The sequence below is a fragment of the Chroicocephalus ridibundus genome, chromosome 9 (assembly GCF_963924245.1).
Source record: "Chroicocephalus ridibundus chromosome 9, bChrRid1.1, whole genome shotgun sequence".
Taxonomy (NCBI): Eukaryota; Metazoa; Chordata; class Aves; order Charadriiformes; family Laridae; genus Chroicocephalus; species Chroicocephalus ridibundus.
In genome coordinates, this window is record NC_086292.1 from 2,437,721 (window position 1) to 2,678,227 (window position 240,507).

Here is a 240,507-nt window from a genome sequence, read left to right on the forward strand (position 1 = left end):
AAACGGGGGCACAGTGCCCTTCCAGTACCGAGTTAAAAAGCTCACAGTATAGGATTCCAGCCTTGTGCTATGGGTTGATTTAACCCTAACACCTCCGTGATCGATGTGGCTAGTGTCTTCATTACCGTGAGTGCTCTGGAATCTCTAGTAGTTTTTCTGCCTTGCCATTGCCAAGGCCTAACTGTGCTTTTCCTTCCTCTGAGGCTTCTCTCCCTCCACTCCAGTTATTTGAATCAGACAGTTCTAATTGGTGATGGTGCTTTGGAGACGTGAGCAGAAACCTTCAGCGTAAAGGGAACGTCTGCAGAGTACCACAGACATGAACCGTGTTTCTCATTCTCAGTCTTAGTGGTAAAAAAATCCTGCTTTATCCCCAAAGAGAGAGAAAGAGTAAGAGGGAATTAGAATCCAAAGAAAAATAAATAAAACGAGCATTCTTGGTCGCTCACTCTGAGACCTACAGCTGGATGAAATCCATTTTTGTCACACTTTGAAGTTCACATTCTGGTGAAGGAAAACCTTTCACATGAAATCTGGCCTCTGACTGAGGAAGGTCACTGCAGGGAGAAGATCTGGATGAAGGTACCTCAACAGGATGGAATATTTTTCTTACCTCAAGCACTATGTATGGATGCAACCTGGCTCGTGCATTTCTTCCTCATTAGATGGGTATCTTTGTCTTTCTGCCACAGACTCTAGCAGAACGAAACAGTGATCAAACCCCGTGCCTGTGTCCTTTTGTTGATGGCTATTTATTTTCCTTAACATTTCTCTTGTTTTGTACTCTTGGCTCTTGGCTCTTGGCTCTACTTCTACAGCAGTAGAAGTCTGTCTACTGCTCCAAACCAGTTAATGCTTCCTAAAAGCCGCACGGGCCCAAGGCCTAGATTATATTTATAAACTGTAAGGATCTCCCCAGGCAGCCTCAGTTATAAAGGATTCGAGTCAAACAGCTACAAGGAGGTGCTCAAAAACAACCTCAGAGAGGAAACACAAAGAGATGGAACATCACACATTTCCCCCATGTTGAAGTTTAAAAAAACAGACTACAGTTCAAAGCGCCGGGTAATGGGAGGTAAGTAATCTTTATCCTTTAATCTCCCACGTTTCCAGAAAAAGGATGAAACGTTCTGTGTTCCTCTGCTGCCTGCACACATGTGGTTAAGAAGTTTTTCAGGCAGGTCCCCACGTTTTTGCAGCAGTGCAAGGGCAAGAAAGATTGTGTGAGGGAAGATGCGGAGGGACAGCTGGGGCTGGGGCTGGGGCTGGGACGGTCGCGGACCCGAGCAGTGACAAGCCTCGACTGGACAGCCAGTCTGCCAGGCAGGGACGGATAAAAGGTCACACCAGAGGAAAAGTCCTCATTCTTGATAGTTTCTAAACAAAAAAAAAATTGCTTGCAGTATAGTACTTATACTTTTGCTTTGTTGTTGTCGCTAAAAGTGACTGGCAGGCCTCTTCCAGCTTTGCTTTGTGGCTTCGGATGATTCATTAAACCCTTCTTTGGCTTGTTTTCCCTTCTTGTATAAAGCAGAAAGTTGCATGGAGTCTGTTAATGACCATGTCATTACTGTCATGCTTCCTGTCCTTCCCTCTGAAGCTCCATCCCACTGAGGAGTCATCAGAAACATGCCCATGGCTCTGCTGGCCCCACATCTCTTGCTCTTGGGCTTCGCATTGCCTGGGCATTACTGTCTATTTCGACAAAGCTGTGCAGGCAATGTTTTTCCCAGCTAGAGAAACATTTTGTTCCCATTCTGTGTTTGAGCCAAATGGGGTTTTCTTGAGGCCTTTTTTTCTGTTTTTTTCAAAACAAAGGAGTAAAGCAAGAAGCTGTATGAAACAGCCGAAGGATGGCCAATGGACTTGTTGAAGAGAGGACTCCTGCAAGACATGAGAGTACGGTTTTCTGACCTAATTCAGGCTCATGTCTTGAAACCAGGCCTTGCCCACCCAGGAGATCACCAAGTTGCAGGCAAGGCTGGGATGGTGCTTCCTTTCCCTGGAAACTGCATCCCTAACAGTAGTTATTCCAAACGGAGACTTCCCACAGAAGGTTTCTGTTTTGATAACATGCCATTTTCCAATGAAAAATATTTTCATCAAAAAGCTCCCCACCCTGTTTGCTCACAGACTGCCAATGTTAACTTGTCTTCCGATCCCCGAGGGACTAGAGGATGTGAGTACATAAAAGACAGCCTGACCAGATTGTGGAGAGAGGCACACCCAGCGCTGGCTTTGCAGCAATCCTCAGGATTAAGGCAGCTACCGTTGGCAACGCTACCGTCCGCGCGAGGGACGTGGGACTGGGGACGGACTATCAACCCTGGGAAGGGATGGCTTCACTTCTGTTTACTGCCTTAGGCATATGTAGCCAGCACCTTGGAGGTTGGCATATGCCTCCAAGACACCCTATACATCAAATAAATAGTAGCTGAATTCATGGGACACACATTTGCACATTTGCAATGTCCTGCCTCTTTCCACCACCTCTTCTCATTCTATGATTCGGATTCTATGATTCCATGATTCTGGGGGCTTGAATTTACAGGACATGGAAAGCAGTCCATCCAAAAAGCGCTCTAGGTCCCGTCAGGAAAATGATAAAGAACTTGATACAGCACATTGCAATGAAAATCTATGGGCCTGCCAACTCACTGTCCTTAAAGGTAGTCACTACCCTTCTCTCCTACCAAAGATCACCAATATGGAAAAATGTCTTTCAATCCATTATCACATTCTGCATGCTTCTCTTTCTGCAGGCACAGCTCAGCTCTGAGCTCCAGCCAGCGCCCACCAGCACAGCCCACAGCCGTGACTATCAGCTCTCTCCAACCGAAAGGGCCAGAGCTGCTTTGGGGAATACCTCCATTTTGCAGAACATGCCTCTAGTCAGGACTGTCTCCCTCAAGCTGATAAGAAAAGCTGACTCTGCGTCAGGGTGCTTCTACCTGAAGACACAGGGCAGAATTACCCATCTAAAATTTAGGTTTATAGGCTAAACTTGTCTCTTCCCTCTATTGTTGAGGGAGGGAAACAGGCACCTGCCAAAGAAGGTTTGTAAACCAGAGGTTTGCAGAGGTGGGATGAGTCAGAGGAGCAGTCGCTAAGTAGGGCAGCCTAGACAACAAGCCTAGATGTGACACCTAATGTTCAGACAGCTACATTTAGGTTAGATACGTTTTACCTTTGATAAGGCTAAACACGGCACGCCATGGAGGATGCAATCCCAGGCGCTGCTCTGATCAACAGCCATCACCTCTGCTGTGCTTCCTCGATACACAACTACTTATGATGAGCACCAACAGAGGAGCAAAACAAAGCGAAGGACTTCCCAGCTCTGGTAATGTCCTCTACCAAGTTGACAAAAGGGAGTGACGCGTGAAATCCTCGATGTCAGACCCATGCCATAAAGGCTGGAAGATTCTCCAAGGATGGCCAAGCAAGACTCTAGGTCAGTCTCTAGTTCGTGCAGGTCTCACAGACTACATTGCCTTGGTCCTACAAAACACGCAGTGCTTTATGGTGCAGGAGACCATAGCCCTGATATTGTGGCCAAATTCTTACAGGTTATTTCTTTCCATCCCGGTTGTCTTGTATTTCCACCAGACACAGCAATCTTCACTTGTTATTATTTTATTTAGTTACGGTCACACTGATACAACTGCCAGGTGCCTTTGGAAAGCTCAAAGCTTTTCATTAGGAAGTGAAATGGCTTTTCTAGCCCTACTTCAATTCCCACGAGTATTGCGAGGCTAAGATATTTGTTAATATTAGTAAAGAGCTGTGAGTCCCTCAGATGGAATAACTGTCACAGCAAAACGAGTTGTGCTCTTATGAAGAGGTTCTAGTCTGGTTATCAAATCACTCTTCCCATCTGTACAAACAGAACATGCCGCTGTGTTAGGGAAGTCTGCTACGCTTTGGAAAAGCTCTAACAGGTTGCTACAGGCATATGAAGATGCTCAGGAACAAAACATGCCATCTTCACAACTGTATTTTTGATTTTGCATATTTGGAGGGAGAAAATAAAGAACTATTAATAGCTCCCTGGACCATTTGGCCAGGTTCTCACCCCAAACTCCTTGTGAAACTACACACTATAGGCACTTAATTTCAGTTAAAAGATCAATTTAGTTTATCAGTAGATAAAAGATTACCTGGGGCATTACACAAATACACCGTGATTTGCTGGTAGCTGGTCAGTAACCTCCAGTGAATTCTTAAACACCTTCCTGTAAATAAAAAATAAACTATAGTTCTATAATTAAGCTAGAATTTTCACTCTTCAGTTAAGCTTCCTGTAAGATTGGTCTTTAGTATTACATGACTATTTAGAAGTCACTTACTGCAACGCAGGTCTGGAGGAAGTTGTATGTTCTAAAAATTAACTTCAGGCACAGAAGATGCATTTGTCATCTTAAGAAGGATCTGGGCATTGATATGAAAGTTAGCATTAACTGGTAACATCATGCGTTCCCGATTTAACACTGTGCATGAGAAACGATGCTTGTTGTTCGTAACGTTGGAAATATCTGAGGCTGTTCGGTGTTCAATTTATTATTTGAATTTGGGACATTTCTACACCAGGTATCAATTCTGATCTTCTGACGTGCCCACTTTCTTTGCAGGACAACGTATGGATTTGTAACTCTCAGAACTGTACCACTTTGTACCATAATATCTCACTTTGCTCTAGTGCAATTTCATGTAGCACACATACTTGTTCGGTGCATTAAGAATTTAGGAGTATACTAAAAAGAGGCATGAAATACTTCATAATACCCCGATCACAGTTCAGTTGCACTAAAGCCCTTGACCCACACCCCGTATAAGGTCTAACGCCCCTGCTATCCTTCTCCTCTTCTTTCAAAGACGAACGGAGCAAGAGTACCAAAACCGCCAACCAACCCCGTCATTCAGCCATGGGGACTGACAGCGCTTTACTGCGAGGCTGGAATAGGTCATCTAACCCCAGTGCCTCACTTGTGGCGTTATTGGGAACGACAATCTGTGTGGGCAGCTGTAGAGCTTCCCCCACTCCCTTATCATCAGTATAGTGCAGCGGTTTGTGCATGGTAAAAGCCATAAAACTGGGGGGTGCGTTGCAATAGCACAGAGTAGCTCCCTCCCCGTCACAGAAGTGTCCCTTAGGTGCACTGGGACATCTCCTGGGACGCCTGGCACTGTCTAAGCACCATGTCTGACCCTCACAGCTGAGCCTGCGCTGGCCCAGGGCGCACCAGTGGCTGAAGGAGCCACCCAGAGCCAGGAAAAGACTGTGCTTTCCTGGGGCAGGGGGGAACGGGGACACATCTGCGTGTCCCCTGCCAGAACCACGCTGTCCCCCACCAGCGCAGGGGTGCTCGCCCTGCTGAAACGCTGCCTGGCACGGCCAGAGTGAAGGCACGCGGAGAGGCTGGAAGCCTCGATGTGTGGGTGGATCTGTCTACACCCAAATGCCTGGAGATAACGCTCAGGTGACAGAGGCAGCTGCTACGAGAAACCCAGGAGAGCTCAGGGGGCAGCTGTGCCGTAGGAATAACACCATGAGGGTTGTGTGAAATACCCAATTCAAACATGAAACTTTCTCTGTGCCCCAAGAGGATCACAGTGGTGGCTGCTGCAAGGAGGGAGACAACAGGGCAGGGAGGTGGCATTCCAGCGGGATACACTGAGCGGCATCAAGAGAACTCCAAACTGCTAAACACCCAGGGGGAGGGGGGCAAAGAGAGCCCTCCTGCGAGGGAGCCTGCTTCTCAGGTAGCGTCCCTCTGTGCTCCCCTTCCCCGTGCCCTGGAGCCCCGAGAGCCCCGCAGGGGGGATGCTGACACCCTGCCTGCCCTTGGGGGAAGCGGGGCAGGACTGGGGGAGATGTTGCCACCTGATGCCCACGCAGCTCCGGCTTTGCAGGGACAGGCGATGCTGGCAGGCAGCGGGAGACAACTCGCCTCGTTTCTTTGCCCCATCTCAGGCAGCAGCAGCAGCAACAGGAAATCCAGGAGCTCTGTGAAATGACAGGGAGGGAGGGAGAGAGAGTGAAGTCCCCTTGCCTCGGCTGGTGACGTCTCTCCTTCCTCCTTTTTTTTTTTTTTTTTTTTCCTGTCCCTATAAAGAATCTCGAGCTCACATCAAACTTCCCTGCGAAAGGCAACCAAACCCAGAGGGGTGGGGGAAAAGGGAGAGAGAACCCCCAAAGGCAAGCTCCGGCCATGCCCAAGCCCCGCTGCCTGCCTGCTGCCCGTCCCGGCGCGTCCCCCGGCAGGTAGCCAGGCTGGGGGACCTGGAAGCTGCCCCTCGTCCTGCCTCGCAAAACTCCCTGGAGTTGAGAGATTCCTTCTTCCTCCTGATCTCTGCAGCACCTGCACCTCCCTGGATAAATACATCTAAGAGGCTTTTCAGTTCGGCCACCTTATCCCAAACTCCAAGGCAAAAGGACTGCTCGGAGCAGCGACTCACTGACTGGAGGAAACTTTTTGCCAAACTTTTCTGGTGTTTCGCTCTGCTTTTTAACTCCTTGAGTTACTCCGCACCACCCAGCTGGGCTGGGGAGCCCTCTCCTAACCCTCCCTCCCCAGGCACCCTGTGAATCAGAAAAGCAGGGGGAAGCGAGGAATAAAGTTATCGAGAAAAGAGGGGGTGGGGGTGTGAAGAAAAAAAAAAAAGCACCTCGAGAAGAAAAGAAGGAAAACAAAATCTGCAAGCCCAAGGATGAAGCGGTGAACGGAAAGAACAATTTAACTGGAATCAACAAGTGGGAACTTCTGCACGCCTTGTTCTTCCCCTCCCTGCCCGCCCTCCAGCCCGCCGGCTTTCCGAAACTTTCTTACTGGAAAGAAAACTTGTCCCGGTTTGCGGAACTCTCCCCTCTTTGCTCCTTCACAAGGGATATAGCTGTCATCACACACAACATCTCCCCCCCCCCCCCGCAACACACACGTCAAGGCACCGGCGATGCTCCCCAGGGCGAGCGCTGCCCTGGCCGTCTATGCCCTTCAGGGGCTGCTCCTGATGCACGGTAAGACACGGGGCGGGGGGGTGGTTTTCTCCTTCTTCCCCCCTTTCCCCCCCCATTCCCGGTGCTCCCACGGGGATCTGTGGGGTCGCTCGGGTCGGCGGGAGGCGGGGGGGGGGGGGGGGACGCGGAGAGCCGCGGACCCGCGGCTCTCCGCGTCCCCCCCCCCCCCCCCCGCCTCCCGCCGACCCGAGCGGTTCCGGGGATTCCTCCCCGTTTTTCCACCCGCCGTTCTGCTTTTTTCGGGATCTGGTTAAGCGTAAGGATTGTGCTGGATTGTCGCGCCCTTCCCGTCGTGAGACGGGCTGTTATTCGCAGGGGAATTCCTTCTGACAGTAATGATGATTATTTATTCTTTTATTAATTTTTTTTTTTTTTTTTTTTTTTTTGGATAGCGAATGTATTTCACCGTGTTGCTTCTTTAGCATACCATAATCTAGCCGTAGTTTAATAGCAAGAGGATAGCTTCTGGAAACATTGCGGAGCATCGCTGTCCTTGATTTTCTTGCATTCATTCAGGGGTTTAATGTATTCCTGCTGCAGAAAGGAATTGATTGGCAAACACTAGCCCCAGTGCGTTTCCCGTAGCCCCTGCAGTACCTTCCCCACCGTTACCTACAGAACAAATAGAATCATAGAATCACAGAATAGTTTGGGTGGGAAGGGACCTTTAAAGGCCACCTAGTCCAACCCCCCCTGCCATGAGCAGGGACATCTTCAACTAGAGCAGGTTGCTCAGAGCCTCGTCCAACCTGACCTGGAATGTTTCCAGGGATGGGGCATCAACTCTGGGCAACCTGGGCCGGTGTTTAACCACCCTCAGTGTAAAAAACTTCTTCCTTGTATCTAGTCTAAATCTTCCCTCTTTTAGTTTAAAACCATTACCCCTTGTCCTATCGCAACAGGCCCTGCTGAGAAGTTTGTCCCCATCTTTCTTATAAGCCCCCTTTAATTACTGAAAGGCTGCAATAAGGTCTCCCCGGAGCCCTCTCCTCTCCAGGCTGAAATAGCCTGAGATTGTGCTCCAAAGGGCTTGTCCACCTTTTCCCAAAAAACCTGAGGCAGCAAACCTTAGGTAAAAAGGAGCCCCTCCCTCCTCCACAGAAACCCTACTGACCCATGGTAGCAGTGTCCCAGTTAGCCCCGGAGAAGGCAGTCCTGCACCACGCTGGCCACTGGTACCCACACCCTGAGCTGCACCTGGGCCATAGGAAGCTCGCGCAGCCCTCGGAGAATTCCCTCGGAGAATTCCCGCGATGTGCTCCATCTGGCTGACACGTGCGCGAGCAGCCAGCTGCACGCTGCCGTACTTGTAATGGCTGCACAGGCTGGAGAAGTTGCCCGTAGAAGGCACATCACCAGAAAGCCAGCGTGATTTCCCCAAGGGCATAAATCACCACAGACTTTGATGGATCAGAGAGAGGTAATACGGAGTCTTTGGCAGAAGGGAGAAAGTGTGTCTGGCCACAAATGTTCTGGGGCTGCCGGATGAAGCGGAGCACAGTGCGATTGTTACTGAGGAGGGGGGTGAAAAGCCTGGCTGGAGATGTCACCCACATTTCAGGGCTGACTTGGGTCCTTTCTTACTAGTTTACTTGCTTAATAATTTTGGTCCCAATAACTTTGGAATTTGGTCCAGATTCACTTTCCCATCAGTGCCAGGCACAGAGAAGGCAATGTCCACATCCTGTGGCAAAGAAAGGAAGGCAGGCACATCACTAACTGTCCCTGGAGGCACAGGCTGATGATGGATTTGGAAGCAGCATTATGGATGTCAGACCTTTGTCCGTCATTAGGAAAAGATAATATGTTAGCACAGGCTCTGTGTGCCCTAATTAGGCTGGAAGCCAAAGCGAAACAGGGCCAGGAAGTTGGAAGATTCTTGATAGCACTGATGTTATTGAGGTATTAACTCCTCAGTCACCTTTCCCTCAAAGTTCATCTCCAGCAATGAGTTCAATGAAACTCTGTTTGACCTCCCAAGGCACTAGAGGCACAGGTCTATTCTGCAGGCTGTAAGTTAAACCTTCTCTGGGATCTCTGGGGTCAAAAAAATTAACTTTCCTGTGAGGGTGGCAGAGCCCTGGCACAGGCTGCCCAGAGAGGTTGGGGAGTCTCCGTCTCTGGAGACATTCAAACCCGCCTGGAGGCGTTCCTGTGCCACCTGCTCTGGGTGACCCTGCTCTGGCCGGGGGTTGGAGGGGATGATCTCCAGAGGGCCCTTCCCACCCCGGCCAGTCTGTGATTCTGTGAAAATTAGGCAGAGCTGTGCTGAAGAGGCTGACCCTGATTCAAATCCAAACAATTTCATCTGCAATGCAGATAGAAGATCTGTGAAAGACATTCGGTACCTGAGGTGCTGAGTGAGGGCAGTGCAGCCGCCCGGCCGAGGGACACCTTCCCTTGTGCAAGTGAAAGGACAATCTCTGAGCTCGTACCAAGCCCTGGCAAAGCAGCCCGAGCGCCCGCTCCTTCTGTGGCAGCCGATCGCTGCCACTCTCTCGTTCCCTCCTGTGTGCTGCTCAGCAGCTGGCCAGGGCTGCCGGGGTGCCGCGGATGCCAGCGACAGGAGTTAACCACGGCCATTAAATTCATCCAGATCAAGGGATGCTCTCCTTTAGAGAATTCCTAACTTTCCTGGCGCTTTCAGTCCTTGGGGGTGTTTAGCAGGTTGAAGAGACCATGGAAACATCATCCCAATAATTTCCTGTCTTATTAAAGAACACAGCTTCAAAATATTTTAAGCATCTTTCTTTACATTTCCTAAGACAGTTCTACAGGTATCATTAAATTTCCAGCTTCTTTTTGCTTATTACACAGCTTACGTTCAACTCCTTAGAGTACCAGTTAGGGTCTTTCTGCTCAAAACTTTGGATGTAGTAATTATTGTGCAGATGCCAACAGCTGGCACATGTTTTAGGTATGGAGTGGGTTGGTTAAAAACCAGCCCTCTAAAAACAATCTGGGATGAATGTTTGACACTAGCAACACCTAATATGAAAAAATTAGTATCTTTTACCCCCGGACATCATCATCAAGAAGTTTTTAATATATGAGCAAACCAAATTTCAGGTATTGAGTAAACTCAGTAATTTCACTGATTTAATACCAGAAAACAAATGAGGTTTAAGAATAAAAACTAGGTCCTGCCGGGTTGCTTTGAAATTAAAGCAAGTTTGAAATTGAAATATTTTTTTTGTTTCATTTTGCAACCTCTTCTACAAGTAGAATATACTAGGGTGGGCAATTTAGCTTGCTAACATCTATATTTAATTTTTACAATGTATGCATAGCTAAGGCTAAAGCGTCAGGAGCCCGGAGTCCCCCTGCTTTGCCGGCCGGGAGGCTCACTGCGTGTAGCCGGGACGCCTGCGGGCTCAGGGATGCGCCGGTGCAAATCAGAGGGATGAAGGGTACGGTCTTGCCTGTCTCTGAGGCACTCGGTGCTGGAAAGCCGAGCACTGGAGAGCTGACAATCTGGGCTGTCGATCAGTTCTAGTAAACCAAAAACGTCCCTCTTAATTGGTGTTATTCCTAAACGTTTGCTTTACTGTGGGAAAATGTTATAAAAAGCAGAGAAGACTTTTTTTAAGATTGTGATATATGAGCCTCCTGCCTGAAGCTGCCACATTCAAAACCAACTGGAAATCTCTTTACCCTAATTCATCCATTTAAGGCAAGGCAAAAAATTTAAAGTATTTCTGAATACTCCTTGAACTTCTAAAAAACAGCATTGTACCCAAAAGAATACTGGGAATACAAACCAGATTGTTTGTTGGAGGTTTCTGTTGTTAGAACTTACAATCTTTTCTTTAAAAATTAAAAAAAAAATACTTACTGGCGCACATTTGCCCATTGGTCTGCTAATACCTAGCAATAAGAGCAACGAGGTACATTTGAGTTACCTCTGTTCTTTCATACGTTTTCTGAATTGTTCATTTTATGAAGTATTTGGACAAAGCGATAGCTCAATCTACTTCAGTTGGAAGTAATATATCAAGTTGGGCTGACTATATAATATTTATGTTGCCCGTAGGTTTATGCACGAGGGCAAAAGGTTTCCAGCTGCCACAGGAGATTTCCTAGGTACAGTCAGGGGTAGGTGGTCTGTGGTTTTCGCAAGTTTGTCTTCCAAATTGCCAGTGCAGTTTGAAAGAGGGTGAAAATCAGCCCTGCGCCATATACATTCCGAGATGAATCTCGTCTTTTCGCTTCCAAAGACATTTGCAAAGTATATGTATATGCAGCGAGAGTCACTGGCTCATCAGCAAAGGACAGGACGAACAAAGCCGCTGCTTTCAGTTTACATTGCAAAACAGTTTTGGGGGCAGCAACAGCAACCTGCATTTTGTAAAACTACACGGGAAATTTCCAGGAGGCAGCGTTTGACTTTCAGAGCGAGTACGAGAAGGACGCTGAGGCTGAGCCCTACCGAGCTGCACGGCCTTAGTTTGATGGTTCCTCCGATCAGCCTTGCTCCGCCTTTCGTTTTTGCTCTAAACCAGCCTGATGTCATTGGAATGGGAATTACAAGTGGAAGTAATTAAAAGATGTTTGGAATATCTAAACAACAGCTAGGAACAAAATAGATCCGTCCCTAGTGTTTTCCTTCAGAAACCGGCTCAGATGACTGGCAGGACATGAAGGCTTCTCAGTGCCGGCCAACACGTTTCTCTTCCTCCGGTCCTCACCTTCGGACAGAGCATCTCACTGCACTCAGTCACAGTGGCCAAAAATAAAATTAGCTACCTAAATAAGCTGGCATAAAACGTGTGTCATAGAGAACCGATCTCCTCACCCAGTTAGGCACTTCTGTAATTTTTCTTTTTAAGGCCACAGAGAAAATAGTAGGAGCTGCCAAAATCAACCAGCCAAGGTTGTTATCTGGAAATGGCATTTAATATAAGCGCATGCTTGAAGCTCGCCCCAAGGAGCAGAACTTTAGCAGCAGAGAGCTCGCAGTCATCAGAAGCAAGGCGAGATTAGAACAAATCGTATGAAGCAAGGTTTTCGGTACGAGAGGTGTGACCGTAGAGACTTGTCCGTGAGCCGCTTCCTCAGGTGGGGAAGGAGGAAGGTTCAGAGAAGGCAGGGAGCTGAGCTCACGAGGCCGTGGTGAGCAAAACTGACGGCTGCCCGTTTTGTGCAAATTCCTCACTGCCCGAGTGCTGAACACACCTGGGGGGGAACCGCGGCTCACCTCAAACCAGGCTTTAACACCAATTAGGGCCTGAACTAGGCAAATCTTGCGACTGCTTTTACAAGCTGATCACGTCTCCCGCATTCGTCAATAACTAGAATACAAAACGGGAAGGAATCTCTTGGATCAAGTTCAGCCCCCACTTCACAGAGCTGAACCTGGAGCGATGGTGCTTTTCCGTGCCGTAGCTGAGACGGGGCTTGCAGCGCGTGCAGCCGCCGCTGGCGTTGCTCCCCGTATACCCGCGTGCCTGCCTCAGCTCTGTGCTTTCAAAGGCTTTGGAAATATAAGCAGCAAATTCGCGTACCGAGCGCTGCTGAGCCACTGCCCTGTGCCAGCGTTGTTAGCTTTGGTACTAGGCTGTGATACAGCGTAATACAGCGATGCACTCTGAGGGACAGGGAGTCAGTCTGAGGACTGCTTTTGAGGCAGTCCAGCACCCTCATCTCCAAGTCCTTGGATTAGTCTGTCTTTACAGCACACATTTTTTGTCCTCACTACATCCCTCACTACACCCTCTCCTGCTCTCCCCCTCTTTCCTGGATGTCTCTTAAACTCCCCTCAGGGCTCAGGATTCCTTGAATTTTTACATTAGAAAAAGCCAAGAGGAATTTCTCAGCCTTTCCATAACAGGCATCTGCACAGTCTCTCTTCCCTTTACCAAAATGAATTTTGCCTTTAAAATTGTGCCCGGTGCAGAGATTTTGGCAAACCAAAGTGGGATTGCCTGAGACCTGCTGCTGAATCTCTGGTTTTCTGCAAGGAGATGCACTAAGTGCTCCTGCTGTACTGAATCGTACAAGAAGCAAATTTTTCATAAGCTCCCGCCCCAATATCTAGAAATGCAGAAGAAGCCACAGCTAGTGCGTGGGGTGTGTGTAACCAGGGTTCGGGACTTTTGTTGCGGCTCTAAACAGTAAAGATTTTAGCACTGAGGAGTCCTTGAAATTACCGAGCAAGAAGGAAAGAGCCGCGTCTAACCCTTCGCACGACGAAAGGCTGAATGAACCAGTTTTCCTTTGTGCCCTGCAGGGAATGGCAAAAGCATACGGTCCCCAAGATTTCAAAATTCAGCCAAGAACTAAACTCAGGCCCAGAATGTAAAGGAAATATATGGACCAGCCTTCTATTTTCAGATCACTTGCCTTTGTCTTCTGCATTTCCACATAGGTTTCCTTAGATCTTCCTGTGTTTTTCTGAACTGTGGGAACATGATTGCCAAGGAAGTAGAGAGGGGAGTTTTCAGCCCTGCTGGGATTGTTCTTGATTTGAGGGTCAAGGAAGCTTGACCTTGTCATTACCTGTTCCATTTTTTACAAAATCTCCATGATTTCTCTAAAACACCTCAGCCAAAATGTTTGCTTCCTTAGAGCCCGCAGCTCAGAAGTCGCACACCTTAAATTCTTCCTTACAGATACACTAAGGTCACTTTGCAGGAAAAGCACCAACCACCATGGGGCTACTTTGCCTATTCCTCTCTAGCTGGGAGTAAAATGGGATTGCTCACAGGGACACTGCACACAAACACACAGCAGCAGCTATTCTGTAAGGCAGTCATCCTGTTTGCCATTAACTCATATCTCATTAACTGAAATCGGCGCTGAATACAATAATTTAGGAGTTAAAGCAATTTCCTCCCTGCCCCTAGAAGCCTGCAGCAGGGGATGTGAGTGTGGGGCATCACAGAATCCCAGTTCTCATCCTCGATTCCCTCGCAGCTACTTTGGCCCTCTGTAGCCATAGGGATCATCCCTGAAAGCTGATACTGAGCCTGGACTTCCCCAGCTTTTGGGTTGGGTTGCGCAGGGGTCGGTTTCAGACCTTTCATGTGCAGATGCCTACGACTGTGTGTCCTCCAGGAGTTATAAAACGTGTTTTTCCCCTCTGCTTCTCCACTTGCTCTTCCAGCTGCCTGAAGCCGGCTCCCCGAGGGGCCGTCACACATGCCCACACAGTAGCTTTTGGAAGCCCTTCTTGTGGGCAATCCTAATTACAATACGCCTTCATACAGGAAACGGCTGTTGGAAGAGATTGCCCAGAACCATTAACAGGAAGGCGCATGCGACTCTGTTTGAAAGGAGGGAAGTAAAGCGCTGTGGATTATCAGTCGCAAACCTCAAGGTCTCTGTCTACTTGCAGAAAAATAAATCCCCCAGGTGCCGTGTTGTCCGGCACTGGGTCACTAGGTACGTCCCCCGCCTCCGCTTAGGGAAGGGGAGCCCCTCCATTCACTGCCGACTCACTCCTGAATTAATACCACCATTGCTAATTGGCAAAGGGAAGGGAAGGGACTTTGTGAGCATCCACTACTGAAAAGCACAGGTACCACTTTGCTCCTTAACCCATGAGGAATGTCAGAAGAAATGATAACGCGGCGCCCAGGTGTGGGGCGAAGGGCTTTTCCCAGCTCTCCTTCTGGAGGTACCGGAGGCGAGGAAGTTGTATCAGCTCTTGCTGCATGACACAGCAGGACAGAGCTAAACAGCAAATTTGGCTAGTTAAAAGGGCTTTGTGCTGTTACAAGTAAAGGATGATTCAAGCGAATCTAAACAATGATGTCACCCTGAGAACCTTTTAAACACAATTTAAGCTATTACATGGTGTGAACCAGAGGGAATTAGCTAACCTTTTGGCCTGCCACATTTTTTTCTCTTACAAATGGATGATGTCTGGATTATTCTCATTTCATGTTCATACACTTGGGACAAGCTTTGCTCTCAGTTACGTAGGTTTAAAGCTGTAGCTTGGCTGAAGACAATAGCCTGTCTTTGAATTTGCCTTTGTGTGACTGAGAACATTTATTTTATTATGGTTGTTTATACATTTTTTTTGGTAGAATCTGAGTGAGGAAAGAACTGACTGAAAGCCGCTCTCTCGCTGCATGCTTTATAAAGGTAGAGATTTTACCAGTCTCGCTGGAAAATCCCGATTCGGTTTGGATGGGAAAATTCACCGTGAGAAAGCAAAGTAACCTGCTTACTTTGCTACGATGAAGGAAAGCCAGAGTGTGGCCCCCGCACCGAGACTGCAGCAATGTCCAGTTGTGTGAGGCAGCCCCACAACCCCCCCTCTATTCCTCAACGCTCCAGTGTCCGCTCTCACTTCACATTTATTTTGGCTTTGAAGATCCCATTCTGCTAAGCCTCCTGGAGGCTCTCATGCTTAAAACAACTTTCCTTCAGTCCTGGCAAATTTTCTATTGAGTAAGGATGGAGCAACAGCTAAGGGCAGAGAACAGGGTTTGGCCCAATAGGAATTACCACAGAGAGTAATTAATCCTCAGAATCCTATGTCAGCATGAAGCGAGCGGAGCATGCGGTGGGGAGGGATTCCCCGGGGCAGAGCCTCCTCTGGCTGTGATCTCAATGGAGTTGGCCCATCTCACTCCGAAAGAGCCGTGCGTTTCTCACAGCTCATCATCCCACTCAGTGATGACTTTTCCAAATATAATGATTCCGTGGGTCTCTGGGAAAGTAAGGCCCAGTTGTTACTGTGAAGCCGCTAATGATCCCGTTAACAGTTTTATTACTTAATCCACCAATACATCAGGTTCTGACTTCGTCCAGAAAGGAGATAAACAAAGTCTTTGGTGTGATGTATTTATAGGTTTGGAATTGCTGCGCTCCCATTTGGGCTGTTTTCTCATGGCGTTCCCACCAAGTCAAATAAACACGGGTAGCTTCATTCTCTGGGTCAATTTGGGCAATTTCACCTTGCCCTAATGAAAGAGAAGCGCAGGTCAAAACAAAGACCCAGTATGGGACGACTCCTGGGATGAAGGAACTGCCTGGGGAAGGTGAATTCAGGGCGGCAGCAGGCTGCTGAGCAGGGGATGTCAAAGGTCACCCCCACCTGGCTCCAGGCAGAAAATTCTATCGTGACATTTGAAGGAAGATGTACACAAGGCTGATTTCTTCTTCTTGGTATTATGGAGACATGGGAATATCCTGACCTGTAGACTTTTCAAGCAGAAAGGCCAGCAGAGTTGGTTGTTTATACGCTATGGCTTACATCAGAAGAGCACTGTTAGACTAGAAAGAGGAGGTAGAAAGACGCTCTGAAAGAAATTTGGGGGTTCACAATATATTAATTGGACTGTGATCTTTATACCAAGGATAAATATATTTGGTATAAATCAGCCACATACTTTGCCTTTTTTATTGTTGTTTACTTTGCATTTGAAATGTAATGTTCAAACATACACGGAGAAATGCCATTACTAATTTCATTTAATAAATCGTGAAGTAGCGTGCCTTCTTCCGGTTACTGAAGTTGATCTCTGTTGAATTTTGTGCGTAACTATGATTGCTATTAACATTGAGTTACTAACCTTCTTTTCCTAATGTACTATCCAGCACGTCAGAGCTGGTATACAATATCATCTAGGGCAGGCAGCCACGGCAGGCACTACGACGTCCCACAAGTCTACAAGCGCAGACTAATGCTCCCAAGAGAAAGGCTCTCCTTTTCCCATCCCAAGAATACGTGCACAATTGGGTTTAACATTCTTCATGACAGTTATCTTCAGCTTTCTGGAGGGTTTCTGGCAGAAGGACAAAAGAAGAGGAAAGGAGGCAGTTTTGTCTGGATACAAATCTCAGTTCTCATTTGCCAAACCTGGCCTGCACTTTTGAGAAAATCAGGGCAGTAAAGCTGAAAATTCTGTGCTCAAAGTGGGATTAATGGAAAAGCTAAAACTGAGCTAGTTTTGATTTCCATGGAGTAGAGTTTGCATAGCTGCTGTTCAAGGCCATTTGCTCTTCCACTGTACAATACCACAGTCTCACTGTACTTTAAAACACTAATGTAGACTTGTAAATGCTATATGGATTTGGGTCGGGCACTGAGCGATGCAACTTTGAGATTCTGCCTTTCTGTCTATCTGTGCCTGAGACGTCCCTCAGTCTGACCACTTGACCTAAAAATTTTGGACTCAATATCCTCCTGATTTAACTGATCTTGTTTTCAAGATAGCTTACGTTAAAAGAGATAAAGGTGTCTTTCAGGAACAGGCAGCTATTGCTGGGGAAAACAGGAACAATCATTGTAAGATAAACGACTGGGTAGGATCAGTTTGGCCAGAAACAGGAGACACAAAGCTGACAGCGTGAATCAGATTCATTTGGAAACGCAACTACTTGGTCCAGGGTCTGCAAGTGCCTCGTGTGGCTCCCAGCGCCTGTGCAGTACTGCGGAATCTCCTTTAGGGGCTGGTTTGCTGCATAAAAAGAGCCACCGAAGATTTTCTCCTTGTGCAGAGCGGGGTTAGAGGGATGTGCGTTCACACAGACACGGTGCTGTCACTACCCCTTTCCTCAGGTGGCTGCTTCTTTCCCGGGTCACACCTAGTGTGACCTCACTTTGTAATCGAGAAGGTGGAAACCTCCGTATCGCTGAACTAGCCCTTTTCCTGAACTAAAGGGCAAGCGTGATCTTCAATCCAGAGTCCAGTGCTTGTTGATCTGTATGAGGGAAACACCGAAGGCTTTATTCTATGACTCTGGGATTGCTATTACAGGTCCTGGATATTTCTGATAGAGTGGTTAAAGTCTTTCTATGCGTTTCTTTTGCATCCTTGGAGCAGCAATGATAGTTAAGATTGACATCATTAAAGCCATCACCATTATGGTTCAGGATAAAGACTTCACCTTGATGAATCGGGTAGCTAATGCTTGGCAGAGCCATTGCTTCAGGCTGCTGATTCTTTAATTCCCAGACTGACCAATATATCTGGCCTTGTCTGGTGTCACCATACGCAGCCTCCTTAAATTTAGATCTAAGCTAACCAGACTTAAAAAGAGACAGTAAAAGGGGTTAAAGAGCATCATTAGGAGAGCCCAGAACAGCCTAATTCCTCAGTCATCTTTCTTGTTTTAAAATACCTTCTACTTATCTCGGTTCTGCTCTCGACATCTGCCAGTAGTGAAAGCAAAGCAGTGGCACTTGGGCGTGGTGGGATGTAAGGCGGGTACCTCAGACGCTGGGCTCCTTGCAGTGTATTCGATAAAGGGATCGAGAGGAATTCTCAGCATACGCAGGGCAAAGGTCTCTCTTGAGCTCTTTCATTTAATGGTCGAAGTGATGTCCTTTCGTGTGTATTGTACTGCTAGCCTTTGAAAGGCTGCCTTTTTGTTTTGATTCTATATTGTTCCAAGTTAAATAGTAGGAAAAGAGAAATCTCTGCCACCATAACATTCTCTTATAGATCTATTCATTATAGAGCCCGAGAGGAAACTGAGAGTCCCCTGGACAATGGTCTGGTATACAAACGAGCATACATTAACTTTCTGTGGCTGTATAGTTCATTTTGGCTGCATTTCCTTTACATTCTAAGGAACACGAATTCAGGCATAATTTGGTTTGATGTCTTCCTCCGCCTTGAACTGTTGTCTTGTTAGACATACTGCACGTCAAGCAGCTTCTCTGCAGCCCAGGCCTGAGGTGGAAGTGCTGCAGCAGAGGTGGGGTGCCTTGGGGGATGCTTTTGGAGTGAGTGGGAGGACCAGGAGCGGAGGAGAGCAGGCCAGGTCTGTGAGTTTTGGCTGAACTGGGGGATGGATGCTGGGGCAATGCTGGCCAGATGCCGTGCTCCGACCAACAAGGATGTCAGTTGGGTTGGACACAAGCCGTGGTGTTGAAGTAACTCAGCTTCGGTCCCCTGTCCTTTGACAGACACCTTGGGGGAGCTCACTTGGGGCGCATCAGCAATGGCTTTGGCAGCACCACCTCCAGAAGAGGGGCTGCAGCAGGGTATGACACAGGAACTCCCAGAATATCTATATGGGAAATGGCTGATGCAATTACAGCTGTGTTCACTGCGCTAATTACTGCGGACGCTTTGCTCAGCACCACAGCTCAGTTGCTGCATGAACTGCTTGTAGCTACCACCCAAACCTCTAGGCTTTGGGCGCTTCAGCATTGCATTCCTCTCTGCAGCACAGGTATGTTTTCTGCTTTTGTGCTTCTGCTCTTCTTCTGTGAATGAGGGAGATTAGCACTTCCCTTCCTCCCTGGAGGGATGGGGCGATAAATGTTTTGAAGAGAAAAAGCAGCTCAGGAACTGCAGCAGATTTACTTCACCTTTCACTTCCATCACCAGGGAAAAAGCCACTTGAAGCTACAAAGATACTGAGGCATTTAAGGTTGTTAAGGATTAGGACTGGGATACCGTGAGCTGCCAGAAATGAATCTCTCTCCCGTCCTCCAGACAGACTTCTACAGAACTCGGGTTTGGCTGTTGCTCTTTTGCACTGACATGTCATGCTCGCACTTACTTTGCGTGGAACGGAGCCAAGCAGATGAAAAAGATTAGAGACTAGATCAGTCATTGTTACCCTGCCTTCTGCAGACAGCTTTGCAGGGTCTGAGGAGTGTGACGCCCGCCTCTGCAACGCTGCCCGTCCCATCCAAAAGGAGTGTCCCACACCCCACTCCCAGCTAACGCTGGCTTGCGGGTCCCGCACGGGGCCCGGGCACCCCCCGGTGCGGGGCAGTGATGCACAGGGCTTGCAAGGCTACAGTTTCTCTTGAATTTCTTTTAAAGCGGCACCTTCCTCAGCCTCTTGGCCCACACATGTGCGGTGGGCCACTAGTTTCCTCGGAGGAATAATGAAGCACAAACACACACACATGCACACATACACAGGTGCAAACGAATGCAGTGTCACCCTGATCGCAACTATATTCCAAAAAGCCTCTTAGTTTTCACTCCGACTGTGTCTTCTGGCACAGAGAAATTTGCAAAGCTAATTTTCAGCTCCTGTCTAATGGATTCCCCTGCTGAGTGTCTGTTACAGTTAAAGGATTCCAGATTGAGAGTTTGTTCTCATCTCCCCTGTGCACGTCTATGTTGGAGGTACTTCTTGGAGAGCTGGTTAACGAGCCTGGAGTGCGACCGAGTGTTTGTGCTGACGTTCAGGGGCAGTTCCCCCTCCTCCGTGGAGGAAGGCAGCCCTCACACCCTCACAGCCCATTTGTTTTCGTACTGTTTCACCCCAGTAGAGAGAAGGTGATTATAGGTATCAGACCGTGCAAGGGAATATTGGATTTATCAAAGTCGAGAAGCGAAAGGAGAAATCCCCGTCGGTAGGAGCTCGCTTGTTTTAGAACTTGCACGCTTTTTGGGAGGAGGAAAGAGCTGCGGTTGAGCAGCACAAAGCAAGGGCTCAAAATACCCTGTTGCACTCGTTTTCCTCCCTGTCCCCTGTGCATTTCCCGCTGGCCACCCCCAGAGGAGAGGGCGCTGCCACCCACACCAGACATTGACCAGTGCCAGCTCCTCCCAGCCCCTGCAGGAACGGAAGAGAGCCTTTCCCTGGCTGATCCTGCAGCCCAGCACAGAACAACTTGGAGCCAATTTACTTGAGCTCTAATTCCTGCCGAGCTGCAGGCTTCCTGTATGACCTTAAGTAAGATACTTATCTTATCTGTCTTCAGTTTCCAGCAGTATATAATAGCAATTCCTTACCAACCTCACAAACATATTGCAAGGTTAAATCCCTTTGTAAGCCATCTCGCAACTAATCTTAGAAATGCAGACTATTATGATTATTATTATTATTATTGCCATTTTGGCACTGTCCTTTCTCAGCCATGGTGCTTTTGCTATGACATCTGCACCTACCCAACCCTACAGCTAAGGTTTAAGTATCAGTTCCCACAGAAGATTTTCTCATTTTCGGGCACAGTGTATTGGATCTTCACCCCCAAAGACCCTTAGAGGGTGAGCATAGTCATGCGGAAAACAAAAGATGAACGGCGCACACACACACGCACACACACACAAACAAGACAACCCATTTCATGCATCTTCTTTTCTTGTACCTAGAGACCAAACCTCTAAAGCTTATTGTAATATTGGTTAAGATTTTGTCTTGAGGAAGGGGTGGGAAGAAGGACAAAAAGAGACATTGTTCCTCTTTGGAACGTGTTTTGTTTTTCCCAAGCAGCTGGCCAGGCAGATCTTTAAGTATTTACTTTAAGTACACGTTTCTGTCTCCAGCAGGTACAAAGACATCTCTCCTGGGGCATCTTGGTAGGGCAGAAGCCAACAGGACAAAAGGAGCCCAGGAAGGGTCAGCGCCGGAGCTGGGCACTGTGTAGGGTTAGGGTGAGGGTCAGGGTTGGGGCTGGGGTTCGGATTAGGGTCAGGATTGGGGTTCGGATTAGGATAAGGGTCAGGGTTGGGGCTGGGGTTAGGGTCAGGGATGGGTTTAGGCTTGGGGTTAGCGTTAGGACTGCCTGAGCGTGAGTGGGGTTGCAAAGGGGACGCCAAAGGAAGAAGGGGGCTCCAAGTCTCCGGGAATGAAGTGAGCAGGAGGCAGGGGAGACAGAAGCCTATAGTACAGAAAGATGCCCCAGGAACCAAAATGTCTCACTGCAGATCTGCGTGGTGGTTTCTGGAGGGTGAGGGAGGTCTGAAGGTGCGCTGGCCATGCCTGGCTGCTGAGGGAGAAGTCTGCCTGCCCCACAGAACAACTGTCACAGACACCTCTCAGTGTCAAAAGACCAGGGACTGGATGGGGTTACGGATGGTGGTTGTCACAAATTCCTTACTTACCCTGGAACAAAGTACATACCTGAAGCCATCCCAGAAAGGCTACTAAACACTTAGCACTTCTTCAGCCACTGCTTTCGATAGATGTGACCAATAATCTGGCTCTTTTCACGTGTAGTTAAGCCATCTAAAAAAGATCAAATTGTTGAAGAGGTAGAAAGTTGATCTTCACCTCCAAGGCTAAGCTAGAGTTACAATTGCTTAATCTCTTACCGAGCGGTTTCTCTCACTTAAAAGGGAACAGCAAAAATGAGTTTTCACTGGAATATGCTACCCTTGCATTTCAATTAAGATGAAAAAATATAGGTAAAACAAAATACCTGGGCATTATCAGTTTTCATGGCTATTATTCTATTTGTCAGCTGAGGCAATCCATTTGCTGCGTGAACTGCAGTGCTAAGGGTACGGTATCTTTGTGCTCAAAAGCAACATATTCCCAAGCATGTTGTCTTTGGCATGGCCAATATTTTATCTGCCAGAGCCAACGTTAATGAAAAATTCCTGAAAAATTCCACATTTCAACACAGCAACACTCTGATGGGAATAACAATCTCTTCTGACCTCGTTCAAAAGCAGATATCGGGCTGGATACAAAATAGGGAGGTATTCCTGAACCCCACTGCCCAGGACTTTGGGTACTTTGTGCTAAGTTTGTGATGCTCGCCTGCCTTTATCAGTGATATCAAGGCTGTCAGGTTGCGTAGTCCCCATAGTACCTGCATCCAAAATCAGCATTTCTCGGAACAGATGTGCATGCAGTCAGAAACACTGGGTTGGTGAAACTAAGAACTGCCTTCCAGTTCTGTTGCACAACAGTCTCATCTCTTTGAAATGTTCAGAGCGATGCAGCAACTTTATAATGAGACCGTGTCTGTATAGAAGTGGGTTTTCCCTTCTGGGACAATGCTGGTGAAGACATGACTCTTTTTGATGTGGGCGGTAGGAATATTTGTGATCCATTACAGTCAACGTTAGCCTAGATGATTTGTAATATCTGGGCTCATCTCCCCATTGCATGGGACAGTATGGAAAACTAAGGTCAAGCAAATAAAGCTGTGAAATAGAAGCCCAGTGATAAGTAAGGTGGCCTTAAATCACTGTCACTGGCTGCAAAGTGACAGTGCAGGGAAATGGAAGGGACTAGTTTACTTTGATTTGCATGGCTGGAGTTCACGCAGTCAGTCATTCCCCCCAGGAGTTCAGAGTATCCCGTACTTTTGTTGTAAGCAGGATAGTACTAGATGTTAACTGGCACATGGGCTGTAACACAATGAAATCACTGCCTGGAACACGAGAAGAGCCACCCTGAACTTCTCCTTCAGTCCCTTCACTTGAGCCTTGCACAGCCAGACCGTCCTCCCTGCTCTGAGAAGGCTTCTTGTCGAGGCCATCCCTACGATGTGGGCAGGACAGGCAAGCCAGGGCTGTGGGAATTGTGGAAGATCCCAACATAGGAAGGAGAGGCCGTTCTCAGGAGACCTTGCAACAAAGCTCCGAGGGGCGTGCTGGATTTATTCACGTAGTGTAGGTCCCTCAGTAAGTGGAGAAATAAGTGAGCTTGTCAACAAGCCAGGAAGACCCCATGTATACAGCCTGTCCACGCACTGTCCTCCATCTGAAACCTTTGTGTTATGTGCACATTTTGTGGACCAGAACACAAAGGGCAAAGGAAAATGAAGACTTACAACTACCAAGCATCCAAAGTCCGCTTACTACACACACATGCACACCTGACAAAAGGCAGGGCAAGCAGTGTAATTTATTCCCCCGCTGTTGTCACAGTCTGATAGCCTCTACTGTCAACAACCCTCTGCCATGCCCTAGAGACAGCAGAAAGCCTGACAGCACACAGATAAGAGCAGGTGCTAATTTGATGCTGTGGTCCAGCACATAGACACAATGCTGTGTAAATGCTCAGGTTTCAGCCCCTGGAAGGTCCTCTCTTGCCAAATTCTCCCCTCCTTTGGAAGACTTTTTAAATGGCAGTTGCTCAATCGGCAGCAAGAGCACAGCGCGTTCCCCCTGCGTAGACAAGATCTTTGATGTGCTCGCACTCTGAGCTGCTACCTTTAGTTCAGTTTTAAAGGGGATGCGAAGGGAGGGACAGGTTCTTGCCAATCAGACTTGCCTAAATATTTATCTCTGCTAAAAACAGTTTAGTTTCTGGATTTAGCCCAGGCTTGATTCTGATGAGAGACATCAAACACAATATACATGAATCAGGGACAGCACATCTGGCATTGCCTGTGTGCTGTAGGAACATAAATAAAAGAGCCAGTAAACTCCAGCTGGTGAATTATTTGTACTGCAACAAGGCTGTCAGCTTTCTAATATCACCACCCAGTGAGAAGAGGGTGCCATGAATCACTTGGGGCTGCTCTGTGGTCCCCCTTTGGCATGTGTCTTTCTCTTTGCATGAAAGGACTCAAAAGCGAAGGATCATAAACACTTTTTTGAAAATTATTTGCAAGAGCACCGAAAAGAGTGGTGGGCCAAGCCAGCAGTGCTGCCAATATTTAGAACATTTCTCTGACATGATGATATTTTATTTTTGGAAGTATCTGATACAAATGTTCTTTTCCTGGAAAGATTCCTTCTCCTGCCTGCCTCCCCGCCTCCCTCCGACTGCCGGTGCCAATATTTCTGTTGCAATTTCCTTGCTCCCAGCCGTTTCCTACTATAGATTTCCCTCCCCTCTCTCCTGGAGCTGGTGGTCCAGGTTGCACCCTGCAAGGAGGCAAATGTCAGCACGATTCTGCTGCCTCCGCCGAGGCACCCAGTGCTGCTCGGGGTGTCGGCAGGTAACCCTGTGGGCTTCTAGCTCCTGCTATGGAAGGGCACAAGCATCGCGGAGATGCCCTGTGTCTGCCAGCCCCCGAGGCTGTCTCACATGAGCCCCTGATCTTCTTCTTTATAGTGTGGGCAGAACACATTGCAGCGCAGCAAGGCCTGGCGGGCGCAGGGAATGGCCGCAGCTCTGGACCCACATGCATGGGGGCACTGAAGTACATGCCTCAGTCCTTTCCATCCCCTCATCCAAGGGGAGCGCTGCCCTCCAAATTGATAGTGCCCATTAGTGCCTTTTACTCCATCACTCTGCAAACTAATAAGATAAGCACGACCTTTACTTGGGCGAACTTTGGCATGGAGACACGAACAGAAGCCTAGGAGCTGAGGGTTAAAAAAATTGCAATGCCCAAAGAGTCACTTTGATCACTTTAAACAAAATAATCCTGCAGAGCAGTTGTGGAGAGAGACTTATCACGTTACTTCCCTGATTAGCCCAGGACACCAATTTTAGGTACTGTTAAAACAGTGGAGGTCAAATTTACTATGGAGGGCAAAGATCAGTAATTCATTTTTCCTTATTCTTTATAGTAACTTCTCAGCTTGAAGAACAAAAGGGCCTAAAGTCAGAGAACGTTTGTTCTTGAGCCTTGCCAAAGTTTTGTTGGCTTTTTTTTTAATAAACCATCATTAAAATCTGGGCCCATTGCCTTGACAAAAGAAAAGAATATATTTGTGTATACTTAAGAGACGGGAAAGAGACTGTGCGCCAGGGCTAGTCACAGATAAAGGAATTCCGGACATTATTCCTTGTGCTCCTAGGGGTTGTGACATGGGATTTCCTTTCGAAGTGGTAAATAGCCCTACAGTTGTTGTGCGGCAGGGTGGGGTGGTCACTGGTTTCTTATAAACGGGGCGAGATGAAAGCACATCATGAGAAGAAAGAGAGGCTGGATCCATGTGCGCAATGAACCCCCGTGAGTGGGGCGAGGGCTGCAAATTCACCCCCACCCGAAGCACCAGCTCAAAGCTTTGCCCTCATAAGCTTGCCATGGTTTAACGGTGCTACCAGCTCAGCTCTGCTTTGGGAAGAATAGCTCATGTCACAGCAAAATGGATTTAACTCTTAAGAGGGAACCAAAATCTCAGGGCTTGTCAGCACCTTAGGTGTTCCTCCCAGATCCGTGGGAGGCAGATGGAACTTGTGGGGCAAGAGGTTTATTTCGGGGTGACTCCTGGTGTTTCCTGCCTTCTCTCACAGCCGGACAGCCTCTCACCGTGCACTGTGGGACGCTGACCGCCCGTCCTGGCCCGGTGTGGGAACAGAGAGGGTGGCAAGGGTGGGATACCATAGCTGCGAGCTTCAGGAGGAGCCTCACCATGTTTCAGAACAAGAATTAGACAGTCGAGGTCTTTTGTAACTGAAAGCACCTTTCTCTCTTTTGCTGAGTCCCGCACAGGTTCGGGGTGAGCACTCTTCTCTTTTAAGAAAACAGAAGAGCTAAAGCTGCAGATTTTATCCTGTTTGCATTTTAAATAGAAAAACATTCAACTTTGCATTTGGATTACTTTTTCTGTTGGACTTTGCATTAAGGACTCACCAAAGTGCACTGACTTTGCAGTGTCGGGGGAAATCAGAAGGGAGGAGGAACGTGAATCGCTTGATGAGGGAGAAAAGAACATCAAGCTGATTTTATATTTGGATCTGAATACAAAACGATTTCCTTTCCTCCCTCTTCCTGCGGCTGTCCTGGAGGGTAGCAAAGACTGCAGATCCTAAACCTCACAGTTAAAGCAAGGCTTAATCGGTTAAAGCAAGGCTTAATGAGAAGGGAGAAGATTTGCATGTTACTGTTATCCAAATCCTCAGGATTCAGGTCTTCAATAATAAATGTTCACTTAAGGAACGATCAGTGGAACAGATAAATTAGCATATTGCAGAAGTTTGCAAATGGAAGGTTCCTACATGAGCCTTCTTATTGCTTCTGATTTTATTGCTAGATGTCTGAATTACACCTCTCTAATCCTTCTACTGTGTAACAACACACCTGCAGATTTATTTTCCCTTTAAAGTACAATGAGATCTCGTGTCAGTAGAGGGACGCACATGACAAAATTGTCAAATTCAGCTTGTGAACTTCATGCAAAGTGGGAATGTCTAAGAGGCTGGGCTGCTGCTTCCAATGCGAGTGTCAGTTTGGATCTGCTGCCAGGGGTCTTGCTCCACTAGTGGACGAGATGCCCAGGAAAGGCTGGGGAGACTGAAATCACCGCTCCATTCAGGCCCTGCTGCAAATCGTTGGCTTAAGAGATTGTGTCAAGAGGGTCTAAGTCCATACAGGACACGTGGAAGATTCTAACCAAGTTCAGAACTGGAGACTTCAGAGGAAAAATGACCAGTTTTCCTTCTTTCTCTTTGACCCCTTCCTAACATCCCACATTTTTCTGAAAACTGGGAAAAAGAGAAAGTTCCCTTGTTCATTGCAGCAATAAAATAACACACCTTCTAAAACAACTGTATGGCCGGCTAAGGAACGACAAAGCTAAATGAATCAGAGAGAGAGAATTACTCATACACGCGCATTTTCAACCAGGAACCAGGTCGTGCTTAGCACTGTTAACTCGCGAACACGCCAGGCTGCACGGCCCGCGGTGCGGCTCGTGTGTATTTGAGGAGATCAGGAGGAAATCCGTTGGTGCCCAGCAGTAAAACTGACCTGCGTGAGGCCGTGGGGTTGCACTCAAACTTTAGCACTTCTCCTGCGCGGGTATGGGGCTGTTTGGCACTCACGCACCAGGAGAGCACCATTATACTTGTATGAATTGGATCGTGTTTTCTGAGCTCTGTATCAGACTATTGAATCATGCTTTTTTGATATCCTGGTACAATCACATTTAATCTCTTAAGATGAACTATATTTTCATGGCCAAAAGCCAAACAAACAGAACTCTCTGAAAAATAAACAAGCAGAACCCTTTTAGAAGGATTTTTCAAAAGCTAAACAGATCTAATACTTGGTTTAGGAACTTGTAATTTTAAAATAGCTCAAATAAATTAAGAATACCAAAATGGATCTGCTGTCTTTCTTCCCAGTGGTGGTGTGAGCACATGAGAGTTTCTGTGTCCTCCAGTGGAAACTGTCCCTTAGTTACGGTGCCATTGCCCGGTGCCATTGCCCAGTGCCATGATCTCTGTATCTTGGACTGCAAGGTGGAGTCATCCTGGGCTCAGAGCAGAATTCCCACTGGACAGATGTTCGTATCAACACAACAGCTCTCGTGGATAAGGTTTGCAGGATTGGTGCTTGACATACAGCTCTTTTTACTCTCAAAAATGTTTTGTTTTTTTCTCCCAAAGCTGCTTACATCCCGTGACCTTGCACTAAAGCCCAAATGAAATGCCTCGCAATTTTCCTAAATACTGTCTTTATTCTTATGGCTCCTGTATGAACCACTGCTATGCACTTAATGCTGTGCAGTTGTTTCTACCCTAAGACCTTTTAGCCAAGGGTTTACAATTTGGCATCTGAGGTCTGAGCCTGAAAATTTATCTTTGTTTTTGTACTCTCCCCAAGAGTCTGTTTTAAATTGATATAAACATTTCAATAGCTTAAGAGTGCAACAAAATGGTCAGCCTCCCTTTCCAGCTGGAAAACAAGCGTGTTTCTTTGAGTCAAAGTATTGCATGTTGTTGGCGAGACTAGTGGCTGGTCTCATCTTGGCTTGATCATGCAGATCCAGGCATCTGCGTAACCTTATGGCACTTCCAGAAAAAAACCAAACAAACTAGCATTACTTGACTGTGCAATACTTGCTTTCTTACTGTATGTGTTTCTCTGTAGCGGGCATTGCTTACCCCGCTTCCCCTGATATATGTCACGCACAAACACCAACGTATGCAGCAAGAGACGCTAGGAACCTGTTGATTTTCTTTGGCATGTGGAGAAATCCCTCAGTACCATAGTTCACATCTGCCAGACCAAAATTCATATGCCGTACTAAAAACTTTACTGACTGATTGAGACAAGAGGGAACAGACCTCTGAAAGAAGCAAGGAAGGACCCCAGCAAATGCTTGCTCTACCTCGAGAAGTTGTTTGTGTATTCTGTGGTGTCTCTGATCTGGAGTTCATTTCTGGGGTTAGTTCTCTGAAATCTCAGTGCAGCACATCAAGGCTGTATGTGTGGATTCAGGGTGGGAAGAAACCTTATTAATTGCCTGCGTGCCTTTGCATTATTCTTTCATCTCCCACCTCGGTACTTTTCTCCTCCTGAATCCAAATGGTGACATTTTTCTTTCGTGGTGACATAAAGTTTTCACTTTGCTTTCATTCAGTGCTCACTTAACTTTCATGATTCTCTTTTCTCTCAGTCCTTTTCATAGAGTTCCGTATTTCCTACCAGGACTTCTGATACTCTGCAAGAGGTAGTCAGGAGAGAGCTCCGGAAACAGGAGCTGCTTTCCTCATCTGATTACTTTCAGAGTCACATTTGTTGATTTTGTTAACTATCCAGCACAAGAACTAATTTTATTGTTCAAAGGGCAACTCCACGTTTCGTCTGTCTATAGGAACTGCAATAAACTCCTGGGCTGAAGAGGTGAGATTTTTAGGAAAAGAAAACAGTGGTGTGCTTGTTTCTGCTCTGTTTGAAATCAATAGTAAAAATAGAACCGGTTAGGGGCTTTATAACAAAACAGCTTTTCATTAGAAAATTACACTGTGGCAAAATTCTGTGTAGAAAGTGGCTGGATTAGATGCAATTTTCCAGGAAAGGTTCTTCAGCCAGGGTGGCGTTTCTGGTCACAGCCTAACGGTGCCATGCCCTTGTCACTGAGATGTGTGTGTAGGATGCCGGAGACACCACGTTCCTTGATGGAATCAAGCCTCCAAATCCGTGTCTCCCACTACCGGGGGCTGCCCTAAATATCTGGCTATTTTTAGATGAGGCTTTTTCTGTTGCTGCTTTTCATAATAAGAAAAACCTTTGATGGATTTGTGTTTTATCCCTATGCACAACAGGAATTAAAATAAATAAATAGATCTTAAATATTTAGACATGAAGAGAGGAGAATTTCCTGCCCAGCTTTTGCTACACGGAGTAGGTGGCTTTAACGCAAAGCGGGTCTGCTCCTGGGGACCCGGCAATGTTTTCTTTTTTGGAATTGACTACGGTAAAGCACCTTTAAAAGCAGGAGCCCACAAAGCAAATCTGCTGTTTCCAAGGTCACTGCACAATCATCTCCCCATGCCGTAGTTTTTCCAGACGATGAACTGCTCTGCTGCAACCTGACCAACCCGGCAGAGAAGGGACAGCCCTAGCTAAGGAGCAGCGTGGGGGCTACAGCCAGCACCAGGGCAGCAAGGCGCAGGAGTCCTTTAAGTGTCTGACCCCCCACCAAGCTCCTCAAAGTAAACCCAAAAGTCAGGATTTGGCACTAAAGAAGCAAGTTTGGCTCCGGGCACCACACCTGGTGTATCACCCACCTGCTGCCCCTCCTCTGGGCTTGCGGGAGGCTGCGCCCAGACACCAGCAACTGCTTTTCCTCCGAACCTTCGCAGGTCAAGTGAGCTAATCGGGAAACCTGCGGGGGATAGAAGAAGGGACTGTTGTCAACAGGCAGCCATGCTATGTAGACTTGATAAATATGTGCAGTGCTAATTCGAAGCAGATTCCTGCTTTGCCACAAGCAGAATTCCTCCAACCCCTGCCATCAAAAACATTATGTCACAGCTGCGGAGAAGCCTAACAAACAGGGGAGAAGTTGGGGTCATGTCAGGGTAACGGTGCGGTGGAGGCTGTAAGGAAGTGATTGAAGCCCTGTTCCACGGCCTGATGGAGTTTGTCATTAAGAAGGATTTCACGAATGATTTGCAGCCAATTCCCTGGGTCCGATTGGTACTTTCCAGCTTAATGCAAACCAGTGAGGGAACCAGCTTCCAGACCCAGTTAGGCCAAACTACCCAGGGAGGTTGCAGGCAAGAGAGAACATAACATCGCCCGGGGCTGCGGAAACGTAACTAAAACTAGGATTGGTTTTTAAGGAGATCGTTAGGTTCTCTCTCCCCATCTCAAGCAAACAGCTTTTATCTTGTCTCCCAAAATAGCAACCTCCCATCCTTCAAAACAAACCAAAAAAAAAGGAAAGCCTCTTGAGACAGGCACACAGACAAAGCCGACAGAAGTGGAACACAGAACTGATCGAAAACAGATTCCAGCATCAAGTCCAACGTCGGTTTCAGCCCATTTCTTTTTAATGGGTACAGTTAAGAAACTGAGAAAACAAAGTAATTACCCGCTAAGCAGATTTTACTGACACTAAGCATTTACACATTTCTGACACATACAATCCCTGCGATTTGATCAAATCCATCTCTGTTTCGTGTGGCACATCAATTGAGCTGGTCTCGGGAGGCTCTGGCTCATTTGCTTCTGGATTTATAGCTCAAGGAAAAATGATAAAACAATGCTAACTGGGGTGGCTTTTGTTCTGCTTCACCCTGGCCATCCACCTTCCCTGTTCTGATTTCAATCCCATCCCTCTCGTGGCCTTCCCTTGGCCTGCTCCTTCTGCAGGTCAGTGATTCATCACACAGGAGGACACAGATGTTCTTTACAAAGAAGTGTTTCTGTGCAAGCTGATATTTTTCCTAGAAAAGAGGGCTGGGGATGAGGAATGAGATGAGGAGGAGGAATCCACCACTATGCAAAAGGCCTGAATATACGTATTGCCCAGTTCCCACCAGAGTTTGTGTGATGCTGCCTGTACGACCCACCGGCACCCCGAGGGAGCAGGGCTGACTGCCGGACCCACACCGGCAAGGCTCCAAGGGGAAAACCTTGGGGCATGTGGCCTGAGAAAAGAGGTGGTTTCTCTGAGCACCTAATCCACAAGCATTTGGTGGTCAGTGGGCAGTCACCTTGCTTGATGCCAATACTAGGATTTAGCTAAGGAGCGTGGTCAGAAGTTGTTTTGCAAGCCACCCTCTTATCATTCAGCAGAACCTCATCCAAGATCCTCTGTCAGCTCTTGCATTTCTTAGAAAACAGCCATAGTCCTCTTCTGAGGTCTGGTTTATGGACACTTTTGAGTGCAAAGCTGAGAATGCCCGCTCTGCCTTGAATCTCAGCAGTGCTAAGGTAGCACCAAAGAGGTTTGGAAAGGGAGGAGACCTGTACCCCAGGTCAGGCCCTGGTTGGCCATCTCAGCAGAACATCATGGCCCTAATACTGCCTAAATATGGCAGCTGAAGCTCTTAGAGAATACTTCATGTAGGTCACAAGCAAATGCTTTCTGAAGGACATCTCCTAGCGCTTTATCTCATCTAATTTTAAATATTCCTAAAGATAGGACTGGCATCATTGTTTCCTTTGGGAGATGAATTACACAGGCTGATATAACTCAACCTTGGGAAGATTTTCATTTCTCTCCCTAGACTCATACCAGTTGCAGCAGAAAAAGCAGATAAATAGCTGACCTTGGTATCGGATCTCCCAAGACTCCAACCTCTCCTGTCAAGCACTCTGATATACAAAACTTTTATTATTCTAGCGTCTAAAGGCCCTGTTCCGGGGTGCTGTGCAAGAAAGCAGTATCAGATCTATCAAAAAGGTTCCTGGTCTTCAGATTAAACAATGTGGTGAATAACCAGATTAGCAGCAAAAGGGATGTGAGTTTAAACCATACTGACATCTTGCTTGAGATATGGAAAACTGGCAGAACGCTGGCAAAATTGTCTCCATAAGCATCCTTGAGACCTGAGATGTCAGAGTCAAGCTATAAAACTGAGATCTGGTTGCATGTATTTAGTATCTTAACTGTTCCCTTCCTCAGATCTGGGCTACTGATTGCAGACTGAATATCAGAGAACACAGAGAAAATGATACTCTAAAATAATAACTTGCAACCTGCGAGTAAAGCCATGCTATCTTAGAAACAAACAGCTCTGTGGCACTGAAATGTTTTTGTCTTCAGTGGAGTCGAGACACCAGCTTAGATGTAGGGATAATTTTCCTTATTCTTTGGCTTGTGAGGCAGTGAAGGGGTTTCCTTACTGACCTCTGTATGCATCGAAGGCCCATGCCCGTGTGTTTAGGTCTCATCTAGACAGTTTCCACCAAACAAAAACAAATGAAGGGCTGTCTTAGTCTCCCTCTTAAGCCTCATCCCGCTCTACCACCTCAAATCACTGCAAACAAATCATTTCCACATACAACGCTTTCCAGAAGGAAAGACAGGACCCAGAGTGGATCCACATGGCATATCCTGATAATTCCCATCACTTGGGCTTAAAACACCTTTGTTCAGGTCTTATGAAGGTCATTCTGTACCGTACAGTGCTTAAGGGTACGGTACAGCTAATCTGGGGGGTTTCCCAACAGTCTCACATGCAAGTGGCTAATGAAATGAGAAGAAAGACTTGAGGGTCACCGATCTAGTCTGCAGACGGTAGAGGAGGGGCATGAGTGGGCATCCTCCTCTCGTCTGATACGTACGGGCAGAGGCTGAGTGCTGGCAGAGACCATACAATGCTTTCAAAGAAACATACTTTTTGCAAATTCAGAATTCCAGGGATTTCATAACTTCTCTCTCTTCTTGAGAGAGGGACATTTTAATGTCTCTCCAGGGTATCCATCTTATTCTTGTCCAAAGCCCTAGGACGAATTGTCATCATACTTCATTGTCAAAGGAATAAGGTGACACACAGTGCAATAATTTAGTTGACTGAGTAGTTTGAAATACTGCGTCAATTGTTAATATTGCGTTATGTTACATGCAAAATTTCTCTGTTAATGTTTGTTCTGGATAAGAACTTAAATAGCCAGGCTAGGCGAACTTCAAAGTTATTACCCCTAAGAGCTATGTAAATGTATATGTATAAACGGCAAGTGGGGTTGTATTTCGGGTTAATACTGGCCAGTGCTCTAATTTGTGTGGTACGGCCAAGTGAAACTTAATTCACCAACCTCTTTAACTTAAGGAACTTTTTATTTATGTGAGCGTTATTTTCCGAGCCCCCATGGTACCAAAGCTGTGGTTCAGAAGTAAGTCTGATGGCTCTAAATTATTATTGAAAGTTATTTCATGATTATACTTCAAAGATGATGGGGACTAGGTCAGATCTATGGCTCTAGCAGTATGCTCCGGGTGCCTGTACAACCAGATACTAGAACAGATTTTCAACACGTGTGAAACCAGCACTTATTCTATCAAATTCTGGCAAAAATTTCATTTCACCATTGATGGTCACTCCTGATGGCAACTGTCATGGAAACCTAAGGGAAATCCCTCCTTAATGTTTCAGATTGCTAGCTTAAAGTCTGACCTCTGCTGGCAGTCGGGTTGAATTATAAGGTGATGCATGTACGGGTTATTGCGTTGCCTCCTAAACACTGAACTAAAGGCAATTTCTTGCCTACAGAAAAATAAACCCCAGTGCATTCTCCCTGCCTCCTGCCTTGTGAAGAGCCTGACCTGCGCGCAGCTTTCATGCTGCCTTGGTGCACCACGTTCCCTCTGCAGGAAGTGCCACCATAGGAGTATAGGAATCACTACGTGTATTTCCATTCTGCTAAGAGTGTGCAATAATGTTGTGATTAATAACTAAAAATAAACAAAAAATTACCATATCGTATCCACACAGAAAAGAAAATGATTGGTTTGTTTGTTGGGGTTTTTTTTAATCTGATGGGTATTATCACTTCAAAAGAAAAAGATAGAAACTTTTCTACTACTGCTCTAACTTTAAAAAAGTCCATTCTCTTTAACAAAATATCCAGCCTAAGAGCTTTACTCTTACCCTGAGTATAGGCAGCCCCTTTATTCCCGGTTAAAAGTCCAGTGTAAATGTTAAAACTGGGTAGGCACAAGAGAGAAATCACTGCTTGCATCAATAGAGATTTACGACTTGTTTTTTCATGAGAGGTCCTGGCTCGTATCAAGATAGATTTCAATAGTGACTGATTCTTTCTGTGCACACGAGCAGGTTGGGGAATAGTTCTTGGAATAGAGTCAGCACAACAATTGCTTTCATTATTTGCAGCTGTACAAAACAAATAAGTTTGAAAGAAATATAGAGAGGTGCCAAATTCAATCCCATTGATGTGAGTGAACACAGTGTTTAGTGCTGTGCTGTGACACACATGAGCTCTGTGAATTACTGCTGTTGACTTTTCAGCCTTACATGTCACCTTTGATAAATGAGCTAATCTGCTGATAGCTACTCAAAATAATAAAGTAATTTAGTTAAAAGAGTTTTAAAACATTCCTTCCTTAGCATCCAAAACTTTCTAAGTAACTACTCAGCGCATACAAATTACCCTGCATAGAGCAATTCTGACACGATTACAGGGAACTGAATGGAGGGTTTTGACGAGCTGGAACCATAACTTGATCCATGGTTTACTGTCTGTAGCTATGAGGAACTGTTGGGATGACATGCAATAAGAATATCCAGCTATCTATCCAGCTATCTATCCATCAGTACACAAACGTGCTCCCAGGAGTTCACTGGTGGTGATGATTCTGAGTTGACACAGGGAAGCCTGGAAAGGACCCAGTGGAGACAGACCTAGATGGTCTTCTACCTTCCCATTTTCCTACAGAGCACTCTGGAGACAGGAGAGAGATCTTGGCTAGATTCACTTCCAGATAAATGCTATATAATATCTGAAGGGTGAATAGGAGTAAGTCCTCCTCTGTTGAGCGCTCTGGGAGGAGGTGAAGGGCAGGCAGAACACGTGCTGTGGTGGACTGCAGCGAGAGTGGAGGGTGAACCTTGGGGCCAAAGCCACCAGCAGAGAGGTGTCTCAGGCTCTTGCAGGGGCTGCTCCCCATGGTGGTTCATCCTACAGACCAATGCGCGTCCTTGCTCCTCCTCTCACTCGCAGCCTTGTCTGAAGAACGTGCCCTCTCCCCAGAATGGTCAAGTCAAGGAAGAATGAAAGCTATGTCTGGAGTGCCTATGAAGTAAGCTTGTCTGGGAATCATTGGAAACACTTGCATCTGCAACCCTAACGCTTTTCTCAGGAGACCACATTGGGGGAGAGGCAAAGACAGTTTCATACCTCACATTTTTTGATACTTTTTTTTTCCCTCAAGTCTTTAGCACATCGCGTGGTCTCTTTTTTTGTGTGTCTCGTTCCCACTGGGTCTGCATATTTCCTAATCATGGAGATGTGCCAGGTCATCTTTTCCCAGAGGAATTGCCATAATTTGGATCAACAACATTCCCAGCCTTTTTTCCATCGACATGAGATTACTGCATTTCCTAAATACTTTAAACTGTGCTTGAGTGCATGGCAGATGATTGCAGATGTTGCCACCTCCTTTCCCAGATTTCATGTTTATTTTATGGCTGTAGATCTAAGTTCTGGACTTGTCATCCAGTTACAAAGAAAGGACATGTCCCTCGCTACATAACTCAATATAAGGACAGGGTGGTGATATCTCTTTCATTCTTTAGGACTCCACACTCTACAGTGTCAGAGGGAAAACAATGGCTCTGATTAATGAGCTGCTGCCGCCAAAGACCAAACAATTTTGACCTAGAGTTGCTTTCTGTGACCTCTTTCCATAAATCTGCAACTGATACGGCGATCCGTATCGTGGACAGCCAAGAAAGCACATGGCATTGTATGTCCAGGGAGTTGCCTTTGAGCAGGTGTAGTCAAACTCCGAAGGTTATGTTTTGATTGCAGAAAACCAGAGCAAAGTTCCTGTTAATTGACACAGGGGTTTTTAGGTGTCAGCACACAAAGCAATAAGGTGGCCTTGCTGAAGGGTTTCTGCTGATTAGAGAAGGAAACCAGAGTGACCCTGTGCCACTCCATCAGGAAATGCTGATGCATCTATGGGTGAGGAAAAGCCTTGTAGGGACAAATCCCAAGAGCAGGGCCAATGTCTTATCTTATCTTTAAACACTTGCTCTACTTAGCAGTTGTTTTTACTGTGTTGGGGTTGATATCTCCTCCGCTTGAGACTAATGATTTAATTTTTTGTTGTTGTCACTAGGAACATTTACACCCAAACTACTGTCTCTGGCTGAGCTACACAAAGCTTCTATTTGTGGCAGGCAGAGAAGAAGAATGGGTGTGAACTACTCCCCTCTCTCATGAGTCAGCTAAACAAATACTAGTTCCTCTGGCTTGGAAATAAATGAAAACACGAAGCCTGTTGCTTTGCCAGAAGATACTCTTGGGTTAACACTAGCATGCGAATATCCTGAAAGAATCTTAGCCATCTCTCCTGATGAGTTTGTGATTGCTAATTTAATTTTGGATTAACTTCTACAGCTACCGTAGGAGTGGAAGCTCTGGCTCTGGCCTACAGGACAGCGTCTAAACCCCTACTCATCTTCTCCTCTAGGAAAAGTAGTTCAGCAGGGAATGAACCAGTAGCCTACAGGGGTCTGGCCTGTATTAGCACCTGATGGGAAGTCACAGTCCCCCTACATTAAGCACTGTACAGACACATAGGAAAAGATTAAGGGTTTAAATCTTTACAGACAAGTTAAATTATTAACTTTGAGGAAGAGGAGGCTGAGGGGAGACCTCATCACTCTCTACTTGAAAGGCCATTGTAGAGAGGTTGGTGCTGGTCTCTTCTCACAGGTAATTAGTGATAGAACAAGAGGGAATGGGTTCAAGCTGCAGCAGGGTAGGTTTAGGCTGGACATTAGGAAAAAATTCTTCACAGAAAGAGTGGCCAGACACTGGAATAAGCTGCCCAGGGAGGTGGTGGAGTCACATCCCTGGGTGTGTTTAGGACTTGTTTAGATGTGGTGTTAAGGGATATGGTGTAAGGGAGAACTTTGTAGAGTGGAGATGATGGTTGGACTCGATGATCCCAAGGGTCTTTTCCAACCTAAATGATTCTATGATTCTGTGATTCTATGATAATCCTCGATAAACACATGGAGAATTGAGACTTAGGAGAGCAAATAACCTGATCTAAAGCAACTTGCTGAGAAACAAAATGGGAGAGAGGCAATCAAACCAGATTAGGTCTAGAGGGTAAGTTACCCTCTAACAACCCTTTCTGACCTACACATTCTCCACTGCAGCCCATCACGGGGGCCTCTGGCCTCTGTACTGACTCAGTACCCATCAGGTGGCTTGACACAGAACTCACTAGCTGGCAGAAACGAAGAAAATTAAGAGGTTTGTCCTGACTTACAGCCAAGACCTTCACCCCAAGAGCATCCCTTCTTCTTTGCTGGGAAAGTCAATACTAGCAATAATATTTCATTTAGAAAATTTTGCATTTTGAATAGAGAGCATAAGACACTTTATTAATGTCAGTGCATGAGCCTAGCAGACTCAAAGACTGGATGAACTGAATTCACAACAAAAAAGAGCGGGAGGTGAGTCTTTTCAGTTATTTGCTACTGTCTTTTTAAGCCTTTAAAATAATAGCAAATTACTTGTTTATAACAAGTGAAAGCTGATTCTAGGAGCTGGAGACTTAATAATCACACCAAATATTGCAAGTCTTGTGATACGATAATGCTGGCAGTACTGTTGTGTCTTCTCTTTTCATAGGGGGTAACCTTGAAATAAATCCTAAAATGATTACAGGCCATTGGTTTAAACACACACGGCTTTTCAATGAATCCTTGAGCTTTCTAATTCCAGTGAAAATAGGATTTCCTTGGGGATATAGTCACGAAAATACCCTTTAAAAGGGGTACCTGTTCATTTTTCAGATGTGCTCGCACTGTGTGGTTGTGGTGAGGTACCTGGCATCTCAGGGGAAAGCACCTTCTCTCCTTCATGTCACTTACTGCTGCAGACACAAAGTCGTTTGGAGAGACCGAGCCTCACCACTTTTCCCCTGGCAGGCAGCGTAGGTAACAGCTCTTCATCTGCACGATCCATATTACTGATGATCACCTTATTACCGGGGAGCAGGGCCACACACGCTGTTCGTACAGCCCCCGTTGATTCCAGAGTGCTCTCAGAGCACAGATTATGCTCCCGATTCAGGCTCTGACTCAGAAATGCTTTAAGGTAAGCACAGCTTACGAAACCATCCCCAATCTACTGCCAGCAATGAACAAAACAGTTTTTAAACGTCGTGTATATGCCTCTTTCCTTCCCCCACTAAAATTAGCTCTAAACCTCTGACTTCCAGTTCTATCTAATGGGATCTGATGTGTCCTAGGGCCCAGATCTATGCACAAGAGTGACTTTACACACATGAATAGTCCCTGGAGTTCAATCATGTGCAAAAAGCTATTTGTGTGCCCAAGTCCTTGTGGAATCAGGGCCTTAGTCTAACCGGCTTCATTTAGCTGTCATCACAGTGGGCTCCGCTTTGCTTGGCAATTATTTCTTTGTCATCTGATGCAGAGGTTAGGTGCTCTTTGATACTGTTCTCTCAGCTTTCCCCTCCTCCGTGTGCTGCAGTGCCCAAAAGGGATATGTGGATCTCTTCATCAGATATCCTATTGACGTTAGCTGTCACTGCGTACGATACCTAGATACGTTCAATCGCACAAGCATTTGTGAGTGCTCTTTTGGGGATAGCTACTGGGTTGTTACAGTGCCTAGAGGATGCCTGAAGGAAGACTGTTACAACGAGAAACAGAGATTAAAAATAGTTTTTATCCATGCTCACCGATGGCCCTAGCATGAGCAACCAGGCTGAGCGTGGGAGGGATCTCCCTCAGCCAAGAGAGATAGACTTAGAAACCACCTGACAGAGAGGTGAGGGAGGTCACACGTTACCCTCTGCCTGTGGATCCTCTCGTGTTTAATGTTGGCTGTGCTGCAAAATCAGATTATCCCAGGAAGAACAGTTTTCAATATACTTTTCTTCCCTGGATAATGTATCAACCTTACACATTTCACTCCCAAAGATTTGTGTGGTTGTGCTGTGCTTGGGGTTTGCACCGTCAAGAGCAGAATGTTAAAGCCTAAATTGAAGGTAAGAATAAACTCTCAGAATTACAAATGGTGCAGTGAGGCTCCAGACAGAAGGTCTGATGGAAGGGCTCTTTCTAGGGCCTATCTTTAACCTGGTGATGCCACACTCTCAAGCCTTGCTGTAGGCAATTTGCGTTTGCAACAAGTAATTGAGAGCAGGAAGGTAACATCAGAGGCAACATGTCACTTCCCAGGAGGAGCCTGTCTTTCTCCTGTGGTTTACAGAGGGGATGTTGTGCTGAGACCTATTTGTAGCTCTGCGGGAGGCAAGAGGCTCTCTGCTCCTTCTGCGTTGTTATCACCTAGCATCCTATCCCCAACGTACGAGGATCTAAGGGAGGATGCTGCACCAGGTTCCTCACCCCAACCAGGCAGCAGAGGCAGCTTCACAAAGAAAATGTCAGGGACAGCCGTGGTACCGATGCCGTTTCCTGGGCCTTTATAATCCTTCTGCAGAACAGAGCCTGCCAAGTTGTTTGTTCCTTTGCAGAGCTTTGCTATGGTAATGACGTGGTTGGCGCGAGTACTTGTTTTTAATTTTATGACCCTTGTAGCTCTAGAGGAGGACCAAAATTATTTAGCAGAGAAGAGGAGGATAATGTTCTTTTAGGCCTGGACATTGTCATTGGAGCTGTGCAATCAGAGCAGGTTAGCTTCAGCAGGACTTGGTCCAGCAGCGTGGTCTCCCATCCCACTCTGGGCAGGCTGTAGGCCCTGGTTTTATAGCGTACCACAGAGTACTGCCTCAGAGAGATGTTCTTCAAGTCTGAGAGGTTTTATATAAAGTGCGGAGTAGCTGTGAAAAACGTTATTTGAGAAGTGTGAGACATTTATTGTTTAAAGCCATAAAACCAAAATGAAATACATTAAAATTGAGGAGGAAGAGGAGGCTGCGGGGAGACCTCATCACACTCTACAACTACTTGAAAGGACATTGTAGAGAGGCTGGTGCTGGTCTCTTCTCACAGGTAATTAGTGATAGAACAAGAGGGGATGGGTTCAAGCTGCAGCAGGGTAGGTTTAGGCTGGACATTAGGAAAAAATTCTTCACAGAAAGAGTGGCCAGACACTGGAATAGGCTGCCCAGGGAGGTGGTGGAGTCACCATCCCTGGGTGTGTTTAAGACTCGTTTAGATGTGGTGTTAAGGGATATGGTGTAAGGGAGAACTTTGTAGAGTGGAGATGATGGTTGGACTCGATGATCCCAAGGGTCTTTTCCAACCTAAATGATTCTATGATTCTATGAAAATGGTGAACATTCACATTCATTCTAAGAAGAAGGATAAACACCGCAACTAAGCGACGTGGCTTATTTAAACAACGCTTTTCTATGGGATACCAACATTGGATTAACTTTGCCCTCCCCAGAACTAGATCACATCTGCCTGTGCTTCACAACCCCTGCAATCAAAAGCTTGCCAGCAAGTCAGAGACCTGCACACAATGTCCCAGAAGCCTCAGTCTTTGTACAAGCTGAAAGTATCTACCTCCATCCCAGCTCCCCTGGCAGCACGGACCAGTGTGAATGAGAATCCAAAGCTAAACAAGCGTTAGGATGCAGGACTGAGGAAAGAGAGGGGCTGCGCTGCCCAGCAGGATGCAGCCTCCGAAAGCTGCTTGCAGCATCCTAACGCCTTCTTAAAGCCTCAGAGTCTCCTCAAAAATATAAACCAAATATGAAAGTGGAGTAGATCCCTTTCTTCTCATCCAACACGCCCCCGGGCTGTCTTTGGCTTTGCCTCCAAAAAATGAAGCCCAGCTCTAAAGGGACCACGGGAGGTTTAAAATTTTGCGAGGCATCACCCTGCCAGTTCTGGCATTTAGGCATCCTGATGGAGCACAGCCCAACCTCTGCCCCCACTATTCTCTCAGTTTTGCCCCCAAACTTTTTTTTTCCAGTCCACTCAGCTCTGGTTCTGATGTGCCAGAAATGGCACACACTGTGTTTATATAAACCCCCTGTCACCTGGCAGCGGCGATCAAATGTGCGTGTGGCAGAGGAATTTCTCGTCCTGTCCTCCATGGGGTAGAAAAGCACTGAAATTACACTTTGCTTATACTTTTCTTCAGCTGCCAAAGCCAAAATAAACTTTGGGAAAGAAGTAGTTCAGAAGTATAAACAGAATAATTGAAAAATACTTTTCTTTCTTTTAGCAAAACCAGCCTCAAATAGTATAAAAGCCCAAGGACCGCCTTGCTCTGCGGCCCCGACAGCAGCTCAGGTCTAATGCCAGCCCTGGCACTGCCACAGACCCCGCCAACAGCGTCACACTTGCTCATGAGAGGTAAAATTCAGGCCTCTTTCAAAGGCCGGTCTGAGACATCAGCTAAGCCCCCCTAAGCCCTAAGAACAACCAAAGGCACAAGAGGAAAGAAATAAAGGATTATTTCAAACCCCAGGATTTGCTAAGTCGAAGCAGCACCTGGCTGAAGTCGCAGCATAAATAGCCCAGAGCAGATGACGGTGGGAGCTGTGTCCCGGGAGAGCCCCACAGGACCCACACAACCCTCAGCCAGCAAATCAAATGACACTTGACAAACATATTCAAAGCTGTTGGTCATTTTTTGAATTGTTTTTGCAAAGCTCAGCACATGGTGTTAAGAGACCGAAATACCTCAGCACCATGAAATAACACATGCCGAGGCCCAGCCCATGCTCAGGGTGAACTGGTTGTTTCTAGAAACCGGAGGGGACTCAGGGTCAAGTGCAAGGGCGTACTTGCCTGGTCGTGTCTCCTGCTGCAGAGTTTGGGGCTTTTTCTGTTGAGTCTTCGCTAAATGTGATGCTGCACCCCGCACGTGTCATCCTGAACGTGTGTAGGAGTAATGGTACTTCTTAGAAGAAAGAGGGGAACTGCAGGGCTGGAGCCCACTGGTTATTTTGCTTCCGCAGCATTACGTGGAATAGCAGGTTTTAGGTAGGGAGTTTGTGCTGGCCAGGCTCCAACTTCTTATTCTGCAAAGGACTTTGGTGATAGAGCTACAGTGTCATCAGTTAAGCAAAACTGGGCGGCGGGGGGTGGAGGGGGGAGATATCTTTGATGCTGAAGCCATGGCCAGGACTAGTTTAAAGTCTCAGCTCGAGGTCAATATGCGTTTGAAGGGAGTCCAGCAAGACGCTGTCTGGGCAGGATCCCCTTTGGGAAGGATTCTCTGGTGCTGTGAGATTAACTGGCCTCTGTCGAGTTACTGATGGGAGTTTGAATGGCTCATGGAAGAAGCCGGACTCTCCAAAGTGGGAGCGGTTCACTCTCCACGCTGCCAGAATATGCCAGGCTAAGAGCACTTTACTCAAATCCAGCAAAAAAGAGATGAGAGTTGGGAGGTGGGAGGCAAGAAAATCACTGTTTCATCCAGTTGAAAAGTTAAACCCTAATGTTTCTCTTTTTGCTAGATACGTTATCTTCACTATTCTGCTGAGAATAATGCCTCTGTTTGTTATAAGCCCAGCTAAAGATTTCTGGCTTATCAAGTTCAAGGCAAAGGAGAAGATATAGATTTGAAGAGCAGGAGGGGAAAGAAAACATACGGCTTTAATGTCAGAGCTTTGGAAATTGAGATACTTATCTAAGTCTGTTTTCTCCTTTCCTTGATAATGTTACTTTGAATTTGGACAAGGAAACCAGCCTGGCCAACCTCCCTTCTGTTGCTTCTCAGTTTCACTTTCTGAAAATTATATTGTCATAGACGTACACTCAGATATGCATCTCCCTGAGGACAGTTTCACATTCAGAAGACATTTCCCGAGCCAGGAGATGATGATGGGAGAGACCTTTATCACTACTGTCATTAAAGACGGTTGTCATCAGAGACCTGACAAACCTCCTCACACTAGCACTGGCGATGGCGTCCCAGACACCACCTCAGATGTGCTTCGGAGCGTTACAGCAGTTCACAGCCGCGCTGCCCACAAAGCAAGCAGCTTGCTGCTTAGTTCAAAGGCAGCATTTGTGAATGGTGCTTTGGAAAACAGCAGGCTTTTGATTTGCCTTTAATACAGCAGATGCTTCACAGTTGTGAGTCAAAGAGTTGCTCCCCAGAATTATTGTTCTCTCTTCTCCCCTTGATTAGAATGTAACATACGAGCTCACATATCAAGTTATTTCCCAATGACCTGACTCCTTCCACTTCTATATGTGTGTAAAATCCTTTTGAAACAAATCTGTTCTCCTAAAACTGCAATAATTCAGAAATAAAGCTAGCTCTAAATAAACGGAGAGAAAGACTATTAGCAGAAATGCAGGTGCCAAATGTTAGAAAAGAAAGAGATGAAGGAAACTAAAAACAAACTAAGGGGATCTCACGACTAACTCCACACTCAACTGAATTGCATCGGTATAAATGCAAGCACTGTGTGGGCCCCCAAATTAGGAACTATTTACAAAACAAAAAGCTCGCCTCAACTGTATTGTGCCTGTTCTACCCGTACTGAATAGCCCGTCTAATGATGATTTCTTCTTTATTTGGGTCAGGTCTTGCCGAGGAAGAATTTTTTGAGAAACCAACGCTAAGCATTGCAAAAGACCGCATTGTCATCTTACCAGGAGACACCCTAAAAATAAAATGCAGGTAAGGATTGCTCCAGCAATGCTGGATTTGTTGGTCAGATTCTCTGTGTTGTCAAGGGGCCCAGGCAAAATCCTGCGTCAGCACACGGGAAAGCTCATGGGAGGGGGATGTACCATGCTTAAGGACACGGCTGGAAAATCCTCATCTGAAAATAGGTTCAGATTCAGCTCCTCTGCAGCTAAAATCACTCTTTCACTCCCTGTCCATAAGCAAATGACAAACAAGATCACCAGGGCATGTCATTAGCTCTTTATATATATATATATGAGCTTAAACTTCCTACCCTCAAATACCATCCAGCCTGTAAGATGGCAGTTAAATAAACAGCAGCTAGTATGTGGACATTCAAAGACCTGACCTGTTTACACATACCATATTCTTTAAATCAAAGATAACCAGGACTTGTGAAAAACCAGGCTCCTGATATTGTAAATTACGGCAGCTCTTCAGTTCTTGGCACAATGTGTAAAAACTAGCCATGCAAGAAACCGGCAACATTTTGGCAATGACGTGTGTTTAGAGGGAGATGATCCCCTGGAAACGGCGGCATTTGGTCCCAGCTGAGTGGCACACGACTCTGTATAACACCAAGAGTCAGAGCACTTTCTGCTGTGTCAGACGGCCATGAGCTTGCTCCGTCATACAACAGGCCTCACACCGAGATGTACGTAGGTGCCGCTTGTTCGCAGTGTGATTTATATGCCAAGCTACAGTGAGGGGTTATTTTTTCATTTCTTCCGAGAGCACTGTAGGAGAGAAGGCTTAAGGTAATACAGGCTGTCACAGTCTCTCTCCCTCTCACACACATACATTATTTTTACACCTTCTTGCAAAGTCCGCTTGACTGTAGCCACTACCTGGATGGTTTCTTGCAACAGAAGTTACTGCAAACAGTAAGAAAAAGTAGTAGAAAGGTGAATCTAATCTGCAGTTTATGCTGACACATATGTCCCTTCAGATTTTTGTCCTAGTCTATTTAATTCATTGTTACAGTGAAAGATAAATTGACGCATACTGTGTAAAATTGTGATGTCTTCTGGAGTGTAAGGCAGGTTTTTTCCAAAGACCTCCAGCTAGCCGTGTGGCTCAGGAGGTCAAAACAACCTTACAGTGGTATTTTTAGCTCAGCGAGCAGCAAGTATGATGGCAATAAAGTTTAAACAGTCCTTTAAAATTTAGATGCTGTGCTTCATAAAACAAGTTAGGTGGACATGAGTTGGGAGTAGTGCTCCAGGCCAATGAAATAAATACTTTTCAGCAATTCTCCTTTTTAATCTGTAGGAACATCCTATTTTTCTCATATCACCAGATGAATAAATAGATTAAGAAATTCTTAGCACGTCAGTCCCAAATTGCTTTATGGATGCAAAGCAATAAATCCACACAACAGGTCTGAGGAGCAGAAATGTATGCTAGCATGCTTCCGTGCGAGCATGGGAACAGAGCTCCGGAGCACTGCAGTTCCTTGGCTCAGGTCACGCAAGAGCTGGGAATAGAAGCTGGAAGTGGGACTTCTGCACATGGAGTGTGAGATTCCCTGTATCGGGTCACAGAATCACAGAATCACAGAATCACAGAAACTTCAGAGTTGGAAGGGACCTCTAGAGATCACCTAGTCCAACTCCCCTGCTAGAGCAGGATTGCCCAGAGCACATCCCTCAGGGCTGCATCCAGGCGGGTCTTGAAAATCTCCAGAGAAGGGGACTCCACACCCTCCCTGGGCAGCCTGTTCCAGTGCTCTGTCACCCTCACTGTAAAGAATTTTTTCCGTGTGTTTGATCGGAACTTCCTATGTTCCAACCTGTGCCCGTTGCCCCTCGTCCTGTCACTGGGAACCAATGAAAAGAGTCTGGCACCATCCTCCTTCAACCCACCCTTTAGATATTTGTATGCCAACAGAATCACAGGGTCCTTTGCGGATGTCTGTCATCCCGCCTCCTCTGACACACCAGCATCTGCCCACTCGCAGAAGAGAGCTCCGGAGTCCTTCATACTTCCCGGGGGCATGAGGGCTGTGTGAGCACAGCACAAGACAGCAGACCGAGCAGGGAGCTGCTGAACCGTGGTAACTCTGTGAACATCCCTTCTCCCTTAAACTCCATTCATTTGAGGTTCTTGGCCAGGATTTCCTGATTTTTGGCAGCCTGGCCAAAGCTGCTGCTGTGACTCCCCTCTGCCAGATGTGTGAAAATCCCGAAGCAATAGCCAAAGTCTTCATCTTCCACCAGGATAAAATATGCAGGAGGAAAAAGTGGGCACATGTAAGGAAGCACAGGTGTCTGAAATCCCTGACCTGCTCTGCAGAGCCACGGTTGGAGACATCCTGCCCTGATGGACACCAGACTGGGTGACGGTAGAGGGGTGGGGACATGGTGACATGCTGGGAGTTGAGTGTCTGAATGTGAAGTGTCATTGTTCCACATTGTGGGCCAGGAGTCCCATTTCTTGACAGAGGTGGTCAGTACCTCATTAATGACGTTAGTAATGTAGGGAAGGAGCACGGGGTAGGGACCTCTGCGTCAAAAAATAATCCAGTGCTCTGAAGGACAGGAAACTGGTATGACGGATGAGGTGGGGTTGTCCAAGTCAGCAGTGCATCCAAAACCGAGGGTGAGGCTGCTCACCAGAGAGGATATTCACACATTTCCCAGTGCTCTCCTTCAGCTACGTGCTGGGAATAACCTCAAGAGTTCAGCCCTGTGTCCACATCATCTTCAGGAAGGCGACAAAAGGACGGGCAGAAACGGGGGCCAAGAGGATGTTTGTTTAAGTGTCACTGAATTTGCTGGCAAACGCGTTCCCTTATTGCACCTACTGACCGCTACAAAGCCACTGGCACAGAAAGAGTAGTTAGAGTTATTGGCTAACTGGAGACTTCACACAGCTTGCATGCTAGATATGTTTGGTATTAGATCTCTATACTGAGTCGATGTGTCTAGGCCGGATTTCTCCCTGCCTACACTCAGTTGGGGAAATCCAGAGGTTCTTACTGCTTCCTCAGCTCAGCAAATGCCATTGGGTCAATGGGAATTCACTGAGTGGGAAGGGGTGAGTCAAGCCCCTGGCCTTTGGAAGAGTGGCTTCTCTCCGCAAACACAGACCAGCAGAGCTGTCTCCCTCTGATACTAACTTCTTCCCCAGAAAAGTCCACAGACGATTACCCTCGTACCCCATCAGTTTCCACATTGACCACCAAAACCCGGTCTACTACAAAAAGACCATAATCTTCATCTCATAAGCACGTATAGCACGTACTAATACATCGTGAGAGCCCTCAACGTGCAGCCCAAGCAGAAGAGGGCTCCAAGAGCTCCTGCTCCTATGGCATGGCCTGATGTCTCCAGCAGAACAGGACTAGTGCAACCAGTGCCTGTTACTGAGTTAACTTAGAGCAGTTGAAAGCTCTCTTTGGGTCCTGCAACAGGTTATAAAAAGGCCTTGCTTTTCGTCGGTGAACTACATAGAATTGCATTTGACATTACTGTGATCATAGATAAGACAACGAACGGGTCAGGTGGGTGAAATGGTGCATCATCTGCCCTGCTAGCTTTATGTTCTGACTGCCATGACAGGGTGAATTGAAAAAAAAACGTGTCTTGAGCAGATATTCTAAGATTTGTAATCTGATTAGCTCCAGAGCCTTCACAAAAATCAAGACTGAGTCACTGCTGATTAAGCAAGAAAGGTGATGCAAAGTTACATAAATGTTCTCCTCTTTCCATGCAGCCTTAGTATAAGAAAATATAAGTTAATTTAGCTGTTAAAATATGCAAAGTCCTCAACTTGGAAGAAACATAAAATTTTAACAGGTGCTTTCTAATGTTTGAAGTGGCTAAAATGTAGTGTTATAAAAACAAACTCATGTTCAGGAAGTCTGTTACAATAAAAATTAAACTTTCCTCCAGGAGCTAGCTTGCTACAGTTCCACAGACTATTTCAGGAATCTCCTCTGCTCCAGGGGAGAACGTGGGGTGATCCCCCTTAATTCCTTATGGGTGGAAACGTAAACACCCATCAACCTTTATCCTTCATTTCCAAGCGAGAAGAGTAGGAACACTGGGAACATCGATAACAGCTGGCCAGAAGGAAGCCCAAATTTTGTGTGAAGTCATGACTCTATCTTTAATTTTGGTGGGTTGTCTTGACAGGGGAGCATCTTCTGTGAGCTGGCTTTTGAGGGAGGACCAGAAGGAAGACCCTCGGGTGCACATCAGCAACTGTCGCAATAACACAAGGCAAAGCTGCAGCATGCTTGTCCTCAAGAAAGTCATAGCTAACGACACCGGTTACTTCACCTGCATTCGTGATGACTCCCCACCTAATGAGGATCTCATGGCCAGGATTTATGTGTTTGTCAAAGGTAAGAATTTCAGTTTATTTTGTTGTTACGGCTTTTTGGTAATATAAGTTGTGTTCAACTGTGGGATCTGTGCTAGGTAAAACAAGCAACCCAATTCAGATGCTTTCGCAAATCCCACCTCCCCACCGGCCCAGCGCTGGAGCAAGCACCAGCTTTGACACTTGGAAGAGGCTGGATATATGTGGATTTTGATGCCAGCTGAATTCACAGGGACCCAGATGCAAGAACCAGAAATTATCCATCTCGTTCAATTCCGGGACTTGAAAACTAGATTGTCCCATTTAGTTTTGTATTTCAAATAAGTGATACACTGATTTCTTTAAACCTCTTTTCCTTTTCTTTTCCTTTTAAGACTAAAACCTTTTATCCTAAAGGGTTTTGCTATCACAGTCTTTTTCCTAAGATTCTTCCTGAATTCACAAGTCCTTTCTTTTTCCTTTCCTTCCCAAGCATGAAACTCCCCAACAACATTCTCTTTCTCCTACACATTAGTATACTGCTTTGTCCTTCACATCTGTGAGACATACTTAGCAAAGCGGGATGACTGCATTACATATATTTTATTCTAAAAAATGGCCCATTGCTCATTTTTGTCCTCTTTGAGCTACCTCTCCCCCGTGTGTCAGAATCACTGAGTTCACATCCAATAATAAATACAAGCAGAAAATGCAGAGGAGTGTGGTCCTCTGTGATTAAGTGAATGAAACATACTGAACAACCATTTCAATAATACGAATTTTTGTTAGAAGAATATTCCCCAAAAATGCTGATATTTTTTTCAAATTCTACTTGACAAATGCATTACTAAATCACTGAATCATCTTGTATCTTCCAAGCTGAGGCTGGGAGTAGTCGGATAAAGGAGATGACTTTTAGTGTCTCGAATAGGGGACGACATAGAATCATAGAACTGTTAGGGTTGGAAGGGACCTTAAAGATCATCTACTTCCAACCCCTTTGAACTCCTTTGGTGCTGAACAGGCTTACTATTCAGTTCCCCAGAAACTCATGGAAATGAATGAATTTCATTTTTCTAGTAAATGCTAAAATATGATTCTTTGAATCCTTTTACTAAAACACATGCTAGAGAGGCAACGAGTTTGTCTGATATTATTTGAATAGTTCAGCAAACATATGTACAGAGAACACGTGTTTGCGAGGCAGCGCGGATAGTCTCGTGGTATTGCTAAGGATGGTGAAACCACCACGAGGCGTGCTGTCCATCCCAAGGGGATTGTGATACACCTACGTGGCTAAATTCAACTTCTGCACTACCAGGTGAACACACCTGTTTGATTCACATGCATGACATTTTCCTGGCTCTTCATGTCTGTTGAAAATAGTCCCTTTCTACCCTTATCCTGCTTTCCCAGCAAGTCTTCCTCTTATCGGAAAGTAGCTTTTTGGTGTTACTTGTTAGTTCCTGCAGTCATTTTTTTTCTCCCTTTCCATTTCCTTTTTCTGATTTTTTCTCGTTACTCTAAGCCCTGGTTGCTTTATCCACCCTAGTTCTTGTGCTGAGCTGTTTCCTTTTCTCATTACACACTGCTCAGATGCCCCACATCTCATATTGTTAACCCAGCCCAATGCCTACGCTTCAGGAAATAGTGCATTGAAAACTCCAGTCTCTATCCTGCTTCAGTGCCCTGGCTGGCTACCCAGGCCTTCATTACTCTATGGCGGGAGCACGTGCAGGAAATCTTACGGATCTTTTGGGACCGCCTGAGCGTTTTCCCTAAGAAAATATCTCAAGTTATGAAACGCTTACCGGCGATGCACTTGGAACAGTGCTAATCTAAAAAAAAATCGCAGGATGTCCTCTTGCTTGCCTGAGACTGCTGTGCCAAGGTTCCCCTGAAAAACAGCACTGGATGACTGTTTTCTCTAAATCCCCCTCCGAGATTGTCCTCTCACAGATGCAATTTAATTGTCTCATATGCCCTCCCTGCTCTAAAAGCTCTTACTCAGACTCCTGTGCTTTAAAAGTTGTTGCAGGAAAAGTGGGTAGAAAATGAACTACCTTGTACTACGCACTCCACGGGTGAAGGAGTGAGAAAGGCAAGTCAGCGGGGATCGCTCTGGTCCATGTCCTAGCGGGCCAGCGGCTCATCCACCCCAAAGCCGAGCTCTGCCACAGCAGTTCGGTCTATAAACTTGCAAGTGCTTGCTGGGATCCGGCCAGTCTGAGGAAGCTGCTTTGCCCCAGTGAAATGAAGCTATTTATACTCCGGCATGGATGTCCTCAGGGCACGCTCTTCCTCCCATTCAATTCCTGTGTATATTTGTTGAACGCCAGCAGGCTGGTTTGGGGACAAGGAAGCTGTTCTTCAGTGAGGGCTCTACGAATTGTGGAGTTCAGCGAGGCGTTCAGAACCTACCTACAATTTTCTTCAATATTTAAACATGCCTTTTTAAGGTAATTGGCCCGACAGCGTCTGGGCATCACCGAGAAACCCATCAGTTGTCTCCAAGTGAAGAAACTCACAGTTCCCTTTGAGTGTCAGAGAAGGGTGAGGTCCAAAAGACATCTCTCCGGACGTTTTGTGGAGAGAGCAAGTGCTCAGCAGGGTGTTTATGAGACTGAGCCAGGTGGAGTGAGAAAATGTTGAGCCAGACCCCGAAGGCTGGAGATTCCTCTGAGGTTACAAGCCGTTATTGCCAAAAAAGGAAGGGGAATGGTATTTTTTCCCTTCGTTCCTGGCCTGCTGCTTGACACCGAAATGAGAACATGATTGTATCGGAAGCCCTGCTTATTGGCTATTATTTCCTGTGCTTGCTTCTGTTTTTACAGCCTCCCTGGTGGAGTTTCTAAGCTCTGTCAGAATCTGGCATTCAGCAGCTCTCCCCCCCGGTGCAATTGAGCCGTGACCCCTGCACATCAGGCAGATCATAAGGGACCCGCAGGCGGCAGGGTCAGCCGCCATGCCTCAGCTGCGCACTGACAGTCTGGAGGGAGGGAGAGCTCAGGATCTTAATCCTGAATAATTGTTCCCGAGGCCTTTTCTGCTTCCCGCTGCAGCTGCGAGTCCCAAGGATCGTAATTAAAAAACGAGACAACCCCCTTCTCCTGTTGCCCATCTCCTTGTTGAAAACACACCGTAGCTTAGGGCTGGAATGGAAATAGTCGGGTGTTTTTTAACTGCGTTGTTTAGCTTCATTGCGACTCGAGGGATAACCTCTGCAGTGAAAGGCAGTGTCTGGTGGCACACGGCGCTGCAGCGCTGACCGGGAAGAGCAGCCAAGCAACTCTCTGGTGGCTGCTGGCAGAGAAGAGGGCGAACGGGGGAAACTCACCCTCCGTCCACAGAGTCTGCTGTCTCTGCTGAGCCAGTTCTGGACCAGAGGCAGTAAAGACAAGTCTTCCCTGCAAACTAGCTGCCCACGTAGCAGCCCACGTCAGAAAATCTCATGTGGACGGCATTTCCACCGCAAACGCTGCCAAAGCCAGCTAGCCAATGTCATTTGCTTCTGTCTATCTCCTGCAATTCCCCTTCCCAACCAAATGGATGCTTCCCTGTGAGGAACACACTCATTTATTTCAACCTTTGAGATCCCTGTGCCAAAGGAAAGGGCAGGCTGTCTATTTGGTGTTAAAATACAGCAAGCCCTCTCTACAATGTTTCCTAGGGCACAGATAAAATTTAACACGGCTTAGAGGAGGCGGAAAAAAAGACAAATCAAGTAGAGATTCGCTCCACCTTCCCAAGGGGCTTTCCCAGGCCCCAGCCTAGACAGAAGTCAGGACTTGCAGCTCTCAGCTATTTGAAATACTGTTACTGTCAGCAAAGCAACTGTCTCAAATAAGGTAGTCCTCAGGGCATCAGCTGGAAGAGCTCTCTGTACCAGCTGAAACGCTGCTTCAGCTTTCGCAGTGATTTCCCCTTGCAGCCCTTAGCTCTGTGCAGCAGTCAGGGATTTGCTACACCTTTTTGTACCACTCAAAGCATCATCAGGAAGGAGCGTGAGCTCAATTCTGTTTTGCTTCCCTCCATCAGCATCTCGTCTGACGTTATTACTGTGGGAACTGGAACTGGTCACATCTTGCCAAATAGCGTCTAGAAAAGTTCATGCGAGTTCCCGAGCTGTGCTCTGATTCCTGCCCACGCACCCCAGTAGCGCTGCTCTGCGGGAACTTCAGGGCTGAAGGAGGCCATCTCCTCCTCGCAGGCGTGGGGCGAGCAGGCCAGCAACAGACAGCCTCTATTATTATTTATGCAAAGCAGGACTGTTATTCTGTTTCTTGAAGCAATTATGGCCATGATAGGGCTGGTTCTCAAATAACTACTGCAGAAAAACATGAGTCCCGCCTGCTCTGATACTGTAATTGGCACAAAACGATGTAAGTGAGCCCAATACATCAGTGTTGGCTGCCACAAGGGTCCAAGTCCACGGGGGCAGAATCACCAATTCCTGTTTGTGCCCAGTGTGGTTCACTCTTTGAACTCATAGATTGGTGGACATTTCAACAGTGTCTTCCCACCCAGAGCACTTCAGCTGCTGGTGTTACACCGTCTCAGTGTTACTGTGAGGTAGGAACACGGCAGGACTGAAGGAGTAATTCGTTTCCGTAGATTTGGTTTTCAGCACTGATGTTCACAGGAACACAGTGTAACTAGAAGATACCCCTGCAGGGAATTTGAGTTCTGGCTCCTTCTAAAGTTCATATGGACACCATGAAGCACCAGCACTGCAGGCTTGAGTGATAGCGCAGTCCTGCCAGGAGCCCAGAGCACAAGAACTGGAAATCAAAGTTTTCCGTGAAGCGAGACAGACTTTTAAATGGGAGCGCAAGTCCTGTTAAGGCCGTTCTGAAGGAAAAAAGGGGGATGCATCCAAGCATCTTGTCCTGTCCAAGCGTGCATCTCACTGGTAGTCAGCTCCAGCAGCAAGGCATCCCCAAGGAATGGTGTGAGCTCTCCCTTGCTACTGCAAAGAATGGGGAGGAGAGGTGGTACAAGTACTGCACCAGGACAGAGTCTACCATCAACCACAGCCTCTGATTTATCAAAAGGTGCAGCCCAGAGACATGGAGCCCCATCTTCTTCATCCCTTCCCCACTAAGAGAAATCTAAAGAGGATGGAAGTGCATGAAAGCACCCCTCACGTGAGATCATATTTTGGTTCTGATGTTCTTTGAAGCCGATTTCTGCCTCCTTAATTCTCTTGACAGTTCACAGAGATAATCTGAATGTGAGAAGCAGAAACGCAGGGCCAGGGTGACAGCCCTGACTTGGGCTTTGGCTTGCTTTCCAGAAGATATTACCAGTGAGAACAGAGTTGGAGCTGCATTTCTTCTTTCTTTCACGCTGGAGACACCGAGACAGCTCCACTTGTTGCCAGACGCTCAGCAAGCTGAGATAGGCAAATGCTGTCCTGTCTGCTCAGCGCGGAGCCCAGCAGATAAGCTGGCTGTCTCACACACACACTGGTGGAAGGGTTTGGCACCGTATCCCAGTTAACAGTGTTCAGGGCCACACGACGTGGGAATACAGGCTATGTCACTGGGCAGGACCCTCTCTGTTGTCCCTCAAGTACTAAGGGCTGGATCCAAGGGAAAGTAAGATGCTTTCCATTCTGAATCAAGACATTCAGTACCTTCAAATCATATCCTAAAGGGTCACTTCTAAGTGGAGGAGCCTTGTAAGATGTGATGGTGAGTGAGCAGCTGAAGTTCCTGGCTCTAAGTCAGTGACAGCACTTGACATCCCAGCAGGAACAGGTAACGATCCCCTCCTTCTTATTGATAAAGAATTTATAAATGAAAATTATACACATCATTCCCCCACTTCTTCCTTCCCGTTTCTTATCCACTCAGTAATTGCTAATTGCTGAACCTTACCCAAGCTCTGCAGCTGGCGGCAGCTAATGTAGGAGACCTGCTCTTAAGGATGGGACTCCAGGTAAAGCTGGTCAATATTTTCTACACAGTCTATGCTTGTCTAAAATCTAGTGTTGTGGGGAGTCAGAATTTATTAATTCTTCTGAAGTCTGAAAGATAATTTCAGCCAAAGTATAGAGACTCGTTTTTTTAAAAAAAAGAAATCTTTCCATGTTGTCTTTTATTTGTTTGGCAATGAGAAGCATTTTGCTTCCACAATTTTTGAAGTAACACTTTTTAAAGTAATATTTTTCTCTACAAATATTCCCCTGTTTCTAACAGTAATCTCCAGGGGAAGAATGTATTTCATTTGACCAAAACAGAATGCTTCGTGTTGACTCAGAATGGCTTCTGGGGGTTTTGCAGGCACTTTTGTTTTGCCTAAAGATAAAATATTCTGCTTTCTGTTTAATCTAAACATTCCACCCCTAATTCTTTTCATTGGCCTGCCAAACTGAAAAGTCCTTTATTTTCAAAGATCCAGTTTCAAAACAAGTGACTTTATAGAAGTTCCTCCTGTACCTAGAAAGAGCTTTGATGGGTTACCAGGAGGAACACAGCAGACCTGACAATTTCCTTGTAAAGCTTTCCAAAATACTCTGACCAAAGTGTCACTTAACTGCTAATGATCCTATTAATGTAAAGAACAGATTATAGGCCTCCTCAAAGTGTTTTTGACCTTGAGGAAGACAAACTTCATGGGGATTATGTCAAAACATGCACTTAAAGAACCTGTGAAACTCTGCCCAGGCCTCCCAGCTAAGGTATGACTGAATGAAGAAAATAAATGGTGAGGGTGAGAGAATTATCTTTAGCAGCAAGAAAGTGAGAAGCAAAATGAGAACATTTAGGAATTTCACAGACATGAACAGCCACGGATGACTGTCCTCAAAGGCCATTTAGTGCTTATTATCTCTGTGGGGTGATGGATAGTATCTGAAGGGAGAGGCGATGTTAACTCCACGGCTTTAGATATGATACAAATATCATGAGACAAATTGCCATCACCGTGTATGAAACATGAACAGAAATGAAAAGCACTGAAAATCCTGTACAAAATCCTCTGTGTGCGTCCAAAGAGGATGTTTCGAACATGCCGGCAGGTGACACAGTGCTGAAAAGAGCCGTAGGAGAGAGCCTGACCCTACAAAACGCCAAGTTCCCGGGGTGCAATGCTGAGGGCTTTCAAGTTCCTCGGCTTCATCAGCGGGATGGGGCCGTGAGCCCTCTGGAGAGTGGGATTCACATGCCAAGTGAGCATCACATAATTAGAGAGCTCCTCCACTCTTGGTAGATAGTCACCTATATTACAGATAACACGACACAAAAGAACAGATGTCAGCGCAAGGTGAAGGAGTCCCGTATCTGTGCTCGCATGCTGCCACTGCGGAGCCTTGAAGAGAGAACTGCACGTTCCCCAGGGAATTGCTATTACACCGCGAGTTACAGGGGACCCTCCCTAAGCTCATCTCAAGCAGCAATTAATCTCCACTTAGACAGAATGAGAATTTACACATGAAGGGCTTCGCTGCCTGAAGGTAAACAATGTTCTTGTAGGCACTTGACCTTTGAGTCACTTTGGTGGGCGGCCTGCTGGATTCTTCTGCCTGGCTCTGTCCCGCTGGCCGGACCGCGGGCTGCCTTCCCCTCCGCGGTCCCGCTGCCTCTGTTTCCTTTGCCTTGCTCTTTGTGTTCCCTCTGGAGCCGCACTGGGTCAACAGCAACACCCCGGCCTGGCTGCAGCTTCCTGCAAACTTGCCCTGCCCCGCAGAGCCAGCCGGGCTGAGACCCAGGGGAAGGGGCTCTTCCCTCGCCTTCCAGCCAGCGCTGCAGGCGATAAGTCCCTAATGTGCTCCAGCTCTTGTCTTTCTTCACATATAATGAGCTTTGCAGCCCACAGTAAATTATTCTGTTTAATTATCCAATGGGAATTGATAGGTGTTTCCTTATGGGTGAGATTCACAGGGCGTGTTACCTTCCCAACGCAGGAGGAACCAATGTGCCAAGCTACAGGGAAATTCCCTCTTTTCACAAAGGGTTTCTTTGCTGAGAATTTTTTCCCACCGAGTTCAGTGCTGGTAACTGCCGAGTTTCCAAGTCTTGTACTGCAGGACGGCACCTGCGTTTCCCATGCCACAGCTCTCCAAATTGCAACAGTTGAGTGCAATTGATTTACACCATCTGGAATTAGAGATCGTCCTTGAGGCTGAGGTTATCATTTTTAACGAACAGTGACCCTGTCCCTTTTGTTTCAAGAAGTTCTGTCTCTGAGAGGCTTTTTTACAAGGAGTTAACTGATTGCTGATTAACTTAAGGTGGTGAACATGTTTGTAACGCTGGCAGTGACACTCCCGATGTCCCAGCAGATCATTTTTCCATGCCAGAGTCAGTCAGAACTACTTAGGAGTTTCGTGAAGGATTCAGTTTTTTGTCTGTGCAAACCATAACAAAGGTATCAGCTGGCAGTTGATTAGTTCCCTCGTCAGTATTTATTCTTTGTCATTTTGTTAAGATCCGAAGCTGAGCCACTTTCTATTTGCTTATCTGTTAAGTGAACGGCCCAGCTGCCTGGAAAGCGCTGGTGCTCGGAGCGTCTCCGTCCCAAGGCACGTGGGGTCGGCTCGCTCCTGCTTATGGGGCTGATGATATTATTTTTTCTTTTGCACAGAATTTCACTGTTAGGGAGAAAGAAAAAAGCCTCCCTGGCCTCACTGACATAGCCACGGTTATTTAGTGAGCACTTGACCTTCACCTGCGACCGCCTTTGCCTTTCTTCCAAGGTCATTTTTCCCTGATGGCCGAAGTGCAGCCCGAACCTCAGGTTTAAGCTCCCGTGTCAAAACTGTGGTAGTTTAGCCCTGCAACCAGCTGCCACGTTACCCTTGTCACTTCAGGAGCTGCTCTGCTGACTCACACAGATATCTTGCCCTGTTTCAATATTCCAATTCCAGTATTCCAATTTCGGTATTCCAATATTGCAGACTGAAACAGGGAGGAAAGGAGGCCTGGGGTAGGCAGGGAAGTCCCTTTAAGCTGGGGCTGTAAACCAGATAAAGCACTGAGATCACACAAATGATGGCCATCTGCTCACTGCACAGGGCTCTAGGAAACCTCACTTACTGTAGGAGAGTGATCCGTAAAATATAAACCCTTTTTCTCATTTTTTCAAAGCAGAGTGAGAACAAAGCCCATGAGACCTGCCATCTACCAGAGATCACCAATCAATTGCAGCTCAAGCCTTTCCCAACCCAGTCTGGATAACCCAAAACCTGCCATTTGCTGTTGTTAATTGCACAGTGATTTTAAAACACTCTCTAGATTTCAAATACTGATGGTAGAAGGGTAGATTTATATATTTTGGCTTCCAATTCTGGCTGCAGCTTATGATCTGGTACAGCATAATTCTAGTTACTGGCTAGACACCTGGCAATTCAGGTGCAGGCTGCTATTAAAAAATCAATTAGGAATGAAATATAGCTTCTGTTATATATACTATACATTCATGCTTCCTGTTTAGGTGTTCCTCAGTAGTTTAGTGCCACTGTGATGATTATCTATCCTATTTACAGCTGCAAAAAGTAAATTATTTTTAGGTCTGTTGTGAATCTGTTAATTTGGTAGAGGCCAGTCTTGGGAGTAGGGAGAGATGATGGAGGAGAATGGGGTTAAATAATTTTATTTTTTTTCCCTGAACAGGAAATAGTTTTGAGAAATTGTATTTTGTTTGACTAAGATATTTCCATCATTGCATAATTCAATATTTTCTGACATTTTATGATTATTTAACTTTGCTTAGCTACCTTCTTTTGATTTATGTTACTTTTTAAACAAACAGTGCTATTCTGAAATTCCCTCTAAAAATACTGGCACAGATATTTTTAAATTCAGTGTTCCCATTTTTTCAGTCCAAACAATTAGTCCAAATTTGATCCAGATTTGTGAATAGTTTGCTATCAAGAAGCGCCTGTTTTCAGAGCAAATTTCCTCTTGGCCTATATTCTTGTCTGTCCCCCTGTCAGGTGGCACATCAGTCGTTCTCTCTTTTTCTCCATGGGGCTAGAAATAGATAGGGGGATACTTCCCCTGACCCTTTTTTGCACTCCCAGTGGTTGTTGCAAATACACAAAAATCTACTTTCTCTGCTTTTTCATATAACAAATTATCCAAGGATCTTCTTTTAATAATCCAGGGTCATCTTTTAAGTAGAACGGCCTTTCACCATTTGCACAAGATCTGAAATTGGCTATAAAAATATCACCCCGTTGGATACCTCTAGGACTGGTTTAGCTGGAGAGCAGGACTGCAGAGGCAGTAAGCAGCGCTAATGCTCAGGGACAAACACTGACCACGTTTCCGGAACGGGACTCAATAGAAGAATTTAGCAGAGCTGTTTGGGAAAGTGCATAAAACACAGGATTGAGTATAAATATTTCCTATTAGTTATAGGGATTGGAACACGCTACAAAGTTGTGGTCTGGAGATCAGGTTTCTCAGCTCAAGGCTTGATTAGAACCAGTGCCCACCTAACCAAAAAGTTCAGATGTGTATCAGAAACTTCCTAAATATGAGGGAGATTACAGGTCTCATTTTTTAATTCTAATTAATCTCTCTCAAATAATGTTTCTTGCAATGCCCTTACTCCAAAGCACATGTTTTTTATAAACCAACCCAGTCAGAATAAATCAATGGCATGCAATAAAAGCTGGCAGGAAAAGACATTACTAGAAATGATAGACATCGTCCAGAATCCTGGTCTTTATCTTCTGTTTTACTGCCTTGTGTTCAGTGCTACTGACGAGCTCCTTCTCACAGCTCCCCGCATTCATCCCACACCTCTTGTACTCGCACGGTGACGCAAAAGCCTTTGGCAAAACATCATGGTAACACGGGTGACCTTTCTGATACACCCAAGGAGCTCCAACCAACATTTGCTCTCATCGTGATGAAGCACGCGGTACATTTTGGCTGCTAAGAAACCTATTTCCAGTTCTCAGAGCTAAAATTAAGCCATCAGAAATACAAAAGGCAACAGTCCCACGCTCCTGTCTCAGTCCCCGTCTTTCACCCTTCATATTTTTGTGAGTGAAACTGGTTTGGGTTGTGAAGCAAAGGAACTCCAGCTCAGCACCGAGCTAAGTCTTTGAAGATTAATTCCAAGTGAGAGCACTTATATATTTCCATGACATTCCCTAAGCAAAACTGTTGTCATTAGCCAGGAAATGAACATTGATATCCCCAAATGAATGACCTGTTCCCAGATGGGTTACCAGTCGTGGGGAAATAAAGACAAAGCGACTGAGATAAACCAACTCTGTTGTCCTTTGCCAGTGGAGCTGTGGAAGAGCAAATCCAAATCTCACACTCCATGTTCAGACTGTTCTGCAGGTCACCAATAAGCGGAGTTACATCGCCTACATGTAGAACACTTGTTACCCAGAAAAATTCAACATAAATAAGCACTTCACCTACTGTTTAATTACAGATCCTCCAGCATGGAATACACAGCTCCCTGCTAGGGTCCAAAGGGTGACCATTTGTTTTAAACCCAAAATTGGATCCCCACTGATTTGAAACAAAAGACTGTTTGCCAGGGATGGAGTACTGGGAAAGGAGAAATTCTGGAGGGTTTCACAATTTTAACCTCGTTGTTGAGAGTAGCCAAAATGGCCAACACTAGAAAGGGACACTTGGAATTTTTAAAACTCCATGTGCAGGCTTTTTTCCTCACTATCTCAAAAAGTTAGAGAAATACTTTGCCATCTTTTCATGGAAACGTTAGAACATTCCCAGTTGAGCCAGCAGATGAAGGAGGGAGAGTGGCCTGATACAGTAATGCAAGGATTAATGGAATGAATTGATAGCGTTACTCCAACACACTTCAGCTGGGGCTTTCTGCAACCACAGAACAGCTGCCACAACAGCCTTAGAGGTAACACGAGAGCGTGCATTTAGGTGACAGGATTGGGGCCAGCTGGCCTTACCCATTGGTGCTAAACCAAGACGATCACACCGGTCAGGCTCTTAAGCACAGCCCGTGGCTTTGATTTTTGTGTTTGAGAGGCGTCTGATCCCAGCTGAGGGGATACGCGGCCTTTACCAGAGATACTCTCATGCCGCACTGCAGAGTCAGACCGACGCCTGCTAACCAGAGGGGCCGTGTGACAGGAAAGGTGCTGGCACCGTTGTCACAGGGTTTCACCCTGGCAGCTGTAGGGACACGGGCAAGGGCACGGTGTGGCCCGCGGGGGAATGGTCCGGCACAGCCTGCCTGAAGTGGCTGCTTCTTCACTTTGGCCCCGGAGCGCAGGAGGGCTCCCCAACATCAGGAGGGCTCCCCAACATCTAGAAGTGGCATTCTTGTCTTGATTTCGTGGTGCATGGACTTTTTCATGTATTTGCACCAAGATGGGTCCTTCTGGGTGTTTTCTGGATGAACAGTGGGGCTAGACCCACCAAGCAATAATTAATTTTTTCCCTCTATTAAAAATCCCTTAATTATCAGGAATTAGAGAGGAAACACGACATGAGGATACAAGGGTAGTTCAGGAAGTACATTAATGATTTTCATCAAGAAGGACGCTTTTTCTCATTATACAACATCAGAGAACAGTTCGCCTACGCTATAGGTGTTTCCCAAAGCCATAAAGTGCTTGGCCATTGTTGGAGGCCTCCTGCTGATCCATAGGGATGGACGTGTCAGCCCTGGCTGACTGCAGTCATCACCAATTTAGCCCGTTTGGGAGCAGTTAAGCATTCTTTTGAAAACTGATTTTGATTTCCTCATAGCACATCCTTTTTTAAAGTACTGTCAGAATACTACAGCACATTTTTGCAACCTTGTTCACAAACCTTTCATTTCCCATGCTTTAGGTGAAGCCATTTCCAAAATCTAATTAAGTGTGTGGAGGCAGGTCCCAAGCCAAGGCCAAGCAGGTTGAGGTTATTGTACAGGGAGCACATCCTTTGCTGTCAACAGTATAATCCAAACCAAAAGCGGTCGATTGCCTACACTGTGTGGTGTAGCGGGTATTGCATTAGCTGAATGGGATTTGAGGCTTTATACCATAAGAATATCAAGCTGAAGAACGCTTTTCAGAAAAACCTTGAAGCTTTTAGGATTTCACAAACACTATTTTAATTTTCTGATGATCATCACTGTATTCAGACAATGAAAAATCAGTGAATGAGACTCAGAAGCTTTATTAACTTAAACTACATCAGATATTTATTTATTTCTATTGTATATGTATATTCAGGCTGACTTCTTGTGGCAGATCGGTAGAAAATCCCACAGTTCTCCAAGAGTGTGACCAAGTTACTCCACTGTTAGGTTAAACAGATTATTCGTGCTTTGAATACCATGGGTGTACCTGCCCTTTTTGCATGCTTTCTGCAATATTCTAGAGATACTCATTTACTGAAAGACGCTTTGTTCTATCAGTAGAATAACTGCTGTAAACCTATTGCAACACTTAACTGCTGTGGCATTCAGGAGTGCTGCGCTATAAAATCACCTACGAAAGAAATTCAGAATACTGGGGAAAGAACAAATTTCAGCGCCATGAAGACCTGTGGAGCGGATCTATTAACTTCATTTTTGCAGATGGGGAATGTATAAGAAAAGGAGTTTTTATAAGATTACACTGCAAACTGGTAAAATAGGGTTAGAAATGGGATATTCCCACTCCTGGTCACTGGCAATAATCCCTAGGTGCCACTGGCATTGGCAAACAAGCAAGATGTGACTGGCTGTCTTGTCACACACAGGGAGCCTTCTACGGGCAATTAACCACTCAGATTACGGCGCCTTTCTGGTCATTGACCAGTAAAGGAGCAGTTTTTTAAATCAATGTTCTTTTCCCTGCAGACTACAGAAATCCATTTGTGGAGATTCACCCGGAACATCCTGAAATAATCTACATTTTAAATGCTAAGAAAACGGTTGTTGTCCCTTGCCGAGTTACCTCGCCAGATATCAAACCGAAGCTTACCCAGGTAAGTGCCAGTTTCAGAGAAACTCAATCCATTCAGAGGTCTGGGCTGCCAACACAACAGGTAAAAATACAAAATAAAATGTATAAATAAAATACTAAATAAAAGCCAGGTAAGTTTCAAAAAATAAAAATAGCCGACACTGAAAATCCAGCAGCACAGTCCTGCCCCTGCAGTGTATCACTGGTGAACTGTGTACAAGGGTGTTTTGGGGATTAGGTTGAGTTTATCACATATTTTTCTCATCTTGTGGCTTTTTGTTCCTCCATAAATTGCCCAAGATCGATAACAAGACACTATTTTCTTCAAAAATCTTTGTTTAAGACCTGGCTATTAGCTATTCTCATGAAAGCTTCTCTCTTTTATATCTTGAACCTCCTCAGAACAGTTGCCCATTTTTGCTTGATTTTTCCCAAGTTTCAGCCTTGGGAATAAATGGCTGGAGCAGCCATCCCTTCGGCAGCAGTTACATCTGAATGTCAACGTTACAGAGTGGTCCATGGAGGCCAAGGCCATTTAGTATAATAAAAATGGAAATTTAAGGTCTGGGGCTTCCTCAGTCGATGGAGATCTAGTCGCTCATTTAAAGGGCTTCAGAATTGCTCTGTAGAGAAGCCCATCACAGAGCGAGGAACGGAACATTGGTCTCCTGCCTCAAATCCTGCCTTTTACCTAACAGGTTACGTGTCCTTCCGTTCCCCGGCTGGGCTGACCGCTCGAGCTGTCCTGCAGGGAACAAGAGCTCACCCTCTGCCCCTTTTCCACAGCCTCTTCTGGAGGGGCTGGGAGAGCTGAGGTTGTTCTGCTGGATACGGTGTGACAGCGGAGCACACACAGGGAGGCTGGTGCTCTGCTGGTGGAGGGCTCTGAGGACCTTTGCTCCTCTTAGCAGTTAGATGTCTTAGATGTTTCCTTCTCCTGGGACACAGGACATGAAATCACGGTGGCCCGAGACAGTGCTCGGGCTCCCGCTGAGACCAATGGCAAATTTCCAGCAGACGTGCAGAGGTTCAGCGCTGGCCTTATTGCTTTAGCAGATCTCTATTTTTAAATTTTGTCAGGAGGGATTAAAAGCGGGGGAATAAGGCTCGTCTCCAGTTATAGCTTATCACTTTCGCTTGGATAAGTGTTATCACCTTCTGTTGCTTGGCTATAAAAGTGAAACATCCCCATACTATTTTAGCCTACCCCAAGCAAATTCATTGCTGGAGTACTGCTGCTGACCTCGGCACAGGCACACGAGCCTAAAGGTGGCCTTGGAACCTCGACCAAGGAGACCTCTACAGTTATCCCCCCTTATTTACAGGCAGCCCTGCTCTCCCTGCTTTGCCAGCTAAATTCTCTCCCGGTAATTTCGTCAAACACAAACTGAAGTCCTTTACCTTGCTGCAAGCTGCTGCTGGAATGAAATCTCCCCTGAAATCTCCCTTTTGAATTGCGAAGAAAATTGTCCCCAAAAGAGATTTTTCCCTTTCAAGGGAGAGGGGCCGGACTGCAGGGCAGGGATGTAGATGTTGGGTGCTGCTCCCCAGAGGAACGCTCCTGAGGCTGGGAGCTGGGAGCTGCTCCTGGGGATGTGCTTTGGGAGGCGTGTGGTGGTTTCGGGAGCCGCCAGCCCCGGGCTCCATCTATGGGAAGTCACCGCTTGTTTTGCCTCGTCTGGGAATTTCCTAGCGCCGTGTGGAGCCAAGGTGGCGGCTTCCCGTGCGAAGAGGAAGCGGGCGGGAGAGGGGTGGAGGTAAGGATGGAGGAGGAGAGGTGAATAAGGCGATCAGACAAATTTAGAACATCCTCTTCTTCCAAATTTAATCTCCGATAGACAACGAACTTCAAAGGGAGGGAAGCCACTGTGATTTCCTTCAAGCAGCATTGATGCTTTTTGTTTGATTGTTTAAATATATATTTTTGAATATTTTATGAAGACGTTTAATATCTGTGAGTGTTGAAAAGGGCCTCCTGAGTAGGGTTACTTTTTCTTTCCCCTTCCTGTATCCATCAGGGAGCAGAGCTGCCAAACCATGAAGTTCAGCTTTATCACATTTTATTATTCTTGTAGAAAATGTACTTTTTTCCACCGTAAATTAAGTTCCTTATGTTACCATTATACTTTAAAATCATTGCACTCTCTGGCCTTTAAATATGTATGGGGAAAGGTACCTCTTGCTAATACTAAGTTAACTCTACGTATCATCTGTGTTATTAATGAACCCATGCTAAGACACACAATTCAAACGTCTAATTTTGCTTAACATGATTTTAATTCTGGGCAAAAAAACTATTTTTAGTCTTGTCAGATCTGTTTAGTCCCCAATCTGGTTCAGTGAGCATTTGCCACTTACAGCTTTGACCTTCCTGGGTGTTAAGGCATGATTAAGCCTCAGGTCTCAGATCTCTTTCTGTAATTTTCCTGAATTTTCCTAATGGCTCTGAGCAGAGATACCACAGCTTGACTACTTCGGACATATTTACATGAAATCCACATTTCCTACTACCGTCAGAAGAGAACCGCTGTTCCGAAAGCAAACACCTGTCTCGCTGTGCCTGCTTCCCCACAGCAACATCACCAGCCACTGCCCCGCGGCCATCAGCCCTGTGTCTTTGATCTGTGCTGAATATGCAAAAACAAGCGACCTAAACCAACGCCAGCCTGATCAATTGTATATTCACGAGAGGTATGAGCATCAGCTCTCAGAGCCTGGAGCTGAAATTTCTTCAGAACAGGAGTATTATTTAAACTGAATCCTATTTAAACCACACTGCCATACACGAGTACTGTTTGTTTGGAGACAGAAAAATAAATTGCACGCTGCATAACAACATGAATAAGAGCAAAACCATTACATCATTGAGGAAGTTCCCACTTGTGGTCCCTAGTGCAGCTCTTCCCTTGGTTAGCTTCAAAAGCTAAAACAAGGTAGCTCTGAGATGCCCCATCTTTGAGAAGGCAGTATATGATAAGAAGGAAGAAGCAGCACTGTGCAAATAAAATTAGTTATCATGCGGCAACTGTAGGCACACTGAGGGTTCCCCAAACCCTTCATTTTTCAGCCCAAAGGGATCTCACCACTCCTGCAGTGCACCCTCAGTCCTAAAGAGCCTCCCTGCGTCCTGCTGGAAAAGTCAGACACCCACAGCCTGTGCTTCCATCCGCCTGCCTGCAAACAGGTGGAAACGGGTGAATCTCAGTGATCTGCTCTTTTACAGACTCCTGAATTATTTGTCCGCATTTAATTTCATGTATTTCTTTTCTACATTGCAATCCAGGATTTTCAAAATGATTGGAAAGTAAATTGCATTTTCTCTGGCAAATAGAGGATTTCCCCACGTGTTAATAATAATAATAATAAACAAATCATTCCCAGCAACAAAAGCTAACCTGCCTGACATTGGTGCTGTCCAAGGGCGTACAGAGGTTTTACTCTTATTAAATGAATTTTTGCTCTAGTTTATTTTCCACATTCGCCTTTCGTACCCTCACTTCTTCTTCATAAGCAGAACTTAGGGATACTATTTTTTCAAGACTCTCAGACCATTACAAATATTTATGAATTGAGGACCAAAAATGTCTCAGTTACTAGGTCCCCTTATTTCTGCCATCCTGTGATTTACCATCTTAAGTCGCCCACGCAGCTTCAGTGCCTAGTGGAAATCAATAGGCTGCTTTGAAAGTGCCTCATCCCTTCCTGTGACACAGAGAGAGCGGATGACTAGCCACAGGCCAGCCATCAGGCGAGTTAGTGACATGAACAATTCTGACTTTTGGGGATCTAACTTCACACGTATTTTTAAAGTACTGTGAGATCCCAGAAAAACATGCTGGTTTTTCACCAGCGTGTAGCTTTAGGAGAAGCAGATTTTGTTCTTAAACTCTTCCAAAAAGATTACCCTACCGAATTCCTCTAAGATAGGCATAATTATTTCCAGTAAAGAGACGAGGGAAATGGGACCTACAATGGGTAGCATGGTATCTTGCCTAAGATCTGAGAGGACTGAATCAAAAGCCTCAGTTATGATGTCCAAGTCTTGGATTTCAAAGACAGTCATACCTTAGGGAGGGCTTTCCTATTTGCTTATGTTGATGTTGTTTAAGATATGTGTGGAATGAGACCACCAACCACTCTGAAAGGTCAAATGCCTACCCTGCCTCTAAAGCAGAACAGCCTTGGCTGGTTGCCTCTGTGGTCTGGGGGGAAAGGGAACGTCTCACAAGCCTCCCATCTGTCTGTTCTCTTTCAGTATCCTTATTCTGTAGAGATGAACTTCAAGGGGATGACGTGGGACCCAAAAATAGGATTTGTCATCCCCTCTCACTCTTTCGTTTACTCCGGAGTACTCACGTGCACTGCAAATGTCAACGGAAGCGTGTTCACCTCCTATTACCTGGCGCAGAGACTGGGTGAGTGACTGCTGTGTGCCGAGGAATGACCGCAATGTTTCTATTTCCTAGCTAAGCCCCTGGGTATTATTTCTTGGTTAGCCTCAATTATATTTGATATATCTATTTGGTATGTATCTGTAACAAGTCCAAGCTGGAACACTAAAAGCAAACTCATTCTTCTCCTTTTTTCCTGTTCAATAGAACTTGGATTTGGTCCACTCCTGGTTTTGAAAAATTACCAAGCGTTGAGGTGGTACAAAATAGGAGTATTATTTTATTCAAACCCCACCAAGGTTTTGTTTGCTTGGATTGAGCTATATTTACATTAAAACAACTGCTGGTTTGGGATAAACCAAACAGTAGCTTTCTTTTTGCGTCTGGTCATTAAACACACAAGATCAGGGTATAAAAATCTCATTAAACTGCTAATTCAAATCTTTGCTTTTTAATGTAGTTTCTCCTGGTGATTTACTATACCCTTTCCCTTGTATTTACAGCTGAGCTTCAGCTCAGAATTAAAATCTGAATTTGAAGCAACTAAACATTAAAATTTTGAGTGCTGGGGATTTCTGTGAAGCCAATTAGAGTTTATTTTTCCTTTGTTTTCAGTGAATGTTCTTTCTTTCCTCATACATTATATTTTTGACAGAGGAGAGTTTCTTGTGACTTCATTCCCATTAGATCATGGCATCCTTCTATACAATTAGCACTCCGCTTTAAACAACAGGCTTGTAAATTTGTATGGCAGCCGAGTAACCAAGTAAATCTCTCTCTCTTTTTCTTCATTGTTGGAGTAATTACTTTTTACTAGAATGATGAATGCAAAGCTAAGAAATCCATTAGGTCATCCCTCTCCAGCCCAAAAGGGCACAGGCAATACCTTACTCTAGAACGTGTTACCGTGCAGCGGTCAGGCGTGTGTTTGGCACGGGGCACCATAAACACCGTGCAGGCTTATTTCAGAGTTAACGTATTTAAGGCATCAATAAAGATAAGATATTAAGGTTTACGATATAAGATATAAGATGTAAGATATAAGATAAGGTATAAGGCATAAGACCAAGATTTGGGGATCCCATTCAGAAAGGAAAGGCAGTCGGTCATCAGAGGGCAGGAGAAACATCTCTCGTGTTTTACAGAAATTAATCCTCTCGCAGATACGCAAATGTTGAGCAACTCAAAAGGATAAGTCTCTTTTGAAAACTTTTTCTAAGAATGGCTGTGGAGCTGATGAGTGAGGGTTGGAGCCAAACATGGCAACTGCAAGAAAAGTAATTCATGAATTACTGTGTCCACGTGTGATCTGTTTGATTGGCTGGCGTTCAGCTGATACAGCTGACCTAATGTTTCCATTGTCGGGGCATTTCCAACAGTTTCCATAGAAACGACAGCAGAAGGTGAGGCATTTGGAAACTGTGAAAGGAGTGGGTGTTGGAAAGGCAACTGGAGTGTGGATTCCATCTTGAACGTCATTGATGTAGAGAGCGCTGCGTAGTGATACCTTTGCTTTTTTCATTTCAGAGGGCAGAGTACAGAACCTGGCTCTGAAAGCAACTCCCAAAAAACTGCTGGTTGGAGAAACTCTCTATTTGGAATGCAGAGCAGAAACCTTCATCAACGGGCGCATTGAGCTCATCTGGACGTGTCCTAGTGGGAGAGTGAGTTGAAGAAAATTCTGTACTCTGCTATCACGAGGTCTCCCCCTACCCAAAAGAAAGATCTGTTCCCAGGGCTGAGTTAAACCCTAACTACTACTTATTCTGAAATATAGCCAACCGTTTGTAAGCCTACAATCGATTGTATTTTTAGTTTGGAGGAATCTAAAATGTATCTGACCATCTTGAACCTGCAAATTAAACCGCAAATCTCAGGCTAAATATAAAAAGAAAGAAAAACCAGAAGTGGATGGTTCATGTTGGAAGAATAGCTGTCTCATTTCTTCTGGCCTCTTTGTTGATCCCTGCTCGGAGTGGCGAGTCTCAAAGGCAGCCACGAAGGCTGCAAGTCATCAGTCTGCTCATCCATCTTGGCTTTTATTAAGTAGGAAAAAGTGAAACAAAAGCCAATTGTATCTGCTGAAATCTCAACCAAAGAATGAAATTTAAATTAGGTTCTTGGGCTTTCTGTGGAATGCAATACAAAAATGACAAATTTGACGTAGAAATATGTAAGAGACTGAGCGTTTGCTTTGATGTACTAAAACCTTTCAGTTCTCCTAAGGAAAAACAAAGGGAAGAAGGGGTATTTTCCAAATCAGTTCATTTATCTGAGATACTGCTCATGGTTCTATTTGATGCTCAGAATTAAAATGAGGGCTTTTTTTTCTTTTTAGTTCAGCAAAATATACATTTCAAAGAAGCACCTAAGCCTATTGGGAAAGCGTAAAATGAGATTCCTAAATATTTTTCACTTATTTGTTCACTTAGAGAATGAATGTCTGATTTTGTTTTGGTGAAGAAACTACAGAAAATATAAGAGAATTTAAAGAAGTGCAAGTAATATGGTGTTACTGAATTTTGCTTCTTGAATCCCATATGATGGAAGAGAGTTGTTTTTCTATGAACCCTCCTTAGATTTCTAACATTACAAATGTAAAACTTCTTGGCCAAATCTCTGGGATCAAAAATCCTCTCATAAGCAATAATGCTTTCTAAAATTCTACAGGAATTTGCATTGGCGCTTGGCTGTCATAATATATTCTATTTCTGTCATAATATATTTCTTTTAGAAAGAGGAGGCTTTTTAAGACAGAAAAAATCTGACTGTGACCAAAAAAAACCCCACACAACAAAAACCAAAGCACAACTCTGACCCTACAGATGCCACCAGCAGTTCTGCACTGCGATCCCTGGGATCTGGTCCCGGAGAGGGGCTGATCTGAGCTGCACCCCCTTATTTACCTGCCCGCCCAGGCTGCTGAGAGAAGCGCCACAGTTCCACTCTGTTTCTCTCTCTTATTAGACTTGATAATGAAACCTCACACAAGAGCTTTTCCTGCTGATTTGTCTTTTATATTATTTATTTCAGTGATGCAGAGCTATGATAATTTTGATATGAATCACTGCTTTTCTTTACCGGCAGACTTTGAAAGGATGAACAAAATAATCTGGTTTATGCTGGTTTTTGACCCCCTTTTTCCTGACTTCCAGCACCCTTATCCTAGAAGAACAATAGACCAGAGTGGCATGGTGTATAAAGTTGGCAGTAGCCTGACAATTGCAAATGTCACCATGCAAGACGGAGGCCTGTATGTATGCAAAACATTCAACGTAACACGGCTGGAGGCCAATGTCACAGTTACAGTGTACGGTAAGTTCTGCAGCTAAATCAGAATACCCAGGAACCAAGATTGCTAAGCTTAAAGGGTAATGCCACATTATGAAATCTGTTGATATGCAGATGGCATTAGGAAGAATGCCAGCTAGTTAAAACAACCATTAATCATCTCTAATCTCTAATCAATCTATGAGAGAGTCAGCACCCAGCACTATGTTTTCAAAGAAACTAGCGAGCTCAAGACTGAGACATGGCTGAGGACAGGGATTAACTGGGAACTGAACTGTTCTGAAGAAGCTGGCACCAAGTGTGGTTGCTGATGCCCTGAAAATCTGGCCCGCTGGCATCCGCATGGACAAGAGATACCCCGGGCATTTTTACAGCCTGCTCCAGGGGCAATGCAGATGGATATTTTCCGCTTTAAATATCAAGCCCTTCATTTGGAGACAAACCTTCCTGGCTGGGGCTGAGCTTTGCAGGGGAACTGCGGTAACAGCTCGTCATACCGCTTGGTTGTCTGCAGCTTCTGCAGATCTGTATCGCAAAAAACCTGGGGTAGACACAACCCAATTCAAAGATGTGAGCACTGTACTGTGGCAGATCTGCCATGACTTGTCCTCCTGCTCGTTTCTCTTTCCAGACAAACCTTTCATTACGGTTTCACATAAGAAAGGGCCTTACTACGAGATTACATCAGGACACAAGTCGCTGAAACTCGCTGCAAAGGTGGACGCCTTTCCTCGTCCAAGCGTCACCTGGTGAGTACCATCATCTCTAGCAAAATCAGGAATACACAACCTTCTTTTGGGCTCCTGTCTAGAACAGATTTTCGCTGTTTCTCACCACATAGATAAAAGATGAGCGCTGGGAATGCTCATAGCACAGTTCAGCTAAGGAGATGTGACTCCTTTCTGTGCTGACATAGGCCCTGTGAAGCTGGGCAAGCCATACCTCTTTCCCATGCTATTTTTCTCTCCTAGTCATGAAGAAAAAGCCCCTACAGGAAAAATGGGGGTTTCATTTACCCTGGACACAGAACTGTTTGGAAGATTGAAGTAGAAAGCGATTGGGAAGGGGTTGCCAGTTTACCACCGTTAGCGGTGGTCAGCTGGCAAGGACGCAGCGCGTAACTGAAAGCTGCAGGACACATTCTCAACATGAGAAATTGTTTCTCTTTATAACTTTTAAGTAATTTTCTCCAATCCTGTACCACCAGCAATGGCAGATCCTTCCAGACAATGCAGTGAATCCTCCTGAGCAAACTAAAGGCTCCACCAGGACTATAATGGATCGCTTTAATAGGAGGGGCAGCATGTCAGGAACTCCAGAAGACATTAATTTCTCTCTTTACCCTTTCATCTCTTGTCCTCTCTCTTCCTACTTTTTCGATGCTTCATTCTACAGAGGGTCTTTAACAACCCCATCCAACACCTTATACATCTTTAACTGTATGAAATCCCATGGGACGGCTGGCACGGCTGTGCCTGTCCTGGCAGAGGAGGTGGCATGGGGGAGCCACCACCTGCACGGTGCCCTTTTCCTTGGCCAGTCGAGTGCCACGCCGGGGGGGGACAGCAGTCAGCAAAAGGTATTGGTCAGGGATGGGTTTGCTGCATTTTTTTTTAGCAGTCAAATAACATGAAATTCTCTAATATTCAGTCAAATCAGTGAACTCAGTCCTGCCAGCAGATATCTTTAATTGTTGCTGTTATTTAGGAGATGGGAATGTTTTTGTGAGTTGAAGTGGGGACCGTCCCCCTTTTCTCTGCCAAGGCTTTGTTCTCAGGGCCCAGCGTGGAGCTGCTCGGGAGCTGCTGGGACCACCAGAGCTGCCTTCCCTGCATGTCTGAAGCTACAGCTGTTGATGTTGGAGGTCTCTCAGGACAGTTGTTTAAACGACTGGAAAGGAGGTTTCCAGCATTCTCAGGCAGTAGGACACATGCCCCAGCTTCTCCTTCCACCAAGCCTAAAGCTCTGTGTGCGGCAAAGTCTGGCCGATTTCATATTCATAACCCAAATCTGCATATTGGATTAGCAGTGAAGGGGAGTCTGCTCATGCAGACTCTGCTGTCCTTCTCTTAGCTAGTGAAGATTCAAGATTGTGGATTCCTCACTGACCTTCCTATTGACTGTAAATTCTCCACGTCAGAGACTTACACTTTTAACAGTAAGGGGTCGTATGTACATATTGAAAGACAATTCTGCTTAATTAATATCTTGTTTTAAAATCGATGACACAAATTTTGGCTAATCTGCGTTTAGTATTGCACATCCAGCATAATCTGGGGGCATCTAGATGTACATTTGATCATAGCTGAGCACGCAAGAGGCACTCTTCATGCAGATCAATTGAAATATTTTTTTCCTGCTTGTTGGATGAAGCCACCCCATGGCACTGCAGGTGCTACTCAGTTTTAGTGTGGAAGGATAAAAGGAATAGATGTCCACTTCAAGCAGTGATTATAGATCTGCTTCCGTCGCTGTTTCCGAAGGACGACTCTTTCCCCACCCTAATTTGGGGTAACATGGGATTTCTGAGGGCTAACATAACTGCGTGCACGTGATGAGCTTTGATGGGACTTTCAAAACAGGTACAAAGACGGCAAGCTGATCAAGGATAACCAGACTTGCTATGAGCCGGATCCAATCAAGTACAGACTGGGCATAAGAGATGTGAGACCAAAGCATGCTGGGAACTACACCATCGTCTTGAGCAATGCAAAATATGGCCTGTATAAGAACCTCACCATGCAGCTGGTAGTGACAGGTAAGACTTGATGTTTAGAATTACTTCTACTGGGTTCTTTCTCATTTTTCGTGCAATCCTACTTTACCAGTCATCGGGAATGGTGACATTCCCCATGTTTAGCTGATATGAGCTGATGCAGGACTCTGCATAGATCACCACCTCATTTAGGAACCTCTGAAGATCCACTCATGTCACCACATGTTAAATAGAAGCAACAGAATGGAGAGCAAGCATAAAGAGTTATCGGAAACTAGGTCATCTAAAGCCACTTTCCACCTAGATATTGCACCTCAGCAATAACCTGCAGCATCTTTGTGTCGGGACAGTGTCTCCACAGAGGGAAGCAGAAATGGTCTGAAAGTGAACAAACTTAACAGGACTTAACTTACGTTTTAATAGGAGCTTGGGAGGATATCTAGTAGTGAGGTCTTGGAGCTGATGGCACAGCTTTCCAAGAGAAGTGATGGAAGTTTTATCCCCTGAGACTAAAAACAAGCTTGGGCAACGCACTGGAGAACATCCTGTTGGGACAGGAAAAGTCCCAGTAGGGCTGACGGAAGGAACTACATAAGCTACCCTGTCTTTTATGTCTCTCCATCATCCTGCTACAGAAATACTTTCTAAGTCTGTATTTTATGTATTGTCATTTATCTGCTGGGAGCACTTGAGAGACAGGTTCATTTTCAGGGGAATCCAGAGAAAACTGAAGTAGACTGTGGTGTGCACTGAAGCAGGTTCACTTGACAGAGAGGGAAAATAGATATTGGAATCCCATTTATTAATCTCCCTTGCTGGGACAATGGAAGACAGAGCCCACATTGTCTCTTTGCACACCCACTGCCTCTTTTAATCCATGGAATTTGGCAGGAGAGATTGAATCATGAGGCCAAGTAGGAGTTCAGCAAAAGTTAGCTCTGCTTCCCTTTGGATTTCCCGAGGTTCGCTCAGGCAGGGAGATAGATGAGGTTATTGAGATAGGTTTGCTTTTTTTTCTGTGGCGAATTCTTTTCTCCTTATTCTCTTTACACCTAAAAATATTCTCAATTGTCCTATTTTGCATACCTATGTACTGTTGCACCATGTAACTTCCAGCATTTGTGTTTCTCTCATTTCACCTCTCACCTTGCCGAAAGAAATAATGCCTAACAAAGGGAGAGCTTTCACTTAGGCACATTTGGCCTATTAAAGCTGCTAAATAAGATACGGTGGCTTAAACCACCTTAAACGTACATAAACTAATGTATGATTTAGGAGTGGAGAGAGCTAAGAACCTGCTTATGGTCAGGTGCTGCAGCTCAGCTGATAAGGAGGAACGTGTTAAGCTGCAGTAATTTGTTCATTTGAGATTGTTTGTCCATACAATGGTTCTGCCGTCTTGTTAAGAGAACGGAAACATTCAAAGGAAGAGAAAATTAAGAATGATAATAAACTATCTTGTCAAGGTAAATATTGGTGTTTGCATGCAAAAGAGAATGTTTACTTGAAGAGCAGCCATTCCCCAAATAGGCATATAAAAAACAAACAGACCTTGTTCCTATCAGCAAGATGCTATTTCAGGATTAAACCATCCCATGCTCTTAACTACAGCACAAGCCTTTCATCTTTATTGTATGTACAAGTATTCTGTCTCTCACACAGAGTGCATGCCTCGCATGGTGCTCGTTGTTAGCCTTTCTGAGAGATCAGCCCAACAAAGACTTCAGTCAGGAATCATTATTTAATTGCAAAACCACCATTTCTCCAGAGTCTGCAAAGTCCAGCAGCTGCAGGAATGGTACCGTCTGGAGAAGGTCTTGCGTGGTGAAACACAGGAAAAATGAACAGCAAGTGTTTCTTTTCTGGTCTAAGAATATCATCCCAGAAATGAGAGCAAGCAAAGGAAAATACCTGCCCAAGACTGCCGGTGTTTTTAAGCTGCAGGCTGCAAACAATGAGGATATTTGCCTTCATTGTATACAGGACTGACGCAAAACACCTAGGAAATCTCTCTTGCCTTTGCCAGGCTCTTCTCTGCAGCGCTACCGTGACATGCTGTGCCTGAAGCACTCAGCCCAGGGAGAAGGTCGTTTTGCTGAGATGCATGTGGGTAGAGATCAAAAGAGGCAAAATTTGCTGTTGAAGCTTATCCAACAGCAGCAAACTGCCTTTTTTCTTGTATGTTCAATTAAAGGGACTGCTGTTTTTCAGATCTGGGCACCATTTGCTTTATTTTCCAAAAAAAGCTCCAAACTGAACACTGATTTGTACTTTCCCCTTAACTCCTCAACAAATAACCTGACACTTCAGCTCCAGTCATCATGACTGATATCCTAGCATTGTACCTGACTAGATTAAATTGCTTAGAGTTTCAGCAGACACTTAGACATGGAGAAGGAGACCAAAACATACTTTCCAGTCATTTTATGCCAGGATTACCTTGCCCACCACTGAAACTCAACCACCCCTGAGCTGGGAGGGGTGATGGATGTCTCTGCTGAGAACCACAGGCAGTCTGCAATTCCTGAAGCTGGAATTTGAACACGGGGATTAGCAGAGTTGATGGAGAAATCCTCTTGAACACAGCGGCAGGAACATCAGTTTGGCATCAAGTCTAAAAGGTGGAGCCTGCAGCAATTCTGTACCCAATAAGCCTCGTGCCGAGTACATAACCAGGTACCAGCTCCCTGTTACTGAGGAGTGACGTTTCATTTTGAGTAACAGCATTGCTCCCCAAAAGCCAGGGCCAGGTTTTAAATTTCAGAGCTGCATCTGTGAAAGTGAGTGAGTTCTGATCTATACTATTAAAGAGAAGATGGAAAATCAAGACTTTTGAGTGAGAAGATAAATGAATTTGAGTATGTTTTCTTTTGCTGCAAGGGGAGACCGCATTGAAGGAATTATAAGCAAGCATACAGCCCCCTCTCCTGTGAGTCTTGTCACAGTAATACATGGTTAATGCTCCTGGACATCACGGATAGCATAACTGGCACTCAGTGTGCTCTAACAAACCCATCAACTGCGAATTTGAACTAGGTGTAGAGGTAGTTTGAAGTTAATAGTGTTGTGAATTGTTGCGCATGAACAAAGTATAAGTAGGAGCAGGACTCATTTGTCAAATTGCACTATAATAATTTTTGCAGTGGTGTTCAATAATAATGGCAGCAGACGGGAACCCTTGAAGCAGGATGAGAACAAGATAAGAAGTCATCTGCTTGAGCCCTGCAGGACGGGAGCGTATACGCAGCGTGTCTCCTGACCTGCCCGAAGGCCAGCACTGCTGCAGGCTTTCCTTGCAGTCACCTCCCAGACAGTTCATTGGTAGCAATCACAGCGTTCTGACGCAAAGCGCACCCTGTGTGTGCAAGGTGTTTCACTCCACGGTAAAATATTAGGAGCTATTTCCCCCCAAAGTTTGATATGGCCATAAAACCAATGAGTATCTGCAGAGTGCAGAGGTATCAATCGTCTCAGCTCCACCGAGGCAAGAAGGAGCAAAATGGGCAAATAACCCCCAGAGCTGCAGGGTGGGAACTGACAGCAACGCTGGCCCCAGGCGAGGACCTGGTTGACAATATGCAGGACGGAGCACGCTGCCTGGCCTGGAGGAGAATCGTGCTGCTATTCAAAAAATGTCTCTTTAAGAGTGGCTTAGCTGTGCCTCTGGTCACCCGTGCTCCCACTGCAGCTGGAATTTAATCTTGCAGGAGCACATATCTCCCTTGTGGAGTCACCTTGGCTCATTCTAGGACTCCAGTCCCCAGGAGGTAGCTGATTGCATTTTCAAAACACTCCTTCTTTACATATTTACACATCAAACACTGTCCAACAAGCGGCGGGTTGCTGTGTTTTTGTTTTGTTTGATTAAATTCTTATTGAGAAAAGCTTCAAGAAAATAATGTCCTGAAGAATTTGGAAAGGAGGGAGCAAGGAGAAGGAACAATCCTAGCAAACAGCTGGTGGCTGCACATCTGAGCCAGCCAAGAAGGAGAAACGTGGGAGAAAAGAGTTATTCCGGGCTGGAGTACAAAGCTCTTTCAGAACAAAACATAAACAAAAAACCTCAAATCTATTTATGGGCAAGCAGGCTGCATTTCATTCTCACCCTCGCACAAGTCATCTGCATGTATCAGGGTTCTCGCTGAGCCCTTTACGGAGCAGTCAGCATGCTCTGACCACCACGTGGGGAGTGAAGATTGTATTGAAGCAGAAGTTAATTCAAAAAATGGGATGAATAATCTCCTTCACCACTTTGCCTTTCTTCTTTGTCCCAAAGTTTCTCTCCTGTGCTCCCTCAAGGCTCTTCCAGCAAATATTGCTTTGGGTTCCAGCTGCTCTAGTCAATTGAAATTACAGTCCCTTGTAGAGTCCTTGATCCCCCAAGCTCTCGTTGTATCTATAAGAAATGCAGGATTAAGCGCTAGAAATAGCCTCTACCATAACTAGTGGTAATTCACAAGCTTCTTATGAATTCCTCTCTCCTGGGCAAGGACTGGAATAAAAGGGGTGCATGGAGAATTCACGTGTGCGTTGCCATGTGCTCCTCGTTATGGCAGCGAGGTGACTGGCTATACCTCGATTTGTTACTGGGGGGAATTAGCTCCAGAGCACTTAACGATGCATATGTTGCCCTACTCTGTAGTTAGGCCAGCTCTTCATATTTGGTTTAAAATCAAAGGCAAAGGGAGTTCTGTGCCTGACCTACTTTGGCTTGCAAGGGATGAGTTGACATCAAAGGAGTCCCCAGTGATCTCCATAAAAGTTAATAAATATGCGGTGATCCATGTGAACAATACCCCGTCACCTCAACCAGCCCCAGAAACAGTCTGAAGAGAGAAATGAGCCTTCAGGATGAGGTTAATACATTTGGGTTATGCCAGTTCAGAGAAAAAGAGCTCTCAGAGTGACGGATCTCAGTTAAAGCCAGTTGAAGACAGAGGGAGGACTCCCACAGACTCTTGTCCATGGAAGGGCCACTGAAATCTCTAAATTAATTGCTAAATTGGACACTGTTGCACTGTGAGAAACATAAATTTCTTTGGATTATTAGTGCAACCCAACTAATGTTTACTCTAAAGGACTGAGCCAGATACGAGAAGCAGGGCTACATAAAATGATCTACCTTCCCCTTGCCTGCATGCTTCAGTATCCTGCCAGGACTGCTTTTCCTTTGTGTATCATATCCATCTCCTGCATAGCTCCTTGGAGGATGACCCATTCAGGAACAGTCAAAATAGAAAACCTAATTTTCCACCTGCTGGGCCAGCCGAGCAAACTAGAAACCCCACAATAAACCGCAGCCTGTCTCCATCCAACCGCTGTTCCAATGTGTTCCTCCCCACGCCCACTGCTTTGCCTTCCTCCTGGGTCCTGGCAGCAATGGCTGTGGCCAAAGCTTTGGGTGGGCAGGACGCTCAGCCGCGAAGAGCAAAGGCGAAGAGATACAATGCTCCAGTCTATCCTTCAGGTCTCGTTTATCAGACATAGGCAGGAGAGAAACAACTGACTTCTTCTGGGAGATATAGGAAAGAAAAGAAAAAAATGTAGGAGCACAAAAATACTGCAGTGAGCCTTTCCGGCATGCTAATTATTATTACCAAATTATGAAGAATTTTCTCACTGACATCATGCAAACCCTGCACACTTGCAGCTCCACAGCCCAGCCTCCCCTCAGCCTCTCTGCGCTCCCAGGAGAGCCCCTAATGAAAAACTCAGATGAGCTGTGTTCATTTTGTTAGAAGTAGCCAAAGCAATTTTAGGGAGAGGAAGGTGGGGGCCTGCTGGAGTTTGCCAGAAGAATCTGAAGCATTCAACTCACGTCTTTGCAGCAGCAATCTCTCTCTGACAGCCCTTAAAAACCAGAGTGGTGGGGGGAAGTTGGAAAGTGGCAGCCTGTGGTTTCCACGCTGTCTCTCCGCCAAGCCTGCAGGTATATTAACTCTTGTTTTTCTATTTTGAAAAGCAGCAGAAGGGGCAGAGACAAAAATCCTAGAAAACTGCCTGCTCTGCTAAGAATTAAGCAGTTCATCATTACATATTTGCTTTTGAACTGTTTGGCCATGAAAAATAAGATGGGGAGAGACAGACAAAAGAAAACCCTTTTTTTTCCCCAAAGCTTGGCTGCATCGGGCTTGAATGACAGATCTGGGAAAGGTGGGACAGGACTGGAAGAGACAGCTTTCTTCCTACAAGGTGAAGATAGATACATGCAAAAGTGACAGTACAAGGTCAGAAAAAACCAAAACCAAGCTGCGCTGCCATTTTAACAACAAAATTCCCTGTAGGGTAGGTCAAGTGCCCTGTGATTTTTCCTAATATCTGTTCATACAGTATCCCACTGCACGGTTTCTCTTCCGTTTGCTTCCACCCCGCTGGCATCCCCAGCCCAGAACAGCGGGTTACAGTGGAGCAGCAGGGGGTGTGCGCTAGAGATTAGGCAGGGGACCGATAATCGGTGACCCTAATTCTATTCCTGGCAGCGGTACTGACTCATGGAGAGATTTTGGCCACTCACTTCATCTTGGCATCTGCTTCCTCAGAGGTACCACGGGGACAATGCCGTGCACCCACCTCACAGCAGCCTTGTATGTAGTGCTGGGCAAAATAAAACCAAAAAGCAAACAGAACGAAACAAAGAAAACCACCCAGAGAAAATCAGCTGGGGTCTGACACAATGTTCCGTTCAGCCTGAAACAAAAGTCTTGTTTTCAGGTCATTTAACTAATTTTTTCTTTCTTTCCACTTAACAAAAAAGAGAAGGGGGAAAAAAAGAAAAGAAAAAAAAGCAAAGCAGAGAGATTGTAAGCCAAACACAGACAAAGTGCTTTTACTTTGGGGGAAATTTCATGCTCGTTTTCCCATACTGTTTGACCAGTCCAAACTTGTATTAACGAGTTCCCTATCTACCATACAGAATACTCACCTAGCTCAACTTGCAGAGCTTACAGTTCCATTAAGTACCCCACAAACATCAGATGAAAGATAATAAAGTGCAAATTATTTTTGCTTTTGGGAAGCAGAAAGGATAAATAGAAAACAAATTGCCTCTCTCTCAATTGTTTTAATGAAGCCCCATATCCAGCAAAGTACGTAAGGTTGAGACTAAATGCTTCACTGGACCACTCTATGTTATTTTAATGATGTGCTTAACGTGAAAAGATTTTTTGAAACCCAGTTTAGATGGTAGTGGGGAAGGTAAGTAAACAGCAGTTCAGTCAGAGGTCACTGAAAGTAAAGCAAAGTTTCTCTAGAAGAGGCAGGGAAACTTGCTATGTGCTGTCCTCTATATTTGGATGCTCCTTTGGGTGACAAGTCTGCAACCCCGTACTAACATCTGCAACGAATTTAGAGACAGAGCAGCCTCTTGCAAAGGGGGTAGTGCCAGAGGGTTAGTGTCCTCATCCTTGTACATATTATTTGCGCCTAATGCCACAAACTAAAGATAACAGTAGGAAGTAAGATGAGATTTACATAACGCTGATCAATTTGAAATTTACAGTAAGCAGAACTGCCTTTTGATTGCATTTCACAGTGCAGCAGCAGCAGCAAAGTCTTTAGTTATTCAGGTCAGCTCTCACACCAGCAATTGCACCTCTGCAAAGCGAGTTGGGGATACAATCACACTTTAAGCCAGAGAGGACGAAAACCCATTTATTTCGACACATTTAAAGCCATCTGAACATTGCGCGTTCCAAAAGCAGCCAGAGATGAGAAAGCTTTTAAGTTTTGTTTGGCTTCTGCTTGAGGAAACTCAGCCTGGGGAGGGCAATGGCCCAGGGGCGGGAGGAGGAGGCTGAAAGTCAGTGGGCAGATCTCGGCGTGGGGGGAGTGGGAGGCAAGAAGTGGGATAGGGAAGGATGCTTCAGGTCAGGAATGAAGTGTATTTACAGACCTCCTGCAGTGCAGCACCGTGGCAGCAGGCAGGACTGCTGCTGGGGCAAGGCGCTACAGGGAGGTGTTCAGTGAGCCAAGGGCAGGATGGCGGCGGGTGCTGTAGGTCAGGCTCTCGGCACGGTGGCAGAGCTTCAAGGAGAAAGGAGGACTCTGCTCTGCTCTTGCTGGAGGAGGCGAGGAGCACTGCAGGGTCTGCGCAGAGGCAGCTTGCCTCTTTACTCAACCTCTGGACTGCCATTAGTCCAAGCCCTGCTAAAGCTCTCCACTCCCAACAGCCTTTTTTTTTGGCATGCTTAAAAATCAGCAGTACACATGCACATGTATTTGCCTTGATGAAAACCACACTTTAGATGCTAATTTAAGGTGCAAGCAGAAATGTACTTGGATTTTGGCAGTGCTTACAAATGGATTCGTACCCCAAGCCTTACCCCACACCCAGACATGAGTGAAGATAAACAAGAGTTTGTGCATAATCCATCATGCTGCTTAGTAAGCAAACAAGAAAGAGAAAGCAAAGCACTGTTTGCAGGAGGGAGAGAGTTATCTGAGAAATACACTGCTAGGTGTACCTTAGGTAATCACTGGCTTTGGGCTAAAAACTCCTCATCACGCTAACGTGGAGAGCCTTTTCACAGGTGGGAGTGCTGCAGGTGCCAGCCCACTGAGCCAACTCTCCGTAGCCTGAGCAAATCCAAAAGGCCAGTTCCCACCACCGAAGCCAGTTAACTTGTTCCCATCACCGATGGAGGCAACTTCTGTAAATAGGATTTGGCCCAGCAGCGAGCAAAGCAAATGGAAAAGCTTCGGTTGCCTTCAGGGGGCGTGGGAAGAGGTAAAAAGGCCATGACACCGTGCAGAGGTTTGGAAAGTTTTCAGCCCCCAAAATACACCGCATACGAGTACCCCACATTCCCCATCCCAAACCTGCAGCGCACTGGGGCCAGCGCCAGCACCCTACCGGGCACAAAGGCGGCACACTCAAAATTGTGGAAGGGCCTCGTCCCCTCCGCGGTAGCACCGCAGTAAGAGTCATTCGCAGAATGACACCTACCGCCATTACAACCTTTGCAGGGAAAAGAGAGAGGCGCTCGTTAAAATTGCTTCAATTTCTGTGTCATGCCCATAATTAGCTACGATCCCACACTAACAGTGTTATAAGGCGCTGAGAAAGAAATGATGGGGAGGCATTTTTAGCCAGCCCCTCAAGTTTTAAGAAAATAATTGCTTAAGCCTCATAAATAGTAGTTATTTCAATTGATGAATCATTTTGACTCATTTTAGGTTTCAAGTAATATTTAATAGTGCCACACAGTAAAGTAATTGCGGAATTAAGAATTCGTTCGTCACTCATGTATGTTCTCATTTGAATTAGATCAAGCTAAAATTATTATTTCTATTTAGAAGAATAATTTAAATGACAGTCAACGTGCTCATCATTTCACCAAGAGTACAGAAAAATCTTCTAATATTAAAAGATTGTAACCAAACCTTTTCCCCCCCGTACTTTTTCACACATGCAAAACCATACAAACACACTGTCTCCCTCCCCAAGTGTGTAAACCTTTTTCTTACAGCCAAGAAAACACAGCACTCGAATAACCTTTCACATAACACTTGAGTAACCTTTCACACTGAACTTAAAGTCTCTTTCTCCAAGTGAAAATCACACTTTTGAGGTCGGTCCAGACACGCCGAACACAGGATTTGAGACTGAAAAGAAAAATGTCCGAGATAATGAAAAATGTTCTTCTCTCTCCAGGGAGTTTTACAAAATTATTTTTATGATCAGAAATAATTTACTGATGGGAAATGAGATGCCAGTTACATGGAAATTCAACATTCGTCCCAATAATTTGTCCAGTGAATTGCTCACAAATCCCAAAGCACTTGATCAGCCAAAACCCAGAGCGATGTGGTGCGGGAAACCCTGTGTCCGTGTTAGAGATGAGGATGTGAGTTCCAGAGACCCTAACCACAGTCTGAAATACTCTCCCGTCTGCTCCCTTCTTCACCTTCTCCTTCACGAAGAGACAATCCCTCTCCCTGCCCGATGGGACAAAGGAGTGAGGGGTGGATTTTTGGAGCCTGGGAGAACATCATCCGCAGCCAGACAGGGTGACAAGACTCAACCAAAGGGAATCAAAAAAGCGAAAGGGAGCACAAGAGCAAAACCAAACGAGGCCTGACATTTGGGTTTTTCACGTGAGATGTTCATCAGGACCTAATGAAGGTTCTTAAAAGCAGCTGATGTTTTACGGTCGCATGGGAGTTAGGATATGGCTGAACCAACGACAGTCAATGCTCCTTTCACGTGGTGGAGAAGGAAATGCTGATGTATTTTCAGGCAATGATGAGGTTAGAAGATCTTTCAGAGTCTGACCTGGCAGCCATGAGAAATGAAAAGTGAGGATCCCACCAAGACATGGGATCAGCCTGGTCCATCCACTCATAAGAGTAGAAGGCTGGAAGGGAAAAAAAGCTATTAAAAAAACGAGGGAAAGGGCTCAAGATTGATGAGGTGGGCAGTAGCTCATATTTACATATCTGGGGCCTCCTTGACAGCAGAAAAAATAAGTTAACCCAAAAAATAGAAATCTAATCTACATTCACTTCCCAACTTGTCAAAAGCCCTCCGTGTAAAGCAGCCGCACTTGGCTGCACAGAGGTGTTCCACGGAGGGACCCCGACCAATAAATCTGGTTGATTTCCTGTTATGAGAAGCAGACAGAGATATGGCCAGGGATGGGCAGAGCTGTCTGCACAAGGGAAGAGCCTGTGCTTTCACCCCAAACTCAAACCCACCCTCTCCGAGGTTAGGAAAAGTTCAGTTCACTTTGGGGATTTTTTAGCATTATTTCTCATTTTTGCGTGTTCCCGTGGGAGCTGGAAGTAGATGGGACAAAGCATTTCTTTCCTGCTGGCAACAAGCAGCCCTGAAAGTGTCACACGAAAGTTTGTTCTTGAGAGATTTCCAGTCCAAGGGTGTGATCTTGCAACCCCTCCAGATGTGAATAATGCAGTGACATTTTTAATGGTTTTGCTGTTGGTGAGAATTTCTTGGCATTACTCTGCAAGTGTTTTCTCCCCACCACTTCTTCCTTGCTTTCTTCACCCCTTCATCCAGTGCATGTTACACGTAAACAGAAAAGGAAAGCGAAGTTTTGAGATCAAAAAGACTTTTTTTTTTCCAAAACCCTGAGGAGAACCTGCGCAATGGTAACAATATTGCAGAGCAGCAGCTGTTTGATAAGGTTCCTCTCAGGAGATGACATCAGAAGTCAAACGCGATATTGCCCACAGCACGCAGACTAACAGCCTGATCCTGCAGTCCCTGACCAATAGGTGCTTCATGGCACAAATTTTCCAGAAGTATAGCAGGTCCACAACAACATTTGAAAGCAATTAGGATGGATGTGAGCACTTCGATGTATTTTCTGAAACACCACAACTAATACCCATCTTTCTACAGATCTGTACTTTCAGCGCTGCTGCTCATTTCCCTACAACTGCCGCAGCCTCACTACATCATCCCTTACGGATCACAGCAAAAAGGTTCAAAACCTTTGACGGAAACAGGACCAAGACTGTGGATATAAATTTGCTCATTTGTTGTTTGTTGGCTTTTTTTCTTTTTCCCTTTAGAGAGACCCAAAATCTATGAAAAGGAAACTGATTTTGATAAGATTGAGCGGGTGGAGTTAAGAAGCAAACACAAAATCCAGTGCACCGTAAGCGGGAATCCTGACCCGAAGATCGAGTGGAAGTGGCAGCCCTGCAGCCTCACAGACGCAGTGTAAGTGCACGTGCCTACGCAGGAACATGTTGCAAAATGGTCGGATAGTTTAAATTTAGTTTTTCTTTCCAATACGTCTTATTCATCTGAGTTAAAAATCACAAGCAGTGATTCCCCACCTAAAGGTCTCAAGGGTTATGAACCCAGCAGAAATCTAGTTGTGTTTGATCTTTTTGGAGTTACAAGCACCTTCTGTATTATCAGAATTGTGTCAAATAAGTTTAAAGTGACTAAAGATCAGGCTTGAATTTTCATTAACTTGACCAGCAATGCCCCCCTGACTTACCAAGATCTTTTCTTACACCTCTTGGATGCAGCCTACGTGGCTGACAAAGGGAAAACGGATAGGTGTAGAGGTAACACGCTTTCTGCCCCTGTATGAGCTACTGTCAGACAAACCTGCTAAAGGCTTGGCTTCGTTTAGTTGCCATATGGAATTTGTGCCACTTCCGAAGGGCTGTCTTCACTAGTGCACGCTGAGCATGAGCTCCTGTGGCAGCATCTGCGTTGCAGAAGCTGGAAAAGGTAGCCCAGCCTTCACGCCTTACTGAGGGCCTTTCTTAGCTGAAGTCTGGAGGCAGCCTGGGGTGTGAAGACACAGAAGTCACTGGGTCAAAACTGTCAGAGAGGAATGAGGCAAGTTAAAACACAAGATGCCTTTTGAGATTTGCCTTATACAAGTGGACGTTTTCTTTGCTCCTGCTGTTATATGAGCAGGGTGATCTATAGAGGTCTTGGCTGAGGTCTGAATGCTCCCCCTGGTTGCCCCAGGGGACATACAGGAGCCACATATAACATTTTCTGACTGCACTTCAACTCTTCCTTCAATGAGTGGGTTGAAGTCAGGTTTTCCATCCCTAAAAAAATGAATGCAGGTCTAGGAAGCAAGAGGGAAAATTGCTGGGTGGTTCCTTATTTTCTCACCATCTCAATGCTTTTCCAAATGCTGTGAATGACCAGCCATGAGACGGGGCAAATCACTAAGAGAAGCTCCTTTCCCAGGTTCTCTGCTGCAGCACTTACAGTGATGTTGGGCGTCTAGTCATAGGTTGGGTCTAAAAAGTGACCTTGTGACTCTCCACAAGGGCAGTAGCTCATTACCTCATTTAGGCAGTTACACTGCTCCTGCAGGAATAAAACGGCAGAGATTTCTAGGCTTAGGTAGGGCTGTTGGCATCGCAGGTCAGCAGAAGGCACACAAGCTGCGGCTTTGGAGGTGTTCAACAAGAGCAGAATGGAAACACCATATGGAAACAGGTTATGCATTCCGTAGGAAAGCCACACAGATGACCTGAAATCTTTTCCAGACCTTTCTGTCTAGGGAGAGAGAATCGGTCATGAATGCCACATTAAGCCAGATTCAAACCAGTGACCTGGTAGCAAAAGACCTGATGTAACCCTTGTTCCAGCTCTCTGACTCTCTGATCTTATCAATTTAAATACAATTGCAGCGTGGTGTCTACCTCTTCTGGCCTCCGGGGCAGCCTTATCTTTTTCCAGCAGAAGCTGTAGGAGGATTCCTGTGGGAAATGACACAGACCCCATTTCCGTCTGTTGTCTCACTTCCTCTCTCTCTCTTTCTCTCCCCACTCCTCACTAATGCACTTTGAATCCCAAAACACTATCATTGTTCCTTATAGCTGTGATGTGATTTGCTTCCTTTGAGTTTTTTCCCTTCATCCTCAAGACAGAATTGTGCCCTGCAGGAAGTCACTCAAGACATCTTCTAATTAGGCTCTTTTGAGAGCCATAAACCCTCCCTTGACCCAGGGTGTTACCCATGCGTCTTGTGTGGATTTGGCAAAGGCACAGCTGATTTATGGATTCGTTTTCTGCAGCATCAGCCCTTGGTCATCACCTATAGAAGTCCATATTCATTTTAACTCCTATGATCCTAATGTGCTATGGTGGGCTGAGAATTGCGGTGCCTCTGCTGAGGCAGAGGAGACAATAAGGACAAGTTCCTGTCACGCTTTGTGACGACTTGTGCAAGGTGCGATTGCAGCTAGTTGTGGAACTGAACTGACTTCACTAACCTGCCGTCACAGAGTCAGTTTGTCACACCCAGCCGTGCTAGACTGGAACTGAACCGGCAACTTTAAAATGAAAGGCTTCCTCAAGTCGCACAGCGGGCAGCCCCCTCCGCCAGGACGCCTGGAGCTCCAGCCTTGCTGAAGCCTTTGCGCTCCTAAGCACGAGAAGGCCTGTGTCTCTGCTCATTTATTCCAAGGGTTGTAGTTAAAGAAGACAGAAAAGCCTTTTGCCGTGGACGGTGCAGATATACCTTTCCGCATGACGTGCGACATACACTGCTCTTTGCCCATAATTCAAAAATGAGGATTGCTAACTGACTGAGATATGGCTATCTTCTGAGGAACATGCAATATTAAAGGAGCCTTCTGCTATAGTTAGCCCAGTATTCATCCATTCTGCTCCCTCAGCCTGCACTTCATGCTGGAAAGCTGAGCAGATGGACATGCTCAGCAACATTCACCTCCCCATGGTTTTGAATGACTGGCATTTTGAAACGCACCATAAGTGCTAAAAGAGCACTTGTAAAAGCCACAACTCAGTATAACTCATATTAGCCAGACTAAACTCACATGATTTAATTAGTTGTCCAGTATTTTCTATTTTCAATCTTCAGAAAGTTTGGGGAGTTTCCTTGCTGGTCATATACTGATCTTTGCCTACCTCTGTCAAGGTGCTTCATAAATAATTTTGCAATGTTGTGATGAAGGAATACAGTAGTTCCACGAAGAGGTAACAATCTCCAGCAGCAATAGCTTTTAGGAGTTGTTGAGACCTGAGACTATTGTGTAAGAATGCCATTCTCTCTCTGTAATAATGCCTCCCTGGGTTATCTGCAGTGAGTTGGGTTCTTGAACACCACCTTTGCTTTTCTACCTCCAGATGCAACCCCCATGGGCAAAAAATTGTGGTTCGGGAGAATATGTTCATAGGCAACAAGATCAGGAGCATTGAAACCACGAAGCACGAGGATAAAAGAAAGGTATGTGTCTGATGAAACTCTGAGCAATGATGTCATGGAAGAGCAGTGGGCTCTATGGAGGGGACGCTGTGCTCACACGGAGATCTCTCCTTGCAGTTCCCAAGCTGCCGCGGGTTGTTAGCATGCTTTAAATTCCACAGCCCTGGGATCATTTTCTGATCTCTGCTGTTTATAAATACCGGGATTCTGGCAATGATGTCACATACCCTGTTTAAAATTCTCCAAAGACTTTTGGGTCAAAAACCTCTCTGTCTCCCTCAGTCTTGAGAAAGTGTAAGACTGGTTCGGTGCAAGAGGGGTCCTGTGAAGCGCCTACAACTGATAAGAACTCTAAGTTCATTAAAATGCTTAGCACTTAGAGACCACTCTTCCTGCCCAACCTTGCCTACTCTCCCAGCAGGAGGAGTTAAACAGCTGTGTAATTTAAGAGGCCCATGGTGGCCAGAGAGCGCTGTCCTGATTTTCAGTGTACAAGTGCCTGCAGTACCTGCATGTTTCAGCTGGAGTTCTCAATATTTCTTTACCCATCTGGGTTGCCAACCATGTTACCGAGCCATTGAAGGTGGGAAGACCTCCTTCCTTCCACAATTCCCTGCCTGTTTCCCCTCCAAACAGCACCAGGAGCACACTTCCTGCGTGACCTGCAAACATCCCAGCTCTGTTAAATGCCTCCCAGGTACCTGTGGTGATGCTGAGTGATGCTCTTTACACACATCCGCGCTAATCCTTGAGGAACTGCTGCAGCTGTTCTGCTGTAGACTCACAGCCTTCTGGCCATGCCTTGGAGAAGATGCTGTGGTCTGGCTCAGACAGTTGTTTTATCCCTGTTGGACTTACAGAGGTTTGTGGCTTTAGGAGTGGGTTTGCAGCTACAGGTTTCCAGGTGGATGTTCCAGATAGTTTAGTGCCTAATCCTACAAGGTACTGAATGCTGCAGTTTGTATCCTGGTATACCTTTAAGCATATGATAATTCTTGGGCTACTCCCATGCTTAAAGTTAAGCACAAAGCTAAAGTGCTCTTCTGGATGGGGTCCAGACTAAATCAGCATCTGGCAGGATCAGTGCCTTAGCCATCTGCTCTTTCTCATGGAGACTTTCCAGCCCTAAACGTAATCTAAACCAGAGCTCTGAAAACATGGCGGTTGGGCTGGGAAGGAGAAAATCAGTGTTCGCATTCCATTCCTGAGCTTCCCCTTGCCAGAGGATATTTATAAATCAGATTTATTTAGGTGGCATAGTGCCCTTGTTTTTAATATATTCTCTATGAATTTTAGATCTTAGGTAAAAGCAGCTACCTACAAAGTGCTAATTACTTGTAAAAGATGGAGGTCGGTGACATGCACCTACAAAGTTTTTTCCTTTTCTAAGAGCTTCTGGTTGCTGCGTGGACTGACAAGAGTTTTGCAGCTCTCACGGCTACTGTTTCTCTCCATATACACAGTCTACCTAAATATATGATCTGGTGTCCAAGAGCACAGATTGTCTGATGATCAGTCTTAAAGTTATGTTAGTCCCCATCTAAAAGTGAAGAGTTTCACAACTGCTGTGACTCGAAAAGTATCTGTTGGTTGCTGAAGTGTCCCGCATGCTGAGATAGTGAGACACCTCAACAACACAAAATCAGAAACGTTTTTCTTTGGCTTATGCATATGTAAACCACTCTCATTACTTCTTTTACCAACTTTGCTGTGGCAAATATGCAACTGGGTGAAACTTTAGTCTGCGAGTGGACTTAAGATGGGATTTAGCTGCAGTCTCTGAATGAGGTGTTTCAGCTCCTGGATCCAGTGGGGCACTCCAAACATATCCTCAGTCTACGCTGGTGCGTGATTAGGGACTTCCTACTTTTCCCCTGTCACCTAATTTCCCTAGAAAGAAAAGGTGCAGCAATCTCCAGGTACAGCAGAGGAGAAACAGCGCTCCACTCCCACAGAGGACACCGTAGCACCCACCCGCAGCTCAGTCCGGACATCACCATGTGCCTGAGTCTCCTGCCTGTAAAACATGATGGAAACTAGAATGCTAGGAGAAGGGAGGTGCAGCTGCTTAGTGGAAATGAGGACCATGAGGGAACGTCAGCAGAAGGACCCCACACAGTCCTCCAAAGGACTCCTCTTGTTCCCCAAGAGCTCTGCTGCTGCTCTCACCCTGAGTACCACAAAGAGCCCCGAGGCTGCTCTCGCTCTGCCCCCACAGCCATCTCTGCTCTTGCTGTAGACTCCAGGCATCCTGAAGCGTTCATTTTTTAGACATGTTCAGATGCTCAGCCTACAACACTTTAACTTAAGCTTTTACATATTTCATTATTAGTTTCACAGAAATACTTCTTTACAAGTTACATAATTTTACAATTTATAATATATTCATTATTTTCATCTCCTGCCGATCCACTGGTTGAGAACACATTCGGAGGTGTTTCCTAATGATTTTTATGTCCTGATCAAGATTTACTCAAATTAATAAAACTAGATTTTATGAATCTCAGGTTTCAGCACTTTGTCTCCCTGCTTACATTAGCAGACAATTCCTCTCCTTCCCCCTTTCTGAAGTCCAAGGCTATCTGTGTTAAGTGGAGTCTTTAGATAATAGACTATAATTCAAAAAAAGACACTGATGAAAACTCAGAGCCTTCAGACTTTTCCTTGTGTTTTATCAGTCGTTATTCCCACCAGAAATGGAATAGACAGGAAACAGCCCCATCCATTCCCACCATGGCCTAGCAAGTCATTCATCTGCATTGACTAGCCAGATGAAATAATAAAGATGTTGGAGTCTGAGCATGGCTTTTATTGCCTGTGTTATGAAGCTGGGATTAGCTGAGATTGGTTATTTTTCCTGTGTGATTTGAGCCTGTCCAATGATCGCTCAGAGCAGAAGGTGGAATTTACCCAGTCTCTAAGATTTCTCAGCATCCCTGGAGTTCGCCCTCAAAGAACTGTAGCAATACATGCTGGTTCAGCGATATATGAAAAAACGCGTTAACTGCTAAGAATATGGGAACAAACCCCCAGAAATTACCAGATCCAGAATGCTGCCCAAAAGCTAGCTCGAACGACAGCAAGCAAGGATTTTGCCAGCAGACCACTGACACTTGACATGATCTTTGATCACCTCAAGATTGTTAGACATCTATTTGACAAAAGTGGCATGTAAAATTCAGGTCTCGTGTCCTCCTGGTCATAATGATTATTCCATTATTATTCCACAGAGAGAGAAGTTAATTTCAGCCCTTCCCGTCTTCTAAAGGCTGAGTCTCATTCCTAAAGAAAAGCATGTGGTTTTTGTTACGATGTACTTCACTGAAGTTTTGGTCAAATAGCGGCTGTGGCAACCGCATTGTGCTAGTTTAATTTTCCTGGTGGTTTGGGGTCAATATTGAATATTTGACTTTGTGATTTAATCTGAAGAATGCTTTTTCGCACCAGGTGAAACACCCATGATTGCATGAATTGCCTGAATTTCCTCTTCAAGTTGCAAGGAGCTAGGTTGCTATTTTATTTTCTTTCCTGTTAGCAAACGGAACATACTGCTCTGAGCTTGGGAGAACAGGACAGAGCAGGAAAGAATAGCAAGATCCATGATTCATTTCTCATTGGGGGGTTCTTTTCATCTTTTTTCTCCCTTTCATGTATATCTGAGAGAGTGGCCTGGCCACGTGGGTGTTTCTGCAATGAAACTCGTACAACCCTTTTGCTGGTGAAATTCACAACCACTCAAGAAAATTGACCCCCAAATGCCAGGTTTAAGCATCCTGAAGGGACAAAAAGACTACGTTAGCGTAGGGTGATGCGTTTGGTGAAAAGCATGTGAGCAACTCGATAGAGCCGTTTAAATCTGTCACCCTGTGTGGGTGCCCGTTTCAGTGAGCTCCCAGAAGCCTTGTCACGTTAGTCTCTGGCAGGGGAAGGGGAACAGTCACACGGCGGGGTTTTTGAGCAAAACATCCACTCTCTGGGAGACCAGCCCGGATGTTTCAGGCACTAGTCAGGCAGAGGAGCACATGGACTACTACACCGTCCTTGGCAGGTCTTCTGAGAGAGCCTGGCTAGCAGCAGGGAGATAAGAAATGGCCCTCTGTCTTCCCTGCCCTCTTAAATTCATTAGCTGCAATCACTGGGTGCGAGGAAGAAGTGTAGCGGTGGTAACTGCTCGTGACTAGCCGGCACCTACCCACCCACCCTAGGGCCAGAGAGTGATCAGTCCACCCGTACTAGAAATGTGTACCAGTTCCTCCAGAGGCACCTCCAACCTCCAGTTACCCCCGGTTTCCTGCCCTGCCTACTGTCGGTACCACCAGCAGCTCTGCCACACTCCGGGCGGACGGCAATGATTGTTCTCATTTCACAGGGAGAGAAAGGGCCACTGCCAGAGATGAGAGCAAACCCTAGAAGTTCTCAGTCAACTCACAGACTTCTCTTAGCACTTGTCCTCAGTCCATCCTTTAGCATGTTTTGAATGAATGAACTAAGATTACGGATCACAATTGTCAGGCAATAAAAATAAGTGTTATTCTGTGCCATTCAAGTAGATGGATTGGGAGCTAGCTGAATATTTTCTTTGCGGGGTCTCTGGTGAAGTTCCTATAATTTCATCTCTCTCTAACCACCTCCCCCCCAGCTCTGCCAGAGTTAGACAGCTGAGAAGTTTTCCACCCACTTTTTCTACTCCTCATCCTCGCCCACATACAGCTAACGAAGTGAAAGAGAGAAGAACTGTTAACTAAAGCCGTTCGAGGGAGGGATTAGACAAAGGAAAGAGAAAGCAAAAAATAACAAGATATATTAATTCATGCTGGCTCCAGCTTAAAAAAAAAGGTCTTGTTGCTCTGTCCTTACTACAAGATGTCTTAAAACACTCATGGTATATGGCTGTGGAATGTTATTTGGCTGCTTGTAAAATAGCTTGTTTTTATCAGTTCGGGAACATGACAGTGCAAGACATATGGACTTTATTGAACTATTCCATTACGGGTTTTCCCAGCACCAATGTCTATTGACTTGTCATAGTTGTTCTTCAGAGATCAGTCATTTTATTTCTTTTCTTACTGAGTTTTAAACTTAGCTTATTCTTTTATAGTAATTATTTATTAGCTAATAATCCCTTCTTTGGGCTCGCAGTATTGGGTGGCCTTTAGGTTAAGTAATAGGAAATGGAGCTCTTTACTTCCAAATTTAACACAGGCAATGAAAAGCGGTCTGAAGGATGTTTGGTGTTTGGTATGCAGGGAACTCACAGGATCTCAGGCCAGCTCCCACTAGGAAGATGTCTAGACGTTACATGCCAATAATTTGTTATTAATTACCATTGGTTCCAGCGCAGTCTGCACAGAAGCTAAGGACTGAACAGCCACACGGTTTGTGCTACCGCGTGTGGCTGGAGGACATTGGGCAAGGGTTAACGTGTCACTTAGTCTGAACTGCTCTTAACTAGGACATCCAGTGGAAGGGAAATTATCGTTATTTAGGCTTAGCAGAAAGTAGGGTGCTCTGTCTGGCAGCAGAGTTTTCTGAGTAGAAGGCATGAGAAACAGCTTTGATGTGAGCCCTGCTTTGAGTCAGAGCTCAGCCAGGAGACCACCAGCGGTCCCATCCTGCTAAGGTCTTTCTGTGATTTCATGACTCTAGATGTGGCAAATGCCAACATGCCTCAAACTTTTCTATCCTGGCTCTGATTCCAGGAATGGAAAACACTTTGCCAGGTGCATGGGCTAAGCACACAAAGTAGATTATCCCCTTGGAATTTTTTCCACTCTATACTAAAGGTCCCCAAATGCTGGGACTGTGCCACTCCACTGAGAGAGAAGTCTGCTAACAGTTTTCACTGTTAATAATGGGAAAAGGGTCCTGTGTTTGGTTGCTCGAGTTCGAGCCATTTTCTCATTCAACTTCTTTTTGCAGACTTTCCTTGAAATGGCATTGAAAGTATAGGGATGGCATTCGGAAGAACAAAATCCTTACCCCTACCTGCCACTGTGACCAAGTACAGACAAATTTCAAATTTTCAAGTTTGTTCAACTTGGGTCGCCTACGGTAATAGATGATGAACAACTGCCAAAACATCAGCTTTGTGGGTTTAACATCTGGGTTAATGGGGGTTACTTTTCAATGAGCTCTCCTTGATTGGTTTCTATGGGATACCCTTGATCTACAGATACTTCAAAAAGCAGATACCACTGCTGGCTTCCTAAATGTTTCTTTCAGGCTCCTTTTGGTAAAAGACAAAACTATGTGGTCTTATAGAGGGAAAGAGGATTTGGATGCCCTTTGGTATAGCACGTTAGTGTTCCAAAGCGTCACTATGTTGAGGACTGGAACAGGATTAGGTTAGTTTGGCAACTGCGAACTTTATTTAAGATGCTGGAAAGATAATTGGACTCCCAATCTCAGGGATTTACCCAGGAGCACACAGCTAGAGTGAAAAGCTGATGCGCAATGATTTCAAGGGATTCATCTTATTGCAAGAAAATCACTCAAAATCCTTCATTTCCAGCTCTGAAATCACATATATTTCCCTGCTGACTGCTGGTGGTTTAAAAGTCACATTTTGGAGGACTCTGGGAGGTGGTAGTTCTAAGACAAGACAGTATAGTGCATTCTCTCTTGTGCTCAGGTGTGTAGCAAACTGGTATCCAAGTGCATAACAGTGATTTTGAGCATACAAACAAGAAAATGACTTTCTTTCTTTTCCTCAGTAAATTTTTCCCAAGAATTTGTCCCCAGATTGTTTCCCACCATCACTTTAACATCTTTTTCACCTTCACATCTAGACACATTTGAGATTAGCTAAGATGAGGTCTCGGTATAGCTATTTGCTCTTTTTTTTTTCACCCCACCTCCACATCGGACTTTTCTCGAGTTACGCAGTTAGAGTTAGCATCTGTGTGTGTTCATGGGAGTACGTGTGCGTTTATCTCCGGCCCACCAAATGCAGCTTGAGGCATTGCATCAGTTTTTAGAAGAGTCACAGTGTCACCCCTAACACTTTGGACATATTCCAAAATGGATTTACAATTTTAACTGGCTCTACAGTATTATCCTCGACTTCCCATCTAGAGCTGTCACTTAGCAAGACTAATGGCTGGTAAATAGATGTCCAAATTTATCCCCTTCTGTCCTCAGCACGTACATTTATATTGGCTTTTTCTATTCCCAAATATAAAATTCTAAGATCCAGTAATCATGAGAAGAAAGATCTTGGTCCTGATTCAGCAGTAAATCAAAAGGCGGTGTCTACTGCTTAAAGTCAGGGGTACTGCTCTGAACATGTGCCTGTTAATAACCCGTGGCATTAGGCCCACTGCTACAGGAACAGCAAAGGGAGGAGGAGCAGGCTGCTTCTCTGGGGGATTTTATATCCAAGTTAGAGCTATTTTCACATCATAACTAGATCAGAACTGCACAGCTCTCTCTTTGGTGGACACCAGAGGGAGCTGGGATTGCTGGTCTCCTGTTTTCACCCCTAAATTTGGGTTGTTCCTATTCTTGGCTAATTTCTGTGTTTGGTGCCCATGTGAAGTAGACACTTTTCCACTTACCCGTTATTCTGCTGAAAATGTTCCCCATTAGAATGTAAAATGTGCACGAGATCAAAACCTTTGAAACTCATTTCCCTACAGGATTTAAAGTGGCAAAGCTCAGAAAATCTGAAATAACTCTCTGAAAATACATCCCGCACAGCTATAGACACATTCATGGTGCAGCTTTATGAGGAGTAAAGGAATGTCTTGTGTGAGTTTAGTTTAGGATATTAAAAAGAAAGTCCAGAGATGCTTTTGTGCACTTCAAAGCGCTCTCTGGAGATAAGGACAAAAGGCCAGAGGGTGTTATAAGTTTTGATTCTCAAAGTCCGTAGAGAGGATGGCAAAGAAAGTGATATTTGTTCCAAATGTGAGGGCTCAGAGTTCCTCAGGTGAATGGCTGCAGGGGAAGCAAAGTAATCTTGCAAGAACATCTCTGTCTTGGTGGGTTAGACCCTGCTTTCTTGCTAGCAGCCCAAAGAAATAATTAAAGCCATGACCTGTGGATAGTTCTCCATGAGCTTGTGATGCTGCACCATGACAGGGACAGGGGAGTGCCATATGGCTGGCTCTTCATTAAGAAGGCCCTATCCAGAAGCAGGGGCTCAGGATGTTTAAGGAACACAAGTTTTTAAGGATGTGTTTGAGTTCAGCCCCATGAGTAACTGAACCACTTCCTTTTTCTACGTGGGGAATCTCAGGACAAAGTGTTTCTTCCTTCTCCTTCGTGATCCTCCCTTTCTTTCTGCGTTTGCCAACTGTCTTAGCACAGGCAGCTTCTCCAGAGCTTCCTTACTTACCGTGCAAGTCCTGGGAAGGCTCTGAGGAAGGGTTATGGAATCGAGGGGCTTCCAAGCACAATTGAGAAGAGTGAGCTGGGGCCCAAAGGGGCCACATCCCTCCCTCCCTTCTCTGGGGTTATAGCAAAGCAAAGCAAAATCCTGCAATATTCTTTATACCACATCCATAGGACCGACCTGCTTCCCATGCACTTATGGGTGTCCTTTTACCCACAGAAACCATAACTGAAAAGCAGGAAAGAAAATAGGTGGATGTGGGGCTTCAGTTCCAGCGGCTTAGATGAAACTTCCAGGTCCTTCACTTCAGCTTTTTGCTGATGTTGTCACACAAAGACCCTGGCAGCGTGTCAAAGGGGAACCCTGCTTTTCACGGGGGAGACAGGAAGAAAAGAAGGGGAAGGTTTAGGAATGAACCTTCAGTTCTTTGCTAACCTACAGTTAGCAAAGTATCCACAAGCGTATGGATAACGTATACTTATCCACTACTCTCAGGCCTCTTTGCTAAGCCTACATTACACTCAAAGCCGTTACTTTTTCTCTCTTTTCCTGGCAGATTGTGAGCACACTGACTATGGAAAACAGCAGTGCATCAGGAATCTATTACTGTGTGGCTTCAAACAAGATCGGCGAAGAAGAGAGGAGCATTGAGTTCTACGTCTCAGGTAAAACAACACAAGAGACACTATGCAAAAGCTAGATGCCAATGATCTGTTTTACCTTAAAGTTTTATATGGCTGGTGAGGGCTCGTTAAAACTTTTGGGGATCCCTGCATGTCGTGTTTTCAGAGCACTCCCAATCACAGTCCCAGGCTACTCACCGCATACGTGCAAGGTTGGGTCCTGTGTCAGGGCACAGCTGAGTTTGACACATCCAGCATCAGACCCGATGCCCCTTTTGCCCTTTTCAAGCTGCAGATTCAGGCCCTCAGTCGAGCTGCCTGTGACTTAAAGCAACACTCATGACATTTGAGCTCTGTCCTCATGAAGCCTCCCGCAGAAGCTAAGTTCTCTGTAGCCTTCCAAAGGCCTGAAGCCTCTCCCTGACTCAGGAGAAGGGCTGGTCTCCAATTAAGCCAGCAGACATGGCAAAGGTGAGCAAGGCCAATATGCAGACCTAATCCAGGGCTGATATCACTGGGAGCTGTTGTGACACTGGATCCCTGCCTGAGCAATTAGCCTTTCCAGTGCCCTTTAAGGAGGGAGGAGGTGGACATGCTATTTCTCCAAAGAACACAAATCCAAACAAATATCTGCTTAACCTTTCAACACAGAAATTCTTTAGTAGTGAGATCAAGACCTACATAATGCTTTTAGGCGAGATGCGAGTTTGAAAAAAGAGAAGAGTCCAGGGACAGCCTTGTTCAAGTGCTTAACCAGAACAAACTGAATCATTTCTGTGCTTACTTTCTGGATGAGTGGATGTTGGCTGGTAGAATTTGCATCAAAATAACAATTTTTAGAACAAAGAGTGCAGAAGGGTCCTGGAAGGTAAACGTCTGATTCTCACTACTTGGCTTCTTCCCCATGAAGCAAGTTCTGAGGGCGAAGCTTGCTCGTGGCAGTGCTCTGCACTCTGCTGCCGCTCTTTCATCCTGTGTTGTTTCACTCCATTGCTCTAAGGTAATTCAGGACATTTCAAATGGGGCTAACCAAAAAAATGCTCACTAAACATTGTTACCGTTCTTATTACACAGAAGTGCTAATACAACAACTGTTATCCAACAATAATGAAGCTGGTGCCATATGGGGGAAAGATTTCACCTCCATTTACAGCTTCCTTGTACTACCCCAATGCCTTATGTAGGCAGAAGAGGGCTTAAGCCTCCAAAAGATATTTTCCAAAGCCCTAACTCTTACTTAATTAGGAAAAAGCCCTTCAAGGTGCAATTTTGTGAGATAGAGCTCAGACATAAGAAGTTCTCAAGATGTTTGTGCAACCTGGTTTAGTGGGAGGCGTCCCTACCTATGGTAGTAGGGGTGGAACTAGATGATGTTTAAGGTCCCTTCCAACCCAAACCATTCTACGATTCTATGTCCAAGGCAGGCTGAAGACCAGCTATTCATTTTAGACTTCACCACTTCCAAGTGTTGAGTCTTCACATGGGTTTGTTTCTGCTCTGAATCCTGCCAGCTATTATGTTTGGATGGGTTACTCAAAGCCGTGTGTTCCCAAGCTATTCGCGGTACTCTGTAATACTTGGTGACTAAAACCAATGCTGCAGCAACTAAATGGCAACAAGCATAAGGTCGGATTCAAAGGGTTACATCAATCCATGCACCTTTCACAACTATTTATTTTAATAATAAAGTTATGTAGCAGTTCCCCCCCCCGCCCCCAGTGAGCTAATATTTCAGATTTTTTCTTTTAAGATCAATCTAGCAATGTTTTGAGACACAAATGTTTTAATCATGCAATTTTAATTATGAAGGAAATGAATCACTGGACGAAATTACTGACAGCAGTTATGGTGGAAACATTTCCACCAAAACAGACCAGGAGGTGACGAGGGCTTGGCAAGACACATATATTCTTGCCTGCAAAAAAAAGACTGTGAGTCTGTGCCATTCTGGGGAAGAGGCAGATGCTGAACAACTGACTTTTTTAAGTGCTGTGTTTAAAAATAGTGGCGTTTATGGATTAGAAAGAAATGAAATCTTTCTAAATGTGGCCATCCTGAACCTAAAGTACGTCATGTTGTAGTGGTAAAATAGCAGCAGGATGACCTGCTGCTGGGTTTCTTCACATGATGGTCCTCTGCTGAGTAATATGTATTACTCCAACAAGTGGCCAGGGTGCGTAAGAGCTGCTACTGAAAAAACCCACCGTCTTCTACTGGGTGCACTTGGAGGAGGCTTTGCAACGGCCAGGTTACTCTCACCAGGACTTGCCTCTAGTCTTGGCGTTGGAGGGACATTCGGGGACAGTTTGTGCGGGACCAGACGGGGCAAGTCCAAAGGCATGAGGGTCTAAGCAGGCCACTTTACAATTGCTAGGCTGATTAATTTTATGCAGATGGAACCTAAAAGCTGAGATAAAGGCTGAGTTAGAGTCTGAGAGCACACAAGCGATGTGTGGGCCTTTAGGCACATCCAGCAAATGCGTTCTGTTCTCTGCAAAGCAGCTGCTAGTTGTGGGACTCCACAATTAATTCAGCAATTTGTTGATTTTAAAGACTTGATCTCCCATTATCTCCTAGCGACAAACAAGCTGGTGGATGCTGAGCTGCTTTCAAACATTTTGGCTGAATTGAGCTTAATTTCTGCTAAGAAATCTGATGATGCTACAGAGGCTAAACTCTCTTCTTCCCTCAAAAACCTGTTTTGCTAGGTCAGGGTTGAAATGTTTTGTCAGGACATGGCAGAGCGTTACATGGAAACTTCATCAGATGTTGTCCAGGCTGCATCTCCTTTCTGGGGACATGCCTTACTGCAGTCTGGTGCTTTCACCAGCACCACATTCATTTCAGAAAAATGTATTTATCCCAATGGAATAATGTCAACAGCCATTTTGTTCTTCCACTGCAGAGCCCCCACAAAAACTCCCACGAACACTAGAAATAGCACTGGTATCTATTTTTAAATCATTTCTTTGCCAGCAGAATTAATTTCAGTGGAAGGTCAACAGGGTTTGGAGATCGTGCTGGAACCAAACCATATAAGGGGCCCAATGAGATGAGAAATCTTATCATTCACTGACAGCCCTGAAGCCTGAGCTCTCTCTGCAGATGTCCTGACTGTCGGCGTCCCACTGAAGCTCTCCTAAAGCTGTTCATGGCAGCAGAAACTCTCGTAGCAATATGGTACCAGTGTTATCCATCATGCCCTAGCATAACTCTTACTGCAGTTATTTCTGTTTTGTGTAAATCCTTTTTACCCTTTCTCGCTGAAACAAAATCTGTCTCCTGCCTATCTTGCCTACCACAGCTTAGACCCCAGTGTTCCCATTTAAGTCAGATGAGTATTTTGTCACGGGCAGAGGCAATGTGGGCGAGCCATCAGATGCTCCAAACTGCCTCGTGTCATTGCCCACCCCTGGTTTTGCCCCAAGGGACACTCGAGGCAGACTGCAACCTTCCTAGTGCAGTGAAAAGCTGACCTGAGGTCTCCTGGCGGTGTTCTCTGCCACGAATAAGTATTATTTACCTTCTAGTCTCTGGTCTGCACCTTGGAAAGGGCAACTATATATTACTGTAAGTCCACAGTAAATCAAATTCTAGCCTTTGTATGATTGTACTACATACAACAAAATGGGATCCCACCCATATGAAACCTCTGAATGTTTTTGGACTATAAATGAATTACGATAAGAATAATAAATAATAACAAAAGCTCTTTTTCAAGGGCTTATCTCATTGCAAAAACAAGTCAGAAAAATGGAGTTAAAGATTTCTACCAGAAAGAAAATATTGTATTTCAAACATGAGATAAAAATCAGCTATCAGATACTGGAACAATGTATGAACCGGGCCGTTCTACAACTGCTTGCCACTCTCAATTTGCTTATTCCTGACATGTTTACAGGATTTATTAAAAGCCCTGCACTGTTTCAGATGGCAGGGCTCACCCTTTCTTTTTCTCACCCTCCCTACATGCATATGCCTGATGGCAACCCCCTCACCCTGACAGGCACAGAGATGGAATTTGGGAAAGAGCAGAAGTTTTGAATTACACAGATTATTGTGCAAAGCACAGGAAATTAAAACCAATTAATTCCTTGTAAATACAAATGGAGCCAGACTTTCTTTTGATTTATGCTGACTTTTTACCTTCCCCCAATGGCTCACTTCCCTATTTTGCCATGGAATCCCGCACAGTCCAGAGTGAAATTCGCGGCTACTACACTGTAATACAATACAAAAGACAAATGTTTGGGGACTGCTGATAAAAGAGAAAAGGCCCCATGGTGCATTCTTTTAGCCAACTTATTAGGAGTCTTATAAAACACTGTATCTGTTCAGAGAGAGGAAGTTAATCACTGCTCAGGTTCAAGATTGTGTAAGCAAAGTAGTCTAAGAGATGAACTGACTTATAATGTGCTCTCAAGGCTGCAGTTATTCCCCAGATAATCCAGGTAGGAGGAGAAAAGAGAGAGGAGAGCAAGAGAGACTTTTCTCTCTCTCTCTTTTTCCTTCCACTGTAATGAAAATCAATGAATATTCTATCAGAGCTGAAAGAGCTTCTTGAAGGGCTAACAAGATGGAAGAGAATAGCACAGGTTCCAGCTAAAAATATTCAAAATGCTAAATAAAAAATGTCAGTAGAAGAAATGATAAGAAAAACAAGCCAGGCCTCTGCTCCCAGAATGTTAAGTTGGTAGAAAAAACCCTGCACTGGTGAAGTCCAGCAGCAAGGTGAAACTATCGAGCATCCTTCACAATTTAGGGTTTGGAAATCAACACATCAAATTAACCGGGAATTTGCACCAAAACATCAGAGATCTCTGGGCACTCCAGCCCATGCTGTCCCTGCCATACACAAGCCATTCCCTTCTCCCAGGAGACGCGGTATTTCTTTCCCCTGGGGTGGGCTTTCTCCCACAGCCTTCAGGGAAACTCACCTGCAAAACAAACGGGGCTGCAGGTTGTAAAGAAGAAATTCTCCCAAAGGAAAGGCTTCCCGAGAGGCAGAGGCAAGGGCAAACGGGGCTGCCAGCCCAACCACTTCAGGCCAAGGCTTAGCTTGCCCAGCAGATTTACAGGGGTTCACTGTGTTTCACCCCGGGTAACGTGATCAAATCCCTACCTTATCACTTTACCCGGAATCCCTTTTTACTTTCACTGAGAGCCAGCACTTAAGATCACAGGACGAGTCAGGGTGGAGGGGATCTCAAGAGAACTCCCAGACCATTGAGCTTACTGCGTCTAACCAAAGATCCATCTAGCTTAGTGCTATCACTCTTGTCGGAACAAATAGCAAATGCTTAGAAGAGAAACTCAGAAAAAGGCAAATAAAAGGGTGCTTTTTCCTTTTTCCCTATGTTGGTTGGTCAGATTCAGGAGAGGTGCTGCTCACGCCACATCCCAGTGTTTTCACTGGACCTTAATTCTTCCTGTTTGGAGAAGTTCTTCTGGCCTCAGACTTTCCCCCCTTTTTGATAAGCATCATCTTGACATGTTGGAACCACAGGACATCAGATGTGAAGAACAGATACATTACACAAGCCAGTCTGAGCATACAGCTCGCGCTAAGCAAGAAAGAGAGCAACCGAGCCTAACAAAACACTGCATAAAGTAAACCGAAATTTCATGAAAAGGAAAGAAAAGAAAAATAACAATTTCCACAGCTGTGGCCTGAGGGGTCTCTTCTCTTTTTGGGTCTTTTGTAAAACATTTCTGGTGCCAGTCTTTAAAAACCATGAAGCAAAGTTTATTGGTTCTATTCCAGATGACTTGTGAAGAAGAGAGACTTTTAATCATATCTGAAAGTTCCTTCAGGGCTCTGTATTTTATATAATATATGGTTTATTATAAGTCAGATTGGTTATTTCAACAGCCTTGCTATTTATGCTCAACTACTGCTTCAGCAGAACTTTTTGCAAGAGTTTGCAGTGTGAGCCCCTGGTCAAATTCCAGCTCCCATGTGGAATTTGTCAGATTGCAAGTGCAATGAGTACTTGCTCCCCTTTAACTTCCGTCCTTCTCAAAGTACCATCCATTTCATCCTACCTTGAGAAGGCATCTTACTAGCAGCTTGGTACTGAAGCAATAATCTATCAGATCTACTGCAAGCAGCATTCATGCTCAGAAGGTAATCCAGAGCAACTCCTCCCAAAGTGTCCCATCCCCTGGTAAAATTTATAAGGGTTCCTCATAACTCTCAGCTGCTTGAAGATCCTGACCTAGCAGACAGAAGAATAACTCCAGGTCACTGTGGTCATCAGTGTGCTTTTATTCAAGTCTGTTGGGTGGATAGATCACTGAAACTAACAGAACAAAAAAGGGAAAGAATATCTTTCAGACACAATTTAATCGTAGGTCTCTGGCGGCTAATGCAGTAATAGGAATGTGTCTGTAGGCCAGGCTCTGGCATCCTACTCAGAAACATTTTTTCTTGTCTTCAAATGGGTTCAGTTCGCCACTTCGGGAAAATTGACTTTTTTTCTGGAGTGAAAAGTTACTAAAAATATAGCAAGAAACAGCCTACTCTTTTGTGGATAGATTGGACTCATGCCTTAAAGTATTTCTCTGCTAAATAGAAAGGCCTCAAGGACTCATACATCATTAGATCAGTTAATCCATTCAGTGATCAAGTAAATATCCACCAAGGCACATGTGATGAAAATAAATATTGGCATAGTTGAAATAGGGGAGAATCGGGAAGATTGTGTTACTTCTGAGAAATGGGAATAGGTCTCTCTATTCTTATGCAATTATACTTTCAAGCACTGATTGCAGATAGAAAGAGAAGAGCTCATGAACACATTTGTCTACCTGGATAGAAATCTCTCTTGATTAAACTCTGTTAGTCCATTAACTGCTTCTATTTATAAACTTGCAATTCATTACTTGAAAATGGAATGCTTAGAATACTGAGGGCCAGACTACCACAGGTCAGCACTGCGTCATGAGAGGTACTTTCTACTTACTTAATTCACAAGTGTGAGTGCCTGTTTGCACATGCAGATGCGGGTATCATTAAAATTGGCTCATTCCATTATGGCTGTCCTTTGAAATTTGACCATCAAGTTGCCACCAGGCAGCCAACGATCTTCTCAGTCGGGATTCCATTGTAAACATGTTTTCTTTTCCTCCTAGATGTGCCATTTGGGTTGCAAACAGACCCACAAGTCACAACCATTGTGGGGAACGATGCCCGGCTGACCTGCCGGGCCTCCAAGTACATCTACAGCCACCTGGCCTGGTACTACCCCTCCTCAGAGGCGGCTCTCGGTAACTCGCTGATCAAGAAAACTGACAACTATTCCATTTCTTTGACACTGGTCATTACTAATGTCACAAAGGAACAGAGTGGGCTCTACAAGTGCAGAGCCCAGAACCAGCACAACAGCACCGACACGCTGGAACAGCACACTCGGCTCCTCGTCAGAGGTAGGTCCCGAAACAGCAGCGGGACGTGCTATCGCCCTGCTGCAGGAGCAGGAATGCTGGGCATCTGCTGCTCCATTGGAAGCCTTTCAAAGCAGAAGGTGCCCAGCATTTCTTAGGGATTCTCCTAATATATAGACTTTGTGCTCTGGTTTGGGGTTTTTTCGCATTACTGTATGTGGATTGACACCTGTTACTCATCCGGGCCCTGCTGGGTTTGTATAAAATATTTGCCTTACGCATAAAGGTGATTTCAGTTGTGTTTCACCTTCCTAACTTCATGCTGGGTGCAGATATAGCATTGACTGAGGAGAAAAGGCATCGCCCACCATGTTACTAACAGCACAACTCTATCACTTGGGACCGTCACCCCAGATCTCTATGACTTTGGTAGAAGACTTGGCCCACTTACAGCTGCCAGGATGATATCGATGCCTAAACAGACTTAGACCCAGCAGATGTAGTCACAAATGTCACTGGTCAAGTGTGTAATCGAGTGACGTGTACCATTTATTCTGCGTAACTGGGAAGTACTTCGTTGTAATAACAGTATTTTCTTACTTATATCCAACCCCCCAACTCTTTTATTTTCATAAAAATACTAACACTACAGATCCTGAAGCCTGGTTTCTTTGGCTATGTGAATATAAAGGGCAGGACACTTCTGGTAGAAACTCGCTAAAACTTAGTGAAGTTTCTTCTGCTTCACAGTGAAGAAAGTGAGTGATCGGGTCTAAGCCTTTTGAGAAGAAAAAGTGCTGCTGGAACAGATGAATCCATTAGCTACCTTCCACTGGTGAAGAAACACCCAAAGCACAGAAATGGAGTAGAATGAAATAAACAGCAGCAAACCAGGGTGCAGAAGACAGAGTCTTTCAGAAGCTGAATTAGACAGTGATTTTCAAATTGGCTTCTCCACTTAGATTAATGGCTAATGAGACACTGAAGGCTGCCATAAGCACTTGTCACTTAGGTGAAAACCAGGCCATGCAGTGCTGGCTTCATCCCTGGTTAAATGAAGGAGCACGTTTCCCATACGATCTCCTACCCCATAGTCAAGACCCCTCTGGGACCCCCATCCGCCTCCAGGCAGGCACTCACACAGGGAGAACGTCCTCCCCCCGGCCCCAGCTGTGGCTGGCACAGCTCTGCTACCTGAGTGGGAGGTGATTTATTTTAAGGAATGGCATGAGCACCTGCCTCTTCCTCAAGTGCGGAGGAAGGGAAGGAATCTCACCCCGGTATTACAGAGTGCTGGTGGTTTGGCTTGTCCCCACAGCCGGCACCGGAGCCACCTGTCAGCACCATCTGACACAGAGACACTGGGCTTTCTCTGCACTCTGCATTCAGGCAATTCACTTTTCTCTCCCCTGGCAGATATTTTTATTCGTTTAGTCAAATTTCCACCTACACAGACGCCTACACAAGATGGCTATGGGAAAAACACAGCTAAACTGGGAATACATCCATGGAGAACTGGAACCTTAATCACATTCTTCTGAGAATTACTGGGGTCTGGTTTTTGTCTGGCACACGTCAGAGAGGCAATTCTGGAGAACACGCGTGGAAATGCCCCTCCAAAGCAGCCCTCCTTCCCCTGTACAAACCAGGTCTTTTAAATGTACCAACACCCATCAGCTACTGCCCTTATTGCAGGTTTTATGTATTCTTTATGCTGTGCTTGTGATTTTATTCATTGATTTCCTGTACCTTTTAGAAATGAACATAAAGTGGAGTTTAACATGCTTTGTAGTAAGTAGATAACTGCACTCATGACGGAGAACATAAAATCCTTAGAACTGTTTCCTCTTTGCCCCCCTCCTTTCTTTTTTTTGTATTCACTCTCCATGTGCTCTACCCACTCACTGTCCTGTTTTCTTCAGAGGATGAGAAGCTCAGGGAGGTTCAAGCTGAAGCCGAATCTAAGCTTAGACAGTTTGAAAACAAGCCAAAAAAACTCACCCTCTCCTCCCATAATCTTTTGGGGGATTATTTTTGCTGCCACTCATCAACCCAATCTTTGCCACTTCCAGCCCAGAGAGGCCACACAGGTGGCAAAGGAGAGATGATGGCAGAGCTGAGGCAGGGACCTTCCGAAATCTTACTGTGTACTGTGTTCTTTGTGACTGTAGCAAAGGCAGCGCCGTATGTGATACAAAACCTCACGGATCTGGAGGTTAACATCAGCGGCAAGATCATTCTGGAGTGCAAAGTCAGTGGAACGCCAGAACCTCAGATTACATGGAGGAAGAACGGCTACCCCATTTCAGCAGCATCAGGTGAGTGCATTTGCTCCTCGAGGGTAGTGGTATGCTGTGGTATCGTACGTAACACAGGATAACAGACTTGCAGGTTCCCCACAAACACAGGACCTACAACTCCACAGCTACTGCAAGCATGGCTGAGTCAGGACGGTACACACGGCCTCAGAAAACACCCACAAAACCCAAATATATCAGACCACTGCAGCAGGCTCCAACTTGGACTTGGAGGTCAAAGCTACCAACCGGTTGCCGCCCAGTGCCTGCTTATGCAGCTCGCCTTCCGCGCGTGGCAGCGTTCGCGCCTGCAGAGTCAGCCAGATAGTCTGCATACATTAGCGCAGCATTAGTACATCCAGGAGTACAGCGTGCGGCTGTTCACTCTGCTTGGGCGAGACAACGGCTTGTGTACAAAACAGAGACAGACTGTACCTGCTTGTCAGGTGGGTCTGAAAACACAAGCCTGAACCGTTAGATATCCTTGGGGCCTGATCAGAATATACTGCAGCAAACGGGGGGAAGCCACCTCCCAGCCAGGTCCAGGGCATGCCACGGCGCATTGCACATCCTTTCTTTGTCTCCCACCAGACAGTAACGAGAATGTGCTCTCGCTCCACTGGTACAGAGCAGTAGAGGAATGGTGCTACCATGGGCAGGGAGCACGGGCTCCCTTACCTCAGCCTGAAATTCCTTCTCAGCTCTCTGTCCTGAGATCTCCAATAAATCCTGGAGAATCTCATGTCAGTAGCTGGTCCTGTGACTTTAATTTTGCATCTTGGACTAGGTAGGAAATCTAGGATCATCCATAATTCAGATCAGACTGTTCTGAAACTCTTTTATAGCTACTGAAATTTTATAAATAATTCTAGAGGGACAAGCATGTAACTCATCCAACCAATGGAAACATAAATAAAATATTTGGAAAAAAACACCTCAGGGTAAATATTTCAGCACAGCGCATGGCAAGTTACATGCAGTACTCTTGTTAACAACAACAGGATTCATAGGCAGAACACCCAAAAACTCAAAATGTCCTTCCCCTTCGGATTCAAAGCCTGACCTGTCTCCCTATTTCTGCCCCAAAGATATCCTTAACGAAATGGATGAGCTCTCAGTTTTGTGCCACATATCAGGAAAAATTAAATGTGGAAAATTAATCAGGAAAATTAAACGCAGAAGAGCCTCATGCAGGTCATATTTAGGCAACCTCTCTCTTCCCATTCTACCTCCAGCCCCTGGCTGCCTGTGAATCCAGGACTGCTCCATGCAGTGATTTTTCCAGGCATGTGCATAGCCTGATTTCCATGTTCTACGCGTTACAACTCCCACCACTTCCTCCCATCACTCACATCAACTTTCTCCAATAATTTCATTGAGCTACCTTTTTTCGGTGTATCTTATTGTCATTGGAAAACCTCTCTTCCCATCACTTCACTTACTTCCATAGAAGTTTTCTCAGGCTCTGTCTGCTCATAATAAATTAACGTTTGCTGTTGGTTAAATGATCCCCAAGCAATTTACACAGGTATCGAGGAGAAAGAAAAATATCAGGAAAGGTTGTTGCCAGACCACAATGAGGAGTATGTTATTAAAATGCCTCCTAACAACAGTGTGTACCAGGCCTGCACGGAGGGGAGCTGCCTCTCAGTTCTCTGACTCCTAAAAGCATTTGTAGGCACGTAGGTTATCTTGATAATACTAACCAATATCTCTTACAACAGGAATTTCCATGGAAAATAATACCTTGGTTATTGAGCGAGTGAAAAAAGACGATGAAGGGCTCTATGAGTGCAAGGCATCCAACGACATGGGCCAAGACAGCACATCAGCCTTCATCAAAATACAAGGTGAGTTCCAAGTAAGGGGAAACATATATTGTGTTGGACTGATGAGAACTATTGTTCAGTCATGGACTTTAGCTGCATTTCAAAGTTGGTTGTACATTTAACCTACAGGTTCAGAGGAGAAATCCAACATCGAAGTTATCATTTTGGTCTGCACTGGTCTAGCTGCTACCCTCTTCTGGCTTCTTCTGACCCTATTCATTCGGAAACTGAGAAAGGTAAGAGAGCTTCCATATTGCACAAAGGCTCTGGGACTGGGCCCAGTTTATGCGTAGCATCGGAGTTTAGAGCCAAATGTTCAGGACAGATGGTAGAAAAACTGTGCAAAATGTTCCTATAAAATTTCAGTCCAAGATTTCTGCTGATAGTCTTGTGACTTCTCAAGGGATCACTTGCACTTGTGAGATTTCTACCCACTTCCATGGTACCATCAAATCAGGGTCCTCCCTCTTCATGAGTCAAACGGGCTTGCAAGCTTAGGAAACTGGAAAAAATCCTAAATCTCCTAGAACAAGGGCTTGATTTCAGCACTTATCCAAAGAGATTTCTCTGAAACATAGATATTAAAGGGGGCCCTGTTTTAAGAAAGATCCTAGGATGTTTGCTCTAGAAATGAGCTCAAACCATACAGCTTATCTTGTCTCCAAGTCTTGCTATTCTTCCACCTCCCTTTTGTGACTCAAAAAGTTAAAGTTTCAGTAAAGTTACAGGGAATTTAGGTCTGTTTTTCCTAAAACAGACAGCAAACAGAAAGGCAACTGCAGCTCTCTGCTCTGAAGCGCCACAAACTACAGCCCCGGGGCCGATCCTCAATAGTTGAGAAAAACTTCCCCTCCTGTTGCGAGTGATTAAATTCATGTTTTCCTCCTTGGCTTCAGTTTAACAGAGTTGTGGACAACGCTGAATTTCCTATTAGATTTTATACCTGTGCAAGTCTGCTCACAGGACCCACCAAATCACAATTTCTCACTTAGGAGCATTAGAAGTAGCAGCTTTCAAGCAATTTTAAATTGTAATAAGCAATAGCCATCAAGTGGATAACTGGAGAATCAAGACTGCAAAACAAAACACGATGAAAATGCCCAAACACTCCATAGTGCACCGGGCAATGCACCTCATGGAGTTCCCATAGAAAAGCACAGATTTCCTTTAATAGATACAGGTAGATGACAGCAATAGATTTTACGTCCTCAGAGTGTTTACCAACATTAATCAGTGACTCTTCCCAACACCCATGAGTGGCAGGCATACCTAAACATTTATTTCTCAGATACATAAAAAAAAGAGAGGCAGGAAGCTGAAGGGATGCATTCATGGTTGAGAATAAATTTCAGAGCTAAGTCTGGAACTCAGGGAACTCCCCAGCCAGCACTCAGTCCTGTAGACGACAGCTCTCTCCCATTAGAATCGCAGGGTAAATACTGTGAATAATTTCTCCACACCCTGTTTTTAGCCTGATGCAACAGATATTAAAACAGGATACCTGTCAATTATAATGGATCCAGAGGAAATGCCTCTTGACGAGCAGTGTGACCGTCTTCCCTATGACAGCAGTAAATGGGAGTTCCCAAGAGACAGACTGCGGCTGGGTGAGTCGTTTAGGTATTATTACTGTAACGAATGATCATTTCTAATGCTCCTCAGTTTCAGTGGATCTGTTGTATAACCCAAGAAGCAGCCTATCATTCAGTGCCAGAACTGGCAGTGAGTCACGGAATTCAGGATCATCCTTAATGGGGGGTGAAACAAGGGGTTTGGTAAGAAAAGCAAAGGTGGTGTCTCTCTCAAAGTAGCTACCACCTCTTTTTCTTTCCTGCAGAAGTGAAGCCAAACTCTTGACAGGGAAGAAAGGTACCTCCAGGTACAGTCCCTGCCAAAAGGGTGGTTTCACACCCACAGAGGAACAGGGAAAGAGAAGTCAATCTGAAAGGTGACAGTCTCTCAGTGAATTTCATTTTGAAGAAATCTGTCAATTCATCAAATAATCAATTCCTTATCAGTCATTTGAACTTGGCTTTGAACTGTAAAGAGCTACTATGAAAAAATGAAGAGCACGCTGGGTAATACAGGCAGAAAAATTCAAATGAAAGGGAAAATAAAGAAATATTATAACCTTAAATTCCATTTAGTATAGCTTTTATGTCAAATAAACGTCAATAACTGAAGGGTTAAAGGGTTCTGACTGCCTGAGTGCCATAGCTGGCTATCTCCATGACTGCGATTCATAGAGATCAGGCTTCCACAATTCTACGTTTAACCCAAAATTTCCTGGGCTTCAGGACAACTGTGTGTAATGTTTTTACCCTTAAGCTGAATCCAGAGTTATTTATTCCACTCTGTCCTATCACATACTGTATTGCATTAAAGTCATATGGATATAAATCATACCCCTTATATCCATATACTGCAAATATGCGATACAGGCTTCTGTTGACTGTCGGTCTACGTCTACGTTGTGCCTGGGCACTGGAGCCTTGTATTTCTTGCACAGCTGAGAATGCACGTTTCCCTCTTATCTGATGCAGACTGTCGTAAGTCCCTTTGGCTCATTCTTGACTCTTGCTTCTCTAGGTAAAACACTGGGTCATGGTGCTTTTGGGAAGGTGGTGGAGGCGTCTGCTTTTGGCATTGATAAATCTTCAACCTGCAAAACAGTTGCCGTAAAAATGCTTAAAGGTACATATCCCTCTGAGATTCTCACAAGACTCCTCAGGGAACCTGTGGGCAATGAGGTTTCCAGTTCTCAGCTCCAAACCAGTCCCACGTTCATTGTGTTCAGAAGGGAGTGGGTTTGTCATATGGGACCAATTAGTCGTTATACTGTAGAAGTTAACGTGTAGGAAATGACAAGCGGGCTCTGTGCTGTGCTGCTGATTAAGTCTTGTATTCCTAGAGGAGGAAAACAGCAGCTTCCAGGTCTGTGGGGTTAGGAGGGAAACAGATTACAGAATGTAATTACATTAGATAGTCTGAAATTGGATCTCAGCCTTCGATCACAGCCCTTCCAGATGTAGAACAGTTCAAGGGGTTGAAAAAAAAGCCATGCCAAGGGAGCGAATTAGAGACAACTTGCTTGCAATTATTGAAATTAAGGAAAGCTTTTACCATTCAGTGGTGGGTAAGGGGGGAACTTGGAGACTATTCTTTCATATTGTATTTACTTACAAAGCCTCTGCAGACAGCTTATGAATAAATGCATCAGCCAGTACATTCACTACTTGAGATGGAGGTTTTTAACCGCTCACTTAGGATTTTTTGAAAGGTAAATCGATGCTCACTGGATGGCTTTTCATATCCCATATTGCTCTGCATTGCTGCTGCATGACACTATTAACCCCTGCGATGCCATGATTCAGGAAGTTCTCTTCTATCATGGTATTTGGCTTCTGTTGCTAGTTGCCTCTCCTGATGCTCTGCTACTTCCCATCTCTCTGAAATTTCAAAAACATCAGTTTGTCATCTGTCTGGACCTCCTCCAAATCTGGTCTCCCTGCTCTGCATTAGTCAGTAGATCTTCAGATCATCTTCTCTCCTGCTGCTGTTTCTTCTGTTCCATGCCCATCTTCAGATCTCAGAAATATCCTAGAAGCCCCTGATCCAGACATATTCCATTCTCCATCCAAAACTCACTGCCCTGGATAGCTCTGGGTTTTCAACCACCTCCACACTGTGCTTCCCAGCTGATCCTCATGTCAACTCTACCCTGCCTGCACATATTCAACAAACTATTTGACAGTTCCTCCACCATTTTACCCCTTCCTCCCCCAGTGGAGGCAGCAGCCTCTGGGTCTAACCTGTCCCTCCCCAACTAACGTGTCCATAATTCATCACTTTCCTGAATAAAGCAGATTCTCCAGTGTGAGGCAATCCATTCAGAAAAAAAAAAAAAAAAAAAAAGGCTCTAGAAATGTCTGAAATACTGTCATTCTAGCATTATCTGCTGTTTTCATGAAGTAGGCTGGTATCAGTTCTAGGTTGAACGTAATGTGCAAGATTATCTGCAACACTTGGGAACCTGTTCTGTTTAGATTTTGCCAGGCGTATGTCCCAGCTCATGCCAGGGTAAATCAGGAGTAATACCACCCATGTACACACCCACCTACAAACACTGTTGACTGAAGAGATCTTGGGCTTGGAATAGTTCCTTCTTTGTGACACAATTTGGTGAAAGATTTGTTTCTGGAGAATTCTACAAACAGATAAAGAGGTTACATTTGTCACAAATGATCTATTATGGAACTGTTTCTTCATATTTAAATCTTACATGATGCAAAGGCAAAAACAGAGGAAGCAGGATGCAGCCCCTTTTGTTAAAACACATCATGGAAGTTTTGGAAAGAAGGCAGAGGAAACAAGCCAGGATCTGAACAATGTTCTGGTCTGAAAGTGCCTTCCTTAGCTTTGGCAGCAAAAGAGAAGGAAAGTACAGTAGAACTGGCTAGCCAACGTCTCATCAAGTGTCGAGTTCATGGTTCACACACAAATATGGCCCCCTCTGCTTTGCTGGAAAACATATTTCTTGGGTCCCTGAGATCTCACAGGGCTGAGATTTAGTTATGCTGTACATCCTCCAGTACATTCTGGGACCCAACTCACAGACGTGTTGGATTCCTCCATCACCTGCAGTGGAGAGTTGCTCAGTACTGTGGGAAAATATGTTCTGAGGTATTGTAAAGAATTACTACTGAACTGCACGTCACCATTAGAGATGGAGGAGCACGTTCTTCTGCGTGCCATTGTTGCTTGTAGTTGTTTGCTCTTCCTTTGCTAAGCTTGCAAAATCCAGTCCTTGCGAAGGCTCTCTGGTATGTGCTCTGGGGGGAGGGTTCTCCTGCAGGACAGTAACCCTCCGTAACCCATGCTAGAGAAAGGAAGAGTCACCCAAAAGATAAAGTGTTATTCCACTTCATAAAGGTCAATAGACAATGAAACGGATGAATTATTATCTGTTTAAGAGTCTGAAAAGCAAAGATACTGCAAGTAACCTGGGTGGGCTTTGTTTCCAAGTATAAACAGGATCTTGCTGTGTCCTGTTAAAAATATCCTGTTGTGTAAAGATGATTTTTTCCTGTTTATCTTAAGCAGAATGTGCAACTACTAACGAATGCAAGGCTTTAATGTCTGAACTGAAGATCCTCATCCATATAGGACATCATCTGAATGTAGTCAACCTGCTGGGAGCCTGCACTAAAGCTGGAGGTGAGAAGTCCTTGGTATATAAGGATCAAAGAAGAAACTCTTTTCAAACACAATGGTGTCTGGGTGTATCTGTGGTGGATCCCAAGTCTCACGCCCACGCAGTTAATGAAGGCACAAACATTTCTACCTCTCTGCTCATAGGAGCTTCTGCTACTGCAGAATACAGCCACATCTCATCAATGGTTTCTGAACATCTTCTCCCAGACAGTGGTGTCACTTCTCTATTTTATTTTTCTCTGTCCTCTGTGAGCTTGTTTCCAAAAGGGATTATGGACTGAAGGGAGGCAGGATCCTTAATTGCAAAAAGGTGCCCAATTCCTCCACATAGGCACTACTGATCACTTCAAAGGTTCTTCTCCCTCTTCTTCCCTGCCTTATCAGGAGGATGCACCAGGCTGAGCACTCCTTGGGGCCTCCTCCTTTCCCAAGCACTTCACTCTTGCCAGGCAAATGCCGGCATTTCTTGCCTAGTATTCAGGAAGCCCGAGGCAGTCCAAAGCTGAATGGAGCAGCAGCATGGACTTCCAGGGGGCTGAGCTGACATAACTGACTGTACGTCACACAAAGAATCTGTTACAAAGTGCAGATTTAAACAAAGGACTCCGTAAATCTTAGGCCTTTGTCACTAAAACATCCCTTCCCATACTGTCATACAAAGCATCCTTGTCTGTTACTATACAGTGCTTTAACTTCAGGGTAACAACTCTCAGAGATGCCTCTTTACTGCTTACAATGAACCTTCAAAACAATACCCAAAGGACAGATTTAGGAGAGCTGAGGACAAAGAAACCAGAGTAAAATAAATGAAGGGGAAAGTGTGAGAGAGATGGTGTACGCATCTGTTGTCATCTGAGACTCTGAAGCTATCATCTTCCTAAAGAACATGTAGTTGTCCAGTCACGGGGGAAAAAAAGAAAACTTCAGTGAGGTAGATTTGGTAGGATGCCAGGAAAGAAATCTTCCCTCCAGCAAGATACTCCCAGTTCCTCAAGGAGCAGTCAGCAGCCAGCAACCCCAGATACCGCTGTAATCTGGGAGCCATGGACAAGGAACTTGCAGGAATTGTTGCAGGACTGCAGACCCCAAAAGCTTGGATGGGAGGATGGCCAGCTTTAGCTGGAGGCTTTTAAGATTCAGATGTAAGCAAGTAGTCTTTGCTTGGGACTGTGAGTAGAGGGGAAGTAACGGTATGAATGCTGGTGACTCTCCTGTCAAGTCAATGAGGTGGATTAACACAAACAGGTGCCTAAAACATGGCACCATTACTAAGAGGTCAGCAGTTTTTAACCAAAGCCCTAATTCAGCCACAGAGTTCTAGTTGCATAGTAAGACACATCACAGTAACTGATGAAATCTTGTGATTGTCCAATTTCTGAGGAACTTTTTCTCCTAGGAGTCCCGCAGTTTCCCATTCTCCAGCCTGCTCCATCCCGACTGCCCTCCTGAGTGAAGAGGTAACCCTCGCTCTTCCCTGCTGGCTGCCTAGGAAGCCACCGATTCCTCCGGGGAGCAGGGGACGGAGCAGGGCAGTGCAGCACGGCCTTGCAGGGCACCAAGAGCCTCCCGGCAGGCGCTGGTTCGTTTACCTTTGAGCAATGCAACGGCAGGCTAAAGAAAAAAAAGCCTTGAGCTCTCAAGACAGACACTGGGATAAGAGTTACTATTAAATTGCCACTGTAGAATACGGGACTTTCTCTTTCCTTGTTAGGTTTTATGCGACCATATAAGAGTATTCCTGATGAAGACTGATATTAAGTATGCACATATATTATTTTAACAATATAAAAAATAACAAACTTTAACACCTTGTCTAAGTGTCTGATGTTAAGTAGTTAGAACTAACGCATAGTATATGCTTTACCATGAGGAAATAAAATATGGAGAGGCCTTGCCTAGGAAGCATTTCAAAAACATGAATAAATCACTAACCGGAGCTTTAAAGCTGTACTGGAATCTGCATTTCCTCAGGGCATCCATGAGGGACATTTGATTTTAGATTCTTCGGAACCATGTACCCCAGAGATCTCTGTGCGCTGCGGGATCCCAGCACTGCTGCCTTTAAGCCCAAGCGAGCAGGGTGTGTGGTCAGCAGTGGAACCCCTGACTGGTTTTGGGCCAGTTGTGTTTTTGCAATTACTGGTGCAGGGGACTCAGGTGCTGAACGTGTCACAGCTGTAGTCACTAGGAACTGAAGTCCTGAAGAGCCCAAAGGTGTGTATTCAGTCTAGAAGTGCTATAGGACTGGTACAAATAAAGAGCCTGGCAGAAATATGCATTGTTGTTATCGTCAAGCTATTGGTTATTATTGCTGGAATTCACCATCTCCTTTTTAACGGGATGACCTGCTTCCAAACGGTACTTGTCACCCAGTCTCAGACAGGATGCAGCAACCAGAATCTCTAAGGTTCGCTCTTCCCTCCTCAGCCCCTCTGCTCTCCCTTACAGCCCTGCTCTCGGTCAATACTCGACGCCGCAGACCGGACCAAGGCGCAGACTGCAGTACAAGCCGTGTACGCGTTTCAGATACAGGCAGAGAGAAGTGCTGCGTAGAGCTGCCTCCTTCCCCATGGCCAAGTGCAGCTCTCGGCGCTTTTCCTTTGAAGTTCAAACTCCTAAGTCTGAGCCATGGACCTTCTAGACAGAAAAAGTTTTCTGGCCATGAAATACGGTTGCTTAGGATTCATAATAATAGATGCTTATATGCATTCTAGTCCCACAATTTCACCTTGCCTTACATTTGATGATTACAAAAAACAGTGATTATGCTAAAGGCAAAGAATGTAGCTTTTCCCTTTCCTAATAGCTCACACTGAAACATAAAAGCATTTTCAAGCAGATCTTAAAAATATGCATAATTGTATAAAAGCAGCAATTGCACTGAACTCTACAGCAGTTTGCACAGAAATAAGAAAGGAAGAAACTGATAGGACTTTCCAGGCTTTCCAAAACTTCAGACTAAATATTTTTGTAACTTTTGGGTTAGTTCTGTCTATGATCCCTCATACTTTTATTGCCTCCAGTGGCACCGGCTCCACCCAAAACAAACAATTGTGAAGGCAGCAGAGAAAAATGAAGACTGCTCCATGCTATGGATGTATCTATAGAGTAAACCAACTCTAATAGCATATGAGATTGTGTATTCTTATTTATCATTCTGGATTTTCCTTGGTTTATAAATAAGGAATAAATACCACTGTTACCATCTACTGGGGAAAACTAGGAATCAGTGCAGCATTCCCTTCTCTCCGTATCCACTACCGATTGTGTGCTTCTGGAGTGCCACTTCTCTGTTTCCTAATTTCCTTATCTGTGTAATAGGAATGACAGTATTTACTTCTTTTGAAGAGGATTTGTGAGGATAAGTTAGCATTAAGTGCTTTGCAGTGCTTCAAAACTCATTTGACTTTCACTGTCTTTTTAGGTCCTTTAATGGTCATAGTAGAATATTGCAAATACGGAAATCTGTCCAACTATCTAAGAGGAAAACGAGGAGATTTCATTGCGTACAAGGTAAAAAAAATGACGGGCTTCTCATAGTCACAAGGCAGAGAATTAACAACCCCTGACCACAAGATCGATGTTTTTTCTGCATTGGCACTGAGACAGTTTGGTATTTGTAGAGGCACGTTATTTTCTCACCACATTTCAATTTGTATGAACAAGAAAAGGAATCTTTTTTCCCTGTAGGATCTCACTCCCATCCTCTTCTTTTCTAGCACCTACAAAAGAATTAGTTGCAAATACCCAAGTCCCCCAGTTTCCTGTTCTCCGGCCTGCACCATCCCGACTGCCCAGTGCATTTGAGAGAGAGAGGGGATTACTTGCGAGATCCTACCCAGCACAAGGGGGGCGACAAAGTAGTAGTGAAAAACTGGTATTAACTGAACTAGGAGAAGGTGAACCCTCCCAAAATACAAGCCCAGTTCGGGGATTTTTGTTTCTAGACCCACCCTCCCAGCTACCAAAAGCAGCTCACTCCTCCATCATCTGCTCATTCCCATCTTCTGTGCCCTCCCTTCCCCTGTGCCAACCTAAAAGTCTGTGCTAGATGCAGCGAACTGGATCACCAACACGGTCTGCATTACAATTAACCAAATGCTTTTGGTTTCCAAATGGTTATCTGCATCCACACAAACATTTGTGCTAGCACAAATGGGGGCAGGATATGGGGGAAGACACAGGAGGCCAGAAATCAGCGCTGGGGAGAGGACGGGGCTCCCTCCTCACTGTGAAAATACAGCATCGAAAGGGCTCTCTGATCTAAGCCCTGCCAGAAACTGGAGCCTCCCCAAGATTATTTTCCTGGATGATTCCATTATTATTATTATTATTATAGCTATTGTGTACAGGCACAAAAGTACATAAGGTACTTTGTGTACGAGAAGGAGATTTTCCTGGTACAGTCACTCAAAATTTCTTTTCTCACCATTGTTTTCATGAATTGCAGGGACTGGTTATGTCTCGCTCCCCAGGACAGGGTGAGACAGATGCATTTCACTGCACCTCATGCACATACCTTGAACTGTGATTTTTAACACGGTTACCTAAGACAGCAAGAGGTACAGAATTAAAATATATCTTTGCTCATCTATCAGTCTCACCCAGCAAGCTCCCAGCTAACCCTTACGGTGGAATCCTGCTATCAGTAAATGGGAGGTTCTGTATTAATAGATAGGAAACCAGGCTTCATTAGTTCTGCAATTCACGGAACATCATGTTCAAACATGTTTTGAGCTCGTCTTCAGAGGACACTTTCTCCGTATGCCATTCTGTTACATATTTTGAATCCCCAGGCATTGCATCATCCAAAGCTAAAAATCAGTTTTATACCATTTCTAGTCCCAGGAAAACTCTGACCAAGCAGAGAAAAGTCTGGATGAGTCCAACAGTGATTTGACCGAACTGATCAAGAGGCGCCTTGAGAGTGTAGCCAGCACAGGAAGCTCTGCCAGCTCAGGATTTATTGAAGATAAGAGTTACAGCGATTCAGAAGATGATGAAGAAGGTAAAAGAAACCTACCTAATCCCAGATTTTTTATTGTAAAGATTTCTGTTACTTGGCTAGTGCCACACACAGTCACACACTTTACTAGCCCTTATACAGCTTGACTTGTTCCGGAAATCACAAATTCTTTCTCTTGCCTGTGCCTCATTCCAACTTGCTCACAAAAAGAGATGTGCAATACCATATGCGTATAAAGCTGCTCCTGTTGTGTAAGAGGGGTAATAGCAATATTTTAGCAGAAGATTTGTGGGGCCAGTCTGTCCCCAGTCTTGTCACTCGCTCACTATAAAACACTTCCCTCACTTTTATCCCCAGATGTTGGTTTTTTCCCAATAGCTAAATATCATGATTAATGTTGGATGGAACCTTTTTAATCATCTGATCTTCTGCCTCTAGGTCAGTGGTTCCTAAACCAGAGTTGTAATCCTAGTAGAGAGCTCATGTAACAATACTCAGATGTAGGGCTGGGACCATCCGCATGCAAGTGGCACCAGTCCCAAAAAGGTTTGGAGCAGTTGCTCTAGTGTTTCACTGTGTCTGTGATCTCTCCTAGACGCTGAGGATCTGTACAAGCGGCCCCTGACTTTGGAGGACCTGATTTGCTACAGCTTCCAAGTGGCAAAAGGCATGGAGTTTCTCGCCTCCCGAAAAGTGAGCTCATTAAAATGTCAGGGCTGAACTTCTTTCACAGAATCATGAGTATCTGATACGAAGAAATCCAAATATACTTTTGAGCCTGAGTAATCTGCTTTTTGCTCTTATATTAAAGTGTGGGAGATCACATTAGCTCTGGTGGTTAAGCAATAAGTAGCACTGAAGGAGCTGTGCAGGAATATCCATCGTGTTCTTGGCGACAAGGACTGGCACCTGTAACGTGAGAGTTTAGATAGAAGGAGTGAATGCAGACCGTAAGACAATTCACGGAACTGTCTCATAAGTAAATGCAGAAAAGTCTTCTTATAGAGAGGGGTCCGTCTAGTACGGTCAACAAAAGTACTATTGAAAAATGAAGAGGGAGTATCCAGCTATTTATTTAGCTTGTCGGCAATGTTGGAGACTATCAGCAAAGATAGCGCCTCTTTTGGATACAAAAAAAAAGTATGTAGCCTGTGGCATGCTTGCTTTTCAAGTAAATTGAATGTAATACGCATAGAAAAGCATGCGCAAAGCGGAGAGCTTGCACTTTCCACCCAGTAGCAGGGTAGCACACACAGAAATCGCAACCGCAGTTACCCCCGTCTCACACACGCTCATGGAACTGCATTTGCAAATGTAGCTGCAGCTCTTTGAACTCTCCCAAATTTCTCGCAGAACAATCAACTGGAAAATGGCATTCCCTCCGCCTCATCATAACTGTGAAAGTTATTTCGCATGGAAAAATTAGAAAACTAATTGTAATACTCAGCTTGCTCCCTGAGTTATTTTCTCTTTTGCGTATGACACTATATTTGCAGCAGGTTCCCACACATATTTTCCTTCTCTAACCTGCTTGCAGCAAGAGTTCATTTATCTTTCCATTTCCAAAGGAGGTCTCATGCTTTCAACTCTGGCAGTGGCTCCTTGTCCAGACAGGAGCCACTCTCTGATCTTCCTTGTCCTCATTCCTTCACAGTGCATTCATCGGGACTTGGCAGCAAGGAACATCCTTCTTTCAGAGAACAACGTGGTGAAGATCTGTGACTTTGGACTAGCCAGGGATATTTACAAAGACCCTGACTACGTACGGAAAGGAGACGTAAGTGGAAGAAACTTGAAATGCTAATGTCAAGTTTTTATTCCCTTCGGGCTCGAGCAGATTAGTAACAACAGTTCTGGCAACATGTTGTATCTTTTGCATTCTTAGGCAAGACTTCCACTCAAATGGATGGCTCCAGAAGCTATTTTCGACAAAATTTACACGACGCAGAGTGATGTATGGTCTTTTGGAGTACTGCTATGGGAAATATTTTCTCTAGGTAAGAATGGTTTAAAACCCTTTTTTCCCCTAATTTAAGGCTCTATTGCTAAGAACAGCTTTTAACAAAAGGTGATAACGTGGTGCTGTGTTTCTGTTTGAGTTAGTACAAGTGCACAGTGCAGATCAGGTGCAAAATAAAGTCACTGGACTGAAGTCAAGGAGAACTCCACCTGGCAAAGTACATGAAAACAGTGAATATTGGGCAGGGCGGGACAAAACAAAATCCAAAACCCTGGACCTAACATTTGTAATAACTGAAACCAAGAGAGCACAGAGATAACGCAAGCTTCTGCTGCTCAGGAGTGAAATATTTCTTTGAGAGCAATGAAGAAGTTTCCCTGTCAAACCATATTTTCCCCTAAGCAGTCTGCTCCAGGAAACCACACAGCTCAAAGGTTGCAGAGGATTACGCTGCTGTTGACATAGTGGTCGGATGCTGCTAGTGGCAGCCCGTGGAACACAAGGGAGTTTGCCCACATGACATTTTATCCCAGCTTGCTTCTCTTACCCACAAAATCTAAGTAAGATTTTTCTAAGTCAGAAAAATGTATTGGCAGCAGCTGCCATCACGTTGATAGGAGAAGCAGCGCTAGACTCTGTGTAAGTCGTTCTGGCAGCGAGCAGGTCGAGTGCATAACTCTTCTGGTCATATCATTTGCAAGCCACAACATTTTTGAAAGCATAGTAATGGCATTCTTTATGTACTATAGATTTCATCTTACGCTGCTGCTGGAAATCTCAGCCTCACTGAGATCTGGTTCCTGCCCAGCAGATAAAACCTTGAAATTTAGACAAGCAGTTCTTACAGACAGTTGGACTTTGCCGCTCTCAAATTCTCCTTGCCGAGTGGCAAGTTTTGTTTTCCTGAGGGAATTTAGGAATGTCAGCTCTGGCTTTTTAATCAGCATTCGCAGACAAAAGAAAACAAGAAGCATTGTCAACTTAAGCTGCTGAATTTTAAAGCAAACGCTGTAATCTCCTACTATCTTTGGTTCATGGATCAGTTGAAATTAATGATTGGGCTCAAGATGCCAAGTCCCGATCTGGATGCAAAGTCTGGAGCTGTTTCTATCCTAATCTTTATTTAGGGCTGGCTGCAAAGATCACAACCTGGTTTCAGTCCAAGTCTTTGATTGGGATTTTTCTCTAGTTTGTATCAGCATGCCAAACAGAAAGTTCATACTCAAATGGTTAAAACAAGTGGCAGTTATTGCTTTCTCCGAAGTTCAGTCCTATTTATTTAGAATTTTTTTACCTTGGTGTAACAGCATCGCCAGCTGCATGTGTTTCGAAATCCCACAGAAAGACAAAGCTCCAGAAGCACGGGCAATGCCCCAGTTCTAACAGAGTATTCGAGAAGATGCATTAGCATCAGCATGCAGAGACACGCTCAGAGGGGACAGTCTCTCCACTGGGCATCTCCAAGGAACCAAATGAACTGAATACTGATGAATGGCGAGGACCACTGCAGAAGGCAAAGTGTTGATCCCATTCCCAGAGGTTCTGACAGAGTTTAACAGATGTGAACTTCAGGTCATTTGGCCTTTAATGATGGTGACTAATAAAAATTAAAACATAGTCACTGAAATTCATCCGTATTTTAGCTATTTTTAAAAATAATTTATCTGGTTGCTTTTAATTTTAGATAGCCTCTTTTCTTAATGAAGGTGCTTACTTGGAACAATAGACTGTCCTCTTCTGAATTCAGAGGAATCTACTAAATCACTCCAAGGGCTGCCATCCGTAGAGCAGCCTCTGCCCTCCTTATGACGTAGATCACAAACTACTTTCTTCAATCCGTGGCACAGATTCAAAAGCAGTCATTTTCTCTAAGAGGGTTTTTCATACAGATCATCCAGGCATGGCTGTGGTTTGGCACTACTCACATCTGCAGCTCACACGATAAATATTTAATTAAGGATTTGTGTCACTGATTGAACTCTGTTATATAAAAGTTTTACAGATCATTGAGAGCCAGGGGATGGAAGTTATTTGTCGTTGCTACAGGGTATGTTTTGCCTCCCGTTTACAACTGCTGCTTTTTACTGGGTCCCACAGATTTAGCACCCTCTAAAAAAAGGAAAAAATACTGATTAGTAAAACGCACAATTTAGTTTGGACATGGGTCTTTCCAGGGTCAGAAGTTGAATGAAGCACGACAGGCTTCCTCCAGAAAGGCTGGCAGGCTGGATCCATTTTGGTGATACACAGGGAAATCAAGACTTGAGAGACTGTTAATTTTCATTTGGGGCTGAGATTGCATGGAGCTTTGCATTATTTAAATGGGGTCAGCTCACCTCATGTCAGGTAATGCCAGCAATGTTTAATACATCTTGAAATCACTTCCATGGCGCATTACAGAATGTCGGTGTCTCCTGGAATTTAAATGTGCGCTGTTCAAAAAGCAATCAAAGATAATTATGTAAACAAGCAGTGCCTAGTAGTATAACATCAGCATCTTATTATCCTACTAAAATAACACCAAGATCAAAAGAGGGCTTCTATATCCAGTACATGCCACATCTTTGAGCATTTTGGAAGAGATTTCCCCTAAGGAAAACGTCCTGTGTAGACCTTACACCATATGTTTCAGGCTACATTTCTCCCAAGCTGTCTCAGCTTCCCAAATCCAAGTGATTAGGCTTATCACATAGTCCAGATGAAGTACAATGGTGAGTGGAGGTGGAAAAGGGAGAGTTCCTTGCTTTTATGATCTGAGCTGCCTCCAGCTGGTAGGAGGCCAGCACCAGTCAAAATATAAGCTACCAAAAGATCTTGCAATCAAAAATTATTCTTCTTTGCCTTCCCTGTACTTGCTTCACCAACATATTGAATTTGATATGATCAATGATGTAATCAAAGAAAGATAACTCGGATCGTGAGACCAAGTGGAATTTTCCATCCCTCCTCACCCAATTCTTCCGTGTTGCCCTCAAGGTCTCAGTTCCAATCAATGTATTTGCAAGAGTAATTCTTATCTGCTGTGCTCATGAGCCAGATCCCACCAGTGATACTCAGCAAACTGAGGGGTTTCTTTTGCACATCAGCATGGTCATGGTCAGCGTAAAACAGCCATTCATCAATGGCACGACTCCATTCAGCTCCTCCTAATGGAAATTGGTTGGCCATGGTGGCACAACAATTGCATAATGCTGTCAGAAGTGAATGAAAATGGCCGTGCAGCCCATCTCTTCTCTAATGAGGGGTATTGTTTTCAGTGTTGCACCACAGTATATTGACAATCTAGGGCCAAGTAGGTCAGGTGAGGCTTATTCTCACTTCTCTTGAGAGGCTGCGTTGTTAAACAGATACGGGATCAACTAGGCAGATGGCTTCGTGAAGCCTCAGTACTTTGTAAAGGTTTGTAAAGATAAACCTGCAGTGAGAGTTCAGGAGCTTGGACAACAGTCAGTGCCCCCAGAGCCTGTTCCTATCCTTAGCCTTTTGGCACAGTGTAACCGGGAAAGTGACACTATAGTTTCTATCCATCTCTTTATTCAGAGGGACCTTGAGAGTTGATAGAAGCCCGGTTTGAGATCTTTGACGAATGAGTGATGCCATGGGAACTGAACATTACATTAGCAGGTTATTACAATCATAACGACAGGCCAAGACAAAACTTGGAAGGAAAATATAAAGCAGAAATAAAGCTCCTGACTACTTCCAACCTTCCTAACTCCAGGAAACACTCTTAATTCTGTGATCTGATACTGGCACGTCAAGGCAATTCAGATCTGCTGTGGCTAAGTGCCCCTCAGCTTTGAATGTCATTGAAGCCCGTTTGCTGTGTTGAGATACACTCTTAGGAAGTTGCCAGGATCTTTGCTCCCCAGTGCATAGTTTTGCAGATTGAGCAGTCAGATTCAGGGAGTAGAATAATTCTGGGAACAGCCACATTTTGGCACCATCTTCACTGCTTTTATCCAAAAGACTTCTGCTGCGCTTGTTGTGCCCCCAAGTGCACAGCACATGATGGTGTTCCCAAATGGGGAAAAAAATAGGCAGGAATGTTTTAGACGGTAAATCATATAGAGATTCCTCAAGGGCTGGATACAGATCCAGATTCCATTCAATCCCATATATTAAGACTTGATTAAGTTTTCTTCCAAATTCACCATCCAGCCTCTAGGATGCCAAAAAGTGGAAGACAAGGGTTGCACTGCATGCGAAGCCTTTGCTGAGAAGGAAAGGAGGAAAGCTTACCCATCTTTTAGGTCTGTCTGTCTACAGAAAGTTCAGTAACCTTTCAGACTTCATTGTGGACATCTCTTGAATTTTACCTATGAGGTCTGGATTACTCAGCTGCCAGAGCACTTTCTCAAATCATGTATTTGTTCCCATTATTTATGGTGCATCATAAAGTGCAGGTGGCATACAACAGAGATCACAACCTCTGAAAAGCCCCCACTCACTCATTAGTTCAGGAGAAGAGCACAGTCAAGGCATACATAGATTTATACTAGTCATTCCTCTAAAGATAACCATTTATACAGGAAAGCGAAATAAGTCTCACTCCTTCAATTTGATGACTAGGCCAACTTTTGTATAAGTTAATAGAATACTACCAGCCCCTTTACAGAAGTTCACCTCTCAAAAGCAATCACATTTGCCACGTACTGACCTCCCCGGTTTCACACTAACAATTGAGTAGCCCTCAACGTAAGCTGCACTGAACACACACTCAGAAAAGAAAACAAGGCAAAAAATTTGGGAAGCCATTTTTGAAAGATTTTTTTACCTGTGGGAGTGCATAATACCTATACAAAAGTACACTGGTGAACCAGGAGAGGAGGACTACAGTGCCACACCTGGGGCTGAACTGCAAGGTTCTCACAGCCTTCTGCAGGAGCCAGACGCCTACAGCTTTCTCTGCACTCACTCACAGAGGCCAGCGAGGCCACAGGCTCTAAGGCAATGAACGATGAGCAGCACTGACTGACTTCATGTGTATTTAACTTAGGGCAGGATACTAGCAGACTAACAGTTTGGGAAACAGTATGTAACCAACTGAATAAGCTGGAACTTTTCTACTACTGACCAAGAGGTCATTTAAAGTCTCGAACTAATAAAATTTATTTCTCTTCTGCCATATTTTACCTTGGAGTGGTCCTGGCTATATTACGAATGCAGAGGAGACAGCATGATTGAAATCTCTAAAGAGGCAGAGTGAGTCTATAACAGGTTTCCAAACAAAACACGTAGACAGCAAGTGATTGCAACCCCTTCTTTGCTCTAGCTTCTTTTGCTGTCAGACTCTAGGTAATCTCGAATGCTCAGCAGAAATCATCGATATGTGTTTCATTCACTGGACTGGGAAATAGGGATTGTGCCATTCTGCAGCCTCCTCTTTATTTCTCCCATCAGGTGCCTCACCGTACCCTGGAGTGCAGATAGATGAGGACTTTTGCCGACGGCTCAAAGAAGGAACCCGGATGAGATCTCCAGAGTACTCTACTCCAGAAGTGTAAGAGCACCAGGTTTTGTATTGCGGGCTGATACATGCCATTTAAGTATTACAAAAGAGATTGTATTTAAGTGCGGAGAGAGAAGGAGACCTCATCAGATGACAGCTATGTATTTTGTTTCCAGCTAACGTAGTTAGCTGTGCATATCTTGCGTGTCCTGATACCACAGAAAACGCTAAAGACAGACCAAGTCATCCTGACCTTTGCCAACAACAAGTTTCATGTCAGTCGTAGTTCAGCATCCTACATGGAAACTAGGACAGCATTCCAGCACATGGAGATCTGACCTTGTCTAAATCCAAAACTATCCAAACCATGACCAAAACAAGCAGCAGCAGAAAGAAACAATTTGGAAGCAAAGCTCCTATCTTTTTCCTTTCTTAATACCTGTGTTTTTCTCTAGCTACCAGACAATGCTGGACTGTTGGCACGGAGTACCCACAGAGAGACCCACTTTCACTGAGCTTGTGGAGCGCTTAGGAGACCTTCTTCAAGCCAATGTACAGCAGGTACAGCACTGCAAATGTTTCTTCAACAAACGTGGGCATACAGATGTATACGTATGTGGATATGTGTAGACACGCACACAGGTAATGACGATGTCGAGCAGTAATATTAGATTTGACTTCATAACAGAGGTGACAAGGAAAATGGCTACTGGGATGAGCAAAGAAAACATTAACTATTCAAAGGGGATTATATTTCAAAACTAGATGTTTGTCCATCCATAATAAGCAGAAACTTACATTAATTAAAAAAAGGCTCAGTTGCCCCTTAGAGAAACAATAGTGCTTTATCTCACAAACAATTTTAATTAGATTCCAACATAGTAAACTGCCAGTAGTTGGTCTGAACTTTCTCTCTCATTTTCTAAGCTTACGTTCATCAGTGCTCTTAGGTGCAGTTTAAAGCTCAGAAAGTCAATTACAAAATTATTAATTTCATAATAGTTAAATCAGTTGTTTTCTTCTTCAGTAGAAACAACCAGACTAGTTATGTAACTGTTAATTTAATTTAAGAAGATATCAAACCCTCTCCTCCAGCTCCTTCCTGCTTGTAAACAAATTTAGTGAAGCTAAGTTGAAGAGGGCCCAGTTTGCAACAAGAAGAGCTTGTGAGTTTTATCCTATAACCGAAGTAAATTAAGGAGACATAAAAATCATGATAAGGGAATAGGGCACTTAACTGCTTCTCAAAATTAAAAAAAAAAAAAAAAAAATCAAGCAAAGGGAAATTTGGACAAATAGTTTTAGGACTTAAAGGAAGAGTCATTTCAGAAGATTACTGCAGGGGTGTAATGACAATGCAGAGGTTATTAAGATGTGTACTGAATTCCATTAAACTTGCAGCATCAATTTCTTGTGAGGACAAGACATTAAATCCTTTAAGGCTACCATTGGAAGGACCAGCTCTTCCTAAGCTGCAACTCCTTAAGTCTCAAAAAGTCGATACACAGGCAATATTCTTCTACCTCTTCCAAAATCTGTTAAAGTCCTATTGGCCAAAGGGGTTTTGTGGCTTCATGCCGCTCCCTCCCTTCTACCACACACATGGCTTAAACTTGGATTGAGGTGTCCCCGAGACCGGTCCCTTGGCATTCCCAAAGAGGCCAACGCAACGACAATATAGGGGACTGCTTTCCTGACGTGCAGATCGGTGAAATTCCGTTCACCTTCACTGAGGCAGAACAGCCACACATCTGGAATGTAGTAATCATCACAAAGAAATTGCTGCAAACTCATCGAAGACAATGCTGCTGTGAAAGTCACCGAAGCCCGCTACTTTTAAACTGGGTGCACATGTACTGACACCCTCAATACAACCATCGCGTTGCTGTGCCATATGGGAGAGACACTGAGAAGTCTTGTAATCGTATAAAGACCAGTGAAGCAATAGCTGGGGCTGAGATGCCTGGAAGAGAAAACGCACCAACCGCAGATGAGTCCTGGAACATCGCATGCTCTGGTGGCAGAGACTGTAGGTTGTTTGGTTGGACTCGATGATCTCAAAGGTCCTTTCCAACCATGAAGATTCTATGATTAGAGACCATTTCCAGCCATTCTGCATTGTAGGTTTTCCAAAGTGTACCATCTTCTTCATACAAAGCCTTGTGCACAGTAAATGTTGGATAAACCTAAATATTCTAACTTGCACATGTAAAGAATATGATAATCACTTTGAAGAAGCACTATAAAGTAAATTAAAATAAAATCCAGTCCTTTCTCAGTGTAAAGTTCTCTAAAAAACAATATCCTTTTACATCTGAGATGCAGCACAAAATGAACTTTACTAGCTTTGTGTTCTTTTATGTTATTAATTATATAGGATGGGAAAGACTATATTCCACTGAACATCACCTTGCGTCCTGATGGAGAATCTAACACCAAAACTTGCCCTGTGGAAGAAAACTTGAACAACTGTGTTAATCGCTGGAGCGCAGTGGAAACTGGGTAAGAAAAATATATACGGGGGTGGAAGGGAAAGAAAGATTTGGTATAGCTGGGCGCTGTTTGTTGTCCTCTCTCAACATGGAGCTGGACAGACAAATTTCTCAGGGTATTGTTTATTAGCTACAAGAGATGAAAAAAGAAAACTGGTCCAGGAAACTGAGCTGTGTCAGGGATGTTAATTGAGTTACCAACTGGTGCAGCATCTGCTTGGGTTTTACGCTGACCCCTCAACTTTCTGGGTTTCAGTAACAACAGCAAGAAGCGGCCACTGAGTGTGAAGACATTTGATGAGGTGCCAGTGGAAAAGGAGAAAGTGATGCATGAGGTAAGTGGGGTGATTGCATCCTTCTCCTCCGGGTTCACAGATCACTTGTCACCAGCACCAGAAACAGTTATTAGAGCTTTTGAAATCTGTTTGGTAAGAAAAAGCTTTAAATCAAGCAGAAGATTTGGCCCTAGCATCTCACACATAGGACTGTGTGACAACAAAGAGGGACCCACATTTATCTTAACAAATAATTTAAAGAGAAGCTCATGCATAATTATCCTGGCTTTGATCAGGCTAAGGAGATTTATATTACATATTTCAATATGTTTTTTCCACCATAAGAGAATGGCAGCTCACTGAAATGGAGCCTTTTGAAGGAAATATGTCCAGAACACATTCTGGCTGGCTGAGACAGCCAATAACTTGGTGGTGGTGAGGCCGTTCAGTTCTGGATAGACAAGACCAAGATTCAAGTTCCTGCTCTACTTGATTCACACAAAGGGCTCAAACCCTGGATTTTCTCACCATAAATAAACATATTTATTGTGAGTTTAATGGCACTGCAGGGTGGAAGAGTGTTGAAATGTTTCATTTTCACTCCCATGGAAAACAAAAACTTGTTTTGTTACAGAATGATGGTTCTGCTTGTTGGCGTCCCCTGAAATTACAGGTTCCAACAGTGGAGGGGTTTGGGTTTTTTTCTATTTTTTCTTCTTTACTAAAAAAAAAAAAAAAAATCCATCCAACTGATGAATTTCCTCTATGGTTCCGGTACTGACCGGCTGCAGTGCCATATGCAGTCCACACCACCTGCCTCAGCGACAGATTCTGTGCCACTAAGGAGGGAGCTTCGTAACACATCCATGTTTGGAGCAGATCGAAGTTTAAGGAGGAAGCATGAAGCCCTCAGGAAACCTTCTAGCAGAGGAAGAGGGCAAGGGCCACACAGCTAGGGGCAGTAAAAGAAAAGAAAGATGTGTACAGTTTTATAGAAAGAAGCCGGTCTGTCTCCTCTGCGAAGCCGGGAACCGTCCCTGTGCTCCAGCCGAGACTCCCTCTGGCACAGCCAGCCATTCCTCACAGGAGCTCTCTTGGGAAGGGCCAGCTCTCTGGCTACAACTTGTCCTGGACACATTTCACGTCCTTGACAAATATAGAGTATTTCTCATCTGTTTTCTTGTTAGCACAAGCTAAGGCCCATTATTCCCTAGTATTTTGCCAGATGTAATTTCTGTGCCTTTATCAGTGCATTTTAGGGATTAGAAGGCTCAGAATTTTCTCTGCCTCCTGCATCTTTCCTCTTGCAGGATAAAAATCTCTCCCTCTGAATCACACAAAGGCATTTACTAGATAGATCTGGTATCAGTAAGAGATTACTGCTGCCAGCAGGAGCATTACTTTCCTAAATGCTCCCTGTTCGTGGCATTTTAAAGTAAGTCCTTACATGAAGGGGGGAAAGTTTCAAAAAAAGGCTAATGATACATTAACAGACCAGAAAAAAATGTGACATTTCAATGAGGATCCTTTAAAGCAAAATTATGGTGTGATCTACTTTTGGACAAAGTAAGTGCACTTGGGTTACTAAAATTATCTTACCTCTCAAGACATTAATACTGATTAGGTCATTATTTCAAATAGCTGCCCAGGATCTCTGAAAGTGCTCTACCACACCTTCCTGCAATTGTGCTGCTTATCTCTAGTCTCTGGTGATACTCTTTTAACAATTCTCTAAGCAAAATGCAAAGCAGCACTCAGATAAATTGTTTCTAGACCACCTATTTTAAGGGGAAATACTCAAGATAAAAACCAGAAAGAAAAGCTCGTTTCTACTGAGGTTCTGACAGACCTAATTAATTTAGGATTTTACTTTATACTTTGAAAATCAGCTTCTAGACTGATCTTACTAACAACTGATATATTACCAAAGCATTTATAAAAAGGCTTTTGCTTTTCATTTGTTGTTTGCTGGGATTATTTTTTTTTTGTTTCCATCAGTTCCACTGGTAAAATAAGATTAACTAGCGTTTCACTTCCCATGTTGAAGTCTTTTTCTTTCTTGGTTTTGACAGACAGACAGATGTGCAACTCTCCAGCATCGCAAAATAGTTCAAATGCAACGGAACCCCCCAGAACATTTAATATTTTTAAAATTACTTAAAACAAGGACTGTGCATGTCTGTGAACTTACGTAGCACTTAGCACAACAGCAGCTGGATCTTAATTGCAATCTTGAACTCAACTTCAAGTGCAGCGAAATCACAACCTCAACTTTGAAACTAATCAATCCCGTTTTGTTGGACAGCTCATAAGAAAGTCCATAACCAAAGTACAACGAGCCTTTTAGGCTATAGATCTTTGCAAAGCACCTGGATTTGCCAAAACAATACTGAATTTCCACTTCCTTAGCATTTCAATGTTTCTAATAGCGTATTTCTAGTAGGTATTTAGGGTACTTTTTCTCTGAGGAGCCTAGCCAGTATTATTGGATATATTCTTTATGAATTTCTGTCTTTTCATATTCCAGCTATGCTACCTAGATGGTATCCATATGTCATGCTTAATATCAGTTTCAAGTTTGAAAATGTCAAATTATTTTTTGATATGTTCGTTTTAAGGGTGCTCTTTCAAAATACAGCTCAAAAACTTTATCATCACAAAACCAAGGCAAATGTTCTCAGGCTAAGTAGCAGCATTGTCAGGAACAGCTGGATAAAAACTGATAACATAGGCCCTGATAAGAGAATATTCTGAAGAACGGGCTTAATTTCATACACCAGCTGGACGTATCTGTGTGTTAAGCACTTTACTAATTAGCATACAATTGAGAGTTTTAATGCATTTGCCCCCCCCCAGGTTGTTGGTTGGAATGTTGTGATTACACAGAATAGCTGGGAGCTCCTGTATTAGTCCCAGTACACAAGTCTCAGTATGTGACACTACAATACAAGACCTACAGGTAGTCAGTCACCTTGTCGTCGGTCTCTCCCTGATAACTGCGCAGACAGGGGTCCCCAACCTCTACAGGCCACAGTGAAGGAGAAGTTGCATTCTCCTGCCCTGGCTTTGTCTGCTCTGTAGCTGGAGACAGTTTTATAAGCTGAAATTCTATCAACTTGCCTAAAAGCAGTATCATCACAAAGTAAGATAGTTGGAATTTGGGATTCTAACTCCTTGGCTTTCCTTCTCTACTGACTTTAATAGTGGTTTAGTCTGACTCCACGCTCTCCCCATGGAGGCTGTTTCTAATTTAAAAGTGCTGTCATGATCATTTAGCACTCTGCTGACGTTCTCTTCTTTTGCTGCTCAGGAGTCGGACAGTGGGATGGTGTTGACGTCAGATGAGATAAAAAGCCCAAAGAGGCTGGAAATCCGTTCTTGGCCTTACGGGATCATGGCTCTGGCGTAAGTACTTTTTGATATTTCATTTTCAGACAGTTTCCCATTCAGAAAAAATGCCTGTGAAATTTGCAATTTTGTTTCTGATTCCAAAAGGAAAACTGCTAGACTGTCTAAAGAAGCTAGAAGGAGAAGCAACTCTGGCTTTCATTCCTACAACTGAAAGACCGTGGTTAATGTATTTTAAGATCAAGAAAGTTATAATGTAAACTTTGCTTCCAGAAAGAAGTTGAACATAAAACAGAGTTGCCAGTCTCTGAAAGGAACACCGCGCTGTTGCATTTAAGTTACAGGAAGGATAATTAACATGAAAAATGTTGATTCACGTGATAAAAATGAAAAATCATGTCATCAGCTTTAAGCACATAATGTCTCGTCAATCAATTCAACTCTTCTTCCAAAACGCCAAGTTGCCTTGTGATTCTGAATCACATTCAAAAAACCAAGCGAGTGCTGTCTAGTGAAGCTGGTGTCTCCTGTTCATGATCTGATCCCCTGGGGCAGAATATGCTGCGCACGGCAAGCGACAGGAGTAAAAGAGCTGAGAATATACATATCTACTTCAGCTGATTCTTGACTGCCTCTCTAGTGTTCTCTTTTACTTGTGGAACAAACTTTGAAGAACTTGATTTATTAATCCAGAAGATAACATTTATATTTATACCAGTGTCTAACAAAGCTATGTTCAACTTTAGACACAGAGAAGGACTGGCACCTTTAAGGCAGCATGTATAGTAAAGAACAGCATAAGCACTGCAAAGCATTTACCAGAACCAGGATTTCCACATTTGCTTTGTCATAGCTATGAAGACAGTCCTACAGAGAAATCCCTTACTCCTACCTATGAATTATATTGCCCATTACCCTATGAATTATATTGTTCATATTTGGTTTACAAATAGAGGCTGTGCCAGTGTTTGCTATATGTTTATCCATTCATAATACAGACGATCACAGAAGAATAAAAACAGGTATTTTGCTTTTAGCTATCAGTTAGCGCACAGTTCTTTATATTTCTGTCACAATCAAGCACAGGCAGAGAGTTAACCTGGTAGTGAAATTGCTCTTCTCCACTTTCCTAGAAAAGTATAGTAACAATAGTAATCCATTTTACTGATTCAAATGTCAACTTGGAGAATTTCAAAGAATAACTACCCAAAATATTAAGAAAGAAGCAATTCTGTAGCAAGGAATTCCGTGTCTTTTCAGTTAATTAAGCTAATTAGACTTCTACTGAATTGCCTAGAGTTTCCTCTGTATTAAACTCAATGATCTTTCCCACCAGAGCAATTGCTTGTTCTACATCAAGTCACTTTTTTTTTTTTTACATTAAAGAGAAATGATAGATGCGAAAAAACTCGTGCAACTTCTGCATAGTGCGGGAGAGTTCACGTGAGAGCGCACAGTCAGAACGCAACAGTATTTCAGAGGGGCTAACTCCCTCACTCGGAGGGAAAAGCAAGACAGAAGGAGCTTTACTTGTCTTTTCAGGCCTTAAAATCATAAATTCCTAGATGCTTGAAGGCAGGAAAGAAGAAAGAGGAAAGGGAAAAGGTTACGCAAGGAAGGCTGGAGAGCCTTGAGCACTAACTAGAAGCACTCAAATGTTACAGATTCTCCTGGATATGAGTGTGACTTCAGGAATAATGTTGTTCAGCAGTATTTCCTCTGTAGTACTGTCCCAGCATCGTCCCTGTCGGGGGATTAGCAGATATCTAGATACGGTTCCATGTTCTTATCCTATGCACACGCTGAGAGGATTTCTGCACAGCACAGTGCATTGCTATGGAGACCAAATGGCATCAGCTCTAAAAAAAAACGGAGCTCAAATGTCAGGAACTGCATTACTCTGGTGCTTTACCTGGGCTGATTTACCTCTCTTTTCTGCATGATGTCATGTTGACACAAATCCAACACATACACACACACAAACAGCCTCCCTGATAGGATTTATCCTTCTAAAGATTTCTGTCAGTCACCTCTGACTGCTGTTTCCCCTACTGCATTTGCCGCATTTAGACAAATAGTTGGCAGAGGAAGGTTCTCTCTCTCCCCCTTCCAGGCTTTCCACTGAAAATCAGAAAAATCAACATCCAGCCAGATGTAGAAACACAAAAATTCCATAACAGCCTGTTCTTTCGAGATTTCCAGGAAAACCTTCTGAACTGCTATCAGGCCCACCGGGAGTGAAGGTGAAGTGAGGCGGCTCTGCTGGGTTCAGTGCATCTCTGCCTGACCCACCCCAGCTGGGGCTCGCCCCCATTACAGTCAACGCTTCCACAGGGATTCCATTCTTCGTGAGATACCCGATACTTTCTGTGCCAGCCAAACCGCGAAAGACCATCTTACCAGAGGTCTGCTATAAAAGCAAACCCTGCAGCAAGCTGTTTGTTGTCTCCTTATTCCCAGGACCAGGGCTACCATTGAATGGACAGAGATGTGTTTTTTCTCGGCCACATCCTTCATTGAGTGTTTGAGGTCCAGCTGAGAAAGCTATTTTGTCAGCTTCTTTTTTTGTTGGTCTTGCAGACTATCATTGGCACAAATAACATTTTTTACATAGTCACAGAGCATCCTGACGCCCTCTCATTTGAGGACATGAAACCCCTTGGTGCTCCTGCACCGCTAACTTGGAAAACAAGCCTCAAAAGCATATAGAATAGTCTAGGAGAGGTCAGAAGAGAGTGTTGGTTTAACAGGGGAGATAAAGTCACCCTTGTTAATTGTGTATCTCTATCAAAAACATTTACCCTGGATCCTTTTCAAACAGTCTTTCTTTTCTAAAACAAAACCGTTCAAAGGCTTAGTGTGTTTTCTAAACCAGGGTGGCTGCATTTACTTTCTTGCCAAAATCTTGCTGCTTATTTATCTTGCATTTATTTCTCTGTCAAGTTTAAAATTTGGCAACACTACACACCATGGAGTGTCAGTGTCAAGAGTTTACTGGAGATGAATCTGATACTCTGGGCCTGGGACGGCTGTTAAGACTGGACTAACCATTTCTGAGCTCTAAACGTTTCATACTGCTAAAGCATAAAGTCACAACAGAAGCTGCAGTGAGAGATGGGAAGATTGACCGGGATAATGACACCGGAGTTAGCATTCAAGGAAGCGCATTCAACATAGAGGGGATTTAATGATGGGATGACTCTGGTGTCAAGTTTCATCTCGTAATATTAACAGGCCACTGCCAAGCACTGCTTTAAAATTCTCCCAGAGACTCTATAATCAGGTTATTGTTTAAAATTACAATAAGTCTGCTATCTGCTCAGTTGTCCTCCCTCCATTCCTCTCCCTTCTCTCCCCTACCCCAGCCGCTCTGAAATTACTTATCTGGTTCTGGCCAAGTCCCATGACACCAGCTGATCCGCTCTGGGCTCTGGATGCTGCATCCAGATCCCATCACTGAGGGCTCTGCCTTTGCCAAAGCCAAACTGGGCCTAAGGCAAGTCAGTAACGCTGAAACTAACTGATTTTGCTCAGGAACATTAGGCATTCATGTCCAAATGCAAGACACCCAACAAAAATACAACCCGGCTGACTGGGCTCAAATCCTTTTGCATCATCTTAGAAAGACGAGGTGTGGAAATGTTTGCTCCATAGCAGAACTTAGAAGATTTTTCTTCCATGACGAGCGTGCTGAGATAGCAAATGTACTTACTGTTGTGTCCGGCAGCTCCTTGCACTATGACCTGACTTGAGCTCTCCAAAATATAGGTAACTTTGAAGGAGTAGCTACTCGGGAGTTACGTATGCCACTTTTTCCTAGGATTATGCTATATGCTTACAGTGGCAAGGACTAAAAGGAGAACTGTGAAAGGCTGCACTCCCCAGCGTGGTTCGGACTGCGGCGCTTTTCACCTCGCTGCAGTTCAAGGGCTGGAGTCAGTCTCAGGGCCAGCTGTTCGACTCTGCCACGCATGCAAGCGGACACATGCTCGATGAGTGGGTGACTTTGGCCTGTTAAAACTTTATTCTAGCTGTACTTTGTGTTCAGAAGTATTTCAAAACAATGTATTCTTGATCCCCTTGAGTTCTCTGTGCCAGCAGACTACTGATGCACTGATATTGCCAGAGGGGAACCCAGGATTAAATTCTTACTGCACAGCACCCCCTCTAAATTGTATTAAAGCAAACCATGAACAGTCATAACTATCAGATGAAAAAATAACCCTTTTCTTCTTTCTTTGCAGAAAAATTAAAAAAAAAATTAATCACTCTGTGCCTCATTAAACACCTATGAAAGCTGTTATAAAGCCCTGAAGCCCCTACATTTTATTACGAGATGCAGTCATGAGACAAACAGCTCTACTTGTCAACGCTCAGCCCAATTTCTCATCTTTCCCTAAACACAGCTTCTGAACAAGGCCAGGGTTTCTACATGGACGCAACAGTCTATTAGTTTTTCCTATTGAGGGCAAGATACTCAGGCATCTTATCGCAAAGCAGTAAGTGCTGCTCCACAGCACTGGGAATAAGTGCTACTCTTGGTACTGGGGTCCATCACTGGACAGGGTGATTTTCTTACAGTCATCCCTTTCTCCATGCTCCTCCTCAAGTCGTTGACCCTGAGATTTAGGCTAATAGAAACTGGCTGCCTCTCACTTAAATAAACAGCTCCAGTAGTGATTTCCCAGCTCTTTGATGATTTCAGTATTTTTCTACCTCTAATCAAAATCTCTGGTTCATATGGCAGGATGAAAAAGTCTCATTAGGTCATTTAGGCTTTCTAGCTATTACAAGATTATCCTCCGTGGTATCTTCTGAACAACTTTGACACCTCTCCAGAAAACTGAAAAGATTGTGAAAGATTGCTTAATATTCAGGCTAACTTTTCCTTCATCTAGTTTAATTCCTAGACTTTTCAGCTTCATCTATACCAGGAAATCTGACAAAGCACAGTAAAATCGTGAACTGCTAACAGCTCTCACCACCCCCGGTACTACACCAAAATTCACTTGTCCAAGCTTGTGTCTGGGGCATGAGATCTACTAACTATATTGTGGCCCCGCACAGACACACTACATGTGCCTGCCATAGCATAGAGCCCAAGCTCTGCGGTAATCAGGCTGCCTGATACAGTCCTACTTACAGAGCTGGCAGGCTCCCAGTTATCGACACTGGGTCCACACCAGTAGGTTCCTCCACCTCATTTGGTCTTACATCTAACAGGCTCGACACTGGCACCAGGCTCAGAGACACTACAGAAATACAGCCTGAAGTGTAGCAGGATTTGCTGGTAATTATGAATGTCACTCTTAGTTGATTTGCTGTTACTGATTTCCATTCTTTTAATCTTCTAGTATGGGTTCCTCCAGTGTTTTCATCAATATTGTACTTGCCCCAAAAACGTGCCCAGCTTGTAGGTATTTTTCTGAGAGAGAGGAGTCCAGTGCTGGCTGACTTTACTCTCAGCCCATGAAACAAGGCTGAAGCCAGCTCATCCCCTTCTGTGAAACACATTTTCCCAGCCAGCTCTCCACAGAAACGTGCACATTATGAAAAAGGGTCCTTTAGGTTAAAAACTCTGTTTGAGGACAGGAAATGGCAGTGTTCGGATTCTCATCTTTCCCCTTATCCTGCCCCAAACGGTACACATTCTTGCAAGGACAAACAAGTTTTCAGGTTGGTCATTGTGTAAAACGTGACCAGCTTGGGTCTGTGAGCAAATGTGTTTCAGCTGAATGTCACAGTATTCACACGTCAAATGATCAGTATTGTGCTGTGGTGAGAATCCTAACAGTCAAGTGAGACTGGGCTGAGACATTCACAGTTATGAACAGATTTATCAAAACTGAACATCTCTTTTATCGCCTCCTGCAGCTGCAGCATTCAGAAGTCAGGCAGAGGCAAAATCAGCAAGGAGATACCTTTTGGGGCAGTCTAATGCCCCGAAGCATTGAAGCACTGAACCAAGTAATGGGTAGCTTTTAATTAAATTATTTAATTACATAACCATTATTAACTTCTGTAGCTGCATAATTGTGTGATTAATCAAATCTAATGCCTTCAGTCAGAAAATGTTTATCGGTGGGGCTCAGGGAGAATTTGTCTGTCTTATCCAGGGTAGTACAATTGGCTCCGAGCATAAAGGGGCTTTTGCTTTCCTCTGAAGCATCAAGTACTGACCACCGCCAGAGGCAAGACTGACGTCTGATTCAGGGTGGCAGTTTCTGTGTAGCAAATGAGATTTCAAGGACAGACAGAAGAGGGATGCTGCAGTCTCGCTTCCCAATATACAGTCCAAGCATATGTACTTTTCTCTGTCTCGTGAACAGAGTAGACTGAAGTGTCGGTAATATAGAGCATAAAGGGAAAAACGCAGAGACCCTCGGATAGCTTTAATTTAGGAAATGCCTTTAGATGAAAGGAATAGTTTTGAAAGTTAATTGCATTTTGGTCTGCCATAAGACAGCCAATGACAAAACTTGCTTCTAACTAAACTCATCAGCTTTCTGTCTTTGGAGCAAATATGAGAAGTCAGCATTTAAGAGGCTTTCTTCAAACACCAGCCTGATTTCAGCGATAGGCAGAGTTATTCCCAGATATCCAGTCTCCTGACCTACAGGGGTAGAAGCCTAACAAGAACGCTTGCTGGTAGTCTACATGGGTCTGAAAATTTCCCATTGTGTGGACAAACTAAACCCTAATAACATTTCTTTTTCGCCAGCACTCTGAGATATGTAGGCTGAGGGCCAAGTTAAACAGATACTTTCAAGCTTCTCTCTGTCTCCACTGACAACTTTAATACCTGGCAAATTAGAAGCCAGAGCATCTGTGGAATTGTGTGACAGGAGTCAATAGAACTGAGCAACAAAAAGAAAAATACATAAATGAAGAGTGAAGCAAAGTTGTGGTTCCATTCCTCATACCAGGGCAGAATTTATCTACAGAGAAAGCGTGTGTGTGTGTGGACAGAAAGGCACAGTTGCCAAAGGTATAGTATACAGAAGTTGTTTCCACTCACATTTTTCTCTGGTCAAAGAGGAAAAACTTAGATTATGACAGCAGAGTGTGCTATATTTTTGTTGAAATTCTCAGGGTTACTATTTATTTTAGAATTTCTGCTTTGCCACTCAACAGGTTTGGTTTCAATGCCCTGTGCGGGTCTAAAAGCACAGTAACATCAGCTTTAATCTATAACCTCAGCCTTTGCATTTTAGAAGTCACAAAACACAAGTTTATTCTAGACACACAAAACATGGTGGGCTGGTTCTTACAACTCAGGGGTCCTGGGTTCGCCTCCTAGAGATGAAGCTGGAGATGTAAACACGCTACGGAAAGCCACCACAGCATGCTAAAGTCAAGCCAACTACAAAGCAGCCAGTCTCCCCTTGCAGCTGATTAGAGTTGTAGCTGTTTGTCATGTCTGAATGTAGCCAAATATCTCAGCTCCTGGCTTAGAATGGCTGGCTTCATGGGTACACAGGGTATCACCTACTCCACACGCTCCCCCAAGAAGAGAACTACAGGGATAGATAATCTTCCCCTGGACCCTACAGGCTGTTCAATGTGGCTGTGGACACATCATAACCCGGTGCTCTGCTCTAGCCAATGCACTGCACACTCGTGACCTTTCCATAATTAGCAAAAATTTTAAGAGATGAGACTGACGCTAGTTCTGTCAGCCAGACTGAGAATATCTGCAGCTTGTGGGAAAACTGAAGCTTTTGACAGGTTCCAGATTCAGAGGCAAGATAACACAACTTCTGAAGTCACAGTAGCGTAATCTAGCAAGACATATTTACCCTTTCATAGTTGAAAGGAGCTGGGCCTACTGTATATTACAATTCTGTCACGCCAAGCATCAACCTGCTCTTAGGCCTGCAGCGGTTCTCTCTGCTGTACCATCACAAAAACATGACAGCACACACAGCTGGTGTCTTGGATCTGCTACTTTTCCTATTCATTATTTTTGTCCCCCTTCCTCCAGTTACTGTATCTGTCTCTTAGCTCTTGCTTTGTTTCCTGGGGCAGCAACTGGCTTTGCTCTCTTTCTAAAGCACTACACTCTGAATCCATGATCAACTGTTGGGGGCTGCAAGCACTCCAGCAGTACAAATAAAATTGTAAAATTCATTATGCTTATTATTTGATGAACTGTTGATTTTTCAGATTTTTTTTAGGATTATTAGAAGGTAGCTTGATGTTCCTTGAAACACACATGAAACACACACACAAAGTGCTTGAGCGCTGCCTGCATTTAAATTCTCCCAGGCACATTCATAAGTCATTCTAAACTGAGACATGAGCAATGCCATAATTAGTCTGTGAGCGAGACTTATCCCAAAGAGACGCACGTTAAAGGGTCCCTAAACAAAGCAGAGAAGTTCAAAAGCCATTCTCACCTTGGGATCCTTTTGAGAACCAACCCTAAATTATCCAGACCTCTTCCAACGAATTCCTCAGATGGAAGAAACCAGGCTTAACAAAACATTATTTTTAAGGCAGCCTATGACAGAAAGTACCTTTTTTTTTTTCTCCACAACACATGCTGCTCCTCAAGGTCACCTTGTGATACAAATCCTCTCCGGGGTTCTCCTACTTTTAACATTGAGGTTACTCCGTGTGATCTAAGTTGCTTCTCTCCCACCGCCTTCATCACCTATAATAGGAGAAGACAGCAGAAAATGAAAGCTGGCTCTCTCTAATAGCATCAGTTACAGGCCAGCAGTTGTAACGTTGAAAAGCGCTGCCCTTCACTAGCTACTGCTCAGTAATTTTAAAGGGCTAGAGAATAGAAGAGAGATTTTGCCCTACACTGCAAGTCTGTGTTCAACACACTCTCTTGCTTTCAGTATCATTTTAAATTAGAGTCTGTCACAGATTATCCATTATTTCATCCTTTATTATACTTAAAGAAAAGTCATAGCCTTCAGTTCTGCTTTCAGAAAAGTCAAATTTTTACTGACCTGTGTCAGAACAATGAGAGAGAATATTATTGTATGTATAGGACAGGTGCATTTATAACCAAGATATATATAGTGCAGTGAAATGCAGTAAGCTGAAAAGACAGGGCAACCGGACTCCTGGATTTACTCCTAAATCTACCCTTAAAACACCAAGTTATTTGAAATACCTAATTCACTTCCCTTATCCAATCTGTAAAATGTCACTGCCTTAGAGGATGCTGCAAAGGTAAATTGGAATGTTTTACATATTTACTATTTTAAAACTAATTTTGACCATTAATTACACATAGAGACAAAACCTGACAGCGACAGAGTCAATATATTACACTGTTTGTTCTCAACAGGCGGAGAGCTGTTAGCAAGAGCAAAGAATCCATATTATCTGATCACGAGCGTGAGGCTGTCAAATACCAGCCAGCAGTACAGGTAGAAGAGGACACCATGGACTTCACACTGGAAGACTCTGTTCTCCTTCCTATGGATCCCAACCTGGAATGCCACAGCCCACCTCCAGATTACAACTCCGTCATTCACTACTCGGCCCCTCCGGTGTAATCGGCCCAGCCTGACACAGGGCACCCTGCACCCCTCAGCCCTGCTAGATTCTGACATGCCTCCACGCCTGGAGAAAGAGGCTGGGTAACAAGAGAAGGGAAATCTGACAGGACAATGGTTCATATGTTTCTTCTGGCACATCTCTGATGTGAATAGAAACATTTTAAGAGCATCTTCTTTGCTATCTTTAAAGGCCTATTGCAACACACGCAGTAAACTAAAAATCTGCCTATCAGAATCGTAAGTAGGAGCTGTAACCCAGAACCACGTCCACTCCTTCCTCCCCTGGCTGGGAATGGTCATTGGCATTTGCAGATTTACAAGTTCCTTCATTCATATTTTACTCCATAAGAGTCCTGTCAAACCAGTCGTGAAAACAAGACTCATTCTACTGGTCCTGCACACATCCTGCAGGGATTCTTTAGTACGATGCTGTAAGGGATCAGTTGAAAACAGCAGCCATACACACTAACGTTTCGGTTTTGGAGAAAATCCAAAACTGAAACACCATTCTTGGGATCTCACCTTCCGTAAATATTTCTGAAATATTTTGAAATCCAAAATATTTTGGTTACAATTTGTGATTTACGAATTTCCACTGCCTATAGAATACACTCCTAGGAAGGATACGGCACAGGGAAAGCAGACGTTACTCGTGTATCAAGAGGCAGGCCGCTCTTTTGGGCCACCAGGGCATACAATGTGGTTACATCTGTTTCCCTATGTTTTCTCCTTGTTCAAACAGCAATTTATTTAACTTACATGCAATAGGGAGCCCTGGTAGAGATGCATCTGTAATGACTGCAAAGCAAAATCACTGCCTTAAATGAGAACCTTCTTAAGCTTAAATAGACAGAATTTCCCAGCGCACGTGCACGCGTGAATGTGCATAAATTACTCATTAACAACATGAGAGTTACACATAAATGCACATACACCCTTGAGGCACCAGAAGGGTACCAGCATTTTTATGCTTCCTTTATGCGCACAGGCTATTTACTAAAAAGAAACAAGAAAAAAAAAGCATTTCCTTTGGATTCTGTGGCAGATGCCCAACAGTTTGATCCTGGGAATACCAGCCCATGCTAAACTATAAGCATATGTGACACATATTCGTTTGTGACTGTCCTGCCAAGGTAAATATTGGTGTGATATGCAACGCCCCCTGCATCTAAGCCCTTCATAGTAATTCAAAGCTTTTTTTTTTTTTTTTTTGCAGCCTAATCATGCAGGGCTGAACGGATCACAAATTTGAGAAATTTAAAGTGTGTTGCCCCCAGCCCAAAAGCTGTGCGTGGCAGGGACTGTTGCCCTGCAAATATGTATACCCAGGTCCCATGCGTACCCCGTGCATACTCACAACTTCAAAAATAAGCAAATAACGATTGTCATTTAATGTGCTTTGTAACAATCAATCAGAGTTGACTTCAGAAATCTAGGAAGAAAGACAGAATCTAGGTTGCAAGTACAAAAAGCAAGGATGAGAAAGATGTTCATTGACACTCAAGGCTATAACCGCCTAAGTTATAAGCCTGGATCTGTCAAGGACTCACTCTCTGTGCAGTTTCTTCCAAGGTCTGCACAACCCTTTCCTTCTCTTCTTAGACTTGACGCTGATTTGACTTCTTCAGAGAAAAAGAATTTTTCTTCACAATTACAAACTAAAGGAAGAAAAAAAAAAATCCAACACCTGCAAAACAATGACGTTACCTTGGCAAAGAGCCTGGACACCCTCGCAGCAGTGAAGAAAATGTTTCTGGATGATGGGTTACAGTTGGTCACATTGAAGTAAACACAAACAAGCCTCAGGTATTACAAAGGGGGAAACAAATCTCCAAACCCCGCACCACGTTAACTGTGAACGCTAAAGCATCTGAAGTATGGGCTCCTGGGAACTGCACTTCTCCTTGACTTCAGATTCGATGTATTAAGGAAATCACCTGCAGTAATTCACGAGCCCCTTGCTCATAGTGCACCTGGTAGAAAGCTGTGGTCTGTAGTTGCTTTATGGCCATTTTTGCACTTCTTTGTATTTTAGTACCTATGTATTAAGTAGAGCTGGTCATATAACAGAAGAAACTACTGGGAAAAAAATTCATCTGATGAGCCCCAAAAAGCTCATTGGATCAGTTTTTCATCAAACGGTAAATTAACTATGTATGGCCCTGATCAAATAACCAGTCACTTCTTTTTGGAAATAATTTATTCAGGTGGCAAAAAGAAAAAAAGGTGTGGGCAGTTTGTCTGGCTCTACTGTTAATGGCATCAGTGGGAGATGGTTTGTTATTGTGCCTTGCTCTGTAGGGTAAGAAAATGACAGTGTTTAAAAACCCTTCCCTTATAAACTTAAAAATAAGTACATAGAGGAAAAAAAACCTGCAAGCATGCTCTCTATTTTGAAAAAGAACGGGAAACTTGCTGTGTGACTGTGTGCTTCTAAGAGACCTGAGTATCTCATCTTTCCACTTGATCGAGGCTGAACTGTAGAGGTTTCTCCGAGAGCAGAGGAACACGAAGCGGGTTTCCTGAGCGGGACCCAAGCGGACACCGATGGACGCTGGTAGCCAGGTCCCCTTCTGGCTCTCAGGAACGTCTGTCAGCCCTTCTGCATTCCAAGAGATGATATGGAAACAGAGCGCAGGCTCAAGTGCTCAAGACATTTTAAAACCCTGGTGGCACTGACAGTGCCCTGAACACTGGGGCCTCCTCTGCAGTGGCAAGATCAACAGCCATCTTGCGCCGTATCCATGGCCATTTCTTCAGAGAGCACAGACACCCTCCGAACCCGCGATAACGGCCTTCACGTGTTCTGGAGATGGCAAGTGACTGATGTTTGGGCACCTGTGTTTCCAATGTTTATTTTGAGTGGAAGATTTTTTTCCTCCTTATAGTAAATGTAACAAGCAAAAGTATTGCCTGAAAAGTATTATTGAACATATGTCTTCTATTTTATTTACTAATATTTTGTTTGTCCTTTTCTCTCCTCCCTTAATTTAATTATTGTTCTTTTCTTACAGTGTTGTATATAGTTTACCCAGTAGAAACAAATATAGTGATTCATTTATATGGTAAAATTTGTAACATTTTAGTCAAAAGAGAAAGAGATACCCAGACATAACAGAGTTAAGTATTGTTACTAAACATTTCACTAATGCTTGCAGGCCAGGCTCCAGTTTACAGTACCCTACTAGTGCCATTTCATAGCAGTTCTCCTCTTGGCTGCGAGTATCTCTGGCTCTCACTTACTCTCCACGTTATTTAGTTTCAGTTGGGAAACAGGGATCTGGAGGAATCTGGCAGGTTTATCTCATTCCTGGAAGCAGCTCATGGTAAAGGGGAGGAATTTCCACTGCCTCCTTTTTAATTGAAGGCTGGTGTATTGGCCAGAGGATCAGAAGGGGCCAAAGTGTTTAACTGATGCGATGTTTATTATTGTTTCAGACTTCTCAGGGATTCTTACTCAACTCCTGTCAGCCACCTGCTTTATCTAACCTGGCTGAGCTCAATAGTATCTGGCATTAACACATACCTTTGTTTGCTTTGGTGGTGCTTACTCCTACTGGTTTTGTCCTCTTGTAACCCCAGAGAATTGGAGCTAAGGGAACTCAGAGCCAGCCACAGAAACGTGTTGGCTTCTCTCCAACAATCACCTGCCACACGGGTGTCCCAGGATAAGTGCCTTCACCTGCATGTTAGCATTCAGGCTAGTGTTTTTAAACAGTCTGGTTTCCTATCTCCCCTTTTTTCTACTTTTCATCTGTTTCTTGATATTTGTTCTTCAGATAGCTGATGTTATTCAAAAGATAGAGAAAAGCTATAGGACTCATTTCGCCCTGCTATTTCCTATATTTTCTGTGCTTGCAGAGGCTGAACTAGGTAATCTAAAGCAAGCTTTTGTCACATTACAATTTTTTCCAATATAGGCGACGAAAACTAGTTTCTATTGGTTTGTCTGGAAGCCTCTCTGTATCCCCTCCGTGAATGAGAGAATCTTCGTAATCTATTGATTTTTCAATATTGGTATCTGAAGCAAAACAAAGGTTGGTGACTATCTATGTGAATCCCATCTTTCTCCTAGTCCTTTCTCAAACAATGAGGTCTTCGCTTAGGTTCTTCCAAGTTATGCTCAGAAGGGGGGGTCCCAACCAGGATGTTGGGCCCACATCTTCTACTCAGGATATCAAGGAAGGTCGGATAAAAACCTAAAGTCTGAGTAACAGTCTCAAACAAAACCACTGAACGCTGAAGATGTATACATTTAGGGCTCCCTGCGGGCGTAAACTGCTCTGCTTAAGGCATCCCACTAATACAAACCCTCCTCTTCAGTTACCCTGCTTGGCAAGAGTGGCCGGGCACTTCTCTCTTTGGATTTACACTCTTGTATTCTGTAGGAATGTTAGTCGGCATGTAAGCCTGTAACCGGCCAGTCAACAGTTTATGACTTATCTTCTCAATGATCCTTCCCGTTGAGCTTTGGCACTGCCTTGTCATGTCTGATCTTACTTTACAAATTTGATCTGGCCCTGCTCCACCTGTAAGGGTATGGTTCTGGGTCAATGGTCTCTAGCTCCCATCACCACCAACCGGACAACAGGAAATGTTAGCAGGGAAACACCACTAGCAAATAGCTACATCACAAGATAAAACCCAGTATTGGGTTTTCCTGAACACAGGAGTTAGCCAGGATCAGTATCATACTCCAATGATAATAATTTTTTTTTCTTATCATAAAGTGAATAGAAAATACAGAAGGTAGCAATAATTCCGTTGCCCCTCCCTGCAAATAGTAGTGGCCAAACCCTGGGATCCATTTCCTGGTTTTATAGTATGTCACAAAAAAACCCAGAAAGAATTTTGTCAGAAGTAATGACACCAGCACCATCTTATGCAAGTAAAATTCAGAGAGGACTCTGGATTTGACCCTCTCAAGAGTCAGTCATTGTACAGGATGTAAGTGTTGAGCCCAAGCACTGGCTTATTTGTTTGACGTATTGGGGTTTTTTTCATACGGTGTTAACATAGAAAAGCAAATTTGCTGGACTGGGTCATTTGGGACCCCACGCAAACACGATGCCATAAGGGCCGTGGTTATGGGAAGACCGGTGTGGCTTGCACTGAGCAACGTCCCATTGTCCTGCCTAAGGATCCCGTGCCACGAGAGCCAGCACATCCTTATTACTCCATTCATTTTTCCTTAGACCTTGAGTTGTCAAAGCAGCTAATGAAAACTGGGGAAAGCCAGTAACTAGGGACTTAAAGAAAATAAACTAAGTGCCATGTAATACTCAAAACACTAAGGAATGTTTGTCTGCCCTGTTCCTGTCTGTCTGAAGAATGTATGCACTGAAAACAACGCTTTCTTATGTAGTCAAAAATTGTACTGTATCTATTAACCAAAAAAATAAAAAGATTCTATATTTATACAGCCCAGGGCTCCTTTGTGTCATCTCTTGGCTTGAAAAGTGGTGTCCTTGAAGCAGAATATAAATAAATAATGCAACAGTTTTGAAAGATTTTTTACAAGGCATAGATCTCATTAATTTCTACAGGGGGCTCAAAGCTTAGGACAGAAGCCTGCCACGCTGTCATTGCTCAGAGGGGTCTCACCACCACATTTGCTTAAAAGATTCACAGATCTCAGAAAATGCTGGCCCAATTTGCTGGAGAAACACACAAATCAAGCTGCCACCAAGAACAGCCCATGAAACACAGAGACCGCTGTCTTGTTAAATTTAAAATAAAATTAAAAAAAAAAATAAATGGGGCTGAGACAGAAGATAGAATTGGAATTCTGCATTCTTAAATAAGACCTATGTTCACCAGAGCATATAAGTACATAAGTTTTTGAAGATAATTTGCAGAACAGGGTAGCATTTGGGTGTTGTTCAGATTCAAAATTCCAGAAATTATGTTTCATTTAGCTTACCATAATGTTCTGATGAGAACACAATTAAATAAGTATTTCCCAATACACAGCCACGATGATGTTATTGAATTCTCACTTGAGCAAACTGCGTTGCTGAAATACAGGATATTCCCTGCCCTTATTTTGCAGTTAAAGTCTAACATTTAGAAGGCTGAGGAAAAAAAAGCTCCCAAAAAGAGTGAGGTGCAGCAGGCTCCCCATTTTCCTTACCAGCTGGCTCATCTTTCTGAAATACTATTTCCTATCCCTCTTTCCATTTTGGTGGCACAGCAGGTAACTACTGGCAAAAAAAAATAGGAAACCTTTGCAGATTTTTTGCAGACCAACAAATACGAGTTTCTACTTATGTCTTAAAATAAATACTGTTATTGAGGAGAAAAAAAAAAGTGTTTTAGAGTTTCAGAGCCATTCTTCCATTAGCACAGTCTTAAAGTTATTGGTCTGTGTATTTTGCTAGTCAGATTAAGAACTATGAAGCACTCAAGTCACTTCAAACATTTTACTTTCTCTTCATTCCCTGTTCCAAACAGTCCTAGAAATAAGTGTCTAAATTATACATGTCATTTGAAATGCAGCAATCTCCTTTCATCCACATAATGAGCAAGAACGTTCTTCTCTGTAAACTATAAAATGTTTTAGTTACTTATATAAGGCATGAGTCATCGCGTGTCAGGCAATACAGAGCCTCCTTCATGGGGAAACTAATGTATTAAATGGGGGAAGGCAAATATACAAAATTAACTCTGATTTGTTTTTAGCACAAAATGCAAATTATTAATCACATACAGCTTGAGTTACACTCGGGAAGGTACTCTGTTATGGCATGCCTTGGAAAAGAAGTACAACACCAGGAATGAAGAAATGTAAGCTTTTCTCTTATGTCTTGACCAGGATACATAACTTCTCTGTCCCTTACTTTTGGCATGTATGATGTAAAAGATCTTTGTTTTTACAGCAATAGCATGTAGAGATGCAAGACCAAAAAATCTCAGTCTAAAGTATTGAAACTTGGTGGTTTGCGATGATAAAAATCCAAGAAGAAAATAGGGACTAGCAAGAGAAAGATTTAGGGGTAAGATAAACGGTTTTGTGGTGGTCACATTAGAAAGCTGAGAAGAGAATCCAGCTGATTTCCAGGCAGGTTCTTTCTCCTTGTTCCCATAACGAGACTTAATTTATGAGGGTTTGTAAAGTGTAAAGGCTTTCAAAGAGTGGAAAATACTGTTAATTTTATATGCTTTGTACACAGTGAGGCCCAGAAGCAGCAGATAATAATTTTGTCTCAAAACCTCTGAGGTAGCCCACGACTTTCAGAGGCTCTCGGTACACATTTTATGTCTGGCTGTTGCCTGGTTGTGGTGGCACATTGACTGCCCTCTTCTGACTGTACTGTAATGAACTTGCTCTGCATAAAGAGTAGATGAAGCCCTACAAGGGCCATAGATATAACCATTATTTTTAACAGTACTGAAGTCAGTTATGATGAGTTGCGACTGTTGTAACACCCTGATGAGTTCGTATTCATTAAAACTTAGAGAGGAGAAAATACTCTGTTTAAAACTACTTCCTTCTACAGGGACTTAGGAAACAGAATGCAGGAAATTAGTTCTGGTGCTTCACTTCATCTTTCCTCACCTGCACGGACGCACAAAGCGAGACCTGTCTGTTCCTTGCCTCACTGCAGTCTGTGAGTACTTACTCCATATCTGCACAAACCTCGAGGGCAGACTAACGTGGCTTCTAAATATTCCTATTCCATATTTTTTTAAGTGGCCTTTAAAATAGGGCTGTTGTTCCCATGAAGTAATAGGACTGAAGGGTATTTCAAAATATAAGCTGTCAGAATATCAAATGCCAAATGTCAAGGTAATGAAATTAATGAGAAGAGCCTCCCATATTCTTCCCATGCATTTGTCACTGATGATACTTAGTCTGAATATGTGACCTACACAGAATCCCTTGGGTCTGGACCTAGCCTATTCTTCACTGAGAAGAAATAATACTCAGTAAAGAAGAAATCTTTCCTCTGTGGTTTAAGTCGCGCGCCTTCTACGTCCAGAGATTTTTCTTCAGATTGTGGGTTGACTGCAGAGGAGATAAAGAAGTCGGGTCAGTCTGTCAGCCCTTCACTGGCCAGTGAGCATACAGAAGTAGCTTTAGTTGAAATGAGAACTTACAACCTCTGTGAAAAATAAGTTATGCATGTAACCCAACGTAGGCAAACGTTTGTCTTCCCTTAATGGCAGATGACTAAAGTGTGATTCTACCTGCCCTAGAAAAGGTAGGAATATATGCCTACTGGGTGCTCTTGTCTGAATCCGTGGTAATGATACTAAAGGATTAAATCTCACTTGCACACTTTCTAGGGCAAACTGTAGCTGCACAGGTGGTTTACTCAGTTCAGTGATTTCGCTCAGAATAGGATTTGACACTTCCAAATGAAGAAAAAAACCAAAACAAACCTATTTCAAATATTAAGAGTGACATTAGGAACTTCATGAAATTCAACAAGGACAAAACCTGCACTCGGGAAGGACTAAACCCCCGAAATAATACATGCTGGGGCCTGACTGGCTGGAGAGCAGCTCTGCTGGAAGGGCCCTGTGGGTCTTGGTAGACATAAGCTGAAGAGGAGCCAGCCGCGTGCCCTGGCAGCGAGGAAGGGCAGCAGCACCCTGGGCTGCATTAATGGGAGCACGGCCAGGCGAAGTGATTGTCCCTCTCTACTTAGTCCTCATTAGACCTCATCTAGAATACTGCGTCCCCCACCCACACAAGCAAGATGCTGATAACTGGACTGAGTTCAGCAGAAGGCCACCAAGATGGTCAGGACTCACTTGCTCTGTGAGCCTGAGGGAGCTCGGCTTGTCCAACCTGGGGAAAGGACAGCTTCAGGGGGACCCAAAAGCAGTCCCCACGTGCCTATGATGAGGCTGTCAAGAAGGAGGCGCCAGACTCTTCAGTGGTACACAGCAGAAGGAAGAGGAATGAGAGACAACTGAAACAAGAGAGGTGCAGATATGGACATATAGAGGAACTTTATTCTCCACAACAACAGTCCAGAAGCGGAGCAGGTTGTCCGGAGAGGCCCAGACCCTGCTCTGTGCAGGAGCGTTGACTGCAGACCTCTTGAGGTCCTTTCCAATCTGCATTACCCTACAATCAAGTCTGACTCATTGTTTCATTTTCTGCACGTAAATTATATTTGTCTACGCAGTCAAGTTAGTAGCATAGAACCTCCACGCCACACAGGTCTAGCCTTTCAAAAAAATTCGTGATTAGTTAGCGATGAGGTTAGTGATTCTCCTTGAGCCTCAACAGACCTCTGGGAGTCATACGTAAAGTGGCATCTGCTAATAGTTTATGACTTTTTTGTGTGCATCGAAACAAAAGATGTGGCAACACTGATCTCACATACAGAAGTGAAACAAATGGCATTCTTCTTGTGTGAAATAAGCCTAAATTGGCTACTCTAATAAAACTTAAGGTAATTTTACCTTATGGCTTCATATATACACATCTGCCTTTTGGTTTTTGTTAATGCTGCTCCACTTGTCAGATAACAAATAGTACAAAGTGTTCTCTCATACCATAATTTATTCATTTAACACACCTAAATAGTGATACTAGTTATTAGCTAATCATGTCCATTATATTAATTGTGAATTGTCCATTTCCCTGAACTTCTTTCAGGGTGACATTCTTATTATAATCCTCTGGAAGGGCAAGTCTCAAAAATCAAATCAAATTTCTAAAATCATTATAGAAAGTTTTTAAAAACCTAAGACAACAGCCTTCTCCTTTGCAAATGAAGCAGGAATTTTATTTCCTGCAGGCATGTGGAGGAAAGAGCCGCATGCATCTGTCAATAACACACTGTTCCCTGACTGACTCAGATAAGAGCATTTCTCCTTTTTCCACAGAATTTTCTTTTCACAGTTGTTACTGTGAAAACTTTGTAATTCGTGGTTCTTCTCTTTTGTCTTTCTTTCTTTCACTGTAACATTGCTAAAGAAAAATTCAAATCTGACAGCAGGTAAGATCAGAGAGACCAAGAGTATAATGAAGTCCTTGTTCTCCCACTGAACTAAAAAGAATTAGTCCTGCAACTCCCATGTGTGGGCCTGTGCCTTCTGCCCTTCCAGGCTGCTGAGGATGAGCAATATTAGCATGACTTTTTAAAGCTAGGACTACACACTTGGTGATCCTCAGGGCCAACCTGCGCATCTTCGGACACTCTACTTGGACTAGCAGTTGTTTATTTTTAAGCTGGACCATTGTCACAGTGAATTCTTCAAAAACCCAAAGGTTAATTTGCTTTTCATAACTATGCATTTAAAAAAATAATATTAAAAAAAGAACTTTATTCTTTCCTGGGAGAGTTTTGACCTTTTATTCATGTATATTTTTCAAATCCTGTCTTCCACTGTTTACGCCTCAAGCTAGAATGTCACAAGCCATCTTAGCATGGAGCAGAACTACAAAGACAAGCAGGGGTAAGGCAAGGAGAGCAGGTGGAAAGGGTGAGAATCATGAATGTGGTGGATCAAGGTAATGGGCTTCCTTAATCATCTCTACTAAAACATCTGGGATGTGCAGAATTACTTTCCTGTTTTTCCCCAAAGCTTCTGAAACAAGCCACAAACCACCCTCATGATACGACGTTGAGAGAGGTGTAACATGATTTTAGAACCCCATGAAAGGAGGACAAGATGGCAGACTGAAGCCAAAACATTATCTCCCCAAGCACTAAAATAGCTAGATCAAAATCTGGACATCACAAATGACTTCTTGTCTATGTGATAGTTTCTTTCTGAACTCCAAGCTGCACTGGAGGTTACATCAATAATTCCTCCTATTGTCATGATGACTCATAAATAGATCAGACCATTGCACTGACACCTATTGACTCAGCATCTCGCCACTGCTGAATGGTATTTTTGTCTGTGCTGATGCATCACTGCTTTCCCTTGACGTTAATCTTTTTGTGAGATCCCAGATGCCTTCAGGATTTTGTAATAAACGGGACACGTCAACAGACTGCAAAGAAAAACTGAAGTCATCTTCATTCCTACCCTTTGTACCATTGTTTCCTTCCAGAAAGGAAAAGCTAGGAAATGAGAAGAAAATATGTGCTCTTCTTTATATGATGCTAAGGACCGTTTTGGAACTGGCCATGATGCATTGCTTCTCTCTGTTTTGTGACTAAAGTACCAGCTTCTTACTGGTGCCAGATCCTGCATGGCTGCACCAAATTTCCTTAAGGGAATTTCCACTAAAACACCGAGACGCACTGATTTTGCGGTTCTCTACTCTGCATCTCTGATAGCCTACAAACATTTTGGTCAAGGCAAGAAAGAATATCTTCAGTTGATAAAGATAGAAACCTAGATTCCAGATGTACCCAAGAACAAGTTTTACTTATTCGAAGTACAGACAGAAATTTTCTCCCGACTTGAGAAAAGCACAGCTCTTTAAGCAAAAATGTGATGTGATACTGCCCTAAATCATGCTAAGTAGTTCCCTCCTCCTAACATTATCCCAGCAGTGGTACAATTAACAATAATCTTTTCCTAAGACTTCAGTTACTATTTAGGTGTCAGGGAGTTTTTTATTTAAGCAAGACTAATGCCTATCCTTTTTTCTGTTTTAACCCCATTCAGTAAAAAGTGATATTATTAATAGGCTTAAATACTAACTACTAACTGAGTATTCATAAGTAAAAAGGGAAACGGAACACAGCATGCAAACTTTGTTCATACTGCCCTATTCCAATCTGATATAATGGGAACAGGGAAAGTAAGTACTTCTGGTAGCTTGAAAATCTACGCAAAGGCAGAAGAACATTGGTACTGTGACACTCATAAATTTTGCTCGTATCAAGGATTTCATTAATTCCCCCTGACACCTAACAGACTGAGCTGCACTGATACCTGGATTAGTACGTAGTCAGACCACTTGATTCTCTCAGATATAGTCCACAATTTGCCCTTCAGAAAATTCATTCTGTTTCTATTTCCATGCAAAGTGCTCAGCAACAGTGCCACAGAGGAAGGGATGTCATCTAAAGTGAAAAAAACCACCATCTCACAACTATTTCCTCAGCTGAGTATTCCCTTCCATTTTGGTTGTCCTTTTGCAATAGCAGAGCCTTCAAATTAAACTGATAGCAGAAGTTCCTCAGCGCTTGCCAAGGATAGCGAAAAGGAGTTTATTGAGTGGTTGAGAAGAGCGTACGCATAAACAGCACCAGAGCAATGTTCCTGTTGGGCTGTGGGAAAACAAGAGCCCAGAACTAAACTACGGAAACAAATAAACAAAACAAAACAACCCCCCACATTCATGTGAACATATTTACAAGCAAGTGGTGACTAAACCTCTTCAGCTTGTGGGGATCTCTGTGGAAAATTCGGTAGTAGCCTTGTGCACGTATGTGAGTGTACAGCACAATGGATGTTTAGGGGACATTTACAAAACCAGAACACTACAGGGTATTCGACATCAAGGCAACATTAACAAGATGCGAATGTTCAGTCTGTCATACATCAGGAAATAAGAAAAGTGGCCCATCATCAAGGGCCTTGAAATTTTCTCTAGAGACCCTGTTCCATTTTCAGTCCAAGTGCTCCCATGCCCATCTCCGCAAGCCTGGGGATGGTCAGTGAAATCCCCACCAAGGGGTACTTGCTGGTGCATCATTATATATTGTGGTTTGTCACAGACCATATCACGTTTCTGTAGCATTTTGTGGTTCTTTTTTTTTTTTTTTTAAACAACATTTAAACACTTGACAGCGTTCTCAGGCATGTGCCAATTCAGACAGCGCAAGAAGACGCATCAGGGAACATTAAGAGTCCTTCACAAGGTAATGACTATTTTCTCTGTTTTCCAATGTATATCATAAATATTCGTGTCCCGATAACAATTGTTATGTAGAATATTGTTCTCCTAAGAAGTGAAATATACCACCACAGCATGTCACTACCAAGACAAAACAACAAAGAAAGGTTTAAGTGAGATTTATAAAGCTCTGATAGGGATGGACCCTGTTATCCCCCAAAGCAAACAGCATCCCTGTTATGTAGCATAACACCTAATAACAAAGAAGCAGTTAAACTCCGTCTCTGTCCATCTGTATTTTGTAAATTCAAATAATGGAAGATCAAGTACCTGATGGCAAGTATCTGATCAGCACCCATTGAGTAGATACCCACCTCCAAAAAGTGAATACAAAACTAACTCTGCAGGAATTTTTGTCTTTGAAACTGTCAGCGTAAACATGGAAATTGCGAGCTGAGGCCAGCGTGTAAATCAGCTCCTAGATCTTCTTGCAAGTGTTGTTACTGGTTCTGTGGATGTTACCACTTTCTCTAAAGTGTATGGCAAAGATCACAACTGGAGGAAGACTAAAGACATCAAAACGAAGATGACCATTAGACCATTTCATTACTTTAGTTCCCTGCCACATATTTGGGGGTTTAGGAAATTCAAACCAAATGACTATGTAGTGAGCACACTTGATTTGCTTTAAAGGCAGACAAAAGCTGCAAATCATTTTGTAAGCACAGTACAAATTATGTCAAAATATGTGAAAAATGTCCAGCAAAGGACAGCATAAATCCCAAGACAGATTCAAGACCCTCTCTTTGTTTTTTGAAGGCTCTTCAATGGGAGTCTGAAATCTGGGAAGAAATACTGCATAGGCTGCATTCCATGAGAGTGTATTTGCTGGTGTTTATATTCCCACACTTCAGATATCATCTCACCATCCCCAGTTACTCCATTTGGGCTGGGTTAGGTCTTAGTTGTTGCTCTGGAGCGATCAGGCATATTTTTGGTTATTACTTATAGCTAAAAGATTCTCTCCTGAACTGTGCTGATATTTCAAGAAAGTAAACTATGTTTAGTACATAAGCTGTATTCACGACATCAACAAAACCCAAACAAACACCAACCAACCGAACAAAAAACAAAAACAAAAAAAAACAAAAAACAAAAAAACAAAAAACAAAACACAAAAACCACCCAGGCACAGAAAAGTTGAGGAGTTCAGGGAAGTCCTGGACCAAGGACAGTCCACCCATGGCACAGGCAGCCTTTGGAACAGGTACAAACCAAACTTTCAAAAAACTGCCACTTCGGATGTGCAAGGAAGTTCAAATGCCTGAGGGCTATCATGAAAGCAATGAACCACCAAAAAACCTTTTAGTATAAAAGAGCTCCAAGTTGAAGAGACAGAAGGTGAAATCCCACTTGAGCAGCGCTACTGTTCCAAAGCAAGGCGAGCAGGACAGAGAGCCCTAGCAGAGCCCGGTCAGGTCCTCATCTGCCTCCACTGTTTTTCTGAGGCCATAATGGGCCATTAACAGGCTTCTAGCAAAGCCTCAGGCATTTTTGCAGCTGGTTAATTCTTTTAACCATCATCAAGATGTCATTATGAAGCCATACCAGAATGAAATTATGAAAATGATATCGCAAGAAGGCAACTGGAATCAGGTTGGCAAACTCAATTCTTATACCTAGAAAGTAAAAGCTCCAAAGCAGAATTTTTGGCATGGGGTGACAGAGCCATGAAGGAAAGTGTTATTTTTGCAGCACGGTTATATACTTATGAGCTTAATATGTATTCCAGATAAAGAAAAACTCCCATAAAAGAAAGAATTCCTCAGTATTATACTTTTATCTTAAAAATCTAAGTCTCCAAAAGTGACATGAAGCATCATATGAAATATTTCTAGTACGAAATTGAAAGAAAAACATTTTCCAGACAACTAAAAGAAGTTTGTCACATGTGCCTGCAAAGAACGCTTGTTAGGACTCTATTTTAATGAGGGATGAAAGGGATTGCAAAGATAGTCAATGAAATTTTAACACAGCTTCAATATTTACATTTACTGGTGAACATAATTTGCTCACAGGAAGATTGAAACTGTAATAATGACACTTCATATTTCAATATTTTTGTTTGCCACACAGATAAAAATGTGTATACATTTGCAAAATCATTTCAATCCATCATCACTGCTTCATGTGTCTTACAGAGCTGAGAAAATGCATGGAAACTATGAAAATTAGTAAAACATCAAGTTTGATCAATTCAGAGAAGACACTGCTTGTAAAGATGAGGCACTCATCTTCCCTGGACAGAAAAGTGACCATAGCTCTTTACTGGAATAGCTTTCTGATATGGATTTATTAAATAGCTAAGACTTCTGTAGTTTTTTAGATGAAAGAGTTCGCGGATGGGATAGTTTGTTTTTAGTTGTGTTACTTGATGTCTGTAAGAGAAAAAGTTCTTTAAAAAACTCTTGTGGAAGGCAAATGAATATATGCTGATCTTTTTGAGAAAAGGCTGTTAAAATCTTGAAGTGTTTAGGACTGAAAATCCATAAAAAGAACTGAATAACTGACTTGTCTTTAAAAAAAAAAGTGTAAGGTTTCATCTCAACCACTTCAATGCACATCTAAAGGGAAAGATAGTCCCTTTATATACACTGCAGTTGAACTATCTGCTTTCTGACAAGACAGACTCAAAAAACTGCCACACAATAGCTTGGACCACTTCATTTAAAACAGCTGAGAAATTATACCAACAGAGATGTAAACTATGAGAAATGCTGAAATACAATTCCCTTTCTGTTAGACTCATTTGAGTGTTGATGTAAAGAATTTAAGGCATTAAAGAAGCCTGTGATCTTGTGTTACTTTTCTTCCCCACAGCTTCTGCCACAGATGTTGACAATTACTCCCCAGATTTACAGTTGGAACTAAAGACGTTAATTCAGGCCGAGGTAAATTCACTCTACTCTGTATATAACGTTATTGATCCAGGACATGCCACCATTCTGGAAGTTCCTCCCTTAAAACAGATTTTCCTCAGATCTATTACCTTGCTTTTTAGTATTTGAACAGATTTTGGTCATTTATAAACATTTATCGCTGACTGATCTCTGCAACAAGGCCATGGCAAAGATGAATCCAAGAGCCAACTACGGTGTAAAAGAATATTTCAAAACTCCACTAAACCTGATTAAATATCCTGATTAGAATTATTTGTAATAATTATATATAATTAATTATAATTACATATTATATAATTAATTATATAGATAATTAATTATATTGAAGAACTATGTGTCACTGTAGTTTTAGACATTTTCCTAGTAATACTTGTTCCGGTAATGAAGTAGCACGGGACATTCATCCCATTTCACTTTTACTTCTTTTAAGCAAAGACTGTTGAATATTTCTATAACTAGGAAACAGAATAAAACTGACCACCTCTGCAAAACATTACAAATTTATTCTCAAGTGAATACCTCTTTCTAGTTCCTACGCAGAGAGCTACAGATTTTGCACTGGATTTCATTCACCTCCCTGCCTGTGACTTCCCGACAGTGTGACCAGGGTGTGCTCCACAGGGATTTGGAGAAATAGCTGTGATTTCAACAGCTGGTTTGATTGAACCAGGCCTAAACACCTTTTATGGCCTGAATCTATTGCTGCTATGTCACTAGTCAAATGGAAAATCAAACAGAAATGAGACACTCCCGTCAAGAGGCAGAATGCTTACTGGTACAGCACTGTCACTCCCAGCTGACCCTACAACAAGCGGTTTTATTCACATTTCCTATATCACCTTGTTTTATTTTGGTGCACATATAGGGATATTTGCCCCGGCTGATTCTCAATGTATTATTCAAAAACAAATAAACAAAAATCCCACACACTTTGAGGAATAAAAGGAAACTCAATATCATTGTTCTCATTGTCACTGCCTTAAGAAAGAGGAGAGATGGAATATCATAAATATCAATAAGCAGATATGCCAAAATTCATCCCCTATCTACAACATGGAAAAGCCAAAGAAGAAATTTACCCTGCAACAAATAATTATTCCTAGTTTTTACACTACTAAAACAAGATGCTGGAAGTTTGACCAGTGTTGCACCATATCCCTGTTGCCCAAACACAGGTAATATGGCTCAGAAATATGTACCGCACTGTAAAAGTTTAGGGCTTAAATTTAAGGAGCTTTCAGTAATCTGTGACATATCAAGAGTAAGAACCTACTTTCAGATCTTGCACCGTGAGTGACACAGACCACAAAGAAGGAGCTGATCCAAAGCTTTCAGGGAGATTTATTTAAAGGGTGATAAATACCGTTTAAGATTGCAAGACAGCGCAGTTGACGCTGCAGCCTGGAAAGCGCAATCTCAAACTGTGGGACTGCACACAACAAGGATCTTGGCAGGTGCCACAGGATCCGTGGTTCACTGACAACTGTCAGTTCCCTGATCCCAGATGTGAAAGTATCGGCAGAAACAGCCGAGAAGCAGCATGTATCATTGATTCCGCATTAAGATGCTGCAACATCCTCCAGGATACAACCCAGTCAATGCTACGGTTGATTTCGGTCTCCCTCCAAGCAGCCCCACAAATTGATGTTTGTGCATCCAGCACAACCGCCAAGGAAACCAGAAAGTGATACAGCCAACCATGGGAACACACTGACATTGTGCCAAAAGTCAATACAGAAGTGACTGTTGAAAGTTTCAGTGATTTATGAGGTGGAAAAGGATGATCAGGATGCAAGAAGAGAAACAAGAACTTTTAATTTCCTACTTCATGTGCACGGGGCGCCGTACAAAACAAGGCATGCACCAGGTTAGTCCGTAGGCCTGAAGTGTGATGCCCCTGAAAGGAACAACGCCAGTGACACCAGACAGATAAACAGTGACTGCCCACACAACCAACAGTCGCTGCCAACTCAGCCACGGCTTACGTGCAAGAGCGAACGCAAGAACCAGAGAGGATTCTGGGGGAGAGACTGTAGGGCTTGGGGGTTTCTGAGTTTATTGAGGGTGGGAGGTACAAAGGACTCTTTTTTTTCACCCAACTCTAAAGAAAGTACCATTTGACTGTGCTTTGTTCCCAAGACGCTAGTGAATCCAAAAAGATTAACCTTTTCCATATCCTTTCCATAAAAGGACTGGCACATCTCAACTCCCCAGTGCCTGAACTCCTCACACTGATGCTGTAGAAATGACTGGTGACATAAGCACATGGTATATGTTCATTTTTCCATCAAGCACTGGACAAGGCAAATTCTGTTACCAATCAACTATAACAACAAAAAGTTTTATGCAAAATGCAAACTTTGCTATCAAAACATTAAGCAAGCAGCTTGGGAGTCTGACTACTCTGGAAAGGCTCTCTGGAAAGAGAGATGTGTGGAAGAAATTGGAGGTAAGACTGTACTAGGGTAAAAGAGTGAACAAAACCCTAATTAGCCTATAGATGGGACAATATATATTCTAAAAGTGGCAATGTATCTTAAAACTATTTACTTCTTTGAAGCATTTGGAAATAGGAGGAACTTGAGTGAAAATTTGCAGTATTTTCTTAAGTTAATTATGTCATCATTTCTGATCTTCTGTTGAAATGCCAGGTACCTTAGAATACCACCCACAGCACATAAATATCAAACCAAAAATATTTTTATAAAATGTTCAGCTGAGTTCTCTGAAAAACTTTGACAAAAAAGCACTCATCAGTTCAAGATCACAGCTAGAATGGGGAAAGGGATGGCAAAACCAGCTGTAATCCACCTTTGCATTGCCCGTCAATTCAGACAAAACTATGACTTCTGATTTCCTTGCGAGCCAGAAGCCTCAGGGCTGCTGCAACTTCACTCTGAACACAGAGGCCAGCAGCAGACAACCCCCAAGAAGAGCTAGCACGAGCAAGCAATGCATCCTGGCCTTTCTCCATACACCTAAAACAACAGTAGGTGTTGAGATGAGTCAGTGCCGTGGGATTCCTGGTTATTATAAGGGTCTTTGAGCAATGGAAAAATACCTTTTATTCATAAACTTGGAAGGCTGGTGGACACTGAGCAAAAATGTGTGTGAGGGAACGCCGTTCTTCTTCACTTCCACAGTTTAGAGACTCAAAAGCACACTGTCCTTGCTTGCAAACTTATTGCTGGCAATGCTTTTGTTAGGGCGCCTAGAGGCTTTTGTGCAGGCAACAGCAGTATGTCATTTTAGTATCAACTCCTGCCCTTGGAAATTATTAAAATCCTGCACATCTTTTGAATGATAAATGAAATGCGTTCTCCAGCAAACGCTAAAACTGCTTATGTTGCTGGCAGCTATGTTAAAACAAGGGTGTTCAAATAAAATTCCCATTAAAAAAAATTGAATTGAACTTTTCAATAGAATTAGATTTTGCTGAAATTTTATTAGCTGGCAGGTTCATAAACTACAACAGAAACAAAGGAGGAAAACCAAATCATCCTTTTTGAGCTATAAACAGGTAGCAAAGGGGACCAAAAAAAAGCACTTTTTTGAAATATTAAGTCTACGAATGATAATTTTATCTCTTTCTGACCATAAATGGCTCCTACAGATTTGTTAAGGTTATAAACTCATAAAACGCAGCATGAAATGAGCTCTCCGCTAAATTTCAAACAGCACTCCCAGCCACATTCCCATAGCGATAGGGGAGGGGATTAAAAAGCCCCCCCAAACCATCAATACCCAGGTGGCATTTGCTTTTACCAAGATTCACAGCGATACACAGCAGCATGTTCTCTGCAAACTTCATTGTCACTAACCGGGACTAAGAAGGAAAGACGGGTATTCAGCTTCTGCTGAGGAACCACAGCGGGCCATTGCCTTGTACGCTCCTTACCTAAACATCGTAACTCATCTCAGGTCCTGGCCCAGCTCCTCCAATTAACTCCACATGGCCAATCGCTGCACCTGCATCTTCTAGGGTCCGTAACACACCAAGTCTGTCTAGATGATCTAATGGTCCCTCCTGGCCTTGTAGATCTACAAATGAGCAAGTAGGCCTCGAGTGACTTCAAAGAACTTCCTTTTGGCCCTTGCAGGATTAAATCATAAGGGATTATTTTCCCCTCCCTCCTCCTGCATTTCTAGCTAAAACCATTTTCTTCACCTACTCTCCTCAAACAACTGCCATGCAGTAATTCAAGCCACATTGCACTCTAGAAGAGGCTGCATTCCACAGCAGGGCAAACTACCCTTTTTTCTATAAGGAATTTTGTAGAGAAGAGTGCTTCAGCCTGAAAAGCACTGGAAAAATACATTGTTTTGAAAGACTTAACTGAACCTACTCTTGAAGGGCAGTACCTGATTCACTGTCACCTTCATCCCACATACTTCTAATACCTACAAGATCACAGGTTAGAAACACTTTGAATTGCTGCTTAGCAAATGAATCCATTTGACTGAAACCTTATAACAATATACTAAAAATACACAGCTACTTCTGGTACATCAGCTTAGTTATGTGTCTCCTAGCAGACGCTCATATAAATGCAGAGACTCAGCAAAATAATACAAACAATGGCTTTGCCTTTGGGAATTGGTTGTCATAAACAAAGAGAAATTAAACAGTCTGAGGTCAGACAGTCCTTTCATCAGGGCATGGGATCCAAACCTGTCCAAAAAAGCTCTCCGTCCCTAAATAACCAAGAGCATCTCCTAATCAGTGCTTTAAACATTTTGAAACTAAATAAGAAGCTAGAAATTATGAAAGCTAGAAATTATGAAAGAGTATAACTGGCCATTCAGCAAACTTTACATCCTCTTATCTATAGCCCTGTATGATACAGATAACATTATAAGCTTCTTACTGTCCCATCACTAATAATATCATTAATGCCAATAGAGATTAATACTTTTACTACGCACCTGAGCAGAACAGCCTTCCAGAAGAGTCTGACCATGTTTGAAGAGTAATTCCAAGCCAACCCCTCCTTTTCACAGCTGCTGTGAAAGGTAATTACTCTGCATTAGCTACACCTGCAGCTGTAAAGGAGCTCGGCTGGGGATAAGAAAGGGGCAATAAAGAGAGACAGACCCATTGCTTGTTGCTGCTTATACTGAGCAAGGCTGTTCAGGGGATTGCATTTCTATTGCTTCCAGAGTAAACCCCCTGCCTCACCACACCATTTTTGAAAGGCAAATACATTTATAATTTCAAATAATGACAAAACTACATGGGATCTCCAAGAGAAAGGGTTTCTTTGAAGTAATCTCTTAAAAGAGGGAATGGAGCGTTGTTGTGCTGGAAGCTAAGGGTCAGACTGTCCTAACTACCAACATTTGTGCATATTCAGCAGTGACTCATGAAATTATGAGCCAGAGCTGGTGACCTGCAGGAATTTAGAGAGAACCGGACATTTGTGTGGATAATTAGAAGATCCACATTTAGAAGGGGTCAAAGAAATACAATATTAAAAGAGAAACAGATCGTCCTTGGGATTCAAAGTCAGAATACATGAAAGAAACTTTCCCAAAAGTTGCTTATTACATTTTCATCCTCTCTGCAACTTTTTGCACCTTTCTCTGAAACCTTTGGTACACCAAAATGCTGGATACTAAAGGTAGCAGCAACTGGGCATGAGATGGCACCCTGTGTTCTCAGGTAACAAGTGATTTCAAAAATGTTCATTGTGAAATGAGAACTAATAGTTCCTTGTCTGTATGTACAGATTGGGAAGAAATAACTTTCTCAGAAACAACTGTGAGGGCTCCACTCTGTAGAGTATCTGTAAAGCATGTAATAATCCAATGCATTCCTGGTCCCACTGATCTGTAACACTGAAAGTGTATTTTTAGAAGTCCAGCACTATGCACTCCATCTTCCCTCTTACTGCACAGAGATATACACAATTCCCTAAGCGTGTTGCCTCGAAGGTACTCCACTAACAGTTCTTAAAACTGGATGCCACCTTTTTGATCACAGAAGTAGAGCACAGGGTATGATGATATGCATCCCTGATGATATGTAGCCCACCTTCTGTGATTCACTTCTTTCTTCCCTCCGTTGAAATCAAGCATACAAATGGAAGAGCTACGCTGCAATGAGAAAATCTCATCTACATAGTAAAAGACTCAGCTTCACAAAGCCATTTTAATACCATCTACTCTGTGGCTTGGTTCCAAATCAGGAATATTTCTCTAGAATCTAGGAATATTTGCTCTCAGAATACAGGTGGCCAATCCAGACCAGCAGTCCTGCTCTTCCAATACTTGCGTGCCCCTCCTAGAAGCTGGGGCTTCCTTGTGAGGGATTTGGCTAGGAAAAGTTGTTTTCTGCATCCAAAGGCCAGCAAAGAAGGCAGTATCGTGAGACATTTGACTATAGTAGCCATTTTGTTAGCTTTTCCAAGAAGCTGAGGATTAATTTTGGCAGCTTTCCAGGAACACTTGATGCAGTAACTACCACAATTGGGCGTGATATAACTGCAATGTACTGGTGCTCGGGAACTGCACTACAAATCATCTTCTTGATGGGTTTCAAGTTTTAATTTTTTTTCCAGGGGACAAGAAGCCGTAAAGGAAACTGCCGTATCTACAGTGTCTTGTACACGATATTTTAAGAAGGGGTCAATAAACATCATTCAGCAAATCTCTATACCACAAATGGGAATGTGGGGGCTTTTCAGATAGTGGTCTGTTAACGCAGCACACCCAGTATGGTAATTCAGTCTCCGAAAATTCTCATACTGCCTTCATTAAAGAGTGATTCCCTGGGTTTTTTTCTGTTTCTGAAACTGACTTAAAATACCATTAAACAGAACAAATTTACTGAGCTAAAATAGAGTAAATGGACTGTCTTAAGTTTGCAAAAAGCGTAGACTTGATTTCCTCTTACATCACTGTAAATCACAGCGTAACTCAACCTCATCATATGCTCACACAAGCAAAAAGGAATCAGACCTTCATTTCAGGTTCTCCTGACCATTTGTCCAATGTGAACACTTTTTGCAAGACCAACAATATATTACCTGGTTTCAGGCATTCTAATTGACCTTGGTTGGGTTTTTTTCTGCTAATTTATTCACCAGCCATATAGTCTTCCTGTGGTTAATTAGAGAACTCACTCAAGCATGTCTAAAGATTTTACAAATATGAACACGTTATGTCTTATTGTATCTCCTCTTCCTGCCGATTAATCTCACAATAACTAAACTGTTTCTTTTTTTAAAAAAGAAAAAAAAAAGCTACTAGGAAACTCCATGCTAAAAGGCAATAATTATTCCCAAATTCATTCTTAAAGGAAAAAATAAGACCAAATGATAAAAAAACCCAATCAACAAGTAATAGAAAGAACATGCCTTTGAAAACAAGGTGCTCATTTTATGCCAATATAAACCTCACTGGAGGATGTGGTGTTACACCAGTACGAACATTAACCCATATCTGGAAAGACACGTAATCCCATCTTGAATAAATTAATTGACAATCACGCTATACTGAGGACTTCCTTTAACTTTGCTCTTTGTATACCCAAGGCCTGGGCAAGCGGAACAGATCCTGGAAAAATGAACAGAAGTCATCTGTGGCTTTTTGTTGATGTGAATTTGATTCTACAATCCTCAGCTCTGCTGATGAAAAAGTTCAAGTTCAAAGAGCTTTCACACCTCAAAACAGAATAAAATAATCAAGGGAATTTTTCGTTAGGCAAAAATCTCTCCTTATCCTGCTTTGTCAGTCAGACCTCCTTCAAAGACATCTAAGGAAATGCTCTGCAAAGCAAATTAATACCTGATGGACCAAATCAATGCTGGTTAAAGCTCAACCCGGGTGCAGGGGTGATGCCGTACATCTGCTATGACACAGCACGTAACCGTGCTGACAGAAACTGAAATACTTCTGAAACAGCATGCTCCAAAAATTAGCACAGGAAATTCTAAGGACGGCTCTTTACCAGCACATTTTATTGAAGTACACTGCATGGTTTAAGGAGGTGTATGAGATGCGAAGAGGCTACTAGCTCTATTAGTAAGGATAAAGATAACTAAATATTCGATCTCTACAACACAATCACAGACAATTGGTGGCTGATTTGATAAAACAAACTCTCTGGTCAATTAGGATTTTGTGGTTCAAAGGATTTCTTGGATGGTTTTCTGAGGTGTCTAGTTCTGATCTGGCAGAGACACTTTAGTGGAAGTGAGACCCAGAGGTCTCATACGGCGTGGCAATTCTCCTGTTCCACGCAGCCTGTAATGTCCCCGTGTCATCTAATGCAGTGCTGAGTGTATACAATCTCTCAGATTAGGCCTAAATAACGTTCTGATCAACCGCATTTAAAAAAATTCCATAGATAAATCAAATGTATTATAGAAAATGGCACTGAAAATCGCTACTTGCATAATTATACATTGCTTTTGCAAAATTTCCCTTGGGATTTTACATGGAGACAGAATCTTTCATCACTTCCTCATCTAAACTGCTGAATAGTGTCATTGTGAGATTTTTCCAAACCCTACCGTGCTCCAGTTTATCATCACCACCATCATGCACAATTCTTGCGCAACCCTGTGCATCCATAGAAGACTTCACCTCACTGATGAAGGAAGCTATTCTAGGTAAAATCAGCTCACTTAGAACAAGACTCTATGAAAATGCATCAAAAAAGAGAAAACCCACTTCTCTTCTTGATTTTTGTGTTGTATTTCGTTTGTCTGATCACTATAAAGCATGCAGTTGGCTGGCAACAGGGTCAGGATTATTTTTTCCCCAGTGCATAATGAAGATTTCTACAACACAAATAGTCCTGTTACTTTCTGGGAGCTTTCCTATATTAAATTTAAAGCCTTGGAAAAGAAAATGAGCTTCAGACACAATCTTGACAGCAAAATAACAATGTCTAAGTTTATGTCCGCTCTTCAGAGCCCACAAAATAAACACAGGCTTAATAATCTCATTAGGAACTAATTCCATGAGGTGGCCATTGTGGTGATGACTTCACTGATAAATAATTCCAAGTATTTATAGCCTCCTTGGACTGTAAATTAGAAATATTAGATGAAAAAGGAAAAGGATAGTTTCGAATTACAGTGGCATAAGTTTAAGTTCTACCACAGTAATCCTACTTCTCTGCTATTTTTATAATCACAAGAGCTTCTATTTCATTTTCCCCAAGGTGAATGGCGCGAAGGCATATGGAATAAAATGAATTTGCCTTCTTTAGGACTATTTTATCATCTTATTTTAACAGATGAATAATAGCAAATCTCTTACCTTCTGCACAGCATATCTTTCTATCCTTTATTCTACATTACTATGTATGTAGCCATATGCATGGTCTCATACATACAAATTTAAACAGTGAGAACAATATTTGAAAACCAAAAAAATGCAGTGAGTTATATAAAAATAGTCCTGATTACAAAGGCAAACAGCAACATTACCATAAGGGCAACATTCACTCAGAATGTGCATTTATGTTAACTCTTTTTAATAGATATTTCCTCCTTTTTTCTTTCATTTAAAAAATTGAATTTAAATTCGTTCTCTGTGTTTGCTCATAGAATAAAAAATTGTCAAAATTGTCACTCATTCTGTTAGCCCTCCAGAAAATAACTGACGTCATTATTGAAATGAATGCTGACCTGTGACCAAAGGCTTGTTATTAACATGCATACCAGCACACAGCTAACAGATCATACTGAAACAAATGCAGACAGATTCACAACATACATATAAACAGTTAAACCAGATTCGTTTCAGTGAGAAGACAGTGAATGCAATTCAGGGATGTGAGGCTGTATTCCACAATCTGCCACTGGAGTAACAGTATTTACCTGAAAGGACTCTGTTAGGGCTTAAGTAATTTTGACAAGCCCCAGCCTCAGCAGTGAGAGGTAAATGTTTGTGTGATCACATGTTTAAAGTGAACGCCTCATTTTCTCAAAAGTCCTTTGCACGTACAGTCACCCAGAACCGCATCCAGCAGCCTTCAACTAGCAAACAGCAAGAATAACCAGAGGCCTCGTCCCCCAACATCACAGCAATGTCCCACCCTAAGGCACGAGCCATGGAAGAAGCAGCCCTGCGTTAGCTCCCATCTCTAGATAACAAAGCAAAATGTAATCTGTAATCCTGCCCAGAACCCTTGTTATTTTCTCCCTGATAAGCAAGTTCTGCTTCTTCCTGTACTCAGGGCAATCTCTATATGCCATAAACTTAATCCAGACATACTCAAACTCGTACTCAAAAGGTGGTTGAGTGCTATTTTAAAAATAATCACGGCACTTCTTGTGTTCAGGGCATTAAGTAGCCATATTAGCATTAAGCAAAGAAGCATTTATTAAACAGACAACCAAATGCTATACAGCTAGGATAAGATTTTGGGACTGGCAAACAAGGTTGCTTCTTTCCTGAACGCCCCCTTTGCTTCCCACCTGCACAGCACGGAAAGAAATCAGGAATCCTTTCTGTCTTGGTCACCTCTCCAAAGCCCCACAAGTTCTCCAGAGCTGCCCCCGAGCCCCGGAGTGCAGGTGTGACACAGCGCTGCCCAGGCAGGACTGGCTGGAGTAACGGTGATCAGTCAGAGACATCTAATGGTGAAATTAGTGAAGTGAAAGTATTTCTGCATCCCTGGCAGAGCTCTCACTTCAGGACAAACAGAGCAGAGCTTCAGAGCAGGGATCTTTAGATACAGGACTCGCTCTGCTGTTCGGAGCCGGCAGAGAGTGCTGCGCGCTGGTACAGCCGGTTTATGGGAGCATCCCACAGGCCACAAAATAGCAAAATAAAACGCACAGAAGCATTTTTGATAATAAGCTGCAAAACCTTGATAAAGGTGCTGCAAAACCACATAGGAATGTCCTGTACCCACCAGAATGAATAGTGTCCAAATGTTGGGGCTAGATTTGCATATTTAATTAAACTTACACTGTTTGCATCACCCCATGTAGTCTCCTTAGCACCTGGTACTTCAGCACCCTTTTAAAGCCGTATTCCTATCCCACTAGGTCACTGCTCAGTCAAGTGACACCAAGGTGATAATTTTATCTCTCTCCATGAGTCAGTGTGATCCAGACTTGAGATTAGTGTCTGGCAGTTCAAAAGAAAGAGCTGACAGATGATAGCCCTTCTTGATAGACAGCAATGTTTTAAATAAGCAAAGAAAAAAAAGTTGAGAAATCAGAGAAAGACAAGAAGCCTAACAGGTTATCCATTCTGCTCCCCTTATGGGTACTGATCTAGTCAAGATACCTATTTCTACATGGAAAAAGTACAAATAAAATTTTAAAAAAAGAAAGAAAGGTAGAATTACGAATTTTAGCCTGATACGAAGCAGCCCAAGCTTGAGCACTGTGCTTTCGGTTTCTTAGCCCTCATTCAAACAAATTCCCCCCCCCCCCCACTGCTACAGCAGCTCCGCAGCCCACTCCTCCCACAGCTCTGCACAGTGCAGGCAAACCGACGCTGAAGGAGCTTTGTGTCTTTCAGAAGTTCTCTACTTTAACTGTTTCTTTTAAAACTTCTGTAAAAACAAGTAGGAATGAAAAATGAAATTATAGGTTTAGAAATACCTGCTTTGCTTTTTTTTTGATGGATCAGTTAGAAAGTCCATCTCTCTTCCTTCATGAGCATACTCCAGAATGATGGCTTTAAGAGGAGGAAAAGCAATAACCCAATTTCCCCAGGGTCAGGGGCCTTGCTTTGCCTTCCTTCTGTGCTACACCTGCGGGTGTAGTGCTCTGGGGTAACAAAATGTTGTATTATCCAGGTCAGCAACCTTAGTAATTCCTTTCTATCTATGACTAAATGTTCTTCTTCAAGATTGCAGGTGCTTATGTTACTATGAACAAAAAAAATTAAAAGGCAACCTCATCCCTGAACTTTTGTTAACCTCTAGGACTTCCCTATGGAGAGGTAGAGAGGAAGGAAAGGTTTGAGCTTGTAGGAAATAATTTTTTAATTCAGAAGATCTTTATGTTCAGGAGTCTGTTTTTTATCATAAAGTATTATAAAATGCCTAACTCTGGAAACAGTGATTATAGTTTATGAAAACCAGGTCACTGTGATCTGGGACCTACCTCAATATATAAGAATTGAAGAAATAATTTTTACTAGTCAATTTTAAAACATTAGGTCAAAAGAAAAGAAATCTGCAGCTTCTAAGAGAAATGATAAGTTGATGAGATAGAGAGCTGTTGGAGCTGCATCACCACTGGGATGTAGCTCCACCACTATGAGGTCCAAAGTGAGCTGAATGCAAAAATTTACCCGAAATGACAAATAAATCATTTTTGAGGCCCTGAATTCACAGGGGACTTAAGTTGGTTTGGTTTGTTGGTTTTTTTTCCAGAATTGCCTTATGAGTTGTAGAAAACTGATGTATAACATTTTATTTTCATGTTCTGGGACGGGATTTAAAAGTGCACTCTTAACTTAAGCTAACTAATACAGTTTAATACAAGCATAGTCAAAGTAATGAAAAATACATTCTAACACCTGCTAAACTGGCTGAGTAAAAGTTCAGGAGGAAACTGCAGCTTTCTATAGTTAACAATGAGCTGCTTTATTTAAGTTTCTAAACTACTCTGTCCAGGACTTTGAAGTCCAAGTCTTGAAAAAGCCTGGTAATTGAGTTCTAGGTTTTTTGAAAAAACATAAAGAAGTTTCTAAATTTTCTTCATCAAAATGTTAGCCAGTAAAATGAAGTGTAGTTAAACTGAAATGGCCTGAAGAATATGGCTAATAATCAGTACCTCTCTTTATAGAACACTTGTTGCTTTCTTTTAGCTATTATTCTAACATTTTTTTCCAGTCACGATCATCTAGCTTAGCTAAGAGCTGCATTGGTAGTATGTGTGATATCTCTTTGTATTTGGTAAACTGGTATTTGGTAACTGGTAAAAAGTTACAAGATTTCAAAATCCTAAGGAATCCAACCATGCAACAGGTGGAGTTGTTCTAATGGAAGTTCACTGGGTCTTATTGCTGTGAAACTCCAGAGGAAATTTTTCCTCAAAGATGGAATGACTTAAAATAGAGTTTAAGCAAAGCAGAGAAACTGAAGCTGAGTGAGATAAGTATGGCCCATCTGGAATTTTGAGCTCGAATGGGCCTCAGAGGCTGGAAATTAACTTCCTCCCTCTAGAGAGGACAATGTATATTGTAGCCTCATCCGTTCCTGAGACAGTGTTAAAGCTATCTGCTGGAGCAACTCTTTACTGAAGTTGCAGAAATTTCTTTTAATCTCTGGGACAAGCCAATGCAGTCTGAGATGTGTGAAATTACTTCTGCAAACAATCAGGTTTTTCCATTCCTTTCTGGAACAGTTAATTACACAAAGCCCCATTGAATACACGAAAGCTGATGCTATCTGATTTCCTCTGGGTTTAGATTTGAACGCTATAGTTTTTAGCCTGTGTTCCTTCAGACATGCCTGCCTGCTGCTTGAGTACAGCTTTTACTTTGGCGGAGAACTGAACACTGTAATTTCCATCCAAACTTTATATTGCGTACACCTGCAGCATCCAGATGGCAGGTGCTATTTTAGTATTGAGTGTACTACTTCTACTTCCATAGTAGATCCCAGATTTGATGCTCTTCAAAGATAAGATTTATATGAAGTACCACAAGCCCTTAGAAAAAGAGTCTTTAAAACTGGTTGAGAATGTGTTCTTAGTGTTAAGGGCACGTACCTTAAGAAATGGTCAGGTGCCATCTCAGACGTCTTCCCTTTGCCCCTCCCTATTAGACTTCAAAAATACTTTAAGCTGTCTAAGTGGAAATATTCCTGGCTTTGTCATTTAGCTTTCTTGAGCACAATCTAGAGAACGCTTGTCAAATTTATCCCTAATCTACTTAGAAAAGCTGCCATGATCACCTTAGAATAACTTTTATATTAGCGTGATGCGGAGTTACATCTGAGCCAAGTTCTTAGAGGTAAAAAACCAGTTGGGTCCATTTTACTATCTAGACTGTTAAAAGAAATCACTGGTTAGCTTTTCATCTCTACGTATGCAACTCTATTACACATCATCTCTCCCTAAGGGAGAAGTCAAAGGGTTTAAGTGTGCGCAAAGGCAGCACAGCGTGTGTGGCACCAGCGCTTTAACACTCTGATGCTGACACTCTTCTGAGGGTTTTAAGTCAAGTGATCTCCACGTGGTGATCATGAATAAACATGACCAAAAGACAGTAGTGCTTCTGCAGACCTTACATGTCAGATACTAAGCTTGGAGATGTTCTGGTATACACAGTTTAAATGGCCACTGCTTGATTACTTGCTCACCTGTCAGTACTTTCTTATTTATTTTTAAAAAATAATCTGGGTCATTTTTTTAAGTTGCCTTACTGGGGAAATTTTGCCTTCAAGCCATGTTGCAACCCATTCCCTAACTGGGACATCATGTTTGTCACTGCTTCATGCTGTGCCCTACCAGGACACTACAAATAGTTAAGATAAACATGAATTTTTGTGAACTTTGCTATATAAAATCTGAAAACACCGATTCTGATCTGTTTTGGAAAAGAGCAGAAATGCATTTACATATGCATACAAACCAGTCCACAAAGCATTCTTTGGTACCTTGGTAGTTCATGAAAAGTTGCAACCTAGCTGTGGGAATTCAAATTATATTCATGGGCTAGCAAAAAATTTAAAAATAAGATCATATATTTCAGTAGTGAGTAACTAAAAATATTCTGAAAGTTTTTTGTTGGTTTGCTTTTTCTCTACAATTTGTAGCTGATATTAGAATAATTCAATATTTCAATTCAATAATTCAATAAATCAATAATTCTTTCAACAAAGCAAAGATGAAAATAAGAAGAAATCACTTCTTCCGTCAAAATACCTCAGACTATATCAATGCCTTTGCTGAAAGTAGAGGATGATTGCCTGTGCTTCAGCTCACTGTGGCTCTGAGCAAATTAGTTTCATGGATTTTGAGAAGTTGAAGATTTTCTATCTGAAATTGGCCTCCTGTCATTTAACAATTAACAAAACTAAGACTGCTAGCCTAAAATGTTGTTGCTTGAGTAGGAAGGCAAGGTCTTTTATACAGGAATTGAGTTATATTTTGAGGATCTATGGATTAGAGTTCAAGTAACAAGATGGCATATCTCTTATAGGCGAATATTCCAGACGTGGCTGAAGAACTGGGTAGGCATCGCTGTTTTCTCTTTTCAGTGATTAATGCTGTCTTTGTACTTTGGAACCACTGCTGCACTTACACGTGTCTGACTTCCTCATTTAAATGCAAATGCTGCCCTTGAAAAAGAAGTTCCACTAGTATGCAATAAGTTTAGCAGTAGTTCCAGCTGCTCCCTGTTAATCAGGACAACTTCTGTACAAAGGTGACGGACTAGGCAGCTACTTCATCCTCTGGTGAAATCAAAAGAGGTCACTCACGTAATTCCTGAGTGTTTCCGGGCACTGAGTTCAACAAGGTCTTTGTGAATGATATAATTCATCCAATTCTACAGCTTCCCAATTTCAAGATATATGTGTTCCTGAGAAAAGTTGCTTTATCTGGAGGTTTTTTACTATTACTCCCCTTAATGATCCCAATTACTTCCCCAGTTAAAAAGATGTACATTTTAAGTGACCTGGCAGATTTAACATCCTGCCAGTTCTTTCTTGGGCTCGTTTTTACTTCAGATTCAGCAAGGTGCAAAAGCAGTGATTATATACTGGGTGCAGGTACGGTTCTCTTCTTGGTTATGTCCACAAAGAAAGAATAGTCTTATAACAGGGAGAAAAACTCAAATTTGTGCTATCAATTTCTAACTATGATCCCAGAATACTTAGACTAATTGACTTGACCAGCATCACTTAGCTGTACTGTTAATTTTGTGTCCTCTTTTGTCCACATATCCTTTTATTTATCAACAATTCAGAGTCGTGACTGCCCTTTGTGAGTGCAAAGGGGTCCTGACCCTACCATGAAAATTAAATAAATGCTGCCATATAAGGTAAAGTTTAATAAGAATCAAAAAGGTCCTCTTCTCCACTGAATATGTTTAAGACTGCCATTAGAAGATGCACTGCCAGACAACAGATCAAATTCCTTCTTGGAAACAGGAAGCAACAGCAGTTACTTCACCTGCTTATACAATTACTAGGTTTAAGTCCTAAATGCCTTCTCAAAAGGCCCCAGCCCTCATATACTTACAGATTATCAGTGTATTTATCTTGGGTCTGTTCCCTCTGCATTACTGGCCTAAGCAGGTGTGGTACTTTGAATCCTGGAGAAAGAGAGGTATCGTTTATCTGGGGCTGAAGAATGTGAGTAGGAGAGAATAAATCAGAAGTCTAATGTTAACGGTGTAATTTTCAAAGGTAATTTAACTGTGATTTGCCGATGACAGCTCATTGGCAATGAGTTAATAATGTTGGGATGTTTGTGCTTGGCCAGTACAATCACATGTAGTATCTTCTGTGCAAAGAGGCACATCATTTCTTGCGGTAATTTTAACTACGGAGTGCCTTTATTGCCTTTTTGCTTACTATTTCAGACTTGGGAAGAGTGAATTGTTTCTGGGTAACGCATTTAAATTCCTTTTACATTAGCTATTTATGTGTTCATGAAACATTTATTCGAAGTGATCAGGAGAAGCTATTTCCTTATCCCTGGAAGCACCACAAATACAGAGTTAAATCTTTGAGAAACAAGCTGTTGCTGTCACTGAATTGTTCCCTAGCTACTGGTACTCAAGCCTTCCCAGAGGCAAACTAAACCAATTCTGGAAAGCTCCCAGACCCTATCAGCTTCTGAAACAAACCTTCTTCTAAGATATAGTTTGTTTTCCATGGGTTAGCTTGAGGGTCTGACGTAGTAGAGACCTTAGCAATGCACTGAGTCATGCTGGGCTATGAAAACATCTTTGGGGTGCTTTGTTTGTGCCTCACGTTGCTCAGCTGATAAGCAAGCGTGATTGTTTACCAAGTCTCTGAATTGCGCTCTATGAGTTTTGGATTCAAGGCTCATAAAGAGAGATGGAAGGACAAAAGAATTTTCTCAAGAGAGGACACAGAGATGAACTTCTTAGGGCTAAGCAGACCCAGTGTTTCACATTTCTCTTGCAGGGCCAGAGAACATGGTTTAGTGGTGGTTTTGGCAGTGTTGGGTTAATGGTTGGATTTGATGATCTTAAAGGTCCCTTCCAACCTAGATGATTCTATGATTCTACGATTTCCTCCTGCATGGCATCCAGCAGGCCCACCTGCACGGCAGTCCTAGAGGTGGGACATGACGTGCGCTGTAGCAGCTTTCTCTGCCTGACCTGCCAAGAAGGGAACTGCTCCACCCACCACTGCGCAGCTGCCTTTTGCTAACAGCAACCTCCAGAAACCCAGGGAGGCCAAAATTAGACACAGCAGTTTAGATAACTGGGGGAGATATTGCAGTCTTTTCCTTTGTTCATTCAGCATCACTAGTGCAGCAGGCCACCTCCTGACGCACTATATTTAGTTCCAGTTAACGTCATTTGGTCACACATGTGGATGCATTTTACCTACGTGGTACGTTTGAGAGTCAGATAAGTTTTGCCTCCACACCCTTCATTTTGTATTTGTAAACAGTTCTCTTGGTTCAGCTTCATTCCTCATTCAGCTATAAAGGAACGATAGAGGATTTCAAGCTGAAGAGTGAAACAGGGCTTTAACAGCCCCTTGTTTCTTCCTCCCTCATCCGGGAGCCCTAACTGTCTTCAGCAGCTGTTTGGCCATTGGAGCAGCACAGACTGAGCTCAGCAGTGACCAGGTCAAAAGGAAAGGTGGCTGTTTACCCTGTGCGCTATAAGCCAGTGGTTTTGAGGCAAGGTCTTCACATCATAGTACAGCTGCCCCGTCCTCTGTCCCAGGAAAGGCTGACTTTTAAGTCCTTTAACCTCAGTGCTTCATTTCTTACTTAAACACAGAAAAAGGTAAACAAGTGATCCTCATTACAAACAGTCTTCTCTCCTAACCTGTCACGTAAGGTCTGCACCTTGCTGTGGTGCCAGCTGTGGGTAATCGCTTGCTTCCTAGAGTCTTGGATTCGGAGTTTTCCTGGCGTCTCTCTCAATCCAAGCAGCCTGTTGACTTTTGTATTACCTGGTTAGTCTCAACCAGGAGGCAGCTGATAAAACAGAGGTGAGGCAGGGCCCATGCCTGCCAAACAGACAGGCCACCATATAAAACTACCCAGGACTGTATATTCTGTCAAAGCAAAAGAAAAATAGTTATCAAATGAATGTACTAGTAAACAAGCAATATCCAGGTACGAGGCTGTAAATTGCTCTAAAGGAAAGGCTTAATTTTAAAATGAAAAACAATGTTGGCATTCTGTAGCAATTAAAAGGGAAGTGGGGGCAGACAAGGGAGAGAGTTGTATCAATGGACACAAATTTGACTGTGGCAAGGTTGTTAAACAAAATGTAAGAATCGAGGATGGAAGAGAGGGAGAAATGTCAGAATTTAACAGAATTTGCTCAGATACCTTCAGGAAGCAGATAAAAAAGAAAACTCCTGCAAATATTCAATCCTCTTGCCTCCAAAATGATGTGTACTGCCTAGTGGTTTTGTTTACTCTTCTACTGAGAGCAGCAAGCTCTGCTCTACACCTCTGCAGACCTCCTTCTGCTAAAGAGATTTGCTGGCTGTGCCAATGGATTAGGATTTTGCGCTTTGGGAATTCTGCTCCCTGTTGTATTCCTGTTCTTTCTGTGTAGTTCCTAAATGAAGGTCATTAATGAAGTTCTTAGTCTGGAGAAGTATATAAATTATTTTCCCTAGAAAGGATGGCAAACACTCTAAACAACTCCACCTACGGTATATCTGGCAGTTACTATTGTCAGCCTTAACAAATGTTTCTCCAAAAGACATTATGTATATGTCATCGTGCATAGAGATGCATAAATTAGTGACCAAAATTAGCTTCAAAATGCTCAAGTAGCTGATAGAGAAGAACATTTCTTGCGGGCAGGGTCAGCATTTGATTAGGCCTAGTTCAAAATAAGCTTAAGCAACTCATTTTACAGGAATAAGTAAACACTGGAAAATAAACTAGCTCAGAGCTTTTGTTGTGTTGCACAGATATGTCTAGCAGTATTTTTGTCCTGCGCTTCCCATAATAGATCTGCTGTTGCTCATACAATGATTATGTCCGTCTGCCAGATGCATTCAGCTCAGGGAAGCAGGCAGGTACAGACTTGACTGAAAAATACTACCTACCTGCTAGTCACCGTACAAAAAACTTCTCTGAGTTGTCTGTTCCGGTCTTGCAATGTACCTGGTGTTACATGTGGCATAAGTTTTGCAGTGCTGATGCTTTTCAGCTAAAAAGAGAGATGAAATTTTGGATTTCTTTTAAAAATGTATTGAACATGTCGAAATAAAACACCTTTCTTTTTGTCCCAGATGTTAGTTCTGACTTTGTGGTTGCCTTTAGTGGGACCTCCTCAAAACTGCGTGTTCAAGCATGGTTCAGGCTGTGAATGAGTTCTGTAATGCCCAAACAATTTAGTAACAGGAATTAACACACTAAGACTTTGAAGAGCAGAAAGGAAATATATGGTTTTACCAAAGGACTTGAATGCATGGACTTATGCACTATCAATCACTGGGGCTCCTCATCTACTGAAGCCAAACACAGAACAGAAACAAGCAGGTCGCTGTTTCCTGTGCTGTGTACGAAGAGCAGCTTTATCCTTTAAATGGTCAAGAAAAACTATGAAACCAAGAATACGAAAAAGAGCTTCCCTGAGAGCGACACAAGCCTCAAGTCTAGTGTGCTGTCTCGTCCCTGCAGCAGTATAGCTACAGATTGGAAGAAGCGCAAAGGCTTGTTGGCCAAGATGGAAGTAGAAGTCTTTGGAAGGAACAAGACTCAAGAGTTCGGCAGAGAAAAGCATGAAAGGAAGATTACGTGGAACACAATTACGTTGGGCAGATGGATTGGATGATCAGGGTAGAGGGGAACACAACCAGAGTCAATACTGTAACTGTCAGCTGATACGCACTTATACAGGATAAACAATGAACAAAAAAACTAGTAAAAACATAAGTCTCCACTGTAATTTAACTGCTGCGCTGTTTATTGATAGGGGTTCAAACCAAAACACTAGCAAGTCAATGATGCGTCCTGTCTGCTTGTCTCAGGCTGTCCAGGTGCTTCAGAGGACAGAATCTGGCGAACATCACTGTTCTATGATTTTAATTTGCTGTCTCCCTCCACAAATACATGCCAACAAAATGAAGCAAGCAATAAGTTGAATAAAGCAAAATAATGTAATTTTTTAAATCACTAACTAATTTTCTCCCTGTTCCTTAATATTTATCTAAAATAGAGAAAATTACTCAAAATGTACTCTGCTGTACTTTCATGTTCCCAGAAGGTAGTTGGGTTTGTGCGTGTTTTTTGTGTGGGTTTTGGTTTGGTTTTTTTGGTTGGTTGGGTTTTTTACCAAGGAAGTAGTAAACAAGTTTGTTCCACAGAGCTATTAGAACTCCTCACAAACATAAAGCCTTTCTCTCGTCACAGAACTTATTCAACGTTCATAACCCACAGATCCACTGTGAACATGACTATAAGTAAATGCCTAATGAAGGTACCTCTACATACCCCTTTTGAAAACAGATTTTGATGGTCAGACTTCTACCCTAGTCAGCTGGTAGTTACTCAGCCATCTGTAAGTGGTACCAGTAAAGCATCACATGATTTTAAATACAGGTATTCTGATTTGCTTCTCCTAATCTTGATCTTGAAATTTAAATGTCAAGTGGAGGAGGAGCTGTGAGTCAAGTGGGGTTTGTTAACAGTTTCAGCATTTGCATATTGCTTTGAAAGTATGAGGCAATACAGTACATGCCAGTCCTGGAAAGCCTCTGTCACTTCTGTAGCACTGGAAAGTTACACACTCAATAAGGGCCAATCCCGGTTGGAGGACTTTACGTTTGTTTCCTAAATGCCTTCATTTCCTTTCACAGGTATCAAAGTTAACTACATATCACCGTCTGAACCAAGCTTTTCCACCAAGCAGTCTACTGGAACAGATGAGCACTGACTTTGTGGGTCATACATCTGTATCCTAGAGAGATACCTGCATCTGGAAGATGACACCTACTGTAAGTCACAGGCGCCCCAAGAGAGGCTTTCCTGTGTTCCCAATTGCAGCGATCCTACGCAGCACTGTGGTACTGGGAAAGAAATCAGGTATGACAATTTCTAATGTATTCTTCTGTGTATGATGTGCCATTGGCATCTCTCCCGCAGTCTGAAGATATCAATCTGACATACACCCACTGCGATGTTCCTCAAGCCACAGTATTCCTCTTGGGAGACTTCCAGCAGCTTTGCTGCCACATTACGTCAGCTCCACTGCCAGGAAGTAGCTGCAGCACAGCCACAACTTCCCCATTCACTTCTCTCAAAATGTCTTCCTGGACTTGTACTGAAATGCCTGGTGAATGTGCAAGTGGCTGTGGGAAGTCAGGTCCTCACTTTCAATACTACACAAGGGAGAAAAAAAACCAACTCACTGGGGAAACGCCCCAAAAAGGGAGTCTGGGCCATGTCGACCCGTGTAAAGATACAATCTGTGAATTCTTCAGGCACAATGCTCTTGGCAGTTCCTCTTTCCTCTCTCAGGGAGCTTCTCTAAGTGCTGTCATACTGCTATGACATCTGACTTCGAAGCCATGGAGTCATGAGCGACATAGGTCTTTACAGCCCCTGACATGGACATTGTCATTATATAATCTGTGTGCCACCACAAGTTTATTTTTACAAGCATTTTTGTGCCCTCTGTAAGCACTTGGCAATTACTGGTGACACATGCTCCATGACTTGGGGACACAGGATTGAAAAGGACATCATTGGTTCACTAAGTGCAGTCCCCTGTATATAATCCTGTTAACAAGTTAATCAAGCTTTAATTTAATACCTAGGTACAGCGTTTGCCTCTGCTGTTCCTGGTAAATGCCTGTTCTGGACCATCACTCCTGAGTTCAACCCAAGATGTATCTCATTGCCCACCTTTGTGAACAGATGAATACTGAGGCTGTTGTGCATAGGAAACAAGTCCTATGAGCAGTGCAGGGAAATGGTATTGCCTCCTAAGAAAACACTTGCCTAAATGGAAAAAACATTGCCGGTTTTGTTTCCTGAACCTCCTTATCTCTGTCTCCATCATTTCAGCTGAACAGGTCTCTACACTTAACAGTCAAAGCATATCTGTATGCTGAGTAGATACCGCACCACTACACTACACCGTTTCTTGCTGTTCTCTCTGCAGAGACTTGCAGGTTTTCTAAGAGGAGATGTATGAGAGAAGATTATTTTGGGGAATGACATCAGATCTTTGGTGGCTAATGGTGCCGAAAGGTAACAAATGTGAAGCAGCTACTTCCCAAATTTTTGTCCTAAAGACTCATAATTGATCAGAACAATTTTGCATGAAAAATTTTTTCTCATTAATGTTCTTTATTACTTTATATCAATTTAATCAAATACCTATTTAAAGATTTTAAAACATGAATTTAAAATTATTTCAAGACTGAAAATTGAGCGTTTTTTTTAATCTTATGAATATTTTTACATTATTTTTTATATCAACAGTAATGGTGTTAAGAATAACAGATGCAAAGTGGGAAGGTGTTTCAGTATGCAAGAAGAAAGCATGTTGCTCTAGAGAAAAAGAAGATATTCATCAAAACAAGCAGTGGACTTTGCTTAATCATTGCCTCTTTGTTACAGATCAACTCAACTATAATATTATCCAAAAAAAGTAAAACTTAAAAATAACTAGCCAGACCTTCAGTTTTAGTTGTATGTTTATAAAATATCCAAATAAACTTACTTTGTACTTGAAATCAATGTTCAGGTACAGTCCTTTCTACAGTTTGATTTCTCTTCACCTGAATTCCAAGACAGCCTGGTGTAGGCAAGCATCAGTCTAAAGACTGTTTTCAGATTCAGTGCTTGCTCCTGATTACAACACTTTGGGATCAGTGCTTACTTATGTTCACCAAGTTCAGACCACATAAAGAACGTCCCAGACTGTGCAGAAGATTGTGCAAAATGGAAGATTCCTTGTATTGAGACCAGAATTTGTTTTTCTAGAAACTGGAAATATTTCGTGACCACATCTCTTCTACTAGAAAGAAGATGACTGCAACTATGCTCCCATACTATCTGGGAATAAACCATAACATTCTTCATGTAGATGAGCATCCATCTCTCTCATCGCACACAAGCATCGCATATACTGAGGACTCAGTGGGGTTATTTACTGTCCTGGTGAGAAAAGAAAAAAACCTTTTAATCCAAAGGAAGGTTAGGTATAAGCATTTATAGGAGTGGTACCAGTACTTTACAAGGTTTATGGCACAGGTAGGCAACACAGGAAGGAAGCAGCATAAAACAGCTCACAGCACTCAATAACCATTTAGGAATAACTTCCCTCCTGAGACTGAATATAGGGAAATAAAAGCCTATGTTATCTGCTCTTGAATTTAGGCCAGGACTTCAAATCTAAGCAAGATAACAAGCTCTACTCCTACAAATAAATACCACAGTGTCATAACTGACCACAAGAGGTCAGAAACTCAGCAGTCCATCTTATTCCAAAGGGAGGCTGCTTATATTTGATTTTCTATTGAAAAGGCCGAGTATCCTTAACCTTAAACAAATGATTGTTTTTCCTTTGCTTTTCTTTGGAGGATTTAATTTGAAAGCTTTGAAGGACTGAGCTCTGCCCTCGGCTAGCACATTCTCTTATACCCTCAAGCTGGTCATGTCCTTTCCATCCAACTCTTAGGTGATGCTTCTCTTCTAGCTCTACCGCTATCCTGGTAAGCGATGCTCAGTAAATAATGTTTTCTCTCCTTTTTCCCCCCCTCACACCTTTTAACTGCATTATCTATTAGACTGCAAGCTCTTTGGCAAAAGGCATGAAAGTTACCATCTGCCTGTGTAGTGAGCAGCACTCTAAGACACAAAAAAGAAATGCTTATAATAGTTACATCAAAGGTAAAAGATCCATTAATGTTAAGGCAGAATACACTGAAGTCAGGGACTCCCAAACTTGTCCCAGCTTTGCATTCCACTTTTATCAGACAAATATTATAAAAATCCCTCTGAATTACTGGCGACCCTACTTGAAACTGACAACTGTTTGAGCTGCAACTGCGAATTTGTTAACCTCTCACTGTAATGGTTAAGCACTGTGAGAGAAGCTGGTTCTTCTGTGGAAAGGCTGAGGGAGACAAACACAAAGGTACAATTGAGAAACATCACTTGAATCATTGTAGCCAATTACCTCCATAATTACATAATAAATGTTTAGTAGAACCTCTGCTCCATACAACAAAAGCTACAAACACTTCTTGGCAATCTACAGCAAGCTTAAGCCATATAATTTGTAACTCCAAAGCCACAAACCACAAATGTAAAAGTTCCAGTTACACAAGAGCACTGGATAAAATATTAAAAGCTATAATATATAATACAAGCTGTGTCTCCTGCTGGCTGTCAGTGTAAGGGTGTCACTAAGAATTTCTGCACACCATTAGTACAGAATAAGACATCTTACTTCCAAGAAACTGCTGTAGAGATTCAGATGGTAGGCAACCAGTTTCATTCTTTTCTGCATGTCCCAAACTAACAAGTCATTGGAACAGAAGATGATTATAATAATACAGATTAACTATTATTTTTCTGAGCTCTGTCCAGGGGCTGGGAGCAGGGGGTACTGGTCACAACATGGTTTGTACATTATTCCTTAACAATCTGCAATTAGAGAGTCAGATACGTTTTTGGAATAAAGATGGCAGTTGCTCAAAGACGGACGTCTGCGTTTTGATTATATAGCAATCCCCTTCTGCTGAGACACATACTGTCCATATAGGCGAAATGAGAGAGGGGAGGAACAGCAACCTCTTACTACTTTCCTTTCAAAGAAACCTCAGCTAGCACTAGCACCGTTCCCATCTAGCTGTGTAACCAGGCAATGCAATCTTGCGGACTCAGAGCAGGCCTGCAAGATTGAAAGAGCTTTTCTGTGCCTAAATTTCTACTACTTGAAAAACTGGAATAAAACCTAATTGATAAGGAACATGTGAACATCAGAAATGTTGACTTGCTGTAAAGAGTGGCAAACAACTACTCAGTACATAAAAAACAGGCTAGATTAATATATTTGCTCTATAAACAAGCATCTAGAAACTATTCCTGCAAGTCAAATGATCACACCACAGCCATAAGTTCTCCTTTAAAAATGAACACACTTCTAGTCCATTTGGTTATGGAGACACAGTTGGTAAACACGAACACAACAGAGTGATACAGTCCCGAATCTACCAGGAGAAACTGCTGCATTCATGTACCCATCAGGACAACTTCAGGTATCCTTATTTCCTAGCAGAGGTGGATCTAGTAGGATGGGGATTAAAATAACATGGTGTTATCCAAGCATAAAATTTCCAGATGTTAGAAAAGTATTGCTGCCACTTCTGTCTCTTTGATGGTCAGCAGGATCCCTGCTGGCTACTCTTAATGACAAGAATGGGAGACCACGCTTCCACACAAGGGAACAATGAGTCCCATAAAACTGCCCATGACTGTCGATTCCACCTGGGTGGTAAGAGATGTGACACTGCAAAGGAATCTGATGTCACAGCAATGCCTGGTCTGGAGCACTTTTATTTTCCACTAAATTGATGCTACTGTGGAATTCTGTTTTGTCATGTTCCCATACTGGGTTAAAGGCGGCCGGCCCTCTTTTCCTGCATTGCTGCTTGCTTTCTGGTGCATTCTTCAGTGGGTGCAGCATGGTATCTGCTGAGCCTAGGGGAGGGAACTCCATTCTTCAGAGATACTATGTAAAAGAAGTACTTTATACTACAGCATAAAAGCAGTCCCTAGCCCTTCCTCCCCCTCATTTGTGAAAAGATGGCTGCAAAAATAACAAACATACAGAAACTTGCAGCAGGTGGTACAGTGCCTGGCTAATTCCAGCAACAACCATCTGCCCTCTAGTTGCAGCAAAAGCAGGGGGTGGATGTGGAGGTGACTCAGCTGAGAAAAGCAAGTAGCTCAGCTGAAGCTGAAATCCTACTCATCTTAGAATGCTCTGATTACATTTTTTAAAGGACTGTTCCCATGATGTGAAAATACAACCTAAGAAACTTGCTTTTACAAGTATTGTTACACATAACACCAGCCCTCAACCCCATCTCTTGGGCTTTGCAGGCTGCTCCTTTAAATAGAGCTTTACCAAGCGCTGCTCCGAACTCTAGTCCTCATTGTGACTTGGAAGATGTCATGACTCAAACCAGAGAATAAACCTTCCCCTGACCTAGAAAGGTACCAGATCTCCTTGTGCGCATTTCTTGTGCGCTGCCCATCCTGTCACTGCAAAGCAATAATGCGAAATTAGTGTGTTCCCTCCCACCACATGGTGCTACGTATTAGCACCTGATCGCAACAGCGCTCCAGCGGGAGCTGCAATGAGAATCTCTGAGACTTAGACTTACGCTTAAAATTTTTCTAAACTACCTGATGGTCAGGAGAGTGATCCCCCTCAAAAAAACCCACACAAACATAGCATGACTTGAAATATAACAGCAAATGATTTTTTGCCAGTACAGCACAACTATTTTGAGCACTGGTTTACATTATACAAAAAATAAAAAACTCTTTTATAAGCTGCTTTTCCAGTAGGCTGCTGGTAGCTTGGTGTAGACTATAGGTATCTTGACAAACCTTCTAAGGATTACTAAACTTTGAGCTAGAAGCTGTATTTTCTACATACTGTCTTGCAATATGGGACCTGCAAGAGCCACTCTGCTTCTGTTAGTTTTTTTACAGCATCACCAGAAGGGAGCAAAAATAGCTCCCATCTCCTCTATGATATAGCAAATGTGCAAGGAAAGCAATTCTGTTCTCTCTTCATCCTACTGTTGAGCTCCTCTAATCATACAGAATGGAAGTGGGGGTTTTTTTTCCAAATGGGCATTAGAGTTTCCTTAAGATGTCGCTAATTATTTTCTAATGAAGATCAGTTAAAAATAATGTGCCTTTTCTTCTTTGCTAATAATTATACCGTCCCTAAAAGAAAAAAAAAAAGAGTAGAAAGAAGAAATGGGGGGAAAAAAAGAATAAAAACCACAAACAAAAAAGCAGCCTGCAAAGTTTTTAAATTTCTCCCTCATATACCCTAAGCAGCATTTGTGTTAACTGAAATAAGAAAGGAACAACTTGAAATAGTTCTTTTCCCCCCCATCCTGTTTCTGAGCGGTTGCACTGTGCAGGTGAGTTTGGGCAGAGACACTACAGAGAGAACAAGTCGCATGGTTTTGAAAAGCTCTGCTTGCCACAGACTTGCTTATTTACAATAGCATTTCTGTTGATATTGTAAATTCTATAGAAGTATAGGCTGAAAATAATAAAATGATTATATTAAATCAGTCAAGCTTTTCTATATTTGAATTTCAATTTGACTACAAACAGAGAGGTATAAGAGAGCCATTTCCTGAGTTGTGCACTCAAGTTGTGTTTCAAAGCTATAAAATACCTTCATTTGACATGCATACCAGCCAGTAACTGTGCAGAATACCTCTCATCACATTTATACATAACATTATTTTATCATTTCAGCACACAAAGTCAAGGCCAAAGAAGCACTTGAAGAAGCTCATGCTGATTATTTTAGAATAAAGACACAACAGTTCTAAAATTCTGTATGATAAGCTCAAAGACCCTATCAGAAAACAGTGTTTCCTTAGACCTTCAGTTGATGGACCTGGAAATAGCAGGAAGAAATACTCCAGTTCTATTGACACTAACAAAACTACAATACATTCTCAACCTCCTCATTTAAAGGCATCGTGGTTTGATATACATGCTGTGTTTATCTTCAAAGCATTTAATGTTAACCAGAGATTCAAAGAGTACATTCAAAGAGACCCCTAGACCTCTTCTAGTATTCTCTGGCCTAATGCCTATGAGTGGAGGCAAACAGAGCGTCCCCTTTATCTCTTCCTATTGCATATTGACATTTTATAGAATAATTTATAAATAAAAGCCTCTTCCTTTGATGTTTCACTAGATTTTTGTACAGATCTGCGGGTCTTTGCGCATAAGTTTCTCTCTCCTGATCCACAAGGCATGCAGGATACGCAGAACCTCAAGGATCCTGTCTCATCGCTAATCTTCTCATTTTAAAGGCAACTCTTAATTTGCCATTATTCTTTGTAAGCCTACATCACAAATAAGTCTGGTTCTTTCTATTTCTGGTGACATCCCAACAGAAGAAATATATTAACAAGTCTTCAGCAGGTCCTGTAAATACTCAAACTCATTTAGACTGCATCATCTAGCATGAACAAACCTTCTATATTGGGTTTGGATGAAACCACGCCACTGCAGCTAGCTGAGACTCCCTGCTGTCTCATAGCAACAGGATCATTTGCTGAAAAAGCAGCATTGATCACCAGCTGGAGCATTTTTTGTTGTCGCTTATTCATTAGGCAAAATCAGATGCATTCAGTGGATCTGGAATATCACTTTGACATGCCTTGAAACCAAATTACATCCCCTGCAGTTAATGTGTTCGTAAATCAGTTAGAAATTACAAACAGGAGAAAGATGCAACTCTCTTCTTCTTTACGATAGTAATATTCGTAATATAATCAGCAATATTCATTACACTGATCCAGAAGTAGAAACTGCAATTTCTCAGAACTACTTAAACATATCAAAGCATCTTTATTGTTTCCTTCCCAACAAGGGGAAGGAACAAGGAAGATCTCACCATACTGGACTTGTGCTGTATTCTGTCCAGCAAGGAAAACTGGTAGGTTTTCCCTGAAACCTACTTTAAGAACTACATATGTCTAAAAGTAACAAACAAACAAAAAAAAAAAGGGTAATCACAAGCACAGTCAGGCTCGCAGAGATATTTTTTTACAAGAGCCTGTTTGGTTGGTTTTGTGGGTTTGGGATTTTTTTTGTATAGTAGATCAGTCAGTAGAGGTATTTAAGCCCAGATTTTATAAAATTAAACTTTTTGGATGAGATAGGAGAAAATACGAGTTGTAGTAAACTTTTAAAAATTTTTACATGCAAGATTTGTTCACAAGATGAGGTTTGGGATTACAAACGATAACCCAAATGAAGGCACTCTGATAAGCGGCAATATCCTCATCAGGAATTCCTGAAAAACAAGGCTGCTGATAAAGACTGTCATTACTGCAAGGCAAGAAAGCACCCAAATGTATGCAACTGATGATATATATCAGATCCATATAGCTGTACTGAGATACATTTCTGTGCAGACTGAGAGAGAAGCATGTTTCCAACTCAGTCTGCAGGTATGGCATAAGCATAATGTATCTCTGGTAATGAAAAAGTAACTAACTGTTATCAAATGTCATCCTTTGCCTCTGATTTGATGAGATTGGAAACATTTGACAATGAAGGAATTTCTAAAATCACATAAAAGACTTTGAAAATATGTCCCTGTAGTGCCACATCTAGTATTCTGTCATAGAAAAACTCCTAGTAACTACATATAATCAAACAAGGGCTTAACCTAGGCTGATATTTTCAATTGCCTTAAATGTTAAAATTGTTACTGTATTATGAAAAGTGATTTTATTAAAATGCCATTAAACAAAATCAGCATTAACATTTGAGCACCTCCACTACCACAGACTTCCTCTGAGAAATCTGCAGAGCGAGAGGCGGGTTTGCGTGGGAGCTGGCCAGAGTCATCATCTTGACAGAGTTTCTCACAGGTATGACTGAAGACAAAATTTGTCTAACAGGATGCTTAACAGTTTCATTTGTAAAGAATACAGATCGTTCAAGAGCTGTTTCTCAGGCTCTATGAATCTAAAAGGAATTAAAAAAAGAAAAGGTTTGTCACTAAAAGGAGAAAATATCACTTTGAACATGTCTAAGGGATAGCTCTTCTGAGGAAGAGGCTGCTATTTTTCCCTGTTGATTTACCGAGCAAAACTGTATTTCAGCAGATGGCTCATTAAATTTTCGCACCGCGACTGTAGTAGGAGAAGAAGAAAAGAAACAAACCAAAAAAACCAGCACCGCAAACATAGGAATAAGATGCACTGGCTGCTTGCTGTGTAATAAAAACTTGGTTTAGTTTTTATTCATGCACTGATCGTCAGACTTAATATTTAAACCATGTTTACAAAAGAATTCTCCTCATGTTTACAAGCTAGTGTCTATTTAAAGTGTCATTGTTTGCGGATAAGACATATCTTTAGACAAAAGACTGAAAACAGAGTCCATCTAACATTTCCTGCTAGGATTTCTTTCCCTTAAAAACCTTGAAAAAGGAAGGTTCATGGTTTTTTTCTGTACACTTTCTGCTAAAATTTGAGATCCAAGTTTGGAAATCTCAGCAACAATCTTTATTGCCATCCATTCCATGGCCTGCCCTTCCTGTTTTCCAAAAACAAAATGGTGTATTTATTTTGAAAATGGGATATCCTGTTGGAAGGCTTTGAGAAAAAAAGAAAGAACATACTGAGCCTGGGACCTCAAGTACTCCTTCCTGTACCTTAAGAGAAATAAAGAAATAGCTCCAGTCAGAAAAAGGAAATATGGCAGGAAAAAATACTTGGGAGTTACAGTCAGAGCAATACTTGAAGAATAAATAGTACAGAAATAATTATAATTATAAAAATGGTTATTTTTTTCATAGAAGTTTCTATAAAGCCTTCTTTCAATATTGTAAACTTGGAGTAAACCACTTTGCAGGCACACGTATGAGCCCCGTTCACGGACTAGACTCTTGTATTGTTCTTTAGCAGAACAAAGGGTCCTTTTGCTAAATCAGTTAGAAAACTTTTGAATCTTCTAAATCTTCTAAATTTTTGAATCTCCCAAATATAAATGGGATTGCTCCAGATGATAGCCATCTGTATAGTTGTCTCCTAGACAGGGTCCTTAATTTTTATTTCAGTAGCATTTTTCCATGCTTTTAATAGTCAAAGCAACTTCTGCATTAGCGTTACACAGCAACACAGTGGATGAAATAAAGGCAGTAAAAATGAAACTGCGAAGTTTTGCTCATGTCTTTCTGAGTGAGATCCAGCTGCCTGAACTTGCTACTGCTGTCTCAGGCACTGCGGGGCACCCTCTCCAGCCTCCAGCTACCGTTCCAGAGGAATATAGGTCTTGTATCTGCCAGCCCCATAGGGATCTTTTGGATAGCCTTAAGGGTCCATCTACAGCATCAGATATTTACTTCAGTTTCCTGCTTCACCCTATGTTTTTGTACCCTGATTATACACCACCTTCTACAGATGTTAGTTTATCCCACGCTCCTTTGGAATGAACAAATCTGGTCACCCTGAAATGCAGCTCTAAGGACAGTTTAGTCTCATATCTTCTTTCTGTGGGCAGCCGGGATGAGGCCGGGTCAAGTCTAGCTGCCTCCACACTGCTCGAGTCTGCCATGACTCCCCCAGCAGGTGTTGCACCTTCCGATCACGACACATACAGAGCATGAAGCACACACTCTCAGCTTTAGGTCATAAAATCTCACTCTGGCAAACCACAACACACTCTGTTGTTGCAATAAACTCACTGCTCCCTACTGCCGTTTGAGAGGGAGAGGTTGGTTTGTTCCCTTTTCAGTACCCCCACAGTTCCATCAGCAAACTCCAAGGCAGGCAGAAATCTCCCTTAGTGGGACAGAGCAGGTAGTTAGCTCACCAAAACGTAACTATCAGAATTTATCTCAGTTTTTCAGAATGGAAATTATATTACAACGGTTTCCCAAGTTCTTGGTCAGACTCAGGAGTCCACAAATGCTAAGTAAACCCATATAAATAGGGGGCAATCTCTACTCCCAAAGCATGAAGTCAAAAAGGGGATATGACATGACAGTTAGAAAGGGATATTCACATAGTAATTGTTTTTGAAACAATCAACATTATCATAGAATTATACAAATTGTAGCTTCTAATATTATATTTAATTAAATAATGCATTATAATTGCTAAGACTGCACCTTAATATCTCACTCTGTTTAAAAAGTTGCTGGAGCCAGATTAGGTTTGCAGCTTAAAAATTCAAGAATGCGCAGTATAGCAGAATATGGGAATTAAAACTGTAAGACAGAACCCTTGATATTAACGAAGGTTTTTTAATTTAGCCAATTAAAAAAAAAGGACATTTAAATCAAAGAGACCAGCTGAATTTTAGCACAAAGCTAGGATAATCATTATCCTTTTGTCCTAACGTTCTTCTAAGCAATCACTTTATGTGAGGACTTATGTGGGACTAGACGAAATTCTCATCCCCATAGAAAAAAAAAAATAAATCACCTTTTTTTTTAATAATCAGAATCCCCCCCTCCCAAAAAAAAAATCTTTACAGTAACTGAAAACACACAGATTACAGATTACTTGCAAAGGATGAGAACACAAGAACACTAACACCGCTTTATTCTTCATTATCTTTACACCGAGATATAAAGAAAGTAAAAATCTCCACGGTTATCTATAATGTGAAAGGAAAAAGAATTGTGTAAGCATGACCCATGCTGCCAGGTCAATCTATCCGGCAATTTAAATCATAGACATGCACTAAGTAGCTCCCTAGTCCAGTCTGACTCGCTGTGAAGATTCAGAGTGCTCTTACAAGAATGAGAATGATATTTTGACATATCGTATACAACTAAAACTACTCTAGCTACAATATACTATTTTTCTGAGAAATGCTAAATAGGGCAACTGGGTGACATTCACAGCTAGGTCCTGAGAAATCCTAAAGAGAAGAACAACTAGGACATGACTCAAAGTAAGATGGGTGAACATTCCAGAATTGTGTAAAGGTGAAAAATTGCAGAAAGCAAACGATATAGGAAAAAAATATAGTCAAACATTCTACAGAGCAGAGTCAAAACTCCTGGGAAAATTCTTGGTTCCATTAGGCAAATCTGAGTGCCCCATTTTCCCAGAAGAAAAATGAAGCTAACACTTATGTCATATTAGACTTAGGATGCTTATTCAAAAGCTCTTTGGAAGCTCTTGGATCCAACACATTGTGTATTTAACACTTTAGAGAAAAATATCACCCTTTACATACCCATAAAGCGGTCAGAGATACTTGGACTTACAGCACTACCTCAGCAGTTCTCTAAATCAGCTAACAGAATTATTACCTGTGTGGGTAAGGTTTTTTTAATCTGCAAAGATAGCACATATTCTTTGGCAGGCAGACTACCGCCGCGATGCCTTATACTACAAAAATATAGGAAAGAATCTATGTATTCACATAGCAACCATACAGCATGCATTTTCTTCCTTCTGTCATTGTCACCAAAAGCTAGGAACAATAAGCACCTAAGAATGAGTGGAAAATAAGCCAGTGGGATACTTGGAGTTCTTCATTGTGGCCTCCAAGCTTGTTTTTGGAAAAGCTTTGCTAGTGTAATGTTAATGACCTTTAAACATCACCTTGATTTTAAACCCTCCTGTACCCTTCCTCTCCAACTCCAACAGGATTTTTCATTCCACCCCTTTATGTATCTCCACATACGGATCACTGCTCAGAGGACTCAGTTAAGGACAACCACAGAACTAAGACAGGCAGGCACTTCCAATAACCCTTTCAGTCCTAAAGCTCATGTAGAACTAAGGGTGCTGGTACAATAATCCCATTTACTTTCTATCTGTGAGATTTCCTTTGTATGACTGATGGCTACTGAGAAATGTCTTGCCATAGCAACATCAAGCACTGTTTAGTCATACAGTACCTTTTGATCTCCTGCCACATTGGCAACAGCCCTATTGTGCTGGTTTCAAAGCGGAAAGGTATCTCTGCCTTACTCGGCACAGGACCTGGCCTGGTTGGAGTTCCAGTGTTTCATTTTAAAGCCTTTTGAGGCAGGGAAGAATTACTTCAGACAGACACACTAAGAAAGAAAGAACCTACTAAAAAGTTATTTTATGCTGTCTCCTTAATACGCAAGCAGCATCTTCCAAAACCTAAACTCAGGTGTCAGTCTACAGCTACAGGGATCGAAATAAGAGAACAAACTGATGTAATTTTCACCTTCATTTAGCATTTCTACATGTAAATTATGCCAGCTGAGACTCTCTCATCAACTTTCAAGTTCCAAGTGAGCCGAATGGAATACTGCCTTCCTCTCCACAGCTCTGCATTTAAGTGTTGAAAGACCTCAACAGGCCCAAAGGAAGATTTATACCGCTTTAGATTTGCTTCTAATTTTACTTTTGGAGACTCACAACTTGTGCAATTCAAGGAGTAATTAAAAAAAAAATTAACAGATGGGCATTCTTTAGTTATTTTTCCAGAATGCATACACTAGGACTCTGTGTGTGTCTCTTCAAAAGGATTATTTGCAAAACAAAGTCGAGATACAATGGAAGAGTCCTGACATGCTGGTTTTTTTTCCCTCCCAGTTTTGACATTGCCACTGACTTCATAATCTCTTTCACTGCTCAAAACCTCATCCACATCAGGTCACGTGCTCAGTGATAATTTAACAAATACAAAGGAGGAGAAGGAATGGCACAGTAGGTAAGACATTGGGTTGTGCTTTAAGAGATATATTCCAGTTGTACTTAAAGTTCTTGCAGTACTGTTGACTTCTTGCCAGATGAATTCTCTCTGCCTCATTTCTCGATCTACAGAAAAAGAATATTATTTTTGTACCTACAAGTAGTATTATGAGGCTAACCTAGTTAATGGTTGTGAGATGATCCTATGTTCCACTAGTGGTAGCTATGTAAATAACTAGATATTCAGGAAAAGTGTATGTAGGATATTAAGCTCAGCAAACATGCAAATAAACATTGTTAGCCATGAGTCTTTATTCTCAAAATGTCCTTACTCCATATAATTATGGCAAGTGATTTATAAATAGCTCATAGAAGTATCTGCAGATAATCTTCTACCCCCAAACTATCTCATGCTCAGTTTAGCAGCCACAGAAGTTGCAGTGTAACAGATTAGATTTGAGTAAAAATACTTATCCGGCTGCTAGAAGTATAAAGATAGAAAATATCTGCAAAATACTTTGATCTTCATGAATATAAGGCACTGTAAAATGTATGAAATACTATTATACAGCTGTAAGAGTGGAAACAAGCATTGTTACGCAAAATGAATGCAATGATGCATTTATTCAAGTATACCATCTTTCAAATAATCAGAATTTAAACTCAGACACTTCAGAGAAAACTTCAGTAAACCCCACACTAGACAATTCTGGAAAACTACCCCTGACAATTTGTACCTTGAGGCACAAGGACTGAGATTCTTTAAACATTGTGTTTCCTATGACTCATGTAATTATCACATCTTTATCCAAATCCTTCTAAGCTCTTTGTTCTGAGTAATATCTTGCAGCAGTAAATTGCACATGCCATTTCTCCTTGTACAAGAACTAGAACCACTCCCACTTAGCACCTTTTGAAGAAAAGCCGAGAGGAGCATCTCTGCATTTTCCCTTTTAGAAAAAATTTGCCACTCTCTTCGGCTGCTTGTGTAACTCCCCTCACGTTCTGCGGTACAGATCTGAATAACAGCCTCCAGCGACAGATTCTGTAGCACATTAAGGCTACAAACAAAAAGGTCACTCCCTGGGCGATGACAGGTATGGTCACTTCCCAAAGAAGTAGATTCAGTGCCCACACATTTCTATTTTTAAACCCATCTTTTGCTTCAATGTTACAGATGCTGTGCACTTTAAGCAACAGCTGTACATTCACAAACCACCCACATAAGACACTTCAGAGCTTCTTTCAGGGTGACATTGGGAGTTTTGCTTTTAACACCAAACTCAAATGTTTCTAACTCGTGAGTTTATACTGGGATTTGCAGAAATACATTCAGCTAACCAGAACAAGTGAACTGAAAGTATTTGATTTATTTTTAATAATCTCATCCGGTCACAATGAATTTTTAATGATGCTAATTGCAAGCCTACTACTTAGAGTAGCTTCCCTCAAAAGGACACAGTCAACATAAATAGCTTAAAGGCTCTTTTTGAGTTTACTGAGTAATTTTGAACCCTATAAACCATGTGCAAGGTTAATACTCAAAACTCCTTCTATATCTCAGCTGCTGAGAATGTACTTGCATCTTTAACAAGAGCTCTTGGAAGAGATGCAACTCAGTTCAGTTCTCTCAGTAACTTGAATTTGTCTGTTTATAACTTTTTTTCTTGAAGCTCCTGGGCAGTTCCAACAGCACTGACTACTGTTATCCCAAAGTGGGGTCGTTTACCTGGTGTGCAGACGCCAAAGAGCTGGACAACAGAGCTTGAGAGTCACTAAATTCTGCACTGCGTGATTTTTGGTCGCCTGTCTCGTGTATAGAAAGGGCATTAGGTTGATTCATTTTTGTAAAGTGCTCCAAAAGAAAAATGAAACATTATGAAAGTTCAAACAAAAATTTAAATATAAAACCTAATACTGCTCAGTACCCTATGCAGTTTTCCCTTTGCAACTCCCATTTTTCTCCAGGTCATTTATTTATTTGCCCTTTACTTCCACTGTAACTTATGTCCTTGCTTGTTGGCCTATTTTATTTGTGCATACTCCAGCCTCCTGCGCCACTCTGAGCAGAGCCTTGAACAGTACTGGGAATGGAGCAATGATGTTTGATGCCGGCTCATGTCTATCAGCAGTGGGGAAATATATCAGCACTTAATTTTGGTTGTATCTGGCAAATTAAAATGAAACTTGTTTTTTAAACAACATTATCACATTTAATTTCCAAGGAGAGAAAAGATTAGCTGTGTTGTTGGCAGGGGGAGGGGTTGGTGGGGCAGTGGAGAAGGCTGGATGCAGGGATTTGGAGAGGGGGATAATTTTGGAGCTAATTGTCTTTTACACCGCGTTGGGGGTGGGGTATTAATCAATGTTAGTATTAAAGGGAGCTGTGAAACTTGCTGCAGGCAGCACTACGTTGATCCTTTTTTAGCTTGGCCAATTACTAACTACAAATTTGAATAGCAGCTAACAGGGATACTTAATCCGCCATGTAGGCTTTGTCTGTGCTATGTATTGAAAGTGCCACCTAGTGGAAAATACCACTTTAATGAGAGGCTATTTCTGTGACTATTTTTAATTCGTGAATGATCACACTGCTATATGAAACGTAGCTGTAGATCACTCAGTCACCTATACCGAAACTCTCTGTCATATCCAGGGATATTTTCCCTACTGCGGGGGAGGGAAGCATGTTAGTTCCAGCACCAACACACCCCCCCCTCCCCGACACCCACCCCGCCAAAAAAAAATCCTTGATGCTAGTTAAGAATTAGATTAAAATAATCCACACACAGTCTGTGGTCGGCAGCTCACTGTCTAATAGTACCTATGGTGCAAAGAACAGAACGTGCAACCGGAGACCTGTGTTTGTAGGGTCAAGTTTTCTCTCCTGTTCCTGTGGGCAGCCAAATGATGAGCTGAGGTCCTGCAACAGTGGCGATGTGCAATCAGACAGAGGCAGTGAACATAGGCTTTGGATCTGTTTGTAGTTTGCTCTGGAAAGCTTATTGAGCAGACTCCTTTGGCCTCTTCCTATGTTTGGTAGTGAATTATCAGGTTAGGCTGCAAGAATTTCACCACTTTCAATCACATTGCGTAAGTGGCATGACTCACACAGCCCGAGGAGATCCAGCACATTGCAAGGTGTTAAAAATTCTAAGCACAGAGCATCCTGAAACTAACAGTTAGAAAAATGGATATTCTTTTCAGAACTAGCAACATTTTCACTGTTCTAATGAGACAGCTGTTTACTTTAGCCATCCTAAAGGCTAAACATACGTCAACATATGTTAGCTAATTCATTTCACAAGTGATAAAAGAAAGAATTCACGTTTTCCACTCCTAATACAGGATCTCTTTTGTGTCATTTTTTAAATACTGTCATATCACATGAGGTCATGAGCATTACTTCTATTTTACAGCTTAATATGGGACACACATTATCTGGTTTGGTTAGCCCAAGGTAGCTGAACGAACTAGTGGCACTGAGAATCATCTGTCTTGGTGTTTGTTCTGCCTCACTTCTGCATCTTACTACCTACTCACATGTGTCAGTTCTCTCTCACACAGCAGAGAGCTGAGCAGTGCCATCCTGGAAGTTGGTATCATTCTTTTAAGAGCATATATACCGATTAACAAAGAAAATACATTAGAAACACAGGTACTCCTTAAAGATACAAGATTAAAATACTACAGTCCTGCTCTTCATTCTTCACTGTCATCACCTCATAGGACACTTCTACTAGCGTGAAGCAGCTGTGAAATACCAGCACGCTGAGGAGCTGCCATGTTAGATTACGCGAGAGGCGATGTACCAGTGTAACAGCCACCAGCTCTCCATACTCACACACTGAGCATGTGGCAGCTCAGTACTCCCACTCGATAGTGCAGCACATATTAGATCTTTGAGCACTCTGTTAAACAGAAAATTACCTGTAAAAGTTAACTTCAGGAATTACTTCATGTTTCAAAAGAGAGCTGCTACAGTTAATTAAACAGTATAGCAAAAATCCCTGCAACGTAACCAAAATTCAAAGCCAGGACTCTTCACTAGCTTTGCTGTTTTCTGCATCTGTGCGTGTGACAGATCCGATTCACTTCACTTAAGGCCCTCCTATTCCGCATAGACCAGGAGAGACAGAGAACTTTGAAATCTGAGTAAGGTCATAGTCACTGAAAAATTTGAAACATCTCCTTGCCATTCAGCCAGCTGACCGCTAGCTGTCCCCATTGCTTCACAGGAGTAAAGGATCACTGTTGGAACCGGAAGAAAACACGCCTCCAAAAAACGATGATGCTGCTGCTCTTGGGGAGGGGAGACGGGGGACCATAAAGCTCAAAAAAAATTAAAACGAGCTACTACAGTTCTATAAGTCTGTAGATAAGAAAATGGATGTGTAGGAGAAGGCCTACATCCCAGGAGAGTGATGTGGTTACAATCTGAGACAGATCAGTGTGGAAAGCTTAGGGTACAATCTTAGCAGATCTACAGCTTTATGACATGACAAAGGAAAGGCCTTGCATGTAGCAGAATAGGAATAATGGAAGTTGACTGGAGCATTCCACTGTTCCTGCCTAATCTCTGACCACAGCCATCACATCATCACCTGCAGCACCTGATAAAACCACCTTAAGAGATCTTTTCCCTACCAGTATCTATGTTGGACGCTACTTCCTAACCTCAGAATATAGAAACTATTCAAATTCAGAACTGGAATCATTGGTTGGACTCGATGATCTCAAAGGTCCTTTCCAACCATGAAGATTCTATGAAGATTCTATGAAATGTACTTCAGTGGTACATAGGGTAAAGGTGGTTTAGGCTCATCTCAAAATCATAAAGTTCTTTCCTCTCTTGAGAATTCAGGACAATTTCTCATTTCCATTCCTCTTTTGGCTTCTCAACATGAGCCCAGAACACAGACGTCACTATATTTGTTAGATCTTCAAGATTTTGGATTTGGTCTCTTCACCAATAAACTTAGAAGAATCTTATTTCATATTGATAATGGTTGGATTTTATTATCACATAATAGATGCTATTAAGAAGGCTGAATAATATTTTACAAGGCAATTCATTCCACCTTAATTGCTTTTTTTAGTCCTTAATGCTGCTACTCACAAAGAATGATGAAAGACTGCATATGCTTTATAAAATTTATGTTATGAATTTGGATGCTATTTATTGCTTTTTGTTCAGCCTTTATAAATCAGACCCATTATCTGCTCTATAATATTTGCTTATAAAAATGAAAGACAAGACAATGTCATTTCTAACGTGCCAGACCGCCGATACACCCCTCTAGCCAGTGAAACAGCTAGTATGTCCGACAAGGGCAGTTGTCATTCAAGTCAGCTATTTACATCAGAATCAATCCTTTTTCTTCGCTACATTACAGTCAAGCAAAGATGAGAAGGTTAGTAAAGGCTAAGATTACTATATCCTTCAAAATATAGTTATAGGGAAACCATAACTCAGAGACACAGATTCCTGCTGTGTTACTCCAAGATTCTGCTCTGGAGGGACCTCTTTCTACTCGGTCACTATCATTCCTGCACATCAAAACATAATGCACTAAACTAAAATGTTTGCAGAGAGCTTTATTCAGAACAGCAAAATGAAATTCAGAATCATCAGTGCAGGATTATTAGCAAAATACTACAGAAGTAAAATGTGAGGTCTCAATTTCACCAAGTTGGAGAAGAGTTCAGAATTCAAAATATATTGGCAATTTTGTTTAAAGGGGGCCAAAATCCTGAACCAAAACTCTATCTATTTTGAAATTTACAATTTAGTTCCCAATTCTGAACTTTGCATTCTGAACTTTGCTGTACGTAGTATCAATGCACGCAAAAATGTTGGACATCTGATGTGCCACTAGCTACCTATTGAAAGCCTGTAGGAAGCGTACTGTGATTTTTTTCACATATGAATGCACTGTATTAGTTCATTAAGTCTTTAAGCTTTATTCACCAAAATAAGTAGCTCCAAATACTGTACACACATAGTACTGTGTACAAACACTTTACAAATGTAACAACTGGAGAAAATTATTAAATTTTTTTCCAGAAGTTTTGACTGAAAAATGGTGTATTGACAAAGGATTCGATATACATATAGACTGATCTCCCCAAGATGCCACCTGCTACTAATACAAATTCTTGCTAGAAAGTATGAAAAGCAACTCAAATCCAAATCCCTTTACACTTTGTGTTTCAGAACCTGTGAAAACGTTTAGTTTTAAATGAATTATATCAGCATGCTATTATTCACAGCAGTTAATAAACATCTAAGCCTAAAGACTTAGTTCAACTAATAGGTTAGAGTCAAACTATATACATTAAAAAAACTTAAGACTAACCAAAAATAGTATACAGCTTGCTGAAGTCAGACCAACTTAGGGTACTTGAGAATCCAAAGGAAGCAGTTTCCTGCTTAGTGGTCACAGCATGTGGCCAGAGGAGTAAAGTATTGTCAGTTTAACAATCGTATATTGTAAAGTGCTTTCTTTAAGCAGTATGGAACAAGGAAAACAGTCTCCTTCCATGTCAATATATACATATATTAGTTGAAAGCATCAAAAGGTATTTTATGTCATAATTACTATTTTTTTCTAATAAACATGAATAAACACTATTTTACTACTTTCCAAATTATACCACTATGAAAAAATGGACCAAAATGTTTCTCATGTAACAATGCTGCACTAGGGCAGGGCTTGAAAGCACGACTCCAGTCTGGCGTAGCCAGCATTCCTGAATGCTGCAGAAGGGCAGATCAAGATACAAACTATGCAGAAAGACCCAGCCCTTCTGCAGTGTTTTCTGCTGTTGGTATAGTAGGTAGCTAAGGCCTGCAGGAAAAGTTTTGTCGAATGAACATAATTAGAACATTTTGCAGACAGCTGGAGGGCTACAACTAATGCTACTGTAAATGAGAAATGCTGCTTCTTCCTCTGGCTGATTTATTGGTACACCTGCATTCAGGGGAGGTATAGCAATGCTTAAAAGGACGAGTCTTCAACAGTTTTGAAGAGGAGGAAAGAAAATTGAAATCAAGTTTCAACAAAAAGCCATAAAGAATCTTTCTTTCTAACTATTTCAATACAGTCTGAACTTGAGAGCTACACCAAGCAACCACACTGCTCTAAATGATTGAGAATGGGAATGAAGCACTCTAGTAAAAAAAAAAAAAAAGGTATATGTAGATCATGCTACATTTAAAGCCCATTGCACTGGTAATTACAGACACAGGCTGTCTAGAGATGCCTAATTCATAATCAGACAAATATGATTTATTTTCCTGATATAGGAGAATTAAGCTGTTCAGATACACGATGTACTGATTTTTGACTTCCTTAGATTTCAGGAGTCTATAGCAGCAGCTATACTTGGTCATTTTGAATGGCCAGCTGTCACAGATCTGTAAATTGCAACCGAATAAGCTCACACATGCAAGCAGAAGAAACAGTTTCTGCCAACTTCCCCCCACCTAATGATTTTTAAAATACTTTTAAAAAATTATGCCAGCAAAACATCATTCTCCAAAAAAACAAAAGAAGCAAGAAGTAAAAGAGCACAAGCGCACAGCAGCAAAATCCTAACAAAAACTCAGAGAAGGTAACCTGTGCTTCTCCACCAAGCCCTGAAATTAAGTCAGAAAAGGTTTTTCCACAACTACAGCCGCAACCCATCTTGTGAATTACAGCCTAAGGACACCATTCTCTCACAAAAGGAAACAACGCTGTTGTCAGGTGTGCGAAGTGATTCTTTCCTCCTGAGAACCAGAAGGAGGAACCTGTAAGTTGAAATGGTGCTAAAGTGCAAAAGACTCCCAAAGAAAAAATACACCTCTGAACAAAGAAAAAACTCATTATACTTTGCACCTGTTTAAGAAAAAAAAAAAATCCTTTAACAAGTTGGTTCATTAATAAAGGTGCAATTAAGTATCACATCATTAAAGGAACAGGAATGAAAACAGAGTTAATTCTCATTAAGAGACAATGCTAAGGTATCTATCTCATTAAAAAAAAAAAAAAATCAACACTTTCTCTCCTCACCTCTGGTTATAGATAATCTCATAGGAATTTGTTACTTACAAAAATAGGATTGCCCCTGAAAGTTAGGAAACTGCTATTTTGAGCTAAAAAGCTAGAATGTGTTCCCCTATTTCTAAGAAAAGGTGTTACTTATTGTGAACAAGCACAGCAATGAGAACAGAAAAACCTTTAGGGAAAACTACCACTCATTTCAATATCACAAACAGGACATAAGCATAGGGAAAGTGACAAATTTTGCATTCTCTCAATAACAGATTCTCTTTCTGTTAACATTGTAAGTTAGAATAGAGAAACTTCAATCACTGTGGCAGGCAGCCAGCTCATGAATAGGCTCACTAACATCAACAAGACTATTCGTATGAACAAATGCTCAAAATGACTATGAGACTTCTTGTATATCCTTTGTAATGTTAAAATCAGTAGGATTAGTGTGGTTTCTAAGTGCTCTCCCACATAGACTAAGAGCTGAAGTCAAGAAGAGTGCTCATGAGAGAAACTATGTAAGAGCTGCAGTTAAAGACTGAACTGGTCCTTTGTTTTCAGCTTAAAAAAATAATACAGCACATTCTAACAAAAGAACTATCGGACTAGCAGATACCAGGCTTTAACTACCTATAACCAAGCATCTGAAGTTAGATTCTGACATGAGTCGCTCAAGAAAAATACTCCTTCTACTCTCTGAACAGTTATTGGTTAACTATGTATGCAAGTCTGCCTGAAGACCCCGAGGTTTCAAACTCCATGCAAAAAGTATAGAACCGGGATGGTAATACATAAAGGATCTGTGAGAAAGGAAGCACTAGAACTAGCAGCAAGGTGGGGTTGCCTGCATGGGCAGCCCTTCATTTGAATGCAAATGTAATTTTGGGGCAGGCAGTTATCTGTGACATCAGGCAGGACCTTAGTAAACTGTTACCACCAGCACCTGGTAAAACCATTGTTAATCATGTGTAGTAAAGGGACATCAGGGCTAGCATGAGTCATTTATAGAGCCAGTCAGGGCTAGAAAAGAGAGAGAAAGAAAGAGGAGGGGACGAGAGATCAAACAAACACTGTGAGGAGCAGGATGTCCCAGCAAGACAAAGCCAGGCTGTGAGCATCATGTATGTGAGTTATCTTTTGGATAAAGAAACCAGCATGTATCCAGGATCCGCAAGGTGCAGCAGCAACAACCTGCCAGTGCAAAACTTTGTGTCTACTCCACCCTATTCAGATTACATGGGATATCATCATGTGCCAACTCTGGACACCCATGGACAGCCTGCGGGAACCTGGGGATCTCACTATGGCCCACAGAGGGAGGACTGGAACGCTTACGGCCCAGGACCTTCCAGCACGGTTGCTGCTGCACAGATCAATGGCTCCTCTCCTGGACAGGTCTCCTACACTTCTGCTGATTACAGCTCCCTCCATCCTGCTGGATCTGGGGGGTTACCTCCTGTAGATACAATTAATACACAGCAAATCTCTCCCAACAGCCAAAGGCACAGCTCTTACGAATGGATGAGGAAAACGGTGCAATCCACTTCCACAGGTATGAGGGCACTGATGGTTTACGCTGAGGAGAGATTTTACTTCTCTTTGCATTGCTGGGGATTTTTTTGCCCGGTTCTCTGTTTAGAGGGAAGTGTACAGTTTAACAAAGAAAGCCCCTAATTGCTCTGAAGGATTCTCTCGCTAGCAGTTTAATATCGGTTCATTATTGGATGCTGGTTTTGATCAGCTGACTACTTCTTGTATTTCTTTCTTGACCTGTAATGCTGGGACAAATGAAAAGCAATGTCCTTTGACAGTGAAGTATTTTCACTTCAAATATCTTTAAAAAAATTGTGATATCAAATGATGGCTTTTAATAGGAATCCTATAGATTAGAATGAAGCAGCATGTCTGCAGAAAGAAATCATGATGAAAGTATTGTATTTCACCACCACCTACACTTTGCTTATTTTCCTCAAGTTTTAGAGTACATATGAAAAGTTCAAGTAAAATATATACAGTAAAGGGGTTGGAAATAAGGCTTAGTTTAGAAACAACCTCTCTATACCTCAGAACACTGAAATGAAATGAGATCTGCAAGATCAAACAACGAGTCAATGCTTTAAAAACAGGAATGATAAGGAAAGGCTTCCTTTACTTTGTAGTAGTAGCTCTCAGAATATGCAGGAGTACAAAGATCCATGGTAACACAATCAGTTAATACTGCGACAGATCAGTCTCCGACGCATAATAGTAAAAATAAGTCATGAAGCATGAGGAAAAGGTTCTGTTTGATTGTGATGAGGAACAACAGAAAAAAATACAAGTATTAGGCATTCCTAAAACAAAAATCTGAACCTTGTATGAAGAGAAAAAAATATATGAAACAAGAAAGGGGAGAAGGAAAAGAAAAAGAGGGAGAACTGTCTGAAAAGAACAGAGGCATAATCCACTATATAAAAGTATTTGATCCTTCAAGGTCTGAGCAGCTTTGACATGCCCTGAGATCAGTAGAAATTAAGGATGCTCAATACCTCCCCTAAAGAGATGCTCAGAGTATTTCAATGTTACAGCCCAGGAAGGTTCCTTTCCTTTTAGCCCTTCCTCCCACCCCAGCTCTGTTCCACACATGCCTGTAAATAACAGTTTTCAAAGCAAGTACTGACTCAATCTCTGATGGAAAAGTAATTCCTTAAAAGATACTTTAGAAAAATGAAAGCAACTATATAGTAAAATTGTCTATATTCAAATAATGCATCTAATTTATATGGACAGACTGAGTCATCCTCACTCCTGCTGAACACAACTTTAGCTCATAGAGAGTCCGTAGAAGTCAGTAGGGCAATCAGAGTAGGTTGTTACTCTGGGTGAATAAGAATTTTGGCAATAACAACAAAAAAAATAGTTCATTTTTATAAAATCATATTTGTTCCTCACTGAATGCTATCCAAGAAAAAACAAAAGAGGGCTGGTCTTGAAAAAATTTACAGCTTACTTTTGAGTAGTTCTTACAAGGGCAATGAAATTGCTCACAAACTATCTGATTGACAGATGGCAGAATACTTGCTCAAAAAACCACTACTTCTCATCTCTTCTTTACCTACCTGCCTTTTGCTCCTCTGAATTTAAATTGCAGCCTCTCTGAGAGAAAGATGATTTGATCTGTCTGTGCTGTCCCTTTTATAGTGGGAACACTGTGAGACAGGTAGATAGATAGATAGAATGTCTATTCTAGCTATCTAGAATAGCCCATTCTAACTGCCTGCTTAAGAAGCACGCTTAGAGCTTCCTAAATTTCAAGTCTGCAACAGTCAGAGCATTCACGGAAGGTGCTGGGAGTCTCTCCATTCCGGAATGGTCCAACAAGATATTGAGCATCTTCATCTCAAGAAGAATTTAATAAATCAGCATGTCTTATCAGCATATCCTCCCAAATGCCCACAGGCCATTATAAGGCCCTCTGAAGTTAGTGGGAGCCTATCCATTCATTTAATAGGTACTGGGTCGTGCTTCAGGGAAAAATCCAGATAAATAATTCTCCGGCTGCTTCTTCCCCTCTTATTTTTATTGCTAGGCCAGGAATGATCAGTGCCAACAGATCTGCTTCAGTGGAAACGGCTCCTTTTTCTTCATTCATTCCTTTTCCTCTGTTTAAAAGCAAGGGCACTTTTGTTTTTCCCAGTTTCCCAAAAAATAAAAAACTGCCCGAACAGCAATGTCAGATCTAGCAATGCACTTAAGTGAGTTTGGTTCTGAGCATGCAAGTGTTCAAATGCGTGACTAGGCTAACTGGAAGTACCAATGTTGTTTGCTGGAGCATGATCAAAATCCTCAGCATTTTTTTAGATGGAATCCATTCCTTTTTACAGCCTTAATGCTGTATGCACACATTGAGCATTACCCTTCTGTCTCTTTGCAAAACCTTTAGGAATTTCGTAGAGGTTTTGTATCGGCAAAACTGAAGGAATCACTATTTATTAGTTTTCCTTTTTTCCTGTGAAATAGACATGAGCCGCTATTCTTAAAGATGGAAAAACTGAGGCTCAGACTTACCTGAAGTGATAAGAACAGAAATAAATTAGACAAATTAATTTTATTATTTGTTCATTACTTGTTGCAAAATACTAGTGATCAATAATATTATTATTTCACTATGGAAACAATAATTAATGCAAGTGATTTTTGCAAGATATTCTTGAAAGTGTGCAAGAAACATTCCTGTAATCTTATCCCTTTAAGATCAGGAGAGATTCTTTCCAAAGATTTACTTATGTTGAGTAGTCTGACTTGTAACAGCTACAAAAACAAGGCCCAGAATCAATGACATTTCCATCTCGAGAGATTTAATGATTAGCTTCTCTTACTGGTCGCTTTGTGCCCTCATGACCTGATGGATGACAAACAAAACACTTTATTGAAATTTCTACCACTGCCTCATGCCCTACAGGTCTTTTGATACTCTCAAATCTACACAACTAACCTGGAACAAATGAAGAAATTATGCCAAGTCTTACTCTGTAACTTTCAAAACAACATCCAATATAAAACCATGTCTTCAGCTGGTGTTGAATGAAGTTTATGAGGTTATGCTACTTGAAACCACTGGCAGATTTCAGTACTTAATGTCATACTATCTTCCTGGTTTAGTGTTACTGGAATGCATTTCCCACAGAAAAGACCTACTAAGGTTTTCATCCATCATCCTCTCTCTGGGTGAAGGATGTCTGAACATCTCTCCCTGCAGCTTTGGACCTGAAGGGATTGGGACTTGATCCTAAATGCAGCGCACGCAGGATCAAATGCCTAGTCACTGCATTCTCGACAGTGTTCAAGATACAGGAGAAAGCAATGTGTTCTGATTCAGAACACTTGAACGAGGAAACACTACTTAGTATTTTCAGCCAAGCACACTGATTGAAAAAGACCCTTATGCTCCTGCCCTCTCTCCTAAACCCCCACTTCAAAAGGGCAAGCAAAGCCAAGACAACTAGCAATTGTAACAGCAAACAGAACAAAGCCATGAACTAGAGATTTGAGGTGGCAATTCCACACACACATACACAAAGCATAATTACAGGCAAATTCTTTGATGGAAAGTAGAATAAAACCAGCTTAGATCAAGTTTAAAACCTCTTCTTGTTGACTGAAATATTTTTATGGAGGTATGCAATACCCACACAGGAGCAGACTTTACTTTATGCCTTCGTAAGAAAACAACATACATTTGGGGTAAACAGTGCCCAAAACAGTAAGTTTGAACAGTTAACTACCAGGCGGTTTCAGCAGCAATGAGAATTTGATCACAAAGCTGAAAGCACATCTTAAGACCTGCACTTACGTTACCATAAAACAGGGAGGGACCAAGTTTTGAATCAGAGGTAAACTAATTATGAGTGGAGACTTTTCCCATAGATGACAATTCTATCATTCCTGTTTAATAAAAAATTACTCTGAAGACATAAAGACAGTTTTTCTGATGACGACGAGGGCAGGTGCTGATAGCACCATTACCAAATGTCTTGTAAACGTATAGTGTCTAGTCTTTGAAGGAAGAAGTTATATTCCCTCAAATCTAAGGAAGAGAAACAAGCTTCTTAAGAAGCCATTCCTGCAAAATGCTGAATACCTAAAGAACATACAACTCTTAGAAAAATTTCTGTTAATCACTTGCTCTTAGTCCATACAGTCATTGGCAATGGGATTTCCCCTGATCTTGCTGCTTTGGAATCCACCTACATTTTCTGAAGGTTGGGTCCTTCTGCCAAACAAAATCCATACAGGGTGGTCTGTGCAATCATTGTTTAAAGGTGATAAAAATTATTCTATTTTGGATTCACCTAATTCTGTATGATGAAGACGAATTTACACTAGCAAAGTGGGGGACAGGATTTGGCCAATGAGCTTTATTACAGAATAACAGAGCATATTCAAAATTGAAAACACTAGCATTTCAAATAGAACAGAAGGGAAAATTCTGCAAGTCTGTTGAAGGTTTCCAATTCTATGATGGTATTCTGTTCTTTTCAGCATGAGTCATCTGAACATGTATAACAAGAACAAATGATCAAGACCTAGCAGAAAATACAAACATAGAATTTCACCATGTTTCACAAACCTTTATGCATCCAACTTTGCAATAATGAATAGTCCTACTCATCACACCAAGACTTCTGGCAGGAATATTATTACTCGTATTATACAGGATTGGATCCCTGTAACATTTTCTAATACAATGCAGTGTGGGGGTTTTTTTCTTTAACTTTACAGAACATCATGTGCAGCACGATGTCCATCTCCAAGACTTATTTAAAATTACTTTTGCTTCACAACTTCAATTAAGTCAGTGAAATTACACTAGGGAGAATATTTAGAGATAGTCCCAAAACAAAGCTCTGGGTCCTGATCTCTGACAGTCCATATCTTTATAAACTAAAAAACTAATCTAAACTAAAATAAGATCAAACACTAATCTCTCTCTTAAAACTAAGCTAACATAAAGATGCAGATTTGAACCGAGCATATCTACAGGTCAGAAAGCTGTTTCACATCTCAGGCTGACTTAAACTAACTTCCAGTCATCAAGTCCAGACAATGACTTCCTCAAACAATGTTAAACTATGGAATTCAGATTACAATGCTTTGTAAATAATCTGACAGTAATCTGACACTATTCTATACCATGACATCTTCTGTCTAAACTCAGTAGCTTCTGGATTTTATGAATGATGCGAATTTCAGTAGGCGAACAATATTCCTGAAATGTTAAGAGAGAACACACTGAAAAAGGGGCCAGGGCTAGTTCTAATGCAAATTTATTTTGCTTTGTAAACTAGTTGTGAGGTCCGATGGTGGGGTTTTTTTTTCCTTTCCTGGGCTACATTGTCTGAGGTTTTGAGGCCTATCTGTCATATTGAGGCAACAGACCCTTTTAACACTTCGCTTTGCTTTGATATGCAGTCTTGTCTCTTCCTTCTCCCTCTTTTCTTCAGGAGTTATATTGCCGGAAAGGGTGATGATTTTCACAGCAAATAAAGAGGCCTTCTCCTAGCTTTATTGTCTTCAGAAGAAATACTCTGTGAATTTTATGACCAATGGGAAAGCTGTTCCCTTCCCCCAACTCAAAACTTGGCCAGTCACAAAAATTGCTAGGCTGGGTGTGATAGAACAGGATTGTTAAACTATATCTCATGAAAAGTTTTTTAAGTCTGAAATGTCTTATTTCTTGTTACTCCAAAGGCACTCTTCAATAGTCACTATTTGCACAATAGGTTTTTGACAAAACTCACTGTTCTTAAATAGCTCATTAAAACCAGGAAATCCACTCCCCCAACACAAAGGCAGTCATACTGCAAAGGTAGTTGCTTCAAAGCTCTTTTGTTTCATTTTTCTTCCACCCAACTACTAACACCGTCTCCAGCCACTTGCAATTCCATAATATAACTGTCCACGACAGAACACATTTCCAATAAAACTGACACTATATTGCTGATTCAAATGATAATCTGTCACTAACGAAAGATTAATTAAGATTGTAGAAAGTTAAATGTTGGTAATTTCACTCACCTGAGTGAAATGGGCAGGATTTGACTAAAGAATTGGATTAAAATATTAACTTTTATCATTATATCATTAAATTCTGCCATTATCTCCTAAAGAAGTCTGAGAAGTGAAGAACATCCTTCTGCTGTCTCTGGGGTGAAGCCATTAGTCCTACCTCAAATTTTACTCAGGTAATACATCTCCTTGAAATAAAATGCATACCTGTAAATAAAACCAGTAGAAGATCTGCAAGATTTGGCTCAGGATGCAGCAGAGTGGATCTATTCCATCTAACAGATGGAATTTAGAGGCTAACCCCCCAAAGTGTTTAGCAATTGGTTTTGTTGCTGCTGTTTGTTAGCTTTGGCAAATAAAAGAAAAGTGTACTTTGCTTTTGAAAGGAAATGCCATATGCAGACTAATTCCAACCCAGCATCCAACAAAGGCATTAGAAGACTCTCACTGACATCAATGAGAGTCTGGGGAAAGGCCTAACACACTAAAACGTGACTCTGCCAGAACTAAAAGTATCCTCTCAGAAGACCCTGGCAGATCTCAGCTCCCATTGTCTGTTGTCTCTCAAAGAAGATATTACTCTGCATAAAAAAATCAAATTATTAAAGACAAGATTTATGTGACAAATCATAGAGGATTTTTCTCACATTGCTGTTGACTTTTAGGAAGGAAATGTTCTCTTTTTGCTTTTCTACTTTTTAAATTGTTCTCTTAACTTACTTTAAAGAAAGAAATCAGATGTGAAAGCTCCCAATCTTCCTTCAAAAAGAAACCAGATATTATCATTCCTACTAAAAAATAAACTGAAAGCTACTCATATGAAAATAAAAGATTTTATGGGAGAAAGTTCTGTTTTCCACATACGTTTAATCTCTTCTTCAATTTAAAAAGCAAAAAAAGCCAACCCTCTCCTCAGATAATAGGGGTTTAAGCACTTAAATCCAGAAACAGGAAGGTGTATCTTGAAGTTTACCACCTTGTTTTGGCAATAGAAGAACATTTGATATTTGTCTATGGCTTCTGAATGAGAACAGAGTTTAAGATAAGATCACCTTGTTGCTCTTTTGTGTACTCCAACTTAACAACACAAAGGAGACTAAGGAAACATTTTAAACATTTTGTCCCATAGAATGACCCCAATTTCTCATTTAAAGAGGAAAAAAACCTAACCAAACCACCGGCTAGAGAGATCAAAAGTTAAAAAAAAATATCAAGTGAGGCATTAAAGCACCGCAGGTGACCATATGCTAAACAAACAATTTACACTTCGAATGAATGAAAACAAATGTCCTAGTATTTATGTGGACTGAACTGAATAACTGCTGTTCTTTAGAGACTCTAAAATTCTTGCCATAATGTTGCAAAATTAACAGCACTTTTCACTTGATTATCTATGTAAACATAATTGGGCTAATTCTGCTTTCACTACAGTTTCTCGATGACAGAAATGCTACTGAAATAAGAATGTCCTGTATATATATCTGCCCAAACCAAGCACAGCACAGTAGAACCTTCACAGGGAAGTTAACTGATTTGAGTCAAAGTGGTTCTGACTGCACGGATTGAGCAGAAATCACAGTGTAAGGAACGAACAGAGACATGCACGCACCTATTTTCCCTATTGATATATTCCAAGTAAACAGGCTGATGACCTCAAGACAGTTGGAAAATGCCCATAGCATTGTAAGCTCACTTATTATTGCATAGTGCTTTCCCAGGGTTGAACACTGTCGAGCACGGAAGCTGAAGGATCAAATTCTGATGCAGACCTTGTTCAACAAGCCTGGGAAGAGTCCTAGAGAAACCCTGTCACATAGGGTGAGCCAGTTATTATCCACAGCTAGAGGCATAACAACATTTGTTGACAGCATTGCACTGACCAGGACTTCCAGTGCTAACCAAGTCTGTGTCTAGGATCTATACAAACAGTACAAAAAGGATCCGAGCCTGAAGAAGCTTCTAATGCAAACAATACCTCGGTGAGCCAAAAATTCTTGCAAGTAACAAAGAACTGACTGTCAAATGCTGGAAGAGAAAAAAGTGATATGACTCTCAAGCCATTACCATACAGTGTACACAGCAAGTGAAAGGCAATGTTAACTTTAAATATGTTCAGCTATTAAAATAAAGAGAGATCACGTCTCCCTCCACAGAAGGGGGAAAAACATTAACCTGTGAAACCAAACCGTGCATTGAGGGATAAAGGACTTCAAGATTCTGCTATAGTTCTATACCCTGAATTCTGATCTTTGGGTGCTATTTAAACTTCAAAAGCAAGGGGAGTTGGAAGGAGGGGCTGGGGAGAACTTAGGCCTTTGGCACCACAGACAGATGAAACCCCCAGCTATTCTCTCCTGCAGGGGGGAAGCTGCTTGCTATGGGGCGGGTGTGCTGTATTGATCTACTCGGAGACTGTTACAGGCAACGAGCCACAATATGCCTCGAGGTTTATGCGTTATCTGAGACAACCTGAATTTAAAGGAGACTGTTCTACTATAGTGACCACTAAGGACACAAAGATTCACAACCTACAGTGGAACACACTGCAAAAAATTACCAACTAGAAATACATTCCCTGTCACACACAATTTACAGTCTAAATATATACATCTGAAGAAATGTCCAGATGAATATAGATAGACAAGGAAGCACAAAAAAATGGTTAGACTGTGGTTAGCAAATATGGTATTGATGGTCTTAAACACAACAACAATCCAATCTTTCAAAAATGTAGGAGAACCTTAGGATAGGGCTCAGGGGCCTTAGATTTAAGCAGGTGTTGATCTCTAATACATTGACTGCCTAATATCAACATTAACTACAGAGGAAAGGTGAGTGAGAAAGGAAGCATCAGTAGCCTTTCCCAGTCTCAATTCTCTTTCACTACTGCCAACACATTCTGTCCTCAGAAATTATCCTGTATGGAATCCATAAAATTTCAGCTACTTGCATCTGCGTTCACTGGCTCATGTAATTTGACATTACTTTTTAATGACCCAGATACTGCTGAGCCATGTCTGCTTCAGTCAGCTGTACCCACAGCTGAAAGGATGCCGTACTGCTGCTTGCAAAAGAACAGATGCTGCAGTTCTATTATTGTTCAGTGTCCTTTGTTAAGTATTAATGCTTTCTTTTTCTCTTTCATATTAACTGTCATCTGAAAATCTGTTACTATTCCCTGTGCTGTTATCAAGTCGCAGATAGACTGGGACAGACTTGCAGGAAAAACACAACCTCCATGTTGCAGTAACAATCACAACATTGGATTTGTTTTTCTAGAAACAAGAATTGAAGAACTTTGGAAGCCCTCGATATTTTCAATGCAGTAAAATATCCCTCACAGTTTCCCTCTGAAACAGGTAGCAGTGTAGCAGCTTTAGGGACAGAGAAACAGAGCAATTCAACACAGGAAGCTTGTATCGGAGTTGGGAACAGAACCCAGGTTTCCTGGCTCCTTGTTCTTAACAAGGATGCCTTCCCTTTCCCAAATGATAACACAAGGGTGATAAAGAATATGAGGACCAGTTTATCACCTATTTACTAAGAAGCAAACCCAAAATCTGATGGTACGAACCTCTTCTGTTGTAAATCAAGACCAAGTCAAGGGAGCTACTCTGGGTAAGTGCATAGCGAATCAGGCCTAAAATACCCACAAACATATTTTAAATGTAAAGCCAGATATTTTGTGTTACTAAAGTTAAAAAATTCTAGCTTGAAGCAATGTGTTCTTCTTTCAAAACAGGTAAAACAAGAACAAGAGAGAAGTACCGAGTGGTTTACACAGATCATCAGAGATTAGAATTAGAGAAGGAATTTCATTACAACAGATACATTACAATCAGGAGGAAGTCTGAACTTGCTGCAAACCTAAGACTTTCCGAGAGACAGGTAGAGTATGGATCATCCATTCAGGATTTCCTTTGAATTTATTCCTGCTGATGAGGACATAAATGTATTGGTTAAGAACACAAAAATGCTAATGCCTCTAATAACCAATCAATGCGACTGGGTTCCCTTTGCAGTGTAAGAACTCAAACTATCCAGCTGAATACCTTGATAGCCCTGTTCGCACTCATTTCTAAATATCCCATCAGCACTACTTCAGCTCTCATCAGGGAGCTGTGCAACATCACAGAAACAGCAAACACCAGTCTTACATACAGTCCTGTTTTCAGAAACAAGAGTTTAAAAATATCAACAAAGTCCTGCCCGGATATTTCTCTCTGTTTTACTGGGGTAACGGTAGCAGGGAAAAATTTTTGCTGAAATTTCTAAAGCGGAAGACCTGGTTCTGCTGAAGTCAATGGGAATTCTATAACCAATTTCAACAAGGTCAGTTTTAGCTCTTAGCAGAGAATGGAAGTGATGAGCTCGAGTATACCTTCAAGCGTCCTGAACATTTGTTTCTTTGGCTGCCTTTTACCTTTTGTTAAAGATTTCCTACATACTTGCTACTCCTTTATCCTGCCCCTATTTCCTCACACTCTCTCCAAATTCCACTTCCATTCCCACAAGGTAAATCAAAACACAGTCCTTTCTAGTCCAAAGATACATACAATTTGCTCTGGAATCACTTTGTACTAAGTTCTTCAATCAGGCAATTGCAAGGCCTGTGCCACCCCCTGCCAAAGTGAAGCAGGTCCATGGCCTGTGGCTCTCAAGCACTTCATCTGGCTCATGCAAACAACCCAGATAAGATGCCTAGCCAGATCTCCCACAGAGACGCTCACAACACGGGCAGAGCATATGGTCTGTCCCATTTTACTTTGGAGTTTCTTGATTCAGTACACTGAAGTAAGCAGCCAAACAGAAAATAAAAACTTTATTGAAGGATCTCCCTGAATAGATTTCAGGACACAATATGCTCATTTGCTGCCTTTCCTATTTGCAAACCATCACAGGTTTGCAAACCTGAAATGATTTTCTGGAAAAGCTTCTTTCCTGGCTATGCCAAAATCCCATCCAGGACACTGGAAGGAATACCTCAAAAGGACAAAGAACAATCGTTTAAACAAGGAAGAAAATATGTAATACCTAATGAAGAAAAAAAAAAAGGCAAAATGAAGCATTGCTAATATAGGAAGGACACAGAAATAAAGGAGATGATGAAGACAAGAAAGAAGACAGAAAATTAGACTTCAGGTGAAGAGTTACTTGCACAACAACTGAAGAGTGGAAGAAAAAATACTGAAAGGAAGGAGGGTAACAGGTGAAGAACAAGTCAGACAGATGCAAGTGACCATATTAGCTTTTAGTGACCATATTTAGCTTTGATAATTGGCATACGACCTTGAACTGCTTACTAAAGTTCTCTCTGGATCACTGCTCCAGATCTGCATCCCTAGTTTAATAACAAACCAGAACAAAGATCTAAATTCAAAGGTAGGTAAGAACACTGAAGCCAGAAAGTAATTCTGAAACAGATGTTAGTTTGGTTTTCAGACTGTTTCATCTTTTCTTGCATTTTGGCGAATGCATGGGTGAAATTAGATTACCCCAGCACAATAGAATGCAAGAGATCTGAGACTATTTGAGACTGGTTTAATGGAACATAGTTTGGTACAGAAATGATATTCCAGAAACTAAGACAACAAAATGAACTGCCAAACATCTCAGATGATAGCCTGGGACTTAAGAGACCTAGTACAAATTTCCATAAGCTTTGCGTGTAATCTGAGCTCTTCAATTGTAAAATGGCAATGATAATGTCTCAAGGATAACTACACCAAGACTGTCACAGACACTCCTTAAGGTGTTTTCTGGGACTTCACCACTGTCTTTCTTTTAAAATACAACCTAGTAGCCACAGATGTTATCACCTCTTACTGTTTTACCTGCTTTCTGATCCTCATTGTCTTTCGCTTTCCAGCTTCTAGCAAAGGAGTATCAAATCAGTATTTCTCAGCAAACCATTGATTTTCCTTCGGGCTATAGAAAATGGTGACAAAAGTGTTTCCTTTGCCATCTGAACACCAACAAGAAAACACAACATATCTGAATAAGGTAGCTTGACTCATTACACTGACTAGATATAACACAGAGCCATTTCCAAGGATAAATAGCTGGCATGCACTGCTTTAAATCCAACATTGGGGATTCATGTCCAAAGACATTTCAGTTGTCGTAGAACATTCACTCCTTCACACCTGAACAAGTTCTGATGTATTTTCAATTGACCATTACTCATCAACTTCACCTCATGTCCTCTCTTGTTTTATCCTAATCAAAACCCATATACTCTTCAATACCTCCTGCATTTCTTCCCAAAGATGACTACATTTCTGTGATAGAGCAATGACTACGGTGTAAAGCAGTGGACTGTGCGGGAAGCAGCAGCAGATTCTGGCTCCATCTACAAATGCAATAAAAGGCACTTAGCTATTAAGGCACTGCTTATACAATATTTTGAAGCAACGTTGTGTACCGAGAGTAATGCACTGGTGAAATTCTGCTCAGAAGTGTATTTCCATTGGCTTACACACTGGAGCTAACCAACTAATGTGCAGCATCCAAACAGGAAAGCTTTTGTGCCTCAGTTTATAGGTCAGTAACAGGGTTTGACTTGCTCTAATTAGGACATATCGAATCATAGAATCTTCCAGGTTGGAAGGGACCTTTAAGATCATTGAGTCCAACCATTAACGCAACACTGCCAAAACCACCACTAAACTATGTCCCTCAGCACCAGGTCTACCCATCTCTTAAATACCTCCAGGGATGGTGATTCAGCCGCTTCCTTTGGCAGCCTATTCCAATGTTTAGTAACCTGTTCTATGAAGAAATTTTTCTTAATATCCATCCTAAACCTCCCCATGTGTAATAGTTTTCAATGTAAAGATATTCTTGGATTCTTTCAGCCATCACTATGACACATGAGATTCTGAGATTTTGTTCTGTTAGATTCTGTACCAAAAAAAAAAAAAAAAAAAAAAAAAAAATCAAAGGTCATTCCATAAAGAAATACCAGTAAAACTAACACTGAAAAATTCTTTTTATCACGCTACTAATAAATATTTTATTACCAGATAGGAAAGATTACCTGCATGAAAGACAAGCAAACATCTCTGTTGTCTCAGTTTGCCACTGCCTTTCTCACTGGTCCTCATGCAATTGATTTTACCTATGACCCTTGACTATATACATAAAGGACCACATTGCATTCTATTAGCAACTGAAAAAAATTTTCCTCTGCTCCTCTGCAGGTGAAAATCTGGTTCCAGAATCGCAGAGCCAAAGAAAGAAAATTAATGAAGAAGAAAATGACTCATTTTGATGGCAGCAATCTTGGCTCTATGCAGAGTGACTCTGGCTCAGTGAGCCCGATGCCAGTTCCTGACCAACAGACTCATTCAGACATGCCCAGTTCTTTATTCCCACCTCCTCCACCTCCACTTCCCATGAACGGTTTGCAGCACAGCGGGAACCTGCAGCAGGTAGTGGCCTCTCAGTGAGGCTACCTGAAGAGCTACTGCATAACGAACACTATAAACTACCAGTACATGGAGCACTACAGTATGAAAGAGAGAGGACAGCTGTAGCTGTTTTGCAGGAGTCCCCAGCATGACACAGTTCTGTACACATAAGCTTCAAGTACAGTAAAGCAAGAGCCACTTGCCAGGTCTGCAGGATAGTGCAAGTTCCCAAGGGCACTGGAACTGCTGTGTGCCAGGAGTCCTAGTTGCAGGGAGCCTCTGCAAGTGGATGTCATGCTGAGTCTGTGCCACAAGGCAAGCATCCCTCCAGCCATGCGGCAGGTGGGTAGGCACTGGGAGGGAGGAGAGCTGAGGACCAGATACGGCCACTTGTTACAGTACACGCTGCAGACAAAAAAAAGCACAAAATGAGCCACAGGCAATACAACATTGCCTCAGCAGTAACGGCAGCTGCACGCGAGTGCTCTGTCTGTCCCTCGCCCCTAGGTAAAGGGTATATTCCTTCTCCTTTGATCTCCACACAGGTTCCATGTACTAATCTCCCTTTCATGGGCTTTACACATGGATCTTGATAAATGAAAACCTGGCTTATATGTTTTGACCCACTTGATGGAAAGCCTGGGTTGTGGTGATTGCAGTCACTACATGGTAAGGGCAAAGGTCAGGGATGAGCTTTTTGGAATTTTTTGGGTGTGACAGGTGTGATTTCCAATGCTCCATATGCTGGTATAAACATGCACTCTTCAATCTTACCGTAAGTGTTTCAAAAGCATTCTGGAATTGTGAATCTTAGCCCAAGTTCATTTTTGAATTTTTGAAGAACAATCATGTCAGACTCATTTTGTATCCTAAAAGAAAAAGCAAAAGGGTGGGGGAGGGGAATCCTTTTAAGAAGTGTAGGTATTTTTGAAAGTTACTGCATTTCATGAGACAGCATAGCCCATGGATAAAGATGCAATAATTGCATTCAACTAATTTTAAATTTGGTCTAGCTTTCAGAGCTATTGTGACACAAAAAAAATCTGAGAAGCCAAATTAATGGAAGACAAAGCAAACAAGTATTTCACTTAAATATAAGCTCTCAGCATTTCTTAAGTGAGTCTCAGTTCCCAAAATGATGATCCCTTCCATACTAAGCAGAATTTGGTAGGTAATCAGAATAATCCGGATATTTACTTCCCAAGATAACTAACAATTGCTTGTGCACAACTTGTCTGCAAAGAGAAAATTTTTAAAGCACACAAGTGATTTGGGAATTTATACCCTCATTGTCAAATGCAATTTAGAAATTTAGGATGCCTATCCTCGCTAATTTTCATCAAGGTGTCCTCTTAAATATCTCTGTCACTGTTGCAAATAAGACTTAGGAGCATTAAGTCATTTAGGCACTACATTCTTGGTTTTTTTCCTTAATTATAACAAATAGTACTATTAGGTCATCAAAGTGTTGGCAATGTAAAATTACTTTGTATATAAAGAACATTAAAATAAATGACTTTTTTCATAATCATTTTCCAATGTGGTATCAGCTACTGTAGCAAGTGAACATGCAAATTTTCATGATTAATCTGTTATTGAATTGTAATATCAAATTTAATAGTAGGGTGATGGCAAAAAAGCCCACCATAAGTAGAGGAGAATGGTAAGAGCAGGGTGGTTCAAGGAGCTGGCAGTTTTTACTATTTCTTAATTGTATTTATTATTTAGTCCTTCTTGCAACCATAAAACGGGAGTAAAATTCCAACTTTAAATAGACACGTACCTACATTGTAAAATTCCCACTCTTTCCTTTCACAATGCTGCTCCATTTGCTGGCAGCAGCAGTTTGAAGCTTTGCATACGTAATACAAATGAGATGAAGAAACTGCAATTCAAAGTTCAGCAACAGAAAGACTCCTACTGATTTCCACATATTATGAAAAGCGGAACATGACAAATAGCATGTGGGAAAAAAAGTGATTGACCGTCCATATTGATGAGCATGGAAACCAAACCAAAACACTGCTCTCCCCAAAAGACATACCCATTGGATGTGTCCAAAAGAGGAATCCATTGGAAATGCACAGAACAGCCATTCTGTCTACAGAGGGAAATGCTAGAGATATTTTGCCTACGGTTAGCACACACACATGCACATATATTTAACTTAATAGAGACTGAAAAAGGTTCAAGGAGAAAAGCATCCTCTCATTGGCCTATTAAACAGAATTATGCTTGCATACTAGAGACAAATCAATAAAAATTTCCAGACTTAGACTTTCAAAAGGTAAGAATTCAGGAGGAAACTTTGTCTTTTGTACTGATATACAATAATTCAGGACCTAGTTCTAGCTAAGTGCCCAGAACCCTGGCCCTAGGGTTTTGTAGGATCAAGTTCATAGTTACCTATTTTAATCACATTTCCACGACATAGTTTAATTTTGTATTAAAATTTTAAAAAGGAAAAAGAAAAAAGTCCTTCAAGAAAGAACTTTAAGAAAAGAAATGTATCAAATGCAACTTCTCTCTCTTTAAAATTATTTAAACATCACTCAAAGAGAGGGGGATCTGGCAAAAACGACCTGTTTTATCTTGTTTACATGTAGAAGAGTTATTGAGGAAGATAAGTGACCACTTTGAAGATCTGCCTCATTTCTGTTCCAGTTTGCTGAAAGCATGCTTGCTATAGGTTGCTATGTGTTTCCAATCAGAAGTTGTTAAGTACACAAAATAAGGCTGGATTTTATTTGCAGAAGCACACGTTCAAAGGTTAAAATTTATTGCTCCAAAAGCAGTATCTATAAACCAGGGCAATACCTTAGAGATTATTAACCTTCTAGTTATGCCAGTGATTGTTTTAAGTAGTACATTTAAAAAAAAAAAAAAACAAACTTACCAGCAATATATTCAACTAAATATTTTCAGTGTGCTTTAATCCTTTAAACAGTTGCCCACCAAAACCAAAAGAAAGCTATTTTTCTCTAAGAAGCTTGTGTAGTCCTGTTGCTCAGATGCCATATTGTGTATAATTAAAAATAAGAGAGACTTAAAATTGAAGCCAAATCAACTGAAAGCTTTTTGGTCCAACATTGTGAGTCATGAAATACTGGTGACAGTCCTCAGAATAATACTTTCTTCCTGACTTTGGGTATATCATATAACCTATCATATAACCTATCACTTTTATCACATCTGAAAACTAGGAACACTAAAGCAGAGTTGCTGTGAAGATTGATTGGTTGTTAGCAAAGTGCCTTGAAGAAGAAAAGCATACCTTAGACTACATCACAAGAATAACTAAGCCCTTAATCCTAATTGTGATTAAAAGAATGATCAAGGTATATCCAAATTTCAGAGGAATTCACTAACCTTTAAACCCCGTTACCCAGTGAGACTTGCGATCTATATGGTACAAAAAGATCAAGAAGAGCATAGCAAACAAGACTTTCTAAAAAAACTTCATGCAACTAGGCAAGATATACAATTCAAAATGTCATTTCTAAAACAAAAAACTTCAAATATGCAGTATCTGCAATTGCTTAGGGGTTATGCAAGCATTAATGTAAATATGAGAGAGCATCGAGTATGTCCTACCTTCTACACGAGGAGTAGATTCAAAAATATATTCATTCTGGATGCTAACATAAAAACTAAAAAGCATACTCCTATTTTAGCACCCTTATTCAGTTTGCATGTGCAGTACAGGCTTACTCCAACCCAAGCTTTTACACCCAGAGCGTACACTGAAATGATGCATCCCTGAGAATGACTTACACACCTGTCACATTTTGGAATGGCACTGGATGTTATTAGCGGGACACAATGTTGTGCAAACATCACTATGTAGAAGAATAGGCACAATTTTATGATTAAAATGTTTGCCAGCTGTTTTCATACTCAAAGAGCACGAATACTTTCTTGTAAATTTTGTAACAAACTCTGTTCTAAGAGGTATCACAATAAATGGAAAGGCTTAATTAAGATAGACCCTGTGTGTTCTTGGTCTTCTAAGCCACAATAAAATACAGTCACTCTAAGACAGGACAGACTTTATATAAACAATAATCTCTCTTATCTGGGAGTATGAAAGAAGAGTTAAATTTGTGCAACAGAAACGCCAGTCTGCCAGGAATATAAACCATGCGTATGGCACGAATGGCAAACAGTAAAGGCAATCAGTTCCTTTGCCATCTCACGATCGAAAGACCACACAAAGAATGTCTCAAGGACTCACTAGTGAGCACCCAATAATCCCATCTAGCTACGTTCTGGCCAGCATGAATTAGTTACGGTAACTGGGAGCCCTCCAATACACGACTCGGGAAGGACACCAAGTAAATATCAATAGAGGATTTGCTGTTCATTTTCATGGTTCTGCTAAAAATAATTGATTTAACCTAGAGTTCACGCGGAGGCTCTGTAACCCCTGCCATATTAAGTCTGCCTGTTGAGCAGTAAGACATACTCGTATTACTGTCGGTATTGATTTTGTAGCAGATTTTAAAGTATTTAAATTTCAGAATAGTAAGACCCTCCTTTAGCTCCAGACCATGCTTTCCTGGCAAATGCAACACTGATGCAGATCACACGTGAAATATATTGTCACTACTTTTAATAAAATGCAAAATTTAACATTAAGAAATGAAAGATAAGCCACTGTTAGCAGCCATTAGAAAAGCAGTAGTGGAACAGATAGAAGGGTAAATACAATGACCATGCGCCCAACAAGTCACTTTTCATCATTTTTCAAAAGGATTTGATAACAACCATAATTTCAGAGCATGGAATTAAAAATGAAACCACTGAGGAAGGCTTCACGAACAACTGACATTTTTATTTCTACTGTTGTTCTCTTACGAAAAAGAAATACACATTAGGGATGAGAGAGACGCACCGTACAGAACTGAAACTTGTGATATATCCCTTTTTCTTTTTTCCCCAGAAGAGCTCAATTCAGCAGGTGAAAATAGTTCAGCTAGCATTGCTCATTCAGCTCTCTAGACTGTGCCACATCTGTCAACATGGAGATACAATTTGGTATGTGCTTGCGTCTCAAGCCCTCAAAATGAGACCGAACTAGGGTGTTGCATATTAAACCAGCCCAATTAAAAAGGGTAAATAAAATTTTCAGAAGCTTTGTGTTTGTAGAAGCTTCAGTGAAAGCAAGAGCAGTCTCTTTAGCTGTATGATTTAAAATTTTAAATCTGCCTTCCTTAATGACTAGGCAGAATTTTTTCCAAAAGAACTGACCTAAGTTCACAGCATCCCACATCCTGACTGGCCTTTCCTCAAGATTTATATAGCTGACTATGAATTTTAGGAGGGGTGGGTGTGTATGCAAAGCCCAGCTTGAATAAAAGGTCAATAACACCTCCAAAATACTGCATTACAACTATCAGCAATACATAGTTCACTAACAAAGTCCTTAGCTAGCCATTCCATTGAAATTCCAAGCATGCAGTTGTAAAGGTACGGGCATTCCAACACCTGATATTGCTGATATGTTATTAGAGTGGTCATCTGGAGGCAAGAAAACAAATATCTATTTCTATCACCTTAGCCAGAGGGGGACACCTGCTTTTTTCACCTCAAAAACAAAATCCCAGATAGATTTCACATAATTTTCAAGTTTCAAAGATGGACGGATTTGTTTCTTCTTATCTCCATATAAAAGGAAGAGTAACTTTATGAGTAAGGGTTCCTAATAAAAATTATCACAGCTATGAACACCTTTAATGTAAGTTATTGTTGTACAGGCCAGTTTAATCTACCAGTAGCCCGTGAAATTGCAGTTATAATAGCTGTCATTAAAACATTTAATTGCATGTTTCTGATTATATTATTATTACCTGGTTTGGAAATGCTCTTTAGAACAGTGCATATATCATAGCATACCATCTACATTGCCTGTACAAACAGAACTTTAATAGTTCCAATGGTTATCACCATACTTGTTATTATTCCTAGATTTTCATCAACCACTTGTTAAAAAACTAGAAAATTTTCTTCTCCAAAGATCTCAAAGTACATTTAACTTTACACACATACAATTCACTTCAGCAAACACTGAGGCAACTCCTGTGGACACTGGCTAAGTAGATAAATTATACATAGCATTTTAACAGGTGGAGAAAAAAAAAGGAAAATTATAACTTTGGAGTTCAGTTATTCTGGCAATCCATCTCTATGAAGTTTGCCAAAGAGCACAGCACTCTTGCTGCCAATATCACACAGATATTTCCTCTTCTGTCTTTATCACCCACTGCAGAAAATGGTATAAATACAAGCCTCCATATGGATGAGATTTCTGGATGTCTAGCCCACTACCTCAGAACTGATTTTGCTTTTCCACCACCCCAGAAATTCAGGAGAGGGCCCATGGTAACACGACAGTTCCACAAGCACTTTACACAGGCATAGGCAGCACACTAGCCTTTCCTCTATCACCAGCCATCCCCTCACACTCCAAATATGGACAAGGCAAGGGCAGTTCACTTTTTTTTCCTTTTTTCTGACAGCAATGCCCACAAAAATTGTTCCTGGAACTACAGTGTAAGTTACGGCTATACGCTGAAGATGCAGTGATTCTGTGGCTCTGAAGCTACTGACATGCTAGATCTGAGCGGAAGGACGTGCACATGGGCAAGAATGACTCTTGGGAAGGCAGACTCAGATTAACACCCAACTAGCTCTCAAAAAAACCCCAAAATTTTGGTACCCTCAAACTACTAGACTACATGCAAAGGTATAGTTCCTTTTTAATACATCCACACAGTTCTGTTACTCTAAATGGGAGGCATAAGAGTCAGAGTGCAGCAGATCATTTGAATGTTGCCATTTTAGTTATCTTATTCTCACTATAGTGTTAAAAATCTGCAGTCCTACCCAGCAATCTTATCCTGCTATGTAAATCTTTTTAAACAAAATGCCTTATTCAAAGCTTACTATTGTTAGCCGATATCAAATCAGTGTAGCAATTTGCCATCGGCGTATCTTGATCTAATTACGTTCTGGAAAGAATTGAAATAGATCTAAAGAAAATTCAGATAATGGAACAGGCAAAACAAGAAAGGGAAAGGAGGAGCATAAACAAAAGATAAAAGAAGAACAGAGAATAAAGGATAAAGCTCTGAGATACAAAAAATAGGATTAGGTGATACTGAAATTGTGGGGGGTACACATAGAGGCATCCCATAAAGAAAGAGGAAGACCAGGGATTAAAAATGTTACCATCATCTCATGCATTAAATTAAATTAAATGTCATTCACTGAGATGTGAAAATGGTGTGCTTAGGAGTCGAAGTCAAACACCATGTCTGATCTGAAATCTATGAGTAACCAATGTTCATTTGTACTATGTCAATGGATTTCAGATAGAGTCAATGGAGACAAAGCTTCCCACTCCTATGGAACTGCCTGTGTCTGACAACTCTGCACGTTTATCAATAAATCAGAATTTAACTGCTGGCACAATGCTCACAAACAGGCCAAAGAGTCCAAGGATACTCCCAGTATAGGAAATATATCCTGTTTAATTTGGATAATGCTCAGCGTAGTTCTTTGTTCTTTTTAGTACACATCAGTACCAGAAAGTCCGTGGGCTCTCAAAAATTGTATTACAATTCCTTTTCTTTCCAGATGAAGGAAACAAGAGTCTCTCCTGATTATTTTTTTTAATGTCTATTTTTATAAAGGTACACCAATTACAGAGGGCCTTACTTTTTCCATGTCCTATCCCATGATACAGCTTTCCTCAACATTCCTAGGATCCCAAGGATCAATAAAGAAATCTGTAAGTATAGCAAAATGAATTATAAAGATTTTGCTACACTTCTCAGTAAAAATTCTTTCCTCAAAAAAACCAAAGCAAACCAAAAAACCAGAAGAGGAATATCTTTCCTGTCTTCAAGTACACACTTAGAATCCTTTAGTGCTGGAATTAGAAGGGATGTGTGAATATGAGTAGTGTCAAAATACAAAGGATACTGAATGAAAAACCACACCTTTGTAAGGGAGAACAACTCATTGCAATTTGCACCTCTTTTGCAAGCATACCCCTTGACAAATAGCTCATTGCAAAGAAATCCATTCAAGACAAAAAAATATCAAATTCACTCTACAAATTGTAGCTAAACAACCACAAAGAGGCAATTCTCAAGTTATAAGGTATACTTTAGTTGTCCCATGTTAATATCAATCTCTTAGAAATTACATATAAAACCACCTTCAGAATAATTTTTCTCAGTGGGAACACTGAGATTAACGTATAGAGCACTCATGTGTCAGGCACTTTACAAAAAAGCATCAAGGCAGTTCTGATGCACTAACTTGATAACCCAGATGCTTCTCCCTGCTGATTTCACTTACTAAGCTGCCTCTACTGAAAACAGACTACAGGACAGTTTCAGAGGAAGGAACCCAGCCTTTCAGGCAGATAAAGGCTGTCTTCAGTTTGAAACAGAAGCCAACAATATTACTGGGCCTAATCAAAGGCTTTTTTCACTACTTTTTACAGTCATTTTCTCTGTACTTCTGGCACCATCTTTGTTCAGAAGATTTACTGTCTTGCTTTTTAAAATTTATCAGTTTGCAATGGCCACCGGATGAAGGGATCTTTAAATCACTGTGTTATGGGGAGACTGTGAGCATGTGCATTTACAGTTAGAGCCTTAATTTATCCTGTGCTAGAAAACCACTTACAAACATCAGTAATGGGGGAAAAAATTTTGGAACAGTTATATTCAAGACATGCTGTTTACAAGGTGCTCTGTATTCTGAAGTTACTAATTTACAATTATTCAAATTGACTCTGCCCCTTAATTTAAGAAGTAAAAATGAGTTGTGGTTTGGTTCTTTTGGTATCTAAGAAATCAAGAGAGTAACGGATTTACTTGTTGATTGGTAACACATCACAACATAAAGGTTTCAGACAAGATTCATCTGAACACCAAACATTGCTATTATAGTTACCACTGTCTTTTCTTAAAAAAAAAAAAAAAAAAAAAGGTCTATTTACTAAGTTACAAATACAAGCAACTGTTGCATCATCTTGCAGTACTGGAACTGCTGTTGAATATCAGGGAAGGGTAATAGGATAGATGAAAGTTCTCTAAAAGAGAAAGCACCAGAACTAGCAGAAAGGTGGGGTTGGTCAGCCCTTCATTTGAATGTAAATGTAATTATGAGGCAGGCAGTTAGGCTGACGTCAGACAAGATCTTGGTAAACCATTACCACCAGCACCTGGTAACACAGTCGATAATAAAAGAGGATGAAGTAGAAGATTCCAAGCAGAGTGGCGTTATTAGAGAAAACCAAACACAATTATTTTTAAGCAGCAAAAGAAAAAAAAAACGGAAGAACAATATGTTGTGACAAAGTATTTACAATCTGTGACAATCATGTATGTGAGCTCTCTCTTGGAGAAAGAGAACAGCATGTATCCAGGATCTGCAAGGGGTAACAACAACCTGCCAGTGCAAAACTTTGTGTCTACTCCACCCTATTCAGATTACATGGGATATCATCATGTGCCAACTCTGGACACCCATGGACAGCCTGCGGGAACCTGGGGATCTCACTATGGCCCACAGAGGGAGGACTGGAACGCTTACGGCCCAGGACCTTCCAGCACGGTTGCTGCTGCACAGATCAATGGCTCCTCTCCTGGACAGGTCTCCTACACTTCTGCTGATTACAGCTCCCTCCATCCTGCTGGATCTGGGGGGTTACCTCCTGTAGATACAATTAATACACAGCAAATCTCTCCCAACAGCCAAAGGCACAGCTCTTACGAATGGATGAGGAAAACGGTGCAAGCTAACACTAGTGGTAAGTGTATATTCAACTTTCAACCTGAGAAAGCATCTTCTGCTATCACTGATCTTACAAATAATTAACTTTACTTGAAGCACATAGGATGGTGGGTCGTTTATGACATTTATTTAACCTACTGCTGTTTAATGCAGTTTTAACTAAATTTGCACTAGTTTCACTTTCATCGCATAAAGACTTTATATGGTTACTATAGTGGAATGGCTGTTGTGTTTAGGTATGGCTACATCTCACCCAAGCCCAGGAATCTTTGTTCTAACATTCTGTAAAGCATTTTGGATGAAAAACACAATACTCTTGAGAATGTTATGGAATAATGCATGCAGCAATGCTTAACAGTTACAGGCAAAAATTTTGTGCCTCAAGGTAAATATTGATATAAAATCAGGTTGGCCTTTTTAAATCTTTGCAGACTTTTCAATACCTTTAAAGAAAATTATGTGCTCCAATACAACCACAGGGATTATGCAATTTTCTGCTGTTGTTCCTGTGTCTTATTTTTCTATCTAGATTTAATAGGTGAGAAGAAATATTCCTAGAGAAGTAATCTGCTTCAAATGATCAGCGCAGACTATTTTGTTTGCAGACCGCATCAGCGAACCTCATCAGTTAAACTTCCTTTTCATTTAGTTTCAAATCGGTTTTACATATTTTTCTCATGTACCAGAATTTTGCAGCTTACCACAACTGCACAATTAAAAATCACTTTCTTGCTGTTTCACTCATTGATGTGTCTGGTTTTGTCACAAGCTGCATGCCAGACCTTTCGGTGTATATTCCTAAGGTGTAAATTGGGTGTAGCAAGGTTTGTTATATCTATTGTTAAGGTTAAAAGTAGTAAGTGTGTGTTAGAGAGCATCAAAGACAATGCTCTAAAGAAAGAAGAGCAATTACAATTGGAGCAATCTTAGAAGATACAGAAAACCAATCCTCCTTCAAATGGTTATTTCTCAAGAGTAAAGTTAGTCGGGTAATTGTTTCTTAGTTATAAAGCAGATACACAGTTTTCCCACTGTTACTAAATATAAAATGCCTAGTGAACATTAAGATATCACAATGCCATCCTTCCACTTGGAGCCTCTACAAAGGTCTTCAAAGTCAGGCAGATTTATAGTCTGTTTTTTCCCCCCTTACGTATACTCATGTAAATCAGCAGTAACTTCATTAACATCATTGGAGATTTCCAGGTGTAGAAGTGATGCAAGACTTGAGTGTAGACCAAACTCAATTGAGAGTACTGAATGTCAATGAGGCAAGCCTGCCTCTGTCCTGCTGCCACTGAATTTTAAATGTGTTAGCATTCTGAAAGAATAAAACAGACTTACAAGTCTAAATCCTACTTTTACACTTATTGCAGACATGAAAGACCCTGAAAGGTTTCTCATGCACTTGCTCAATTTCATAAAATATATATGCAATTCAGAAAAGCAGTTATGTGCTTAAATTCATTTCTAGTCTGCAAAAGCACTTACGCAGAATTTACATACATGCTGAAATACTTTATGAACACTACTGGACAGGTGAATCGGGGCCTGTCAATAGATACATGTCCTGAGGCTGTACATTCCTAGAGCCCAATCCTTTGAAGTGTTAAAAACAGCTCAGGACTTCACAGAACCAGGCTCAAGACTTCAACCCAGCTTAAAAAAAGGGTTTGGGAGAGTAAAGCATAAATGTGGTATTTTGCAAAATAAGAAAAGTACCAAACAGATTTGTCTTTTCATTGGTGTTTTTAAAATAATGTTAACTATAAAAACTGGCAAATTTTAATACCATTACATAAAAAATTGTGAAAAATTAAATGAAATTCAAATAAATAATGTCAAGGCTAAAATTATGCAAGTAACAGGTAGATACTAACTTACCAATGCTTTCACTAGAAGATAATGTAAGAAAACTTACTTGATGCTATTATGACCATCCTTTGAAACTGACTTGCTCTGTTTTTCCGTATTGCCATAAAATTTTTCATTCTATCAGATCAGCTACTGGTTTCTCCCCTTCAATATTATTGCTGCTTAATACAGTTCATTGCTCTAAAGTTTCAGAATCATTGTAAAAACTAAACTGTAAAAATATATTTATATACATAACTATGCGCATGTCCTTAACTTCACTAGTAGGGTGTACTCACATTGATGTATGTGAACAACACGGAATAAAAGAAATCAAAATACATGTATTTAAATGAGGGAGCCTACTGAAAACCGTTCTAAAGACAATAGGAATTATTTTTGGGGAGGGAATGTCAATGGGAATTATTTCCCCTCTATTTAGACACTATTAACTACACTACATTCTGATTCATTTGTATGTAGCATTTTATAAAAAAAAATTGAATTGCAGGAAAAGTGAAATGAAAATTTACCTGACCAAATCAATCCTCAGGATAAAACAACATCATGAAGATGGAAGTACCGTGGCCTTCCAACAGATAAAATTTGATATGAAATTACATATCCTCTTACTAAAAGACTATAACTGAATATTCAGAACCAAACCTTTCTTTATTTCAAATACACAGACATTGCAAGCTTATGAGGCAAATTTTAAGAAACAAACACCAAAAGTGGGCCTGGTAAAGATATATTCCCAGACAGGCTTTCAAAATGAGAAAAAGAACATAAACAGAATTCCTTACAGTCTGATCCTGTTTTTACTAAAAATAAATGACAAAATGCCCTATCAACTTCAGTTATGTAAGTGCAGAACTTCAGACCGATTCATTTCCAAAACCTGTGTAATCAACGGTGTAAAATGTGTATTTTATGAGAGCGAGTGAGCCTTCAAGGCATGAAACTTACTGAAAGAATGAATCTAAACACAGGCCCAGAAAACAGATTTTACATCTTTTAAAAATTTATATGAAACTTCATCTGGGAGTGACCCTTCTCAGAACGAGAACGGACTTTAAGGAGACTAAACAAGAGGACAACATAATTTCTGTATTTTGCAAAATCAGCCTCAGGTTTTTTTTATTTTTTACTATAGTCAACACATTTTATGTCTTTGTTTAAACAAGCAGTGATGTACAAGTAATTCAGATTACATCACAGCAGAAACACAGCCAGAAAGCAAACTAGAAAAGCAGGAAAAAAGGCCAGGCCTCTGCTCTAATGCTAACTTATTTTGCTTTGTAAACTAGTTGTGACATCTATTTTCCACTGGCCTACATTGTCTGAGGTTTTGAGGCCTATCTGTCATATTGAGGCAACAGACCCTTTCAACACTTCGCTTTGCTTTGATATGCAGTCTTGTCTCTTCCTTCTCCCTCTTTTCTTCAGGAGTTATATTGCCGGAAAGGGTGATGATTTTCACAGCAAATAAAGAGGCCTTCTCCTAGCTTTATTGTCTTCAGAAGAAATGCTCTGTGAATTTTATGACCAAGGGGAATGGGGAAAACTACTCTTTTTCTCCACCCCCTCAAATCATGGTTATATTTGCTGATTATAGTGAAGCCGGAATAACCCTGTTGAATTTTAACTTCTTTTCAAAGATTACCTTCTAAGCCTTCGGTTTACAAGGAACCTGAATATCTATACTATTGTTAAACATTATAACTATCACTTAGAACAAATATTTCAAAGCCAACAATTTGTACCGTGGAAAAAAAAGTAAACTTAGTTTGGTGATTGTTTTAGTCCTGCAAATTTCGTCAGGAAAGCTTTGTACACTAGAAGTCAAAGTGGCATAGAATTTGGGAAAAAGTCCTTAATTATGCGTATGTCTTAAGATACGTCTACCTCTAGCCTTCAGATAAAAATATTGCAGTCTATCCTCAGTATTGGTCCAAAATTAAAGAGAACAGGAAAAAATATTCCTTCATCTATTTCTGTCCTTTTTTCCTCTGCTAAGATGAAAGAGTCTGACATTTGTTTAGGGCTTGTAAATTCCAAACCAATTGGCTTGTGTTTCTGAATGTGAAAGGGGTTCTTGATAAGATCTCCTTGTCGCTCCTTTGTGTGGCGTGTGCTTCATCTTAACACCTCAATGGATTTTAGGGAACCACTTTAAAGGAGTCTTTGTCCTACAGTTTGTCCCAGAAAACTCACATCAAAAAAAACCTGGGAAGATCAGAAGGAAAAGGAAAACTATCTAGTTGGCGGTTGAAAGTGCAAAGGAGAACAAATAAGTTGAAAAGTGATGTCTCTGTATTATTATTACATGAAGAAATGTTTTAAAAACTCTATGAAATGAGAGATATCTTCTAAACATCAAATATTGCTTCTCTTAAAAGTACTTATCCAATATCTCTAAGAAAATTTCTTTTCTGCAATAGAGAGAGGATGATACTGAAATCCTTTTACAAGTATTTTATTGCCTCGTCTTAAAAACTGCCAAGTGCCTTCAACTTGAAAGGAAGCTCAGCACACAGAGTACCCACAGGAATACTTCTACAGGCACTCAGCATCTTGCAACACTGGACTTTTTTGAAAAAAATAAGTTTAAGTTATTCTTGAACTTACAAGCATGTCCTGTGGCCACATAAGAAAGTTAAAGCTCTTCTACTAGGTCATTTCTTTGTGTTAGAGAGGTGATCTTTAAAAACTCAAACAAAGAATTAGGACACGGTACAGCTAAACAAATTGTGACTGAACTTCAGTCTTGAAATTCTGTGTATTTATGCCCACATATACACGGAATTCACTTCAATGAGCTCTGAAATGAAACCCCTTTGAGATCAAATATAGCCAGCACCAATTATGTATTGCTATGAATTATTTAAGATCCTTCAGGGTGTTTTTCACTTAAGAGCTTTACATTTAAATGTATGTTTACAGGGAGAGGGAGATAAAGAGGGAAAGACAGTTGTGATAACAATACTCACTCACTGATTCACCCTGCACCTCATATTCCTTCTCTGTAACACAGAAAACAATGCCATGCAAGTACTCTATAGTTTAACTGATGTCTGTACAATGTTTGAGATGTTTGAAAGAAAGATGCTATAGAAAAAAAAGTTCAACATATTAATAATATTTCTTTCTTAAACAGGTAAAACAAGAACAAAAGAAAAGTACCGAGTTGTTTACACAGACCATCAGAGACTAGAATTAGAGAAGGAATTTCACTGCAACAGATATATTACAATAAGGAGAAAGTCAGAACTTGCAGCAAACCTGGGACTATCTGAAAGACAGGTACACAGAGATTATCCATCATTTGTACACACCCATTCACCAGACACTGTTACTGCCAGGGGATGTGAGCAACACTCACATTCTGTACCCACAAGTGTTGCAAAGGCAACCGTGATATAGTTTCTGAGTATATTTGGCACACAGAGAACACACTACACAAATACAAATTAATAAATAGGCTAATTTGAAAGAAACGTCCAATTATGGGTAATTAAACATTAGGAATTAATTTATACTAGAAAAAGTATTTATTCTTATGTGCATAACAGCTTGCTAGATAGCTAGAACTTAAACAGTTCAGCTTAACATTATCTTAGCTATTTCCTCAACAGTTATGACATTCACCATTTTATTTCTTGCAATCACACAAAATGATGGCCAGAAAAAATCTAAAGTATTGGATCTATTTCAGCTGTAAGTCAGGAAAATGAAAACTCAGCATTCAAAGAGCAATCAAACAAGACATCTATCTATTTTTTGTTAAAAATTTTTACTATTATGTTCACAGGTACTTCATCTATAGCAGTAGTTCACACCCACTATATACAGGATGCTCTAGGCTATAAAATTTGGTGCCAAATTTTTATGCCTATTATACACATATATGTATCCAAGACTATCCACTCAGGGAATTTCCAAGTGCATACTCAGACCCATTGCTTCTTTGGAAAGCAGCTCTGCATTCATTCACATCAAGTACATATTTAAGCTGTCCTGAATAAAGAGCTTCCTGAGCAGGAGCCCATGTATCTTAGCTGTGTTCATACAAAGACTAGAGGAATTCAGGATAAAGAATTTCCTAAAATCACTTTGTTGGAAAGCACACTTAGGAAGCACATCTACACAGTCTGCAAATATAGTAACTATTGAATCCAACCCTCCTTATACAACAGAATTTCAATGGTTCTGCTACAGTTGGAGGATAAGGGAAGATTTGACAATACTGAATAAGGCATCTTATACCTTAGCAACCAGATTTATTGCCCCCAGGTAAATTTAAACAAGAGATCTTTCTTTTCAGAATTTTACAAACTTTGATTCTTTCTGAATATACACATTGAGTTCTCTAAAATATTCTCCTCTTTCAGTGGCCTCCTCTGCTTTGGCATTCAGTCTGTGCAAGAACATGGAATAGAGAGGGACCAGTTGAGGCTGGAAGCGTAAGGATGCATAGATAAACAATCGTATTTTAGGATCAAGCACTGGATTTTTATAAAAGTAGTACAGTGATGTTTAATCTCAGACCCAAATAGTACATAGATTACACTCCATGCACCATAAGTGGCCCCAGAAAGTAACTACAAAAAGAGGTCTAAAGTTTGCTACGTAGTAGGATATAGCTGCATTGGAAACTTTTCAGAGAACTACAATTACGAAAGATTCAAAACCTCCACCTTAATGTTCTGCAGGCTGGCTGATTTAGAACACAGACATGCCTGGAGTAACCAGCGATACGGCATGATCAGCATTTTGCTTTTACATAGTTGTTGCTGTTAAAGCAATCCAATTTTTGACTAGGTAAATTTCCTTCAAGTATAATGTAGACAAAATAGATAATCTATCTGAATTTCTACAAGGCTCACAACAGACAAAGCTAAATGCTTCTTGCTGTCATTACCAGTAAGGTAACAAAAAATAACTAGAAAATAATAATGAGATTTTTAATACAAAGCAATGTATCATATTGTATTCGACAAACCTAAAGGATATAACAAAAATCGTAGAGTAAGAACACAAAAAATTAATGATAAGGAAAACACAAACAGTGTATTCTACTCATTCCACATAAGGAAAGAAAATATAGATGCTTAAACTAAAAGTAGATTTCAAACAGATAGGAGTCTTTACATAAACACAATTAGCCTGGGAAATTCACTGTCATTAAGTAATGCTGATATACCTATTTATACACATGACATAGTACATACGTATCTGCAAAATACATATAAAAAAATCAAATCTTTTAAAATATGTAATATACGTACACACAAAAATCACTCACAATATAAATGAAAAAAGAACCCTCGCTACTTGAGTTCGAATTAATCTATAACACAGATGATAAATAAATCTTCAGAATTATTCCATAATTAACATCTTCCTAAAGTACGACATACATCACTGCCAAAGCTTAGATGATGAACTAGGTGGACCCTGAGTCTAAATGAGTAAGTTGATTCCTATGTTCCTAAATATAACACAGCAAGTTCACTTTACACCAGGTCTAAGAAAAGAAACTAATTTTCTATTGATTATATTGCAGAAAACAAATACAGAGTAACAAAAAAATTTTTTGCTGCATAAATCCAGTGTTTTGTTTTGTTTTTTGTCATTGTTCTCTGGGGTTTATGGTTTTTGTGGGTTTTTGTTTGTTTGTTTGGGGATTTTTTTCTTTGTTTTGATTTTTATATTTTTTTTAACATAGATGTATTTTTATTGCTATTATTAGTGTAAAAAGTTGACCACTACTTTGAATTAATCAGATATCATTCATAAAACTGCAGGTGAAAATCTGGTTCCAGAATCGCCGCGCGAAAGAAAGAAAAATGATCAAGAAGAAAATATCTCAGTTTGATGGCAGTGGGGGCTCAGCTCAGAGTGACTCTGGTTCACTCAGTCCAAATGAAATATCTAGCTCTCTGTTCCCACCACCCCATGGAATAAATGGATTACAGCCTAATGACATTCATCAAGTCATAGTTTCGGAATGAACAGAGATTAAAAAAAAAAATAAAAAAAGGAAAAAAGAAAAAGCAAGAATGGATTTCCCCATCCTCCCTTGACAACTCAACTTTGCAAAGGACCACTCTGATTTTACTGTCTTCAGAGAGCTGATTTCTAAGTACAGGATCTGGGACTATTATCAATATATTTTAATTATTATAGAAATCTCAGGGAACTTGCACTAAGATTCATCACTCAAAATCTTTGAGTAGGAGGTAATTTGCTTCAGACACAGACAACTAATGATACAACTAAAGATTCAAATAAACGTAGTTCTAGTCTGATCATATACATACACACAGAAAAAACTAAGTGACCTGATTTTAAAATAGAGTACTATTGCATAAAATATAAGATGCTGGGTCTATTTGGTTTGTTACATTTTATATAATTAGAGTAAATTGTAGATGTTAATAAATATTCACACTTATGTGTACTGAAGAGAATGCTACTTTTTGAAAACAAGAAAAACATTTAAAACACTTTTAAACACTCAAGAAACACAAGGTTGCTATAACAACATATTACATTTAATTAAATAAAACAAATCTTCTTTGCCCTATGTAATTGTGTTCAAGCCTGCCAATCTCCTAAGCAATAGTTACAGATATATAATATCACACCAAACCTGCCAAGATTTGTTCAATTGTAAGAAATGCAGCAATTTGTCATGCACATTAGTAAATGCCAAACAGTTTGGAAGATATAAGTATTACTTCAATCTTCAAAGAATGCACATATTATTGCTTAAAAATATGAGCACAAAAGTAATGGAAACAGAACTGTTACTACTAGCAAACTACCAAAAAGCAAATAATGAATTTGTTTAAGGTCTCTAAACCTTTTAAGTGAAATAGCAATCTTGAGCCACTGATTTTATATACGACACTTACTTTGGGCTAAAGGCAAGAAATATCCCAAAGTAGCTGACACCGTATTTCAAAGCTGTTATCAAGCAGCCTTAGCATTCATGAAGTCACAGAAAACATGTAACAAAAGAAGTATTCACTCCATGTGCGCTCCTGAAAGAGCACAAACTCAGGATAAACATGTTCACAGTGTGGTTAGCTTTAATTATTAGTCCATGTTGGCAGGTGAGAAGGTAGCAATGTTATGTAGAAGGCAACTGATGAGTCTGGAAGAAGTAGAAAGAGAACTCTAAGCACTAAAAAAAATCCCCAAACCCTTTAGTAGTACTATTCTTTGGAATTTCACAATATGAGCTTTTGATACCATACAAGTAAGTGCTGTAGTGGAAAAATTTAATATTACTGAAAAGGTCATCAGAAGCAAAGGTAATAAAAAGGAAAAACAGAAGAAAACAAACATAAAACACCATTATCAGGCATATGAAAAGTCATGCAACACTTATTTCAACAATAGCAAACTCTTGGTCTCAGAAACAGCAGATCAAATTCTGCTTTTCTTAGTGTCAGTGAGCATTGATAATGCACTGAGCAACACAGAACTTGTCAAAGCATTATCTGGATTCAATAAATTAGATAAATGTGAAGACATGTTTCACTGTTTCCCAATTATTCAAATATAACTCTGTTAGAGCAACTCCATTAAAGTAATTCTATTAGTCTTCAAAAATAAATACTAACTTATATAATTGTAAACATAAATGTCTTAAGCTAAACTAGGAAGAAAATCTGTAACACAGGGTAAGATCTTACTGATTGTAAGCATTTTGTGGTTAGTTCTCCAATATATTTCTAATAATCTGCTATTCATATGGTTAAAATAAATGGGCCTATCTTAATGCAAACAAACTGTAAACAGAAAATCTGCTGTATATAAATACGTATAAAATTCAACCCTATGAGAAATTGAGACTACATCTGCATGGCTTTAATTCAGGATCTTCTAAAACTGCTCACTGATATTATACTGTTATGTGATTGCATGGACATTTTAGAAGACAGAGCAGCATGTTGTAGAATACACACACAAACAGGTCTGTTTATATTAATAGAAGTATACATTCTAGCAGACAGAGAGGCACACACATGCTGCTCTGCTCTGCTTTTCATTCAAAGAAATCCATACATGTGCTCTATAACTGATTCGGCAGAGGAGGTTTTTCCAGTTCCACCAGCCCCTCTACCTGTGTTGTCCTTTTCTACATGAAGGATGTAGAAGATAAAATAATTTCCCAAGAAACTCATGAAGAAAGAAGCCACAATATTTTAGACATACAAGAAAAAAGGGAAGAGGACCTTTACCTTGTTACCTAAATCTCAAATCATCAGAAGGCCTACCTCAATGGAAGAGCAGGCAACGGCTTCTGTGAAGGTTACCAGTGACAGAGAAATGGAGAGTGAGAGAAAGCTTTTTTCTAGTTTCCAGATTTTTTTTTCTGTGATCAGTTTTCAAATCAAAATGGAAGAATGGCAAGTAAAGAAGCTATAACATACAACACAGCATTCATTAGATTTGTATACTAGAAATGCATGGCTTAACTTAAAATTTCTCTTTCTAATTTATATCAGAATTGAAATAAAAAACTTACATGGTTATTTACCAGGTTGACATTCAACATATTCAAAATTATCATCTTGCTGTTTCTAAACAAGCTCCAGTGTATCTTTTTGAATTGCCAGACAGTCAGGAAACACCATGCTGTTCTGACAAACCAGGCAGAAGAGCCACTGAAGCCATTGACTGTACTTCAGAAAAACCACTGTTCACAAAGGAAACATCTTAAAAGAGACTATTTTAGATGTCAAACGGGACTTTGAATAGGATACAAAGCACCTCCTATGAAATGTTTAAAATCAGTCTTGACAATAAAAAGTGTTTTCCTTTTTCATGGTCTTCATCCTGAATTTTTTCCATCAGGTCTATTTTAAATGTATTCAAACCATATATTAATAAATATTTGGGAGGGATAGTCTCTTTTGCGCACTAGATAATGACCTCTAAGCCTAAAAACTGTATCAGATTATCTTCTTGGCTACAGCTAAGTCAAATAAGAAGTTATTCCCCCTATTTATACTGTGCAAACTACCCCTCATCTAGATCATAATGTCCCTTTAAATCTAAGTGTAGTGGCACAGCTATTTCTCAAAATGATCTAAGGAAAAAATATTATGAAATTCTTTTAGACTAACTAGCATAATTTTTGGTAAACTTGATGACAGAGCAATTAAATATGCAGTCATATTACCAGGTCAGGAGGATGGTAAGCCATAAAGAGGGGAAAGTGGCAAGCAGCTGAAAGAAAATTCTTACTCTGTCTCTGACAGGGTTTGGACATTGTAGCTGACTGTAGCCTGTGCTATTTTTTTTGCCAGAAAACATCATCCCAAATCAAAATACAATTCAGACCTACATGCTGGCACATTTTAACTGACAGCAGTCCATCCTATATTCACGTTCTGCCAACATCAGCACGGGAACACAGGAATCAGGATGTGCAATTGGGTGGAGACAACACAGCTATTACAAAGTCCCTACATCGCTATTATTTTCTGGACAGCTGTGTTTGACTCTTCTACATTGCCTATGTAAAAGAAAAGCTTCAGAAGATGTGATCCAGCCCTTGTATTTCATTTTTGTATTTACGTGGGTGAGAAGAAACACTAAAGGCTATAAATAACATTTTCCAATATTTATCTTTCCTCCTTTGAAGACTTCTCCGGGGACTTTAATTAGACTCTCCCTTAGCACCATTAGGCAATTAAAATAATAATAAATCAAACACGATCCTTCTCACCCAGTGGGTATTTTCCCCAAGCTCTCTCAGTTTCCTGTCTTTTTCTCTTTATGTAAATAGAAAACCATCACACTGTTTAAATTCAGCCGTTTGATTGGTATTTCAACTTTGCAAAGTAGTGAGCCACTTTAACACCATGCTGATATCAAAAGAAATTTCTGCATCGTACAACTGTCTGATTCCAGCAGCCAGCAAATCCCTTCTGACATTTATTTGAATCATCTTTATTCTTATCAGAACACTGTAGAGGTGCCAGAGCTTTGGGAACAATTGCCTTTCTCAGTCTCACTATCTATAAATACTTAATGAAGAAGGAACACACTTTACCACAAACTGTTCCTGCTGAGACTCCCTGTAGCACCACAGTGATTTGGCTTCACTAACTAACTTCTAAATATTGATCTGTGGGACAAAATAAAGGAAATTACAGACTTATCTGTAGTTACAGTAATGACAGATAGTTTAGACTAGAAATTGGAAAGGACCTTATTACAAGATACTTTAAAAAATCATAATTTACAGAGAACAGAGTATAACTTAAACCCCTAATTGGCTGCTTGTAGTAGTAATACAGGTCAAATAAAAACCTGGATCAGAAACTTGACAACATCTTGAAACTAAGATTACTTTTGAAAATTGATCTACCTCTATATTAGGCATTTTCAGTATAAACAGCACAGAGCTGCAGACCCCTGCACAAAGCCAAAATCCTTCTAGACATTACAAAATATTTGTATCACAAAAATAGTTTCATTAAACCTCTCACATCACTCTTGACTTGCCTTACTTCAACAAATGAACATATCCAAATTTGCCTAATGAGTTACACATTTCTATTTCTAAACAAAAAAATATGAACTTGCAATGAGATGCTGGATGCACCTGGAAACGGAAAAAGAATCCTGCTAAATGCAACAAGTAAAACCACAGCAACTACCAGGGTCTTTTTCTCATATAAATTCCACAATATTAAACAGGATCACCTATACATTGGTTACAGTTCCCAGTCAAAAGTTACGCCTTTATTTCCCAAAGAGGAAACTAGTAGGTAATGCTAACATTTGGGAGTTATTTCAAGAAAGCCTCAGGTACTTATCAAACAATCTTAAAACGTGTGGTTAATATTATTTTTTAAATAAAATATTATTGGCATTGAAGGAACAATTTTTATTATTCCATGGATGCACTAAACACTAATGATCCTGCTGTAATTATCTGCAGCATATGGTATCATGCCTTTTGGGTAAAGGTTTCGTAATTTAAGAATGAAAAACACTATCACAGGTGAATGGCTCAACAGGGGGCTGAATGCTAGATGGCCAAGTTGTAATCATGGATCCGAAACCCATTATTAGCTGCTGCTTCTCATGTGCAATTGAGACTAAAAATGTCTGAAATGCCTATCAACTCTTATCAACTTAATACCTTGATCCATCAACTGAAACTCCCTAGAGCCTGATATTCTTCCTATTGCCCCAGATATCAAAAGCAGAGCAAATAAAATGTGAAACATCAAAATGGGTGAAAACATAGAACACTGCCTACGGACACCTCAAAAAGAAATGAGATATAGAACAGCAGGCCAGTAAAAATCTCAACATTTCACGTGGTTGTTTTCTAGAGGCTGCAGGATTCCTCTCTGAAATCTGTTATTGATACCAGTATTCAAACAGCCAGTGCAACTTTCCCTGAATGAGGCAAAGTTCTGCTCAAGACACTGGCAAGAAGATGCACAATTTTAGCTGCATGCATTTGGCATGCTGCCACCTTATAACTGTAGCTCTGAAAGCCAAACACCGCAACAGTAACCAGAGCAGCAACAAACATATCTTCCCCATCTCACTGTATGACTGAACTGGGGCAACAAGAATTTAGGATGAAAGGACAAAACCAAATTCAGACACATACCTCACAAGAGAGTCTTGAATTTTCAGCTTTTGACACAATTCCAACTTGAGTGATGCAGCCATGCAGGCCTCCCAAATTTCATTATGCGTCAGATGCTATTAAGGGAACAGTCCAGCTTCTTAAGGTTTCTCCCCACTAAACCCTTGTCTGTTTTTCATGGAATAACTTCAATCAGATCATTTCTCGACTTGGGAAACAAGCTTGTATTACTGGAAAAACAACACTTCAGTAGTATTTCAAAATTCCAAAATGGCTGAAAACATTTTAATGGAGACCTGGGCAGAGCTTTCCAGTACTGCAGAGCTGGTTCATCAATATGGGTTCAGAAGCACAGGTCTCCCAATTGCATTAGTGAAAGTCATGGAATCATATCCCTCCTGCAACAAAGCTCAGAATTGATAAAGAAATTCAACCTCTGATATGAGTTATCATGTTGTTTAAAAGCTGTTTAAAAATGTCACTGTAAAAATGTTGCAACTTTTTAATGATAAACGTCATTAAAAATGCTTGCAGCCACTTTTTATGCCGCAAAATTCAGTATGCAATTAGAACCATCCTAATCTCAGTTACTGGTAAACTTATTTCCATGTTAAAAAACTCTGCAGTTAAGCACGCATCACTATATTCAGGAGTAAACCTGCCCTAGGTCTGAAGTAAAAGGACAACCTTGCAAAATTGTGGTTTGTAGTACAGGTTACACACAGTGCACCAACAAAAAACTCTCAAGAGCTTGTATTCTTAACTCCCCCTCTCTCACTCTCAAAAAGGAATCAGTAACCTCAGCTTGTATAAACTGACTCAGGAAGGGGGGGACCTTACAGGTGAGGTCCAATATTGTTTATTCTGTTCACTCTTTTGGAAGAAGAGAATACTTCTGCTGTATCAAAACTAGAAGCATTCGCATCTCCAGTGAGGCCCCGAAGTTTCTGAATCCCCTCCACTTCTTAAGCCAATGTTGATCAAGAATCATGATGGTTCATCCACCAGCCTTAAAATACATTTTCCAAACTCCAAGAGTATATTCCTGTTATCCAACAACCTTTTCCTTTGCTGAAACATGTTAACTGTGTGAAATGAGTGAATTATACCAGCCAACATGACATCTCTTGTTGCGTATTCTTTCTTCTGAATAATGACTGTGTGGTGGAGATTTATATGGAACAAATAAGAAAAAAATATATTGGAATAAGACACAGTATCTCTCAGACCCACACCAGCATTCACCTTCTATGTCCTGTCAGCAGTGCTTTTATTTAATACAGTGCTTTGTTTTACGTCCTTATCTTTCCTCCACTCTTTTTGTGCTTCATTCTCTATATAAAAACACTTTTTATTCCAATAAAGGAAGTGACTTTGATGGATACACATTGCCAGAGACCATCATCTTTCCACAAATCATTCAGTTTTTATGACATAATTGTTTCATCTAATAAACGGCATCCTAAAAAAATACTGAAAACGAGCCATCTAAATACTTCTTCCTATGAAGCTATAAAGTTTCATAAATCATACTGAAAAAACATCTGAAACTCCATACTAAGCAGGCATTCTTCAACTACAGATACAGGTTACAAAAGGTGTTTTTCTAAAATGGTCTACTTTTACTCCAGATAGTCATCATTCCTGCCAGGAGAGAATCATTAAAAAAAAAACAGAGTCTACTGAAACTTCAGCTGAACTTTGACTTCAACATATTAATTAAAAAGCATATGACATTAAATATGAAGCTAGTATAGCACAGTATCTCTTTCAACTAGAGACTTCCTTTCTTGGTTTGCTAATACCTCAGATACTCATTATAAAGGTGTCACGCAGTATATTATGCCAAAACTCTACACTTCCTCATTTTACGCTTCAGTTCAGCAAATTATTTTACCACCTCTTTGAGCACCTAACCAAACTCAGTCCTTAATTTCAGCAAATGCTCACTTCTGTCCATTTAAATGTCTCTAACATTAGCTTATTTATTAAATTAGAACACAAGTTGCATTAAAATGTAAGCTTATTCAATTAAACATGTATGGTAATGCTGCTGGATCTCACACTGTTCGCCACACCTTTCCCTCCCACCTGCATCCATCTCATCATTGTCATATCTAATGTTAAAGTTGTAAATCCTTGCAGATAAGTACATGGTTTCTTTATTTCACTTTATAGTACACATACAGCTTGTCTTTCACTGTGTTTCGTCCTTCTAAAATTTTCAACAGTTTTTTATTTGAAAAAAAACTGAACACATGCAAGGAACAGGACACAGGCTTGGCTTTACAGCATCCAAGGGGGGTCCTAAGCACTCTCAAAAAATCTAGCCCAAATCTTCTTAAAGGGCGTGATCCACATCCCAAGTCAGTGCAGAGGCACTTAGCCCAGTGAAAGCTGGATCGTGTCAGTAGGGCACAGTGTCATGACCATGTGAAGTTCCAGACTACAACCCTCACAAGTTGCCTCTTTCGGTCTCATTTATTCATATAAGGAGGCTGCGGACGGCTCCTTAGCTATCTGTAACTGCTCCCGTGGTTTACCCATACATGGGATTACTTATGTATCTAAGTGTTTTGCAGAGCAACATGCATAAATTGTCAGACAAGGTTGAAATAGGGTTAACTCCCTCACTCTCCCTAGCCCTGTGCAGCAGAGAGTCAGTTTTCCCAAATTACAGTGAGACATCTCATTGTCAAATTTTGTCACTCTCTTATTCCAAAAAATTTATAATCACGTTGAACAGCACGTATGGCTGCTAGACTATTTCAGTAATCTTTCCCTGTTAGGAGGACTGTCTTCATCACTATCTTTTGTTTTCTATCATTTAACTGCTCATTAAACTATTCTCCATCTCAAAACAGCTTAGTTTCAGCAGTGAGACATTTTTTACAGAAA

General features: G+C 42.2%; 3 protein-coding genes across 4 annotated transcripts; all 3 read left to right on the forward strand.

Moving 5' to 3' along the window:
- Positions 1 to 6,129: 6,129 nt before the first annotated feature.
- Positions 6,130 to 146,461, forward strand: LOC134520334 (vascular endothelial growth factor receptor kdr-like). 2 transcript variants are annotated; one of them, XM_063345521.1, is made up of 30 exons: positions 6,130 to 7,018; positions 43,958 to 44,054; positions 48,203 to 48,414; positions 62,160 to 62,287; positions 66,521 to 66,680; positions 68,184 to 68,320; positions 69,812 to 69,971; positions 70,579 to 70,696; positions 72,530 to 72,705; positions 84,199 to 84,349; positions 87,263 to 87,362; positions 96,233 to 96,341; positions 103,434 to 103,727; positions 105,857 to 106,003; positions 107,707 to 107,832; positions 107,941 to 108,047; positions 109,283 to 109,418; positions 110,401 to 110,505; positions 112,912 to 113,028; positions 116,450 to 116,538; positions 117,868 to 118,033; positions 118,587 to 118,684; positions 119,646 to 119,768; positions 119,877 to 119,988; positions 125,355 to 125,454; positions 125,859 to 125,964; positions 127,781 to 127,905; positions 128,152 to 128,230; positions 131,481 to 131,575; positions 140,826 to 146,461. In XM_063345521.1, the coding sequence occupies exons 1-30, from the start codon at positions 6,955 to 6,957 to the stop codon at positions 141,034 to 141,036; spliced, it is 3,948 nt and encodes a 1,315-aa protein (XP_063201591.1). In that variant the 5' UTR covers positions 6,130 to 6,954; the 3' UTR covers positions 141,037 to 146,461. The 2 variants fall into 2 exon arrangements, with proteins under 2 accessions (XP_063201591.1, XP_063201592.1); XM_063345522.1 differs by having other exon boundaries at positions 112,915 to 113,028.
- A 54,002-nt stretch (positions 146,462 to 200,463) lies between these two features.
- LOC134520878 (homeobox protein CDX-1-like) lies at positions 200,464 to 214,343 on the forward strand. Its single transcript, XM_063346750.1, has 3 exons — positions 200,464 to 200,896; positions 210,635 to 210,780; positions 214,095 to 214,343. Exons 1-3 carry the CDS (start codon positions 200,464 to 200,466, stop codon positions 214,341 to 214,343), a joined length of 828 nt encoding a protein of 275 aa, XP_063202820.1.
- Positions 214,344 to 223,703: 9,360 nt separating this feature from the next.
- Positions 223,704 to 231,988, forward strand: CDX4 (caudal type homeobox 4). Its single transcript, XM_063346748.1, has 3 exons — positions 223,704 to 224,133; positions 229,132 to 229,277; positions 231,782 to 231,988. Exons 1-3 carry the CDS (start codon positions 223,704 to 223,706, stop codon positions 231,986 to 231,988), a joined length of 783 nt encoding a protein of 260 aa, XP_063202818.1.
- The last annotated feature ends 8,519 nt before the right edge of the window (positions 231,989 to 240,507 follow it).

Coding starts and splice junctions, on each gene's coding strand:
- LOC134520334 (XM_063345521.1), top strand. CDS start 6,955: ATGCTCCCCAGGGCGAGCGCTGCCCTGGCCGTCTATGCCCTTCAGGGG. Junction 110,506..112,911: donor TGCCGTAAAAATGCTTAAAG/GTACATATCCCT, acceptor GTTTATCTTAAG/CAGAATGTGCAACTACTAAC. Junction 113,029..116,449: donor AGCCTGCACTAAAGCTGGAG/GTGAGAAGTCCT, acceptor CTGTCTTTTTAG/GTCCTTTAATGGTCATAGTA.
- LOC134520878 (XM_063346750.1), top strand. CDS start 200,464: ATGTATGTGAGTTATCTTTTGGATAAAGAAACCAGCATGTATCCAGGA. Junction 200,897..210,634: donor GGTGCAATCCACTTCCACAG/GTATGAGGGCAC, acceptor CTTTCAAAACAG/GTAAAACAAGAACAAGAGAG. Junction 210,781..214,094: donor TAAGACTTTCCGAGAGACAG/GTAGAGTATGGA, acceptor GCTCCTCTGCAG/GTGAAAATCTGGTTCCAGAA.
- CDX4 (XM_063346748.1), top strand. CDS start 223,704: ATGTATGTGAGCTCTCTCTTGGAGAAAGAGAACAGCATGTATCCAGGA. Junction 224,134..229,131: donor GGTGCAAGCTAACACTAGTG/GTAAGTGTATAT, acceptor TTTCTTAAACAG/GTAAAACAAGAACAAAAGAA. Junction 229,278..231,781: donor TGGGACTATCTGAAAGACAG/GTACACAGAGAT, acceptor ATAAAACTGCAG/GTGAAAATCTGGTTCCAGAA.